At 40.9% G+C, this 251,478-nt stretch overlaps 9 protein-coding genes and 1 long non-coding RNA gene across 17 annotated transcripts in view; 4 read left to right on the top strand and 6 right to left on the bottom strand.

The window, feature by feature from the left end:
- ZMIZ2 (zinc finger MIZ-type containing 2) overlaps positions 1–35,611 on the bottom strand; it is a 79,486-nt gene extending 43,875 nt beyond the window's left edge. Inside the window, exon 1 of the mRNA XM_081960852.1 lies at positions 35,161–35,611. The gene's annotated coding sequence lies outside the window, so the exon portion shown is untranslated. The remainder of the gene's footprint in view (positions 1–35,160) is intronic.
- A 30,297-nt stretch (positions 35,612–65,908) lies between these two features.
- On the bottom strand, positions 65,909–114,083 carry OGDH (oxoglutarate dehydrogenase). Of its 4 annotated transcripts, none has more exons than XM_081961196.1 (24): positions 113,968–114,083; positions 107,465–107,716; positions 99,473–99,655; positions 96,263–96,353; positions 91,544–91,588; positions 87,317–87,432; positions 84,351–84,505; positions 82,685–82,831; positions 82,268–82,358; positions 81,212–81,391; positions 80,916–81,044; positions 79,484–79,663; positions 77,370–77,522; positions 76,547–76,649; positions 76,012–76,140; positions 75,251–75,401; positions 73,261–73,388; positions 72,963–73,141; positions 72,293–72,364; positions 71,622–71,744; positions 69,528–69,600; positions 68,686–68,849; positions 67,871–68,025; positions 65,909–67,155 (listed from the first exon to the last, which is right to left on the bottom strand). In XM_081961196.1, exons 2-24 carry the CDS (start codon positions 107,687–107,689, stop codon positions 67,035–67,037), a joined length of 3,093 nt encoding a protein of 1,030 aa, XP_081817322.1. In that variant the 5' UTR covers positions 107,690–107,716; positions 113,968–114,083; the 3' UTR covers positions 65,909–67,034. The 4 variants fall into 4 exon arrangements, with proteins under 4 accessions (XP_081817322.1, XP_081817321.1, XP_081817324.1 ...); XM_081961195.1 differs by lacking the exon at positions 96,263–96,353 and adding an exon at positions 96,025–96,127; XM_081961198.1 differs by lacking the exon at positions 91,544–91,588.
- Positions 114,084–120,045: 5,962 nt separating this feature from the next.
- Positions 120,046–128,178, top strand: LOC309395953 (interleukin-36 receptor antagonist protein-like). Of its 3 annotated transcripts, none has more exons than XM_081960657.1 (5): positions 120,046–120,113; positions 122,726–122,883; positions 125,352–125,465; positions 126,297–126,430; positions 127,666–128,178. In XM_081960657.1, the coding sequence occupies exons 2-5, from the start codon at positions 122,823–122,825 to the stop codon at positions 127,891–127,893; spliced, it is 537 nt and encodes a 178-aa protein (XP_081816783.1). In that variant the 5' UTR covers positions 120,046–120,113; positions 122,726–122,822; the 3' UTR covers positions 127,894–128,178. The 3 variants fall into 3 exon arrangements, with proteins under 3 accessions (XP_081816783.1, XP_081816782.1, XP_081816784.1); XM_081960656.1 differs by having other exon boundaries at positions 120,074–120,113; positions 122,713–122,883; XM_081960658.1 differs by lacking the exon at positions 120,046–120,113 and adding an exon at positions 120,444–120,531 and having other exon boundaries at positions 122,713–122,883.
- Positions 128,179–129,188: 1,010 nt separating this feature from the next.
- Positions 129,189–141,046, top strand: LOC309395950 (interleukin-36 receptor antagonist protein-like). 3 transcript variants are annotated; one of them, XM_081960652.1, is made up of 5 exons: positions 129,189–129,370; positions 131,970–132,133; positions 134,939–135,106; positions 138,398–138,531; positions 140,543–141,046. In XM_081960652.1, the coding sequence occupies exons 2-5, from the start codon at positions 132,046–132,048 to the stop codon at positions 140,795–140,797; spliced, it is 645 nt and encodes a 214-aa protein (XP_081816778.1). In that variant the 5' UTR covers positions 129,189–129,370; positions 131,970–132,045; the 3' UTR covers positions 140,798–141,046. The 3 variants fall into 3 exon arrangements, with proteins under 3 accessions (XP_081816778.1, XP_081816777.1, XP_081816779.1); XM_081960651.1 differs by having other exon boundaries at positions 129,193–129,370; positions 131,965–132,133; positions 140,543–141,045; XM_081960653.1 differs by lacking the exon at positions 129,189–129,370 and adding an exon at positions 129,502–130,083.
- A 2,573-nt stretch (positions 141,047–143,619) lies between these two features.
- On the top strand, positions 143,620–151,705 carry LOC309396296 (interleukin-36 alpha-like). The gene is made up of 5 exons (XM_081961328.1): positions 143,620–143,637; positions 146,039–146,146; positions 147,881–148,003; positions 150,674–150,807; positions 151,355–151,705. Exons 2-5 carry the CDS (start codon positions 146,077–146,079, stop codon positions 151,568–151,570), a joined length of 543 nt encoding a protein of 180 aa, XP_081817454.1. The 5' UTR covers positions 143,620–143,637; positions 146,039–146,076; the 3' UTR covers positions 151,571–151,705.
- Positions 151,706–155,536: 3,831 nt separating this feature from the next.
- Positions 155,537–160,762, top strand: LOC309395952 (interleukin-36 alpha-like; the record flags this gene model as incomplete). Its single annotated transcript, XM_081960655.1, is given in 5 exon segments — positions 155,537–155,557; positions 155,560–155,641; positions 158,048–158,167; positions 159,868–160,001; positions 160,547–160,762. Coding segments are annotated over 5 exon segments (573 nt in total).
- Positions 160,763–178,000: 17,238 nt separating this feature from the next.
- Positions 178,001–205,445, bottom strand: LZTS1 (leucine zipper tumor suppressor 1). Its single transcript, XM_081961469.1, has 4 exons — positions 205,334–205,445; positions 182,552–183,039; positions 180,725–181,546; positions 178,001–179,833 (listed from the first exon to the last, which is right to left on the bottom strand). Exons 2-4 carry the CDS (start codon positions 182,894–182,896, stop codon positions 179,165–179,167), a joined length of 1,836 nt encoding a protein of 611 aa, XP_081817595.1. The 5' UTR covers positions 182,897–183,039; positions 205,334–205,445; the 3' UTR covers positions 178,001–179,164.
- An 8,776-nt stretch (positions 205,446–214,221) lies between these two features.
- Positions 214,222–225,713, bottom strand: LOC309395965 (uncharacterized protein). The gene is made up of 11 exons (XM_081960676.1): positions 225,482–225,713; positions 224,384–224,472; positions 221,998–222,076; positions 220,287–220,375; positions 219,613–219,745; positions 218,649–218,766; positions 217,742–217,806; positions 217,138–217,229; positions 215,928–216,000; positions 215,711–215,837; positions 214,222–215,498 (listed from the first exon to the last, which is right to left on the bottom strand). Exons 1-11 carry the CDS (start codon positions 225,546–225,548, stop codon positions 215,093–215,095), a joined length of 1,338 nt encoding a protein of 445 aa, XP_081816802.1. The 5' UTR covers positions 225,549–225,713; the 3' UTR covers positions 214,222–215,092.
- Positions 225,714–229,620: 3,907 nt separating this feature from the next.
- LOC309395966 overlaps positions 229,621–251,478 on the bottom strand; it is a 478,400-nt gene continuing 456,542 nt past the window's right edge. The window contains exon 2 of the long non-coding RNA XR_014176012.1: positions 229,621–230,941. This is a non-coding gene — a long non-coding RNA (uncharacterized lncRNA). The remainder of the gene's footprint in view (positions 230,942–251,478) is intronic.
- The window catches only part of ATP6V1B2 (ATPase H+ transporting V1 subunit B2), a 21,272-nt gene continuing 1,135 nt past the window's right edge, over positions 231,342–251,478 (bottom strand). The window contains exons 2-14 of the mRNA XM_081960675.1: positions 244,959–245,014; positions 243,990–244,088; positions 243,042–243,135; positions 242,823–242,900; positions 241,446–241,585; positions 239,655–239,756; positions 237,955–238,052; positions 237,440–237,563; positions 235,700–235,850; positions 234,908–234,990; positions 234,570–234,674; positions 234,092–234,221; positions 231,342–232,503 (exon numbers count right to left, since the gene is read on the bottom strand). Coding sequence (XP_081816801.1) covers positions 232,361–232,503; positions 234,092–234,221; positions 234,570–234,674; positions 234,908–234,990; positions 235,700–235,850; positions 237,440–237,563; positions 237,955–238,052; positions 239,655–239,756; positions 241,446–241,585; positions 242,823–242,900; positions 243,042–243,135; positions 243,990–244,088; positions 244,959–245,014 — 1,403 coding nt within the window. The 3' untranslated portion in view covers positions 231,342–232,360. The remainder of the gene's footprint in view (positions 232,504–234,091; positions 234,222–234,569; positions 234,675–234,907; positions 234,991–235,699; positions 235,851–237,439; positions 237,564–237,954; positions 238,053–239,654; positions 239,757–241,445; positions 241,586–242,822; positions 242,901–243,041; positions 243,136–243,989; positions 244,089–244,958; positions 245,015–251,478) is intronic.

Here is a 251,478-nt window from a genome sequence, read left to right as displayed (position 1 = left end):
TCTAATTAAGTTGAAGGAGAGGCAAGATAAAGTCTTATGGGAGACAGAAGATCTATCAGGTGTACAATATTGCAGAAATGACCCTCCAGTTTGGACCACAATCCACAAAAAACTAGGCACATCCAGTGTCTCATCAGAGAGTTTATCTTTACTAGTAACCAGGTTATGATTGCTCCCCTTTTATGAGATACAAGCCAAAATTCTAATACAATTATAAAATAAATGTTGGATGAGACCGCCTAATTCTGGACTAGAGGCAATTCACCCAACAGGAAGAGAGTTAGAATCCTTATTTCATTTTCTCACCTGCTAAAAGAAATACCAGTGAAAAGCCAGGCAGGAAAAGCAGAAACTGTATGATCCTAAGCCTCTGAAACTCACTAAGCAAAACACTGAATTGTATATTCAGAGGTGGATAATAGATTCCAACCTAGGGAATAAAGAGATTTTTGTTTGTTTTCATAAAAGGTCCCAGATGATACCCTACTGTTCCCCAGTGTCAGTCCCAGTCTTTCCCCACCTAGATAAATATTCCTTGTCTTCTGTAAACTCTTAGCTTTTTGCCGTTTCTGAAATCCTTTGCCAATGTACTCTTCAGGTCACTCAAAAGTACAAATACATGTAAGTATTAATTTAATGCAATGTAAGAATTACCACCACCTCCTCCTGTTCTGACTCATCTAATTAACAGGTTGTTTAGGTGGGTTGTACACAGGAGCTGTACAAGAAAATGCAAGGGCTCTGTTTTATAGGCTGAATTCTCACACTGCACTGGGCACAGTTGGCTTAACCATGGATTACTGGATAAAATGCAGCAAGCTATTTTGTGGATGGTGCTGTCAAAACAGAACCCACTCATATCTGTTCACAGGCTAAGTTCCCATTTCTTGTTGAACAATGATTTGTTTAACCAAGGTTCACCCAAGAAGCAAACAACAACAACAAAAGAAGCAGCTAGAGCAGGGGTGTCCAAACTTGGGAACTTTAAGACTTGTGGACTTCAACTCCCAGAATTCCCCAGCCAGCTGGCTGGGGAATTCTGGGAGTTGAAGTCCACAAGTCTTAAAGTTCCCAAGTTTGGACACCCCTGAGCTAGAGGCTAGGTTCACATATAATGTGAATTTACAAACCACAATACACAAGTGGCTTACAAAACATGCTAGATGGAAAAATAAATCCCCCCACGCATTATAACTGATGATGTAAGAATCCAGTCACTGTCTGGGTCAGAATCCCCTCAAAATTCACCTTTTGATTATAACAATTGGACTGACTTATTTTAACATGTTTATGAGATGCCTAGAATCATGATGGCAAACCTACGGCACATGTGCGACAGGTGGCACACAGAGCCATTTCTGAGGGCATGCGAGGCCTTGATTTTCGGCCATTTTTTGCCCTCCGGAGGCTTCAGGGACGCCTCCGGAGGGAGAAAAAGGGCCCAACAGGCAAGCCGGAAGTCAGTTTCCGAACTTCCGGTTTGTGCGTTGGGCTGTTTTTCGCCATCCCCAGGTTTCTTGAAAGCCTCTGGAGCCTGGGAAGGGCAAAAAACAGACCCACCGGGCCCACCGTAAGTCAGAAAATGGTCCGTTTCCAGCCTCCAGAGGGCCTCCGGAGGGCGGGGTAGGCCGTTTTTGCCCTCCCCAGGCTCCAAGAAAGATGTGTGCGCATGCATGGGGCAGCGGGGTGTCACACGTGTATGCGCAGGGGGCACAGCGCAGGGGGGCATTAAATTATCTGGGTGGGCATGGGTATACTTTTGGCACCCGAGGTGAAAAAGTTTTGCCATCAGTGGCCTAGAACAACTGCAGGGCAAAGAGAATTTTAAAATATTAGCCTGACAAGGTTAGGCAAATAAATTGCCAATGAGGCCCCCAATTTGTTAGTCCTGCAGTTGTACAAAAGTACGGGTTAACTTTTGAGAGCCGAATGCAACGAAATTTCATTTTAATGTACGCTGATAATTGTACATTTAAAGTGATAATAAAGTTTCTATTCTATTCTGTCCTGTCCTAACCTAACCTAATCTACGGGGCCCTTCTCAGAAATAAAAAAAGAAGACATTAAGGGATTCCATTGCCATTTCTTATGTAGGTTGGCACAACGTTTAGGAAAATATGAATTAAGATCTGTTTTGGTAATACCTAAACAAACCCACGTGGGTTTCTAAATCTGGACTTGGTTATGGCGTGCAACTAAATTCTAATTGCCTGCTCTCTGGATTTTGGCACTGGTCAAATAAGCAGAAAGGGGGGATGTCCTTGATTTGTGATTTCTCCCCCCCCCCTCCCTTCTGCGTGTTTGGGGAGGCCCCTGGTTGGATGGAATGGCTCCAATTTGAACAAAGGGACCCCTTTGAGGTCCCGTAAGATCTTCCACAAAGCTTTCCTACAGAGCAGCACAAAGCAATCCCAGGGCTTCAGGGGTTAATTGGATCTGTTCCAACTGGCAAGGGCTGGGTGTGAGAGGCTGAGTTTGGGGGGAAACTGTTGGACTTGGTATGCAGAGTTTTCTAGGAAAGAGGGGGAGGGCTCTGCAATAGCAAAGAAGTAATGGGAGGCAGACTAACCCATCCTTTGCAAGGGAGGATCCCATAAATGATCCAGCAAGAACAAAACATTTACTTGAGAGCCCCATAAAACCTCGGGGGCCATGTCCTAAGAAGATGAGCGTCTAAAAAACAGGGTCTGTCCCATAAATAAAACCAAAAATCCCCAATTCCTGAAATAAAAACATTCCTTACTCTATGTTCTTCTGATTAAAAAGTGGACATCCATACATGTTTTCTTACAGCAAGCTTGGCTACCACCTCAGTGAAATTTAGAGCAGGTAGACTTGCCCAAACTTGGATTGCATGTTGCAATGAAACGTTGACTAGTTCCCGGCAATGACAGATCACCTTTGCCCTTCTTTGTATCTCTCAAGAAAAGGGACAACCGTATCTGAGATCACCCAACTCAGGTTCTTTCCTGTCCCTAAAATGCAACTTGTCATATCAACTACAGGTAGTCCTCGACTTACAACCACAATTGAGACCAAAATTGATGTTGCTGAGTGAGACATTTGTTAAGTGAGCTTTGCTCCATTTTATGACTTTTCTTGCCACGGCCGTCAGGTGAATCACTGCAGTTAAGTTCGTAACACAGTTGTTCAGTGAATCTGCCTTCCCCGTTGACTTTGCTTGTCAGAGGGTCCCAAAAGGGGATCACGTGATCCCTGGGACCCTGCAACCATCATAAATATGAGTCAGTTGCCAAGCCTCTGAATTTTGATCCTGTGACCATGTCTCCATGGAGTGCTGCAACAGTCATAACTGTGAAAAATGGTCATAAATCGCTTCTTTCAGTGCCATTGTAACTTTGAATGATCACTAGATAAATTGTTGTAAGCCTAGGACTTCCTGTGCCGTTGCACAGAAGCCATGCTTATGGGTCCTCTTTATGAATAATGCTAGCTAGGAAAAGAAAGAAACCCAAAGGCCTAGGATAAGCTCATTGCTCAAAACTGCTCTATACAGCATGATTCAAAGGGGAAGTGTAACCAGGCTAGGGGTGGAAGGCTAACTACACCTCCCAGTATCCCTCACCATTGGTCATGTCAGCTGGAAGAGTTGAGAATTGTAGTTCTGCAACATCAAGAGGGCCACTGACTCCCTATCATTGACCTAAATGCTTTATTCCTTCCTGTTAGCCCAGATCGTTGCATATTTCCTTCCTCTTATGTTCAAAACACTTAGGCAGTGTTGACTGAAACGTAACCGAACCATATATTTCTGTAGGTCTCACCCAGAGAAAGCATGCCCTAGCAGAACAATGCTGGGATCCGGATTGCATTTGTGAAACTAAAATATACTTTCCAAATTGCAGAAAATAATAGTTCCTCCCAACATTTATATTGGTTAGATCTTACCTTGAGAACTATGACCAGAATTGGCCACCAGACATCCAGGAGTCTGAAAAACTGGGACAGGATAAAGAAAAGAGTCCCATAAAGAGGGTTTGAGAAACTGGGTATCTTTAGCTTTGAAAAGAAAGGTTAAGGGAGATATAATAATACATTTCAGGCATCCAAAAGGGCGGCTTGTAAAACAGCCAAGATTCCTCTCTATTGTCCCTGACTGCTACGCATAGAATAACAGCCTTAAGCTACAAGAAGATTCTGGCTGAATATTAGAATAAATTACCTAATAATAAGAGCAGTTTCATTACGGAACCAATTATGAAAGGAGATGCTGGACATCTCTGAAAAATGCTTTTATTGTACTTGGCTTCTTCCACTGAGCAAAGAAGCAGATCTGATAGTTTAAATGCCCACCCATTTCACTCTACAATGCCAGCGCTGGATTAATGCTGGCTGACATGGGCACCATCTGAGATTCACATGGCTAAATGAAGATCTCATCAGAAAGCAAGTTCTCCTTAAGGCTTTTCTTTGAATCCTTGGGTTGGTTGGATCCCCTCCTAATCCAGCCCGGTGGGAAGGCTGAGGAGGTCCAGCAATGCAGATTTTAGCAGTAAACATCAAGACTGTGATGGGTCCAGCTGCACTTGCCCCCCACCCGCCTGCCTAGTGCCAACGCACTGTGTTATGACACAGCAAGAATTCAAGCTTATTCTCTGAAGGCTGAGTGCCTCCCCCCTCCCCCTTCTCTCTCTGAATATGTTCAGTGGAAAAAGAAAAACAGACTGTTCTGTCCCAGAATCGCAGCCTAGAACGACAGCACTACTGGGGTTGATGGGCACCTTAAGCAGCGGTTTGTACCCAGGAGCAAAGAATTTCCTCCTCAATTTAATCACCCCCCTCTTCCTTTCCAAGCTAAATCCAACCAAGAAAAACTAAACGCTGTGCTTGATTTCTGCCTACTTTTACAAAAGGGCATATCAACAGATTCTAGGCTAGGAGGACTTTTTCCTCCCTGGCCTGGTGAAAAATAAACATCACCCATTATGTTCTTGTAGAGCAGAGAAGACCTCCAAATAAGAACTCTTCCCTAGGACAAAACGGCCTTGGATCCGAACAAAACTTACTCTTGTTGCTCTGTGTTCCTACTCCCAAGCATCAATTTGTGTTTATTCCTCTTAAGTCGGCTCCCCCCACACGGGCTCTTAAGAGTTAGGGTGGTTTCCGGTTCTTGTCTCAGTTTCCAGACCTTTTTGAATACCGCTTCCTCTGCTGGAAGGTGGGTTTGTGCTAACCTCAAGAGCGGCAATGTGAAAGCTTTGCAGGGTAAAGGCTGAAGGAAGAGCAAGTCTCCTTTTCAAGAGCCCATTTCTCTCCGTCTTCCCTGTCCCTTTGTGCTAGAAAAGCACCATTTGGGCAGATAGGTCTACTTCATCATCACAATGCACCACCTTCCAATTTTTATGGCTTAGGCTTGGAGCACCCTATGAGGTTGGATGCCATCATCTGTGCAAGGAGACAGATACCTTTGTGAGCAAGGCACCAAACTGTGTTGTTGGTTTTTTTTCACTGAGCCCTGGCTAATGAAATCATAGCTGGTGAAATCAAACCCTTGACTTGATGTGGGTTAACAACATTCTAAGCTGAAAAGGATGTTGAGGGTTGCGTCTTTTGGCCTTCCATGAAGTCCTTCAAGACTTTATTACAAGGCTATGCTTGAAGAATTGTTGGTTGACGGTAGACAATATTGCCTACCTTTTTTTTTTAAGTAGAACGGTGTTTCTCAACCTTGGCAACTTTAAGACATGTGGACTCCTAAGATTCCCAGCCCAGCCATGGGTTGTAGAAGGCCACATCTCTTAAAAGTTGTCAAAAGTTGGGGAACACTAAAGTAAAGGGAGTACATGGGATTTCTGTAACTAAGTTCTACTGAGAGACAAAAGTTACTTTAGAATGCTTCCAACTTTTTAACAGGTTATAATGCAGACGTGAAGGTCCCCAATATATTTTATGGCCACATTTGATGACACTGACAGACTGCAATTGGCAAACGGATATTCCATGTACAGGCAAAACACGGCCCTGGCATCTCTCTCCTAAAAGAAACCGATTTACTGGGGGGAACTGGCTAAAAGAGTAAGAAACTGTGCTCGCTACCCTGAAGGGAAAATGAGAGGAAAGGGTTAACTGGCCAGGAAGTGCCTTAGAGGCGCCACTTCCTGCGCCAGGCTCTGGTGGTCCTCCGCCCTCGAGAGCAAGGCGTGGGGGCAGCACTGTGCATGTTTGGGAATGAATGATTGTATAGGCGAGGGAATAACATTTTTTTCAAGGGCTCATAGTAATGGGTGTGATCCAATAACCCTGAGGGATCAAGGAACTCTTGCACCCTTGCTGGAACCATGCCACACTTCTTTTAAAACTATGGAGAGTTTGATAGGGAAGAGTTGGGATCAGCAAAAAAAAAAAAGAAGAAGAAGGGGGGGGGGGGTTTGCTGGAAGAATCCCAGGCTTTCTGCTGACTCGGTGCCTCCAGACGCATTGGACTACTACCCCACCCCCGCCATCAGGCATCAGCTTGGAAAGGCAGAGAGTTAGATCTGAGTTTAATTACTGAATCCATGTAAAATTGCACGGCAGACGTCTTGAGACTGCAACTCCCAGGTTAGCTGGGGAATCTGGAATTGTGCAAAGGTACAGGAAGCGGACATACAAGGAGCAGAAAGAATCCAATATTTTGATTTAAGGTCGTTTTATACTTCTACTGCAAGTGCTCCTGTCTTTTTTTTTTTTTTTTTTTTTTTTGCAGAGATGCAAGGGGATATACTCTTTTGCCTTTTTTCCTGCCAGACCTGCCTAATGTGTGACAAACAAGTTCTGGCTGAGAGTGAGGCATTACATGTTCGTCTCCACCTTCTCCCCCAAGGAGCTCCGAGTGGCATAAATGATTCACTCTCCTCCTTTTCCCTCATGCTCAGAACAACAACACTATCCGCAAGGTAGATCAGGTTGGGCGAGAGCAGCAACAGCCTATGCAAATATTGAAGTCACCCTGCGAGCTTGGGTGGCTCAGTGGGGAGCCGAACTCCGGTCTCTCTCCTCTTCATCTGGTAAGACTACTTGGAACATCGTTCTGGCTCTGCAGCTTGGAGAAAGGAGAACGGGTCTTGTTCCCCAAAGAATGAGCATGGAGAATTGGAGGGCTGGATTGAAGGACGGACGTTCATGCTTCCAAATGTCCCAATGAATCTTTCCCGTCTCACAGCTCTACTTCCTAAGTGGAGAGGCTGGTCTCAACAGTAGAGCCTTATCTAGCAAGCAATGATGACGCCAGTATGGGTGGCCAGGCAACAGCTGCAGCCAAGTCACCTGATCCCAGGAACAAGGAGTCACCCTTGTCTTGGCACAGCCACATCTAGTTCCAGCTGAGGGCACGGCGGGCGATCTGCCATGGCCAGCAAGAAGGGTGTCCAGTGGCTTCTCTGCACAAAGAACAAGTTGCAAAGTTCTCCCTGCATTTTGTACCAAGATGCCAGCTTCTGGCAACTACGAACCCCAACATGCACTGCATTCTGCTCAGTTAAAAAGCTGTGAAAGACATCTGAATACTTGAGGGAAAGGGTCACACACAAATTGAGTGGCATCTGGAAAGTCCCTGACTTCCAAAAACAAGTATATGAGCAAACGACTGGCACAAGACAATCACCCATAATAAAAAAATTGAATTAGAAGCCTAATTATGTTTCTGTGGCTCAGCAATCAATCTCACCTCTGTTCAGGCATTTGCCTAAATCTGCTGTCTTGAGGTAGGATGGAAGACAGGATCCTGCATTCTACCTGTTCTCCAAACAAGTAAGTTAACAGAGAGGTTTCCTGTTAACAGGTAAGCCCAGAGGTAAACCTGATAGCCACTGAGATGTTAAACACCCAGAAAAATCAAAGACTGTAGAGATTGACCTTCCTTTCTGCTTCCTGTAATTTCATCCCTTCTTCTATGTATGTGTTGTCGGGATCCACCAACTCCCACTGTCACCATACAGAACTCAATGGAGACACGACTTTTATTAGGCCATTATTCAGCTGGACCCCTGAGAAAATACCAAATTCCCTGTACTTTGAGTGTTTTGCAGCCTCAATCTCTTACTACAGCACAAAAAGAAAAGCCCAGCATAACACCGTTTTAAAAAGCCGAAAAGATGGAAGAGAATGCTCTCTCTCTCTCTCTCTCTCTGTGTGTGTGTGTGATGTACTCCCTTCCTTAACAAAGGTGCTTAAGCTTCCTTGGAAACAACGTAAAATTAAAATCCCCCCATGTGCTTTAACACAGTGGCATTGTGGGAAATTTGACCTAAATGGCAGCATATAAATATCCTGGCAACTTTCCAGTAGACAAGCTCCTGTCTTGGTATTCTATGATCTTATATATGAAGAAATGCAAGGAAGCCCCCAAACTGGATCTTATTATTTCTCAACCCTAACTCTCAAAACAAAAAGTTTAGCTCAGCACCTTCCAACAATTTGCCCCAACCCATGGTCTTTTGGGTCCTCAAGTAGGCAGCTTTGACCTCCTTTCTACATCTACTGTGAGCATGCCTAAGAATTTCTAGACTACTTTAATGTCAGTGCCTCAGGCTGTAACATAGGCAGGTTTTCACAGCCACCTACACTCACGTACATTGGGGGAACTGCCCATACCAAGACTGCCATAGAAGTTTAACATGTTAAGATCTGCCATTGAGCCAAGTCGTAATAGACTCAGTTGCCAGCTACTGCTCATCATTTTCTGTATGCGTTGTTCTAATGTGTATCCTAAACTTGGATAGTGGTGTTCCAAGCTTATTATGCAAAAGGTCATTACATTGGCCTCAATCCTCATTCTATGAACACAACTAGTATTATACAGGTGGAAAGCTGTTAATGTAGCCCCTGAAAATGGAAGAAAGAAAGAATATAGACAAAGGACATTCTTCCTTCGCATCTCTTCCAATATTATAACTTTCATTCAACAGAACAGTATGGGGGTCTCTCTCTCTCTCTCTCTCTCTCTCTCTCTCTCTCTCTCTCTCTCTGATGTTCAGGTTTATTTTATGACATGACGACTTAGAAAGACATTTTCCTCCCTCAGTTTTATTGATGTCATAGGGTCATGGCTAAGATGGTCCTGATGAGGTCAATATTCTACAGTTAATATGCCAAATCGTAGGAAAATATTAACTCTCAGGACTAGGTTCTCAAGGGTAATTGTCTGGCGTTTATTAGCTCACAATCTGTGGATTGTAACACTTGGCTGACCTGCCATGCATATATTATTACATGCAATAAAACATGGGGTAGAGGATCTGTAAAAATGTCTTACCTTCTTCCCAACCAATAGCTCTCCTTCCATAGGTTTTATGTCCCTGTATTTCAGAGGAAGGGAGAGTTTCAATGTTCAACATGAAACTCCAACTCTGCATGGACTTCATGTAAACATAGAGAGCACATGGACATATATTACAACTTCTGAGTTATGTGTTAGTGAGATGGACAAGTAGGGTGCCTTGCTTAAAGCCCAGCATGAATGGACATAAAATAAAGTGAAGAATTCCATCTGCCACAAATGATATTAGGCTGCAAAGTGTATGGCTTACACTATTGGAAGAAGGGAATGAGAGATAAGCAGCTATATGTTTAAGTTTCTAGCAACTAGTTTAGCTTCAATATCAGACTAACATTGCACCCTCTTCTACCAACCTATTGGGCTGGGTGAACTAATTGAGCATCAGTAGTTAAGATGTCTTACTTACTCATTACACTTGCTTACTCAAGTGAATTGTGCTAAAAATATAGCTTAATGTTTTAAATTCACCTCCCAGGACTTTTTGTGGGGAAAATAGGAAGAGGAAAGAATAGTATGTATGCTTGCTGCCTTGAATATTTAATAAAGTAATAAAGGCGAAGTAAACACTAATTAAATAAATAAAGGGGACATATTGTTCTAGATTTGTTTCTAACGCTTATTCTATTTTTTCTGAACTGCTTAACCCAGGCATCAAGTAATGCAGCGCTGTAAGATTATAAACTTTTATCGATTGAGAGGTTCTTGATGCTCTCTAAGCTTGGTTGTTTTCTTGCAAACTGTGTAACATCGTCAGTGCTTAGTAATGAAATATTTGCAAGGAAACAACCAAGTTTAGAGAGCACCAAAGACCCCACATGTCAACCCTGAGCTACAAATATTCTCCTTTATTGGTTTATTTAACATCATTTTTAACAGCATTATGTGCATTTACATACATTAACTATATTGTATATTTTATATGAGGCTCAGGACAATCCCTCTTCACTCAGTGCGGAACAAGCAAGCCAAAAGATTGGACATGTCTGATTTAATCAGACTCTCTTCTATTTACTTTTAATTGATAACAGCAAACAAGAACTCACAAAAGAGAGAACGTCTGTCTGTATCACATTATCTTCCATTTTAACAAATATTAGGCAATTTCTCTTCATTATGTGTGAATCAGATTAGAGTCCATGGCTTTTCACCAGGGAGAGGTTAGCTCTGGATGACTTTGAAATAAATGGAAAAGGTAGGCCTACAACCCTTCAGATTATCAAATGCTGATCACCTGTAAAGGAAATTAGCAAATTAGACCCGGCAGTTGCTCAGTAGACACAATTTGCTGGATTTAGGGTTGCTTCTGGCAGTTTTTTTCAGAGGGGTGGGTACAAAGAGTGCAACTGACAGGAAGCAATCAGGAACTCCCTAGTAACAGGTTGCTAGTGGTGACTAGAAGTTGGCCAGGCTGCTAACATTGTTTGCCAAGTATATTCATGTGAAGTTAGGATGGTATTCACATCGATGTAGCTATAAATCAGTCCCAGGTTAATTGTAACTGAGACTCTGCCTGTGTGCTAGAAAAGGAAGGTTGTTTATTCAACTCACAGTTTGATTAAGATTTATCTAATTTTTTCCCAACTGCAATTACCCTCCCATGCCTATATGCTTCCAAACTTTGAAATGATTTTTTTCTAAACAAAAAAATTGTAGACTTTAGAATTTGAAACCCAAAACGAAGATGCTACTGAACATTATATATAGGTGTGCATTATATGAGGAGAAACAGCTTGTAAAAATAGGAATATTAAGAAAACTGTACTAAACTTTATGCATTAACACAGGGGTGTCCAAACTTGGGAACTTTAAGACTTGTGGACTTCAACTCCCAGAATTCCCCAGCCTGGCTGGGGAATTCTGGGAGTTGAAGTCCACAAGTCTTAAAGTTCCCAAGTTTGGACACCCCTGCATTAACAGAAACGTTTATGAAAATGCTTGTGGCTTTTCATGGATGCTTTAAGAAGAAAGAAATGCAAGAAATGAGATGCAGCCAATCCAAGCTTGGGTATGTGAGAAATTGATGGGTTCTGCTCATTGGAGTTCTATTTATTCTGAGGATATCTAAATACGTAGCACTTGGGACATGGAAGAAAGTGGTAGATAGCAAAAGGCAGATGTGAAGAACAGCTGGCTTTTATCTGCTCATAGAAGCAGCCAGTGTTTCTTCAAACTCACAACTTGTCTTTCTTGCTGCCATCTGAGGAAGCTGCACTTCGATCTCTCTAACCTTTTCTCTCTTTTAAATATGTTAAGATCCGGAAGCTGGAATTCCTCACTCCCAACCAACTTCCCTCTTCCCTCACTCTTCAAGCTGCTTAATTTCTTTTGCATTTAAAACAACAGATAAGGGGGGGGGGGGGGAGTCATCACTTGTCCTAATAACATTACGTTATTCCTGTTCTTTATTTTTGTAACAAGCTTTATGTAATCAGCACAAAGCAGTAATTAATTACGAATCATTGCCACGAACCAAAAAAATCTCACACCAAACATACATATTGAATGAACGAATCAGGGGGTGTACCAAATAATTGGCAGCCTAGTCTGCTTATAAAAATATCTGCCTGTGATACACCTTGGCAATCAAGCTAGGCATTGTAGGCCAGTGTATATTCACATTACAGTTTTTTCAATCGTTCTCCCCCATTGTCCAAAACAAGCTTCAACCTGTCCCAACAGGAACTAGGTGGTTAAGGGAGCCAAGAAGTCCTTGATCTCCATGAAAGCTGCCAGAACAAGAGGTGGATTGGCAGGAGTTACAAAAGAAGTTGGGTGTAACTCGGACACCTTAGAACCACTCTACACTTGCTCCATTAATCGTACCTTGTATTGGTTTTGTACCAATAAAGAAGTAGGTGAAAATAATTAATTAGTCTGCAACGGTCGTATGAAAAACTGTCTTCAGTCACTTTTATTTCAGTGTTGTCAAACTTCAAATGGTTGTCAGGTCAAAGACTTAGTGTATGCTCCTTGCTCTCACCTTTGCTACCTGTTCATTTCTGAGTGAAAGGGCCAGTTTTGCATGCTAAAACCCCTAAATGGCCTTCCTCCAGAATATTCTGCCTCCCACACGGGATCTTCTGAGAAATTCAAGCAACTCACTGAGCCATTGTACAGTTTTGTTAGGAATAGAGCAAGAGTGGTTTGCCATCCCCAGTTATAGTTTAGCATTATGTCTTTTTGCCTATGGTCCTTCTCTGATGATAAGCATAGGAATTTCTCAAGAATGTTCCTAAGAAAGTTAGGTTGGGGAAGAAGAATCTGAAGTAAAGAAAAAAACCAAGATTCTAACTTTTGAGAAACGCAGTCAGATAGTTACCGAACGGTTTTTGCACCAGTAGCATTTCCAGGTGGTAAATGGCTGCTGCGTTGCTCCATTATCTCTGAGCATACGCTAACTGCCTTTCCATCATCAAAGGGAAGCAGCCCTAAATGATAAGCAGGACTCAATCCTGCCTCCCCTGATAGCTTTCCTCTTTTATAGAATTATTTTCCGGGGAATATGCTCTCAATTGCGCAAGATGGCACGGATTCTATCAACCACCCACCCATCTGGCTGCACTCTTTAATGCATTTTATGGGATGCAAAGGGAACTGGCTTATGGGACTCTAGCCTAGTTGCATTTTATCCCTGTCAGTCACTGTCACCTCTGTATGTGTGTGTGTACACACACACACACACACACACACACACAAATAAAACCTCCCACCCCCAGCTGCAATGCCTTTCAACTGGGGAGGGGATGACACAGACCAGTGGGCTAAAGCTAATCAGCCTCAGGAATGCCAAGAGTGAGCAATCCCCTTTTCTCCTCCTAAAAGAGCCGACATTATTATCAGCACCTAGTCTCTAAATTGTGAAAAGGGGAGACTTGAGACTTCCCACCTTCAACGCAAGGAAGATGCAAGAACCCAGGAGCAATGACTTGCATATTGCTGATTGATGCATAATGTATGGGCCAAACTGCAACCAGTCAACTTGTGATGATGGTTGGGGAGGAAGCGCATCAATCCACCAAATACTCAAAAACATTTTGAGTAATGTACCATTCAGTCACTGAAACGGATATTGGAAAGAATAGGCGGCTTTTAAGATAGCAGGCAAAGTGTGCACAAAAGGATATGCATTCTTTTATGCTAGCTAGCCTATCCCAACATGGCTGTGCCGGATGTTAGGATGGATTGATTGATCAATTTCTATAGCCGCCCATCTCAGTCGATGACTGAAGATAGTCCCCAAATTACGACCACAATGAAGCCCAAAATTTCTCTTGCAAAGTGAGACATTTCTTAAGTGAATTCCCCCCCCCCATTATATGAACCTTTCTTGCCATAGTTGTTAAATGAATCACTGCGGTTGATGAATTAGTAACTTGGTTGTTAAGTGAATCGGGCTTCCCCATTGACGTGGTTGTCAGAAGGTCATAAAAGGGGATCACAGGACCGCGGAATACGTCAACCGTTATAAACACAAGTCAGCCCCCAAGCGGGTGAATTTTGATAATCTGACCAGAGGGATGCTGCAATGGTAGTAAGTGTGAAAATTGGTCATAAGTGCCATTGTAAGTTCAAACGGTCACTAAATGAACTGTTGTAAATCAAGGACTACCTTTAGATGACAAGATATTACAGTATCTCCGGAGCACCCAGCGAAGGGTAGCACTACCATGGCTTTGGCTGGTCCTGAAGCCTAAGCAGATCTAGTACTTTTGTACCACGTACTTACAAACGTTGCCCTGAACATTTGCTTCTAAATCAGCCGTTCTCAACCTGTGGGTTGGGACCCCTTTGGGGGGTCGAATGACCCTTTCCAAGGGGTCACCTAAGACCATCGGAAAACACATATTTTAGAAAAAATACGGAAAACATAAAACAATTTTATGGTTAGGGGGTCAGCACAACATGAGGAACTGTATCCAAGGGTCGCGGCATTAGGAAGGTTGAGAGATCCACTGTTCTAAATGAATGTGAAAATGGTTAAATACAAGGGAGTAACCGTATTAACTACGCTGAATGACTTTGGTCTTCACCCCTCTGGAAATGTGAATGGAATCGATTTAGTTCTGACCAGATCTCGCTCCTCTGTCCTGGCCCAGCCTGCGGCAGGGAGGGTGGCCTTCAGCACCTTATTCAACGTTGTGGGCTTAATTGTGACCGGATTTGTTCAAGAAGTGCTACGGATCTGGTGAGAGGGACAAACCTTCACAAGAGAGGCTTCCGAACAGCCTCTTGACAATGGAGCAGTCCATCAGCTGCCACGGTGCTGCAGAGACGTACAGGTAGTGCTCGACTTACGGGAATTCGTCCAGAGACTGTTCGAAGTTAAACAGCCTTGAAAAAGTGATGTATGACTATTTTTCACTCTTATGACCATCACAGCATCCCCGTGGTCACTTAATCAAAATTCAGGCGCTTGGCAACTGGTTCACATTTATGACAATTGCAGTCTCGCACTTAGCAACAGAAAATTTGGGCTCAATTGTGGTCATACATCGAGGACTACCTGTATATCTGGGATATTCCCATCTCTCTTCTAGGACAGGAAGCTAAAAGGAGAAGAATCTGTAGTTCCGGATCTTGGCTGCAAAATCTAATCTGGTTAGCAGGGCCCTTCCCCCAGCCGGAGGAATTCAGAGCTGCTCTGACCCAGATTTTCAAAAACCTCCCAGTCCACAACTGATCAGATGATAGTCCATAGCTTCTCCCCGCCCATCTCTGGCCTCTCATCTCAACTCTTTCCCTCCCTTTTCTCCCAGAATATCAGCAGCTCTCCCAGCCCAGTTTCCTGATTGTTCTCACTGTAAACGATGCTTCTTCTTTGGGGGGGAAAAAAAGGCAAGAGAAAAGTTACTAAACCAAAAACACCACCATACCATTGCTAGAAAGCTGGGAATACTTGATAAACAACGGGCATCTTTCTCAAGAGAGAATTCCTACTTATAAAGAAGGAGAGTGAAGTTAATTCCCCCACCAAGAGAGAGAACATCTATTTCCTTCTAACTTGCAGCAGTTCCATAATAATTAGCCAATATCATTTGCATGTCACAATTCCCTTGCAATCCATGTTGTATGTCTGTGAGTAAGCATGGACTAAGAGAGTATGACTAAGTGCTCTAAGTGTGTGCTTGGGTAAGGGAAAACCCAGCCCTGGTCTACTCCTTGGTTGACTTTACCACCTAAATGTCAGGAAACAAAATAAAAGTCCACCCAAAAGGGGTGAATTGGCTTGAAAGTGCTTCTAAAACCCCCCAAAACTCATCAACTCCAAACCCACCAACTAGAAGATTTCAAAGTTCCCCATAGCATACATAGCAACCCATGAAGGACATATTTGAAGAAGTTGTGGGCGGGGGAAATAACTTCCTGAAATGATACAAATCTTTGCCTTGGAAATCCCCCAAGGAATTGGGGGTACTTCACTCTTCTTCTTCGAAGTAAAAGCAAGTCTAACCCCAACCCTCTGATGGGTGAGGGAGTTGAAAGAGAGAGGATTTTGTAATATTTTGAAGTATGCAATGTCAAAGAAGGTAAGCAAATAAATAACAGCTGCTGTCCAAATCATACATTCAGCACAACATTCCCAATTTCTACTGAAGTCACAGTCACTTTTCAAAATACCGATTTCTCAGCACTGGAAACATCCACATCTAATCCCCGCTGTGATGTCCTTTGTGCACAACAGTAACAAGAAGAGGGGGTCAACCTATTCTCCAAAGCACCTGAAGGCAGAACAAGAAGCAATGGATGGAAACTAATCAAGGAGAGAACTAACCTAGAAGGAAGGAAGAAGTTTCCTGAGAGTGAAAACAATCAGTGGAACAACTTGCCTCCAGAAGTTGTGAGTGTTCCAGGAGGTTTTTAAGAAGAGATTGGATAACCATTTGTCCAGAATAAGTATATAGTCTCCTGCCTGAGCAGAGGGTTGAATTAGAAGACCTCCAAGGTCCCTTTCAACTCCGTTATTCTGTTATAAGATGAAGCTGCTCCACCAACTTCAAGATATAGAAAATGCCATGCTTTCGGTGCTCATCTACAGTGCTTCCAAAGTTTTCATACAACTCTGACAATATTTGGAGGTTTTCTTCTATTTAACCCAGAATATCTAAGATAACTTTTTTGGTAAAGTTCAAAGCTGTTTAGAAAAACAAAACCACAACTGAAAACCCAACAAAAAAAACCCAACAAAAGACATCAAGGGCAAGCCATATGCAGAGGCAAAGAGGCGTATGAATTAACAGAAGATGATCTGGCTTTTCTGCATAGAAACCTGGTGTATCTAAAGTCTAAACAATTAGTTTTCCCGATTAATCATAAAGATAAGGATAACTAATGATAACATTAGTTAAACAATCTTGTTAACCATTAGTAGTAGTAATGGTTCTTATTTTGGCCAACCCATCTCTTTTGAATCATGTTTTGAAGAGCACAATCTCCATGTTCTGTAGAAAGCTTAAGGAAAGACTATCAAAAACTCCACAGTGAGTTGCTTTTGAATACTCAGATTTTGACTCCTACATGAAGATGGCATTGAATATACCAAGCCCTCTAAGCAACAGCTTTGCATGATCACACAATGCAGGAAAGGTTTAGCAGCACAAATGGAGATATAATGGACACAGAAGTGAATTACGGTACTTCCAGGATTAAAACAGGAGGTTTCTCAGCTCGAATAGCTAAGGAATTCTTCTCCCTAATCCTACCTGTTATGGATTTCCTACCTACATTCCAAATTCCTATTCAGCCATAACCCTCAGTACTGGGTTCAAACAACATAGCCACAGGTGTCAAACTCAATTGTGTCACGGGACTATCGTGATGTATCGCAACTTTTTTGCCTTTCCGGAGCCGGGGCGGGTGTGGCCTGTGAATGACGCATCCGGCCCGCGGGCTGCCAGTTTGACAGGCTTGCACTAAGCTATGACTCACTAGCCCACAATAGATGGATTCCTATTGAGCTCCAAATCAAATCAACCACGTTATAGCTTCCTGTAAGGTGTGAACTCAGTCGTCATCTGCCTGGCATAATATTGTCAATCTAATGTCACAAGGCTGTTCTGAGGCTAAAATGGGAAAGAGGAGAGAACAATGAGATCCTTGAAGGTAGAAGACACATGTTATATAAAGGAGAACTGCAAGTTCTTTGGAGGGATGAGATAAATATTTCAGGGCGATGATGTCTCAGCTGAGCTAAGTTGCTCAGCCACAGTTAAGATAACTTGCTCTTTCCTCCTCTCTCAGTCAATGTAAATCCACACAATTATTTGGCAGAGAGAAGAGCTTAAAACCCAGTGTGACTCATGACTTCATGTCAGGTAGTTTTCAAGTGAATCAGAAGCATTCAAGGTCCCTGGAACCAGAACAAAAAGTTTCAGCATGACACATTTTTAAAGAAGGAAGAGGGCAGTTGTCCAGGAGAGGTTGATAATTAAGACTCACTAAGGCGCATCTGGAGATGATGCCTCTATTTGAGTACAGACCTCACAACGCCACACCGGAAGGACAAAAGACAGCCAAGATGTCAACAAAACACTTCTCTTCTAATATTAGCAAAAGGGGGGAATGAGGAAGGCTGACTGGCCCTTAGGGAAGGAAAATCAAAGAAATTAAGATTAACACAAGGGAACAATCTGTCTTTGCTGGAGTGTTTAGCATTTAAGTAGGAGCCTTGCTGAAGTCTACAGTGCCAATATGTATTAGACCTGCTTTGTTGGATCTTGTTGGATCTCTCTGCATGTGAATTAATAGGTTTAGGGCTGGAAATAGGGAAGAAGGGAGCATCTAAAATGATTACAACCAGAAAAGCTCCTTGCTAAGAAAGACAACATGTCTGGGACTTTTTAAGCTGAGGGCAAAAACAGAGAGGATACAGACATATAAGATCATGTGTGGCTTAGAAAATGCAGACAAAGAAGGTTTTCTCCCTTTCTGTCTACATAATCACTCAGGATCAGCCAAGTGAATCTAAAATCCAGAAGATTTGGATGCGGTAAAAGAAAAAAAGCTCTTTGTTATTTGGGCAAGACACAGAACAGAATCCACCTACACCAGTGATGGCTAACCTTTTCCAGACCGAGTGCCCAAAACGCAGGTGCAAATGCACGCCCGAACCTCCAAAATGCAATGCATGGCCCCCATGCATTCACCCAATCCCCTGCACATGCCCCGCACCACCACACAGGCACATGCTCCCCACGCATGCAACCCCCACACATACGGGGCCCCGCACAAACCCCACCCCCATGCATGCGCAGCAGAGACCCAACAACCCGTTGGCCAACAGGAGGTGCGTGCGCATGCGCGGCAGAGCTGAACTGAGGCGACCGCTTGCGTGCCCACAGAAAGGGTGCTGCTCACCATCACGGAGCTCACCCATTTAGGTGGCTTTAAAAGGGACAATCCTTGAGGGCTATCCGTGTTTATTACCCGAACACCGAGAGCTGTTTACTCTCTTCTTCAGTATGGCAGGCAGACAACTGAAAGGAGGGCACCAGCTGCCAGGAAAGCAATAGCAGAAGTGTGCTGCAACCACTGGTTCTGCACAGATGTAAGGTGGAAAGGAAGGATAAAAATAGCCTAGAAATCTAATCCCTTCTGTAGGACTTGGCTGGTCAGAGTGAAACACAGAACACAAGGCTAGGAAAGAAGGTGGCAAGCACAGTAAGAACAGGACCTCTCCTACTTCGCTTGCCACCTTCTTCCCTCTTTTGCCTTCGATCCATGCCTGCCAGATGGGTAGCAAAGTCTTGTCCTTTTCCCCTAGGCAAGAAATACCAGGTTTAAGCAAGGGCTCGTTCTCTCCCCCTCTCCCCACAGTCAATTCTATCTAATTACTCCCTCCTTACCCTCAGGCTCTTTGTCTTCCGCAATGGGAAGCATTCCTGCAGCCTTCAAAGGCCAAGGCCTCCTCCATTAAAGAAGGCTTGGGGGTTTTTGGCCCCAAGCTGAATGGAAGTAAAAGGCAGAAATATTTGCTTGCTTTCAAGCATTGATAGTGTGTGGGTGGGGGGTGGGGGTTTCACAATACAATACAATACAATACAATAGTAGAGTTGGAAGGGACCTTGGATGTCTTCTAGTCCAACCCCCTGCCTAGGCAGGAAACCCTATACCATTTCAGACAAATGGCTATCCAACATCTTCTTAAAGACTTCCAGTGTTGGGGCATTCACAACTTCTGTTCCACTGCTTAATTGTTCTAACTGTCAGGAAGTTTCTCCTCAGTTCTAAGTTGCTTCTCTCCTTGATTAGTTTCCACCCATTGCTTCTTGTTCTACTCTCAGGTGCCTTGGAGAATAGTTTGACTCCCTCTTCTTTGTGGCAACCCCTGAGATATTGGAACAAGGGATCTAGTGATTACATGAAATCAAGGGATTAGCCAGTTACATCAAGGGATCTAGTGATTACATGAAACATCGGCGTAGATTCCTTGGCAGCAACATACAGGAAGTCCTCAACTTTCATTGAGTGACTGTTGGAAGTTACAAGAGCACTGAAAAAAGTGACATGACCATTTTTCACACTTTTGACACCCAGGGTCGTGTTATTATATTTCAGGCGCTTGGGCAACTGGCATGTATTTAAAACAACGGCACTCTGATCACCATTTGTAACCCTCCTAGTCGGCTTCCAACAAGCAAAGTCAATGGGGGGGAGGGGGAGCCAGATTTGCTTAATGACCGCATGATTCACTTAACAACTACAGTGATTTGCTTAACAACTGTGGCAAAAAAGGTCCATCACACCCATGTCAGAAGGTCTGAGGTGCTTCTGGGTTGAAAGGATTAGCCGGTCACATCACTATTGCCCAGGGGAGGGGATGCCCAGTTGGGGGCTCCTTTCATGTCTCCGGCAGGAGCTGGAGCGAAGGACAGGAGCTCACCTTACCCACGGCAGCGCTTGGGTCTCAACGTGGGCTTGCTGCTAGTCAAGCCACTGTCCTAACCACACAAGCCACGGTGCTCCTAAAAAAAGTCATAAAATGGGGCAAAATTCATTTAACAACTGCCTTGCTTAGCAATGGAAATTTTGAGCTCAATTGTGGTTGTAGGAGAACCTGTAGAACTATCTGGCCGTCAAGATGTTTTCTCAACTTCCTACTTCAGCTTCCGACGTTATTCAGTATCCCATTGAGGTCTGCTACTGTCAGAACAGAACTACACTTTATTGAGATTGGCTATACTAACAACAAGAGCCAGTTGGGTGTAGGGATCGGGATAAGGCATCAGATTAGGAACTAAGAGACCATGAACGCAAGTTCTGCCTTAGGCCCAGAAGTTAGTTGGGTGATCTTAGGCTAGTTGCTCTCTCTCTCTCATTCCTAGGAAGGAGGCAATGGCAAATGACTTCTGAAATCTTGCCAAGAAAACTCCAGTGACTTTTCCATGCAGTCTCCAAGAATCAGACAGAACTGAAAAGAAGGAAGACAATCACATCGAATCTTGCAAGTCTGATTGTACTGCTGTACCTTCTCCCTCAGTGAATCAGTGTCTGCCTGAACAGCTTCCAAATATTGCTTCATTTCCTTTGCCTAGGGAATGGTTCTTGCATATTTCTGTGAAGGCCACCTCTTTCATTCCCTACACTCATCTAAGAACTAACTAGGCAAGACCTGATTACTTTTGAAGTCCAGGTAGCATTTTTAAATTTGCATTCATTATAAAGATGAACCCCATTTAGCCCCCAAGTTAACAAAAGAACTCTCAAGAGTTGCACAAAGTTGCAGTGTGAGAAAGATAGACAATTTTCAAATTTGATAGATAAATAAATGAAATATATCTTTGTTATTGCCCATCAAACATTCCTCTTTGGTCATAAACCAAAATACGTGCCAAAATGTGGTTTGTTTATTTTGGTTTGGCACGACAAGTGAAACCACCATTGGGGCAATAATCTTGCCCTGTAACAGCACAGGTCTTCTGCTGATTGCACTTTGATTTGGTTGCCAAGTGCATAAAGAAACATATTTTCCCTCTTCTACTGAAACCATAGTACAGTATTTCTGAACCTTTGCAAGTTTAAACTGTGGGAACTTCAACTCCCAGAATTCCCCAGTGAATAGCTGATGTGCTGTCACAGTGGCAACTATGTTCTGCAGCTGGTACAAATGTCAATGGCATTTGTCCCAAAACAAGATCACAAGTTAACCAAATGAACTACAGAGTCATTCACTCACTTATGTAATGTTGGGAGGGAGATTTTGAAGGGTGTAATGGAAGGTACATACTTACAACAATACCCACCCATAATTCATAGAGGTGCCTGTAAGATGCCAGTCAACAGTAATACAATACAATAGCAGAGTTGGAAGGGACCTTGGAGGTCTTCTAGTCCAACCCCCTGCCTAGGCAGGAAACCCTATACCGTTCCAGACAAATGGCTATCCAACATCTTCTTAAAGACTTCCAGTGTTGGGGCATTCACAACTTCTGGAGGCAAGCTGTTCCACTGATTAATTGTTCTAACTGTCAGGAAGTTTCTCCTCAGTTCTAAGTTGCTTCTCTCCTTGATTAGTTTCCACCCATTGCTTCTTGTTCTGTCCTCAGGTGCCTTGGAGAATAGCTTGACTCCCTCTTCTTTGTGGCAACCCCTGAGATATTGGAACACTGCTATCATGTCTCCCCTAGTCCTTCTTTCTCTTAAACTAGACATACCTAGTAAGTTGAAGGTTTTCTCTGGAAACTCTGTTTTTATCCCTGTCCAGTGCTATGCTACTTGGCAGCAAAATATGCTTATTATTTGCTGTGTTACCTAGCAAAGCATCTCTGCTAGCTCACTGCAAACCAGGAACCTTTCTACACAAAATCCTGAATACAAACAGATCTTCACCAAACAAGCATATATCTGGATGGGTAGAGCAGAGAAGATAATTGAAATCAATGTTAAATGGTGACAATGGAAGAGATGCTACGGAAAACCCCAAGCAGCAGTAGCAGGACCAGCCTCCCAAGAAAAAGGGAAACGGACATGTTTAATTCTTTGTAAAAATCAACAATTATTATGAATCAGCAATTTCTTACAGATGCTTCAGATGTAGCCTGTGATTCTCTCCATCTAAAACAGAAGTTCGTTCCCGAAGTTGCAAAGTATTTATCATTCTTGTGATAGAACGGGAGGCAATGAATTGCATGGACAGTGATTATACTTTCTGTAATTAATTTGTTTTTAATTACATTTAAATTAAATCAACTTCATTTCTATCCATCTTTTTGTTTTGTTCCAGCCTATTTTCAAGAGTATATCTGTCAGTATGATGCTCAGAGGCTATGAAGCATACACATTCACTCTCCAAGTCCACAGAATGTACCTCTATCATTGGGATTTAACATGCTACCTACATGGAAAAAAGTCATGTCACTCATAAGCTATCAATGTTCTTGGAAATCATTTGCTCCTGCCCTTCTTTTTCCAACACTGGGAGGAGCTCATTAACCAGGAATTCAAAAATGAGTTTGTGTGCTATCTAAATTGAGGGTCTTGGCAAGCTACAAATCGCAATCCCAGATTTGTTCTTAATTAACAATTCCTTGGTTAGTAGGGGGCATAGAGTTCAACCTGTACAATATGCTGAATGTTGAATTCCTAATTAATGTAGACATTCCTACTACCTTAAGGAAGTAAACAATTACTTTGGATGTCTCAAGAAATCTGTCTCATTGTATGCAAACTTGGGCATTCTTACAGAAGTGCCAATTCAAAGTGCATCTTCTAGATATATTCATGTTCCCTGCACAAATACGATCAAAGTTATGCTACCAAGTACCAGGATGACAATTTCTGATTTTTGAGAGGTTGAAAGAGATATAAGGCATATTACTTTTCTATAGATGGCCCCACAGATTTGTGACTTGCCAAACAACATAACGGACACAGAGAAATATAAAATTTAGAGTACTTGGAAGGGAAGGGAAGGAAAGCTTGTTTGAACAAAGTACAAAGACTACCTTTTATTGACCACATGCTTGTAAAAAGGAAATCCTAGGAGCTGCAAAAGATCAGGAGATCGGAGAAAGCTGTGCTCCACCAACTCAGAGAATCACTCCTCCCCCACCCATGTTAATTAATCTGCAATACAAAACATCTTCCAATGCCTAACATCATGGAAAACAAGACCACATCTACAAAGGAGAGTGTGGGTTTGTGCCTTCAAGTCAGTGCTGACTCTTGGCGACTGCCTGGAAAAGTCCCTGCAATTTTCTTAGCAAGATTTCAGAACTGGGGTTTTTTTTTTTTTTTTGCCTTCTTCTTCCTGGGTTTGAGAGTGTGTAACTGACCCAAGATCACCCAACTGGCTTTATGCCTAAGGCAGCATTGGGACTCATGGCCTCCTGCTTGCTAGCCTGGTGCCTTAACCACTACTCCAAAGTGGCCCTAGTTGAGAGTAGAAGAGAATAATCCTTTTAAATATACCCCAACTTTGGCAGATGAGATTGCTAACTGTGCGATCAGTCCCTACAGCTCTGCCTTTAGAAGCAACTTGATTAGAGTTGACTAGTAATTCCATTCAGTAATGAAAAAAGCTACAGGGCCAATGCAGAGTTTGGAAAAAAGACATCGGCAGCACAACCTATAATATTTATCTCAGAGTATTTGTCCTATCTTTTCTCTCGGGTCAAGATTATAGGTTTAGTTTTTCCCCCCATTTACCACTAATATTATCTTCCTCACAAACAATCATATTAAATAAGCTAAAATGAGCAACTGGATATGCCTGGACTGGAATGAAAAGCTGATCATCTCCATGAGGTGTAGCTGGGCACAACACTTTTGAGCATCGTATTGTTTCTTTTCAAATGTTCACACTGATAGTATGGACCTTACTTTTGCCTGATGAATGGGCAAACACAGCATGAATGACAGCCATATAAAGAGATAGCTATGATGGGCACTTCATTATGAAATTAACTTCAAGAGGGCTGAATATTAAAGAGAGAAATGGCAAAGAGCATTCAACAGCTATTAGCTCTGCACGGATTGAAGAGTTTGTCAAGAGAAAAGCATGGGCTTTTGCTCATGATTTGCTTAGCCATTACTAGTAGCAGCAAAAGTGGTAGACCAAATTCCTAAGGAATTTTGGGAGTGGCTAGACAAGAGATAAGGTTTCCTGCCTCTTACCTGTTTTTTTTTCTATCAACAAAAGATGTATGAGAAATATTAAATCATAAAAGTATACACCTACCAATGAAAAACATAGAATACATGCAGTCCTCAACTTACAACTGGTAGCTTAGTGACTGAAGTTACAACCAATTGGAAAAAGGGAATTTACAACTGAATTTTAGGTTGAAAACCAGAATTTACTTACAGGTTCCTATAGTCATATGTCAAGGACTACCTGTAATTTTACATTAGCCAAACTATAACCAAACTAGATGAAGTCAAGACCCAAAGTCACTCCATTTTAACTAGCTTCCAAAAGGCAATCAGGGTGGGAATCAACAGGATATTCTCTAGGAGGCCAGTCCATAGTAACGGGTATCACTTGAGAAGCAGTGCCTTTGAGCTTCAGACCCCTCATCTACATAAAGGGGCCTCTGCTATAGTTTTTTCTGGGTAAATCAAACTGGCCAGGATGGTTCCAGTGGGAAAATGTGATCCAATGCACCACCATGAAGCCTCCCAAATTTCATACATCCATGCTCACATAGGGTACCTTGCAACAATGTTGAGCAATGGAGATCTACAATTGCTAGGTCAACATAAAAGAAACCAGATTATATTTTAGTGCATATGTGACTCAAGTCATAGAGAAATGTGATGGATTGCAGAGTCTACTTTCCTTCAGGAAGGCCTTACTCATATTCTCATCCCCATTGGCAATTGGTCCATGGTAAATGATGACATGTTCATCATAACGCAAATGTTGCAGCCCCTGTTCTTGCAAATCCTTTGATCTAGAGCACATCCTTTGTCTGTGACGTCAAAATGCCCTTGTCAACATTTCTACACTAGCATAGTTTTGGAATGAATAACATCCATCCAACTGTACTTTTAAAATAGGCAAGTTATTTAAAATGTGACAGGTCCTTGATGCTCTCTGAGCTTGCTTGTTTTCTTGCAGATGTTTCATTACCTAATAACTAGGTAACATCATCAGTGCTAGTAAAGAGTGCTATTTGCTGTCAGTTTATATTCTGGTGCCTTGACTGTCTGTGTGTGTGGGGGGGGGGGGAGGGGGGTCTTAAGGATTCTTTGGTTGGGCTGTTTTCTAATAGCTCTTCTTGATTGCGGTATTGTTTACTTGATTGTTGGGTCTGAAGTTGACCTGATCTGAATGCAGATTACTGGTGGTGAAGTATGGGAGTCTTTTTCTCTTTTGGGCTGGTTGATTGTCTTTTTTGCAAGCTTTATTCACTTCTTTCTTTCTTATCATTCTTTAATGAATCGTTTTATGCAAAATGAAGAAAGAAGGAAGATGCCCTGAGAAAATTTTGTAGGAAATGGAAGAGGTACTCCCAAGAAAAAAAAAGATTGTTTTCCAATAATGTCTCAGTTGAAAGCATCCAAAATATTTCACTGCTAATATAGCGTCATCATCATAGAGCACTGGTGTCAAACTCGATCTCATCACTGATTTATCGTGACATATCATTTTTTTTTACCTTTGCGGAGCCAGGGTGGCTGTGGCCTGTGTGTGACACATCTGGCCCATGGGACGCCAGTTTGACATCCCTGTCATAGAGTATAAAATTTGTAGTCTTTGTGGTGGACAGCTTACATCCTATGTTCATCAAAAACAGAAGTTTGTAGATTTCAGTTCCCATAACAATCCAGGAACGGGCCTTGGAAAGCCATCTGGAGAGCATCAAGATTTGCAATGACTGCAAGTAGTCCCAGAGAAGGTGGACGAAAATGAGGTTTGAAGATAGATTCAAAGCATAAACCAGCTGGCCTAAAAACAGGCATTCTGAGAAATAGTTTCAGCCATCGGGTCTAGTAAAAGAGAAAGATTAGAATTTTCCAGGGGAGCAAAAAGGACTGAGCAGAAATATGTAGCGAAATGGGTTCACAGGCCAAATTCACTATATATTTGAAAGTATAAACTTCCACTTTGCCAAAGTGATTTTCAAAAATGAACAAGTTAAGGTTCACCAAGAACAAAAGAAGCTACTTAAGATAAGGTTGATTGTCAAAATTCTAAGTTTCTTCTCTAAGACAGCTGTGCTTGAAAGGTGGTTTGAAAACTCTCCTACAGGGAGAAGAAAAGCTGACTACCAGATCAGGCCCAGGGGGGGCCTCCATAATTAAGATAACAAAACACATTCTGCTCAGCTGCCAGTGGTGTTTACTGGCCTTCCTTTTATGTCCTTAACAGAAGCTTGATCTGCTAAGCATGCTTGTTTACTTACTTGCTGAATTTCATAAGAGCTCTTGCTGTTAAGAAGAGACATGGAAATCAAGTCAGGTCATTCTCCAAGTCTTCTGAGAATCCTGCATCCTGCCTCTCTGACTCCTGACTCAGTCCTGCTAGACACAAACTAATTATTCCAAAGAACTCCTATGAAGAAAAACAGCAGATCATTCTGCAACTGCTGTACCACATGATCAACAAACCATATATGGGCAGATGAGCAATCCAGCACTTGACATCTTTCTACTTTCCCTTCTTCACACACACACACACACACACACACAGGCCCAGCCCTTGAGAGGATGGTTTCCAAGTACCATCTCCCTATGGTAAACTAAAGTTGTATAGTCCAACAAGCAGATACATGGTTTAAATGCTGTTGACAGTTTACCTTGGCACTAAGCCTATACAACTTGGAGAGGCTACACTTTTGTTTCAAAAGGCTAAGACCAAATCTTCCAACAAACAGTTTCCCTGACTTTTAACCAAATAGATTGTCCCTGATGCTTTGCAAATTAATCCACATGACGGCTTTAATAACAGCCATTTTTGATCACAACATGACCCTGTTTGTCTTGCAAGGCTTTTAAGCAAACTTATCTGTGTCTATAAAAGCACACAAACAAGAAAGTAAGTATTGTGGAATAGGCTAATAAATTACTGGATAAATATGCTTAGGATCTTCTTACAAATTAAGGAGTATGGAACTTAATGACACCAAGAACAAGAAAGACATTTTGCTTCCTCTCAGTGTGTCATCTACTGAGTTATAATATAAAGTGTTATGAAAATGATTCAATACTTTTAAAGACCACCTTATCACTAGATGCCCATAATGAAAAACATGCATCAGGTTGCAGAATATATATCTATATCTACGCAAAGCTGAATTCTAGAGGCTATTCATTAACTGATCACATTATAAACATATTTGACAAAATATCAGTGCAACTTTCATTACCTAGTATCTTGCCAACTGGGAATTATGGGATTTCTCATCCAACACATTCCTAGGAATTCTAGTTAGGAAAGTTGATTCAATATCACCACAAATCCATGGACAGTATTGGATTCAGATTTAATCAACAAATCCATTAAAGCAATTGTCTTAATTTTACTGATTTTAACAGACCTACTTCATGTATGACGAAGGTTGGCTTTTTATATCATGTCGATCTACAATATGGGTTGATTTTCAATTGCCGTATTTTTTGGAGTATAAGACACACCTTTTCCCCCCTAAAAGAGGGTGAAAATTTGGGTGTGTCTTATACACTGAATTTAGCCTGGCATACCTACCGGCCCCAACCCTTTGACCTCTGCCTATAAATAATAAATAAATAAATATTTATTTCTTAGCCGCACCCTCTCCCGAAGGACTCGGGGCGGCGTACAATGAAACATATGAAATAAATATGTGGACAAAACAAACATATAACAGAGACATATACCGAGACATACACAAGGAGGAGGTCGGCTGATGAATAAAAAACAATTAGAATACAGTGATTAAAAAACCCCTAAATAATTAAATATAATTAAAATACCCAATTAAAAACCCGTCAGGAGCGATATGGTTAGATCAAAGTTGAGCCAGGCCAGCTGCTTGGAATAGGTGGGTCTTAAGCTTAATACGAAAGGAGCGGAGGTCAGAGGTATTCCTAATATCCGGAGGGAGGTCATTCCACAGGGCTGGGCCCGCCACAGAGAAGGCTCTACTCCTAGGCGCCACCCCCCCGACACTGTCTAGTGGACGGCACCTGGAGGAGGCCCTCACTGTGCGAGCGGATTGGTCGCAGGGATGTATGGGGCAGAATACAATCCCACAAGTAACTAGGTCCTGAGCCATGGAGCGCTTTAAAGATTGTTATCAAAACCTTGAAACGCAATTTACGCAATTTACCTCTTTGCAGCAAAGGGAGGCTTGCAGAGACTTAAATAGGCTATAGCAGTGATGGCGAACCTATGGCACCACAAGGCGCTGCCCTGTCAGCTGGTCAGAGGGCACGCGCGCGCTGGCCAGCTGAGTTCACCCTTTTTAAAGCCATTTTTCGCCCTCCCCAGGCTCCAGAGGCTTTATAGGAGCCTGGGGAGGGCGGAAAGAGCCTCCCCCCCCCCCGGAGGCCCTCCGGAGGCTTCATGAGCTTCCCTGAAGCCTCCAGAGCGCAAAAAACCAGCCCTACAGGCAAACCGGAAGTTTGGGAACGGACTTCCTGTTTGCTCAGAGGGTCGTTTTGACTGCCCCGGAGGCTTCAAGGAAGCCTCTTGAAGTGACTTCTGGTTTGCTTGGAGGGTCATTTTAAGCGCTCCGAAGGCTTCAGGGAAGCAGTCAAAACGACCCTCCGAGCAAACCGGAGTCATTTCCGGTTTGCTCGGAAGGTCGTTTTGAATCCTCTGAAGACTTCAGGGAAGCCTTCTGAAGGTCCCTGAAGCCTCCGGAGGGCTTCCGTGGGGGAGCGGGGGGGCTGTTTTCGCCCTCCTCATGCTCCTATAAAGCCTCTGGAGCCTGGGGAGGGCGAAAAAAGCATGCAAAAATGGGGGGGGTCGCGCATTGCATTATGGGTGCGGCACGCCTGCACACGACCCCCCTGCGCTCCCCCCACTTATGGCACGCGAGCCAAAAAAGGTTCGCCATCGCTGGCCTATAGCAATTCCTGTAACATAAAACAGCTGATGATCAGGAGAAATTGAAAGTGAAACTTGCTGTTTGCTCCACCAGGTAAATTGCTGAGAGGCAGAAGCAGGTTTTTTGTGTGTGTGCTAATCAGGCTGTTTGCTGCAAGGAGATAAGTCAACAACTATAAATGCCTATAGAATATTCAAATTATTAAACTTTTTTTTAAAGACTGCTTTATTATTCTAGACAATTTAACAAAATGAAGAATCTTTTTAAAATAAATGCTTAATAAGAAGAGGCTCAGTGCTATTGTTTTAAAAAGTGCTATTCTTTTAAATAGCACAGAATAACTATACTTCCAGAAAACACATCAATTTTAACAACATCTGTACAAGTATAGTCTGAAATATAACACTACAAACAGTGTATATTGTCTATGCTGTTTGTTGCAAGGAGACAAATTGCTGGGAGGCAGTCAGATATTTTTCCCTTGTTTTCCTCCCCAAAAGCTTATACTTCGGAGCGTCTTATACTCCGAAAAATACAGTAATCAATACAATACAACCCAGTCTCAATGTATGCTCTATTCAGCAATATAATTAACCAAATCATGGCTCAGTTATGTTGACTTATCTAGCATGGTTCATAAGTTTTAGGTTTTTTTGCTTGTTTTCTGAATACAGGTAGTCTTCAACATATGACCACAACTGAGTCCAACATTTCTGTTTTTAAGTGAGACATTTTTAAAGTGAGATTTCCCCCAATTTACAATTTTTCTTGCCACGGTGGTTAAATGTTGTATCACTGCAGTTAATACGTTAGCAACCCGGTTGTTAAGTAAAGCTGGCTTCCCCATTGACTTTGCTTGTCAAAAGGTGATCACCTGACACGGCAATGGTCATGACAATGAATCACTTGCCAAACATCACAGGATCATGGCGATGCTACAAAAACTGTAGCTGTGAAAAGGTCACTTTTTTCTGTGCCATTGTAACTTTGAACAGTCACTAAATGAACTGTTGTAAGTTGAGGACTACCTCTGCTGCTTTACTTGATCTCATTTTTAGGCACTACTGCTTTGTTAATAATGGACTAGATAATGTGATGCATAGTTTTCCTTCCTTTACACTTCCAAAATAATCTGGATGAGGGATCAGGAATTCATGTGTGAAACTCCTTGCTTGATTGTCGCATCACTGGCAATTGTTTGTTCAACCCAACAGCTCTAGTTACCAAAACAGGAGACATTGTCAAGTTAGGATATAGAAAGACATTGCCACAGAAGTTTCATTCATCTGAACCCAAGACACCAATGCTTACAATTCTAATTAAAAGACAAATAAATGTCAGATTTCAATCCTGAAATAGTTCCACCATCAATGCTTTCGCAAAACATTATATTCCTTCTAAATCGTAACTTTAATTTTGATATGCTTTTCTCTCCAATCTCAAACACTTTTAGGTTATCGCTTGAGGATTGTCAGGAAACAAAGGAGTCATATTAATGACTTTCTATCTAGGAAAAATGACCCTAAAGCTTAAACCTTTGCCATAATAGGCAATCTTCTGTAAACACTATAGACCAGAGGTTCTCAACCTTCCCAATGCTGCGACACTTTAATATAGTTCCTCATGTTGTGGTGACCCCCAACCATAAAATTGGTGTCTCGGTTCATAAGACCATCAAAACTATGTGTTTTCCGATGGTCTTAGGCGATCCCTGTGAAAGGGTCGTTTGACCCCCCAAAGGGGTCCCGACCCACAGGTTGAGAACCACTACTACAGAGGCTCAGGCCCAAATGCTTTCAGTTCACACAGGACAGTCAGCCATAAACTGGGATTATGCTAGGCTCCCATATCATACAAAACAAAAAGACAACACACAATTCAGAGCAACATCTGAACCAGGTCATCATACAGTGCCTAAGATTTACTTGCAAGTAAGGAAAACTCCCAAGCTCAAATCCGACCAAAAAGAATTTATCTTATCAATATTTTCCAACAAAAGTCATTCATACTATGCTGAGATGAAACTGGTAGCAGTAACAATCATCAAAATGGACAGACTGGATCAGTTTTGATGGACAAACTTTGTAGAAGAGAGATGTCACAATACTCTTAAAGTTAAAAGCACCATACAAAGTCCATGCATGACTTAGGATCACCAGATCTAGGCTGTTAACAACCAAATACTCACTACATGGCATTCATCAAAGAAACTCAGAAATTTTGGCAACCCACATCAAGGATAGCTAACTAATTAGAAGGACTAATAGAAAGAAAAACTATCACCTTATCCATTTGCAGGGGCTAAATACAGGTAGTCCTCCACTTACAACAGTTCCATTTGCTGATTGCCTGAAGTTAGAACAGCACTGAAAAATTGACTCATGACTGTTTTTCACACTTAACACTGTTGCAGTATCCATATGGCCATGTGATCAAAATTCAGGCACTTGGCAACTGACTCATATTTATGACGGTTGCAGTGTCCCGGGATCATGCAATCACCTTTTGCAACCTCCTTATAGGCAAAGGCAATGGGGAAGCCAGATTCACTTAACAATCATATTATTAATACCTGCAGATTCACTTAACAACTGTCTTGCTTAGCAACAGAAATTTTGCACTCAATTGGGGTTGAGTGCACTCAATTGGGGTTGTAAGCCAAGGACTACTTCTAGTTCAATATACTATTAAACATGGAACAATTAAAGTAAGGACAACAACAATCAGCTCTATTTAATGACCCAAGCAAACCTAAAGACCAAAATCTTACTATAATAATACCAAATTAAACTTACTTCCTCAGCATAAGGTAGACTGGGGCTGCCCATACTTCAGGAAGGGTGTTATACTATGGGGACTTTTGAAGGCCTCTTGCCTGTTCCACACACCACAAGAAGGGAACCTCCACTAGCTTTCTCTGGGTGTCCAAATTGAATGGACCGATACTATATTAAGAGTTTCCTGTATAATCCAATGCTATGCTGCCCTGGCTGAGTTGGAACCCAAGACGTTATGCCAAACCAAGCAAAACCCTCACTTTGAGTATGACGTGGGGACACATCTTCTTTGTTGTTTTAAGCACACTGGATTCATCAGGGTTACTTCTCTGGAAGCAGAAATCTGAATCACCTCATCCAGAAGTGCCTGGTAGGTCTGCATTACACTTGGGAAATGAACAACATGCTAAAAGAAAGCAATACACCCAAGGAAAACAGTCGAAGACAAGGCAGGGCAAGCTTTGCACAACCGACCAAACCAGCCCACTGAGTGTTCTTAGCTTTGCAATGTCCTTGTTCATTCAAATGTTCACCAAAGGACAGGGGTAACTTCATCTTTATACTTTTCTTAATGGAGGGAGGGGGGAAGGGGAGGGAGGGGGAGAGAGAGACAAAGAGAGGCAGAGACAAAGATGGTCAGATCAGCCTGGCAATAAACCATGTCCTATGTCCACTGCTATCTGAGCCAAGATTGGTGAGTTACACAAGAAATGTAGAGCTTTTGTGGTCACCCTACCTGGGAAGATGTAAAATTCTGCCTTGCTTTCAAAGTCTGCTCATAGGAGGAGCTGTTACCCTGTGGAAGTGCATATGGGTTGTACACAAAAGACTCTGGATTCAATTCCTGATGTTTCCAAAAGGAACAGAAAAGGCCACGCATCTGAATGACAATTGCTTCACACCTTAATTCAAAGATGGGAAATCTTGGGGGGGGGGGGTCACAAAAAGAGACATGCCCAGAGACTTGATGAGATTGTAGAGATGGTCACCCCTGATAATTTGAAGCCTGCAACTGCTTTGTTTTCTAAGGATTGCTTTTTTTAAGCAGAGGCCTAAGGTATCCATTTGTATCTCTGTTGCTGAAAAGTAGCAAAACAAAAAAAGGCAAGATTAAAAACAAATAAATTTGTGGCCAGGCCTGTAATATGATTGTGAAAGGACTTGAGAAGAGAGTCAATATGAGGCATATGAGAGGTTTATTCCTGCTCTACTTCATGATTTGTTAGGTAGGATTCAATTACATGACTTCACACACAACACTCAGTCGTAAGACTTGGTGAATAAAACAAAATTTCACAGCAGGTTATCGCAAAACAAAATAATTTGGCTTTGGCTGATATGCTAATCCAGTCAATACTGAGTTTAAAAAGGGCCACTTATATGAGAAACATAAACGTTTACAGGACAGAATAGTGGATATTGTGTTTTCAACGTTCTTTTTAGTTTTTCTGTTCCAGTACTACAGCTTTTATTTTATTTGAGTTCAGTATTTTTTTCCTGAGGGTTAGTCACCTCGGATGTTTACCGCAGGCAGCAAGGTGGTCCACTAAAGCTGGTAAAATGAATTGAAAGAATAAGGAACTCTCCCTCTCCATCTTATATAACCTGGGAGGTTTCTTTTCTTTGTGTGTGTGTGTGTGTGTGTGTGTGTGTGTGTGTGTGTGTGTGTGTTTTACTGGATGCTTATCCCACAAACCCTCTGGAAAGCTCCAGGACAAAAAGGCTGGCAGCATCCCTAGAAGCTGAGGGGGCAGCAGGAGTAACAAAGCAAGTTAGCAATGGGCTGCAGAAAGGAACTGCTCTCTCCATTTGCAGCATTCAGCCACCCTGACCAATATAAAGATTTTAAAAGTTCAAAAAACAAGACCTAAGAAGGCAAAAGACCACAACGGATATATACCCCAAAAATAAAAAGCAATCAAAAGTACACCAAGAACTCCTCCCCACCTCTGAATAGGATCTCAAGATAGCATTCAACTAGCCGGAACAGATGAAATTGAGCAAATAATGGAACAGGAGGAGCCCGTGACTTTATCTTGGGCCCTGCCATGCTCTTTTAGCCTGGAACCTTGGGGTTGTGGGGAGGACTCAGAAAAGGGACATCTTTTCAGCTTGGGAAACTCCAGCTTTCAGACACCAGGTTTGACTGAAACCTTGCAGAAGACTTCACAAGCCATAATCCTTCACCAACTTGAAAGCTAAGGCAGCCTGATGGAGCTGCTGGGCAATACTTGAGTTTCATCCCTTCCAGGAGGGTGCTGAGTATTCGGTTAGGCTTTGCTTTCGGCAGTTCCATGACCATTGCAATTGGCCCAACACAAGACAACATGCCAGGGGCAGGACGGCCAACACCAAAGCATCTTTCCTGGACGAAAAGAGAAGATGCAAGCCACGCCACTCTTCACATTCCCCCTAAATGACCCCTGCCCCAGATCAAAATGATAACCACCCAAGGGTCGGTCCCTGGCAACACCCCTGGCCCATCAGCTGGTGCCTTTTGCAACCACCCCACCCACATCCCAACCCCGCTGGGGGCGGCCCCCTCGTTAAAAGGCAGGGGCGACTTCCTGACCACACAGCCCCAAGGTGGCAGCTTCGGTTGCCATGGAGACTCACTTTCTCCCGCCCCTCTACGCCCCCCCGCCGCCTATTCCGGGGCACACACCTTCGCTTCCAAGCCCCCCAAACCCAACCGACAAGATCCGGAGCAGCACAAAACAATCCTCCCAACTCAGCCAGGGGTCGGGACAAGGCGGCAGCCGCCGCCGCCATACCCGGCGCTCCGTTCCTGGTCCATGCGCCCACCCGGGAACCCCGAAGGGGCAAACCCAAAGGAAGGCGGCTGGTGGTGGTAGTGGGGGCGGGGGGGAGAGAAGAAATGCATGAGGGAATGAGGGAGAGATCCTCCTGCCCAACCGGAGCACCGCCCCCCCCCCGCGGCTACAAAAACCGCCTCCCCCCGCTCCCTGAGGGGGAACCCACCCGGCCCTTCGCTCAGTCTCGCCCGCTTCGGGGCTCCTCTGAGCCCCGAGCACAAACCGCCACCCCCGTTTTCCAAGCGCCTCAGCGAGGAAGAGCCCCGGGGACGTCCGGCCAGCCAGCCAGCCACGTTAAAATGGCCCTGGGCAATTACCTCACGGAGCGGGGGGCCCCTGTGCGTGGCGGAGCGAGCCGCTCTGGCTCTCTGTCGTCTTCTTCTTCCTGGCGAGGGGGGCTCCGCTTCTCCCTTACAGCTGCTTCTGTCCCGGTTCCATGGTGGCCGCCCGCCTTGGCTGCGAGGCGCGGGAGAGGGAAGGCGAGGGGGAGGGCGACGGCCGGGCGGATTGAAACAAAGCCCCCCGTGCAGGCGGCGGCGGCTGGCTGGCTGGCTGGCTGGCTGGCTACTGCTGCGGCTGCGGCTGAAGCGCCAGCCCTACGAGCGCCGCGCAGCTCCCCACCTCCATTCTGCCTGCGCCTTCACCTCGCCGCTCCAATTGCACAATAGAGCCGGGGCAGCCTCATCAATATTCATCGCCCTCGCCCGCCCGCCCGCCCCCCCTCCCTCCCTCCGCCGACGCTTAGACTAGAGCAATGGAGCTCCTATCGCTCCGGCTCGAGAGGAGGAGGAGGAGGAGGAACGGAAGGGAGGGGGGAGGAGAGAGAGAGCGCTTCCCTTGGTGCCCTGCACCTAGCGCATCGGATTGCAGGTGACGTGCGTGCGTGCGTGCGTGCGCCGGCGGCAACTACGTGAGATGCTGGCGGGGAGGGGGAGCCCCCGCGGGAACTCACCTCCCTTCGGGCCGCGCGGAGGGAACGAGAGAGAGAGACAAAGGGCGAAGGAGGGCCGCCTGCCGCCCTGCCTTCCTCTGCAGCCCCCGCTCCGCAAAGAGGCAGGCTGGGCGTGGAAGCTCCGGCCGCGCTGCTTCCACCCTTCGGCCGCTTGGGGTTGGCCGGGAGCGCGTTGCGAGCCCCGGGCGTTGTGTGCTAGGCTGGAGCTGAGCCGGGCCGGGAGGGAGTTAGTCTGGCGTCTCAGGCAGCCAGCTGGGCCGGGAAGAGAAGGGACTTGGCTTAATGTAAAGCGGCCGAAGCGGAGAGTTTATTAAAGCTCGCGGGGCAAAACTCGGGGCAACCCTGGATGCGGCAAAGGCCGGACCGGGCGTTGCGCCCGCGCGAGGTTCTCCTGCCGAGCGTTAAACTGGATCGGATCTGCCCACTTTGCAGGGTTACCGTGAGAGAGAGAGCCGCCAGGAGGGAGGGATGACCCGGATCAGGCGGTGCTTCTCCAGCCAGGAGTCCACGGGACCAGTCTCCCATAATCTGCCCATTAATGTAGAGCAAGAGTGTCCAGCCTTGGCAACTTTTAAGACTTTGTGGAGTTCCAACTCCCAAAATTCCCCAGCCAGAATTCTGGAGTTGAACTTCACAGGTCTTAAAAGTTGCCAAGGCTGGACACCCCTGATGTTGAGGATGAAGGCAGCCCACGGTTCTCAGCCACAAACTGATTCCTGCAAAAGGATTCGCCTAGAAAAGGATTGCAGTATATATGTGGGACAAAATGTGACAAGCCACTGGTCCAAAAGTACCACTTAAGATGTTATCTAGCCTAGTAAGGAAATGTTTGGAAGCTAAACAGCGAACTCCGAAGAACAAACTGCCCCCAGCATCTCCCAGCAGAGCTACAAATCTTTTCCCATCATTTCAGGATTGGAAGTTAAATTTCAGTAACAACCGAGGGGTCCTGAAATTACCAATGGATCAGGATAAGAATGGGGGGGGGGGAGAGTGTCTTATTCTGGGAAGCTTCGTATTGGTGGTTTAATTTTTAAAGGCAGGTTTTAATTTGGTTTTGCGAAGAACCAGTTTCCCGCATTGCAATAAGCCGTGATGCAGTTGGTGTGAGAACCTAAGGGGTCAAAACTTTCCAGAACTGGAAGAATATAAGAGACAGTGCACAAAAGACAGTAGGATCCATACTATTAGGAATACCTTTTTTTTCCACTTTGTTGCCATTGCTCAAAAGTTACAAATCCCTTTTCTGACTAATAGAATTTATTAAAAAGCACTAGCTTTTGTAAGTTTCATTGGATGAATTTGATGAAGTGAGGTGCAGCACATAAAACCTGATGCTTTTAATAAAACGTGTTCATTGGCAAAAATGCCCCTGGGCTGGGTTTGTGTTTTTTTTTCTTTCTTTCCATAGACTGACATAACTCCTACATATTATGATAGTGATTTTTCAAAAAGCCGGAATGAAGGTGTCTTGCTGTATTAAGTAAGCCAAAGGGTCCTCAAAAGCCAGCTTCCAACAGAGGCTGAAATATGCATTTCCTCACTTCCTCAAGAAGCCAAATTCTATTGAATTGAAATAGTAGCACAGTGAAGCTGCTTAGAGGTTTCCTTGATGCTTTCCTCTCCAGGAACACTACTTATTTTATATCCAGGAATGGAGGGCTATTCTGATCACTGTGAGGTGTTACAGGCAGTCCTCAAGTTGCAACAGTTCATTTAGTGACCTTTCAAAGTTACAACTGGTGGAAGAAATGTTCGTCTGGGTTCAGTTCGAAGGGGGGAAAAAGTCACTGGAAACGTGGAGGCTATTTGGAAAGATGGTTTTAATGGTGGGCAGGACCACGTGGCTTGAGTCCTAGTCAAAAAGGGGATCATATGATGTCGAGTGAAGAAAAAGAAGGGTAAACGGGGCTTGCTGAGAATTCCTGAGGTTTTTTAATACTCTGTTCGGCCCCACCTCTCTGTTTCCTGTTCCTGTGTAAGAAATGAACTCTGATTGCTTGTCAGACTCCCAGGGGTGGGGTACGGGCAGGGCTGGATTCTCCTATAGGCTAACTAGGCTTCAGCCTAGAGCCTCAAGATCAAGAGGGGCCTTTTATTTTTATTTATTATCCGTGCCACATTTTTTATAAAGGTTAGTACCAATTACAACACATTTCATTTAATATATTGATATATATCACAGTAATGATGTGTTTTATTATCTCTCATGTAATTTACAAACTTAAAAATGGGAGGTGAAAGGGCCCCATAAGTGGAATAGCCTAGGGCCTCTTTTCATCTAAATCCGGCCCTGGGTGCGGGTCTTAGTTAACTTTATAGGTTATGTGTCTTTTGAATCCCAAGCTTGGTTGAATTCCCAGATGCCACGTGATGAGTTTCTGTTGCAGATGGATCTGCCTGAATGAGGCATATCTTCGTTATGTAGAATAGACTGGCTCAGGCCTTTTAATGGCCCATTGACAAAGGTGGGGGGAGCTATTAAGAGTGAGGAACATGTTTTTCCTGCCTAAAAACGTGTTTCTCTGGCTCCTCATTGACAAAGGTGGGGGGAATGAGTTTCTGCCTCCCTTTAGGGCAGTGGTTCTCAACCTTCCTAATGCCACGACCCTTTAATACAGTTCCTCATATTGTGGTGACCCCCAACCATAAAATTGGTGTCTCGGTTCCTAAGACCATTGAAAATATGTGTTTTCCTATGGTCTTAGGCGACCCCTTGAAAGGGTCATTCGACCCCCAAAGGGGTCCCAACCCACAGGTTGAGAACCACTGCTTTAGGGGGAAATATTCTGCCCTTTTAATATTTTCTAAAATATTTCATTTTCTAGGAGAGAGCTGGGTGCTAACTTCCTACACAACAGCACTGAAAAAACCATACTTCAGGTGGTTGGCAACTGACTCATTTATGATGGTGACAGTGTCTTAGGGTCCCCCTTTGAGACCTTCTGACAAGCAAAAGTCAATGGGGAAGCCAGATTCACTTAACAACCATGTCACTAACAACATCGGCAGGGATTCACTTCACAAATGTGGCAAGAAGACTCATAAAAGGGGGCAAACTCACTTAGCAACTGTTTCACTTAGCAAGAGAAATTTTGGGCTCATGAGTCAAGGATTACTCATATTCTCAATCAATAATGTTGCCTAGCATCATAGAAGGAGAGAGTAGACTTTCTTCCTCCAAAAAGTTGCCATTCAGCTGCACTGGGCTTCAAGTCCCATAATCCTCCAAGCTGCAGTCATAAAATGACACACAATTTACATGTACTTATATAAAAGTTCTTTGGATTAGGAGTGGACAGGGAACAACCATGCTGCATTAAATGTCTTGTCTTGGAAATGATGATTTAGAAAGATATTTTAAAAGTTTATGAGTCACCCTCTGGAAAAGAACAAAACAATTAAAAAAGAAAAAGCAACTAGACAAGTAATGGGAGCCTGGAGGTTGGGGTGGCAGGGAGTGGCCCTGTTTAGTGGCATCACCAGCATAATTTAGCAGGTGCCCATGAAACTCACATAACTGCATTCCACCCTGCCTCCAAATGGCAAAATGTCTGTTTGGAGAAACTCACTACTTTGTTTACCCAGTGAAAGTAAATTTCTTGGAATAATGAGCAGAAGTTTTAGATACTATGCAAACCTGGTATCTAAACTAGCATGAAAATGATCATGTTTTTCTTTTTTCTATCTGTTTTTCTCTTCGGACTCTCTCAACCAGTATTTTTCAAACTTGCCAACCAACTCCCAGTCAAAATTCACATATCTTAAAGTATGTTTGGCTAGGGAATTTGGGGAGTTGAAGTCCACACATCTTAAAAGTTGCAAAGATTGAAAAACACTGCTCTAAACCCTTGAACAAGGCTTGGCTCATCCACCTCAGCTTGCTTCTCTTCTTCTTCTTGTGCCATATCTGTCATGGTACTTTGGTGATCATGTTGGCAATCCTGTTTTTATCAACAGCCACATGAAAAAATACTGCAGAATTTTGTCCAAACCAGTCCCTTAGATTTTGAAGTCATGATGTTCTTCTGCCTGGAGCTCATTTGCCTTCAATCTTTCCCTGGAGGATTAAGTGAAATATGGTGTGTTTTTCCTGGTGTTGCATCACATGTCCAAAATATTCTGACTTTCGCTTTTTTATGCTTAGCTTGCTAGCAAAGTCAATTCAATCACTCGTGATAGAAAATTGAGGCAAGAGTCAATATAGTGACATTTCTGCCTAAAGATCAAGTGGCTTCTTTTTCAACGGAGGGCAAGCATGTTAACTATTGGGTAAGCAATAAGTTGCCTATTCATTTCTTAAACTGAACCAGGATTTTTTTTCTTTAAAAACAAAATACTAGTTAGTATTATCCCAGCAGTTTGGTGGTTATATGCAATGATACTTCTGTGGAGCAGATTTGGTTTCTCCAAATGCAGCCCTAGATTCAACAAGGGAATCTCTGCATATTTCATCATCTTGAGGAGAAAGACTTCTTAAAATGATTATGCGCCGAATCTAAAAATATGTTAGTTGCGGGCGCTATTCCTCAGCTTACAATCACAATTGAGCCCAACATTTCTGTTGTTAAGTGAGAAATCTGGTAAGTGAATTGCTGCAGTTTTTAAATTAGTAACATGATTGTTCAGCAAATCTGACTCCCCCATTGACTTTGCTTGACAGAAGGTCGTAAAAGGGGCTCATGACCCCGGGACACTGAAACCATCATAAATATGAATGAAGTGCCAAACATCTAAAATTTGATCATGTGGCCATGGAGATGCTACAATGGTAATAAGTGAGAAAATGGTCCTAAGTCACTTTTTCAGTGCCATTGTAAGTTGAGGACTATCTGCAATTATACAGAAAGATAGGAAGAGAAGGAGGAAAGGATGCAGCTAACCTTCCCTCACCCTGGGGCACAGAAACCACATACTCAATGGGGTGAGACTACTGATTGATACTTATCTCCAAGATCCAGGATTTAATCTCTCTGGACTTGCAGGGAGGGGGGGTTGGAGATCAAAGGCCTTTGTAAGGGAGAGTTATCAGAAAAGGAGATGAGGCAATTTACTTGCCTAAGAAAGGGCAGGAAGTGGGTAGCCCACCCACCCACCCCCACTGGTAGATCTCTAGGTCATATGCCTTAGACCTCTTGCTGAACAGTATTCCCCGATCCTAATCTATATTCCTGAAATACTGTAAAGAAAGCTTGGGATAAATAAGATTATTTTTTTCCTTCTGGAATCTTCAACCAATTCCTAGTCTTAGAATTCTCTTGAGACTGCTTTGTGCAACAGGCTAGGATGATTGACTGATCTTAAAACCACCAAAGGGATGGGGGAACAGTACACTTTGCATTGGAAAAAAGAATTGACTGTTATTATATTGGATTGCAGGTAGTCCTTGATGTACGACCCCAACTGAGCCCTTCTGTTTCTGTTGCTAAGTGAGTTTTGCTCCATTTTAGGACCTTTCTTGCTACAGTTGTTAAATGAATCATCGCAGTTGTAGTAACATGGTTGTTAAGTGAATCTGACTTCGCCATTGACTTTGCTTGTCAAAAGGACTCCTGGACATTAAACCGTCATAAATATGAGCCAGGTGCCAAGCGTCTGAATTTTGATCATGTGACGATGGAGATGTCACAACAGTTGTAAGTGTGAAAAATGGCCATAAGTCACTTTTTTCAGTACTATTGTAACCAAAAGTCCAGGACTATCTGTATTCAGATTAGCATTTATCTACCCAAAATACCTCTCCATTCAGCCTTGTCAGGCCAGACTATGAATCAGTCTAAAAAAGCATCCCCAGTTGTGCAACAGCATCAAAAGCACTCCTTTCCAAATGCTGTCATGAGTTTGGACGGGATAATGTTTGACTGCCAGAAATCTAAATTCTAAGAATGCATTAAAAATTAGAGCACCATCTGTAATTTATGCATGCTTTTGGAGAGATCAAAAAAGAGAGAAAGGGGAAGAGTGAGAAATATCTGTTGCCTTTTTGTAGAAGCAATTTTTACAGTTGGAATGCAATTCCCAGCACCTCTTTAAGGATGGGCTGATGAGAATTATAATAAAGAATTCTTAAGATTGTTAGATCGGGAAAACTTTAAATAAACAGTTGACAGGAAAGAAGAGGAGAGTCAGAAGAAAATGTTTCTTGGGATAATTGTGATGAGTATCTCAAAATGCCTACGAACTCAAAGCCACCAAAATTATCACCGTTAATCACATTTGCAGCCCTTTTCTTCTGTTAAGTGTGTAGATTACCTTGTCCTGTCCTTTCAATCACACTCTTAGCTAGACACACAGTGGCATTGTGTGGCATGCTTATCACCGATTAACTTAGCCCTGGTTTACTTCAGCTAGTAGTTCACATAATGTGCCAAACCATAAAGTAATCACACCAGCTGAGTTTTGCATGACATGACAGGCTTGCAGGTCAGTTTAGAGTTCAGCGTGTTGTGGAATATTTTCATTTAATCTGCATGCCGGACATTTTAAATTATTATTCTAGTTGCCTGACAATAAAACGTAGGACTATAACAACATCTTATCTTTCACAAGTAGGACTGAGACTATATTTAAGAAGCTTGTTTCCAGCTTCTAAATCTGATTTGTGACGATCTTCATTGCAGTATGCATCTCCATATTTTTCTATTCTTTGCAAACTATCCACCATTCACTGTCTTTTTCTCTTTAAACTTAATTTGTCTCTCCTTTATTGAGGATGTCATTAACTCCATCCACTTACTGTTTTCTTCTTCTCAGCCTGTTCACTCGTCTAATACATGTTTATTCTGCTATTCAATCTTCATGCATCTTCTGTGCCTGACCAAATTCCTTCAACATATTTTTTTCTGTTTCAGCATATTTCTTTCTGACCAAATTGATTCAATTACTTTTGTGTTGACTTTTATTCATCCAAAAGCCATTTATTCTTGACAATCTTCTGGTTTTGCAACACAAGTTTCTTAGGTTCTGCATTCCCATTTTCTGGGTTTGTTAGTCTTAACTCTTCCTTGTTCTCTATGACTAATGGTCTTTGCAAATATCTTTTTCTCATACACACTGTATACAATATTCTCACATTCTAATTTTTGCATTAATTATTTTCTTCTACAGCTTCTTTCTCTTTATCATTTCATTAAGCAGTCCTTTACATTTTTCCTCTTAGCATAACTCTGCAATTTCTGCGTCTCCCTCTAACACAATTTCTTTCACTCAGTTTCAAGTAACTTCTCTTTTCTTACATCCCTATTCAGTTTGTAAATTGTCTATCTGCTAATACTTTCTCAGATACAATTCATACTATGTCTTCATGCGGTCATTCTACTTTGACTCTAGTTTCTTCTATATTTTTCCCTTTTCTTCTATGTTTTCCCCTAAGATCTTTTCTTGACATTACAAAAATAATCAGTCCACATTCAGAACTTCTCATCATCTCTCTGTCCTTCACTAATTATTTCAGTCATTCAACATAAACAGTCATAACCATCATGCTTTTAGACTGATATTCATTTCTTCACCATGTGTATTTGTTAATTGGTTTATGTTTAAATCATATGTTCAGAAATAATGTATTAAGCAGATCCTTGCACATTTTGGGGGTCTCCCAATCGCCCAAGTAACTTTTTAAAATACTATCTTGTGTTGTTCTAACCTATCCATTCACATCACCAAACAAAATATTTCCCCCTTGACTGCTTTAATTTGTAGTGTGGCATAATTTTTCAATTCATCCTTACCGTTCACTGAAGTGTAACATGCAACTATCACCAACAAATAGATTCCTACTTTCATATACATCCATGACAACCTCGAAAAAGCAAATTCTTACTTTCTGACATTAATTTTAGCCCTTTCATTCATAATGAAACCTGCACTTTCATTTCCTGTCATGTAGTCATAAACTTCACAAGATCAGACCCATCTTCATTTAGATCAGTTACGATGTTCCCTTTCACTTGGATTCACAGAGAGAGACAATATATCAATTTTGTCTTTCTTTTCATTTGTTAACTCATGCAGTTTTCCATTTATGATTCCAAGTCACGGTCTTCTATTTGCCATGGGCTGCTAGACCTGACAGGAGCCTATTGTGGATTTGATCACTTGGTGCTTTCACATAATGCTTTTTAGCAACACAAAGAAGATTTGGGTGAGATTACAAGTCTTAGTTGTATTTGTGTCAGATGGAGCATTCTCTGCTTAATGGTAGGGACTCTATGGATCAGGTCCAGTTCATTTTAATCCATATGTCACAAATGTCACCCAAAACTGAATTTTACTGCTCGTGCTATTCTATGCAAGCTAATATACCATTGCTCACATCTCACCAAATTGGAGGTGCAGGAGGTTTACTGATTCCTATAGATAGTCCTTGACTTATGACCATAAAGGAACTTGTCCATTACAGATTTAGTTTCTAAGCAAATACACTGTTCGCTATGATGAGTTTTTGCTGAAAGCCAAATGCAGAGGTGGGTTCCTACTGGTTCGGACCGGTTTGGTCGAAGCGGTAGTGATTTGCTGGCCTGGGTCGCAGAACCGGTAATTACTACTTGTTCGCCCCGCCCAGTCTCTGCTGCAGAGCAGCTTGCCTGCCTGAAGCGCTGCGCCCCTGATCTGTCTGCCAGTTTAGCTGGCGAGTTGCAGCTTAGCTAGCTGCCCCGCCCTCTTCCCCGCAGCCCTGCCATGCTTCCCGGCCTTCCAGGCGGCCTTCCCAGCATCCCTGTGGCCAGCTTGCGAAGGTAGGCAAGCGGAAGGTTGCGTGGAAGGCAGGGAAGCATGGGAGGGCTGCGGGGAAGGGAGCACCTGGCCATCAAGCCACACTCACAAAATAGGCCACACCCACAGAACCGGTAGTAAAAAAAAATTGAAACCCACCCCTGGCCAAATGTAATGATCAAATATGAATGTAAGTTAAACAGTAACAAAGAGTACAATCTAATAATAGCAGCAAATTCATACCTTAATTTCCTTTTGGGGGGACTTTAGCAGAAGAGATTTTCCTAAAGATCTTCCTAAAGATAATGGTGGCACAGGGGTTAGAATGCAGTACTGCAGGCTACTTCTGGCTCCCGCTGCCTGCAGTTCAGCAGTTCGATTCTCACTGGCTCAGGGTTGAATCAGCCTTCCATCCTTCCAACGTCGGTAAAACGAGGACCCAGATTGTTGGGGCCAACAGGCTGTCTCTATAAACCACTTAGAGCTGTAAAGCCCTGTGGGTGGTATATAAGTCTAAGTGCTAGTACTAAGGGTAGAGAAGTAACAGCAATAATAAGTCAAGTCGCATGTTCCCATGCAGAAGTGAAAATACACAAGTGTCTTGTTGCAGATCCCTGCTGGTCTCACTTCTCCATAATGTAGCTATCTCCTAAGCCCTTTCCAGATGCTCTTGCAGAAAGTGCTATCACGGTTCCAAGTATTATACCCATAGCAAACAGAACTCCGAGGCAAGTGGATTCCTCAAAAGAACAGTTTTATTGGATATATCATATTGGCATAGACTGATTAAAACCAACCCTAAAGGTTTCCACGGTTTTCACCTAATTAAAAGTCAACGTTTTCCTCCCTCTCCCAACCAATCAGTCACATGGCCCAATCAAAGTGCTGTCCGGTTGCTTGGAAACTTCACTCCTCCTCTCTTCAGCTACTCGTGCGGATGTCCTTGGTTCTCAGGGAAGCTTATTTTGTTTTGGCTACAAAATCCCAACTATTTCTATTTCCCCCTCCCTATCCCGCATCACCAGTGTGGCAATGCTGAAGCCTCCAAGATGGCCTCAGTCAAGCCAGCTTCAGAGTTGACAAGTGCATTGCCTCCTGTGTGTATCTTGCCTTTCCCTTCGGATAATGATGCCCAGCGGGCACAGAGGGAAATATCAAATGTACCACAGGTACAGATTCAGCTGGGCGTGTTTGAGAGATTAGTTCTCTGAGTCTTTCACCCAATTCTTCAAAAACTGAAGCCAACAGTGTACAGAATTGTGTGGTGCCCTCCTGTGTAAAGCCTAGAATCCCCAGGTGTGTCATCTTGCGGCTGTAAAAGAAGTGGGCATGGCTGAACTGAAACTTTGCAGGTCAGACTGAAGCTCAGCTTCATAGTTTGGGGGGCCACCCCAGAAAAGGAATGAACCTGCCTCTCCAAACGAGAGAATTTGGAACAGACTTTCTGGTTCGTCTGGATTTCCAAACCACTGTGATGACTTAATATGTGACCAATTTTTTTTTCTTGGATTCCAGAAAAACTGGTTGTAGAACAGAGAGCATTTTCTCCTTTCAAACAAGCATGCCCTTTTCTTCTTCCTTCCATACAGTGGGAAACCCCAGCCATGTAAAGCCCCCAGTTCCGAAGAAAAGGCATTGCTTCGTCAATGAATCTCCCCCGGGTAAAAATGGAAGGGATGTGAAGTCTCTTGGTACTATCCCAAAAAGGCAACATGGCATTGAAACTGCATGCTGCACATTCTTCCTTTGAAACCATGCCCGCCCACTGGCTTTCCAAGCAACATTAGCAGAGGCCCACTCAAAGGAAATGTTGGTCCAACAGACAATCTTGACTGCAAATCAGTGAATGAGATTATTGAGTGGCAGCCCCCTGTTTGGCAGCTTCAATCAATCAGAATACAGTTGAAAGGGACCTTGGAGATCTTCTAGTCCAGGGGTCTCAAACTTGCATCATCATGGCAGCATCATGTGACACATCACGAGTACCCCCCCTTCTCTAAACCGGGCGTGGGCATGGCTTGTGATGCATCCAGCCCGTGGGCCACATGTTTGGCAGCCCTGTTCTAGTCCAACCCTCTGCTCAAGCAAGAGACCCTATACCAGTGGTTCTCAACCTTTGGGGGTCGAACGACCCTTTCACAGGGGTCACCTAAGACCATCGGAAAACACATATTTTCGAAAAAATACGGAAAACACAAAACAATTTTATGGTTGTTGGGGGTCACCACAACATGAGGAACTGCATTAAAGAGTCGCGGCATTAGGAAGGTTGAGACCCACTGCCCTCTACCATTTCAGATGGGTAGATGTCCAGTCTTTCCTTTAAAAACTCCACTGATAAAGCATCTACAACTCCTGGAGGCAACTTCTGTTTCACTGATTAATTGTCCACACTGTTAGGAAGCCTCTCCTTAATTCCAGGTTGCTTCTCTCCTTGATTAGTTTTCAAACAGTGTTTCTTGAATTCTGGTGTTTTGGAAAATAAGTTGATTAACACCCACCCCCCCATCTTCCTTGTGGTCACATCTATTGCACTTCTTTTGCTTCTTAGCGATGTTTGAACCAGAAGACATCTGCCATTTCAAACGTGTTCAGAAGGACCCCACACAATTCCAGTTCAATAGTGTTAATTGGGCAGCTTTTATGTGAACACAAAGGTTTGCAAGCAAGGGATTGTTACTTCATTCTCCCCAAAGAAGATAAATATAAATGTATTTTTATGAAAATATAAATAAAAGGTATGCTATTTTGTAAGTTATCTGTAAGGCATGTTTTCCACTCAAGGCCTGAATGTTCATAAACCTCAGCTTTGGCCCACAAAAAAAACATACAACAGACTAGGAACCAGTCCTAGATATCCACTTCTTTTGTGCTGCGAATATGAACTCCTAAGAAAATGTATGAATGAGCAGCTAAGAAAATGTTGATAGAACGGGCCTCAAGAATAAGAGGAACATCTTTCTGCAATTTATAAGCAAAAAATCCCAACTCCCAATAGTTTCGTAGAGTTAAAGAAAAGTCCTCCTTTCTGCTTCTTAAAAATAACACTGTGTGAAAAGATTTGTGCACAATTCTACTTCTTTTTCTTGAAAGCAATTTTTGAGCTGTGTATGCACTCAGATATTTCTGTTTCACAATGATTTAGTTACCTTCTCAAGTTTGCAGTTCTTCTTCTTAACAAAACCAGTCCTCTAAATGCCTAAATTCTGTGCTGCATATACTCTCATGTTCATATAGTGCACTATAACAATGCTGGGGGAAAAAACCCCTGAATCTTGGCTACGTTCATGGAACATATTTAGATGTCACAGTGGCTGCCTTCATCCTAGCACACTAAATCTATCTCAAACAAATCACAACAGGGTTTTGAATAATGTGTGAGTACTTCCCATGTCAGATTTTGCGGCGTGGGAGGAGTTTATTACTTGCGATGTGATATTATTTCCTAACTTCTTGTTGAACAGTTGTGATCCCCAATGTTTTTCTAAGGGAATCCAGCTTGTCGGGATTCTAGGATTTCTCAGTCCATGTTCCTTAATCCTTTTAGGTACAAGGAACAGTAAATGTGTGTTTTTGCCAAGAAGCCACACCTTGTCCAAATCTGAGACACCTTGCAGCTCATGAAATGAGTGGCATAGAATACGTATGTATCGGAATTTGCAAAACGTAACCACTCATAAGACATAGAATAAAACACTGACTTACTTTGCATATTATGCTGAGCTATGGATCAGATCCACTGAGTTGGATTTGAATGTGCAAAACAATCAATCATGGTTTACAAAAGCAGAATGCAATGTGGGCCTCTCGGTAGAAGAACTGAATATCAACCCTAACCGGCATGACCAGTAATAGGAGGATGTGGAAGTCGTCATCACCTCTTGAAGACTTCAGATTCTCTATCCCTTCCTAAGTGGCAAGTTGTCCATCATAATTGAGGAGATGTAAAGAGGTCTGTATGGTAGAAACCACCTCCTGGCACTCCTATGACTTCCAAAAGTGAGGACCCATCACCTGATCAGGTTACAGCCTGGCATTCCAAATTCATACAGGTAGCATATTTCAGCCATAGAAACTGCTGAAGTATTATATCCCCATGGATTCAAGCTCTCTGCAAAGGACAATGTTCTGTTATGGACTTTTCTATGCTTTTTGGTTTCACTGGGCCCCTCTGTCAGTCTGACTGAAAACTGTGTTACAGTTAGTCCACTGGGAATGGTCCACTACATAGAGGATTTCGCAGTTCAGAGGGTTCTTTAAAATTCTCTTGCACAAACCATCAACTGAAGAACTGTTCTATAAAGTCCCAATAAAACCAAGAGAGGGCCAGTAGAGAAGGTCAATAAAACCAAGATAGTGTCCATAGACTTGGATACTGGAGGTAAGAGCAGAACCAAGGAAAGAGAAGAAAATATGGCATTGCTGCTACTTGATCCGGTGAGTGAGGGTGGAGAAAGATGCTGAAAGTGGAGAGTAGCAAGAGAGAAAGCAAGTAATTTGGCAACTGTGTAGCCTTGCGAAAAAATTAATTGTACCGCACTAACCTGGTTCATACGCTCTTAACCATGGCTTCTTAGATCAGCCACTCTTGAGAACATGGTAACGTACAAGCCACAGCTAGATTCACATGCGGCCTTAAGCTGAAACCATCCTAGCTTTGGGAGGAGGGCCAAAGCAGTTACTGCTCAGGTGTGAAAAATATCACAGTTGTACAGGTAGTCCTTGGCTTAACAACCAGAAGGGAGCCCAAAATTTCTGTTGTTAAGTGAGACATTGGTTAAGTGAATTTTGTCCCATTTTACGTGCTGTTATCACAAAATGAACTGCTATAAGTCAAAGACAATGTGTATTTCCAGCCCCCCCCCCCGAGTTTCTCCCTCTCCTCTTTGGCTAAGAGTGGGGAAATCTGCAGTTTGCGAAGGAAGAGATGAACCTCTGCAGAGGTCCTCTTCCGTGGCAGACTTCCCAGGCATTCAAAGGGAGGGCATAGCAGCCAGCTTTTCACCTTGGCTGACCTTTCTCTCCCTGTTGTCAGAGAAATGTTACTCGGCAGCAATTTTCCTTGATTTGGTTTTCTTCAGTCAGAACATCGTGCCAGCTCACGTGGGTGGGATGGGAGAGACGAATGCTCACGGGCAGCCTCCAGGGACCCTTCGGAGACAGTGTGCCCAGGGTCTCGCAGGGACTTCAGTTGCAATTCCCATAATCCACAGCCAGACTCTCTAGGGAGGTAAAAATCAAAATGTGATTTCTGGGAGAAGGGCCACAGCATCCTCCCATGTTTTTTTTAAAATCAGTAACTGATGAAAACATCTCTAGTCCGAAGTGCAGATGGCCAGCCTAATCAAATCCACAAATGCCTGGTGAAGTCACATGTGGCACTGCAGCTGGTTGGTCTTCGCCCTCCTTTGCTGAAGAAGTTGTAGTGATGCTAAGTATAAATCAAGGCTAGTTTGTTGGGCATCTGAGGGCTGCGATGTTTTAATGCGTGCGTTAAAGGTATATTCTACAGGGACAAGAGCTGAGCCTCTTTGCCCCAGCTTAACAGGGACAATCTCTGGTCAGCAGAGCCTAGAGCATTGCGGGGCAGGAAGGAGAAAGCAAATGTAACTGGCTGCCCTGTGTATGTGTCTTCAGGCTTAACGTCCCCCTGGGTTCAAGGGAATGTGATGCAGTTAGGAAATTGTAGACTCTGAGGTTGGGTGCGCTTCCCTCAAGATGGTGGTTTGTGTTTACTTCACTGATTTCAGTATGTTGTAAGTCTATCTTGCTGCATTTGGGGTCCCTTTTTAATTACTCCATCAAAGGGGAGTGATTGATGGCACCACTGCCCCAGGAATGATGTTATTGTTAGGGTTATATCCTATTTTTTTTATAAAGGATTTATTTTATTTTTTATTTTCAAAACAAACACAACACATGAAATCTTTTTTTTGCATACTGTAGAAAGTGTATCAGTTGGTTACAAAAGACTTTCGTGCATCTCTTCCACGGTCATCAAACATAATTCATATTAACTCAAGCATTTTAACTCAAATATTTATACGTATTTCCATCATCATACCTCCATTTACATTTGACTATAATTGCTTAAACGTCCTTCATCATAATATACCAAGATTTAATACATAACCACAGACTAGCATTTCATTTACTATTTCTAAGATCCTCCAATAACACTGAATATCATACCCTATTTTGTGCAGCTCCAGGCAGAATATGCAATGCTCCTCCAAAGTTGCCTACAACTGTAGGAAGTTAGCACTCCCCCACCCCGCCTAGAAAAATGAAATATCCTAAGAAATGTTGAAAAGGCAGAATATTATATTTCCCTGGATGTGAAAAGGGAGAAACGTGTTTTTAAAGACAGAGTAGCTCCCTTTTTCACATCCAGGAAAATATAATATTCTGCCTTTTCAATATTTCCTAGGATATTTCATTTTTCTGGGTGATAACTTCCTACAATATAATAAAATAAATGAAGTGGAGAGCAAAGAAAAAAGTGCTTAGGCCCCTTCAATAGGCATATGTACCTATTGTTGTTTTTTAAATGAAGAACATACACAAACTCTGCCCCCATAACACAGTTCTGTCCACATCTGAGATCTGCCCCCCCTCCAGCCTTTCTAAATCATTGCTTGTAGTTTTTCAGCTTTAAAATGTTATCTCTTTGCTGGGAGGTATCCCCCTTTTAAAATAACAATTACAGTGTCATCACACAGAACAATGCTCAAAAGGAAGGGTGGATTTCCCCCCCAAGATAATTCACCTTTTAAAAAGAGAAGGTTATTTTAAGTACATAGAAAATGCAGAACAATCAGCAGAGGAGTGGCTTGCTTGGCTGTCTAATCTTCCTTTTTGCCAGGTGGGGATTATTTTACATTCAGGGCCTTCTTCCCCCCAAGTCGCCTTTGCCAGCTTGTTCATCATTTAGAGACATTAATAAATTACATTGAGCTACAATAATTCCACACAGAGACACAAGGATCGCTGGGTGATCAGCTTCATGGAGCTCTGTTTTAGATATTGATAGTTTCCCCACTAAGCACTTAAAGGATTTTGTATTGTTGGGCCAAAATAATTGTCATTTATTTGAAAATAGCAAGTGTGCCTGAATGATGCTGTAAGTCCCTAAGGGAAAAGAGGCATACTCTCTTGAAACACAAAGTGTGCGTTGCACCACTTTCACAGGCTTGTGATGAAGATAAGAGATCACATATATTTATGGTAACAACTAGTTTTAACTGGATTACTATCAATTATGCTTTTGACCCACACATATAGCCTATCTGCTCTAAACTGCGGCACCCAAATACCGTATACAGACTCTTAAACTAAATAACCATGACTTTCAATTTTCACAACCTTCAAATATTTGATAGAGATTAGCTTTCCCCAAAAGTGGGTTTTCGAAGGCTAGCCGAGGAAGAATATGCCTATTTTCTACATGTTAGGTAGTTGTTAGACGTAAGAGCCTCTCTTAGAAAGGAAAAAAAAATGAAAAAGTATTAGACCTAAGCAAAAACAAAAACCTCTACCACTTGTTCAGATTTGACCCTTCTCGCTGCTTGATTTGGTATTTCTTGCTTAAAATCTTCCCGTATTACTTCTTCTAACCCTTACCAGAAAGTAAATCTAGAAGTAACTAAATGAAAATAAATTCAAGTTACGACAAGTGTAAATAAAAAGAAACCTTAGTGGTATAAAGCAATGGTTTATGAAAACCGTTTCAAGTAAGAAAAATAGTAAAGAATCTAATCTGGGTCAGTTGTTGGGACCAGAGGTTTAGCCTTCTGAGCTTCCGTACTTGTGTTGGAGCTCATCCTCTGGGAACTTCTCTGTACACATTCCAGCAGAAAGTTCCCGGAGGAGGGGCACCAGCACAAGTCCGGAAGCTCAGAAGACTAAACCTCTGGTCCCAGCGACCGACCCAGATTAGATCCTGCATCACTATCCTGGGATATAGGTTTAGTGGCTTAGTGGCTAAGACTTCTGCCTAAGATATAATACAGCCCAGGTTCGAATCCCAGTAAGGGTATGGCTAGCTGATGAGAGCTAATTAGCTCGAAATAGATCTATACTAGTCTCCCTTTATTTATTTATCAGTACAAATACAACATATATATATATATATATATATATATATATATATATATATATATATATATATATATATATATATATATATATATATATATATATATATATATATATATATATATATATATATATATATATATATATATATATATATATATATATATATATATATATAATTTGCCTTCATCCCTGAAAAAGAGTAAAATTTATATTTTTGAAGAAATGCACAGATTAACTCTAGGCAATATGAAGAAGAATTTTAAAGATTAACCAATGTATTGGCATAGAAATTGTTGCAGATTACAGCCAACTTTGTTAATTGATAAAATACAAATCCTGAATTACATCCACAGTTAAGACTTAAGAGAACTGTAAATAGTGAGGTGAGGAAAAAATGGACAGAAATGCCGCAGATGATGATAATACAATACAATACAATAGTAGAGTTGGAAGGGACCTTGGAGGTCTTCTAGTCCAACCCCCTGACTAGGCAGGAAACCCTATACCTAGGCAGACAAATAGCTATCCAACATCTTCTTAAAGACTTCCAGTGTTGGGGCATAATAATACCTATGTTAAAATCTCTTCAAGGTTTTCCTGCTGTGAAATTCACAACTGGAAGAGGAATCTAAAACTCTTACACACTTATGCTTATACATTAGCTGTGCGTGCTAATATATGCTGTGGAAGTCAGTAGGACTTAGTTCTGATTACACCTACATATTACTGGCTGAATGTAAACACAACTCCTTCTTGTTGCTACAGCCCATCAAGTCAACCCCGATTCCTGCAGATTACAGGGACAAGTCTGTGCAGTTTTCTTAGCAACAGTTTTAGAAATGGTTTCCCACTGCCTTCTTCTGAGGAATGAGAAAGAGAGAGAGAGTAACTGGCCCAAAGTCACCCAGCCAGCTCCCATGCCTAAAGCACGACTAACAATCTCCCAGTTTCTAATCCAGCACTTTATCCTTGACTATACCGAAATGGCTCTCTTATTTTACAAAGCTAGCCAACCTCATTTTAGATTACTGTACTATGCAATCTCATGTGCAGGATGGGATTATGGGTTTGCTATCTTAGGTGAAACCCTGATAATTATATTAACGAGTAAACCATAATTAAGTTAAGCATGGGTGTATTGGACAAACACAACTGCTCTTCTGAGATTTCTCTCTTTTGCGTTCCTAGATCATTTTTTTTTAATGTGGTAAATAAAATAATAACCTCTATTAAGAGTGTTTCAGAACTACTTGGGTAACCCACTTGCCACTATTTGAAAACAGCCCAAACCTTGATGTTTATGGAGATTCTCAATCATCCAGGTCAAGGTTGTCCCAAATGTTCTTTTTCAAGAGAAGATGGCCTTTTTTTTCACTTGAAGATGTTTCACTTCTCATCCAAGAAGCCTTTTCAGTTCTTCAGAAGAAGTTTCTTGAGTGAAAAGCAAAATGTCTTCAAGAAAAAACAAAGAAAGTCCAGTTGCCTTTTGAAAAAAAAAATACTTTTGAGCCCCTACCTAACATTCCCTGGATATTTTTCAGTGGTTTGATAGTCTTATTCATTATCTGTCCTCCAGGAATTCAAGGTAGTTTATTAGGGTGGAATTTCCCTTCATCTTTTTTTATGTCCAGCCTAATGGAATGATAACTATAAATTATATGAAAGGGTCAGGATTCTATCATCATAATGATCCTATAAATATGAACTAAATGAGACCAATTTAAATCTTTGGAGAGGAAGAAAAAGCAAATTAAGTTTGAAAATAGACCAGTCTGGCTGAGGGTTGTGGAGGAAAACAAATCTCCCTCAGTTTCCCCAATGTATTATCCCAGCTGGAAGAGGCAGCTGGATAGCCAAAGGTCCAATTTGATCCCTCCTACCCTCAGTCCTATATCCCAGGATATAGACAAACCAGTGAGCATACAAAAGAGACAATAGGGATAGCAGAAAAATGCCTAAGTAGTGATACTATTTGTTACGCTGAAGAAAATATAGATGCCACTGCCACAAATTTGTTACTCTGAAGAAAATATAGATGCCTAGATAGTGATACTATTTGTTATCCTGAAAATAACATGTTTTCTGCTACATATGTTACTTTGAAGACAATATAGATGCCATTGCTACTATACATATTACTCTGAAGAAGATATAGATGCCACTGCTAGTAAATGGATTGGGCTGAGGCCCCAAAGCTTGCTCTGCTCTGCTCACTCTACATTCTCTACTTGTTATCCCGATGTGGCAACTTATGGGATAGGTTGGAGTGAGAGTGCTGGCTCAAGGTTGCCCCCTGAGTGCCATGGTGGAGGATGGACTTGATTTTTTTTACAGTATCTCAAGTGTCCAATATTCTTTATTGGTTTGTTATTAAGTGATGCACATGGGGTCCTCAGTTCCTTTACTGTGGTGGTACAGGAATACTACTTGGCTGATTTAAAATCTCCATTTCCCATGCTTATTAAAGCCACCTTTTCACAGTAGGTTGACCTGGCTGAGACCTGGACAATATGCCACTTGTGAACAAGGCTGCTCTTGTGTTTGGCTACTAGGAATCTCTTCTACAGTGAAAGCAATTCACATGCCTCAGGGAAGCAAGAGAGGCCATTAGTTACACAAGCAATGGGTCTTAATTGCCACTGATTCTTCTCACCTCCTACAGCTCTGCGTTAACTTGTTCCACTTGAGAAAGCAAAACATTATCTACTCCGATGGGCTGAATCAAAGCCTAGCCCACGTGTAGGCAGAGGCAAGGGCTCTTAGTCATCTTGAAGCTACCTTCTGAAGGAGTATCCTTCCAAAGCTGCTTCCCCCGTATGCTGACAGCTGCTCTAGCTGCCCCCAGCAGCGACAGCAGGAACTCAGCTGGGGCCATCTGGTGCCAAGTCATACAAGCACGCAAGAAATGAGAGCTGCTTGGTTTCTTTAAAGAAGGAGACAAATTTAAGGGAGGAAGAGAAGGAGGAGGAATCGCTTAGTGGGTTGCAATTGCAACAGCCATGTAGGATCTCTAGGAGTTTCTAAATACCAATTTCTCTGAAATGAAAAGTTTTAGCTTCCTGCTTTGCTTTGAAGCTTCTGATGGGTGTCTGCTTGCCACCATCAGAAAGAGGATGCTGAGCTGGTCCTTTTTCACACAAACCTAAATTCCCTAGATACAACCAATTTCGTTGCATTAAGTACAATGACAATAAAGGTTATACTTATAACTCCATTTAATAGTGCGCAGATACTCCAACTCTTAGTGCAGTTTGAACTAAGAACAGTAGCTTACTATTACTGTAGGAGGACAGTCATGTAGTCTATGGTAAACAAAATCCAGTCCCTTTTGACTAATTTCTTTCAATAAAAAGCACAAGCTTATCCCTTGTAATATTATTTGTTAATCAAGAAAGATGCTTCCAGACTCATTCTGAATTTTATCTGGGTATTCAAGCAGGAATGATTAGTTCATTGCCTTCTAGAAGTTGCTGGATTACAATCTGCAGTAGCCCAGCATGTGGGACAAGTGATGACAAATGCTGGGAGAGGCCAGTTACAGAGACCCACAGAGTCCTTACCTTGTCCTTATTTTTTTTATTCATGGTGTACATGTGTATGCAGAGACACCCAAGCATACACATATTCCCAGAGCTCTGGGGAGCTGCAGGGAAGATTCTCTACTCAGTGAAGTTTCATAGAAGCAATGTTGGGAGTTGGGTTTGACTGAGAGAGGCTGCCTCCAGATGACCTAACCATCTGTATGGCCTACTAGGGACTTCACTTTGGTCTTCCAGAGTGAAGTCCAACACCTAAACCATGCTGGTGCTAAAAGCAAGTGAGGGATACCATCTGCCTGGGCTGATCAGGTATAATGGGAGCCAAAGTCCACCATATCTGGCATGCACCAAGTCAGGAAAAGTTTTTCCTCAAAAGATAGGTAGGGCATGACAATATGGTGCTGGAGGGAGATTCAACAGGTGAGGTGCTCTAAGCTAGGGTGCCCTACCTTGGCAAAATTAAGACTTGTGGATTTCAACTCCCAGAATTCCCCAGCTGTCCATTCTAGGAGTTGAAGTTCACAAGTCTTAAAGTTGCCAAGGTTGGACACCCCCTACTTTAAGCTTAGAAAGGAATAGGAGTTGGCTTACCTTTGCTTTTTCCATAAGTGCAGTGGTGGATCATTTTTTCTCAAGATCAACTTGAAAGGAAGAACCTTCTCCAACACGTTGGACAAAAGGAATCACAATGAACCTGTGAACTACCATGTGGCTACTTTACATTGCAGCCCACGCTGAACAGAAATTGCCTCTCTTTCTAAACAATTACTCCCAGTTGTTAGCTATGTATCATATTCTTCTGAAATACTTCCCATTACATTCTCAGGGGATCAACAAAGAAAGAAAACCCAAAGCTTTTGAGCAAGTACAAAAAATAGCTTTGTCTAAGTAACACAAATTGGTATAAAATTGCATCTAAAAAGTTGAGACAGAGATTTTCCCCATGCCTACCATAGCAGATGAGCTGAACTTTGAGTACAGCTGGATTTTTTAAAGTACCTTCCCTCTCCTCTTGAAAACATTGAGGATGATTTGGCTGTGAGCCACTGTGATCCTTTCTATGGAAAAAGGAACATATTTATAAATGAACATAGAAGCAGCACAGGAATATGACAACTTGCTTCACGTGTCATAGTGGCCAGAAATGTCAATGCCTGATTTGCCAGCTTCCATTTTTGTGCTTCACAAAGTGGGTGGGAGCAAAAATATACAACCTTTTCTCCCTGAAAAAATGGGGTTATTAAATTGTGCAAGTGATGAAGGCACCAGGTGACCATTCAAGGTATTTCACCCTTGCTGCCCTCCCCAATTTTTGACATTCCTGCAGAAAGCTTGGATTGGTTAATAGCAATGGCACTTAGACTTATATACCCGCTTCATGATGCTTTACAGCTCTCTCTAAGCAATTTACAGTCAACATATTGCTCCCAACAATCTGGGTCCTCGTTTTACCCACCTTGGAAGGAGGGAAGCCTGAGTCAACCTTGAGCCCCTCTGGATTGAAATCCTGACAATGGGAATGCAGAGTCAGCCTGCAACGCTGCTTTCTAACCACTGCACCACCACGGCTCCTTAGTAACCTTAAGCATGGTAGGTTCAGTTGAAGTAAGTCACCCTTGACTATTTTGCACAGCCATTCTTCCAGTTTAATTTAAACCAGCTGGTAACAAATCTCCAGAGGGGTTGACACAATGATTTTTCCAACTGGAGACCAGACAGGCACTTCTGCCTATGGATCCAAAACTGCAACTCTCTCATGAGCTTGAAAGAGTTGAGGAGTTGGAGAATTGAGGAGGTAGATTATGGTCACTGGGGTAACTGCAGCAAACCCTGCGTCCCCAGAAACAATAGAGGAAACTGGTCTCTTTTCAGTGTTGGAGAAGAGAGGAGTGCAGCCTTTCGGACCGCAAGCCTGCTGCTTCCTTTCTGGCAGGCAGGCTGGAGAACTGTTGCCGTGGCAACCACAGGGTTACTGCACCACCTTTCTTTATCCTTGGATGTGCCAGGTTCCCAAACTGACAGCTTTAAGGATGTTGAATCCCTGGCTGGTCTCTCTCCCCACCCCCCCAATCCAACCAGTTTCTCCACCTGGTACAGCTGGTGAAGATCCCAACGGCTGTGGAATAGTGGGGAAGGAACTTACACATTGTCCTTCTCTATCTGGGAAGCTGTCTGTTGCACCTTTTGCACCTCAGAATCATACCCCAGCTGTCACATTGCCTACAGTGTTCACGGGTGATGAACTTGAGGGGACAGTTCCAGATGGGTGAGTGATAAAAGAAGAAGCTGATGTGTTGTTAAGAGTTGAGACATGTGCTTGTGTCGGCCTTCCCAATGTTGCCTTCAGAGGCAACTTGAAGGATCACCAAAGACCATGACTTCTCTCAGAGGGCATCCTGGCTCTAGGATTTCTTTGGCTCTGCAGCATTGTCTCTATTGTCTTTGAGTTGCTCCTTGAATTGACCTCCAGTTTTCAATCTGTCTCCACTTGGCTTCATTGAACTTATGTTACATTATATTAATTACCATTGATTTTTGATTGGTTAACACTGGAGGAGTGATAGTACGAGAGTCACCTTCAGTTTTTGTACTGGAGAGGTTGTTAACCGAGAACCAGAATAATATAATAGCAATAGTACTTAGACTTACGGTATATACCATTTCACAGTGATTTACAGCTCTGTCTAAGCAGTTTACAGAATCAGTCTATTGCCCTCAACAATCCAGGTCCTCATTTTACCAACTTCAGAAGGATGGAAAGCTGAGTCAACTTTGAGCTGGTGAGAATCGAACTGCCAAAATACTGGCAGTCGGCAGTCAGCACAATTAGCTTGCAATACTGCATTCTAACCACTGCGCCACCACCATCATAAAAAGCCCTTGTTAAAATTTGGGAAAGACCTGATGCCACCTTAAAACATTCCCCAGGATGTAATGAAGATGGAAAGAGTCTAGGCACCAAAGTTGGCTGGAGTCTCATGGATGCCTTTGGAAGTTTCACCGACAGTCAGGAAAACTCCAGTTAAATGATCTTGAGTTGCTTCTCAATCCTCGCTTGAGAAAGCAACCCATCTGACATTACAGAGAAAAAATGGATGGTGAAGTCAGTGAAGTCGGCAAGATGGTGAAATTGACAGCTTTGATTGAAGACATTGACTAATCTTAATGTTGACTGTAAGCTCTTTCTGGAAGGGCTTTTTGTGTGAACAGAAAAAAAGTGAAAATGGTAACATACAGATTTGAGGACTAGGAAAACATAGTCGGTAATAGGGGAAAAAATCTAAGTAATGATGTAAACATAGGTTAAGAGCTTAGTACAAATACTTTTATCTGTTGTAAAAGAAAGATGGAAGTCATTCCTTTTGCTTTCTGGACTTTGGGTTTTTCTTTTTTTCAATTCTTCACTTTCCCCCCTTTTTTCTATGTAAATTATTAATTTTTGTTTCTATTTGGAATATCTAATAAAGTTATTTCAAGAGAGGAAGAGAGAGAGTCCATCAAGGGAAGAGCCAGAATTTTCCTGTGACCTCTGAAAGCTTCCTGATATGCCACTAATGCTATCACCAGAGGAAGGAGGAAACTCTCACAAATGTCCCTGGGAAATGGGCATTCTACAACGCCTGGGTCAATCTCACCAGAGATTTTGGACTACCGCCTGTGATCCTTTACCTACTGCCCAAAATGATGACTTTGGTGTTCTACTGCAGCCAGGGAAGGCTCCATCCACTCAATTTAGTCTACATCCTGTATTGTATAATTGCTACTTTATGAGCAGGATATGAAGGCGCCGAGGCTGGTCGAACTCCACATGTGTGTCATCCTGAAAGAAAAACTTTCTTCTGGCTGTACATATAAGCATCAGTTAAAATCAGATTGTCGATACACTGAGTCATTTGTGCAGATGTACCACTGGTAAGAAACCATCTGCAATGCTTGCTCGTGTATTTAATTCTAAAATTGGGGTTCCTGCCATGTGGTTTAGAAGTCCTGGGATTGTCCTTTAAAAGAATGCAATGCTTCATATCTACTTAACTCAGACGACTTGTGTTACCTTTTAGAGCAAACAGAAGACCACAAATATTTTCAAGACTAGACTTGTTCCTTATGCTATCTAGCTGTCATTTTTAAAGTTTCTTCATCAAAAAACAATAATTGGTTTCTTATAGGTGGTTAATAGCCAGCAGCTATAATTTATAACAATCCCAATTTTTTTCTGTAGTTAGGAATTGCTAGTTAAATTGTCCCCTTGTTCATAATAAATAGAAAAGTTATGTAATTTCTCCCATAGCAAATTAGTGAGAGAAATGTCAGAGTTGGCTGCAAAATGTCCTAGAACATTTTGATTTTTTTCCACGAGAGGTAACAAGTACAACGCTTGCTGCGCTTTGAGCATTTGTTTTGGTTGAAGTCCCCTGTAGAACTAAAAGTATTTGCTGCAGTACATTCTAAAGAAATGTTTGGTCTCATAAAACATTGTCTTTCAACTGTGCTAAGAATCTGCTGCCATCTAGTGCATCATTAAAACCGAATACATATGATTATGTGAAGGTCTGGTCTGCTTCAATGAAATACTTTTAGCCCTTTAAAAGAGGCTTTGGGGCTGACAACTTGACACAGAGAAAATACCTTCCAGGCCTAGACAATTTCAAAAAGTACCAACTCTGTACTGCAACCTAAATTAATGCATTTATTCCTGCAAGGCGGGATCCAAGTTCTCCTTAAACCAGTTGCCTTCAGAACATTTGAGGCAGCTTTTCCATTGGTTCCAGCTTTTGGAAAACCTGAGGATGATAGGAGGGAAGATATAGCAGTGGTCCCCAACCTTTTCAACTTTGCAGACTGAGTGTGGGGAGGGAGGAAATGGTTCTGTGTGAGTTGCAGGCACATGCAGCTCCATTTGTGCGAGCAGCAGAATTGAGTTTCGCATACACACACGAGTGCCAGCCACTCACACAAATGGGGCTGCGTGCTCACCAGTCACTTGGTTCGCTTGTTTCCGAACAGGCTGCAGCCCAGTACTAGACTACAGCCAGTGGTGGGTTTCAAATTTTTTTTAGAACCTCTTCTGTAGGCGTGGCCTGCTTTGTGGGAGTGGCTTGTTGGCCATGTGACCGGGTGGGAGTGGCTTTCCAGCCATGTGACTGAGTGGGCATGTCTAACTTGTAAAATGTGGTGAAACTCACTTAACAATGCTCTTGCTTAGCAACCAAAATGTTGGCTCAGAAACTCTGGCATTTGAAGCACGCAAGCCTTAAAGCTGTCAAGTTACAAGACCCTTGCACCCCTAACCCTTTAGGGAAAAAAACCCAGGGGTGTTCAAACTTGACAGCTTTAAGACTTGTGGACTTCAACTCCCAGAATTCCTCCTCTCGCTCTTCATCTTGATGATGTGCGGACGGGGGGGAGGGAGATAGAACCGGTTCTAAACGGCACTGTAGATTTGTGGAACCTCTTCTATAGAAGAGGTTAGAACTGGCAGGAACCCACCCCTGGCTACAGCCCAGGAGTTGGGAATCCCTGATATAGACCAAATCATCCAAAGGCCATCATTTTAGGAAAGGCTGGACTCATGGAAACTGTAAGATGAATGGGACATGTCCACAAGCAGCTCCTTGCAATAAAACATGACTTCTTCTTCAGAGTTAGAAGACCATTATACTGCTTTGATGCCAGATACAAAATACAAAAATGTGGGTACATTGTATTATATAGTATCACTGCAATCCCTACATTCCCTTGAAGGCCACTGGTAGAAGAAGAATCAGAAATAATTTGGTAGCATCTTTCCAGAATAAAGGTTTGGGTTTTTCCTGAATTGTAGCTTACTTCAGCAGATAGCAAACTATTTTGTTAGTCTGGAAAGTTGCTACCAGGCTTATGATTTTTAGGTACCATGATTCTCCTTCTGCAACAATAAAGTTGCTCCAGATCTACACTTCAAAACAGTTGTTCCAGACAAAGGAACACTGATAAAATCCACGGGGAACTGAATGCAGTACTTTATTCTAACAGTTACATAAGAGAACCTACTGAGATGTCATTTCAGGCTCATCACTTACAAGGTGCTTATACTATTTCATGGTGTGATAACCATGGCACTTCTCAAATTCTGTTCTCATAAACTATCCTGCATGCACACATCTCAGTTTGACACTGTTGCTTTGTTCTCTGTTCTTGCTGGATTATCAAGACTTAAAAATGCATTTGTAATCTTCGCAAACTCACTTGGCAGGTTGGTAAAGATGCCTTCAAATGGAGAAGGGAAAAAAAAGATGCTAAGAAAGTGACCCATATAGGAAATCTCCAAGTGAGACAAGACTTAAAAGTCCAGATTTTCCAAGCTCAATCACTCAGAGAACCCAGTAGTTCAGATACAGTATTAAATCTGGACTGGACTTAACATGAACGTATCGGAATAATTAAGATGATCATATGAAGGCAAAGTGTTCCTGGCTTCTCCTCAATCATATCAAAGACATATAATCCAAAGACCTTCATACAAATAAAAAATCAAAAACCTTTGAAGACCAATAAACAATTTACCACTGTTTCTGGATCCACCAAGGACAAACTGAACCATTCGCTATTTGCAAAGGGAACACATTTTCAATTTTTTTCAATCTGCAAACCCTACTGGAGGCCCAGCTCACACATTTGGTTAAACACATTTTTGCTTTAGTTAGCGCTTGTGCTGTCTCCTGAGGGGTGGGGGGTAAGTATCAAAACACAGATAAAGCATGCATTTTCTTCCTATGCTGCAGTCCAAACAAAAATAATCTTGCTGGAATTATCCAAGCCTTTTGCCTAAGCAGTTGCAGAAATCTTTTCTCCAGCAGTTTTCATTTTAACAGATTACAGCAGTGTGTTTTTCCAAAATATTAAACAAGCTTCTGGTTTTCAGAAGCTGCAGATTATGATGTTTGCCGATACTTGCATATGATCACAAGAAGCATCACCTTAAATTTCCTGACATTGGAAAGGGAGAAAATGCCAATTAAATTAGTTTTGTTGTCAAAACTAGCATATTTATAAACTCTTGTTAAAATATTTCTCAATACTGAGGGCAGGTTATCAACGGTAGCATCAATTGTTGTAGTCTTAATTTGCATCAAACTGTGTCATAATGTATGAGTGCCAATTTACACAATTATAGATGAAATTCATGGCTATTATGAGTCTGTTCTTGATAGCTAGAGAGCATTACAGAAAGGCAGAATATTGGATTTGCAGTTCTATGGCAGAAACCTGAAACTCATCCCATCAAAGGCTCTGACACCTTTAAGACTTTTTTGCAATACAAGTCTTCCATTGATGAAGTAGCTGCCTTTAAATAGTTCCTTTGCTTTTATGGATACAGCTAACTACAATTTTTTTTATGACAATTCATAGGATAATTTGTTGTACACTTGCTTCTATTGTTTTGGCCAGCCTTTTACAGTAGTTCTGATGAAGGATTACAGACTCTGAGTGACATTTCTGGACTTTAAAAGAGGCACACCAGCTTTAAGAGAAGTGCAACTCAACATCCATACTGAATGGGTAGTAACTCTGCTTCTGTGAGCAATTAAGACACAGCCCTTATGTGCAAGGACAACTTCAGAGTGCCGCAAGTGCTTTCAGTCGCATTGTTTGGAGATGAGTGATTTCGAATGTAGAGTCAAGAGGGCTCTTTACACACCAGCTGGGACATGTCACTAATCTACAATACGGCCTTCCATGCTGGCAGCACTGAGCCTGCAAAGTTATGGCCTGAAGAGCCCCTTACCCACGTTCATTCTACATGGCCACAAAAGGTAGATCAGGCTGTCCTGATCTGAATAAATCAGACAACTAAGCCAGCTGGACACACTTTTAAGCCAGAAGATCGGGCTTTATTGTATAAGCCAAACACATCTCAGTTTGATTTTGTTTTAAAACCAAAATAAATAAATCAGGCTGGGAGGTAACGGGGAGATCCAGAATGGAACTGGCCCAGAACAGGCAAACCTCCTCCCTCACCAGTCTCTTAAGTTTTGGCAAAGGTTAGGCACACCAGCATTTTTATTTTCTTTCTCCTTTTGCAGAGCTAAAAGAGCACACACTGCACCATCGCTTAGGGCTATACAACCACAATCTTGAAAGCCTAAGTGTCTCCATAGTAGGAGTTGCTTGGAATTTGCTGTTTGCACTAGCAAAGCAACAGATACATATAGTCTCTTCATTAGGTAGCTCACTCTCGCAGTGTGGCTGACGGCCCACACAAGAGGCGGCATGACAGAAACTGCCCTTTTGGGCCATGCCCAGAACTTAACCAGATGGAACCCGCATTGGATATATAGCACTGAAGGCATCAACCAGGAATCTCCTGTTTTTTCCTGTACTCTGCATGGTCTGAAAATGATTCAGAAGCGCTCTGGAACTGACAAGAACACAGCTCTTCTCTGCTATTCCTTATCCTTGTCTATCTTTCTTTCAAGGATCTATGCAAGCTTGAAAAAAAGAGCACTCAACTCGCTGAGGATAATTTTCCTCTTAAAGAAGCCACATCTTTCTCTCAAGCTCGTATGTGGAAGCGTGAAAAAGACAGGAGGGTTTAACAAACAGCAGCAAGATACCGGGCCTGTGGGAGATCTGAAGCATTTCTTGCAAATGATTTTCAAGACGTGCACGATCTTTGAGTATGCATGGATTGTTGGAGGTATGGAACGCTCATGTAGCCGAGGACCATGTCATTTAGAAGCTCAGGAGGGTCAAAGCAGAATACAAATAGAATGAAAAAGCAAAACTACATGTCAAGTCCAGGGCGGGCACTACTGGATACAGGAGAACATCTTTAGCCCAGAATGTTTTCTGCTGTTGCCCTGAGCCAAAGCAGTGAGGTACATTTTATTGTAGACAGATAACAACAGTTACTCGAAAGCCACCATCAGTTACTGAAAGGGTAAAAGGAGCACAACAGCAGCAGCAGTCCCTGCCACAAAGGATATGTGTTCCTGTGTTGCCCAGGGATGCTTCTTGAGCTCTGGACTTTAGGTGGATGAGAGGGAATACTACTACAAGTAAAGCCAATCTAAATTTTCCATTGTGTGCTTCAATTAAGTAGAAATTTTCAGGCTCAGGTGGAATCTCTTCAGTGCTCTAAGAAGGCCACTACCTTAAGAAACTTGTTTTAAATAGAAAAGTACCGTATTTTTCGGAGTATAAGATACACCTCCCCCCCCCCCAAAAAAGAGGCTGAAAATCTGGGTGTGTCTTATACACTGAATACAGCTTTTTTTTTGCGTCTCGAAGCCCCGCCCCCTTCACCAAAATGACCTTGCATACCCCTATGGAGGCTTTCGGAGAGCTCCTGGGGGCTGGGGAGGGCAGAAATGAGCAAAAAACAGGCTGTTTTTTGCCCCCCCCCAGTCCCCATCAGCACTCTATAAGCCTCCATAAGGCTATGCATGCACTTTTTTTGACAAAAAACGGACCCGCTTTTGCAAATAAGCATTGCAAATCAGAAATGTAAGACCATACGAGTTGTTTCCCCATTCAGAAGGGCACGCTATCTAACTCCTGCTTACAGTTTATGCCCATAATACTTAAAAGTATCTTAAGTATAAATGTTTCAGCAAATAGCATGTGTGCATGTATGTGTATTGACCCATGTATCTACATGCACAGAAAACCTTGTGCATAATAGAAACCGTGGCTGAAAAATTGTTTGTCACCATACGCCAATGGCATGACACAAGTTACGATCCAACTTTGTTCAAATTAAAGAATTATACAGGCCAAAAATGGATTTTCAGACTTTTAAAATTTGTCACTCCCATACACACAGTTAAACCCCTAAGTAAAAGCTGTGAAAGGATTGTATCTTCTAAATTAAATGAGTGTAAAACAAAGGTTACACACTTTTGCCTAAAATTCAGAGGGAAATGGGTGCTATGAATATAAAAGGGGGAGGTTTTTTTTTTAGAGATTTCTGCTCAAGAGACAGAACAGAATCTCTAATGAAGCAACCTTTACTGGGGTATAGAATGACAGAGCAAAGAGAGAGCTAGGTTTCTTAGGTGGGACATGAGAACCCAGTGAATTATCAGAATTTTTAGGGGTGTTCTTTTCTAGATACAGAGCCAGAGCCAAAAGTTAGGTGAAACTGAAGGTTCATATAGCTATGGTTATGGTGGCCATGTAAAAAAAGATGTGCTAGATGCCAAGATTCAAACAGCCCCTCATCCAGGATGTGATTTGAATTAGTAAGAGTTAGTTTCATAAAACAAGCGCCTGAGTCCGTGCCTTGCAGATTATCCTGCTTCCTTAATGAAAAGAAATAAGATTTCCATAAAATATCCTCAAAGAGGTACATTTAGTGAAGACAAGGCTAATGGTTAAAACAACAGCAGTAAAACAGTGTCAGCCCAGGTTTTCAGTGTCAAGAGATGTGTAATATTGTTGAAAGTGATATTGTCACTGAAATCAAGTGCAATACCAGGTCACATGCCCCTTGAGTAGTGCAAAGCAGTGCCGGCTCCATATTAATTTTGGGATTAAAGTCAAGAATCAAGCATTTAACTAGAAACCACCATACTGTCCACTACAGAGGTTCCTTTGGAAGGCCAATATTAGTCCCTTAGAAGCTCTCATCCTGGAGCAGTGGAGCAAGGTATGCCCCAGGGGTTTGTGCAGGCGTGAACCCACACTGCTCCAGAAGATCTGAGCTGCAGCAACCCTCAGAAACCTTAACACAAATATTCAGACAGGGATTGTTTTGATGGGGCACTTCTTTTAACAGCAGGAAGATGTTAATAACAGGCTCCTTAAGTTAGTTTACAAAGTCTATAGTTAAAGACACAGAAAGGAAATGATAGATAGAAACACCACAAACACAGGGTGTTGGGACAGAACTAAGGTCCAGATGTATCTAAGACAAGCCCTTGAAAGAGTCGAGGTTAAAGGCCGTGTCCAGCAAGCGTTGGAGTTCGGTCAAGTGATTCTTTTTGTTGCCTGTTGCTGGGGCAGCAGCAGGTTCTCGGCCAGCATACCTAAAGGGAGAAAAGCAGACACACAATTGCTTATTTGCAATTGCTGCTTTATCCCCCACCCTCTCTCATATGACATATCATACAGCAATATATTAACATTTCACCTAGATTAGTAAAACATAATAAAATCTACATGTTATAAAGATCTGGGTTCAAATACCAGTGTCTAGGCCATCTAACCATTGAAGCATAGCATCATTTATATTAAAAAAAAACCAAAACCCACGGACTGGTATATGTCTTCAGCTTACAGCTGGCCACAAATCTACAATTTGACGTGGGACCCCGCAGTCACACTTAGGGGAGGATGCTAGGCCTCATTTATACAGAGAGTCATGGCAGACGCCACGCGAGGTGGTGAATCGTATTTAGGAATATCACTGCTGACGTGGTAGTTCAAAGCCTGGCATCTTTTTTGTGGGATCATTTGTCTTCCTATGTCTGAGTGTTCAGAGACCCATTTGGCTTTCCATTGGGAAACGATGTTAAATCGTGCTTAAATTGTTAGATTTTACTGGCATGTATAGGATTTGAGGGGCTGTTAGAGCCCAAAAATAAAGCCTGTGCTACTGAGACCTTCTGTATCAGCATGTTGCTTCTTTTCCTCTTTTCCTAGAACAGGCCACTTCTGTGCTCTCACTGGGATCGGACGGATACTGCCAGAGCAACTATATAAACCTATCCCTCTATCAGAGTAGCAGAAGAAGCCCCTTACCACACTGGCTTTGCACGGTCAATGGTTGTGCGGAGTCTAGGCTTCACGTAATCGTAATATCCTTGGTTTTTGTGCTCTTCTTGACACCAAGCTAGGTCTGCATTGGGGTATTTATGGAATTCCTTCAGCAGGAGGTCAAAAGGGAATGGCGACAGCTAAAAAGAAAAGGCCTTGAGTTTATTATGAATGATTTTTAGTCTCCTACCTTCATAAACAAATTATAGTAGGAAAATTTTAAAAAAGGTCAGTCTATTTCACAAACTCCAGGGAAAATGGAAAAACAAGAATTTAACCCATAAGATACTTATACGTTTTTTTTTTTTTAAAAAAGGGACTGTGCAATATATCAGAAATTTAAGAAGTTGTTAAGGCCAATAAAGGACTTTCATTTAGTTATAAATTGGGCCTAATCCAAATATTCTGCAGGCAAATCAGATCACTCATACTTTAACCTCCATCTTGGCTCACTTGCCAGGAGGAATGAAGAGAAAATTCATAAGGTGTGTTTAGATATTTGCTGCACAAACCTTTTAAGATTCTTTTCAGAACAAGACGTCTGTAAGAAACCTGCAAACCTGACTCTACTTCAGAACTGTAGTCTACCAAACAAAGCTAGATGATTAGAACATGCCTGATAGTTACATTTTATTTTTGCCAGTGGAAGACTTATTAATTTGGAGTACCAGTGTGGAATTCTTAGCTTCCTGTTTCATAAAATTCTATCGAGTTTCAAAATACTTATTGTTCAAAGCTCAAAAAGCACGCAGGAGTCCTACTTTTGTAAATCAACAATACCATTCCCACAAAAGTCCTACCTGCTCTACCCTTGTGATGGCCACATCTGCTTCCATATTCCGTATTTTCCGCTCTCGAATAAGTTCATAATAAAGTTTACCAGTGCAGAAGAGAACCCGTTTGACTTGTTCTGGATTCTGTGCTGCCAGACTAGTGTCTGGGATGACACGTTGGAAATGGGTGCCTGGAAAGCAGTGGAGGTTATTACTTTTTGTTATATATCAGTGTCCATAGTAAAATCTGCCTCAAGGAGTTTATAAAATAGTTTATAAAAAAGAGGAAGGGGACAAATATGAGGTTACAAAGGGCAGAATTAATAGCAGGGTATCTTTTCCATAAAGACCTGCTTCTTGTTGACACAAAATCACACTGTTCTTTGATGCCATGCAGTTTTTAAAAAATATCAAGATTGATTGTAATTGTTGGGGTACTACAGATCCTGCTTCAAAGCTTTTGTCAAATACAAGTAGCAACGGAGCAATATTCCATGCTCATGTCTTTCTTCACAGGAAACTCCAAGTTAAAGCAAAGTGCTGGAAGAACAACATCACAAAATTCATGACCTTAAACCAATATCTCAAGGCCTGAATCCAAGACAAGTGACACAGCTCCAACTATTTTGCTACATATGAGCTCTTTCCCTGGGTATCATTTAGATTTTTCCTAGCACAGAAGACCCAGACATCCAAAAATGACTCTGCTCCTCTGAAGGTTAATAGAACTTTAGGAAGGCTGGCAGGCAGAGTTGTCTTTGTGGCCTTGTGTTGAGCTTCAAGAGTTTCCTTGTCTAATTGTTCAGTCACATCTTCCCTTCTACCAAATAAGACATTCCTCCATAGCCCTGATCCCAAGTCTACTGTACCTGCCAGCATTTCATCAAAGCTGGACCGAGCTTCAGGGTGACGCAACAAGGACTTTGGAGTGAAGACTATCAGCTAAAAAAAGAGAGGGAGAGAGGGAGGGAGGGAGGGAGGGGGGGGCAGGGGAACACAACCCAAATTAATATTGAGGCGTAAGTACAAAAGTGTTCAGAATTTAATGAAATAACAATAATCCAAAGTTAATTGTTCAAAGGTTCCGTTTTTGAACATCATCAGAACGGCACTCGGTGTTTCTAGGAGAACATCGACCAAAGAAAAATGCCAGGCAGCCAGATAATACCCGGATGAAGTAATTTTTCATACTCGTCAGTAAGGTATTTAGCAGGAACGCAAAACAATAAAAGTGCTCTCTTTGGTAACAATATCTTTAGAGACACTCTGAAATATTTGATTTCAATCAATTCTTGAATATGACTCAAATGGTGGTAAGAGTGAAATCCAAAATGCGCACTTGCTGGGATGCTACAGAGATCCTAAAGTATTCGGATCTGTGCTTTAGTTTTTGGAATAGTAATATATTTGGATGTGCAAAGTAAAGAAATGCCCTGAAGTAAGAAAGCCTCAAGGAGGTAAGAATAGAAAATATGCCAGATTTCATGGATTCAGTGAGTAAAGGAATCAAGCTGAGATGGCTTTAAAATGCAGTCATGGAGGATTCATCTAGCAGCAGCTTTGGGGGCTCTGCAGGATTCCCACCCTCAGAAGCTGTAGCTATGAGGGAGGGCCGTAGTCTTAACTCGGGGTTTCTTAGCTTTCCAAAAGCACTGGGTTAAAGGCTACTGGAAGCAAGATGCTGTATTGGATCCAACACTGTATAGACCATCCTTGTTTAATGACTATTCATTCAGTGACTTTTCAAAGTTATGACAGTTCTCACCATTATAACTGCTGCAGTGTAGTCATGTGATCAAAATTCAACCCCAGTCTGTCCACATTTACAATTCCAGGTGTACTTCAGCTCCACCCACTTGCTTATCCCTCCTCCAGATCTGCCCTTTTGACTGCCTGTACTTTGCCACCATTGCTGGCCTGCACCCCCATTGCTCTGCAGTCCTACTGCCCTTGCTGCCCACAGATGATTTTGCATCTTCTTCCTCAACAAGATAGACTCAGTTTGGCCCTTCATGAAGCAGCTGTAGGCAGCTGCTGGCACACCTCAGCAGCAGCAGCAGGAAGAAAATGGGTGAAAATCAGCTGTGGCAAGGGAAATCCAAGTCAGGCTGGCAGGAGCAGCAGAAGGAACAGGAGAAGCAGGGCCTGTGGAGTGCAGGGAGGAAGGACAGCAGGAGAGGTACACGCAGGGTGGCAGAGGTGACAAGGTGCAGGAATGGGGGATAGATAGGTGACTGGGTAGAGTTGAAGTGGAGGTGAGAACAGCAGGACAGGAGAAGTATGAGGTCTTGGCCTAACAACTGCAACTGGAACTATTACAATTGTCACCTCTAAGCAAGGAAGTCTTGATGTTTCACCTAAGGACTGCATCTCTTAACAACAGAAATTCTGATCCCAACTAGGGTTGTTAAGCAAGGACTACCTGTATTTGATACCTCCTTCATTATCTGCCACTAAGTTCAACTGCTCTGAAAAAAACATTATTTTTGTCAGTCAGAAAAACAAGAGCTGCAGTATGTATTTAAATTGTTTAAATACAATTTAAAATAATTTGCCCAAAGACTAAGGTATTAATATTCAGTAGAGCATATCAGCTATGACTAACTAATCAACCTTTTCTAGGCATGAATATGTATGTGGCATAAAGTTCAATGAGGAAGTGAAAACATTTGCACACTGGCTTTTATTGAGAACTCCTGGGTGGTGAACAGGGTGCTGTAAAAAAATGCCAAGGAACAGAACCAGCTGGATAGTCAGAATCTACCAAGCAAAACGGGCTCTTTGCAACTTAATCTTAGTTTATAGTTTCCCCCATCCACCAGAGTGTTTTTCTTTGAGACTAGTGATAAGTTCAGAATTGTTTCACAATTTATCATGTGCCACTTTCTACTTGACTTCAGGGTCTAATTAAAGCCTAATATGGGGGGAAGGGAGAACCCAAGGAAGTCATTCTTCATACTGACTGGTTTCCGGAAGGGAAGAAGTATCTGCCTCCGCATAACATGGAAAAAGTTTGCTGGAGTGGAGCAATTTACGACAATCCAATTGCAGTCGTACAGCTGGCGCACATCAAAGTCGTCTAGTTTCTGTAGGAAAACAATGACGGAATTCAGAAAGGTGGAAGAATTGCATGCATTGTCAAAATGGTCAAAGATCCTGGGAATCAACTGTGAAATACATCTCTGGGACGAGGGAAGGGGGTTCCCTTTAAAAGGTGAGAGGAAGCAAGACAGCTGAAACAGGGTGGGGTAAGAGCCGGATGATGGTAGGCCAGATATCTTGAGGAGGATTTTTTTCTTTGAAAGCATTATATTTTACAATTCTTGCATTACCCATCTCAAACTGCTAGTAATCTGTGACACTTTTTAAAGAGATTGGAGATTGGATTGGGGGCTCTAATTTGCATCCTTGCTATCTCAGGTTGCCTACCCTGAAGTAAAGCGTTGAGGTGATTACAGAGTGTTTAGGGATACCTGGAGGAGCCATTCAGTCTACTACAAGCTGATACTGGACTTATCCCCCCCAAAACAACAACAACAACAACAACAACTCTTCTTAGCATTCTTAGAAATGTAGCTAAGGGATGTGTGGACAGAAGAAAGGTGTGGCTAACATGCATTCACAGCCAACTCACCGGGAAGACATCTGGATCATCATTGCACATTTGTAAGAATCGTTCTGGTCGAGCAGAAGAATGCTCAGGGCCCTGCAAACAAATACGGGACTTTCTTGAGTAATGGCTTTTTCTTGGATAAAGAGGACATTGAGGCAAAACGGAGCATTTCTTCCAGAAAGAGGGTTGCTACAGAGCAATGGTTAAAGTAACTGGATATGAAGCAGGGAGAACCACTTCAAGTCCTCTCTTGATAATGGAATTAGCTGGAGGACTTTGGGCCAGTTATTTTTTCCCTTAGCTTGCTCTATCTCGCTAGAGGTAAATGAGGAATCAGCCAATGTATGATGGCTCTGAAATGCTGAACAGGTAGATGTAAAAAAACAATAAACAAAGCAATAAAGAAATAAATCTAAATTCCAACCCACAAATTCTAATTAGGCACTTTTCCAATGTGCTATTAGAACATGTTCTAATATCGGAACAAAAGTTAATATTATTTCTCATTTTCAATTTTGTTATGCTGATACAGGCTTTAATGCTTTTAATTACTTCAACATATGCAAGAATTTTCAATGCAGGGCAAATCTATACGTAGGATCTAACTGAACACTGTCTAAACATAGTCGAAATCTACCTATCAGGCAGGTAAAAGGAGACTTATTAGAAAACAACACAAATGTTTCCTTACCATGCCCTCCATGCCATGGGGAAGAAGAAGTACAATGCCATTCTGCCTCACCCATTTGGCCTGCCCAGAGCAGATGAACTGGTCGATGATACACTGAGCAGTATTGTGGAAGTCGCCAAATTGAGCTTCCCAAACCACCAAAGCATTGGGACTGGCCATAGCAAAGCCCAGCTCAAATCCTGCATTGATGGAAATGGAAAGCTTTTTTGGGGGAAGAGGAAAATGATCAGGGAGGGATAGACTTAAAACTCAGCAGTTTACGCAACTCCTTGAAGTTTTAGTAGGGGAAAAGACATACCCAGGACTCCATATTCTGAGAGAGAACTATTGCAGACAGTGTAAGGAGCTTGATTTGGCCATAGATGATTCATGGGAATGCAGGTTCTCTTGTCAACATTCTGGTCATGCAAGACATGGTGCCGATGGCTGGAGAAAAATACGAGTGAAAATTGTATTTAAATCCTTGGCAGAAAAGACTCCTCCAAACCGCGGTCCTCGCGCTATACAGCTGCCATAGACTTCAAAGCAGCTTTGAATCTGATTTCTAGGCCCAACCTGTAGTGCAAATTGTAAAACTCTTCCGTAGACAGAAGGCTGTGACTACTAATCTATACTGCAATCTCTATAATCAAAGTTAAACAAATTCCAAAGAATAATGTACCAGTGAGACAGAGGAAGTAGACAAGGCAGTAGTCTTACCCCATTGTTGTTTAATTATTATATTAATGCACTGGTTGCCATGATCAATTACTTCTCTCATCATTCACCAAAAAGAGTCAAGGAACATATTTCAATTGCATTATATGCAGATAATGTTGCATTAATTTCCCTGACAGGCCTATGACGGGTGCTCTACGTTTTGGCCAATTATTTCCTCTGGAAATGAACTACAATGTGGTCGTCTTTGTGAAATGCCATCATATTTGGACTCTAAGTAATCATTGTATTGAGCGGGCTAAATTGATAAAATATGTAGGCATAGTTTTCCATGCCACAATCTCAACGCACAGAGAATACGTAGTACAAAATGCCCAGTCAGCCACAGCCACTTTGCAATCATTTTCTATAGTAAAGGAGCCTGATTCATCTCAGCTGCATGCCAAGTGTACTCAAGTTAAATATAAAATGCCATTAATCCTCTAAAAAGAGTTATACTCCAATTTCTTAGGAACATATTTCAAGTTGGGTCTCAAACAGGTTGTCTGCAGTGAGGATTGAGATTACTACTTGGTCACACACCTTCACGTCAAAGGTCAAAGTATATTTTGCCCTTGTAGTTCTGATATCTTGGATCCTTATTGGCTTTTAACATTCCTAAAGCAATAGGAAAAAAATGGTGCTTCTGGATTTTTATTAACCCAACTTTGTACATTTGGATACTGATATTCACTTAGATCCATCATGTTTCTTCAAATATGTTAAGTAAGTAAGCTCCCCGTTAGGAGAGCGAGTGTGCAGAGAAGCGTAATGAGAGTGGTATGGAAGAACACGCACAAACCAGCATACAGGGACGCTGAATAGTATAAAATATAGTAGTTTACTATGTGGAAATATAGAGGTATTCAGAGTCCAATTTACAGTCCAAGTCATACACGGTTCAGTCAGTCAGTTATCAAATAATCAGTTTAACGCACAAAGTAGCTAACAGTAGCAAGACTCAGTAACTCACGATATAGTATCTGATCAACGTCTAACAAAACAGAGAGCTAACAGTCATTCTGGCTCCCTCTTATGGCTGCTTGAGATAACAGCAACCAATTACATCTCTCTAGCATTTAAAGTAACATACATTTGTTACAATCCTGGCTTATATACATTGCCAAGCCAAGACTAGGTTTACATCCCTAACATTCTCCCCTCTTGGGTTCTCAATGTATTTACACACAACTTCACATTCTCAATCCATAATCATCACAACAATGTTTATGTTTTACCATAAGCTTTGGTAAAATGATCAGCAATGTTTTCTTCAGACATACAATACTCTAGTGCAATCATTTTACTACTAACACTTTGCCTAACATTCCTAACCAATTTGTCACTCTCCTTAGATCTGCTAGATACCTAAATCAATGTAGGATAACATTTACATTGACTTAATTTGATGTCCCACTACAGGCCCTAGAAGGGAGATATAAAAATACATCTTTGGCTGCTCACTGTTATGGCCTAAGCTGAAGATAATGCTATCTTGACCATTTTGCATTTGCCCCCAAATGTTATGGATTTTCACAAAAGTCCTGGATTGGTTAAAGAAAGACTGCCCATATACAATAAACACACTTTACCTGAATGTTCCTCTTTCAACATCTTGTCCACTCAGCCGAATATGGATTCCTTCTTTAAGAAGAGAGCCAAATGCCATATATTCTGCTAAGGCCCAGTCTACAGTCCTATTGGCAACCATCTCTCCTCGTGTTTTTAAAATCCTGCTTAAACCTTTGGAGAAAAATAATAATCATTAATCTGCTTGAAAACTTTATGATAGCATTTTCAAAAATGTGTAGATGCCTTTACAGATGTTTGAAAGTCTGTTGCTTTGGGTAGCAAACAGTGAAGAATATTGCATCATAGATTATTTCCATAATCTGAGTACTCTTCAGATGTATGTACTACAATTCCAGAATCCCCAACAGTAACCATGCTGGCTATGGAATTTTAGGAGCTGAAATTCACATGCTTGGAGGGTACTCAGGTAAGGCTGCTATAAATCAAAGGACAAACATAACATGTATAAAGAGAGCAAAGGCTAAGACTGAAAGATTAAGCTCTGAAGCAGAATCTATTTTCATCTTAATTTGCTGACAGCTTGGATTGGCTACGAGGTAGGCCCAAATGTACTAGGATATATAATACATGGAATCTTGTTAGCCATCATTAAAACATGCAAAACAGAAACAAAGTATTGATTGGTCCCTCAATTCTGAACATCTAAGAGAGGTTTCAAGGAAACTTTGCAAAAGACTCCTCCATGCAAATAACATGTTGCATTTTCTAACGAAGTCATTAAAAAGTAAAATCCAAGGGGGAAAAATATAGAAAACCATACCTCCATGAATGGTAAAATTTTCAACAGGAACTGAGCTGGCCACCTTTCCTATATGGACCAAATCTTCTTCAGTCAAGCCAGTAGAAGGACAAGTCATGCTCCGAGGTTGGCCATCCAGGGTGAAGAAACCTGGACATTTAAAAAGAGGACATAAAAAGAGTCAAGGAAGACATTCACAGGAGGAGCACAGAACAATTCTAGCTAGAACAATTCCTTTAAAAAGATGTTCTTCACTGCCAAATTTCTTTTGTGAAGATATTTGGCAAATAAACTCTGTCCAATTAAACTACTGGATCATCCTGCCAGAGCATCTGGGAGAAGAACAAAAAATCTTCATCAAGTGCCTTTTAGTTTAATGTAAGCACATTTTGTTTATTAATAATGCTGACTATCTCTTATGATCTTTATATGGAATTTTCAGAACTGGGAGTTCTAGGCAAGGACAACACATGTTTGTGCCAGAAACTGCAAGTGCAATCTATTGGCCAAGAACTATTTTTTCTCCATGGCCATTAACAAGTAGACAGTAACTTACCAGGCCATGGAGAGTCTAACCAATGCTTGATGTGAAGGATTTTTTCATCCTTGGACCTGGCATGAGCCTCTTCACAAATTTTGTCATACTTGGAAATTTCCTCCTGGAATACAAAAGGAGCATAATGTAGAGGTGTCCCCAAGGACAAATATAATCAACACTTTACCCTTTACAAAATGCCTTCTTATAATTATAACACATTTCTCAACCAAAACTGGTAGTAGCAAAGGTTGGCAGTTTGGCAGTTCGAATCCCTAGTACCGCGTAACGGAGTGAGCTGCTGTTACTTATCCCAGCTTCTGCCAACCTAGCAGTTCGAAAGCATGTAAAAATGCAAATAGAAAAATTAGGATCCTTTTGGTGAGAAGGTCACCTTCGGCATTTAGTCATGCTGGCCACATGACCACAGATATGTCTTCAGACAGTGCTGTCTCTTTGGCTTTGAAACGGAGATGACCACCAGCCCCTAGAATCAGGAACGGTTAGTACATATGTGTGAGGGGAACCTTTACTCTGTGTGTGTGTGTGTGTGTGTGTGTGTGTGTGTGTGTATGTGTATATATATATATATACACATATATGTTTCAACAAGCTACACAATATCAGAGAAATGTTATCAATTGCCATAGAAAAATAAGAGATTATTTTACTAATCTTGGCTGCGTAATTAATGTTCCTGTGTGGTGTTATATATTATAACATTTATAAAATGCCAAAAGTCTATGAAATTATGAAATGCTTGATACCACAATGGGAAGAGGAATATCAAGATATCTAAGCATGGCTGGGCTACAGAAGATTGTTAAGCCATAAATGAAAGTACCTCATATTCTGGTTGATTGACTACTGCTTGTGAAATCAGTGTCTCAGCATACTTCTGTAGCACAGGTTTCTGTTTTCGGATCTGCTTGTACATCAATGGCTGAGTGAACATTGGCTCATCCATCTCATTATGCCCATTTCGTCTGTAGCACACCTAGCATGTTTGAAAGGAAGAAAAATCCCATATATTTATTCTTGACCTAAACAATTCATCTTACTAAATTAAAAGAAAGTTTTCCAACTCAGTAATTAGAGAGTAATGCTTGATTGAGAACAAGCATGGGTGTAAAGTGATGGCAAATGAACAGATTTCTTGGAATGTTATCAGAAAAGAAAAAAAATGTTCCAGCTTTGGAAAATTTTATATTCTACTTAAACTTCTCTTTCCACCATTCCACAAAACCTTTGAAAATGATCCTCAAAGTACAGGTGGACATGGCTGAGTAGGGCAAGCTATTATTTATTTACTAATATAAATACCATAGACTTATGCAGACTTCCAGTTCTAAACTATCCTTGCTTTCAACATGTCTATATACCATTTCAGATTCTTGTTTTTTAAACCTAATCTCTTCCTCTTGAGGATCTAATGAATTGCAGTCACAATTTTCTTAGTGTTCCTCTCAACCCATTAATTTTTCCACTGTATATTTGTTCTTCAGTTCAACCCTCATGAATTCTCTCTATGTGACCAAATTGGTTTAGCATATTTGTTTTTAACTGATCAGTCACTTAGCATTCATTTAGATCAGTGGTGGGTTACGACCGGTACGCCCCGATACGTTCCGGATAGGTACCGTTCCGTTACGGTGCCCCGGAGGGCCCAGACTCCCGCGCTCCTTACCGGTATTTGAGGTTTTCGGGGCTTCTGCGCATGCGCTGTACGGTGCCTGCGCAATGCTCCGCTGAGCAGCTGGAGCATTGCGGGTGGTAAGTACAGATGCACGCGCTGCGTGTGTGGGCGCGCACACTGTGCATGTTTATGTGGTGGACGCCGAGCCCCATTGCACCGTACCGGAACCCACCACTGATTTAGAAGTAATTTATTCTCGAGTCCCTCTCTTCTGGTTTTGCCACAGACATTTCTCAGGTGCTACATTTCCACTCTTCTCAACTCACTTTCAATTTTCTCTTGACGGCCCCCATTTCTATATAATAAAGTCCACCAAAGCCCACACATAGTTACAAGTAGTCCTCAACTTATGACCATAATTGAGCCCAAAAGTTCTGTTGCTAACGGAGACATTCGTTAAGGGAGTCTTGCCCCATTTTACAACCTTTCTTGCCACAGTTGTTAAGTGAATAACTGCATCTATTAAGTTAGTAATACGGTTCCTCATTGATTTTGCTTGTCAGAAAGTCTCAAAGGGGAATCACATGACCCAGGGATATTGAAACCATCATGAAGAACAGTTGCAGGAACTGGGTATGTCTAGTTTAGTGAAAAGAAGGACTAGGGGAGACATGATAGCAGTCTTCCAATATCTCAGGGGTTGCCACAAAGAAGAGGGAGTCAAGCTATTCTCCAAGGCACTTGAGGGTTGAACAAGAAGCAATGGGTGGAAACTAATCAAGGAGAGAAGCAACTTAGAACTGAGGCAAAACTTCCTGACAGTTAGAACAATTAACCAGTGGAACAGCTTGCCTCCAGAAGTTGTGAATGCCCCAACACTGGATGTCTTTAAGAAGATGTTGGATAGCCATTTGTCTGAAACGGTATAGGGTTTCCTGCCTAGGCAGGGGGTTGGACTAGAAGACCTCCAAGGTCCCCTCCAACTCTGCTATTGTATTGTATTGTATTGTATTGTATAAATATGAGTCAGTTGCCAATCTACTGAATTTTGATCACAATCGTGGGAATGACGCAACGGTTGTAAGTATGAAAAACGGTCACATGTCACTTTTTTCAGTGCTGTTGTAACTTTGAATGGTCACTAAATGAATTATTATAAGTTGAAGAGTACCTATATATTTTCTTTGCTTTTAGGAAAATAGTACCCAGTATCTTTCTGCTATCATTCAACATCTAAATCATTTTAAAAATATTTCTTAAATAATCTATTATATATCTCCAACTTAATGTATCAGTATGTCAGAAGAATCAGTACTACCTACCAGATCCACAACTACATCTTTGTGGAAAGTACTTCTCCATTCAGCTGCCACATTGCACACATATACCACAGCCTCTGGATCATCAGCATTGACATGGAAAATGGGTGCATTCACCACACGAGCCACATCTGTTGGGTATGGGGAAGAGCGGGCCATACGAGGATCGGTAGTGAATCCAATCTGAGATGACAACAGAGTGTATGAGGACTTAATACATCATCACTAACTCTCAATTTTTTAGGTGATAAATGGAAAAGTTAGTTAAATATTTAAGGAATATCCTTTGTGGTATATTCTTTCCTGAGAATGTTTATATATGAAAATACTGAGACTTTAGCATGAAGCATGGATTTTAAAAGGTAATGTCTCCAATCCTGGGTCTGCCAAGAATAGTCAAAAGATGAAAACAGCACTCAGAGGAGATAAGAGATATGTACTGTGAGAAGTCTAATTTTGCTGACAATTCTAAAACCCATTCTTTCTGGAAAAGGAAAAACTAGCCTTCATTACATAATTAACATTAATAATTTCTTTCCTCATGCTATCCAGGATCCTTTTCTGTTTGGTGAGTCAAAGCTAATCCAGCAGTGTTCTATCTTTTGCTTCATTTGTTGCTAGTTCTATACTTGCAGTCTCTTAAGACTTGCAATTTGGCGTTTGCACTTCTGTTTAGACAACTTCTTTCGGATTCAAACAGTAGGGAATGTCCTGGAACTCTAAAGCTGTTCTTTCCTACACTCTTCACAAAAGGCCACAGGTTAAAAGAGAGAAGCCCAAGACCACCGCTGTCCTGTTCCAAAAGACTTTTCACCTAGAGGAATAAACAGAGCTATCAAGATAGAACTGAAGGAACATTTCTCAAGGACTGCTATGCAAAGGCACATTATAACAATGAGGGTCTCACCAAGGAAAGTTAAGAAAAGGAGTAATAGCATTTTGCAGTACAAGATGTAAGACATTTATTTATACGTAAGTCTCAGATAGGGGTGGCTGTTAATTGGTTCAAACAGCAGTAGTATCTCTGTTCCATATGTTCCATCCCCTCCAATTGATCTGACAACAAATTGTCTCTTTCAAGAGGTTTTTATCACCCATTAATATCATCATGATATTAATATCATCATGAATGTAGCATAACATACAAATCTATCCCTTAGTTTCATAATCATTGGTGTCAAATCAGAAAGCAGGAAACGTTCTTGACGTCAGGAAATCAGTCTTCATCTGACAATTTTAACACTGAGTTGAATTTGCTTCAGTTTTTATTCTCGATCAACTCTTTGATCACTTCAAAGTAAATAAACCTAACCAAAACACCTCTTTTAAAGTTCAACTAAGAGTGCAAACAATAACACAGTTCCTAATCTGTTGCTTGTTCTTGGTAAAATTTAAGTGAGAGAATCTGATATGATAGCAAAAGAACTTATTTTACCTGATTATTCACCACCACATGAACTGTCCCATAAGTTGTATAGGAAGGCAAGTCACTCAAATGGAAAGTCTCGTAAACAATCCCTTGGCCAGCAAAAGCAGCATCTCCATGCAGAAGGATTGACATCACCTTTTTAGACCAGAACAAATTAAAGATGTGTTAAATAATTTTGGAGAATTAGGTGTCAAAGTGGCTGAAAAATGAAGCATCCACAACATTGTCACTATAAAAACAAAAGGACAAAACAGCAGAGAAAAGCACAAAGGAGAAGGCATCTCAATATATGCCCAGCTTACTTTCTTTCCTTCAGTGTCTCCACAGTAAAATTGTTCTGCTTTTGTTTTGCCCTGAACAACAGGATCAGCAGCCTCCAAATGAGAAGGATTTGCAACCAGTGAAAGAGTGATGGTCCTGTCAGTGACACGGTTAATCCTTCGGTGATACATTCCCAAGTGGTACTTTACATCCCCTGAGCCCTGAGAAAAGAGAGTATTATTAGGCAGATACATTCTTTTTTTGCGTATTTTTAGAGCTTCAAAATGGCTGCTTTGCAATTTAGAAGAAAATGAACACATATCCAAAATACGTTCACAAATACTTAATTGGAATTCAGACAGTAGTGGGTTATAATCCAATTTGAATTCCTGATAGTGGTATTCACTTTGTATAATATTGATAGGATTTATCAGACTAAATCTAGCTGGATTAAGATGCACAGTAGAAGAACTGTTACTCGGTCTATGAATGGCATAGTATTTACTGCCAGGAATCACACATTTTCATTATTTTTGCACCCAGCTGATTCTTTAAATCATCTGAGATGGTTTCAGGATTCACCCCTTAAACTCAATCTGACATGAAAAGACTTTTAAAGCCATGGGAACCTCATCCTTGACATTCAAGAGCAATCTTGAAAACAACGGGAAAACTGAAGAACTGGAAAAGTGTTAGGGCACATTGTTGAGGTCACACTCGACTTGTTTCAGTGGCAGATACAGATGTTGTCCCTGTGTTCAAAACTAAATACAGTGGTCCCCTGGTACTCAACTGCTTTGAAACGCATCGAATTTGGTACTCAATGCATTTTGACATGAACATTTTGTCCCAGTACTCATTATTTGTTTGGTACTCAATGCACAAGCTAGAATTTGTCGGTGTCAGCTGCCTTGTGACTCGCTATATTATTTCTTACAGGAAAAAATTGTTTCGTACTCATAATTTTTGGTACTCATTGCACCTCCTGGAACCTATTAACGATGAGTACTGAGGTACCACTATACAGTTGTTATTAACTAATATGAAGAAAATTCCTGTCAAATAAAATATATAACCCCAGTAAAAATTGAACTCACTTCATCTGCAGCTTCTAGCTTAGAATCAAACTGGCAGAAAATCTGCTCCAACTCCTTTCTGATAACATTGGCAAGAACATTCAGGCGCCCTCTAGAAAACCAAAATCATATTTAATCAGATACTACATGGAATACATTGTCTGCTGTAGGAGAAATAATAATTTTGATTAATAAATCAAATTTGACTTAAATAAGGTTTCAATCACTACTTTGTATACCTTTTTATAATAACCCTATGCCCTATCAACATTTGAAAAAAGTGGGCCTTTGGAACTAAACAAAGAGCAAAATCATAAAAATGAATGACAGGAAGAATACAGCTCAGAATGTTTTGACTGAAGGGCAGGTTGAAATTCAGCATACACTCTCTTGACAGCTTCACTCTCTTCAAAGAGTTTCCTCCAAGGACAACTTTACCTGTGAGGCATTCCCATGATAACATAATCCACTCCTTTCTCACTTGACTTGTCAATTATTGTCTTTAAAGCAGGAATCAGAACCTCACAGCCTTCCAAACCAAACCGTTTCTCAGAAGACCACTTTCTGTGCAGGTACTCCTCAAACCTGGAAAACAGAGATGCTGTTTAAAGACACCTGTCACATAATCTGTATGAGTTTCCGGGCTCTTCTGCAAAGCCTTAGCCAATGTGCGTCCCTCCTGTCCTTGTGAGGAGAATGTGTGGATGTAAATCGTACAGCTCTTATGGTCTATCTTACTACATCTCAGGAGTGAGGCTGGGAAGTGTTGCTGCTGTTACCGAATGAAATGTGTAGTAACTTGAAGACATTGATTAGGGGATACTCTGCTTTCCTTCCTCCTACCCCTGCTCCAAGTGTCACCTATCAGGAGGAAAACTAATTTGCTCTCCTTGAATGCATGTTGGTCTGGATGACTACTTCAACAAATCCTGTTACTGTCAGGTGCAGATAACTATGGTCTCTCATGAGTAGCCAAAGTCAGTAACTTTATTGTTTGCTACACGTTACAAGAATCTTACCAGACTGCTTCCCTTATTCTGGAATGACCAGATACAATACAATAGCAGAGTTGGAAGGGGCCTTGGAGGACGTCTAGTCCAACCCCCTGCCTAGGCAGGAAACCCTATACCGTTTCAGGCAAATGGCTATCCAACGTCTTCTTAAAGACTTCCAGTGTTGGGGCATTCACAACTTCTGGAGGCAACTTCTGTTCCACTGATTAATTGTTCTAACTGTCAGGAAGTTTCTCCTCAGTTCTAAGTTGCTTCTCTCCTTCATTAGTTTCCACCCACTTCTTCTTGTTCTGCCCTCAGGTGCCTTGGAGAATAGTTTGACTCCCTCTTCTTTGTGGCAACCCCTGAGATATTGGAAGACTGCTATCATGTCTCCCCTAGTCCTTCTTTTCACTAAACTAGACATACCCGGTTCCTGCAACTGTTCTTCATATGTTTTAGTCTCCAGTCCCCTAATCATCTTTGTTGCTCTTCTCTGCACTCTTTCTAGAGTCTCCACATCTTTTCTACATCGTGGCGACCAAAGCTGAATGCAGTATTCCAAGTGTGGCCTTACCAAGGCATTATAAAGTGGTATTAACACTTCACGTAATCTTGATTCTATCCCTCTGTTGATGCAGCCTAGAACAGTGTTGGCTTTTTTGGCAGCTGCTGCACACTGCTGGCTCAGATAGGCTTCATGGATCTTGGAAGAGGTCAAGATTTAGGCAGTTGCTGCTATACAATGACTCCAAACTAGACTCTCGCTTGACCCCCCTTTCCAGCCTAGATGGCAGTTTCACAACAGTTTCCCTCTTTGCTCATTATGTAGGAGAAATTTTATATTGCCAATTGAAAGTTTAGCCAATGTTTCAAGAGTGATACAATACAATACAATACAATAGCAGAGTTGGAAGGGACCTTGGAGGTCTTCTAGTCCAACCCCCTGCCTAGGCAGGAAACCCTATACTGTTTCAGACAAATGGTTATCCAACATCTTCTTAAAGATGAAATATGAACTAGGAAAGCTTAAAACTGAATCTAATTCTTCTACTACCGATACCTGTACCTCCAACCAATGGCAGTTATGCAAGTTAATGAAAAAGAAATACCTGGTTGAACGCACAAGTCTGGCCAGCAGGGTGCGCTTCTCCTCACTGGAGAATTGCATGATACCAGGCGTCTCAAATTTCTGCCTTATCCACTGACATTGCTCAAGATCATTAATAAACATAAATTCTACTCCAATGTGCTGACAGTAAGCCATCTGTTAAAGAAGGAAAGATGCAAGTTGGAGCAGAATAGTCAACCATTTCCAAGCACAAATTAAAAGCTTACTTTATATGAGCTATGTCTTAATCTTATTCATAAGTTTTTCTCTTTCTGAAAACCAGGTTAATACTGTGATGATTAAGTCAACACCGAAAGTCTAAGCCAGTTAATGGAGTTTCAGATAAACTATGATTTCAGTCCAAGTGCTCACAAATCAAATCCAACAAATTATGCACTAGTTAGACAATATGTTATTCTTAAAAAATGTAAATGGTCACGATTTGGCAACCAAAGACTGTTTGAACAATTCTATTCCATTATAAAACGGAAGGTTACATTTAGTTATAAAATGAAAAGTTAGTTATTTCCAAGATCTTCAATTAACAGTGGACATCAGGAGACCACTAAGTGAAAAGATCAGATGTAGCAGCCAGTTTTTCCTAGGAAAATATTGTTAGCTTTGGATTTACGTATGCAATATGCTGCTGCACAAAAATGTTGATATGCTTTGGAAGGGGTTCTGGTTTACAAGAGACACTGGCAAAAAGAAATGGTTTGACATGTGCGGGAGATGGCTGTGGCATTTCTTTAAAAAGATCTATGTGTTTCTTTTTCTTTAGTCTTCTAGCTAAAAATTGCCTGAAAAGAACTTGGTTGCTTTAAGGGGCTAACTTATTAAAGAAGCTGCACTTTAATGAGAATGGCCTGCTCTGTTTTCAAGCTTAGGGGGAATCTGGAAAAAAAAGTGGTAGTTGCTTTAAAAAGGCGTAATATTTCCATATTTTCCAAAGCACCTCCTTTTAATCATTTTCAAAGCAAGCACAGTTCTGTTGTCCAGCGCACTCAACAATCTGAATACTTGCTAAAATCAAAGAAAGATAAACCTAGGTGCAAAGTGTTTCTTGAAGTCAGGAATTTGAAAACCACTGAATTTACACCCCAGGTAATGGAAAATACTGTGCCAGGGAGAGGTGGAGTAGAGGGACAACAAACAGAGGAACGGAAAATGTTTGGCAAGAAATGGCATTTAAATAACCTTGCTGGAAATTATTTTTAGCCAGAGTCGTGATGCCAAGAACATGAGCAGGGGACAGAGAAACATTCCCTTCAGCAAAAAGTACTGCTACTTAATATAAGATAGAAATTAGAAGCTGGCTTATCAGGAAGGGGAGAACAACTCCCAAACCCAGAATTAATGGGAAGCTGGGCCAGGGAAAAAGCACCACTAATGAGGTAGCTGAAGTTTTGTTTCTACAGAAGGCAATTATAGCAGAGTCCTTAAAGGAGTTAAAATGACCTTGAGATATTGTTTTTTTTTTGCTTTCGAATTCCATTTCCTTCTTTTTTTCCCAGTTTTTTTTTAGTCAGCAACAGCTTTGGTTTTTTTTTAGCAGAGTCACCCATTATTGTCAAAGGAAATTATGTGACTGCCAGGAAACAAAGGAAGAAAAGTGCTTCCTTTGGAAATGACCATTTTAAATGTTCATATGTGAGCATTTTCCCACAATGCATCCTTTTTTAGAATAGAGAACTCACTAGAACAGCTTTGTTCTTTCCTGATTGTTTTTGAGGGTATGGGGAAACCACGTTAATAGTTTTTATTTTACAGCTTTCTAAAATAGGGACTGGGCTTGCACAACACGAGGGCTAAAATGGGTCTTGGCTATTTGTATTTCAGAGTAATAGGAAAGCCAGTTAGTTCAGCCCATTTATAGTTCAGCGTTTAGGAATTCAGGCAATTGGGATCGTTTGATAAACCATGGTTAATTATGCAGCAGAATGTTGTACAAACATGGCTACTTAATTTGATAGTGGATATCAAGTAGCCTAACAATTTATTTCATTAAAATAGATTCATAAGTTTAAGATTATACATGACATGATTATACATGTTTCCATAAGCTAAAATATTCTTTTGTTCATATCAAACTTTGCAGGTCTTCTCTATGGTAGGTCTGATGACGTCCACCTTACAGACCAATCTTTCTCTTGTATTATGTAAGATTTCAGTGCTGGCATATTCTTTTGATTTTCTAGTTACTAGAAAATTATTCCTTATTATTATTGCCTGATTCCTGGTGATTTCACTGGATGGTTTACATCCACATGATCCCAAAAATGTTTACAATACAATAGTAGAGTTGGAAGGGACCTTGGAGGTCTTCTAGTCCAACGCCCTGCCTAGGCAGGAAACCCTATACCGTTTCAGACAAATGGCTATCCAACATCTTCTTAAAGACTTCCAGTGTTGGGGCATTCACAACTTCTGGAGGCAAGCTGTTCCACTGATTAATTGTTCTAACTGTCAGGAAATTTCTCCTCAGTTCTAAGTTGCTTCTCTCCTTGATTAATTTCCACCCATTGCTTCTTGTTCTACTCTCAGGTGCCTTGGAGAATAGTTTGACTCCCACTTCTTTGTGGCAACCCCTGAGATATTGGAAGACTGCTATCATGTCTCCCCTAGTCATTCTTTCTCTTAAGCTAAACATACCCAGTTCCTGCAACCATTCTTCATATGTTTTAGTCTCCAGTCCCCTAATCCTCTTTGTTGCTCTTCTCTGCACTCTTTCTAGAGTCTCCACATCTTTTTTACATCGTGGCGACCAGAACTGACTGCAGTATTCCAAGTGTGGCCTTACCAAGGCCTTATAAAGTGGTATTAACACTTCACGTGATCTTGATTCTATCCCTCTGTTGATGCAGCCTAGAACTGTGTTGGCTTTTTTGGCAGTTGCTGCACACTGCTGGCTCATATTTAAATGGTTGTCCACTAGGACTCCAAGATCCCTTTAGCTGGCTTTCTTACCTCCAAACGGCGGATGATTTCCCGAAGCGGAAGAGCGGACTCATTTCCTCCAATGAAAGTCGTAGTTGGCAAGTGAAAGACTTTGTCGAGGTCCGATTCATGTAGGCCATAAAACCCTGCAGGATTTTGCATAGGTAGCAGAAGGCAAAGGAGGATTGGGGAAAGTGTTCAGTTCGAGACAGTCGGTACACAGGAAACCAGGTTTTTGGTAGAGGCGGGGGAGGGACAAGAAAAGCAGCACAAAGTAAGCATGAAGGAGGTTTGTATGAACAAAACATAAGCAGGAATTAAAATATTGGACAGGTAAAGTGAGAACAAAAGAAGTATAAAAGTCACGCAGCATATGAACGTAAGAAATATACTTGCCATGAAAAATTGGTAATTAAACCCAGGGAAATGATTAACGTGAAATTTAGACCTCCACACATACATTTGTAGAACATAAGGGGTACAAGTACAGCAAACACATAGTGCCACCACATTCCACCACATATTCAAAATTAAAAAAAAATGAAGCAGGAAATTAAGAGTTAAAGGACCAATTTCCCAGAACCAAAAGTATGAAAAGCCTCAGGATGATACAGGGTTCTGCAGAGGACTCTCCTGAATAGCTCACTACAAGGAACAAGGATTTTATATTGAAATTGTCTCTATGAAGACAAAACTTTCTACAAGCCTCACAAACACTTCGACTTCTAGAAATCTCAAAAGTATTGAAGAGCTATTACCAAACATTCCTTCCCACACTGGCTACATATGTATTGTGTAGCTAGACTGTAACAGGACTAACATTAACATATTTTTGCATCAGCTGCTGGGATACTTAAAAATTGTTCTGCAATTGATGATCAGATAGCTTTCAAAGCTGGAAAGATGACAAAAATGGAATTTTTCAGAAGTGCCAATTCTGTATTGCAGCCTGATGAGAACAGGCAACTACCATAGACAAGTTTTAAAATTATCCCTCACCTTCCCTTCAACTAAATGCTAAGCAATGAAAGATAAATAAATCTAACAGAGTAACTAAATTATCACAAAATACAAAAGAAACTAGAAAGAAGATCCTCAGTTATATAAGAGGCCAAAATCATATAAATGCCGAATTCCTGATGGGAGACAATTAATAACCTAGTAAAGCTTCTGGATTGCTGGAAGTGATATATGACTCCTGGACAGCCAATTCCATAACTTGATTGTTATATCAAGAAGACTTTTCCCTCTAGATTTCTACCAACCCTGCATCAGATGCAGCAGGACATAATGGACCTCAGTGCCTGAGGAAATATTGTGTAGGAGGCAATTCCATTCTTCTCACTTTAACAAGATTACAAATTCTTTGAAACAGATCAAAAAGAAAAATAGGGCTATCACGAAGAAAAGACACTCCATTCTTGTTTTAATATTGTTTGGCACACAATGTTCATTCAGGTATACAAATCATTGGCCATCAATGATGCAGAATGATGGCAAAGAAAATAGGCGACCAATGTAATAGCTATACCGTATGAAAGCAATGTTTGGCTGGTTAATTCAGTACCTTAAGTAGAGAATGCCTTTTACAATAGACATTTTGGGTCCAAATCTACATTCAGCTACTTAGGACTCTTGAATAAAAGATGAGATAGATATCTACTGTAATAATTATATTGTAGATAATTGGCCTGAAAAAAGTCGAACAACTGGAAGCGTCATGGTGAGACCTGTTGGAAAATAGCGGGCTCCGACGAACTCTGCCAAAATCCAACTGGACAAACTGCTGTTAGGAGGTCTTCAGACCGGAGGCATCTTGGATGACCAAGAGGAACCAGCAAGTTCCTCGGTAGGTTGGAGAAAAGCTCTTCAAACTGACAGCGGGGGCAGCGGCCATATTCAAATGACCGCTTTGAAGCTAAGGCAACCGGACTAAGCTTTTTGAGCAGGAGTGATGTTGGAACGGAGTGTTAGAACTGGGTGAATGATTCACAGGTAAAAGGAAACTTTGACATTAGACTTTAAAAGGGTCCTGGAGCTGAATTAGCGGCTAACTGGCATTTGGGAAATTTTATGGAGGAAGGAGGATAAAGCGGAGGTTAAAATACTAAAGCCCTAGAGGATTCTTGTTTCTTATATTTGGATTTGAAGACATTAAAAATAATAAAAGAATAGAATCCGGAGGGAAAGCACCTTTTTTCTTTCGTGGATTTATAGTGTTTTTTGACAGTTTTTGACAATCAGCTGGTTGGAGTGTATTGCGGATTGGAGAGAGTCATCTGCTGGTGGGAAAAGAATGCTACGCCAATTGATGAAAGGAAAAAGGGAAAGGACAGCTGCTAAATTTGACCTTGGCCACAGAAAAGATAATTTGGAGCTGTGAGCACTTTTAAGGAGTGTTTGTTTTTGCTACATTGTTTGGCTTCGATTCTCTATAGCTGTGGAAGAAAATAAATTCTCAACTTGGATTGGACTCAATTAATTCTAGAATTGGACATTAAAATTTGGAAATAAAAGGACTGCATGGACTTTAAGCTCTAATTTGATATAACCCAAAAGTATTTAAAAATTGTTAAACTAGTTTAACTAGCAATATGGAGCCTTGGATGTATGATGAACTATTTGAGATGTTAAAAAATGCGCGTGAAACTTTCAATGGTAAGAAAAAGCTAGAAATTCAGATGGAGTACACAGACCAGGAATTAGGAGAGAAGGGGTGAAAGAGGGCACCAATGAAGAATAAGAAAATAATACTGAAGAAAAAGGAACTGAAAATAAAAACAGATGATTTCACTGGGATTCACAGTGGGGGGAATGTGCCCCCCAAAAGAAACAATCAAACAGCAAGAAAGGAAATAGTGGGAAGAAAATAGGAAAAACCCTGGGGGAAACTACTAGAACCATAAAATTAAAAGTGAGAAAAAGGATTCAGAAGATACAATAATTATAAAAATAAGAAAAAGCTAGAAGAATGGGAGAAAAGAAGAAAATTAATAAGAAGTGGAATCTCTGAGAGACCAAGAGGAGGAGGAAGGGAAAGAAGGAACATATTAGTAGATTAAAGGGAATTGTATTAATATTGTTAATGGTATGTATTCAATTAAGACATAAGGGAATTATAGTAACATTGTTAATTGTGGATAATTAATTAAGGTAAACGTTCTCTATGTAAAAACTGAATTTGAGGATGTATGTTGCTTATAGACGAAGCCAACAGATGAAATGTGAAATGATAATTTGGTTTAACCTTGAAGGGGCAATTAGTGATGTTGTCTATGTACTAAGAAGCAAATAAGATAAAAAATATGGAAAGATAATAATATGGCTGAAATTGGAAACAGAACTATGATGTAAAATGGATTATGTATATGAGAGGATGTAAAAGAAAAGACCCGGACAACACTTTGTTTATAAAATATGTTAAAATTTGTAATAAAAAATAAAAACCTTGAATTGAAAAACAAAGGCAAAAGTCATTCCTATTCTTAAGCTAAAACACAATTATGTATCTTGGGGAATGTGATTGGAAGAGTTGTTTATTATAGGCATCACATTTGCACAAATGATGGAGAATTTTCTCAAAACCCTTCAGCATGTCAAAACACGCCATTGCAACAAGACACTCAGATAAACTGCTGAGCTGCGTTTACATTATAATTGACATTGTTGCTTTCAATCATTAGATTAAAAGCCATACATTTTCAGCTAGAAGCTTGCGATTAAAGTGCTCAGCTATTCTGCAAAAAACCAGAGCAAGCTTATGAAAAGATGGCACTTCATTTTTCTTTTAGCAATGCAGATGCAGTTGTGAACAACTCGCATCCTAAATTCCACTATTCACAAAGAACTTTCCTGCACAAAACAACACAAAAATCAGCGAATATACCTCGACCAATATGATACGTGTTCTGATGAACATCCAATTAACAAATACATTTCAACAGAGGCCAATGTGTTAAAAGCACAACAAAGCTTTCTGTAAGAAGCAAACAGAAAGTAAATAAAGAGAAAATAGCTACCAAATTGAACCCAATGAAAGAGAACATAACTGAGGAGCGTGACTGATGAAGCGCTTTGATAACACACACGTCTCCGACTGTTAACATTGAAAGCGATTCTGACGGGAAAAGACAAAAGACCAAAAACACTGCTGTAAAATGGGGCAAGTTGTAACTTTACCTACACTGTACATGCCCAGAGTCAACTATTCAGAGAGTCCTAAACTCCAGAAGGGTTAAACGCTCATTATTTGCATACCTCCTACTGTTAGCACTCTCAGCCGCTCCTTGAATACAGCAAGATCTGGGGAGGGAGGGAAAGGTTGGGTGCAGAAAGGAGAAGACAGAGAAACTGAGTCAAAGTTAGTTTCTTTTTTAAATTCCAAAGAACTGAGAAAGTAGTTGCAAAAAGAGAAAGTAAGCTTTTAAAAACAGCATTCGCACATACACAATAAAAAAAAATATCACCAAAGAAAAGGGAGTTAGATGAACTGTATGCCAGGAGAAAATCTGAAGAATCTTTCAGAACCAGCCATATTGACCGCAAAGAGAATAAAATAAGCACAGCAGTTACACCTGACAGATAATGGCAGTTAAGTTACATATTTTGGACTTCATTGCTTATGCAAATAGAAAAAAAAACCCTAAACATTAAAGTTGTTAAATATCCTTAGGACAAGTTCCCAGTCAAAAATCACAAGTGAAACAAGTATGACAGAATCTTGTACCCCTTCTACATGAGACTGTTACGATTTACTGCACTGGCAAGGAAAAAGACAGCATAGGATTCACACACTTTATGCTACCATATTCTGTGGTATGGAATTGAACTGAAAAGTAACAAAGATTAGGAAAAGTTACAGTCTTGTTTATGTACCTGAACCTTAAATCAACAATCTATGCAAGGACAATTCTAGTTTTCCTATTCTTATTTATAAAAGTGAGAAACACAGTTCAACTGAAAACAAGTTTATAGCTTTGACTCTATAAATACACAGATTACTCTTCTAGATTGTTACTGCACAAGAGAGAATTACATTCTGTCAGACAAGATCAACAATAATTTTATTGCATGTAGCCCGCAAATATAATACACTTGGATGTCTTGATAATAACATAGTAGAATTCTTTCCCTCCCAAAATGTTTTGAATTCTGCAAATCTGCATTTAAAAATTGCTGGACAAATGAATAGATGAAAAGATTCAACAGCTACTAGGTTTGTAAACTTTAATATCAGATACACTGTATATAAATTATTAGGATGAGCTTTTATTTTGCTCTTGGTGTCTAACTGGTCTGCAGATTAGGGCAAAAATCCTATTACATTTTTAAGAAAAGGATATGGTGTTGCCTAGAACTTGCTTTTTGTCCAATGCATATCTCATCCTGCCACTGACTTTTCACCACTATTCTGGAGATATGTCATTTCAGTTCCAAATAATTCAGCTAATTATGTGGTTTTTGAATAAGTGTATATGGAATCTTAGAAGTTCTGGATGACTCGCAGTATTGTGTGTTCTGCATTGTCTAACAGAACAAACAAAAAGGTTGAAGTCCTGAAACCCCTTTTAAATTAATATTATTGAGATTTTAAAAGATGGGGCAATTAGGAGTTTCCTAAGAATAACTCTCCCAAAGCATGTGTCATGGGAATAGAATAGTCTTTATAAAGTGGTGGAAGGACCTGAAATTATGATTCATCAAAATGATTATATGTCACATTTGGAATCTTAGTTTTTGTGGTATGGTCCCAAAGTCTTAAATCTCCCACTTAGAAGCAGAAAACTTCAGAGGCCTCTGGGTCTTCCTGCTTCCTTGGCTATGAGATGTCTGTCTTCCTCACATTCTCCCAAGTATCACTTCAACTCTCAATCCATTACATATGGTAAGAGCAGGGACAATTACATTAGCCTTGTTTTAAGAGGTTCTGATTTGTTCTGAAGTTACAGACTACTTTATCCTCAGTTTGGCATTCTACATATATGTTGGAATTTGATTCCTAGAATCCCGCACAATCACTACACTGCCTGGAGAATTCTGGAAGTGGAAATCCATATATCTGGAGGGTTTTCTGGCTAGACAATGCTCTTTCAGATTAAAATGAAAATAAAGTGTGAAAAGGGGTCAAAGGTGAAACACTTAATATGAATATGATCTTGTCTATTGTTGTTAGATAATACAAACTTAGCTTCATTCTAAAACTGTTGACCAGGATACTAGTTTCAAAGTCATTGCACATCTCTTCAATAAACAATATCAGCTGTTTGAAAGGTACAGAGACAAGAGCAACCCTTATCTGAATCTTCCTGAACTAAAGTATATATCTATCAGCTACCAATTATGAATGGCATCCACCGCTCATGCAGTTTTGCTGGTCTGAATGTGTGCATATGGTTTCAAGCAAAGTGTCTATTGGAAACTCTGCTGTTGTAAAAGCCTGCAAATTTGACAGGAGCCAAGGTGCGAAGCTGCGGCTGTATAAGACGGCCACAATACAGTCTAAAAACACGCGAACTCCAGTCTTTCAAAATGGAGCGCAACTGTCATGTTTTTTTTGCTGACAAGAAGATCAGCTCCTTCAGAGGCTTGGGCCGAAGCTCCCACCTCTGAAGGGAATCCCAGTGACTCTACGTAGGAGAGGGAGTCACCTGGATCAGTTACTCACAAATAAATGATTAATTTGATGTGCATCCAGGAATTCTCAAAGGGATAAGGTTAGACACAACTGTCCACGCTGAGAGACTGAGTCGAAAGCTGGGAAGCCCTAGCAACAGGGAAGTGTCCTAACAGCTTTGACAGTCTCAGTCCAGTCAGCGAGCAGAAGTGTTCATTCATTCTTGGATGCTATCTCCACCTAGATGGAGAATGGCTTTGAAGACAGGATGAAGAATTGCTTTCAAGGCAACAATGTGAAAGGGGCCTGAGCCTAGCTAGGAAATTAACGAGAAAACGACTAAGAGAAGCCCTTCCCTAGTTCATGTGGGGATAAAGAGATGGAGGGGGAACTATATTCAGGTTTGTAAGATTCTGTTATTATAGCTGTTATAACAAAAGCAGTATTGATCAATATGGTGTTGCTTTCTTCGTTTGGTCTGCCTTGTAGGACTGACAACAACTACTATGCATGGAGCCCATGCTACTTATTTATATTTTATACCATGAATTTATATAATATGCTGGTAAAATAAATAAAATATAATCCTTACATTTTTAAAATCATCTCCTATATTGTTCAATTTTTATTCAGAAAAAAGTTATCATAATTTCTACATTCCAATAAAATATTAATGTAACAATTTCAACCATTCAGTAGATCTGACAGTAGACCAAGGTAATGCACAGATGAAACCACTTGAAGTGCCCATTACACACACACACGCACACACACACACACACAATTCAGAAGCCAGCATCATTCCAGTGCACTCAAAATAGTTATGCCTGCCTAAGGTGAATCTTAAAAATCTTTGTGAAATGTGGAAGGAATTCCTCAATATACCCCCTTCCCCCAATATTGGGGATCTGTTAAGGCCTGGTACAACCTTCTGGATTTTGGAGTTCTGCTTAATGTACCGGGGGCAATAACTTCAGAATGGAGATTTAGTAAAGCGAACTGCACTCAATGTGTTCTTAGATATTCATCAAAGTTATATTGCGGTTTCATTTAATTGTATCCATTTAAAATATTTATATAGTACCTCATCTTTCAACCAACTCTGATTTTCTCAGATGCTTTCCATTTCACCGATACACACATACACCATCTAATCAGTACACACTGTCAATTCTGAATGAGTCACATCGTTTATTTGACATGCACAAATACTCTAATCAACATTTAGTCTTGAAAGGGGTTAGTTGTCATTATTTTTACTCTGTTCTAAGTTAGAAGCATGCTACTTTAGAAGCATTTGCAGAGCCAGATTGATTAACCTGTGGAAAGCACCAGCAATCAGTAATGCTCAACGACCATAACTTGCCCTATGTTGAAGGAAAAAATAGTGGCCAAAATTAACAAACACAGTGAGCTCTACTGGAAAACCAAATTCCAAGTATTGCTCAGCAAGTGCACCTTCACCTGAGAACCACACATGCACTTCTCCAGCCAAGGATCTGTTTCCTTTCAGTATTTTGATTAGATGTGGGAATGCATTCCAAAGCTTCCTTATCATGATCACTGATGGAGTCATTAGTCAAAGTTGAAATTGTGTCTATGTATTGTCTTAGCTGTGCAGCATGCCCTAAATCATGCATTGACCTCAAGTGAGTGAGAAAGACATGAGAGAAACTTGTCTCTTTTCCCACTCCTGCCTATAATAGCCATCAGTACCAAGCTCCAAGAAGTCACCAGAGCTCTAAAGAAGAGCTCTGTTGACCTTTAGAATACTTTCAGTTTAAGGGATGCTTATGTGTCCGTCACTCTAATACACTCATTTTCTTGGAGTGGCAGAGTATTCACAGTTGCTAGTCACACCTTCTTATAGCTGGACTCCAAATCACAAGGACTGTAAAGAGGAGACTGCAAGCTGTCTCGAACTGGGGATGCCATTATTTGAGGCTACAGTGGTAAGTGACTAGGGACAGATCAACACTGCCAACATTCTTTTTTTTTAAGTGATCATTAGAAAGGAAACTTAAGACCTTTCCCTTCAAATTTAGTGAAGCAATCTATTTAGAAGCTGTGAAAGTGAGAGAGGAGCCCAAGCGATGCGGCACTAGCTGCTTTTTGGAGCCCTCACCCAGTTTGTCTGCGGAAGTGATAATATCAGCTGGAACGGAAGAGTCCAGATCAGCATCCAAGATGCCCAATGGATCGAGCTGGGCTACATGATGCCCTCGAATCTATGAAATGGGCCGGAAATGAAAAGGATAGTGGAAACCAAAAGATGGAATTGGGGAAGGGGGGGGGGGAGAGAGATGGAAAGGAAAGGGGTATAAAAGTTAAACGTTGCATTCAACTTGCAGAATAATTCTCACCAATGTTTGGCGAATCAGTTACTGTCGAATCATCAAAATTTACACAACTAATGCCGAGAGGATCAAGCTTGGCAATGTGGTGACCCCTGACCTAGAAACAACAACAAAATTAGTCACGAAATTAGGTAACAATCATCCTTCCCATTGCAGGAATATTGAATTTATCCAAATCCACGCTGTTGCATTTCAACAGAATTATGAATTTATGAAAAACTATCTTACATTTATATAAAAAAGTATTTTTTTTTCTTGAAGTAAGAAAATTTGATGTATTTAGTAAAAATCTTGTGACTTAGTACTTTAAAATTTCCCTTCATTTGTTGATTTAAACTGGGAAAAAATAAGAAAAAACAAAAATAACATATAAAAGGATATATACATATACACGTACATATACAATTTTACACAAACGTTTCATGAAATTATAACTAATTTCATTAGAATAATTGACATATAATTTATTGCTAAAAGCAACACATTTGTAAGTTGCAAATAGTATCAAGTCTTCAGACCACTAAGTAATTGGGGCCATGCATTTATCTTTCCAATTCTCTTAGAAATAGGAAGGACTTGGAAAATCAATTTCTTTTGTCCAGTGGCTAATTTCTATATATAGATACATAGCCCAAATGGATGTGGACATCTGAATACAGACATACACACACAAAAAGAGAAAGAGAGATAGACTTCTTCACAGAATATAACTAAAAAGAAACACAAGGGAAAATATGTTTGAGGGAAACATTCTCATTGCCTCACCAACAATACAATAATTTCCATTTTAATACAAATGCAATTAAGTTCAATAAATCCAAAATATTATTCTTTATTGAATAAGCCTTAGTTTAAGATCTGTTGAAATAAGATGTTTAGACAATATTGCAAAATGGAGATCTTTGCTCCTTATTTCATTCAATCTACTATTTGAGTATCACATTGATTGGTCCGCAACAAATATTTCAATGTTAATTATAGGGTTTTTCACCATCATATTTTGTGAAATGGTGCCAATCCTAATCAATATACCACTTGATGTTATGAATATTGTTGTTAGGCAGCAAAATATTTATTTTTTTAACATAGGAAATAGTCTAATAAAAGCTCACCACAATAATGTACTTTTATGTCTCATTATAACAACATTCATTTGAAAAACAGAAATAGAAAAACAATTTCTGTAGCCAACTTTATTCTGAGAAAGTCGTACAGAGAATGCAATTTACATTAGCCCAATTTAATTCTAATTCTCCTGTTTACTAGGTTTATTGATTCTAATGCTGGAAAATAACAACAGAGATGAAGCCACAAGTGACCGGATTTTTAACACTGTCTACGTAACTGATAGAAATGTGAAGAAGTGAATAGATAAAATCTTGGATGATGTATTGTAATTTCTTCATTTGTGTACATACTTCTTCGTCTAGCAAGGGTAGAACATATCTTATTAAGACATAATAATTTCTCTGGAACTGATCCTGCTAAGGTATTTTTCCCTATATTTATGTACAATATTTTAACTAGAAATCTTTTATATAGGCTAAACTTTAAGAAAATCCTGTCACCTCTCTCTTTGTAATATATAAAGGGTCTCATGTAACTGTTCTCATAAAAACAATTTGGGCAATGCAATTTGAGTGGCAAGACGAGGATGCAGATTCAAAAATCAATGTTATATCTAGAAATATGGCTAAGTATGGTAGCTAGCTTACCTGATCTACAATGAACAATTTTAACCACAGCAAAATTATTATTTTTCTTCTAGTGTTTTAAATAAGAATAATGTTCTTATTATTCATATATTTTTATAGAATTTCATTGAAGGTATTTCTTTTAAACTGTGCTACCTCAGAGCAAAACTTACATTTTGTTATAAGGAAAAATTGTTTCTAAAAGATGCTTATGGAACAGGGCTCCATATACTTGATTCTTGACAGCAATGGAATGTCCCATCTGGGATTAAGAGACTACGCCAGATGGTTTTAAGGGTAGAATTATCATTACTCTATTAAATTCCATTTTTTTTGCTCCTGCCCATCGGAACAAGTCAATTAGGTTAATTACATAGATTAAATGCTGCATAAAGGCACTGCATAAAACTGCATATTGAAAAAGCTGTTTCATCTTGACTTTTTTTTTTCTGAAGCACTGTAAGTGATAAGTCTCAAAAGTGAAGGTCCATTCTTCTAGTCAAGGAATCTTTTTATGAATAGTATTACTGTATAAAATAAAACACATATGTGTGAAGAAAGCAATTTACCACAGCAGCTATTTGATTTTAAAATGTGAACAATATAATGACAGAAATCATATTCTTAAGTAGGCAATTTTCTGAAATATGAAGCTGTTACACATTTTCAATTAATGCTTTATGATCCATCTCAAGGAGAATATAGAGTAGGAAAAATGAAGTAACAAAAACCAGTTTTAAATTAAGGGAGGAAAAAAGGCTTTGAAAAAGCTTTGAATACAATAATATGCAATTAAATATCTTTACAAATCTTGAAATACTGTTCAATTTTTTGAAATATTGTAGGAATATCCTAAGATCTTAGCAATTTTATTTGCATAACCATACTTAAAAATACCCGAAATGAAGTAAGAAATGTCAATAAGACCAAGAATTAATCCAATGATCATATTTGACTCAGCCTTCCATCCTTCAGAGGTCGGTAAAATGAGGACCCAGATTGTTGGGGGCAATATGCTGACTCTAAACCGCTTAGAGACAGCTGTAAAGCACTGTGAAGCAATATATAAGTCTAAGTGGCTACTGTTATTGTTATTTTTAAAAAAGCCACTTGAATATGAACTAAGACTAAATCCTGCTATACTACATTTTTATAAGGATGCAAAAGCCCTCCTTATTATTCTCTATTTTACAAAACAATCTGAAGCAATTCAGATTATTCTATGTACAGATGCTATTATCAGGACAGTGTGATTCAGTTTCTAGGAGTGTGCAAATTTTGCTCTACTGTTTGTAAAACAAGACATACAACCGAGCATCAGTTATCTTGCTCATGTTTTAGTTTGTTTCATTTGTTATTCCTCTGGTTGTGATTGGAATAAAAAGTAAAGCAAGTTGACCAAAAACACTTCATTCTATTTAAGCACCAAGTTTAAATCTTACATCTGAAACAATAATTAGTTACCACACATAAAATTTAAAAATAAACCATTAAAAAAAAGAAAGAAAACCCACACCCTTACCTGATATGCCCTGATAAGTGATTGGACTGCAAGATGATCTTCCACCAGCTTATCTACATTTGGCTGTGCTTGAACCAGAGACTGTCCCAGGGTTGATAGGCTGGTATTTAATGGAGGGGGGCTTTGGTAAGCAGTACCTGGAGCAGCTCCAGCATTGGCATTGCGAAAGAATATGTCCCATGACTAAAGCAAATAAAAATAAAAGTCCATTTTATAGGGAATTACTTCTCCAAACAACTTACATCTATTTTAACAAAGTCAAATTTCTATCACTTCTATAGTAGTACTACCCAAAATGTAGTTAGAAGCCTGAGTCTTACTGTCTCCCCTTAATTCATTTCATATAAGATTTGTAGAGCACATCAACGAGAGTCTTTGACTTACAACTATTCCTTTAGTGATTGACATTACAACAGTATTGAAAAAAGTGACTTATAACTGGTCCTCCCACTCACAACTACTGCAACTTCCCCACAGTCACGTGAGCAAAGTTTGGGCCCTTGGCAATTGGCATGTACAGTATTTATGATGGATGCAGTGTCCTGCTGTCATAGGATTGCAATTTGTGACCATCCCAGTCAGATTCCAACAAGCAAAGTCAATGGGGAAATCAGATTCACTTAACCACTGGAGTTATTCCATTAATAACCATGGGAAAAAAGGGGTCATAAAATCAGGTCTGAGTTACTTAAACAACCGCCTTGCAACAGAAATTCTGATCCCAATAGTGGTTGTTAAGTCCAAGACAACCTGTAGAAGAAAAAAGGATATCTATCTGGAAAATAAAAATAAACAGATTGAAATAGACAAAGATCAAAATCAGAAGAGTTACATCTCTTTCTCTGTTTAGTCCAATTTGAAGGGCAGGCGTTTACAAGAATACACCAAAACAGCTCAATGCATTTCTAGTGTTGTTGCACTGATCAAACTATGAAGGCTAACTGAGCATAGCAAGGAAAGTAAGATTCATAGGTTCCAGTAGGAACTTTAAAACACCTGCATGATTACTAAAAAAAAAATTCAGGCTTGCTTCTGACGTGTATATGAACGAAAGTTAAATGGAAAAGCAATGCTTAGGACCAGCATTATGTTCTTGGAAATCAACAAATAACCAAACACAAAGCAGTTACCAAATGTTGCTAATTATGTACATATAAGAAATACATTTTCCGTTCTATGGATACATGACTTTGCCCTGGTTAGTGATGGTTAGGAAACAATAGTAACAACTCATATACAGCTTATTTTAATAATCTCACTTCTTTACACTAAGAGACATAGTTTATTCATAATCTCTCCCATTAAAAAAGATTAGATTCTCAAATGAAATTTAGGTAAGAAAAAAGTTACTTTGCTTCTCAAATTTAAATATTGGCAAGTTCCATTGAACTTTTTTACCTTTAGCTGTTATACAAGGTCATATCCATGTAAAATGGGCAAAAAATAAATATAGGAATCTGATAATCATATGCACTATTGTCCCAAAGGTGCTTTTTATGGAGATCCTCAGGTCAGGGTTATTCCAAAGGTGCCTTTTTCAAGAGACAACTGGACTTTCTGGTTTTTCTTTGAAAGACGTTTCACTTCTTATCCAAGCTTCTTCAAAGAAAAACCAGAAAGTCCAGTTGCCTCTTGAAAAAGGCACCTTTGGAATAACCCTGACCTGGATGACCGAGGAGCTCCAGAAACATATACACTATTGTTTTAAAAAAAGGTTCATTGGATGTCAAAAGAGAAAAAGATATCTCATGAATTCCTGCTAATTTCATACTGCAGTGGTATCATTCCCCATTTTTCCTACTGACACTATTTTCAGCTTTATTTTTTTATGTAAACTGTGTATCACCCAACTACTGTATTCAAGACAAAATCAGGACATACCAACATTAATCTTGGGGGAAAAAACAGACTCTGGCTATGATTGTGCAGTGCTTCAGGTTTGATTCACAAACAATAAAAAAGGTGGCAACAATCTGCAATTTTTTTTAAAAGAATGCTTCCTGAACTTTTCCTTCATTACCAAAAACATGTTCAGGTTCAGCAAACAGTTTCATTTTATGGCCTTTATGAAGACAAGAGTGGAAAGCTCTATCTCATGCGCATAGGTGCTTGAAAAGGGCAATAATTGCAGCAGGGTCTCCTCAGCTACCACACCACCGAATATAAATTGTGAACTATTAACTAGAAAAACTCTGAATAGTTCTTTTTTTGTAACATTTTGTGCTGGATCATCTACTCTGCTAAACCATTAATAGGTTTGCCTGTTTTTACCTAAAAGAAAATCACCACTATCCAATTTTGTGCAATTTAGCTGGGTTTGAGAAGCATTGGTTTAAAGCAATTACACCTTTTCTTGGGATTAAAGTTCTCTTCCAAATGATTCCCAAAGGGCTGCATAGCTTTGAACCCAGTTGATGCATTTCAGGTCTAGTGGTTAAGGAGACTGTGAGTTCAAGTCCTGCCTTAGGCAAGAAAGCTGGTAGGTGACTTTGGATCAGTCAAGCTCTCAACCCAATTCCCCACCCAGCATTATTGTTGTGAGGAAAATAGGAGGAAGGAATAGTATTAGGTATGCTTGCCAATTTTATTAAAATTATAAAGCAGGATTAAAAATAACTAATAAATAATTAGCCCATGCTTTGTCATGACATAAAAGAATTCTCTTTTCAAAACCGCAGACAAAACAGCTCTCAGTACTACTTGTTTTGATAAGGTTGCCGCTTATTGCTTTGCCAGATTCAAAGCAGTGAAAGATCAAATGAACAAGTCCTGATATAAAACTTTGACCCCTATTGCAATAAATTACTCAATTGACCATCATAAAATGTGACAACATATGATGGGGCATTGTGCTAACCAAACATTGGTTAGGACAAAGAATACCATTTCTTCATAGCCTCTCCACTATGGTCTCTATTTAATCAATACTTCATTAACAATTTAATTTAAAAGAAAATCTTTAGGAAACATAAAATGCAGCAATATAAAAGCTTATAATTATTCTTACAATACTTCGACTAGTGGCTATAAACAGGGCAAAGGAGAGGAAGCGCACAAAATGCCTAATTATATTATTATTTTTTATTAATACTCAGCTACTATAAACCATGTTTATACTGCAAACATGTAAGCACTTCAACTGTTGGTACCTAACATGATGCAAGATATGGCATGATGAAATCCATAATATTCAGCATCACAGAATAAAGAAAACCAAAATCTTTTTTTGATCCCTGAATACCCGATGCTGCTATTAGGTATTCAAAATATGAGGGAAAATTAACTTATGAAACATTTCAAAAGAAAAAAAAAGTCTAAGCTGCAAGCACAGATATAGGTTTTTTTTCTATAAAGGAGCATTCTAAATTCTTTATTTAATAGCTTCAATAGCTCAAGCAGTTCTAAATTGTTGAAAGAGATGATTGCAGGAATACTGTTGATTCTAAATGCTACACTTGTGCATATTAATATTGTGCATATTAGTAGAACAGAGGAAATGAAAGCAACACAAAACCTACAATATAACATATAATTCATAGTTCAGACAATTATTACATGATAACTATTCTAAAGTACATCTCAAGCCATTAAAAAAAAACTATGCTAGATTTTACTGTTAATCTTGTGACTGCCTTAATCCAAGAGAAAAATATATATTTTGCATTTGTTCAACAGCACCATCCTACTTTCCTCCATTCTCATTCTGTGGAGGATAGTAGCATAGTGCAACTATGAATAGAAACTGAACAGAGAATAATAAACTGCTTCTATAGACATTTCCTAGTCTTCTGAAACAAATTAAACCTACAAAAAAAACCACAAGTGCAGCTGAATTATAAAACTCTTTAGGACTACTAAGTCATTTCCCTGGCCAGGCTAGTTTTTGCAACCTCCCATTCAATATTCAATCTGTGGAACGCTAATTATAAAGCAATTTCAGGAATTAGCATTGGATCACATTTTACTGTTGACAGGTTTAGCAAAGAAGTGATTAGTTAAACCAATGGTCAAGTTATATGATTCCTCCCCATGTAGATGTTACATTCTTCTTTTACTTTAGGTAAGAGCGCATTTACATAGTTCAATTCAAAGATCGAGAGGACAATAGGGAAGTTCCCTTTCAATGATAAAGTAGGTCTTATTTCTTCAACCACCATCCTCCTCTTGATCTCAGCAAACAACTGTTCTGAGATTGGAATACCTGGCCTCTACCTCAAAACAGGCATGTGGTGAGCTAGGGCAAGGCTAAACAACGATTAAGTGGATCCTCAGCAAATCTTTTGCTAAGAACCCAAATATTCACATGTAAACCATGAGAGCAAATCTAATAGCCTCCTTCTGCCCCAAGGGGGAAAAACCTGGACTGGTAAACCTGCTCTTTCGTAGCAAACAGTACTCTTTAAGATTTGTTGAAATTCCTCTGCCATTCTAGTTTTCATTTTACCCATTTTTTTAAAGGATAGGAAACAAAGCACCTGCAAATGTTGTAAAGAAAAGATGGACTTTGAGTTAAGTGACACAGAATAACCTGCATTAAATCCCTTAGAGGGTAATGAAAATTGGCCAAGCTATCTTGAGAGTAGGGAGAACTTCTGTAAGTGAAAAAAACAGGGTAGAACGTAGAATGGCATTTCATTTGATTTGGAGAGCCTGTAAAAAATTTGAAAAGCAATATCATATGCCATGAATAATGTAGGCAGCATCTTATGCCAAAGAAGAGAGGATGGGAAGCTACCTGTAACTCTCTGCTTATCCAAGTCTAAAATATTACAAACACTGGCCTTTGTCAGATTTGGTTCTATCAATTGCAGCAGATGACTGGGATTCTGCCATGGGTTAAAGGCCTTTCCTAGGAATAAATTTCTCTCTTCTTACGCAGAGATCATTAAGTTGAGCAGGGAAGCAGCGTAGAAAAGAAGGAAGGTGATTTTAATGAATGTATGCAGGATCTGTTGCCTAAGCAAAAGGGGCTGAATAATTTTTAAAGTTCAGAACAAGGTAACATTTGGAAGCAGTTTAGACAGACGGCTCCTTAATTTGCTGAACTAAAAGGATGAGGTGGAACAGAATAATCAGACTTGCAAGTTTCTTTTATTACAGCCAATCTCAATAAAAATAGCTTTAGTCTGCCTGTGGAATTGAATCCTGGTCTGGACTATCTAGTGGGCCTGACAGGAAGAGACAATATTTTCCACTAATAATTTTAGAGACTGTGATATGCAAATGTAAAAATGCAGATGATCTAAAACATGAAAAGAAAAAAAATCCAGATAGGAAGAATAATTACAGGTATGTATAGATATAAAAGGTATATTATACTGAACAAAATGATTACCCAAATATAATGAACAAGGAATATATTATATATAGCCTAGAAAGAAAGTAGAGAGATATGTTTTCAAAAGAATAACAGGAGGATGGGAAGGGGTAAAATATAACAAGTCTTTTATTGCAAAGAGATATTGGAGGAAAGATTCAAATGAAATTATAGAGTAAATTGTGTTTAATTACTGGAAAAAAGAGAGGGAGCATTTAGAATGGAGTTACAGGATATGTTTTTAAAAGTATCCCAGCATTCCTCACTATTGGCTGCTTGAGGCATACTGAATCAATCATATTCAGTAATGTCTTATGGCAATAGGTTTCCCAATTCTGATTTAAAGCATCCAAATTTGGGGGGGGGGGGGGAGAGTTGGTCTGCTCTTTGAGGAGAAACCTAGTTAGTTGAGTGAATAGTATTGTACAGTGCCTCTTTTTATCCTGGTTTGATTTTATGATTTTAAGTAATCTAGAAACTATAATTTAGGTAGCATAGAAATGTGTATATCAGATTTTATTTGCAAACCATTCTATTTTTAAAGAATTTCTAATTATGCAGAAAATAATGTCCAAATATATAATAATAAAGTCCAATAAAAAAAATAATAAAATCCAAAAGAGAATATTTGGACCTGAACTTTTATATTTAAATATGAAACTCTAAAAAATAGAGGGAGAATCCAAGCTGTATTTTCAGAATATTTCCCTACCGAATAGAGGCACCTTAATTTCTACAGCACTTTATGCATGTTTATAAATGGTGTATATCCTGGAAAAAAAAGTGATAAAATTATGATGCCCAGTAAGTAGCAATATTGTTTTATGATGCTTCATTTTTCAGTGACAGTTGGTGAAGAATGGAATCAGTGAAAAAATACTGGTACATTTCAATAGGCCAATACCACTCAATGTAATCAGCCAACTGAGTTTGTGTTGTTCTGCATTTCTCCTAGTCTATAGCAGTGATAGCGAACCTATGGCACGTGTGCCACAGGTGGCATGCGGAGCCATTTGTCAGGGCACGCGAGGCGCTGCCCTGTCAGCTAGCCAGCACGCATGCGCTCGCTGGCCAGCTGAGTTCATCCTTTTTTAAAGCCATTTTTCGCCCTCCCCAGGCTACCGAAGCTTTATAAGAAAAGAGCCTCCCCCGTCTCCCAGGAGACCTTCCGGAGGCTTCATGAGCTTCCCTGATGCCTCCGGAGAGCAAAAAAAAGGCCCTACGGGCAAACCGGAAATTCAGAAATGGACTTCCTGTTTGCTCGGAGGGTCGTTTTGACTGCTTCGGAGGCTTCAGGGAAGCCTCCTGAAAGTCCCTGAAGCCTCCGGAGGGCTTCCGGGGGGGTGGGGGAGGCTGTTTTTACCCTCCCCATGCTCCTATAAAGTCTCTGGAGCCTGGAGAGGGCGAAAAAAGCATGCAAAAATGGGATGGTCGCGCCTGTAGTGCGTGCATGCACACTGGGGGGTCGCACATTGTATTATGAGTGTGGCACGCCTACAAACGCTCCCCCCACTTATGGCACACGAGCCAAAAAAAGTTCGCCATCGCTGGTCTATAGTGCTTCAGACCAAAGGTTATTGTAATGCTTATCCATGAACTATCTCTAATATGAATTCTATCTCTATTTCCCTTTTGCTCTGTCATTACCTAATGACAGAGCAAAAGGGAAACAGAGATAGAATTCAACATGCAATTGCCTTGGAAATTGCATGTTGAATTAGCCAGTTTTACAATGGTCAGTACACCTGATTACTATGCCATAAATGTCTGACCTTCAAACAAGTCACCAGGTTTTTACTCAGTCTTATCTCATGAGGTGGGGACTACTTTCTCTAAGAAACGTTTAGAGAATCTATTGGTGTTGCAACTACCTTGAGCTATGAACAGCAACTCAAAGTTCAAATATGTAATGATCACCAATTAAATCCAATTGAGAATTATGGATTTCATATCCTGTTCCAGTCCAATTCTTTCTCATGGTCACATTTAGCTGTCCAATTCAAAAGGGTTTCTTCCTCAAAGCAGTAACCAGTACTAATGAGTCCTCTATTATATAGTTTTCAAACAAAGCAATAGAAAAATAGGACCAGCTATGCATCTCATGAGGTAGGTTTATGCTCTGGTATGTTGTGACATATAAAACTAATGTTAGCACCAGCTACAGCTAAATAATCTCAGCCCTTGCAAACTGTACCTTGCACTAGTTCTTGAATTTGGTTTGAAATAATAAAATAGTATAAACAGTATAGAGTCATTATACAGCAGTACAAACAGTTTAGAATATAAACATATAAACAGTATAAATGCTTTTCTACAATCCATAATCCATTTCTATTACTCCAGAAGCAAAGATCCACAGATGTTTTGTGATTCCTCAGATAATAATGAAGGGAAATTGCTCTTTTTTGGTATCTTTGACAAAATTAGGAGAATAATTCTTCAGAGGAAGATGATCACAAACTTCACAAATTTGTTCCAATGTTGCCTTTCTCATCAATTCTGTGCTGCGTTGACCATGTTTCTGTAGAACTGGAATGAATTGAAAGGTTCCAGCATCATCTTCAAGGTGGAGCTTCTGCTATGACCAACTATACTGACCTGAAAATGTTTAGCCTTAAACCATGAGTACCAAAGTGCAGAAGAAAAAGCTTCATTCTAGGGAGGCTACTCCTTACCTTATGTACACTTTTTGGATTTTCCAACCAAGCATAGTACATTTCCTCCACATAATTTGAACTAGTCCCACTCAAAAATGGCTCAGCAGCAACAGGTGCACTGTAGCACCTGATCTGCTGAAACGTCCTTGGTGCTGCTGCTGGTTTGTTTTGAGAAATTGTCTTAACAGTCTGTGAGGCAGTCAATGGCCTTAGTTTACTAGCACAAGTCCTTAAGTGAAACATTTTTGTCCTGCAGCAACAGACAGGTTCCTGTTGGGGAAAAAAATAAAAACAGAGTCAGGGATTAAACAAAAGTACACAGATTATTAAATCAATCAAGCGGTCAACACAAAGACTATGCTGATTTATATTTAGAGTCTTTCATTATTCATATGGAGAATATAAGAGATATGGTAGATCTGATTAAGAATCCCTCTAGTGCATGCTGTTTCCCTTACGGATTTAGGAACCAAAGAACTAAAAAATGTGAGGTAGTGGATTATATGGATTGCACTGTCTACTTTTAATGGCACAAACTACTTTCCATCTGTCCTATCATTTAGCTGATGATGCAACTCTTATCCCAAAAGCTTTCACTTGTAGAACGTGTACAATATTTTCCAGACAGCATTCTCTAACTACCACCTATTCACACTCGTCCAGGCTTTCCCCATGAACTCGCAATGAATCCATTCACTATTTCAATGCTGCTAAATAAATAATAACTGTTTCAATGCTAACTTTCCCTTCATACATAGTTTTTGCATAGCAACAAAGTCATGAGAATTTGAACACCTGAATTTTCTCTTAGTACAATACTCTAAAAAGCAGTTGCTTATAATTAGGTTTAAAATGATTTTCCTTAAGAATTCCTTTGTACTAGCCTCAAAATAAATTGATACTAAGAGATGGCTGTCAACATAATACAAGGCAGCTTGAAGAATTCCAACATGAAACAGTCCAAAAGAGTAATAGTGTTTAGTTCTTCGTCAAAAACAGTAACAATCTTAGGACTCTTAAAGGATAACTCAGTTTATTATTGTCTATATTTTAATGGCTCACAGGCCATTTCATCAGAGGAAATATCAGTTATTATGTATTATATTACTAGCTGGATATCTGTGCTCTGCTACGAAACTATGTGATCGGGATTATAAATCGACACTTACAGCAGAAGCCTCTCCTCTCCTCTCTCCCTTCTCTCCCTCAGGCTGGCCCCACAGAGGCCTCTCCTATCTTATCCCCTTCTCTCTCTAAGATTAGTCCCACAGAAGCCTCTCTTATCCCTCCCCCTTCTCTCCCTCAGGCTTGCCCTACAGAGGACTCTCCTATGTTATCCCCTTCTCTCCCTCAGGCTGGCCCCACAGAGGCCTCTCCTATCTTATCCCCTTCTCTCTCTAAGATTATTCCCACAGAAGCCTCTCTTATCCCTCCCCCTTCTCTCCCTCAGGCTTGCCCCACAGAATCCTCTCTTATCCTATCCCCTTCTCTCCCTCAGACTAACTCCTGAGCATCAGAGCGTGTTAATCTACATATAAAAATACTGTATAAGAAATACAATGATCTGATGGCCATTTCAAAAAATTCGTTCTTAGCGAGCACCTAGAAGCCAAGAGGAACATACATGCCAAATTTCAAGTTTGTAGGCATTACAGTTCTGGAGATTTCGTGATGAATGAGTGGATTTGGCTTTTATATATATAGATTCACTCATCCCTGTACTGATTATGCTAGGAGAGAAGGTCAGTAATCACTACATCCTGATTTCAGTAATGTGAATTCAATTAGAAAATCATGCTTCAGTGCATCTGGGACTATGAACATAGTACCTGTTTAAAAATCTTTAAAACACCTGAATAGTTTTGAAGTTGTACATTATGCTGGGAAAAGTTGCAACTATTTTAAAGAGGTATTATGTTTGTGCTCCTTCATTCTACAAAGAACACATTTTGAAACTGAATTCAAAACTCTGGTCACTACTAATAAACATACTGTGCAACTAATAAACATACTATGCAACTATCAAAAATTACTTTTTCTAGTTACTATACAGTATTTATTAGACTTAAAATCATAGTTTATGATAGATTTTAACCTGACTTTTAAAAATTTTAAATGAAGTTCATTATAAAAATATTCTTTGAAACTCGTTGCTTTAGCTAAATCAGTTATTTTAAAATCTATTCATTTCTCAATCATCTACTTAATTGTTAAGTGTATCATGAATATTAAACTAATCACAGCTTCTATTTAAATTATTAAACTATAGAACACTGCCATGCTTTAGTTTCCCTTGAGAGAATAGTTTTATGTTTATTTTAAATATTTAATTTCCTTGGGCCCCACTGATAAATACAGATATACAATATTCAAACAATACAAGTTGCTTTCAAATCATTATCTTAATTCTTAGTAGGTAAGCTACTGTTCCAGGCTCATGATTATCATGTTTTAGATCATGTGCCTATTTTCTATAATCATATGGAAGCCTAATTTTACTGATTTTGCAACCCAAATCAAGCATGATTGTTCTGGAAATTAGAAAATGGAAACCTTTATTTAAAGCAGTATTTGAAAAAGAAAAAGGAGAGTTTCTTGGCAAATTAAATTGTCAAATTAATTTACCCTGCCATCACTCTTTAACAAGAGGCAATGTTATTGACTAATTTATTTGAAGAATACAATTAATACAAAACATGACTGCTATATTTGCATCTCTATCTTGATACCACTATTTTGCTCCATAATTTGTCTGAAGATGAATCTTTCTAATTTCATGGAGGAAATATGTACACACACAGTATAGATACACTATATTGCCAAAAGTATTCGCTCACATGCCTTTACTCACATATGAACTTACTGTGACATCCCATTCCTAATCCACAGGATCCAGTATGATGTCGGTCCACCCTTTGCAGCTATAACAGCTTCAACTCTTCTGGGAAGGCTGTCCACAAGGTTCAGCAGTGTGTTTATGGGAATTTTTGACCTTTCTTCAAAAAGCGCATTTGTGAGGTCACACACTGATGTTGGACGAGTTTAGGTGGCCTACCATTTCGTGGCTGAGTTGCTGTCGTTCCCAAACACTTCCACGTTCTTACAATACAGCTGACTGTGGAATATTTAGGAGCGAGGAAATTTCACGACTGGATTTGTTGCACAGGTGGCATCCTATCCCAGTTCCACGCTGGAATTCACTGAGCTCCTGAGAGCGACCCATTCTTTCACAAATGTTTGTAAAAACAGACTGCATGCCTAGGTACTTGATTTTATACCCCTGTGGCCATGGAAGTGATTGGAACACCTGATTCTGATTATTTGGATGGGTGAGCGAATACTTTTGGCAATATAGTGTAGATGAGACCAATTGGGATAGATGTCTTTAATAAACGTACAATAATATGCTCCGAACATCTTGATGATACTCTTACACATGTGACAGAAAGCTGGGTGCAAGGAATCAACTCTCATTCACTAACTCAGCTGAACCATTTTCAAGATCCCTTTACAAAGAAAAGGAGCATTCTGATGACTTCCACCCCATTCAGAATTTTTGTGGCTGAGTGGGAATCACAGTCCTTTCTGTGATTATATACTACGGAGAATCCTAAGATATTTTTAAGACAATTTATACAGTAGTATGACATTTTAGTATTAAAATGTATGTTGGAAGACACAAACAATACTTCCTTAAGCCTCTTGTTTCAAAGAGATCTACTTAGTTATAAAACACAAACACCAATATTCATTCTGCCCTGGTTTAAATGTCATGAATAGTTAAAGAGAGCATACTGTCTCTAAGTGATATTCAATATTATATTCAACTGGTAAAGTGAATAGGATACATCCCTGAGTAATCTGAATTACTTTACTGATAAAATGATCTGGCTCAATGGCAGATCATTATGTATTTACACAAAAGGAAGAATGATGAGACTTGGAAAAACTACCTCAGCACAAAGCTGTACAGTACAATTTATATAAGTCTATTTATTTGAAAACTACACAAGAAATCTGCAGCTCACTCATATGGTTTGGTGGTTCCAGAACCAAGTTCTCATAAAAGGGCACTGCAAGCTTCCGTTATCATTATTGTAAAGAGATCACCAAACAACACAAGGACAAAAGAAGCAGCATTTTAAAGTAGCTCTGAATATAAAACAAGAAATGCAATTGACAAGACTTCATCTAACCTGATAAGAATCTATGCAAGTTTAATAACTAGGACTGTATACCTGGAACAACAGACACTTACAATTTTCCAAACAGAGACCTATATTTTAAGTGAGAGAAAATCTCATTAGTTGAGATTTCCTTCCTTATAACTACACAAGGAAGGGCATCTCAACTGGACACAGTCACCTTGGTGAAGAAAACTGTATATGGAGGTGGCTTTGTTTTTCCATGAGGTATAGTAAACACACTGGCTATTTCTGTCATTTCTCCTTCTTGTAACTGAACCAAATGTCCAGCGGTTACCTCTTTATCTTCTTCCTGCAACATGTACCAAATAGTAAGTGCCTAAGATATACTAACATTAATAGTATATCTGCTATTGGCTCTGCAACCAAAATAATACTTTTATTGCCTTTAACTCATTTCTTATGTTCTAGGGCCCCTTACAACATTTTGACTGAGTTCATGAAACACTACAAAACTACCTTTATGAAACACAATTGCTATCTTCATATAACATATAATATCACAAGTAATATTATAGTTTTAATGCGATGGCCTGAGTCACACAACTGACAAAGACAATGGATAAATTCCCACAGGAAGCTGAAGTACAGATTCTGCCAATTTAATTTTAGTTGAGCACAATGTGTTATGCACAAAATGATAAATACTATATGGTACAGTGGTTAAGTTCTAACAGGAATGGAGGAGGCTCAATTTACAGATGTTGTGGAGCGCCTTCAAGTCAATGTTGACACCTGGTGACTGCCTGCAGTTTTCTTGGCAAGGATTTTTAGAAGATGTTTACTATAGCCTCCTTCCTAAAGCTCAAAGAAAGTGGCTGGCCCAAAGTCACCCACAATTTGCTTTTACCATTACACCAAAGTGGTTTTCTTATATCCATCAGAATATTCTTCACAGGAAGTTACACATAGTGCCACTTTTACTGGTTTTTGGGTGCCAACCAAAACTTTTAAAACAACTATTTATATTATTTCATTGTTAGTGTCCCCCCCAAATATCTTCATTTTATATCCTTCAAAATGTCACTTGAACTTTACTCCCTCCACTTGTACAGCAAATATATACATTAAAAATAAGGAAGAAGGGGGAGAGAGCCATGTATCCAGTCTTTACAAGAAGGCCAAATATTTTATTTATTTTACAATATTTCAGACCTATCCCAATCCGTTAGGCTTTGATGTGTGTGTTTAATTTACATTTTGATTCACTCAGCCACAATTTATTGAGTAAATCAAATCCCCACAACATCCTAAACCAAAGACCAGGACTGACAATCCATCACAATTCATATCAACGACTAGACGAACTACAAACATGGATGGGTGCCTACGGTTTGTGCTTAAACGTGCATTGGAGTACCTAGATTTATACTGCATGTATTTGGATCTCTACAAGGCAGAAAAGTGTTAAACAAGACTTTCCTGTAGCTCAGCAGCTTCTCAAACCCGCCAACCTTTAAGAAGCGTGGGCTTCCAACTTCCAGCTGGGGAATCCTGGAAGTGTAGGAAGTTATCAAGGGCATTTCTTCCAACAGAAGTATACCCCTCTTTAAAAGTTGCCAAGTTTGAAAAACACCGCTGAAGGTCTCTGCTACACATTTCGCAGCCCACACAGGAAGAACTAAGGGCGCATAGTAAAACTTTTCTATCAAAAGTCACTCTCGGTATTTGCTGTTTCATCGAAGTGGGAACTTCAAAGAGGTCTAATTACTGCAGGGGTGTCCAAACTTGGGAACTTTAAGACTTGTGGACTTCAACTCCCAGAATTCCCCAGCCAGCATGGCTGGCTGGGGAATTCTGGGAGTTGAAGTCCACAAGTCTTAAAGTTCCCAAGTTTGGACACCCCTGAATTACTGGATTGGCCGCTTCCTCCCCTCACCGTGACTTTCATTCATAATAAAATAAAAGGACAGGGGTGGGTGGGATAACCGAGCCCTCCGCCCAGAAACTGGCCCACCTGAGAGGCCCCGGGGAAAGGAGTCCGGCCCTGTTCTGGCAAAGGCGGAAGAAGCCAACTCAGCTAGGCAGCCTGCCGGCCGGCATTGCTCCCAACTAGAAAAAGGGAAGGGAGAGGGGGGCGCATGCGCGGGATAGTTGAGAAGGCGCGCGGGGTCTGACTGACTCCCCGCTCGCCCATCCATCCACCGTTCCATCCCGAGCGACGTCGCCTCAAGGACACGCCGGCCTATAGGACCACCCCGGCCTCCGGGAAGGGCGGCCTTAGCCGTCGCCGCCCCGATAGTTTCACTGCGCCAGTGGCTTTCGGGGAGCCCGCGTAGCGCCTCAGCCCCCACCGCCCCCCTCACGGCCCGTTACCTGGCAGCGCCTCTTCGGTGTTCTCCGCCGCCCCCCGCGCGCTCGGCTTGACAGCGCCAACAGCCGGCCCCGCCTCTGCCGCTCCCTACGTCATCACGCACGCAGGCAAGCCCTAGAGTTAGAAAGGGAGGGAGAGGCCTTTTGGCCTGATCTTGCAAGGACGCGCGTGCGTGCGTTTTAGGAAGGGAGACAACCTGGAGATCTTGGCGCGGGAGGCTCGCCCGAAAAGTCAACAGAAACTTTTCCGGCGATTGCGCTGCGGCTGAGACAGCTTAAGGGGTTGTCTCCATGAAGGCATCTGGAGCTAAACTCAACTGGGAGATTTTCACTACGTGGCTCAGTGGCTAAGACGTTGATTAGGTCGATCAAAAAGGTCGGCAGTTCGAGTTCCTAGTAAAGGTCTCCTGCGTGAGCAGGGGGTTGGGCTAGATGACCTCCAAGGTGCCTTCCAACTCTGTAACTGTTAAGAACCGGTTGGACGCTGGATGGGACACCCAACATGAAATCCCGAAAAGTGATGGTCAAATTTAATGGGTTATCGGCTTTTGAGAGCTGTAGCTCACTTTTGTGCATTAGGTAAAGTCAACTACTGCTTATGAAAACATAGTTTTTAATAAAATTGATGAGCTGGGAAAGGTGCTGCCAGACTTCTGATTATTATTATTTTTTGCAGAGATGTGGTAAGCTATTTAATATTCTCCCACAATATATGGATGAAGAGATCTTATGAGAACCCTGCATTGTCATGCTGGAAGAAAAATTCCAGATCCAGTTCTAAGCTGTGAGAAAGGCGCTGGAAATAAAGTGGAGACTGATTGGGAAAAGGGTCCGTTTATTGATGAAGCAGAACTACCAACCATGTGATTCTAAGACAGCTGACAAAATGGCGTTGAGAGTGGGTGGGTTTTTATACCTTCTGGATTCCTATGGGGCCATGTAGGGGTCATGGCTGGCTCTATAGGCAAAAGAGGAAGTGAAAATCCTAGGTGTTTGAGCTAATTTTGTTAACCTTTTGTTTGTCGCTTATCTGAGATTCTGTTTTGACCCAGTCTTTCTGAATGGATTACCAAATCTACATTTCTAAAAGCTGGCCTCCTCAATTTCTGCTTGGGGCAGGGCTGGTTTTTGCCTCCCTTAAGAGTTTTCTCATTTGAGGGAAATATTCTATCCTGCCTTTTAAAATATTTCCCAAAATATTTCATTGGGGGGGGGGGGTGTCCCACAGTCAGAATTATATTCCATAATGTAAGTATTAAATATTACTTCTATAAATCAATCTCTCCCCCCCCCCCCAATACATGCCCTTGCAGTTTCCAGCTTTGCTAAATTCCTCAATTGTAGAGGCAGAGGCAGTTTATAAGAACAAATCTTTTCCCCAATTTACAGAGAAAAGCCATGTATATTTATGTTGACTTATCCAGGGAGTTTTGCTGTGTATCAGTGAATTAGCTCCTCTGAAAATATATTCCTGACAGGTTTTTACTCTGCTTGTGTGTGCAAGTCAAGGAACATTTTATTGTTGCAGAAATTGACAGGCTTTAGACTTCTCAGGATACAGGAAAAGTTTATTTGGCAGCCAGTTTCAGAAAAGTTAGCCCATGGCTAACGTTGTGAATTTCTGAACGACCTTCATTATCGAAGCACGCATTCTTATACATTCTCAAAGACAGTGTAACAGGGAAACACTTTACTCATTTCTTATTGGTTACCTTGAGGAAAAAGCCTTATAAGGAGATGGGGATCTTACTTCTTCTTTTGTTACAGGTATGGACTACGTGCCATTAACGAACTTTAATTGAACCCTGTGGTTTTGGACTTTTGACATAGGGACATTTACTGGAACATGTTGCGGTTGAAGGCTGATGACATTTCCCTGTCCCTTTAAGCAAGCTTCTAACTGTCCCTTTCATGCCACGTCTTCATTCTTATGTTTTAATCCATATTTTATTCTACTTTATTATGATCCCAACAATGTCCCTTCAAGGTAGGTCAGGTGAAACACTAGCAACCAGAAGACTCCTTAGTAAAACATTGCCATGAAAAGTAGAGAGAGATTTGCCCGTATATTGTGTATGTCTTAATATTTCTTGCAGGGGCAAATGATGCCTGGAGGTAGAAGATGGATCTCCCCAAAGTGGGGGCATTTGAGTAGTGGAACTGGGTCTTCTCATGAATCCAGGGTTTTATAGTGGATGATGGGAGCCCCAAATCTGGATGAGCTGACTTCCAACTATCGCAATCCCCAGTCTATGAATGGGAATTCTGGAATCTGATTGGGAAAGGCTGAAATACGGGATGCATTGTACATTACAACAGAGTGCACATGATTACAGTAGCTGCAACACATGGTGCATCTGCTTAACCTGGTAACCGAATTAACCCGAGTTCACACAGTACCTTTAATCGGGTATTAAATATGATTAATATTAATAAAGGGTATTAATACCTTTAGTCGTTTAGAAACCTAGTGGCTGTGCGCACCCATGACAGAGCTTCAGTAATTCCAATTTTGATTATTTTTGGGGGTGGGTGGGGGTGGTTTGGTGTACAATAAGAGGGGGACGTACTCACGGCCACTAGGATCCAAACAATATGGCGCGTTTGTTTCGTGCAAACGTAAAACAGGGTGATATTCAGCCTTCGGATTCAACCCAACGCAGCCACCTCGGTTTACCCCGCATGCTGAATCATAGCCCAAGCGGCCTGCCTCCGCAGTTCGCAAGGGCAGGCAACGCCCGAGAAGCCACACACCAACCAGACTCGGCCGAACTTAAGTTCTGCGGACTTCGGAGAAGCCCGGAGCGCCAGCGCTCCCTCCGGCCAGTTCGTGGGGCTTGGCGCTCCCTTCCTCGCTTGCCTTGCCCTGGGCAACAACAATCGCAACTTGAGGAAGGCTTTGCCCAGATGGGCTGTCCGGTTTCGGAGTAGGAAACGCCCGTCCGCCCCCTTGGCAAGCCTAGCCCGGTCTTGTTGGCTCCGAGGCTGCGCCCCAGGGTGAGGCTGGTCTGGCCCTGTTCCACATCGCACAGCGAGCCACTTTTCCGTCTTGGGCGGCGCTAGAGAGGCACCGGGGCTGAGCGTAGCCGAACTTTGCTCAGCCTTGGCCGCGGATTTATTTGACTTGATTTCCAAGAAACAGAAAGGACTCGTGAAAATTCAGCGGCTCTTGTGTAGGGATGTTTATTGGTTATGTAAATATATGTATTTACGTATATTTGCAGTTAACGTTATCACCTTTAAATCGCTACTCTTACCAGAAGGAAAAAAAAGATTAAACATACCCCGTGCAGTCAAAATCTCTAAATAAACTTCCTGTTAGTCCTTCTGGTAATTTATAGGTGTGTTCCAATATAGAAAGGGGAAATTCGGTTAGCCTTTTTAGACGGTGGAAGGATAACAGATGCTATACTTTGCATCTGATGGGATAACCCAGGGGTGTCCAAACTTGGGAACTTTAAGACTTGTGGACTTCAACTCCCAGAATTCCCCAGCTGGGGAATTCTGGGAGTTGAAGTCCACAAGTCTTAAAGTTCCCAAGTTTGGACACCCCTGGGATAACCTAATTGAAGTGTCTGAGCACCGAGGGTAGTTGGATTGATGAAATGTCTGCAAGAAAACAACTTAGCTCAGAGAGCACCAACGACCCCACACCACAGCTCTAAACTACAAATATTTTTGCCCATTTTTAAACCTGTTATTTGTGGCTAACATATCCACAGAACAAAGCCAATTGTTGCTTTATTCAAAGCAACCATGATTTTTTTTTAAACGTAGGGCCAGTAGACCTGTGCTTTAAAATCTGGGTGACCTGTTCGTGGCATCAGTTTTCTTTATCTCTCTTCACTGCAGCGTTTGCAAACCCGAGTTTTGCAACCCACATCTGATAGTCTTGTGTATTTGCTACAATCTCTTGAAAAGAGTGAATCAAAAGTGAAAATAAAAGCAATCTTTTGTAAAGAGATTGATTTTGTTTTCACTTTGATTCATGAGGGGGAGCCAGAGGACAATCTCTTCACAAATCACAATGACTCAATTCCCCCCACCACCACCACCAAATAGTTCTACGAAGACTATTTCTTCATAATATGAAAACCAAGATTGCAGGAACCAACAAACGGTTGCAGGAACTAGGTATGTCTAGCTTAAGAGAAAGAAGGACTAGGGGAGACATGATAGCAGTGTTCCAATATCTCAGGGGTTGCCACAAAGAAGAGGGAGTCAAACTATTTTCCAAGGCACCTGAGGACAGAACAAGAAGCAATGGGTGGAAACTAATCAAGGAGAGAAACAACTTAGAACTGAGGAGAAACTTCCTGACAGTTAGAACAATTAATCAGTGGAACAGCTTGCCTCCAGAAGTTGTGAATGCCCCAACACTGGAAGTCTTTAAGAAGATGTTGGATAGTCATTTGTCTGAAACGGTATAGGGTTTCCTGCCTAGGCAGGGGGTTGGACTAGAAGACCTCCAAGGTCCCTTCCAACTCTACTATTGTATTATTGTATTATTGTAAGAGAGGTTTTACTTGGCACCAGGCTTTGTGGTTTTATTTCAAAATGATTCCTGGCTTACCCCCAAGTCTGCTTAGGTCAGGAATGAGAAGATGGCTTGTCTACTTGGATCTGTGACCTTATCATGTTTCCTTTCCATAAAGGTCCATGAATATTTGAGAAGAAAGAAAAAAATGTTTTGCATGGAAATTCAAGCCTTAAAACAGTAATCTGATGAAAAGATCAAGATTGTCAAAACCAAAAGAAAGGAATATAAGGTTGACTTATTCAACCGGGGTTGCAATAAATATATCTATAAAATTCTGAAAACCCTTTACGAACTTTCTGCCAGTACTTGTGACAGAAATGGGTAATTTTTGGATGTGTGGAAGGATAAGAGGGGGGATATTATGGGAAAAGTGAATTGTGTATATAATCTTATGGGTATGGGGAAATATTATATCTGCCACAACTTGTTGCAAGGAATATTGGGAATCAGTTCTTGAATATTCCTTTTTTTCCAAATATTTTTCTTTCTTTTGCTTTTTTCTTTCTGTTTTTGCACTTTGCATTTGTTTTCTATTTTTTTCTTTTTCTGATTTTAGTGTCAATTCTCGAAACAACTCTAGCTGAAGCCATAACTTTCTTGCTTCGTTTGTTAGTTGCCATACTTATGGCGGTGGGGAGGGGGACTTATGGAATGTAGATGTCAGCATTCCAAGTAATGTATCCGTAGAAAGGAGAACTCTCAGGCAGGCAAGTTCCTCAACAAATAAGACCCTGTCTTATTTTCGGGGAAACACAGTATAATGTTTGCAGTTTACAAAGAAAAATATATAAAATGTTTTACCGCTGGCATTTGCCTCCAGCAAGATTGGAGAAAATGTTTCCAAACAGAACAGCGGAATGCTGGAAATGGAAAAAGAGGCTAGGAACATACTACCACATGTGGTGGTCATGCCCAGCTGCAAAGAAATATTAGACAAGGATAAGAAAATGGCTGGAGGAAATGACTAGACAACAAACAGACCCAAAACCAGAACTATTCATATTAGGTATATTAATAAGAAACTACAGTAAAAAATTTCAGTATATCATATTACACATAATAACAGCAGCTAGAATCGTTTACGTGCAAAACTAGAAAAACGATAGTACCCCTTCTGATGAAATGGTGATTAAAAAGTGTTAGAATGTGCGGAGATGGATAGGCTAATAATGGAGATAAAAGAAAGAGGAGAAACGGAATATTATCTGTTTTGGGGTACATGGTATAACTGGTTAGAGAATAGAAGCAAAGAATAAGAATAGATATGTGCACAACAGGAAAGGAAGAACAAGGAAGACAGTTTGTATGTACTTAGGAGATATATTGATATCAGAGCGCTATAAAGATAGAAACGGTGATATAAAATAAAGAAAACTGCTTAATAAAAACTGTTTTGAATAAACAGTAAAAGTATTCATAAAGTACATTGAATTTCTTATTTTACAGGAAGAAAACTTCCTGCTAACTTTATATTGTGCCTAGCCTTGAAACTGCAACGTATTGATGATGTTTAACTACTAGGAAGCTGTTAAAACCTTACGCAAAACCATTGCAAAATCCAAATCAAAAGAAAGCACAGCGTGGAACAGGACTCATTCAATCAGCTGAGGTACTATTTCCTTTAGTTCCTATTATCTTTCTTTATTATCTTTCTTTCTTTTTAATGTTCAGATTTCTCTCTTCTATTTATGCAATCATTTTGGTTGTGAGACAGAAAATCAAGAGTCCTCTAATTTTCCCCAGTCTAAATCTCTACTTTAATAGGAAATGCAGAGGAAATACAAATAACTTTTGACCTTCATATTTTCAAGAGGATTGAAAACGATTCTGCTAACTTAAGTTCCCCTTTTGTATGACATGAATAGATCTGTCTTCTTGGTTATGTAGGCAAGCAATGGTCCTATTCTGGAATTTCTCTCCAAACAAAACTGCCTACTATCATCTCTAACCCAGCATTGCCTGTAGCAAGAGTGGGAAATTAGAACTATGCACCTTGAAACTGAACAGCAAACATCAAAATTTGATAGGTATTTGGTCCCCCCCCCTTTTCTTGAAATAGGAAACAAAATGGGTAAATTCAATCTTAATGTCCTTGATTGTTTTGTTTTAAAAAATTCCATTTAAACATTCCCCAAACTAACAGGTCAAACAAAACTGCTATTTTTCCTGGGGGGTTAGAAGCTGTGGGAAGGGGACATTTGCCTGGTTTACAACTGAATCTCTTGTAAAGCCAGAATCAAAAAGTTAACTTTTCCAGTATCTCCCCTTGAATTTTTCTTTCAAGTGCATCTTTTAAACGAAAGGCACATTTGGTGGCCTAATGCTTATATACAGTTTGCGTGGGACCCCAGAGTCACTCTTTAGTGGCATTTGTTTTTAGTAGAGTTCTGAAACCCTAATAAAATTTCCTAAAACCTTACGCTTTCAGGTGAATTCTCCTGCTTTAAAGTCATAGGAGAGTGGGCTAGCAATTTCATAATCTTTTGCAAGGCTCACCTGCAGAAACAGTGGTCATTCATAATATTTCTGGAACCAAGCAGTTCTCTTTCACTTGTGTGGATTTTAAACACACACAGAGAGAAATGTATTGGGTGAAGCATTTTGCAATTGTTTTCAAAGCACTATTTTCAAAGACAGCTAAATTGGTAGGAGGTATGCCAATCTGCTGCTGCAAAAAAACACCCCACCTTCATCACTGGAGAATAGAATGAGCTTTCTTTTCAGACACTTGCACAGGTGACAGCCTTGTTTATGCATTCCTATAAGATATTTGTAGTCTAGTAATATAATATTTTATGATATGATGTGTTGTATTATATTGATATTATATTATATTGATATTATATTATATTGATATTATATTATATTGATATTATATTATATTGATATTATATTATATTGATATTATATTATATTGATATTATATTATAAAGGGCTGGAGCAAACCCAGCAAGTTTAGTGGGTGAATAAAAGGAAAGGTTATTATCTCTCATCTAACATATCTTCAAATATAGTTAACAGGATGAAATGGAGGGACTATGCACTTTAATCATTTCCTACTAATAGCTAATACTATAGCCTTAATATCTAAGAATCATAGTGCCAAAATATGAGATATATAATATAAAATAAAATGAGGTCACTGTATCTTCAGTGATAGCAGGGTGATAAAGCAGGGCTACGAAGCTAAGAAGATGTTGTAATGGGGAACCATCCTTTATTAAGAAATCCATTCCAACAACCATATTGGTTCCAAAATAAAAAATCCAAAGACATCTTCAAATAAGGAACTGCATAGATAGTCAAGTTTCCATTTTGCCTTTCAAATGTTTCCCAAACTTTACAAAATATAGTTCACCAATTTGGCTGTTCCTGCATGAGATCCTTAGGAGCATCAAGGTGGGCCAGAGAGAGATTGATTGGAAAGTGGTGCCTGTCAGGGAGGGAGACTTAGAAAGTTCTTCCTGTTTTAATCCCCCCCCCTTCTATGGCATCCTTGTAAAAGAGAGCTGGGGGTCAAGGCATTGAATTAGAAACCAGAAGACCGTGAGTTCAATTCCCGCTTTAGGCACAGAAGTTAAGTTGGATGACCAGTCCCTCTGTCTCATAGTCTTAGGAAGAAGCCAGTGGCAAACCACTTCTGAAATCTTGCCAAGGAAACTCCAAGTTACCAGGAATCAAAACCTGTTCAAAAGCACACTCACGGCATCCTTTAATCTTGCTTGAGCTATTTGCTCCACAGGACAGGGTGGAGAATCCTCTCTCTGACCTTCCATCTAAATTAAACGGCAGAAGTTTGTTTTTCTAGTTTTATGGAAGGCAAGTCTATTTCAGTTGACTGTGGGCATGTCCGCAAATCTAGATACTAAGCTGCTATTTTGTCCTGTAACTTTTAAAAGTCGGGCTCTTTTCTCTTTTCCCTTTCCCCCCCTTCCCCTTCCCCCTTTCTTTCTTTATATAAAGCATTTTATTTCCCTTTATTTCTTCTTTCAGCAAAAATTCTGCAAAGCCATAATAAGAAATACCAATCCAAACAATCCTAGGACAATAATAAAGCAGTCCATTGCCTTCATTCTCTTTTTAAAAAACCAGTCTTCTGGTTTCTATCCATATGCAGCATAGCGCTTGATCTCTTGTCATTTTTTGCTTAGAATGATTGTGGACTCTAATTCTCTTCTTATCATGAATGTAATGCTAATCTCTTTCAGTTGCGTCTTCTAGGATTGTAACTATAACTGCAAAAGAGGCATCACTTGAAAGGTGATAACAGAGACAGAAAGCAGTAATTGTTTGAGTAAGTTACTCAGTAACTATTGAGATGGAACCGCAGAAGAGAACAGTGGATGAAGAATTGGAAGATTTATTCCATGCATTTAAAGGTGAATAGCAACTTCAGGATTGCAATCTAAAACCTTATTTGGTTGTGCATGGCCCACAGTTTCATTGCAAGATGAACATATTAGAACTGGGAACTTGATAAATTGCTACCTTTCAGTTTCTTAACAATGGAGAGATTTAGACTCATCTCAAGAATTGAACGAAATGGGTCAAGGGAAATAGCAATATGCATATTTGTAATTATATTCAATGTCTTGGCAATCTGCAACCTTGATTTGAGCCATGAATGTGAAAAAATGTTTGCAAGGTGGTGCATAATAAAAGCCATTGGAATTGACAAAATCACTACCAGTCAATTGCAAAAGGCAGCTTTCCTTAGAACAGGTTACATCCTGTGACAATACCTTTAACATCATCAGACAATAACACCTGCTTATCCCAGCTCCTTGGGAGGGATTTCACAGGTAGATAAAAATGCCAAACCCAGTCGAAACATCTGGTTGATTATGCGAATAATAATAATAATAATAATAATAATAATAATAATAATAATAATAAATACCCCTCCTCCCAAATCTTGATTACAGCTGAATAAAAAATGGATAATGCAGAAGAGAACCAACTGAATTGCTATTTCTTCTTGGACTTTCAGCAATAAAATAATAATAATAATAATAATAATAATAATAATAATAATAATAATAATAATAATAATAATAATAATAATAATAATAATACCAGGTGATAGCAGGGTCGCCGAGAAGGAATATGAAAAAATCACAAAATACCAGGACTTAAAAATCGAAATCCAACGATTATGGCACAAACCAGCAGTGGTAATTCCAGTGGTAATCGGCACACTGGGTGCTATTCCAAAAGCACTGGAATTACATTTAAAACAGTTAAAAATTGACAAAATCACCATCAGTCAAATGCAAAAGGCTGCACTGCTTGGATCTGCACACATATTACGAAAATACGTTACGACGTCCTAGGCCCCTGGGTGGGGCCCGACTAGTAATTAATGCCAAATTCCGCGAAACAACTGGCCGCTGTGATACACTTCTGTTGATGCAATAATAATAATAATAATAATAATAATAATAATAATAATAATAATAATAATAATAATAATAATAAGCCAAATGTAGACTTTGCAAAGAGGCTGATGAAACTGTTGACCACATACTCAGCTGCTGTAAAAAAATCACGCAGACTGACTATAAAATGCGGCACAATTCAGTGGCACAAATGATCCACTGGAATTTGTGCAAAAATTATAACATTAAAACAGCAACAAACTGGTGGGAACATAAGCCTGAAAAAGTCGTCGAGGGTCAGATGGTCAAGATCTTGTGGGATTTTCGCATACAAACGGATAAAATACTGGCGCATAATACACCAGACATCACACTGGTTGAGAAAAAGAAGGTTACAATCATAGACATCGCAATACCAGGTGATAGCAGGGTTGAGGAGAAAGAACATGAAAAAGTCGTGAAATACCAGGACTTAAAAATTGAAATCCAACGATTATGGCACAAACCAGCAGTGGTAATTCCAGTGGTAATCGGCACACTGGGTGCTATTCCAAAAGCACTGGAATTACATTTAAAACAGTTAAAACTTGACAAAATCACCATCAGTCAAATGCAAAAAGCTGCACTGCTTGGTTCTGCACGTATATTACGAAAATACGTTACGACGTCCTAGGCCCCTGGGTGGGGCCCGACTAGTAATCAATGCCAAATCCGGCGAATCAACTGGCCGCTGTGATACAATCGTATAGTAGTAGTAGTAATAATAATAATAATAATAATAATAATGGTCCTTGGAAAGAACATGACAGGTAAACAACAATGCCAAATCCAGCCTAGACATCTGGTTGATTGTGTGACCAACCATAATTTATTAAACTTGCATGCTGCTGAATCCCAATGACTGGGTGGCTCACAACAATCCAATCAATTACTCTATGTTCAATTCAACAAAACATAAAATATAAAGATAAAGGATGGCAAGCATGATGACATGCGGGGTCTCTTCTCATCAAAGGCCTGGATGAAGAGCAGGTTTTCCTGGCTCCCTTATACAACAACAGAGTGGTGAACATGCAGAAGCAGGAGAGGGAAAACTCATTAAATTATATACTGGTAGACCTCGATTTCTGACCACAATTGAGTCCAAAATTTATGTTGCTAAGTGAGACAGTTTTTAAGTGAGTTTTGCCCCATTTTAGGACTTTTATCACTAAATAAGCCAGTTGCCATGTGTCTAATGTTTTGATCATATGAGCATGGGATACTGCAGTGGTCATAAGTGTGAAAAGCGGTCACAAGCCACTTTTTTTCTGTACTGTTGTAACTTTGAACAGTCACTAAATGAACTGTTATACTGTATGTCAAGGACTACCTGCATTTTCTTCTACTGACGTCTGCTTTGTATGCTAATATCTTACGTATTTTCATCACTTTAAAGATCTCTATTCACTCATAGCCATGTCTTCCAGATAAAGAAGTTGTGAATGACCCCTGGAACTTCAGAATGTGGGATACCGAACAGAAATATTTCTTTTTTGAGAACGATTACCTGATAGCACGGCCGCTGGATTCTAGGACACCAGGTATTAAAAAGCAACATTGAAGTCAACATAATTTTATATTATGTTATTATTATTTTCCAGTGACCTCTTCCAATCCTAGGAGATACTATAAAGAACTATTTATCTCCCAGGTTTTATGGAAGACTTATTATGGAAACAGTCAACTAACTAAACAAAGTCCAAAATAATATTTCTGGTATATATTGGCAAGAAATTCTGAATCCAGAACTATAAGGAGCAATCTCGCAATTAAAATACGGGCAAGTATTCCAACATTGGAAATTAGATGAGATTTTAAAATCTAATCTAAATAGTCTTGCTGGAAATCTCACTGTGCAAAAGAAAACAAAAGAAATAAAAACACCAAAACCTCCCAGAACCTCTTGGTTGACTGTTTAGGGAAATAGCAATTATATCAAATAACTGGTAAAACATGTTACTTTATCTTCCTAGTCACTATAATCTGAGACCCACATCTCTTGTGGGAGGGGAATTATATAGTCCAGATGGATGATCCAAAGAAAAAGATCCTCAGTGCAGAATAATCAATTCTTCTTATGATCAGTAAAAATCTTGTTATAGTATTTACATGTTATTAATATTGTAGATGTAGTAATGGGTGCAAACTGCAAACTACCATATGATCTGAACACTTATCAGCATGGGCATAGAATAACGCAAGACCTAATGAATACCTTAAAACTAATATTTGCTTTATGATTTATTTGATAGCTTAAAAAGTTTTACTGACATTTCCCCCCCCCCCACAGCTTGTCATTCAAAACTCCACTTCCAAATAAAGATGCTTTTCTCTATTTTTGTTGACTCATCTATATTGTTATTGTTCTGCAGAGCAGTTGATGGCTGTGATCCCCAATGACAACTTAGATTTTAGAAACCGACCCATCTTTATGGGACTCACTGGTAAAAACAAGGCCTTGAGCTGCCTGAAGTCAAATACTGGTGGTCCTCAGCTAGTGATATTGGTGAGTTTCTTATTTTAATTTCTGAAGAATTGCATACTTATTCTCTATTATAATTAACACTACCTACATAGTGCATTAAAAACTACCACAGCAGGTAGATACTTTCAAAGACATTATGTAAGGAATGCTCAACTTCTAGTATGGGAAAAAAGTTAAAGCAAAAAATTACACGCAAATACCAGTCTGGCCTTCAATAATGGAAGCACTGAAACATCCAAATGTGGTAAACTTGGGAACATTGTAATGTATAAAGATATTTTAAATGAGAAAGGGGAACTTAAAACTAAACAGAAATTGCCAAATCACTTGCAAATACAATCTAAAAAGATGTAAAGATATTGGTTTCTATAAAGAGCCAACAATACTTGATTAGGTACTATTAGGTGTGGATGAAAAGTTAGTAAAGAAAATATATAGCTATTTATTATGCCTTAAAATGGAAAATGAACAAGTGAAAGAAACAATGATAACAGGGGCAAAATTTTTTGGGTATACTATAGAATTAGATAAATGGCAAAAAACTTGGGAAAGAAACTATAAATTGGCAATGGCAACTAAGTACAAGGAAAACCTGTATAAATGTTCTACAGGTGACACTTGCCATCGGCAAGGCTAGCAAAGATTTTTAAAAACATGTCCGAAATGTTGGAAATGCAACCAGATGCCAAGTTCATATTACCATATGTGGTGAACCTGTCCAAAGGCAAACATTTTTTGGATGAAAATACATACATGGCTGGAGAAAATGATAAAGCAACATATAGATTTAAAGCCAGAAATATTCCTCTTCTCCATCCCCTGCCATTGCCCTTACCTTCTCAGGCCAGGCAAGGAGTGCCTGGGAGGGGAGGGAGAGAGATGGGGCCAGCCAGTGGTGGGAATCACCCGACAGGGAGCCACAGCAGAGGGCTCAAAGAGCCGCATGTGGCTCTGGAGCAGCAAGTGGCAGACACCCAGCCTATCCCATGTCCTTAGGAAAGACTCAATAGGTGGACAAAAATGATAAATCCAGTCTAAACATCTGGCTGACCATGCGAGATATATCACTAAAAATTTACTTGTTCTTTTTTACAATGCTGTTTTAAAACCGAAATGTAGCTGTCTTTTGTTTGCTTGTTTTACCATGCTTTAAAAAAAATTCTTTGTATTTCAATATTTTTAACAATTAACATATGGATTAAAACAGAAGTAGCTAATCCTGCAGCTCTCCTAACCAAGCCTTGTATTTTTTTCAGGAATGCAACATCATGGATCTTTACAAAGACAATAAGGAACTGAAGAAATTTTCTTTCTACGTTTTCACTAAAGGCAGTAAATCAACTTGCTGCTTTGAATCTGCAGAATTCCCTGGTTGGTTCTTAGGTACCTCAATTCTCCCAAACATGCCTGTTGCTCTTTGTAAACTAGAAAGTCCTAACATAATTTTATTTCATTTTGAAAAAGTTGTTTCCACTCTAAAGTAAAATTTTTGAAGAAAAAGGAATAAAGAGGACAGCAATAGGGCAAGGCTGTCACCAGCGTATTTTGTATGTAGTAAAATGAAGCTTTAGTCATGATAAAGTAAGCAATAATAATGATTTGATTAAAAATTGAAACTTCTAATTGTGAGTAAATTCAGGATTGCCCTCTTAGTGTTGTTTTATTTCTGGCCTCCAAGGAGCATGGGAGATGTAACATGGTGGTACTGATGGAAGAGGTGAAGCTAAAGTTGATTTCTTGTCTATAATACAACTTGGATGCATTTAGTTTTGATTTATTTATTGGATTTATTTATTGGATTTGTCAACCGCTCCCTCTCCCCAAGTGGACTCGGGGCGGTGTACAGACAGAATAAAAACATTATATACAACAATGACAAAACCCCATAAAAACAAATTAAACACAAGTCTGTACAATAGTGCAAGAATTAATTAGTGATTAAAACCAGATTAAAATACCCCAAAATTTAAAATAACCGGCCAGGAAAGTCAAGGGATTAAATCATGATTGTGATTGGACCAGGCCAGCTAATTGGAACAGGTGGGTCTTGAGTTTCTTACGGAAGGAGCGATTCAATAAGAACAGGGGGGAAAAAACCCTGAAATAAAAACCAGCATTTTATTGCCATTTCAGCATTTTGTTGCCAAGTTTCAATAATGTCACTTGAAGAAACTCCAGGGGCTGGGATCTATCCTTAGATCTTCTTTTAGATTCAGGTAGAAAACGTGTAAGAAGCAGAAGGCTGCATGGAGACTGTTTTTCTCACAGTTAATTGGCACTTGGTGGGAAGGAAATATTTTGAGCAAGACAATAAGGAATGTTATACCCTTGAATATCGTTGTCATGGTAAAGCGCCTGACTGATATTTTTCTTTCTTGGAGAACAAGAAAATGGAGAAATCCTTCAATTTTATAGTTTGTCTCTCCGACTCCCAAATGAGCTAATTCTTTTCATACAATAAGGTTAAAGCAAACTTGCTACCAACCAAGTAAGATTACGAGCAGAGATGGTCTCCAAGAAAGGTGGTTGATCCATTTTCTCTCTCAAAACACTTTTGCCATCCACAGAGATATAAAACAGACTTAGCTGTCTATGTCAGAAACTACACAATTTGTGAAATCTGACCATTGTAAGACCAGTTTGTCCACAACTAGTTTAAATGCATGCACACTTGAAATGCTTCTAACGACATTCTTCTCCGAAGTGATAAGGGGGAAATACAAGTACGCATTCTTTAATGCTTTCAGATGAGGAAATTCTTGCAAAACAAATGTTTTATGTTGTCTAAATTATTCCTTAAAGAAGAAAAAGCTTAACACCAAACCGTTTATGAAATCATTTCCCACTCACTTAGAAGGCACACCCACCAGTGTCATTGAGTGGCTATAAATGGTGCAAAATCTCAGTGGTGGAAACAGAGAAGGATTCTTCAGTCAAAGAAAAATTGTTACACCAGGACAGGTACAGTCTTCTTAATTATACTTTTGGACCTTCTTTCCTTGTCTGTTTCCAAGGCTAAGAAATTCCATAGTGCTAAATTCTTTCTTGGCCAATTTTGCCATCTATTGTTGTGGTCATTTGAGGACCAGATCAGAATATGAATTAATTTTCTGGAGTTTTTAATAATTAGGTTCCTGAGGCTTTTCTGAATTGCTGTTTTTTTTAAAAAAAATCTTCACCCTACTGCTTGATTTTAATCAGTTTGATCTTGAGGTGCTATTGCTGGATTTGCTATTAAACTTCTTTGTGTGGAGGTTTCTCTGTCTCTCTGTGTCCTTTGTAGAGAAAACGAATTTATGAAGCAGATTTGACAAAACCTGATGCCATGATATGCTACAGGATATCACTTTCCCCACTTTTCATTAGAAAATAGACATGTAAATCTTGAATGGGTGATGGCAAAACTTTGGGGAAATGGATTAAACCCTTTTTGCAATATAAACTCTTACACTCTCCCAAATAATATGGAAATGATATGGAAATTCTTATACATCATCCAAATGATAGAAGAAGGAGAAGGAGGAGAACAAAGGAGAAGGGGAAGAAGAAAGAAGGAAAGAGGAGGAAGAGAAGGAGACCTTGATTGCATCTAGACCTGAAAGAGTTAAATATTTTCTCTCCCTCTGAACAAAATAAGAATGCAATCTCAGATGCTTTATCTTTTCAAGAATTGCGTAATGCACCTTTGCTCTACTTTTTACCATTTGCTTTCTTAGCTAGTCTCTGGTCTTCAGTTCCTTTTTAGAACAAGCCAATCTTGATATAGGGTTTCTGGTCTCTGTTTAAATTATAAAAACTGTGCATCTCCCTATGTTGCTGAACTTTATCTTCCTTTGAAGCAGGAAAAATCCAGAAGCAACATTAAAAGCTGTGCAAGAGATTTACCATGTCTAAATAACTACCATATTTTTCGGAGTATAAGACGCACCGGAGTATGTATAAGATGCACCTTACTTTGGGGGGGAGTAAAACAAGAAAAAAACTTTCTGCCTCAGCCTAACAGGCTAACATTACACCTAACATTACGTCCTTGCAGCAAACAGCAAATGGCCTGGTCAGCTTCAGCACGTTATTGCAGCCTGATTCAGCAGCAGCGGCTGATTGGCAGGTGGAATACCCCCAATCAGTTGTTCCAGGCTGCAGGGATTGCCACAGACCATTGCCGCCTCTGTGCCCCGCATTTTCGGGTGGTTCCAGGCAGCGGAGATTCTCACTTCCACTCGGATTTTGATAACGAGCTCTTTATCCATTTAAAACAAACCCTATCACCCTACGCATATTTAACTGGAGGGGGTGGGGTTGTGGGTGATTTTTGTGGGGGAAGAAGAGGGACTTGGCACCTGCACTCCCAAGATGCCCCAGTCTTCCTACTCATAACCATTGGCATTGAAAGCCTGACTTTCTCGCAGCAAGGCCCGATAGAGACACAGCACTTCAGTCCTCCTGGATGCTGTCATCTCATAAACACTCTGCCCTGCACTTTTGCTGCCTCGGTCGGAGCCTGATTCCTGAAGCGGCTCTGGAAAGTGGGAGGTTGGGACTCGTTTGGCGAAGGGGGCGCTGTGCGAGAGATGTAAGGCAGTTGCCACTGTCTCCGCCACCTGGAACACTTCATTTCAGATCCGCTGCCTTCCGCACACCCGGGTGAAGATCCACCACCCTCTTCCCTACATATTCATACAATAGGACAGCTTTATCATGGCAGCCATTCGAGCAGAGATAGAGAGATAGATACTGGTATAGATCATTTCAGTGTGTGAGAAGTAGGGAATATGGCGTCCAAATTCTTCCCCAACAAATCCCCCTACCAAATGAATCAAATAGATTAATAGATTAATCAAACCAAATAAGGTTCTTAGAAAGAAATACTAACAATATATTTGTTTAGTAAAATAATACATTTCATCAGGAAAGGAACTGTTATTTAAGCATTAGGGAAAAAAAGCATGAGATGAGATGAGATAGGAATGAATCGGTGGAGATTATAGAATAATCTATAATACAATGGATAATAGAAGATTTAGAAGTACTATAATATGAATGATGAGAATAGAAAAAAAAATATGAGTGTAAGAGATTCAAAAAGAGTAAAGTTGAAGGAAGCCAAGGGTTTTCATGACACTTGGCAGCAGAGATTTTATCAGAAGTGGGGAGAAATTCACGATACACAAATGTAAAAAAAAAAAAAGTGTCTAGAAACACCAACAGATCTCTTTCCAGCAGAAGAAATCTCTCCATTTGATGTCCCAAAGGTGCTTTTTTCAAGAAACAACTGGAGTTCCTTTGTTTTTCTTTAAAGATGCTCCCCTTCTCGTCCAAAAAGCTCTAGAACTGAGGAAGCTTCTTGGATGAGAAGCAAAATGTTTTCAAGGAAAAACAAAGTCCAGCTGCCTTTTGAAAAAGCACCTTTGGGATAACCATGACCTGGATGATTGAAAATTCCCGTAGGCATTTCTACTTGGTGAGCGTTCAGAATGGGCTGAGTGGTGTCTCTATTCTCTATCTCTCTGCAATCACACTTTATGATGCCAACTCCCTTTAACACATTCTGTTAGGACAGTAGTATCAAGTGTGGAAAAATTCTCCAAGAGCCTGAAGTAGCAACCAACCTGGAGTAACTGGGACAAATAGTAGAAATGGAGACCCAGAAGAATAAAAGCCATAAGAAGAAGAACTGGGATGAGGAAATGAAGGAATTATTCCAACAGTTGAGACAACCGCAGGGTAAACATTACTTATTATTTTTCTGTTTATGGAATTAATATTGATTCATAAACTAAAAACTAAAGAGGATAAATTTATGAATCTAAATCTATACGTCACCATAAGATTAAGAGAGTTGATGTACTGATGTTGAGCTTTAACAACTTAGATTGATCACACACTTTCCCCCTTGATAGTGTCAGAATTGAATATATCAGATGTAATAATAGGAAAGATGGAACAGACATTTTTTCTTCTTCTGTTCAATCATGTCTCATTCTCAGAGACTGCCTGGACAAATCCCTGAAGTTTTATTGGCAAGGTTTTTCAGAAGTTGTTTGCCATTGCCTTTTTCTTAGAGCTGAGAGAGTGTGACTGGTTCAAGATCACCCATCTGGCTTTGTGCCTAAGGCAGGACTAGAATTTACAGTCTCCATGTTTCCAGACTGATGTCTTGGCTGCTAACATAAACTAAAATAATCCCCAGTAAATCCAGGGGTAGAGATGCACCTAGCTGAACTTGGCTGATCTGGAAATGCTAAGTAGGACTACACCCAGTTAGTATTTGGATGGGAACCACCAGGAAATAGCAGTGCTGTTGGTTAGATTGGGAAATCCAAAGCCACTTTGGTCTACTGCTGAAGGCACTAGAAACTAGAAACTGCAAGACTGTGAGTTCTAGTCCCGCCTTAGGCTGATGACTTTGGACCAGTCACTCTCTCTCATTCCAACCCAACTCACCTCACAGGGTTGTTAATGTTGAAATAGAAAGAAAAAGAAGAATTAGGAATTTGTGTGTGTGTGTGTGTGTGTGTGTGTGTGTATGAGATGAGATCAATCAATCAATTAAAATCTCAGCAGTTGCAGATCACTTCTATACCATTGCCAAGAAAACTACAATAATATGCCTTAAATCACCAGGAATCAAGCTTGACTCAAGCAAATTTTTACCTGTATGCATGAACAGGATTATTACTGTAAAACAGTTGTTTCTCTTCTCTCATTGCCTTCAGGATAGGCAATGAGAGAAGTGACCTCCTACTGTGGTTGCTAGAAAAACCAGTTTTGCAAGCTGGGTCAATTTGACTGAAACAAAACACATTTAATAGCAGTAGAGCTCAGGAACAGTTTGGCCTTGCCAGTTTCCCTACCAAGGGCGGGGCGGGAAATTGGGGGAAGCAAGAAGCAGAAGAAAGGAAGAGGCTGAAAGTGTGTGTGTGTGTGTGTGTGTCTGAGAGAGAGGGGGGAGGGAGAGAGGGAGGGAAGGAGGGAGAGAAAGAGAAAGAGACGGGGGAGAGAGAGACAGGGGAAGAGAGAGAGAGAGAGAGATCCCAAATATGAGTCATTAAGACAGCAAAGTTGGGGACAGTTTTAACTTTCAGGATCAGATTTAGAATTAGAAATCTTTCAGGTGTCATGTGGATACCAACAAAGACATAGACATAGCTCTTTCATCCCTGTTATTCATCTATACTATACAATCAATACTATACTTCTTATTTATTTGCATTCCGCTTTATTATTTTTAGAAATAAGTCAAGGTGGCAAACATATTCAACACACTTCCTCCTCCTATTATTCATACAACAAAATACTGTAAGATGAGTTGGGTGGAGAGAGAGAGTGACTGGCCCAAAATCACACAGCCAACTTTCATGCCTAAGGCAGGACTAGAACTCATGGTCTCTAGCTTTCTAGGCTGGTGCCTTAACTTAACTTTAACTTAACTTTATTCAATTTCTAGACCGCCCCTCTCTCAGAAGAGACTCGGGGCGGTGTACAGTCATATTAAAACAATAGAACAATAAATATACATAGTATAAATAAAGAGTAAATATAGGGCTGGAGGAGGTAACAATAGTTCACTGTACAAATTTAGTTTAAGTTAGATTAAAATTTTAAAAATTTAAAATACATTAACCCTTAAAAACTATCCCAGATAAAAATATCCGCCAGGAGGTAAAAATGGAACTATAAATGGGCCAGGCCGGCTAATTGGAACAGGTGAGTCTTAAGTTTTTGTTGGAAGGAGTTCTAATATCGGGGGGGGGGGAGGTCATTCCAGAGGGTTGGGCCCATCACAGAGAAGGCTCTACTCCTAGGCGCCACCCGTTGGCATTGCTTGGTGGACGGCACCCGGAGGAGTCCCTCCCTGTGAGAGCGAATTGGTCGCAGGGATGTATGCGGTAGGATGCGATCCCGCAGGTAACTAACCACTATCCAAATGTTAGCAAGAAGTAAAAATAAATATTGTACTATCACTACCCAATTAAGTTATGTAATATATACATGAGTTCTATATTATGTGGTGTGGAATCTAGCATTTCTTTGGCTATTGATCTTGAAAGGAAGGTGGGTTTCTTTGGTTTGAAATAAGAAGAAACCTTATGTAGAATTTCTGCAGGAGGTTTGAATGAACAAAATAAATTCCTATATTATGCACACACATAAATATGACAAACAGATCATTCCAATCAGTCATTCCCTATTGCATATTTTGATCATGTCAAACAGTAATGTCCAGAGACTATTGACTCTTTCATTGCATCATTGAGCTGCAACCCCCAAATTAAATGGGGCAGTTGACAAATGATAAATTTGCTGAACGGAGTGCTGAACCAAACTAACTGACTATACTTTGCCTTTGCTTGTATGGTTTACGCCAGGGGTGTCCAAACTTGAGAACTTTAAGACTTGTGGACTTCCCCATGCTGGCTGGGGAATTCTGGGAGTTGAAGTCCACAAGTCTTAAAGTTCCCAAGTTTGGACACCCCTGGTTTAAGCAGACTGAATCTCTGTGTAAACTTATGTCTATCTTTTCCATAGCATATTCTCCAGATCTGAAAATATCACATCTGAAACCCTCTAAAGCTGTGTTTAAACCTCTAAGATTAAAGGAACCCCGCTTGTTCAGATTTTGGGATATTAGCCAGAAATTCCTCTTCATGGTCAACAGCATGCTGATAGCAAACCCCCTGGATTTCAATTCACCAGGTACCAAACCCTGATAGATAAGATTTATATTATCTTCTCCCAGTATGATTGAGGGGACATTTATGAGCTTTTTGTTAGTCCTCAGGATTTTCTGGGAGACAGTGCAAAACATATACATGAAACCGCTGGGTGAGATCATCCGTGGTTTTGGGGTACGGTATCATCAATATGCTGATGATACCCAACTTTTCATCTCTACCCCAAACCACCCAAACGATGCCCTCGACGTGATGTCCCGATGCCTGGAGGCTGTGCGGATCTGGATGGGGAGGAACAGGCTCAAGCTCAATCCCTCCAAGACTGAGTGGCTGTGGTTTCCATCATCCCGATTTGTACATCTTGTTCCATTTTTGACGATAGGGGGAGAAATTTTAGCCCCCTCAGAGAAGGCTCGCAATCTGGGAGTCCTCCTGGATACGCGGCTTAGTTTAGAAGAACACCTGACGGCCGTGACCAGGGGGGCCTTTTACCAGGTTTGCCTGGTATGTCAGTTGCGCCCCTTCCTGGATCGGGATGCTCTGTGCACAGTCACTCATGCCCTCATCCTTTCTTGCCTGGACTACTGCAATGCTCTCTACATGGGGCTGCCCTTGAAGAGCACCCGGAGGCTTCAGCTGGTCCAGAATGCGGCCGCGCGGGTTGTCATGGGGGTACCTAGGTGTTCCCATGTTACACCCCCTTTAGGCAGCCTGCACTGGTTGCCGGTTGTTTTCCGGGTGCGATTCAAGGTATTAATTATGGCCTTTAAAGCACTCCATGGCTTAGGCCCAGGGTACCTGCGAGACCACCTACTGCCACCAGTAGCCTCCCACCGTCCAGTACGATCCCACAGAGTTGGCCTCCTCAGGGTGCCGTCGGCCAGACAGTGTCAGCTGGTGACCCGCAGGGGGAGAGCCTTCTCTGTGGGAGTGCCTTCCCTCTGGAATGAGCTGCCCCCAGAGCTCTGCATAATCCCTGACCTCCGGTCCTTCCGACGCGCACTAAAAAGTTGGCTTTTCCAGAAAGCCGGCCCGGCCTGTTAATTTTAACTCATTTTAAATGTATTGTCTTTTAAATTCGGTTTGTTTTTTTGGATATGGATTTAATCTTTTTTTAACTTTTGGGATGTGTTTTTTTTAATGTTGTACACCACCCTGAGTCCTTTTAGAGAAGGGCGGCATATAAATCCAAACAAACAAACAAACAAACAAACAAACAAAACATTTATTGTGATGATGATGATGATGAGGAGGAGGAGGAGGAGGATTGTTTACTTTTGACCCCTTAGCAAGAGGGATCAATCTGACAGTGAGAACAATCAACCAATGGAACAGCTTGCATTCAGAAGTTGTGGGAGCTTCATCACCGGAGGCTTTCAAGAAGAGACTGGACTGCCATTTGTCAGAAATGGCGTAGGGTCTCCTGCTTGGGCGGGGGGTTGGACTAGATGACCTACAAGGTCCCTTGCAACTCTGTTAATCTAATCTAAGAGCTAGCAAGTTATTTACAGTTAGATAAGCCAAGTCTGGATTCTCCTGCCTTCTGTTGCTTCTTTTTACTGATAATCGGAAGGGAAGGAATAAAGCCATGGCTTCAAAATTAAATCGTCGAAAGAATTCTACTGAACATTATGCAGCTTAAATGTTCTCTAATTGCTCATTTATGAACTCGTTAATGTTGATTTAACACGCATGTACACAGGTCTATTTCAACAGATTCTCTCTTATTTGGAATTAAGATAAGGTCTAAAACATTCTCTTTCTTTCCCTTTCCCTTTCCTTGGAAAATATAATTTTCCTCTCTCCCTCCAGCACTCATCTTCTTATCAGGACTGCTCTGCTTCAGAGAGTTTTGTCCCATTCTCCTCTCAATAGCGTATCACGGCTCAGTCCAATCCAGAACCTTCAGCCAACATTTCCTCCTTCCTAAAAGTCTTCCAATGCTGTCGTAGCTTTGGTTGTCAGCCGTTACACCACCAATAAAGCTCAAGGTGGAAATGCAGGGTCCCTGGACCTCTCTGAGCTTGGCCATTCTCCTGCAGATATTTCATTACCCAAACTTGGTAGCATTATCAGGGCTCACTATGCCTCCACCTTGCCTTTTAAAAGCCTCACCATCTTTCCACAAGTCCCTTTTTAAAGACTGCACCTGTGCCAGCTCAGCAGCATCCTTGTCCTTCTCCTATGAGGAAATATTCCAGTGGAAGAGAAAATAGCTCGTGGTTTCACTTTCTGCTTCTCATTTAATGTCTGTTTGGGTTTCTGGATGGCTACATGATGGGATAGTAGCAAGCACGGCAAGCATCTTTGATCAGAGGACACATTTTAAAATTGTGGGTCATGGAAGTGTCAGTGGTTAAGGATCTTTTGTGTAGTTACTGCTGTAGTATCTTATTACAGGTTGTCTTTAACTTATGACTGCAATGGAGCAAAAAAATATATGTTGCTAAGTGAGACATATGTCAAGTGAATTTTGCCCCTGTTCATGACCTTTCTTGCCAGAGCTGTTAAGTGAATCACTTATTCAGTCAGTGAATCTTGCTATCCCATTGACTTTGTTTGTCAGGTCACAAAAGGTGAGGACGTGACCCTGGGGCACTGCAATCATCATAAATAGGAGTCAAGGCTCTGAAGTTTCATCATGTGACCAGAGGATGCTGCAATGGTCATGGGAAAACATAAATCACTTTTTTCCAGTGCCGTTGTAACTTTGAACGGTCATAAATGAATTGTTGTAAGTCAAGGGCTACCCATACTGAGAATGAAACTAGCTATATGCTCAATTCACCCACCACCTGCAATCCTAAAGAGGTCTCAGGTATGTTCCTTTTGGATGCTAGCTTACAGGTAGTCCTTGACTTACAACAGTTTATTTAGTGATCATAGTTGCAACGGCACTGAAAAAAAGTGACTTATGACCATTGTTCACACTTTGGAGCATCCCCATGGCCATGTGATCAAAATTCAGACACTTGGCAATTGACCCACATTTATGATAGTTTATGATACTTTCTGACAAGAAAAGTCAATGGGGCATACAAATTCACTTAACTGTGTTACTAACTTAATAACTACAATGATTCACTTAACAACAGTGGCTCAGAGGGGTCATAAAATGGGGGGAGGGGAAACTCACTTAACAAATGTTTCACTTAGCCACAGAAATTTTGGGGTCAATTGTGGTTGTAAGATGAGGACTATATTATTGTTCTATAACTAGTCTTACATCAGTGGGTTTTTCACCCAATTTTCTGAACCAGAGGAAGAAGTTGTGTGACTTTAATCTTGGCTTTTGTCTACCATTCTTCACCAGAAGTGTGGATGGCTGTGCTCCCCAATAATGCCTTAGATCCAAGACAGCAACCCATCTTTATGGGCCTCAAGGATGGATTGCATACTCTGTCTTGCACATTGTCTAGCGAGGGTCAGCCTCAGATACACTTAGTGGTGAGTTTTAATGCAACTTGGCATTTTCTCTTCTGTACAATGGCAGCATTTATTGATTATAACTTGCTTATTATATTAACTCATTTTTAGGTTTTTTCCAAATATAATGAGCCAGACACCTACCAATAGCACTTAGACATACAGCATTTCATACTGCTTTACAGCCCTCTCTAAGTGGTTTACAAAGTTAGCATATTGCCTCCAACAATCTGGGTCCTCAATTGAATGGCCTCGGAAGGATAGAAGGATGAGTCAACCTTAAGCCAATGAGAATCGAACTGCTGGCAGTTGACAGAATTAGTCTGAAATACTGCATTCTAACCACTGCGCCACCACGGCTCTTATCAAATGTGCTGGGCTTACTTGGCATATTGGCAAGTCCTCCCCCTCCCAAACACATTCACAAAATCTAATTTTAAACCAACAAAATCAAATTTCCTCTAAATCTTGCACAAAAACAACCGCTAGAGTCTTTACCTAAGTGAAGTTACTAAGTGGACATGCTGAATTCCAAAACATGGAGAAGATTGCAAACCTGAAAGTTTCTTAGGAACATTGTTCTCCCCTTTTACAACACTGATTGCTACATTTTGAAATTGGATAAACTTTTGCTCTTCTAAAGCTTGCCAGGTAGGGAGAAAGCTTTTCTTTTCTTATTAATTTTTGAAAAAAAAGATGTTTATAGAATGGTTCATGGAGGTTTGAGGGCTAGTGTGAAGTCTTAAATGTGGATTTGGCTTCCTTTTGTGGCAAATTATCACCCAGCCCTCTCCCAGAAAAATGAAATATCCTAGGAAATATTGAAAAGGCAGAATATTACATTTCCCTGGGTGTGAAAAGGAAGAAACATGTTTAAAGAGAGAATAGCTCCTTTGTCAATGGGCCTATAAGGTGGCCAAGCCAGTCCCTTTACATAAGAAAGAGTTCTCCCCTTCAGCTCCAGGGGGATGGGATTAAGGCATGATAATACTGGCCCTTTACCCAACTCACCACATGGCATCTGAGAACTTAACCAAACCTTGATTCAAAACGCAGCCTAGAGAGTTGCCCCTGCATGGTCCCATGGGAGTCTCACAACCAATTAGAAGACAAGCTCTAGATCAAAGGCCCTTCTCTTCTCCACCAACATTGAAGCATGTGATCACCTTTTCTGTTCAGGACTCAAGCCATGTGGTCCTGTCCACCATTAAAACCATCTTTCCAAGCAGCCTCCATGTCTCCAGTGTCTTTCCCCCCACTTGGAGCCAAACCCAGAAGGACATTTCTTCCAACACTTTAAACTGAAAAAGCCCAGAAGAACCACAGAGTGTAAATTCTTATTATACATTATGGCTGGTCTCCCGAGCAAAGTAGAGATCTGGAAATGTCACAATGGGAGATATCTGATTACATGGTGACCACATTACATTCTTTATATTGTACTTCCATGCTTTCAATTAGTTTTGTTTTTAACAGAATCCACTTACAGCATTAAGCTGTCCAGCATTGAAACACGAAACCTGGTTTAATGGCTACTAGGTCACTAATTACATGTTCCTTATGTTTGAAAGTGCAATTTCAATTACTATTGTAGCTACATTTGTTATGAACAGCTCCTGAATCCCTCTGCTTCTCATTTTGAGAGGTTAGTTGTTAGTTCTCCCAAAGGTGCTGTTTTTCAAAATGCAACTAGACTGTGTTTCCTTGAAGACGTTTCCCTTCTCATTTAATCTCCATTGGCGAAGAACTGGTTTCTGAAAGGCCATTCACCAGCCAATTTATTTTGTTTGCGAGGTCAAGAATCTGTGATAGTCTTGGGTAGCTGCTCTCTAGTAGGATTTTCAGATGATGTTTGCTCTGGTTCTTTATTTTAGCTATTTGCCTGATTCTTTGTGACAAGATGGGCTATGCACAATCTGAAGACCACATGGTCCCCCCTTGCTGTGAGGCTGGATCTCCCTTAATGTCAATCCTGAGCTACAAATATTCTCCTTTATTAATTTTGCTTTTAACATTTTTTATGTTTTCTTAGAAGAGAAACCTTATGGAGCTATACAATCAAAACCAGAAGTTTTTGGACTTCAGTTTTTACAGCAAGATGGATGGCAGCTCAGAAACCTGCTCTTTTGAATCTGCCCAGTTCCCTGGTTGGTTCATAAGTACTTCTTCTGAACCCAACAAACCTATCAATCTTGGTCAAAAAGGAGGCACAGATATTACCCTTTTTTATTTTGAAACAAGTGAGAGGAAGGAAAAAGTGGAACTTGTCAACACTAGAATTATTTAAGGGGAATGCCTACTTCAGGTTTTATGGGAAATCTAAGTTTGTTAGTAAGTAAAAGTTTCCATTTTATACAGTTGAGGATGTTTTTAGCAGATTGAGCAAAAATGTTCGGAATTTCTCAAGTCATAAAGCACATAATACCCGCTTTTTCATTTATCATCAACATTATTCTTTGCTAAACAATAAAAATAGAATGATATCCTGTGGCTATGTTTATTATTTGTTAAGAAACCCCCTTTGAGTGGACCCCAACAATAAACCTTTTTGTATGTGTATCATTGGTGGGATTCAAACAATTAAACAACCAGTTCTCTGCCCTAATGACTAGCTGGGTGGGTGTGGCTCAGTGGTCATGTGACTGGGTGGGCATGGCCAACTCAATGTCACTCATGCCAAAGAGCCCCTAACTCAGAGCCACTCCATATTGCCAGGGTTCAGTTTTAGACTAATGCTCCCATCCCCCCATACCGAAACAGCCTCTAGGTACAGGGAAAAGGCAAAGCAAAGCATTGCTTAACTCAGCATGGGCAGAGATGCAAAGCTGAGTATCATCAACATACTGATGATATCTCACCCCTTGGTGACAGATGACCTTCCCCTGCAGTTTCATGTAGGTGTTAAACAGCAGCAGAGAAAGAAGCAAAGGCTGGGGATCTGACCTCTCTCCCCTGATCAATGTGTGATGTGACCTCCTCTTTGCTGGTGACTGGGCCCCAAATGCTGGATTAGAGCAGGAAATGCAAGCCAGTCTGGACAAATTTGCAGCAGCATGCGACAACTTTGGCCTCCTCATCAACATAAAGAAGGCCGAAGTGATGCATCAGCCAGCTCCAAAAGCCCAACACCAAGAGCCCACCATCACAATGAAGGGACAAAAGCTGCAAGCAGTGGACCAATTTACATACCTTGGCAGCATCCTCTCCCTTGCAGTAACAATTGACATTGAGGTCAACTGTAGAACCGCCAAGGCAAGCTCTGCATTTGGCAGACTACTGATCAATGTGTGGTTCCGCCGTGGAATAAGCCTTGCTACAAAGCTCAAAGTCTACCGAGCACTGCCCTGATGTATGCCAGTGAGAGTTGGACTGCATACAGGAGGCACGCTAGGCAATTGAACCACTTCCACAAGATTTGCCTTCATAGAATTCTGAGGATCTGGTGGCAGGACAAAGTGCCAGACACAGAAGTTCTCTCCAGAGCAGGAAAGTGATCACATGGGGGACAAAGGAAGCGATACAAAGACACGTTGAAAGCCTCCTTCAAGTCCCTGGATATTGACATCACCACCTGGGAAACCCTGGCACAAGATCAATTGACATGGTGCACGCTGATCCACCAAGGCTGCCAGACATCTGAGGAGAGAAGAACAACCATAGCACAAGAGAAGCGAGCACTCTGCAAAGTCAGAGCTGCAAATACTGCAACAGTGGTGCCCACACAGGTCTGCCCGACATGTGGCAGAACATTTCGTTCCCGTATAGGCCTTACCAGCCACCTGCGGAGACTTCGTGGACAGCCCACAACCCATTCGATGTCAAGGTCCTCTTTAAACACGATGGACAAACATCATGTAGGTGTTAAACAGCAGCAGAGAAAGAAGCAAAGGCCAGGGACCTGACCCCTCACCCCTGACGCTGATTGAGAATTGCCCAGAGGAAAAAATGGGCCAGGACAACTCAGTGATCTCCATTCCTGATCGCTGAAGCCATTCCAGAGGAGGTCATAACTGATGGTATCAAAAGCCAATGAGAGATCAAGTAGAGTGAGATTGGATACCTTATCCTCCTATCTCATTTCCATCATGTTACTGCCATTAGTACTTTTCCCCATTTCATCATCTCCTGCTTGATTCCCAAGTGGCATCAATAGATCCCTGTAATCACCCACTACTAGAGATGTGTTTGTGTGAAAACAAGGAGAAAACAAACAAGCCTTTGGGGAAAAGAAAGGTGCGGTTTGTCTATCTGGTTAGGTTGCATCCCACCCACTTTCTCTTCTGCAAAGTGAGAAGCAGGATCTGGGGAGGAGAAAGAAGAGAGTGTGGTTGGCCAACCCTCTGAAAGACACATGACGTTGATGGCTGCAATGCGAGGAAAAAAATGGGTGTCTCCAATTGTGACCTCGATGTGCATGTCTCGGCTGCTTTCAACATCTAATTGCTAGATTGTCAGAGGAAGGATGAAAGGAGGGCAAGAATTTTCCACAGTAGGTGCAGCATTTCTCATGAGTATCACGAAACTTCAGCTTGGAAAAAATCTGGCAGAATTTGTAGGATGATGCTTGCACAGATATGAAGCATCTATTTCCTATTTGCATAGGAGATATTCACCATTAAGGAGAATCTCAGGACAATAAACTCATTGAATTAAGGAATGAGGTTGGAAGACTTCTAACTATTTGTGTCCATTTTATTTTAGGTAATATCATGTGTGGTTCATGTGGAACTTGCAGTGCCCCATGTTTAAAGCCCTTTATTTCATGTGTTAAGGAGAAATTTAACCTTTCCCCTCAAATCTCTTCTAAATATGGAAATATGAATTACAATTTGAAATACAGTGTAGCAGTCCCTGAGTTGTCTACTCAACTCTTGTGAGTAATTTGAGCTGGACAGATGTGATGTCATGCACTAGTTGAAACAACATCAGGGTGTTAACCTTGATGCAGAGTCAGGCGATTTTGGATAGCCGGATGTAGTGATAGATGATCTCTTACAGTAGTCATGACGGTAATTCCCAAATCATTGATGGGCACATCAGGTAACACCCTCTGATAGATATAAAATGTCAGATCCAGAAAGGATCAAACAGAAGGAATCTCCAGCCCAAGAAGGAACATCTCCACAGGTATTGTCATCTGATTTATTGGGTTAGACTACCTGCTCCTAGGACTTGCTCCTAGTTGCATAGAGCAGAGGACCTTTTACTTTCTATCCAAGAGTCATTGTTCTTTTGGTACATTAGGACTAGATGATAACAGCTAGATCTCCTTTTAAGAAAATTACTTTGGAGAAGCTCTGGTATTTACTGGTTTAACTATATTTAGCTCACTCTTCTATTTAGCACTTTTTAAAAACATCTGTACAGCTTGTTTCTTTTGTTCTGATTCTATTTTCCTTTCTTATATTTGAATAATCATTTTTTAAAATTAAGGCAGGAATGCAACTTATTAAAACCATGAATGAAGATGAATATACATGTCCCAAGATAATGTTACAGCACCCAATCTGGGTCGGTCAATGGGACTAGAGGTTTTCCGAGTCATGATTGAAAGACAAAAACTCTGGCCTTGGTGACCAACCCAGATTGGATCCTTATTAAATCCATGCCTGGTAAGTTTGAAGAAAAAGAGAATAACTTTAAAACATGCAGCTCACAAGAGATTTATAGTAAGTCAACACACACTGTCTTCTTGAAATCATAAGAACAATTGAAAACTTTATGACCCCAAATAATAATCAAAGAGCTTGAGTTTCCAAATGTATTAGACTGGTGCTGAAATCTGAAGTCTCTTGCCACCAAGCAATATTCAAAGAATTTTGAATATTTCTATTCTGGAATGGCAGGATTCAAAATGTCTTAATAAACCCTCACTCACTCCTCTCAAAAAATGTGCTGTAATGAAGAAATCTAGTCTGGATGGTTTTTGCAGATGTTTGTTGTAAGCATACTATAAAGAAAAATAATGAGAAATAATTAATAATCCTAATTTTGATGGTGGTGATGGTTTTATTTGGTTTGGGTTTATCCTTTCAGAAGAGGGGAAATTGTACAACTAGATTTGGAATTTGGAATTTTGAGGGGAAAGTAGGTCTTTTTCAGCAGGTTTGGAATACTAGGATGCTATACAGTTTTCTAAACTTCTATGTCTCCATCCTGATCACTGATATCTACCTTCTGTTCCCTAATCAATGGAATGACATGCCTCCAGAAGTTGTAGGTGCTCCAACAGTGGCCTTTTAAGGAACAGATTAGACAACCATTTGCCTGAAATGTCATAGGGTTTCTTGCCTAAATAGGGAGTTGGACTGGAAGACCTCCAAGGTTCCTTGCAACTGTTATTCTGCTATTCCTACTTTCTTCATATGCTGTACTTCAGTATGGCTTCCAGCCCCAAAGGAAGGCATTTCGGTTTTCCATTTCGCTTTTCCATTAAGCAAGCAGCTTCAAGAAAGCTAAAACGCATTGAAAGATGCAGCAAAAAGCAAACATGCAACTTAAAGGAAAAACTATGTATTGACTATAAAAGATTTAGGCCAAGAATTCAATCAATGAAGCAAAACCCAGCTACGAAGGTTTTCCAAGACCAGGAGTCTCCAAACTTGGAAATTTAAAGACTTGTGGACTTCAACTCCTAGAATTGCCCAACCAGCATGACTTAAATTTTAAAGTTGCCAAGTTTGGAGACCCCTGCCCTAGACCCTCCTCTGATGGTGGAAAGACAAAAATCCATAGATGTATGCTTCTAGTCCCGGGATGGCGAAACTACAGCATGTGTGCCACAGGTGGCACGCTGAGTCATTTGTCAGGGCCCTGTCAGCTGGGCTTAGTTCAGCCTTTTCCCTGAAAAAAACTGGCCCTACGGGCAAACCGGAATTTCGGGAACGGACTTCCAGTTTGCTCGTAGGGCCAGTTTAAGCCCTCCGGAGCCTTCAGGGGCCTTCCAGAGGCTTCCCTGAAGGCTCCGGAGGACAAAAAACGACCCAACGGACAAACCGGAAGTCACTTCCGGTTTGCTTATAGGGCTGTTTTTAGTGCTCCGGAGGCTTCAGGGAAGCTCCTGAAGCCTCCGGAGGGCCTCTGGAGGCGCGGCGGAGGCTGTTTTCGCCCTCTCCAGGCTCTGTAGCCTTAGGAGAGCGAAAAAGCATGCAAAAAATGAGGGGGAGCGCCTGTCATGTGCATTATGGGTGCAGCATGCCACCGCACGACCCCCCTTGTTTTTGGCACGCAAGCCAAAAAAGGTTCACCATCGCTGTTCTAGTCTATGTGAGTTTTCCCTGTATCTATGGCTGGTCTTCCATATTGTTTTTTCCTCAGGTCCTCAAGGATGAGGATGGGTTCTCATTTTTAAAAGTCCTCTCATACAAAACTGTTTCTTTGTTTTTTATTTTATTTGTTTGCCATATGTAGGTACTTTATTTGCTCTTTTACATTGTATTTGAGAAAATCAATCAACCAACATTGTTTGATAGCCTTCATCTTTTGTTTGCAAGGAATTTTAACTTAAAATATTCCCTTCTTTCTGAAGAACGTAGAGAAACCTGAAAAAGTAGAAAAGTTGGGGAGATGGCAGGTACGCCTCAGAAGAAGACTTGGGATGAAGAAATGGCAGATTTAATTCGTGATTCTGTATCAGGTGAGACAAATGTAGTTCTGTTCATTTGCTGCTTTGGAAACATTGCCCAGTCATGCATATATTCCTAATTATTTGACCATTGTAAAAAAAGAGCTTCATTTGTTCAATCCTACACAAATACAATCTTCGGTTTTTTTACAGTAAAAAAATTATTACTACAGTACTTCCAGTGGTGGGTTGCAGGAAGTACACCTTGGTACGGGCGTACCTGAGTCAGCCTGGAGCACCAGATACCGTTCCGGTACGGTGCTCTGGAGAGCCAACCCGCCCACCCGAGCTTCCTACCTGTGTTTTAAACCTACATGGCGGGTACAGTGCCTGCGCGGCATTCCCTAACCCTAACCCTCACCCTCACCCTAACCTGTACCGATTGGAACGGGATTTGAAACCCGCCACTGAGTACTACCCTCTGGAGGAAGCTTCCCTATACCTGAACAAAGGCAATATATTGTGTACATATGAATACAGAAAATGTTCACTTTATTCATTAGTTCACCGTGTAAGTATATCAAGCACAGATAGCCCTCGACTTACAACAGTTCATTTAGTGACTCTTCATTGTTACAACAGCACTGAACAAAGTGACTTATGAACATTTTTTCCACACAACCACTACAGCATCCCTATGATCACGTGATCAAAATTTGGATACTCCGGCCATTGCATCATACTTTATGGTGGTTGCAGTGTCCTGGGGTCATGTGATCCTCTTTTGGGACCTTTGGACAAGCAACGTTCATGGGGAATCTAGATTTACTTAACTACCGTGTTACTAACTTAACAAATGCAATGATTTATTTAAGAACGGTGGCAAGAAAAGTAATAAAATGGGGCAAACTCACTTAACAAATGCTTTATTTAGCAACATAAATTTTAGGCTCAATTGTGCTCATAACTCAAGGACTACCTGTAGATGGTCTATGGATTATTTCACTCATGTACTGTGGTCAAATTTGGGTTCTAATCTCCCCCCTCCCCCCCTCTCTCTCATACACCCACACCCACAAACCTCTATTTTTTAAAAAAATCCCTGTACAGCAATTAGATTTTTTAAAGCTTCCATTGATGATGCTCTTCTTAAAAGCCCAATTATGGCACACATTTTTAAAGTCCTCTCTCTAAAAAAAGAACTTTCTTATTTCAAAACTGAATTGCAAAGTTATATTGGTTTATGATTTACAGTTCAGATTTCATTGGCTGATTGATTGACTGAATATCAGCAAGGTGAAGATAAAATGGGAAGGAAGGAAAGAGAGAGTAAGAAAAGGGGGAGGACAATGTGGAAGAAGAAAGATAGAAAAAAGGATGAAGATAGAACAGATTGAATTGATGGTGACTGTAGGCTCTACAATAACTACAGACAGTCCTGTGATTGCTTGCTAACTATATTTTAGAGTCTGTTTCTACTCTATAGCTAGTACAATCCAGATCTCTTCCAATCATAACTCTCCACACTGTCTCTTCCTAAGTCACTTGATATTTTCTCAGTTGCTTTCATGTTTACATTCCATAAGGCTATATCCAAGGATTCTCACCTGCCTCATGGCATGATATCCACCAAGACCAAACAGCTTTTGATAGACCTGTGCAAATCATTTGAAAAAGGGGGAAATCATTTGTAATTCATTTTTCAGTGAGATATACATAATTCTAACTTTCTCTGATTGTTCTTTAGAATGTTTCCTTTGTTTGCACATATAGTATGTGTAATGCTTATCTATATTCTTTCCACAGATGGAGAAATTAGGCCTTTTAAAGAGCCCGAACCCCGTTTGTTTAAATTTTGGGATCTTAATCACAAATACTTATTTTTGGTGGAGAACAAGTTAGTGGCAGATGTGAAAACTTCTAATCCAGGTATAAACTAAGCTTCTTATCTTGTGCTTGAAAATTGCAGTCTTCTCTTGGCCAAAATTATTGATGGGATGCCTTGAATGGTGAAAAGCTGATGGCAGATATTATCAGGACCAGTGGTGGGTTGCAGGCGGTATGCTCCAGTACGGGCATCTGGTGCCTGCCGGGAGCACTGGGTACCGTTCTGGTACGGTGCTCCGGAGGGCCCACCTGCCCACCCTCCCTCCTTACCTGTATTTGAGCTCTTCCGTGCACGCGCACAGACTGTACGGAGCCTGCGCAATTCTCCGCCGAGGAGCTGGAGCGTCGCGGAGGCGTCTCAGAGGCGGTAAGGATGCATGCGTGCGCTGCGTGCATTCATGTGTGGAGGCCGGGCCCCATTGCACTGTACCGGTTGCAACGGGATCTGGAATCCACCACTGATCAGGACTAACTAGGCTGATGGCCACGTTTAACATTATTGTATTATTAAAGTTGGTTTTTTAAAAACGACTTACTGCATATTCCATTCACTAATCTTGGGCCCTTAACATTTTTGCCTTGAGCAGCAATGTACCGACAGCTTGCCTTCTGTAATATTTTAGAGAGGAAGGATTTAATTTAGGAACAATAACAAAATAAAGGGAAAATATTACATGCAGTATTCAAAAGGTCCCCTGGTTTTCATATACAGGTAGCCCTCACAACCATTTGTTTAGTTCAAAATTACATCGGCACTGGAAAAAGGGAATTGCACCGGTACTCACCTTTACAATCATTGCAGCATCCCCTCGGTCACATGCCAAAAACAGGCATTTGGCAATTGGCATACATTTATGACACTTGCAGCATCCCAGTCTCATGCGATCCTCCTTTGCCACTTTACCAGCCAGCTTCCAACAAGAAAAATCAATAGGGATAAGCCAGATTTGCTAAACAACTGTGTTATAAACTTAACAACTGTCCATGATTTGCTTAACAACTATGGCAAAAAGGTGGTAAAATTGGATGTAACTTACTTTACAACTGTCTTGCTTCACAACAGAAATTCTGGTCTCAATTGTAATCACAATGACTACCTGTATGACATAGATATTAGGGGTCCTTGGTGCTCTTTGAGCTTGCTTGTTATCTTGCAGATGTTTCATTACCCAGACTAAATAACACCATCAGTGTGAGAGGGGAATGAGTTCCTCTCTAGCATTCCCCTCTAGCACTGATGATGTTACCTAGTCTCGGTAATGAAACATCTGCAAGAAAACAAGCAAGCTTAGAGAGCATCAAGGATCCCTCATGTCAACCCCGAGCTACAAATATTCTCCTTCGTTAGTCTTAGATATTATTAGAATAGAATAGAATAGAATTCTTTATTGGCCAAATGTGATTGGACACACAAGCAATTTTTCTTTGGTGCATATGCTCTCAGTGTACATAAAAGAAAAGATACATTCATCATGAATCATAAGGTACAACACTTAATGATAGTCATAGAGTACAAATAAGCAATCAAATCATACTAGGAAACAATCAATATAAATAATAAAAATACAAGCAAGAACGTTACAGTCATACAGTCATAAGTTGGAGGAGATGGGTGATAGCAACGATGAGAAGCTTAATAGTAATGCAGACTTTGTGAACAGTTTGACAATGTTGAGGGAATTATTTGTTTAGCAGACTGATGGTGTTCGGGGGGAAACTGTCCTTATGTTTAGTTGTTCTGGTGAGCAGTGCTCTATAGTGTCATTTTGAGAGTAGGAGTTGGAACAATTTATGTCCAGGATGTGAGGGGTCTGTAAAATATTTTCACAGCCCTCTTTTTGACTCATGCAGTATACAGGCCTTCAATAGAAGCTAGGTTGGTAGTAATTGTTTTTTCTGCAGTTCCAATTGTCAGTTGAAGTCTGTGTCTGTCTCGTTGGGTTGCAGAGTCAAACCAGACAGACGACAGACTCAATCATTCCTCTGTAGAAATTATTGGGATTGACTTTTGCTCAATGCCTTGTTTGTAAAACTGACCACCAGGCTAGAAAAGAGATGAGGCTAAATTACTATGATATGACAGATATCAAACTAGGAAGCGATCCCATATGAATTCCACAATAGCAGTGTTTACTAATATCTAAGCTTAACTAATTGGAAATGTGAACTATTTTGGAGTTTTCTTTGTTGATGTACACAGGCTCAGCACAATTTTGTCCAGTTCTCAATATGACACAACTAGCAGTGGTGGGTTCCTATACTGGTTTGAACCGGTAGTGGTTTGGCAGCCTGGATCGCTGGAACCGGCAGTGACCCAGGCCTGCAATGCCCCGAACTGGCTCTCTGGGCAGCGCCATAGATGCCACCATCTTATTTTTTGCTTCTGCACATGCGCAGAACAATTTTTTTTGCACTGCACATGCACACACATCAAGCCTGCGTGCACATGAAGCGCCCATGAGCAAACTGGCAGTAGTCGCTGCTGGAACCAACCCCTGACAACGAGCCAAAATAGGTTGAAGACCACTAAAACACCTTCTGACGAGCTTCAGACGCTCCCATTGCAAATCATTCTTCTTATATGAGGGCTTATATTTTTCCCCAGAGGCATTTTGTTTCATAAATCAAATTTTTATTAATATAAATTATATTTATATAAATGTAAAGCAAGCTTTTATTAACTCCTTGATCTTGTTTTTTATTCTTCTCCAGAGCAGTTAATTGCCATGCTTCCAAATAAATCTCTAGATTTAGGACAAAATCCCATATTTATGGCCCCTGAAAAGAAGAAAAGCTGCCTGTCCTGCGTGAAGTCTGCGAATGGCCAATATAAGATAGAGCTAAAAGTGAGTGCTTGAATTGCATTACAAACATATTTTTCTTTCTCTAGGGAAATGGTCCTTTTTTATTTATCCCTTTATTCTCAGCGATATATTCTGAACTATTATTGTATATTAGGAAGACTTCTAGAAGCTTTAGATGATGGAATGAAATAACAAACCTAAGATGGGGCCATAGTTTACCTGGCAATGATTCCCTTTCATTGGCTCACTTGTTATAGAACACTTACTGATTCATTATATTTTATATATTTCTTGGTATGTGGTTTCATTTGACAAGATTGGTGAAAGGGTTTCTCATTTTTGAGGAAGGTGTGAGAATTACATTTTTGAGAATGTAACTTTGTGGGGGTCCTTGATGCTCTCTGAGCTTTCTGGACACTTAGACATTAAAGAAAGTTTAATGGTTGACTTGTGCTATTTTATAAGTAAAAACGGAAAACATGAATTCCATCACGATAGACTGTAAAAATCTTCTCGGGGGCTGCTAAAGATCATTTATGCAACCTTCAACCAGGTTCTTACATAACTTCTTTCTCCCTTTTTTTCCTAGGAGAAAGATATTAAGGAACTTGATAAAAATCCCCAAAATGCCAAAGCTTTCACTTTTTATAGTAAGAGCGAAGGCAACGGTAATACCTGCACTTTTGAATCTGCAGAGTTCCCAGGTTGGTTCATCAGCACTTCTTCAGAAGCAAAAAAGCCCATTGGCTTGAGTCAAAAAGGAGGAACTCAGAACATCCTGTTTTACTTTGAAAGAAAAGTATGAGTCAGAAACACTGTTCTGCACCTATGTGTCTAATAGACCTCGTGCATGCAAATTGGAATGGAGCCAGAATGTATGATTAGGCCAATGAGTAGATTTAGGTAGTATCCTTCAAAAAACTTTGGAAGAATTATCTCATATTTGGGGAAAGTAAGGTGACCAACTTTTTTACAATGAAAAGGAGGACAAATAAATTGGAAAAAATATATCGTAAATAAAAGAAATATTTTATTCATTGCAACAATAATACACTAAAATATGATATATGCATAATAAAAACATTTGCAACATTTTATATTATAATTATGCTTATATGCCTGTTAATTATGATTTAAATGAGTACTTTTCCATTGAATTAATATTTTTTGTCAATGTATCATCTTCTAACAATATATTGGAAATATCTGAACAAGAAATATCCTTCATATTGAATTTTACGGCAAGTGCTGCAGCTAGAGTATCAACATTCAATCTCGATTTCTCACTTGTCGAAAAATCATTGGCAATTGAAAAAAACTCTTTCAACTGCTGCATTAATTCCAGGGCAGCACAATGTAAATTGAACAAGTATAAATAAATGTTCACATGGAATATGTTCATTTTTGAAATGGCTGAAAATATCCACCCATCTTTTATCAATTTCAACATGTTGATTTTCCCATTGTATTAATTTTTCACAATTTAAATATACATTCAGTCTTCTAATTTCTTCAAAGAGACAATTGTCATCTATTTTAATGTCTAGCATTTCTTTAGATAAAAAATCAACACAAGATTCAATATCTGTTCAATATACTTGCGATGAAGTAAAAAAAAAACACCATTAAAAACTGTTTAATAAAATACGTCACATAACGCGCAACAGATTAGCCTTCAAATATCAAAAAGGAGGACATGTAGGAGGACACTTTTCAAGGGAGGACAGAACTTACAAAAGAAGGACTGTCCTCCCTAAAGGAGGACGGTTGGTCACCTTAGGGGAAAGGTGCAATACACCTCGTGGATGAAATGGACTTGGTTTCGTGGTCTTTATTTCTATCGAACAATATGCTTTCGAACAGTAGGTTTGTTTGCCCAGGGGAAATAAGTTGGTTGGCTGAGAGTAAGGAGAGTGATCTTTTCGTAACGAGATAGCAATAGCAGATTTATGTGCCACTTCATAGTGCTTTACAGCCCTCTCTAAGCTGTTTACCCAGTCAGCATATTTCCACCAACAATCTGGTTCCTCATTTTACTGACCTCAGCAGGATGGAAGGCTGCGTCAACCTTTAGCCTGTCAGGATCAAACTCCTGGCTGTGGGCAAAGTTATAGTACTTTACGATGTTATGGCGGGGGTGTCCAAACTTGGCAACTTTAAGACCTGTGGACTTCAACTCCAGAATTCCTCAGCCAGTCAGCCAGACAAGTCTTAAAGTTGCCAAGATTGGGCATACCTGTACGATTCCATGCTGTTATTCGAATCAGTTTTCTCCACTACCATCTGGTTCATTGTTTAAGAAGAACAACTCATTTTCTCCAGGGAATGGAAGATTTTGCAGAGGATCCAGACTTTCACAATGGGAAAGGATACTTTAAAAATTATATAATGAGCATTATTTATCTACTTCAGATATTGCAAATGGATCCTTAGGAAGCTAACTCAGTGTCAGCATTCCAAATATTACCCAGAATTAAATCAGAGTTCAAGACATAAGTTGCATCAAAGTTCCAATTTAATAAGACAGACATGTTGGCACATCTGTGGAAACCCGAATCTGAAGGCTTCCTGGGTTTCCACCCAGTTGAAAGTTCATGAACTTGTCCCCACACCCACAAGTCCATCACATGGTCCAATCTTCCTCTGCCACGTTGGCATTTCCACCCATCTAGTTCCGGTCAGATGCAGAGGTGCAGAGACAAAGAATGACCTTGATTTCTAGAAAGGAATTTTTTATTTCAAAAACAAACACATTCTACTCCTACCCCCTCCCAATTCCCCACTAATTAAACAGCATAGTAAAGAAAGAAAGAGAGTGTGTGGCAGGCCAAAGATCCTAAAAGGAATATGATTGCAGGCCTGACACTCAGTTTAATAAGAGAACCAACCACAGATGCTGTAGTACAAAGTGAGAGGAAGGTTAATCAGCTTCCAGGCTGTCAGTCTTGGGCAATGCACCCCACTCTATGATCAAACATTATAATTCTCCAAGAGCCAAAGTATCCCTAATTCAGAGCCACTCCATATTGCCAGGGTTCAGTTTTAGACTAATGCTCCCCCTCCATAATACCTGAATAGCCTCCAGGTACAGGGGAAAGGCAAAACAAACCATTGCTTAATTCATCACGGGCAGAGATGTACAGCTGAGTATCATTAACATACTGATGATATCTGATGCCATGGTGACATATGACCTCCCACAATACCATCATGTAGGTGTTAAACAATAGCAGAGAAAGAGGCGAAAACCAAGGATCATACCGCTCCCTCCTGATCAATATTGGCTGAAAATAATCTCAGAGGAAGACATGAACCAGCCCAACAAAGTGCCCTCCACTTCCAATCCCTGCAGCCATTCCAGAGGATGTCATAATCAATAGTATCAAAAGTCACTGAGAAATCAAGTAGAGTGAGATTGAATGCACTATCCTCCCATCTCATTTCCATCATGTTACTGCCATTAGTACTTTTCCCCATTTCATCATCTTCTGGTCTGATTCCCAAGTGGCATCAATAGATCCCTGCAATCTCCCACTATTAGAGATTGTGTGAAACGAGGAGAAAACAAACCAGCCTTTGGGGAAAAGAAAGGTGCGGTTTGTCTATCTGGTTAGGTTGCATTCCACCCACTTTCTCTTCTCCAAAGTGAGAAGCAGGATCTGGGGAGGAGAAGGAAGAGAGTGTGGTTGGCCAACACTCTGAAAGACACATGACATCGATGGCTGCAATGCCAGGAAAAAAATGGGCGTCTCCAATCGTAACCTTGATTTGCATGTCTCGGCTGCTTTCGACATCTAATTGCTAGATTGTCAGAGGAAGCATGAAAGGAGGGCAAGAATTTCCCACAGTAGGTGCAGCATTTTCCATGAGTATCATGAAATTTCAGCTTGGAAAAAATCTGTGACAATTTCTAGGATGATGCTCGAACAGATATGAAGCATCTATTTCCTATTTGTATGGGAGATATTAGCCATTAAGGAGAATTTGGAGGAATAGCATTTCCTGGTGCCCACATTTTATGGCTCTTTGATCAGAAAGATATGTTTCACTTGGTTGATAGTTAACTTCTCTTTGATCAATAAAATTTCATTTGAGAGAAAGAGTCTCAGTTCTAATTCAACACCAATTTCTTTAAATTCTTGCATTGACAAGTTTTGCTCCAGTACACTTGAAGTGTTTGGTTTATGGAAGCAAAAAGCACTCAGGAAAAAAGAGTAACTGAAGGGAAGGGGAAAATTTAGGAACATTTATGAACAAGAAAGTTAAGATGAAGATCTCATGCACAATGAAGAGGGTCTGCATGACACAAATTGAATTCAAGAAAACAAATCTCAGGCCAATAAACTCAAAGTCAGCGGATTAAGGGATACAGTTGGAAGACTTCTATCTATTTGTGTCCATTTTATTTTAGGTAATATCATGTCCAGTTCATCTGGAACTTACAGTGCCCCATGTTTAAAGCCCTTCATTTCATGTGTTAAGGAGAAATTCAACCTTTCCCCACAAATCACTCCTAAATATGGAAATATGAATTACAGTTTGAAATGCAGTGCAGCAGACCCTGAGTTGTTTGCTCAACTCTTGTGAGTAATTTCAGCAGGATACACCTGATGTCATGCATTAGATGAAGCAAGGTCAGGGTGTTAACCTTGATTAGGAGGCATCAGGTGTTGGGGCTAAGCAAAACTGTAGAGATAGGAAATTTTGGATAGCCGGATGTAGTGATAGATGATCTCTTACAGTAGTCATGAGGGCAATTCCCAAATCATTGATGGGCATATCAGGTAACACCCTCTGATAGATATAAAGTCTTATGTCAGTTCCAGAGAGGATCAAACAGAAGGAATCTCCAGCCCAAGAAGGAACATCTCCACAGGTATTGTCCCCTGATTTATTGGGTTAGACTACCTGCTCCTAGGACCTGCTCCTAGTTGCATAGAGCAGAGGACCTTTTACTTTCTATCCAAGAGTCATTGATCTTTTGGTACATTGGAACTAGATGATAACAGCTAGATCTCCTTTTAAGAAAATTAATTTGGAGAAGCCCTGGTATTTACTGGTTTAATCATATTTAGCTTCTTTTCTATGTAGCACTTTTAAAAAAAAACATCTGTATGGCTTCTTTATATTTGTTCCGATTCTATTTTCCTTTCTCATATTTCAATAGTTATTTTTTTAAATTAAAGCAGGGATGCAACTTACTAAAATCATGAATGAAGGTGAATATAGATGTCTCAAGATAATGTTGCAGCATCCAATTTGGGTCGGTTAATGGGACTAAAGGTTTTCCGAGTCATGCTTGGAAGACAAAAACTCTGGTCTTGGTGACCAACCCAGATTGAATCCTTATTAAAACCATGCCCAGTAAGTTTGAAGAAAAAGAGAATAACTTTAAAAAAAATACAGCTCACAACAGATTTATAGTAAGTCAACACACATTGTCTTCTTGAAATCATAAGAAAAATTTAAAACCTTATGAAATAATAATCAAACAGCTTGAGTTTTGAAATGTACTAGACTGGTGCTGAAGTCTCAAGTCTCTTGCCACCAAGCAATATTCAAAGAATTTTGAATATTTCTATTCTGGCAGGATTCAAAATTTCTTAATAAACTCTCACTCACTACTCTCAAAGAATTTGCTGTAATAAACCTAGTTTGGATATATTCTTATATATTTCTATCTTGAACACTGATGGCAACCTTCTGTTCCCTAATCAGTGGAATGACTTGTCTTCAGAAGTTATGGATCTCCAAAGCTGGATACACTGTACATACATTACATTGTATTTGACAAAACCAACCAACCAATCAACATTGTTCAGAAGATGTTTGATATTTTCCATCTTTTGTTTGCCAGGAATTTTAAGTTTTAACTATTCTCTTCTTCTGAAAAACCTAGAGAAACTTGAAAAAGTAGAAAGGTTGGAGAGATGGCAAGTAAGCCTCATAAGAAGTCTTGGGACGAAGAAGTGGCAGATTTATTTCATGATTCTAAACCAGGTGAGAAAAATGTAGTTCTCTTTCTTTTCTCCTTTGGAAACATTGCCCAATCATGCACATGTCCTTAATGGATGCAATGAATGAAACCAATCAAGTAGAGAACCAACTTAGAACTAAAGGGAAATTTGTTGATAGTGAGAACTATAAACAGTGGAATGCCTTGCCTCCAGAAGTTACATTTTTAAAGACCAATTTCACCGTATTTAAGTACAATGACAATAAAGATTATACTTATACTTAAAAGAAGACCTTTCTTATTTCAAAACTGAATTGCAGCATTAAATGGTTTATGACCATTATACAGATTTGATTGACTGGATGATGGAATATCAGCAAGGTGAACACAAAAGGGGAGGAAGGGAGAGAGGGAAGGAGAGGAAAAAAAGGGAAAGAGGACAATGTGGAAGAAGAAAGATAGGAAACATTAAGAAGAGAGAACAGATTAATTTGATAGTGACTCTAGGTCAGGGGTCGGCAAAGTTAAACACTTAAAGAGCCATTTGGACCCATTTCCCACAGAAAAGAAAACACCGGGAGCCACAAAGGTCCTAACCGGAAGTCTCCTGTTCAATTCTGGAGCTGACCGGAAGTTCAGTTCCCCCACCATAGAGTCTCCTCCTAGCATGGCGTACTTTTTCCTCTACCTGCCATAACTGAAAGCCCTATCAATTGTGGAGACAACTGGAAACCTTCACCTTGCCATAGAGCCTTCTCCTGGCACAGTGTTCTTCTCTTGCACCTCCCTCCAGAAGCTCCTCTAAAAATGGTGGTGCCTACCTGTGATGGAGCCGCAACAGACGGAGGAAAGAGAAACATGCGGCTCCAGAGCTGCAGTTTGCTGATCCCTCCTCTAGGTCATAATTGCTTTTGTTTTGCCTGCATTTGGCATTGAAGTCCTATGACTTCTTTCTAATCATATTTTAGGGCCTTTTCCTACTCTATAGCTAGAACAATCCAGACATCTTCCCCTTATAACTCCATGCTGTCTCTCCCCAGATCTCTTAGTAGCTTCTCAGCTGCTTTACATTGCATAAAGCTATATCCAATGATTCTCCTGTGCCTATTGGTGTGATATCCACCAAGACCAAACAGCTTTTGATAGACACTTGCTTAGTAGACTTGTGCAAATCATTTGAAAAAAGAGCAAATCATTTATAATTCATTTTTCAGTGAGATATGTATCATTCTAACATTCTTGGATTGTTCCTTCTTTAGAATGTTCCTTTTATCTGCGTATATAATATGTGTTTGATGCATATCTCTATTGCTTCCTCAAATCCAGGACACGTACCGGTCAAGGAAGTCAATCCCCGATTGTATAAATTTTGGGATCCTAATCAGAAATACTTCTTTTTGGTGGAGAACACATTAGTGGCAGATGTGAAAACTTCTAATTCACCAGGTACAAATTAAGCTTCTTGTTTTGTGCTTGAAAATTGCAGCTCTTCTCTTGGTCAAAATTATTGATGGGAAGCCTTGAATGGTGAAAAGTTGATGACGGATGTAGCAATAGCAATAGCACTTAGATTTACCTTATTTTTCAGAGTATAAGACGCTCCGAAGTATAAGATGCACCTAGCTTTTTGGGAGGAAAACAAGGGAAAAAAATCTGCCTCTGCCTCCCAGCAATTTGCTTCCTTGCAACAAACAGCAAACAGTACAGACAATATACACAGTTTGTGGTGTATTTCTGTGCATGTGTGCCTGACCCATAGAAATAGCAAAGAATTGGAGAAATGTACATTATGGCAGTATATTAATGCCAGAAAGTTTTCTTAAATATAATCACACTAACTCCGCCTAATTATTTTAATAGATTTACTCCAAACCTGACTAAATCGGCGTCTAATTAGACAACAGGACACTGTTACATTTCTGTCTATACTTGTACAGAAGATGTTAAAATTGATGTGCCTTTCTGGAAGTATACATTATTCTCTGCTATTTAAAAGAAGATACAATAGCACTGGGCCTCTTTAGATCAATCATTTATTTTAAAAACCTTCTTCATTTTGTTAAGTTGACTAAAACAATATTAAAGCAGTCTTTAAAAAATAAGTCTAATAATTTGAACATTCTGTAGGCGTTTATAGTTATTGACTTACTTCCTTGCAGCAAACAGCCTGATTAGCACATGAAAAAAAAAATCTGCCTCCCAGCAAATTTCACTTTCAATTTCAGCATGGGCCTCCCGATCATCAGCTGTTTCAGGTTGCAGTGATTGCCATAGCCTATTGCCACCCCAGCAAGCCCCATTTTCCCCCCCTTTGCTGCAAGGAGGTAAATTTCTGGGAGGCAGAGGCCAAAGGGTGGGGGCTGGCGGGTGGGTGAGGCTACATTCAGTGTATAAGATGCACCCAAATTTTTACCCTTTTTTAGGGGGGGAAAGTTGTGTCTTATACTCTGAAAAATACAGTATATACCACTTCACAGTGCTTTTACACCCCTTTCTCAGCAGTTTACATAGTCAGCATATTGCCCCCAACAAGTTGGGTCACTCATTTTACCAACAGGGGAAGGATGGAAAGCGAAGTCAACCTTGAGCCAGTTCAGTATTGAATTCCTGGACTGAGCAGTGAGTTAGCATTCTAACCAGCGCACCACCATATACCAGGACTTACTGTTATAGTCTAGGGCAGTGTTTCTCAAACTTGGCGACTTTAAGTCCTGTGGACTTCAACTCCCAGAATTCCCCAGCCAGCTATGCTGGCTGGGGGATTCTGGGAGTTGAAGTCCACAGGACTTAAAGTCACCAAGTTTGAGAAACACTGGTCTAGGGCTAGGCTATTGGCCACATTTAACAATATCACATTATTATTTACTTATTTAGAAAATTTATATAGCTGCCTACTTGCTCATAATGACTCCAGGTGGCTTACAAACAATAAAAAACACAGTACAGAAAAAGAAAATAATAATAATAGTAATAATAAACAATTACTCCCTTATAGTTTTCCCCCAGAAGCCTTTTTTTAAATAAATCATATCCTTAATCAGATACCTGTGATTCCTCATCCCAAACATCTCCTTTAAAAGGAAAAATAAAAACCTTTTCATTCTTAACTCCTTGATCTTGTTTCTTGTTTTTTTATTCTTCTCCAGAGCAGTTAATTGCCGTGCTTCCAAATACTTCTCTAGATACAGCACAAAAACCCATATTTATGGCCCCTGAAAAGAAGAAAAGCTGCCTGTCCTGCGTGAAGTCTGCGAATGGCCAATATCAGATAGAGCTAAAAGTGAGTGCTTGAATTGCATTACAAACATATTTTTTTCTCTAGGGAAATGGTCCTTTTTTATTTATCCCTTTATTCTCAGCAATATATTCTGAACTATTATTGTATATTGGGAAGACTTTTAGAAGCTTTAGATGATGGAATGAAATAACAAACCTAAGATGGGGCCATAGTTTACCTGGTAATGATCCCCTTTCATTGGCTCACTTGTCATAGAACACTTACTGATTCATTATATTTTATATATTTCTTGGTATGTGGTTTCTTTTGACAAGATTGGTGAAAGGGTTTCTCATTTTTGAGAAAGGTGTGAGAATTACATTTTTGAGAATGTAACTTTGTGGGGGTCCTTGATGCTCTCTGAGCTTTCTGGACACTTAGACATTAAAGAAAGTTTAATGGTTGACTTGTGTTATTTTATAAGTAAAAACGGAAAACATGAATTCCATCACGATAGACTGTAAAAATCTTCTCAGGGGCTGCTAACGATCGTTTATGCAACCTGCAACCAGGTTCTTACATAACTTCTTTCTCCCTTTTTTTCCTAGGAGAAAGATATTAAGGAACTTTATAGAGATCCCCAAAATGCCAAAGCTTTCACTTTTTATAGTAAGAAGGCAGGCAATGGTAATACCTGCACTTTTGAATCTGCAGAGTTCCCAGGTTGGTTCATCAGCACTTCTTCAGAAGCAAAAAAGCCCATTGGCTTGAGTCAAAAAGGAGGAACTCAGAACATCCTGTTTTACTTTGAAAGAAAATCATGAGTCAGAAACACTGTTCTGCACCTACGTCTCCAGTCTTTCCCAGTGGGAAAGGGTGCTTAATAAATTGTATAATGAGCATTATTTAGCTACTTCAGATGTTTCAGATGTATGACAGAGAGGGTGATAGTTTCCTGAGTGCAAGAATGGATGGCATCTTTTTCCTCCCATACCCAACCCCGTTGCAAATGCCTCCCATGCCAATGTTTCCCAGCTCAAGTTCAAAACAGATGCTTTCTTATCTGAATTGCCTTGGTCTTTATGGGCAGATGGTCTCCAGGCTTTTGCTCTTGCCTGGCAGCAGCCACAATCTCTGATTGACAGCAAGGTCCATACTCACTCACTCTATATTGGAGGGTTCCTGTCCTGTGCAGCTATTTCATTCTGGGCTGCCAGGCTGCTATGGTCTCTGCTGAGTGGCAGCTGCTATTTTTTGCTACAGCAATTTTGCAGTTGATCCCCTTATGGCCTGTTAAATCAATGACCCTTTCTGATGATGTATCCCTTTCCGTTTCTGTCCAAGATGGGTAAAGCATGCTCCCTATTGCTTTCTTGCCTAACCAGAGTCCTGTAAAGATTTCTTCCCCTTGTCTCATCTCATCTCGTTTCATCTTGCTCATCCTGTGCCATCCTATCTTATCCTACCCTACCCTATTCATCTTCTCTATATCTATTTCTATTTCTATATAAGTATATCTGTAGAAAGCCTTCATTGTTATTTAAAAACCTGCATGTACAAATCCTCCTTCCTTTCCCATTATTTTAGCTTGAGTGACAAGTTCCAGAGGAGGGACAGTGTACTGTAAATCTGTTGCAGCTATGAACTAACTCTCTCCTCTCCTTCTCTCTCTTTCCCCTCTCCATCCATCCATCCATCCATCCATCCATCCATCTATATCTATCTACCTACCTACCTACCTTCCCACCTACCTACCTACCTACCTACCTAATCTTTCTATCTATCATCCATCCATCCATCCATCCATCCATCCATCATCTATCTATCTATCTATCTATCTATCTATCTATCTATCTATCTATCATCTATCTATGATCAATTGCAAGGTAGAGACGTCGCTACTTTATAAAGGCTGAGCTATTAATTTTCCCTGCTATAGACATTCCTTGGACTCACAAAGGATTTCCTAGTCCTTTGATTATTATAGCATCAGAATAATGGGGCAAGGGGTGGGGTGGAGAGAGAAAGGATCAAAGGAGAAGATGACAGTGGAAAAGAGACAAAACTCCCCAAGCCTTCCTAAAATAGATGAATAAAAATCACTATGGTATCCCCTATGTTTGATACAAGAAAATATATTTTACACATTGCACATATTGGAAGCTACTCTGTTGCTGTTATTTTAAACACAGACTTCATTCAAACCATGGAAACAGAAATGCACCAACTCAAGTCCTTAAGGGGTGTGCCACAACAACTTCAATGCAACTCCAGGCAACCTCCAAAAGGGTTTTGCAAATTGCAACACAATGGAGAAATTAGGAAACAGATAGCTGGAAAGTGCCGTACTTCCTTCCTCATAATCGGAATTGTAAACAGTTAATCCAAGGAATAAGAATCAAAGAGTATTTATTATGAATGAATGTTACATAAGAATTCCAGCAAGCGCCCTAGTTTCAGATGAGACACTTATACATCTCACAGACCTATAATGAGAAAATGTAGGTCAGCCATACTCTTGCCAATTTCCATATTCTCTTTTGATGTAGAAGCGAGGTGTCAAGTCTCTTGCGAAGGCTCTACTTCTGTTCCTTGTTATCAACATTTCTGCACCTTTGATCTGTAGGAGGAATAACTCCCACAAAGACTAATCATATTATCCATATTTCATTTGAGTTAATGTTACAATAATGAAAAGTACCACGTCTTTATGATAAGACACAGTACTTAATTCAGTTTTTATGCACACCTCCTACTATTTTTGCCCATGACACCGAAAAGCATGTCCACCTCCTGCGTTTTTCAGAGTGAGTTTTTCTTCATATCAAATAAAGTTCATCAAGGCACCCATTACATAAGCTTCAGCTTTGTCATGGTGAATGGCAACTTGGCAACTCTTCAGTGTTGAAAAAATAAACAAAGCTGTGATAGTATCATCCAGGTTGTCCTTGTGACATACAGAAAAGGAGTGGCACAGCCTCCTCCTTTTCCAGATGAAGCCTTACTCATGGGGAAGAATCCATGACTTACTCACAGATGTCTTCAACATTCATTTTATTGCAGTTTCGTGGTTGTGTTTCGTGTTTGTGTGGGATCCCTAAGAAACACAAGAAGTGTGGTTCCCAAACTCTTGTCACATCAGAACACTTGACATCATTTTGAGCTGTCACTGTTATTTTTATTTTTTGATGTGATGTGGAAAGAAGATAACAGGCAGGAAACCAACCAATGATAAAACTCTATGAAAATGTGTCTTAATTAACTTCCTCAGCTGCTACAAAACGTAGCATCTTCTGAGGAGATGACAGGAAATGAATCTTCAGACCAAGGCGGTTACATCTCCAGAGGTACTGTTTTCTGATGTATCTTTGTAGACTGGTTGCGACAAATTATTTTCTTCCAGGGCCAGATTATTGAGATGACATGTGAGTTTAGTCCTATGTATGGTTGATTTTTTTCCTGGTGGTATAGGGAGCATTAAGAAAGCCATTTACATCTGTGGCTTTGTTCTCCATGCTGAAGAATAGATAATCTCACCAGAAAAGAAACAGGTAGGTTTTTATTCCTGAAGGGATCTAATTTATTTTTAAATAAATTCCCTTCCCCATTCCCTGAAGGCTGGTGTGAGCTTCTTGGAAGAGAAAAATATTCAAGAAACTATGTAGTATTCTCTTCCGTGTATTTTTTTTTTTAAATCAAGACTTTTCCCTCTTTCATCATGGAATAGCACAGGGGTGTCAAACGCGCATTGTCATGGCGTCATCACATGATGTGTCAGGACTTCCCCCCCTTCACTAAACTGGACGTGGCTGTGGCCAGTGGGTCTTGCATCTGGCCCATGGTCCATGAGTTTGACACCCCTGCAATAGCACTTCAGGATTCAGAATTTGATTCAAGAAATTTTCAGCGCTGTTGTCACTTTGAACGGTCACTAAATGAAGTGTGTTAAGTCAAGGACTACCTGTACTACTAATTTGTGATTTTCTTTTATTTTGGAAACAATCTGCACATTATCTGTCTTTACCTCTGATTTCAAAATGGTAAAATTGCTTGCATCCTTTACTACTCATAAAGGCTTCTGGGAGTTGTATTTCAATAAAATTTAGAGGACCGCTGATCATTGTATTATTCATTTTCTCATACAATGGATCGCATATTTTCATTAGGACCGAACGTGCTCATCACAAGATGAGAAATTCTAAAGTACTGGTACGTGAAACGTTCCTCGTTGTTTTTTGCAGTTTGGTTGATTCTAGTAAATGTTTTTTGGATTCGTATTAATTTTTTTCTTTATAGCCATGAGGGAAAAAAACAAAACCAGGCTGTCCTTAAAAGTTGCTTATGTATCGCTCAATAAACTGATTGGAGATTTGGCCAAATAGAAGTTCATGTATTGACTGCAGCTAGAATTGTGTTTGCACAACAACGGAAAAGTGAAGAGATTCATACCAATGAAAATGTGATTTAAAAAATACTAGAATGACGAGAAATGGACAGGCTAACACTTACAATTAAGGAAAAGAAAGAAACTGAATACTTTTTGACTTGGGATTTATTTTATCAATGGTTAGCTGATATAAACAGATGTTAGAAACAAAGAAATATAGGGAAAGGATCAATGATATAAGGGAGATATGTTAAAATGGATAAGTAAACATTATTATTATTATTATACGATTGTATCACAGCAGCCAGTTGATTCGCCGGATTTGGCATTGATTACTAGTCGGGCCCCACCCAGGGGCCTAGGACGTCGTAACGTATTTTCGTAATATACGTGCAGATCCAAGCAGTGCAACTTTTTGCATTTGACTGATGGTGATTTTGTCAAGTTTTAACTGTTTTAAATGTAATTCCAGTGATTTTGAAATAGCACCCAGTGTGCTGATTACCACTGGAATTACCACTGCTGGTTTGTGCCATAATCGTTGAATTTCAATTATTATTATTATTATTATTATTATTATTATTATTATTATTATTATTATTATTATTATAGAATCAATACTAATGTAATGAATAATGCTGTAAATATTTTGATTTCTATTTCCTAAAACTATTTGTACCCAGACAACACACTGTTTAATTGAAAATGGAATATTTAGTTATAAAATAAAAAACTTTATGGCAAAAAAAAGGAGAAGTGAGCATCTTCTTCTTTTGAAATGAATGAATTTAATAGTAGCAAAGATAAGTCACTTACCAAGCTTACTAAGGCCTAGTTTGCTTAACCATGGTGTGTTGAAGAAATGGCAATTGTGTGATTTTATAGAGTGGCTTTTGCTGTTAATTTGACTCGGGGTGATCTTATATTCTGTTTTGTAGCTCTGTACTGTAGGTTTTATGTAGTATGTTTAATGTAGGTTGCTGACCGGTTATAGAGAATTTGACTCACTGGGAGTGGGAAGGGAGAAACAGTGCCTGTAATTTGTGGTTCATAAGCAAAAGTATGGATCTTTATGCACTGCATTTCGTGTCAGATATGGTTTGGTCCATGATTTTCAACAGACTGAAGATTTAACTACAGAGAAGAAATTTCTCTTTTATTCCACAGAGTGGAGATGTTGTTCAACTATTTACTCAAGAATATAATATAACTGAGAGCCAGTTTGGTGGAGTGATTAAGATGCTAAGCTAAAAACTGGGAGACAATGAGTTCTAGTCCCACCTTAGGTACATAGCCAGCTGGGTGACCTTGGGCCAATCACTTTCCCTTAGCCCTAGGATGGAGGCAATAGTAAACCATTTCTGGAAAATGTTGCAAAAAAACAGACTCTGATAATCAGACACAAATGAACAGAAGTGGGGGAAAGGACATAGTGAGAAGACAAAACATTTTCTGTTGAAATCACTCAGTAATAGTAACTGTGAGAGGGATCTTGGGAGTCCTAGTGGACAATCACTTAAATATGAGTGAGTATTCTATTGACCTATTAAATGTCCTCTTTTACTACGTGTTAAACTGAACAGATTTAAAGCAAGTAAGTAGCGATTTGTTCTGGCACAAAGTGATTAACTAAAGTATATTTGACCCAGGATTAACTCTAGAGCTCAGCATCACCAACTCAAAGGGTTGTAAAGTTACATTTTCATGCCAGCTTGATTCAAGAGGAAAAAAAAGATGCTTGAACATTGTTTCAGATGGCAAGGCAGTTAGTGAAATGAATACTTGTGAAGTATTATGGAGACAACCTAGAAAGAACCTGAACTTGGGTTTTTTACTTTGAAAAATTCCCTCCCTTGTTGCAAATTTAGGATTACCAATGTGGACTGCAAAATTCCAGGACAGCAAAGAGCTCTTGGGTATTCTGAGGAGATGAAAGGTACTTGGTTACCATGGGAACAGGGTTCTATGCATACCTTTTCCTATGGAGCAGGGGTGAGTAATTGCTTGCTCAGGAATTCTGAGAGTAGAAGTCCACAGGTCGTTAAAAGACCATAGTTGCCCACCCCTGTGACAGAGAGAAGATTCAAAAAGCAATGTCAAGTTTAGGTATAGGATGTTGAGTTTAATTGGGTAGCTATTTAAGTCAAAGAGGGAAGTATTACTATCTGACAATTTAACCAAAGACCTAACCCTTCAAAAGTAAGCACCATTTGATTGCCTGATTTACTCTACTCAACTTCATCCCTCGATCTGGAGGATGAGGATCACGGCCCTCCAGATCTCAGAAGAAAGGTCATTTTGTAAAATGAGCCCTGCATTGGAGAAGAAATATCTCCTACTAGAAGGATGATTTCATAGAAAAAAAACTGGAGGACTTGAGTCTAATCCATTTTTGACCCAATAATTCTCCTCCAATATGAGTTTGGCTTCTCTAAGGGTCATAAACAGTGGCCAGTATATGAAGCCCAAAACATTTTTAGCTACCTGAATTTTCTTGGCTTTTTCGGCTTTAGAATACTTGAGGCTAAATATAGACAAGTCATCTGATGAACTTCATAAGGAAAGGATGAAACTGTAAGATAAACTCTACAGATAGACCTTGCTTAACAACTTTACTTGTTTAGCAATTGTTCAAAGTTACGGCAGAACTGAAAAAGTAATTATGTCCAGTTCTTGGGTTTATGATAGTTGCAGCATCCCATGGTCACATGATTGTCATTTGTCTACTCCATGGCCATCTTGCAACTAGCAGTAAAATCACAAATTGTGATTGGATTTCTTTTGTCTCGAGGCTCGTAAATTAATTAGGGCATTATTTGGAAACTTCACTTTGTAGTCCCATGAAGTCTCACCTAATGATCATGTGGTTTAGCATCAGAGTGCTGGTTCCAATTGTGGTTGTTAAGTGAGGACTACCTAAATTCATTAAGTCTGGTATAATTCCATTGCTTTCCTCCATCTAAGAATCTTTATATTTATATTTATATCACCTGCCTACTTAATAATGGATATTGTTTGAAGCCCACATTGTTAGCTTCGAACTGAACCTGGCCATAGCCATCCTCAGTTGCCACACAGAGGGGGAATGAGGTTGGAATGCATTACTAGACACAATAAAGAGCTTTCTCATGAGAACCAAGGTCATCTCTACTGGCAGCAGATCAGGTTGGGGAAGGGGTGCCTGAAGGTTGGGGAAGGGGTGCCTTAACCCAATTGGCAAATGTCACTTGTGACACATGGGGATGGGGTTATTTCCTAGTTTAATTATACTGAAGCCGCGGGAAAGATTTAGATTTGGTTTTCCATTGAAGCTGTGCAGATGTGGTGTATTCATTAAAGAAGATCTTTCAGAAGGAGCCAAGTCTCAGAGTTCTGATTTGCTTGAGTTGGTTAGTTGGAGCCTTGACACACATTTCTTCAAGAGCCTCAACCAAGATGAGATGACATTTTTGTGACTAGCAATACAAGGTGGACGATATCCAAAGGAATTTTCTATAGGAAAAGGTCCTTATAATAAGCAAAACAAGAGGATCCAATTTATCCCAGGCAGAAATGCAAGGGGGGTTTAACCATAGTGGTAAAGATGCCTTTTTTCCAGATGGATGCTGTTACGTCCAGCTGATGGACTTAGCATCCCATTAAAGTGCTACACCACTGTGTTTATTCTTTTTCAGCATTAAGTATGTTATGACAGCTTCTAGGGTAAATGGAAGCTTTCTCTTTTTTTCCTCTGTCTAAAATTCAGAAGAATAGTCTGAGCCTGTTCTGCCACGTTTTGATTGCCTCGACCGACCACGTACATTGTGCAAAGGCCACTTAGCTGGGTGCTAAACAAACAGCCTAATCTGTCACATCAAGCAGGCAAGGGAATAGGTAACACATTAAATGGGACCCACGACCCTCCCAGCTGCTGCCCTAGTGCATTTCCCCACCTTAAGTCTTAATTTTGGCCAAAGTACCAATTAATGAGGACTGTCCACGGGGTCTGTCCTGCTGCCATCTGATGTCAGTCCCTTGGAGAGATGAAGAGCAGCTGGCTCTTCATTAAAGGGATAGAGCAGAACAAACATTTATTCTTGCCCCACACCTTCCCCAAGGGGACTGAGGGGGCCAAGCTGGCAGATGCAAGGCAGGGAACGCTGTTGGAGGAAGAGTGCCGAGGGAGGAGGTGTGCTGTGGAGGATTTGCATGTCAAAGAGGAATTTGTAGAAGAGGAGAGTTACAGCCCCTATCCTCCGATGGAGAGGACTTCCCTTTGTGTTAGCTTTTAAAGACGCCTTGGGGCTTTCTAGGGATTAGGGATGGTAGTTCAGGTGGTCCTGCAATACCACTATGTTTCTTGTATTTCAAAATGACATCTCATGGTCCACTGGGATGGGGCAGTGAAGAAGACTCTTTTCCAGCTGGACAAAGCTCTGTGTCTCTCACAACATTTTCCCCAGCAAAGGAACCTTTCCAGTTGGATTGGTTCAAGAAAAATGGATCAAAGTGGCCCATTCAGTTCCAGTGTTGCTTGTCCATACAACCAAAGACCATGCAAATAAGCGTGCAATAAAAGTTCCCCTTTCCCGATCTGTAACCCTTCATGCATGTTACATTCATTTGGAATTGAGCTGAAGGCTGGCTTTTGTGGATTCATCAGAAAAAGCCGGACAGACATGGATGGCATTATTTGAGGCTACTTTAAAAGCTTTCCCCAAACATTGCTTTGTTTTGTGATTCTTTTGAGGTTGTGGGCCGTTCGTTAAAGAAGGACACGTTTCTAACCTTTTTACAGTCCACAATCCAACAGAAAGAGGGGAGCAGAGCAAAGGGTAAGAAATTAACTTAGCCTGAAGCTAATTCATACCATGCTACCTCTCATCATTCCAATAAAAGGCAAAAACTTTAATCGTAGATGGAAAATGAACCTTCAAAATAACATTTGAAAAAAACTAGCATCCAACTTAAAGTATTTTGCACTGTGTACAAGGGCAGCCCTGATTTTGCCCCCTGATTATCAACTAGGAAGACCAGGAGATTCCAAGTGAACAACAGTCTTTGATGCAGACCTTGTTTCCATGGTTATAGGACTCCCAGTTCAAGGCGATTGCTTTCTCTGAAAGTGGCAAACCATGAAAACATAAAGGCAGTAAAAGCAAGCCTTCTGAGTGGGGAGTTATTAGTCAATTTCACCCTTAGCTTTACTACATTACACTACAGGTAGTCCTCCACTTACGACCATTCATTTAGTGACCATTCAAAGTTACAAGGGCACTGAAAACTGTGACTTATGACTGTTTTTCACGCTTACGTCCATTGTGGCACCCCCAAAGTCACGTGATCAAAATACAGACACTTGGCAACTGTGTTTATGATGGCTGTAGTGTCCCGTGGTCGTGTGATCACCTTTTGTGACCTTCTGACAAGCAAAGTCAATGGGGAAGCCAGATTCACCTAACAACCGTGTTACTAACTTAATGACTGATACACTTAACAACTGTGGTGTCAAAGGATGTAAAATGGGGCCAAAATTCACTTAACAAATGTTTCACTTAGCAACATAAACTTTGGGTTCAATTATGATCGTAGGTCAACTACGACTGGCACACATTTAAAGAGTTACGAAAAAGGGAAGCTGGACGACAGAAATATCACCAAATGGAAAAGCTCAGATCCCTCTTGGTTATGTGAAAGGGTCCCCAATCAGTCTTGAAATCTGGAAGAAACTGCTTCTGGTGATAGCTCTGAAAACCTCTGAACCTTTTGGATCTCATTGTGATCAGTTATTCCCTGCTGAAATGAGGCCAGTGGAGGGAAAGGGATCTGCTGCTTCTCAAGAATCTGTATAGACCTGCCTCCCTCTCCACTTCTATATCACCTCCGAGGCCAATGGTCTACAAACTGTGGGCCACTCCCTGACAGCTGGGACCCACTTGCACCAGAGGCGCTCACGTTCCCACATGTGCAAGTAAATGAATGTCAAAAACTAAACAAACAAACAAACCCGGCAACCAACAAATGGGAGACGTAAATGCAAGCCATGCTCCTGCTTTAGTGAGAGAGCAAGAATGTCTTGCTTGTCCTAACTGTCTGTGGAGATTCTCAGTCATCCAGGTCATGGTTGTCCCAAAAGTGCTTTTTCAAGAGCCAACTGGACTTTGTTTTTCCTGGAGGATTTTTCACTTCCCATCCACGAAGTTTCTTCAGCTCTTGCTTGACTAGAATCACTTAATGACACTCAAGGGCTGATACTCAGGTGAATTAAAATGTAGCTTAAGAAATTACCATAGGTGTTCAGCCATCAATAAAAAGAAACCCAAGGCTTTTTTCCCCTTAGCTATGCTGGTTAGAAATAGTGAGAATTGGAAGTCCAACACACTGAAGAGCATAGGATGAAATTGATCTCAATCACACCTCCATTTAGATATTGAATGGATCCCTGAATGAGATACTGTTTTTTTCTTTTCTTTTTGTTCATTTGCTTGTTTGTTTAAATAGTGAAATTATTCTGCTTCATCCAGGGTTTATTTCCCTGTAAACTGGCTAGGGGTCAAATCCTGCTGTTCCCTTCGTTCTCCAAGGATTCTTCAATCTGGTTTGAAAAAAAAAACAAAAATTCAAGAAGAGAAATTACCACCACCGCCACCCATCATATTGTTGAGGCAGTAATAGCCAAACATGGTAGCAAGTAATCTGTGGGCAAAGGTTTCCCAACATTCTTGAAACAGAGTTTGCTCATTTGTCCCATAAGGATTGCACAGAGAGCAGATGGGCTCCTTCTTGTTTTATTTAGTGTGAAGTTCCTTTTTGTGCTGAGTAATTAGATGGAGGAGCCTATATGTGTAGGCATAAGGCAGCATCTGCCATAAATCGGGAATCTGAGCAACTAAAGTAGGGAGAGGAAGGGAAGGAGAAGGAGGAGGAGGAGGAGGAGTGGGGGTAGAAGGGGTAGGGGTAGGACAAGGAGATATCTAAAGCTCTTGTCACTTTCAGTCTTATTATAAGAGCTTGCTAGACTCATACTGTACTTTCCCTTGCCAAAGCCATAAGGTCTTGCTAGGTTTCCCTTTCCCATGGGAGATCACACTTAATGTGTTAGTTCCTGTTTCTTCATGGCTTCCTTGTCCTACGTGCTGTCATGTGGAAGATAAGGTAATTAGGAAAACAGATTATCTTGGCATATAAACATAGGATCTATTCCAATTCAATGGATGGAACATAAGACCTTTCCAACAGCTTGGCTCGGATTTTTACAAATTTATTTATACATAAAAAACATAGAGTCTATTTACATTGCTCACCAGAAATTACACTTTAATACATGAAAAACCAGCAAGAGCTATATTGAAGAAAAGACACTGTGATGTCAAGAACAGTACTGTGTATAGCCCAAATGACAACTTCTCCCACATACAGTGGGACAAGGCAAGCAAGTGACATGCTGGCAATACATACTGTCACAAATCAAACACAATATTTGTGCAAAGGTAGCAGTCATTGTCACATTAAATGGGGAGGGGGCCATATGGCTCATGAGTTTGCCCCCCCTCCCAATGCTTCAGAGGACTGGAACAAAGTCGTGGAAAGCTGAGCGGCTTCTTTGACAGCCACTATGGTGAATTATTTGCCTTTAGTAGCATGTAACCTCCCATGCAAGGAAGCAAAACAAGGGGTTGATGGAGATGTCATTGGACACCCCTGAAGTCCATGATTTATGGAAGGTCCATGGCCAATTTTGAAGCTTTCTGGCCATCCTATTTGTCTGCCACTGGGCATCATTGCCCACTTGCTACATTCAAGCAAATTATCTCTGTATATTTTGTTGCTTCTGTCCAGATCATTGGTCCCCAACCTTTGCAACTTGGCAGCCTGGCTGAGGGTGAGGGGAGAGGGGAACTGGGCTGTGTGAAGAGTGGGCCAGCGCAAGTGTAGCTTGACTTGCAAGAGCAGTGGCCTGGTGCACGCAGCTCAACTTGCACGAGTTGCACACGCCAGGCAATCACTAGCGCGGCCTGGTTCTTAATAGGCCACAGACCAGTAGTGGGCTGTGGCCCAGGGGTTGGGGACCTTTGGTCTAGATCAGTGACTCCCAACCTTTTGGGACCAGTTCTATGGAGAGAGAGTTTTTTCTGCAGACTGGAGAGGGCATGGTTTCGTGTGCTGCCTCCATCCTGTGGATGGAGCTTCGTTTTTTTGCATAGCCCAGTTTCTGGCATGCCATGGACCAGTGCTGGTCCATAGACTGGGGGTTGGGTACCCTGGGTCTAGATTATATAGGTCAGATCCAGACCGAGAAACAAGCAACCAGACACAGTAAAATTGAGGAAAATGAAGGGGAGGTAGGTACACTCAGATTAAAACCCACCATCTAGGATAGAGCATATGCTTAACCAGCAAACGTCAGATTCAATTCCTGACAGCTTTCATGTTGAAAAAAGAGCAGTCTGGCTAAATTAGATGAACTAAACAACACCACGCCACAATATGGCTTGTCCATTTTTTGCAAACAGGTTGTATGAATCCAGCCACTGGGATTTGTATTGCAGGAGCCCAATTACTGTTGTTACTCAACAAATCCTAGTCCTAGTGTGTTTTATGACCCAGCTCTTGCAACTGTCTACCAAAAATGTTTAAAATAAATGATAGTTTAGCAAAATGGTATGAACGTGGCCAATGAATTGTTTAGATGGATATAAGAAGAAATCCAGCAAGGATTATTTTGTGGCTGAGAAAGACAATGAATGGATGAGTGGATAGATGGATAAGATGAGAGAGAGAGAGAGAGAGAGAGAGAGAGGGAGGGAGGGAGGGAGGGAGGGAGGGAGGGAGGGAGAGAGAGAGAGAGAGAGAGAGAGAGAGAGAGAGAAACTGTGGTTCATAGAAGTGCTAGAATGGAACATGGATTCCAAAGTCATTGCTAGAATAATCTGTAATAATATACAGATACCATTCCTTAGTTTCAACTTTAAAGAAAAATAAAAGAAAAAAAACACCACAATATCACCAGAGACAACATGCTCTGGAAATTATTCCAATGCCAGGAATCAATAATCCAGCTTCAGGTGAATAGATATGGTCCCAAAGCTATACATAATACACTATTATTAGTGAAGCAGTAAAAGTTGATCAAGTTGATACTGCATCAATTTATGGGAGTGATGAGATCACTGGTTTACTGACCAGATTCTGGAATCATTATATGACATCCAAAAGAAGAGGCTCAATTGACTCCATGATGCAGAATGTGTTAGGTGATGTTTGTCACCTAATTATTATTTGTCACCTAGTTATTAAATATGCACCCAGAGGAAGAAACCAATGGATAGATAGAGATTTACCTCCTTTTTTTTGCATCTTTGTCCACTGCTGTGTTGGTAGCAAATTTGTGACCTGTTTTACTACCTGCAATACTACGTTTGCTAATGCAAACGTGGGAAACTATCAAAATTCCAGCCTGGGACTTGGGACAAGAATGATGGAAAGAAACTACAGGATGGAATTTGTAGAGTATTGGAGGAAAGGGAAAAGGGTTCAATTCTCTTTGTAGTAGCCTCAGCAGGTGGTATCTACAGAATTAGGGGTTCATGTGGAAATCTCAACGGTATGGAGTAGAGTTGGAAAGCAATTCCACTCTACTTGGCCAATCACTTCCATACCATGTCAAGAAAAGACCATGGATGTGTCCATGGATGTCTTCAGGGTTTGAGTTTACATATTATCTTGCATTTCCCCCCATCCTGTCACAGCACCATGAAGCAAACAGAGATCTAGAATCTGTACCAGACATTAATTTTCCAAATTCTCATCCACTTCTCACCTTTTGGTGCCTATTATCACCCTTTCCCCACTTTTAAAGGTGAGGTTTACTAAGATGCCTTTTTCAAAATCCAGGTTGTATTGTATCTCAAGATTTTGCACAGTTCATAACATCATAAACAGATTTGGCAAATTCAATTTACTAAGCCATCATCACATACTTGTAACCAAGTTAAAAATTAACCAAGTGTACTGTGCTGTGCAAATATAGCAATTAAATCTTTATCTGAACCAGTTAAAATCTTCTGGTTGGTTTATGATTTAGTGTATGGTACAAACCCAGTAAATGGATTCATTCAGTAAATATGTTTACCGTGCTGTGTGAACTAGCCACTATATTTAAGGATATGACCTGTTATTAGTAGAATGCCTCAAACTTAAGATAAGTTCACACATCTGTGTTGTAGCAGTCTACAGAATGTAAGAGGTGAACAGACAATTGCTTTGACCCAATGAACCAGATCTTTTTCTAGAAAGTGGTCACAGATGCAGAAAATACCACTTGATATATATCCACAGTTGGCTTGTCTGGTGAGGACCAGGTGACCTAATTTCATGCCAGTGGCGGGGAAACATAAATGTGATTTCTCACAATTTGGGTGGCTCTACTTTATTTTGGGCCAGCACATCATCTAGACAATTGAATGTCTACCTATATCTAAGGCTTATCAGTTATATTTCCCCTACTATGTTTGTATATGGTTATCCATGATTTATTGTTTTGGAACTCAAGTACTCCTCCATATCATGCTGTAAGACCAGCTGAAGAAGTTCCGCTCATAACATTGGTTTGCACCAGGACAATCAGAGGTGGGCCCCTTCTCATAGATAGCAGTCCTGAAGATGTATGGCTGATCCCAACTTCTCCAATGAGAATTGAAGACATGCCAAAGGAATTATGGATCTCAATTGCTCAATTATAGGTCTCAGTCTGTTCAAACAGTTTTGAAAATATGAATCTTGCTTAGAGTTTTGCTTTGTTTACTGTTTTTTAGATGTATTGATAGTAGTGTTAGATTGAAACTGTTTTAAGGGTATGGGGTGGGAATTGTTCATTGCTCTAGAATGCTTCACAAGGAAGAACAATCTAAAAATAAGTCACTGTCCCAATCTACTGAGAATACACAATCCACTGTAGTGTTGAACAATGACAGACTAGCTCTACATACCAGGCTAGGCTAAAATGTGACAGGCAAATTTATACTATTTTTGGGTCATACAAACTGACATATTAAGGTCTGTCTTGTTTACAGATAGGTAATTCTGCACAAGAAGTAAAATTCCACAAGAAGGAAATGAATGTTATGTAGCTGTAGTCCATACAGCTCCCCCTTTCCCCCCCCAAAAAAATTCACTAAATAACCCACTCCCTTCCTTAATAAAGATGTATACCCTGCTTTACAATTTCAGATAATATGTTCCCCAAATAGGGGATTCTAATGAATCTTGATACCAGGTTAGCAGAGATTTCTTGGGGTTTAATCTGGGGTCAGGAGAACAAAGACTTGAGTCTTGTTGACAGAATTTGAAGACAGAGAAAAGAGAGTAAACTTCATTGGCTTTATGAAGATTTTCTAAAATTTGGATCTGTGCTAAGGGCTTTCATATATGTTTACTGACAAAATCAGACCAGTGGGCAGGACACCAACTAACACTTCTTACAATTAAAAGTGATATCCAATTTTTCTTCCCTATCCCCAAACAGTTCACCACAGAATGAGGCGGGGGGATGGGGACGGGACGGACAGATTATTTTTGGAAACCACACCTCCTTTTAATTGTGCCTGCCAATAGCTGGGTTCCTGCCCCAATGCAGAATGAGTGGAAGAGCAAACAGAATGGAGAACTTTTATCAGCTCAGCAGGAAAATGACTACTCCCGTCCAGATTCTTTCCCATTCAGAGATAATTAATTCCCTGAGCACCATTGGGTGTTTCACGAGGGACAGGGCTGGTGTTTAAAACTGCGATTAACAATACAAATTTTGCTAATCAGAAGCATGTGTGCACAAACCCAATTAGCTGATTGGCAGGCGGAGGGTGACAAATGCTGTTAGACTTGATATGCAGTGACAGAAGAGTGTTTTTTGTAGTTTGTAGCTACAAAGAGAAACAGGATTGTTAGTCACTCGGGCAAATCCCAGGGATGCTGGTTGCGTGCAGGACAAAAGATCTGCAAAAACAAATGCAAGATGCAATGCATGTATTCTCTTTGAATGGAAGAAAGTCATACATTCTGACATTTTGGAAATCCTCCAACATTTTGGAACTTTGAGCTTCTCAAAGTTCAAAAGATGCTGAGAACAAAGCGAAAAATGCTTTTGTCCTTGTTCACCCAATACAATGTTAGTTAAGGCAAGATTTAGAGAATGTGAGAATCTCCTGAATATGGATAGGATTGGGGTGCTGCTGTTTGCGTCCTATAAAGTTCTCCTATTTCACAGGAACAGTAGAAAAGAATTGGGTAGTCGACCAATGTTTTGAAATCATTTCAAAAAAGGATGCCTATTGGGTTTCCTCACTATACAGACACAGGAAGTTAGATCCACCAAGCTAAACCAGCGCCCCACAAAATTCTGTATTTCTCTGCATTTTAAAGAGATGTTTATAAGTCCTACCGTAAGATATCAGGGATTGAATGTGAAGCTTGAGACCTTCTGCATGAAAAGCATCTGTTCTCTCACTGGATTTTAACCTTTGAAATGTGGCTTTGAAGTACATATTTTTTTTTTCAGAATCAAAGAACTCAAGCATGCATCTTTTCAGGTGGCAGTAAAAAAGCTATTGCTATTTTAAGTTCTAAACTCTGTTAATTTCTCTTTGTTTGAAGCCAGATTTTTCTTTCCCCTTTTTTGCATTTCTATTTTTGATACGGCATTTTATTGTATATGATGTTTCATGGCATGTTTCTCTAAAGGTCACAAGGAAGGTTGTTGTGGAACAGAATGACATGGTGGTGAGATGGTCCATTTCTGATGTCACACTAGCATCTAAAACTGTTACAATGGGGGAGCAGGGTTGTATTATTATTATTATACTAACAAGGTTCTTTTTTGGGTCAGGTAATAATTTGGCTGCCCTTTAGTAGCTACTTCGACACGAGCCTTTGCTGTTCTGCTTTCTTAAGCTGTCATTGGCATAGGATGGTAACCACATTTTCAATCTCTTTTAGACCAAATACTGTGAAGATCATTATTAACTCTACAAGGAACATTTCTCCTCAGTGGGAAGGAGAAGGTCAAAGCTACCTAAACAGAAATCAGATCTCGAGAAATTGTTTTCAAGATTCTCTTCCTGGCTATTTTGTTTTGGGGCTGGAGGTCAGGGAGTGAGTCTTAAGTATCCAAAAATACTGAACACGGAATCAAATAAATACTTGTTTATTATGGTTTATCATGTATGGTAGCAACTTCAAAATTGATAGGGAACAAGACCTTGTTCTTGGTCCCCTCTTTAAAACTTCTGGAAGTAAGAAAGAAACTTTTCTGTTTAGTAAGGCAGCCTATTCATATATTGTTGTTTTACTGTAGTTATAACAATTTTACTGATGTTTCTTCTTTTAATCATTTCTCTTCGGTTCTCTTAATTCCTCAATATAGTAGGAATTGATACCCTGTTTCCCTGAAAATAAGCCCTCCCCGGATAATAAGCCCAATCGGGCTCTTGAGTACATGCGCTAAAGTAAGCCCTCCCCCAAAATAAGCCCTCCCCGAAAATATTGCAACACAGCAGCAGCCATGAGGTGACCACAGTCGCTGCCTCCTGCGCCTCAAAAATAATAAGATCTCAACGAAAATAAGGTCAAGTGCTTTTTTTCGGAGGTCAAAAGAAAATAAGATCCTGTCTTATTTTTGTGGAAACACGGTACCATATTTGAAAATTGTTTACTAATAGTTTTATTGTTGTTGACTGCTTTGAACTGGTGTTGATTTTTTGCAAGGGTGTATGTTTTAAGTAACAAAGTTATATGCCTGTCAATACAGTATATTCCTTGGTTGCCTCCAAGCTCTTTGCATGACCTCATTTACTTTTTAAAACAGTTTTTAATTTTTAAAACATGGAATGGAAGCTAGCACGTTTCTAAAGAAAGCATCACTTTGAGGCAAACCTATATTCCCAATTATATCTATAGACACAATCAGCTCAGAAGACCCAATATGGTTTTTTTTCTCCAGGTCAAAATAGGAAATGTGGAAAAATAAATGACAGGTATTTGCAAAACAATAATACATACGTACAAATATTCACATTTTAAATAAACAACTCTGAACGTTCCTGTTCAAAAACACGAGAGCATTTCAAAATCCAATTCCCATCTCCATTATAGACACGTGCACTCACACAATAAATAAAAATATACTTCTCCCAAACTTCAGCTTGTTCAGAAAAGGGAGGGAAACGTTAAAAGAATGAAGAAGATCCAGTGGTTGACTGACAAAATTATGGCTTCTGGGACTCTAGAATATTAGCCCATCATTTCTGAAGGAGGCACGTCCTTCGCAGACAAATGATGGAACATTGCTACTATCGTTCCATCTGATGCTTAAATATTCCAGTAGAGCACACCATGTTCTGCAAAGATGGAACAACTGGTTTACCTTTGAGGACCACGATGACCAACTCTTGCTGGATGTGCAAGTCACTCTTCCATAAACTAAAAGTTTAATGGGTGTGCTTTTCCCCAGAGTCCTCTCATGGGGGAATTAAGAGGCTCTTAGAACACAAGCAGGTCTTATCTCATATTATTAATGGCTCAGAGGTTCTTGTATCTTTTCCACCAAAACTGCTCTTATGTTGGATCATGTCGTGACAGAAAAAGTCAGTTGGGAATTCTTCTCTTCCCTTTTCTCAATGAGTTGCCCTACAGCAGCAGTCAGGTACACCTGGGTAAAGACGTTGGGGGTGGAAATGCATGGACAATGGCTGGTGACTTGTTTTGGCCAGACAAGGACCTCCATTAAAAGTGCTCTGTGAAGTAAGTTACGCGTAACCCCAAGTGAGATCTTTCTGCAGTGGGCAGCAAACCACAGCACCCTTCAGATTTAGATTTCAGTGGCAATAATGTCCTCATAAGGGACATCAGTTCCATGGAGATCAAGCTCTAAGGGGTCTTTACCATCCTCCCCAGCAGCCAGCTGCTGAAGCATCTTCTCCAGGTTTTGGTTTCTCTTGTACATGTGAAGGTAGCTTTGCTGCAGCTGCTTCTGATACTGGATCACTTTCTCTTTCTCCTCCTTCCATGTTTGTCGTTCCTGCTGAAAGTTGACTGTGATCTGCTTGTTGCTGTTCTGTTCCTCCTGAAGTTCTTTTTTTAGCTTCTCTATTTCTCTCCACAGGACTTGGGCATCCTCCACCATGCTTTCCTCCAGGCCCATGGAAACCACACCGCATTTCATCTCCTCCCTGAGGATGGTCAGTTCAGTTCTCAACTCTGCAATCTCTTGTTCCAGCAAGTTCACTTTCTCCCTTAGTAGTTCTGACTCATTCTTCTTGCGTTGGAGTTCATTCTCACATACCTCCAGTTCCATGGCTTTGGCATGCAATGGATTCTCCAAATCCTGAATTTTAATCTCCAACAGTTCCATCTTGGCCCGGAGGTCCTTCAGCTGAGCTTTCAGATTGAGGACCTCATTGGTCTTGCTGTTCAGCTCTGCCTGGGATTCTTTCAGTTGCTGTTTCAGGAGAGAGATCTCTCCAGACTTCTGACAAACCTGTAAGAAAACTAGAATCAGGAATCACATCCAGATATCCACCCGCCAGAGACCTAGATTGTATTGCAATTCAGTCTGCTGCATACAGGAAAATGGGTGGTGCTAAGCATGGAGTATCTTTATTTCAGGTCAAAGATTACATCTCTCTTCATGGATCAACTATGAAGCTGAAGCTAGTGGAAGGCATGGCCCTAATGAAAGGGAAAAGGCCCTTTTCTCTCTTTGCAGGCAGCTGGGGGAACAATCTCATTGCATGAGAAGGTCTCTAAAATCAGAGAGACCGCTCATGCTAGACAAAATCATTCAAAGGAAACTTTCAATTTGTTACACTTTTATCTAAAATATCACTGCAGGGAACATATCGCAATTCAAAGGCTGTGACATCTTTGCTTCGGGAATTCCATCTAGCGTCACCATCATACGTCCTGGTTTTCCACTAAAGACATTTTCAGACCGGTATTAATTTTGACTAAGGGAGTATGATAGTTCAGAGTTTAAAGATGCGGAGCTTGTCTGCTGGGAAGCTGACAGCCTGGGTTCGAGACCTGAGCACCACACGACCGGGTAAACTCCCATCCTTGCCCCAACTCCTGTCCACCCAGCAGTTTGAAAGCATGCCAATATGAATATCTAAGAAGCTACCACTTTGGTGGGAAGGTAACAGTGTTCCATATATTATATACACCTTGGCATGTAGTCATGTTGGTCACATGACTATGGAAATGTCTTTGGACAATGCTGGGTCCCTCAGCTAAGAAATAAAGATGAGTACTGCCCCCAGAGTTGGACATGACCAGACAGGGGAAACCTTTACCTTTATCTTTAATCTTGACTAAACAATACAGAAGACTGGAACAAGTTCCCCCTTTACTAAGGTGCAAGTAGTCTTACCTCCCACTGTGTTTCTTCTAGTGCAGGAGCAAACGTGGTCTTCTCTTTCTCGTAGGTCCTCAGCTTGTTCTCCAGAAGGTCCTGCTCCTTCATCAAGTTGGACAGCTCCTCCCGCAGCTGCCTCTTCTCCTGCTGCAGCTGGAACACCTGCAGTTGCAAGAGTTGTTGCGCTCGCTGGTTCTTCTGCGATGCCTGCTTCAGTTTGCTATTGCATTTCTGCTTCAACCCTTCCATCTCCTCCCGGCAACGCCTTTGCTTCTCTTCATAGCTTTGGCAGGAAGTGATCTCCTTCTCTTCAAAGCTGCACTGGAGCTCCTGCAGCTCACTCTCCCGCTCCATCAGCTTCTGCTCCAGCTCCTGAATGGCGGACTCCTCCGTGGAGATGGGTGAACGAACACAAACATTGTTCTCAGTCATATGGGGGTGAGTGGAAGACTTGCCTGGGTTGAGGATCTTGGTGCCCCCGTCAGAGAAAGACAGAGCTTTCAAGCTCATCATGTTACTCTCCTGAAGGATGGCGCACTGAGTGATGTTGTGAGCAGAGCCTCCAAATCGGCTGATGGGGCCAACAGGAGTGATCAGAGGGTCCAGCTGGTAGCTGCTGGCTGTACTGTGTGTTGGCAGGCTTGACATAGAGTTTCTCCCCGAATCTGAAAGTCCTCCAGAACAAGGAGCAGGCTTACTCTCCAGATCTTTGACTTTGTCTTGGGTTGGGAACTGCTGAGCAGCATTGCTGTGATCAGGAGAAGAATGGAGAACTGTGTTTGAGTGAGGGAGAACTGGCTTGAAAGCAGTGGCTCTTGCCACACTCTTCTCTGTAGCCTGGGCAGAAGAAGAGAATAGTTAATGCAGTTTCCTCTATATAGAGAGGTTAAGCCTCCACTTATTGCTTAGCATTGGTTTGAAGTTACAATGGCCTTTCCTAAGAGTACTTCAACCCAATTTTGAAGTTACAATGGTCAGCCCTGCCCACTCCAGTCATGTGACTGCATGGGTGTTGAGCAACTGCACTGCATTATATGGCCATTTGTAGAGTTACAGCCATCGCAAGTTATAACCATGATTGGACAGGCACCGTTATGCTTGTAACTTGAGGACGTACTACCATGGGAGTTTCCACTGGCTTCCTACGGGTTAAAACAGGTTGTGCTTGATTTTGATTGGATGAGAACGGGGAAGGCACTGCTGTTTTCATGTTCATTTTTAAGTTTTTCACCCTTACATTTTTGGAAGTCTCTTTCCCCCCCCCCCCTATAAATTTTAGATATAAAATTTAGATTTTATATCTAAAATCTTGTTGGTAGGCTTCTAAAATGAAGCAGTTGTGCTTAGACAACATGCTGCGCCAGGTACGTGGCTTTAAAAAGTTTCTTGTTTTAACTGCCTAGGATATTATGTGTAAATCTAGCCCATCTATTTAAATTAAAGATTCAGGTTATTATACAAATCCAGAAAACCAGTTAATTCAAGTGTCAGCTTGTATTGTTGGAATGACAGACTGACCCGCGGGATAAATATGAGGCTATCCCACATTACTTCATCATTTGATTCAAAAGACCAAAAGCTGCCCTTGATATAGTTTGGAGAATAAAGACTGCAAATTTTTTCCTTGATTTTTTTTAATGGTGATATGGCCACTTTAGGCCATACAGTTTCCATATAGGTCTTGAAAATACTTGGAAATTGGTTTTCCGATTTTCAATCAACCTGTTTAACGAGGGCTCTGAAGTCTACAGAAGGGATGGGAGATCCCAGGAACCTTACATAAGTCTGGAGACACCAATTTCCTACCCCTTAATTATAATGACCAAGTTTAACTCAACTCACTAGTTCCAGCTGGTTGGAGCCTGGCTTCAGTTTGGGGGGTGTTGCGGTACCATAATCACTGCTGCTTGTCCCAGCCTGACCTTCCAGCTCACCACCCGAGAGTGGTGCATAGTCTGTTCGGTGTGCCTTCTGGTTCACTTTGATGTAAAAGAAGTCCTCGTTCTTATTGCCTTTGGAGCTGGACTTGTTGTGGGCAGCTTCTTGGGAGAAGCTGAACTTCAGCAGACCATCGGAGTACCTGTTCAGCTTCTTCAGCTGGGATGACTTACGCAGCTTGTATTGAGAGGCCCGACAATGCTTACTGTGGAAGCTGTGTCCGGAGATAAGGCTACTGACGCTTCCCATGATTATAACTTTGAACAGAGAAGTAGAGACGCTGTCCGAGGGATATTGTCCAAGGATTGGTTTTTGCGAGGTTGTCCTGACTGCTGGGAGGCAAGGGTGGTGTGGTCATAGCCAAAACCTTGCTGTGCTGAAAAGCAGCAATCCTGAGAGGATGAGAAAAAACAACAACAACACATGAGACTAAATGAGAGAAAGACAGCTAATAAGTCCGCTCCAAAACAAAAGACACTGCGAATTTGCACTCTGCACTTGCAGGATAGAAATTGCAATGCCTTCAAGCATGAGGAAAAGGATTGCAAATTTATAAATTCGGCAGGCTAAATGATGAAAAACAATAAGGAAGTGGTGGAACCCACAAGGTATCCAATTGTGGTTTACAACAGTGATGGGAGCTACTGGAGCTTTTGAAGGCCACACTTGGAATACTGCATTCAGTTCTGGTCGCCACGATGTAAAAAAGATGTGGAGACTCTAGAAAGAGTGCAGAGAAGAGCAACAAAGATGATTAGGGGACTGGAGACTAAAACATATGAAGAACGGTTGCTGGAACTGGGTATGTCTAGCTTAAGAGAAAGAAGGACTAGGGGAGACATGATAGCAGTCTTCCAATATCTCAGGGGTTGCCACAAAGAAGAGGGAGTCAAACTATTCTCCAAGGCACCTGAGGGTAGAACAAGAAGCAATGGGTGGAAACTAATCAAGGAGAGAAGCAACTTAGAACTGAGGAGAAATTTCCTGACAGTGAGAACAATTAATCAGTGGAACAGCTTGCCTCCAGAAGTTGTGAATGCCCCAACACTGGAAGTTTTTAAGAAGATGTTGGATAGCCATTTGTCTGAAACGGTATAGGGTTCCCTGCCTAGGCAGGGGGTTGGACTAGAAGACCTCCAAGCTCCCTTCCAACTCTGCTATTGTATTGTATTATTGTATTGTATTGTAAGTTTTAAGTCCGTAACATCTGGAAGTCCCAAAGGTTCTTGTTCAAAAGGCAACTGGACGTTGTGCTTCTCATCCAAGAAGCTCGGACGAAGTGTCAGAACTGACTTCACTTCAGTCAGAACTGAAGAAGCCTTTTGGATGAGAAGTGAAACGTCTTTTAAGGAAAAGTCTATTTGCCTTTTGAAAAAGCACCTTTGGGACAGCCTTGACCTGGATGACAGAAAATATCTAGACATTTAACAATTGGAAGGTTCTTATCCCTGATGGGCAACAATGGTTTCCGCATACATGAATCCTCCTGCCATGAAGCAACTCTTTAAAAAAATATTTCAGGCCACCATATATATATTTTTTTATCAATTCTTTAATTTATTAGATTTATATCCCACCTGGGCGGTTGGTTTGAGCTCCAAGCTCGGCAATTTGGTTGCAAATATTTCAACCCTATTGGAGGAGACATCATTACTGCATTTTGAACTGTGCTCATCTGTCAGAGCACAAATTTCTTTTTATGTGATACAAATTAGTGTGGCTGTTGTTTGTTTGGCTACTTCTGAATCATTTCGGACTGTTTGGTCTTTGATTTTAAATACCATATTTTTCGGACTATAAGACGCAGCAGACAATTAGACGCAGCTAAATTTTCAGGAGGAAAACAAGAAAAAATAGCTTTTGGCCTCTGTGCATCGGATTTTTGCACTGCCAGAAGCACTTTGCAGTGATCTGCTTGGCCCATTTTCGCCACAAAATGCACCAATTTTTGCCCAAACCACCCCCCATTTTTGGCCTGCAAAGTGTTTCTGGGGCTGGGGAGGGCACAAATGCGATGCATATTGGGCTTGGGAGCCCAAAATAAGCCAAGCCCACAGAACCAGTAGTAAAAATTTTTGCAACCCACCCCTGGTTTGAAGGGCTGGTTGTTGTTACTGAGACGTGGTCCGATTTCTTGTGAGCTGATGGTTGTGATTTTGTTGTTGCGTAGTGGGGTGCCTATTTGTTCATTTTAAGTGCTATCTTCGGCATCGCGGTTGATGCCGTTCTTTCATTCTCAAGTGATTCGTGGACTGGATCAATGTCAATATTTATTGACTGGTTTTCCACCAATAAGACAATAATTGGTGGAAAACATCACACAGACAGTACTTAAAACCAAAGACCACGCCTCAGTAACAACAGCCGGCCAAGCAAACAGCCTGAAGTCAGACCATGACTCAGAATTAGCCAAACAAACAACATTCGCACTCGTTTGCATGACATAAAAAGGCATTTAAAGACCAATGCTCTGACAGACGAGCACACGTCGAAGGGCACTGATGAAGTCTCCTCGAATGGCGATGAAACGTTTGCAACCAAATTGCCAAGCTCGGAGTTCAGCCCAACAGCCCAACTATCAACCTGAGCTACTTATATATTCAAATACAAATAGGGCTAATAAAGACTCCGTTGTGCAGACCTGAAGAGCTGAAGATAATGCCCATGGGCCCATATAGCACTGAGCTTTGGAAAGTACTTGGGGAAGCATGGCTTTGTATATTAAAGGTCTCCGGGAAGAGCAAAAGAGTCCATTGGAAGTGCTGGAGAACCACATCAGTCAATATAGACCATATTGAACCAGGGGGCAAACCTTCTGATAGATTATACCAGGGCTGCTGTAGCACAAGAGCTGTGGTGGGGCAGGGGTTAGAATGCGATATTGCATTGCATAGTGGGCATAGTCATTGCGTTGACTATGCCCACTGCCGGAAGTTCGATTCTGAACCGGCTCAAGGTTGACTCAGCCTTCCATCCTTTCAAGATCAGTAAAATGAGGACCCGGATTGTTGACTCTGAAAACCACTTAGAGAGCGCTGTAAAGCAGTATGGTGTGGCATACAAGTCTTAGTGCTATTGGTATTAGAAAAGAATAAGGTCACTGTTTTAAGGGACAGAAGCTTATAAGGAGAGGAAAGGGCTGTGATGATGATGCCAGGAGCAAACAATCAGAACAGAGGACAGTCTCAAGCAGAAGCTTCATTGTTAGTCACCTCTTTTACAAGAATCTCACTACATTGAAAGCATTCCCTTGGGAATGGTCAGATAAGTGATTTTGAATGAGGTCAGGCCTGTGCTGCTTCCTGCAGTAGAAGGACTCTAAACCTGCCCCCTCTTAACAGCACCCTCCCAATCTAGCTGGAGATTCCACCACAGATAACCATCCTTGGCCATTCCTTTCTGCCACTCAAACGACCCTCCCGTCCTTCAGTGTGATAGAAGATGCTGCCTCTGAAAGACTCACTAGGCATCTCTAAATGCAATGAGTTCGTAACAGGCAATATATAGTTTAATCCATGCGGTAAACTATCTGGGGCTAGCATTGATCATAAGGCAGATTCATGAATTCATATAGGATACAAACATTTTGCATGGCAGGCAATTCATAATACTGATGGGCTAGACGGGGAGGGGGGGCAACCCAAGCATCAGGTAGACACATTAGCCATATTTTGCAATTAACATGTAATTTAAAAAAAGCAAACATCAGCTATTGGGAGGGGCTGATAACAATCAGGTCATTGCCAGGAGGAGATGGGGTGTTGAGCCCTTTTCCTCCAGCAGAAACAATTTTCCCCAGCTGAACTTTTTTGTTTCAATAGATTTTGTAAGCTGGGCTCAACCAAGTTAATAATCCACTTCTTTCCCCTGTATTTTCCTGCACTTTTTTGACCTATCTCAACGCAACTACTGGAGTGGGACCTAATTACAAGTAATGTCTAGAGGAGCAATCTTGAACACAAGTGGTATGAAAAGCACACAGTATGTTATTATCATCCTCATAGTTCAGAAAATGCTTGGAGAGCAGGTAATATTTCCTTGGGGTGAAAAGGGTAGGGTTCCTTGCAATTCCAATGTGTTTTGGCCTAGAAGTAGAGGAACATATTTTTCCTGATGCATGCTTAGAAATCTGGAACTGATGCTAGCCTTACAGGGTGATGGATCATTAATGTGCCAATAAAACCAACTATTTGGGTTCCTTGCTTTTTGCTGGCCATGGAGGTGAAAATGGAGAGGCTGTGGTCCTATCTTCCTAGTGGATTCTTTACCTGCTTTCTCCACAGAAACAACATTCAAGTTCCAAGGAGATAAGCACAGGTAGAAAATATGAGTCTCCCCCTCCTCCTCCTCCATGCCTTCATCCACCTCCCATTTGAAAACAAACATTTTCCAGCCGAGCAGCTGCAGAGGTCTGTGTGGGAGAGAACAAAGATTGCATGGAGACTTGAAGGAAAAGGGTGTCTGTGACTGATGGCAGAAATAACATTATGTAGAGGAAATGGTAGGGCACAGATTCTGCTCGCCCACTTGTGAAGACAGGTTTTCGGCTTCCAACCCAACTCAAGCCTCTGTTCTGCTTTTCATTTCTGCCTATTAGCAGATTCTAATAGATAGTTCCCTTTAATCTTCAAGCAATCAAATGCTCCATGAAGTCTACAAATGTACGCAGGCAACAAATGGCCTGAAAAGCATCCATTTGGACTGCAAGGAGGTCAGGAAAATAGCTAGATCTGTTGGGGTTTCAGCTGAACAAAGGCATGGAGAGAATTTTGAATGGGTGGACATATTTTTGAGTTGGATGGAGAAGAAAATAAAGCTGGAATGCTGGACTGGGTAATTCTTCCTTTGGGGATGTTGAAAAATCAAAAAAAAATTGGCTTTAGTCACCATCGATTTGTAGACCACATTTTAGTACATCAAACTTTTATAAATGCTTCCTTACGTCAAAATCCATGCATAGCAAATATTTATACAGAGACTAACATGTATCACTCAATTAAGAGGCAACTTCAGTTATGCTGAAAACATTTGTTTATTCCTCTTAACACCTGGCTTCTCATAATAATACTGGCTCTTGGCTTGTCAGGGTTGATAGCCTTCCTTTTATTTGGATTTGTTTTATATTTTGTTTTTTTTTTAACTTGCATAAATATCTGTTACGATTTTATGCTATACAAAGAAGTCTAGCATAGAAATGAATAGAGATGCATATATACAAAACGAACAAAATGCAGCATGGTACAGTTGGGATAAAGATAGTCCTTGACTTATGATCATAACTGGGACCAGGATTTCCACTGCTAAATAAGGCAGTTTCTAAGTGAACCGTGCCTGATTTTAGAACCTTGTTTGTCACATGGGTAGAGCAAGAAGCAATGGGTGGAAACTAATCAAGGAGAGAAGCAACTTAGAACTGAAATTTCCTGACAGTTAGAACAATTAATCAGTGGAACAGAAGTTGCCTCCAGAAGTTGTGAATGCCCCAACACTGGAAGTCTTTAATATGATGTTGGATAACCCTTTGTCTGAAACGGTATAGGGTTTCCTGCCTAGGCAGGGGGTTGGACTAGAAGACCTCCAAGGTCCCTTCCAACTCTACTATTGTATTGCATTGTATTTGTGAGCAAATCACTGCAATTATTAAGCAAATCCTGGTTCCCCATTGATTTTGCTTGCTGGAAGGTCACAAATACCAATCACGTAACCCTGGGATGCTCAACCATCATAAATACATGCCAGTTGCCAAATGTCCTACTTTTGATCACATGACCATGGATTGCAGCTATGGTTGTAAGCAGTGGTGGGATTCAATTTTTTTTACTACCGGTTCTGTGGGCGTGGCTTGGTGGGCCTGGCAAGGGAAGGTTACTGCGAAATCCCCATTTCCTCCCGATCAGCTGAGACTCGGGAGGCAGAGAATAGATGGGGGGCAGGGGCAGTAAAGAGGCGGTATTTCCCGGTTCTCCAAACTACTCAAAATTTTTGCTACCAGTTCTCCAGAACTGGTCAGAACCTGCTGAATACCACCTGTTAGGGATGTAACCCTAGGCTTGGCTTGGCAATGTATATAAGCTATGATTACTTTACTGTTACTTTAAATATTAGAGAGATGTAATTGGCTTGTTACCTCAAACAGCTATAAGAGGGAGCCAGAATGGCTGTTAGTTCTCTCTCTCTCTCTCTGTTTTGTTAGACGCTGGTCGGTGAATTGTGAGGTATTGTAGTTTGCTACTGTTAGCTATATTTTGTGTGCTAGACTGACTATTTTGATAACTGAATTACTGAACCGTGTATGACTTGGACTGTTAACCAGACTCTGAATACTTCTATATTTCTACATAGTAAACTACTGTATTTTTATACTATTCAGTGTCTCTGTATGCTGGTTTGTGCGTGTTATTCCATATCACTCTCATTACGCTTCTCTGCATACTCGCTCTCCCAACGGGGAGCTTAATTACTTAACACCACCTCTGGTTGTAAGTCAGTTTTTCAATATTCCATTGGAACTTTGAATGGTTGCTAAACAAATGATTGTAAGTGAAGGACTACTGTGCAACATGCATTGCCTTTCAAGAGACCCTTCTCCCATATGCAGTTCTATCTTTCCTACTATGGAGATGACCTATGCTGGTTCCAAAAACCATAGCAATAGCAATAGCACATAGACTTCATGATGCTTTACAGCCTGCTCTAAGTGGTTTACAGGGTCAGCCTATTGCCCCCCAACAATCTGGGTCCTCATTTTACTGACCTCGGAAGGATGGAAGGTTGAGTCAACCCTGAGCCAGTGAGAATCAAACTTCTGGCAGTCGGCAGAATTAGCATGCAATATTGCATTCTGACCACTGTGCCACCACAATCATGTTGTCTTTCTACTCCAGAACTCCAGATATGGTCCTTTTTCTTCTAGTCTGTTTTTTCATAATGGTGGACTTTAAACATTACATAACATGGCTTGGCCCGATTGGTGGGTTGACATTCAATTAGATAGAAACTTGTTCATTAACTGGAGTAAAGAGCAAGTGGCTGGTTGCTTTGTGCCATCTGCTTGAGGAGGGACTGGCGAATCTCCAGGCGGTAGAATTCAAGAGTGGTCCAGAATCTGGAGAAGGGTAAAGGAAGTCGCTAGACGCAGCCCAGTTATTAGAATGCAAATGGGAAAGGATGGGACCTGGGTATCCATGGGCCAACTTCTGCCCCAGGGTGACAAACAATGCTCAGATTTGCAAGCATTTTTTTCCTTTCCCAGCAGGCAAACAGAGGCTGGCTGTTAGCATATGGGAGTCTTGCAACTCGAGAGGCACTAATGCCAGGAAAGCACCTGGTAATGGAGCAAGCCAGTTATTACAAAAGGGAAAGGCCTGGATCCTATTCTCTGGGTTTCAAGACGAGAATTGCCTTTGCCTCCAGCTGGATGAGCCTTCAAGAGATAATCAAGAGCTTGTTAACTAAATTAATCAATGCTGGAGGGGAGGAGAACAGGATAATGGGCACATACGAGGGGCTTATTAGGAGGTCACTAGAAGCCCCGCTGCTCATTTTTATGCAGCACCACAAATGCCAGAATGTTGATATCTCCCAACTGGTGCTAGGACCCATTTATAAGGGAGGAGTGGCACACCTAGGGTAGAATTTCAGGGCAGATGTCCTGTGTCCCACTCAGCAGAATGACTAAGAGGGATTTTGCTTGCTTGGAAAATCAGCTTATATTACATTTTGCAGTTAATCAAGTAATAGCTATTAGCATCTCAAAGGGAAAAGATGCAAAAACCATGAAATGCAAGCTATTAAACTTAAGATGACTGAGTGGGAACATTTTGAGAGAGCTCATTTTCCCTCTGGCTCCAGCAAAGGGGTAATGAGAGGGCTTAGAAGGCTTTGTTGGGAAAGTGAAAAGACTCATTTCTTTCTTAGTACTACTTGAGGTAGTACTCAAGTTACAACCACAATTGAGCCCCAAATTTATGTAGCTAAGGGAAACATTTGTCCTGTGAGTTTGTCCCATTTTAAAACTTTTCTTGCCTCAGTTGTGAATCATTGCATTTGTTAAATTAGCGTTAGTTGTTAGGTGAACCTGGTTTTCCCCATCCCACATGACCCTGGGACATTGCAATTGTCATAAATATGAATCAATTGTCAAGCATCTGAATGTAAATCATGTGACCAGGGAGACCCTGCAACAGTCATCAATGTGAAAAATGTTCATAAAGTCACTATTTTCAGTGCCATTGTAACTTTCGTCACTAAGCAAACTATTGTTAAGTCGATGACTACTTTTACTCTTGCCTAATTTCAGAAATCTAATTGATCTGGTTAGTTTCTAGATGGGAGACCATCCAAAAGGAATCCTCCTAGGATTGTAAGCGATGCAGGGAAATTGAAAAAACAAATCCCAGGAAAAGCAAGTGGCAAACCATCTTCGTACTGTTAAAAAAATTACAGGGGACATGTCCGTGAAGCCCCTTCGGTTCAAGCTTTACCCAAAGAAGATTGTATTTTTTTTATTATTCAGGACATGCTCCTTTGAACCTAAAAGATTCTGAAACATAGACGATTTTAATAAAACCTTTTTTCATTATATAAATGGATACATGTTCTTTGAAGGGTCATTGGATCCCATTTATATCAACCCAACTCAACAGAGTAGGGAGATGGGGTACTCCTCTCTTAAAAGAGGAGGGGTACCCCTCTCTTAAAAGAGGTCCATCTGGTGGAACCAAGAAGGGAGGGGTTGTGATGGCGCTGTTCCTGTGGAACATCATTCCTGCAGAAATAAGATTGTCCACCCCCCCCCCAACTTTGTTACAGTTTCAAAAGATCCTGAAGATGTGGTTTTGCCAATGTGCCTGGAAATCCATAGTGATATGGAGCCCCTAAGGTGGTTGGCTTGATTGTTGTCACCAGAGAAGTTTGAATGTATTGGATTTTACATTGGACTTTTATTTCTGCAAACCGGCTGGAGTCACTGTGAATGAGTTGGGCAGCCATATACATTTTCTTAATAAATAGCATCAGGTTTTTTTCAGGCCTTAGCCGCTCCCCACCCCTGTTATTGTTTGCTTTGATGCAATTTTTACTTGATAAATAAGCCTACAATCTCTGTGCAGGCCGCGAGGAAAGGAATGAGAGCTTTCAAGGTGTCACCAATTACTTTGCCAACATCTTTGGAACACCTTGGAATCTCTGCAAGATTCATCCTATTAAAGAGAGAACATTTGTATAACATTTGAACTAAAGGGATGACAAGCAATTTCATCAAAGTGATGATAAGAAATCGAAGACAAAATATAGACTTCATCCTGGCAATTGCTGTCCCTCTTCTCTCATCTTCTTCTGGTGGGGTATTCATGAGAAGAATATACAGCTAAGCTCCCACTGATAGGGCAGAGGCTTAATTGTTTCTCCACATGGACAAAGGTCTTCATTACACAAGACCGCATTCATTCTAATTCATCATCTCCATTCATTCGGCTGACATCCTCTAGTCTAGAAGGATGTTGAGTATGGGGGTCAAAGAACATCAATTGTTCTTCGCATTATAAAGCTTGTGCTTCTGCTTGCACGCCTGCACACACACACACTACAAACTGTTGTCATTTGTTAGGGAGAACACTTAAGACACGACTATATCTTAACAGCTGGAAGTTCATTGTACTTCACATTCTCTCAACTGAAGAGAATTTGGACCAGGGCATAACAGTGGCACAGTCTCTCCTACCACTTCCAACTAAGCTCAAAACACTATCAACATAAGCTTTTAAAAAGTAAATAAATCTCAAGCACCCCGGGAAGAAGATAGGAAACTGCATCTCTTTCACAGGAAAAGGAACGTTCCAAGTAGCAATAGTAATAGCTTACTTAACCAATACTTATATATCACTTCAAGGTGCTTCTCAGCCCTATCTAAGCAGTTTACAGAGTCAGCATACTGCTCCCAACAATCTGGGTTCTCATTTATCCAACCTCAGAAGGGTGGAAGGCTGAGTCAACCTTGCCGGGACATATGAAACTGCTGGCAATCGGCAGAATTAACCTGCAATACTGCATTCTAACCACTGCAACACCATGGCTCAAGTAATTGAAAGAGAGATTTCCCCATGACATTAGTTCAAATTACCCCACATGCAATCACAGCCACAGTGAATTTTGCACCTATAGCATTGCGTGGTCATGCCCTGCATCTTTCAGCATCAATTCACAATGTTCTCATCGGGTCCAACAATGCCTCATTTCCCCCATTACTACTAGCCATCGTGTTTCTTGCTTCGTTCTGACTCAGCATCTTTGCAAATCCAGCCACGAGGGGCTTTCTGTCCGCTGTTTATGGATTTGTTGTGCAAACCCAGCCATTTGTGGATTATTTGACCAATCTTAGTTCTGAAAGTATGGGACATTCAGCTGGGACTTGCACAGCCCTCAAGGTGGTATCAGTTGAGAAAGTGTCCATTGTTGGAAACAGAAGTGAAAGAAATCTATGTGGACAGTTGGATGGATGCAGAGCTCTCAAAGGAACTTTACTCCCACTAACTGCAAGGGATGCTCCCCTTCTTACCACTATAGAGTTCAGAGTGCATTAAATCTCAGCTTTGTCACTAATTTATCCCCAAAGCATTATACCTACTTCCATCAGTTGCACTAGCTATGTAGCAGGGGGGGAAAGGGTGTCTGGGAGACTAAATTAAATGCTCCGGAGAAAGGAGCTGTTTTCCATCCATTTAATTACAGGGAGCTTTGCCCTGTTCCAGCCAGTGTACCAACTGATGCTACAACTAAATTGGCACTTACTACATGTTTTTCTCCTGTTACAGAAAGTACAGAAAATACTCTGCAACTTCAGACTGCATAGGTCCCTCTATCCTTTGCCCTCCGCACCCTTCTGAATAATAGACTTGGAAAGACCTTGGAGGTTTGCTAGACTGCTCAGGCAGGAAGCCCTATACCATTTCAGACAAATGGTTATCCAATCCGTTCTTCAAATCTTCCATTGTTGGAGCTTTCACAACTTCTGGAGTCAAGTTCTGGACCATGGCTGCTGGAAGATGTCACCTTAATTCATGGCACGGATATCCCACCACACCAATTGGACTTTTGAAATACATAAAAGCTGCAGTATGAATTCTAGAATGGTTGCATTTCAAAGTAACAAAGAAAATCTCAGCTTTTCCTCCAGATGCAGTGTGCCCTACTCTCTGGGGCCCTGATGGAGCCCTTAAAAATGTTCCCCCATCATATCTTAAGGGCTAGCCTGGGATCTAGAGATCTTGAACATCATGTGCTGTGTTGCAGCATCGCAATCTCTTGGGGGCCAAATGCAGTTGGTGGGGTGAGAAGATACTTTCTTGGGGAAAGGGGCCAGAAGCCACTACTTGGAATCTGAGTTCCTTTTCCAGGAAATGGCTGTCCTCTAACATTGTTCTAAAGGGAGGAATTCTACAGCAAAGTCTACATTTAGGACTTGGAAATCTCGTGGGCCACCGGTTCACAGCGAGCCAATGGCCCACTTCGCCCCCCTCCAACCCATCATTACTGCAAATTACCCACTTGAAGTATAAAAGGGGTAGGTGGGTAGGGGAAAAGAGCCTTTTAATTTTAGATTTGAGAAATTAGTAGCTGAGCCAGGTTGTCATGGAAACTAGGTTCTCTTTGCACGCTCTCCCTTTCCACCTCAAAGTAATTTGACAACCACCTTTCTAGAAGAGGGAGACAGGCCTTGAGTTATAAAACACATTTAGGCCATGGAATCAGTCCATGGAGGAATCTTCCCACAATCCAATTCAAGTTCGCTGTCACTATTGACATGCTTTGCTCTTCCCACTGGAAAATTCACCATATCCCCATGATCCAATGAGGATCATTCTGGCATAGAGATGGGACATCAATTCTTTTTTTACGTGGGATATGGATAGGCTAATTATGGTTGAATGCTGCTGTGTGTGTGGCTTGTCTGATTTGGGCTGAGCATGCTGTGAGAACCTAGTCAACGTGGCTTATTGACTAGCAGAGCTTATTAATTCATAAATTAAGAAATCAATTTCATCATTTATAGGCTGCCTAGCTCTATCCTGACTCTGCACTGTTAATGCCTTGCTATCGTGATGCATTAAGAGATGCCTTAAATAGGCATTGTGGGCTTGTTAAGTTAAAACTAGTTTCCTTAATTGTACTTGGAAAACAGTCAGCAACTACTTCAGGTCTATTAATACCCTGGCATCTGTTAATATGAGATCAATTACTTATGAAACAATTATTTCGATGGAATCAAGATAACAATGGAAGGATTTTTCCGCCTCAGAATTATTTTATACTTTCATTATTTTTTCCCTGCTAGCTTGGTCTATTAAGAGACATGCATTTTCCTTTTTCAATTGCCTACTAAAGTGAACAATTATTGTGAAATTCAGACGTGCACAATGACCAAGGAACATTCACTGAGAAGGTTAATTCCAGCAGTACCCTGTAAACCATTTACAGGTAAAAGTGGAATTAGCTTACAATGCCAGTTAACTTCCTGCTAAAGCAGCAAGCTTCTGGCTACAGTACCACCTCCATTAATGGCCTATAAATATCATGTATAAGTTCTAAATGGACTCTGCAATTTTCATCCCGAATTAGAAGCAGCGACAGCATTTACTTGCTTATGTAATATGGAACCAGGCCAAATGCACCCATCATGTATCTGGGTGAAATATAACATTAATTCTCCTTCAAGATATTCTCTGACAGGCAAAGCCTCTGCATCATTCTGTGGTGGGCAGGTTGAGCTGGGCATCTGTGCAAGAGAATAGACTGAGAGAGAGGGCACCACCAGAGTGGTTTGCTGTGGTTGATTAGATTGCACCAAAACAGAAACATGTACTTGCTGGTATATATTTTGGAAATATAACCCAACCACTCCATATCTGCCAATATGAAATTAGCATCAAAATGATTAACTGTACTTGATATGCCTCATTTTAGGGGAATCACACTGCTCATTGGCAAGGAAAACTAGCTGAATCTGGGCTTCTGCATTGGACTGTGGCCAGAGGAATGTTTGAGAGTCTCCACCCCACATGGGATTTTAACTTTAACTCTCAATAATTTTCAGAATCAGTTTGGCCTAATGGTTAAGGCACCAGACTAGAAACCTGAAGACTGTGAATTCTAGTTCAGCCTTTAAACTATAGGAGAAGAGTAGACAGAGCTGGGGGAAGTGGAGTTAAACCTGACATTAGCTTAGAATTGTTGCATTCTCAAAACTGCTCCAAGTCCAAGTCCTCTTGAATTCTGTTGACTTCTTATCTGGCACCAATTTAGTGTTGAACTTTAGTTGACTAGATTCATGTACAGGGTTGAATAAATCTCCTATGCTGTAATCTAACAGACAGTCCTGATTCTTTGAACCTGATGTAAGAAAGCCAGCTGGGTGATTTTGGACTACTTCATCCCTCTCAGTCCTAAGGAAGAAGGCAAGGGCAAACCAGTTCTGAAAGGTATTGCAAGAAAACTGCAGAGGTTTGTCCATGTAGTTGCCAGAAGTCAAGGCTGATTTGAGAACACCGTCACCCTTCTAAAATATAGTTATCAATACAATATTAAGGAAAAACAAACACAATTGCCACCACAAAGTAACTAAGGAACACAGCAGCAACTTTTTCTTCCCCTATGCCAGGGGTGTCCAAACTTGGGAACTTGGGAACTTTAAGACTTGTGGACTTGTGGACTTCAACTCCCAGAATTCCCCAGCCAGCATGGGGAATTCTGGGAGTTGAAGTCCACAAGTCTTAAAGTTCCCAAGTTTGGACACCCCTGCCCTATGCTCTGATCCAAAGCTGGTGTTCAGCATCCTCCCATAGCTTCCTAGTTTATAGTTGAATCCTTAGAGCAGTGTTTCTCAACCTTGGCAACTTTAAGATATCTGAACTTCAACTCCAACAATTCCATAGTCAGCCACTAGGGTGGGGAATTCTGGGAATTGAAATCCAGACACCTTAAAGTTGCCCAGAAATACTGCCTTAGGGTCTAATATCAATTTATTATTTCTTGGTAGATTTAGATGTCAGGATTTTATTTTATTTTATTTTTTGCTTATAAATGGCTTTTCAATTTTCTCTCCTACCTGCCTTACTAATTTGCTTCTTTCCCTGCAAGAAATGAAGCTTTGTTTGCCAATTCCCCACTTTTCTCTCTCTACTTAATAATGATAAGAATGAGAAATTGTAAAAATTAAAAGCCCTCCTCGCCATAGGAACAGAGATGGAGAGTAGGGCAAATCAGAAACATTATTCAAGGAACAACTCATTAAGACTTGCAATGAGCAAATCTAGCAAGCACTGAATCTTTAATTTAAAGACTAATAAATCCTTAAAATAGATCCAGTTACCCAAAATATTTATATTCTACCTTTCTGTTTCTTGGGGGGGGTCAACATAGTTTAGAAAGTAGATTAATCAATGCAATTGTTTTAAATATTAAACCAGAAAGCAAAGCATGCATTAAAATTATATTTTAACAAGAGAAAAAAAAAGATGAAAATAAACTTGAATCATCAACATATTTTCACAGAAAATGGAATGCCATTCAGAATGCAGGCAACTGTTGTCATTTAATTTTGGGAGTGACAGATTGAAAAAACATCTGCTGAATTGTGAATTGAATCTAGGAGGCAGGACCCCCTAAAAGGAAGTCTTTGGACTATCTCAGTGTTTCTCAGATTTGGCAATTTTAAGAGAAGTGGACTTCAACTCCCAGAATTCCTTAGCCAGCACATGCAGCCTGTGCCAGCTACACTACAAGTTACATTCTACTGAAAGCAAGAAAATAAAATGGATCCGAAAGCCCAATCTTTGGGTGGGGTGGGGTGGGGTGGGGGAAATACATAGAACAACATAGAAAAAGAAATGTAACAGACAGAAACTGCATCTGGATAAAGGAGAGAGACCATCCGGATATTTTACGGATGCATCCATGCAATTTCCTTATTACCGTGTTTTCCCAAAAATAAGACAGGGTCTTATTTTCTTTTGACCCCCGAAATAAGCACTTGGCCTTATTTTCAAGGAGGTCTTATTAATTTTGAGGTGCAGGAGGCGGTGAGTGTGGTCACTTCATGGCTGCTTTGTGTTGCAATATTTTTTAGGAAGGGCTTATTTTCAGGGGAGGGCTTATTTTATAGCACATGCGCTCAAAAGGCCGATTGGGCTTATCATCCGGGGAGGTCTTATTTTCAGGGAAACAGGGTAGTACAATAATTGCAACAGCAATAGCACTTAGACTTGTATACCACTTCACAGTACTTTACAGCGCTCTCTAAGTGATTTACAGAGTCAGCCTATTGCCCCCAACAATCTGACTCCTCCTTTTACCCAACCTCAGAAGGATGGAAGGCTGAGTCAACCTTGACCGCTCAGAATCTAATTCCTGGAAGTGAAGCAGCCTGCAATATAGCATTCTAATCACTTTGTCACCACGGTTTTTTTTCTGAATAAGGACTGGTTTGCTACTTTCTTTTCTAAGGTTGATTTCCCCCCCTCAATTTTCCAGTTCAGTATAAAATCCTGGTACAAACTGATGGTCTTTCATCCAGGGCCTAACCAGCATCCCTCTTAGTTTTGAAGAATTAGCCAACATTAACAAGGTACTGTCACACTTGGCTCAACTCCACAAATAAAATAAACATAGGAAACCTATAGCCTACTAGAGAAATCTCCAGCATTGAAGAAATATTTTGTTGCTTTGCTGCAGTTTGACCCTAGTTCAGTCTGCAAGATTAATGGAATAACAGAATAATAACAGAGTTGGAAGGACCTTGGAGGTCTTCTAATCCAACACCCTATTCAAGCAGGAAACCTATATCATTCCAGCCAAGTGACTATTCATTCTCTCCTTGAAAGCCTCCAGTGAAAGGGCACCCACAACTTCTGAAGGCAAGCTCCTCCACTGGTTAATTGTTCTCACTGCTAGGAAATGTCTCCTTAGTTCTAGCTTGCTTCTCTCCTTTATTAGTTTTCATTCAATGTTTCTTGTCTTGTCTTTCGGTATTTTGGAGAATAGGCCAACCCCCTCTTCTTTATGGCAGTCTCTCAAATATTGGAACGCTGCTACTATGTCTCTTCTAGCGCTCCTTTTCACCGGACTAGACAAACCTAATTCCGGCAATAGTTCTTTGTATCTTTTAGTCCTCAGACCCTTAATTAGTTGCTCCCTCTTATTCTCTCTTCTCTTCCTTGCTACCCACCTAACTCCCCTCTAACCAGTAGCTTTTCCACAGCCTGTTTCCAAGCAAGAACACTCGCATTCATCAGCCTCCCACTATGCTCCACTCCTGCCTGCCAGAATGGAGTGACTAAGGTAGTGGGTGGAAGCGCAGTGAGTTACAAGCCAAATTTAGCAGCTTGTAGTGCCAAATTGGAGTGTATCTTGTCAGGAATGGGCTGCCTCATGCAGAGAGCTGTGTGGTTTCCACTGCGAGCAAGCTGCTAGGATAAAGGGTACAGTACAGCACAGTTAGGATGTGCAAGACGGAGAGGGACAAAGCGTGCCATCTTGGCTCAGATAAGAGTCCCGAGGCAGCTTGCAACTAGCCAACTTGTATGTGTTTTGAGTCTTGGATTTGAGCTCTGGAGAAAAGTCAGCTCAGTTTTGTACGCTGGATGGGGGAGCCTGGTCCTGTGCTGCAGTTGCGCTATCGTGCCACTTAATTTTTCCACCTGAGAAACAATCCTTCTGCCCACCTCTCTCCACCCCGTGATCAATTCCATCTGCATGTTTCTATAACAGTAACAGCAGCAGCAGGAGCCAGATAAAGATCTGGCTGCCTAAAAGCCCATCTGTGGATGAATGAGAAGTAGGCTGAAAGAACAGTTGCACGGCAGGTATCTTCTAAAAAGACACCTGCTTCATTCAGTGCTCCCCAAACCCTTCGCTCTGTTTTTTATTCATCTGATTTACTTTATTCCTCCAGTGCATATGGGCGCCCATGTACAACAAAGCTAAATAGCAATATATTAAAAAGCTTTATTATAATTTAAGGTTTAATCTTCAATTCGATTCACAATCTGGGACTGGTAGAAATAGTTCAAGTCCTAACCAAGAACCTAAAAGCTGTTAGGTAACCTCTGAGTATATAGAGAGTTCTAAGTATGGTGATTTTTTTTTGCAATGTTAGAATATTCAGGTCTAATAAGTTCAACATTTCTATGTATCTAGGCAGCCCTTCTGGTATTACCACTGTGCCACCAGAGTCCCTAGAGAAGGGATCAGTCTACCGCACAATGTGCAGGCAGCTGAGAAAAGGTTCTGAAGCAGCAGTGCAAGCCATACTGAGCCAATCAGAGGGACTGAAACATGGAAACCTAGTTATCTTTGGCAAACTGTACCCTAGAAAGCAGGTGGAAGTGAAAGCTATTCATCTACTATGAGTCTGTGAGAAATTCTGGGTGGTCTGGTCTCCAATTAGCAGGGTTGTTACTCAGTTCTTACCATTGATGGTCTAAGCTCCATTCCTGCATTTGGTATGACTGATAATCAGTGTTTCTCAACCTCGGCAACTTTCAGATGGGTAGACTTCAACTCCCAGAATTCCCCAGCCAATATGCTAGGAGTTGAAGTCCATCCTTCTTAATGTTACTGAGATTGAGAAACAGTGGCTTAGACAATTGCTTCCTCCTCTGGACAACCTGCAACTTCATCACAAAAGCTTAGATTGAATTGTCTGCATTTTGATGGCATTCAAGGAGGAAAGGAAAGCCAAAGAGAAATACGTCTAAAAATACAATTAGCAAAAACCCACACAACTTTGCTAAGATCTTGGGTAGAAGCCACAGCCAGGCTACACAACAAATGAGGTGTATTATGAGACACTTTGATATCTCCAGTGAAAAAGGTCCTCTGCACAGCAAGGGAACCACTGCTAAACAATGCAGCCTTAGATGTCCTTTTTCTCCAACAAGTCAATTGAAAGTTCAGCATGGATCTGAATAGAAAGCTTTAGGTTTCAAAGGCAAACCAAATATTACATTACAGATATTCTGAGTGCCAAAGTTTGCTACAGCTAACGTTCAGGTAACTAGAGATTCCAAACTACAGGTGTTCCCGAAATCTCTTTCTTATGGATCTCAATTGCTGAGAATAGGTAGTCTCGCCCCCCGCCCAGTATTTCAGGAATATGGTAATGTATACCTTAAAATAAATTTAGAATCGTTTTTTTGGGGGGGGATCAAAACCTACCCTCACCACTAATTCCTTGCTTTAGCCCTTTTGCTAATCCACTCTGATCCTGTTGACTAAAACTGCTAAGCATATTCATTGGCCATCAAAGTTTCCCTGTGCTTTAGGTGAGCAACCTGTCTATTGGAAAAGCCCATCAGTACAAAATACACCAAGCTCCTTTCCCAAATCCCAACATCTTGCTTGGAGTAGAGCCGTGGTATCCAACCTTGCCAACTTTAAGACCTGTGCACTTCTAACTCCCAGAATTTTCCAGCCAGCATTATCCATAAGTCTTAAAGTTGCCAAGTTTGGACAGCCTTGGAGTAGAGACTTGGGTAATGATGGTTCCTTTCAAAAGAAAGGAGAGGCACTGGTCATGTAGAATGGTATTAATCTTGCAAAGCAATTTGTATTTAAAATGTTTCATGTCTGGATGGAACTTCCAACCATTGGCAAGTATCCTAATGCTGTTCTGACCTCACCGGAGGCGTTCAGACTCAGAATATGTCTGAGTTGGCTGGAACAGTATGGAAGGCTTCCTGTGAATTTGCCGGAATCCAAAACAGGGTTTTTTCGGCTGCAAAATGTTTCAAAATCAAAATGTTCTGTATACTCCTGGCTCCCATCCTCACAAATTAGTTCAAGGCAAGATGCAACGTGACCGTTGCATTCTGTACTGTAGGGATAAGTAAATCAAGTCGTGAAATGGAAAGCCATGCTACAAAGAAGTGGAAGATTCAGAATAATTTGGAGATAAGTTGCTTGCACCTCTTATTTAGAATACAGAATAACAAGAGTCAGAAGGGACCTTGGAGATCTTCTACAGTAGTACACACACACACACCCTGCTCAAGCAGGAGACCCTATACCATTTCAGACAAGTGGCTCCCCTTAAAAGCCTCCAGTAATAAAGAACCTGCAACTTCTGGAGGCAAGCCATCCCACTGATTAATTGTTCTCACTGTCAGGAATTTTTTCCCCTTACAGTAATTGCCAAGCTGCATTACATTTGTAACTCAAGGATTACCTGTATTTTTAGGTTGGTTTCTTCCTTGCTTAGTTTCCATCCATTGTTTCTTTATGTTCGTTATAATGTAACTTATACCGATAAGCATTATTTAAGCTTTGTTTTGGTTGACTGATTGCTTTAATCAAATCAAATAGGCTGCGATGCTAAAATTACGCCCCACAGTTGTTTTTTTCTCCTTATAATTGAAGTCACCACGGAAAAGCTTGTAGATTGTAACCCATTGAACGGTGTTTATTTGTTTGCTGGCCCATTACAAGAAAAAGAAGCTACCCTGGGAAACTTTTTTTAACGCCTTCACTTCTGGGCCTTTGATGATGAAATTACACAAAACAAAAACATCCTGCTTAAGAACAGCATGAAAAAAAAATCACGAAAGTAAAATTTTCCAAGGAGTTGGTATCTTAGTTCATCTAAGGCTCTTATGAACTCAGATTTTTTATTTCTATAGTGTTTATACAAGGAAGCAGATTGTAGCCATGTACCTCCTTCCAGTGCGTTCCAATATCTAAGAGGCTACCACGAAGATGAAGGCGTCAACCTATTCTTCAAAGCACCTGAAAGGCAGAATAAGATGCAATGGATGGAAACTAACCAAGGAGATAACCAACCTAGAACTAAGGAGAAATTTACTGACAGTGAGAACAATTAATCAGTGGAACAACTTGACTCCAGATGTTGTAAATGCTCCAACACTGGAGGTTTTAAAGAAGAGATTGGACAACATTGGTCTGAAATGGTATAGGGTTTCCTGCCTGAGCAGGGGGTTTGACTAGAAGACCTCCAAGGTCCCATCTGACTCTTGTTATTCTGTAGTCCAATTGAACGCCTCCTCCTCATAGACTAGACAAGACATCACTGCTTAGGAATGACGTCTGGCAATGGGAAAACTCTGGTGCCAGTCACTCCCTCAGCCCAACCCACCTCACAAGGTGGTTGTTCTGGGAGAAAAACAGGAAGAGGATGTGTTATGTATGCTACTGTTAGAGAGGAAAGGAAGAATATGAACCTGTTAAAAAACAATACTCTAAGGAGCCATCAACAAGAAAAACCACACCCTACCAAAAACTGGCAAGACAAGCTTCTGTGCACCGGGAGCGAACTCCACAATTGCTTGCACTGGTGACAGTCGGTAGTCTGCAAAAGCACCATAGATTAAAAAAATCTATGAGCCACATAAAACATGTCTTTTAGCCACTCCTAAGATGCTTAGAAAAACCCTGACTTGGACTAGACTAGACTAGCCACTAGAGGCACTTATGAAAGCATTTTATTACAAGAATCTCCACTTTTCTCACAATGAAAAGCAAGCGAGGGGCAGCAACCTGGGCCCTCACAATAACCATAAATTACATTAATCTTTTTTTTTACCAAAATAATCCAAATCTTGCAGACATCTGAAAAAGTTGCCAAGCTCCAGGTTAACAGCTCTTTCCTAAAATTCCCACCACCACCACCACCACCACCACCACATATCCGTGGTGATCGATGCTCATGCAAAAGTAAATCTTGTTTGATTCCATGGGGCTAATTCAGAAGCTCCCTCAATGAGAGAGCTCTCGTCTTTGTTCAAGTACTAATCAATGCAATAAGCTTGGTATTTATGCAATAGTATTAATGTACTGGAGATTGGGAAGGAATATAAATGGAAATTCTCTTTCAGAAAACCTTTCCAAATTGAGGGCCACTACTTATTTTGCTGCAGGAGGGGGCACTCTTTTTTTTAAAAAAAAAGAAGCAAGATCAAAACAAACTTGAAATTCAACGTCAAGACATTAGCATTTCCATCTCATTAACCTAAATCAAAATGACTGCTCTCCAATGTTCTCTCTGACACCTTCAGTTTTAACAATTTGGCCAGGTCATTCAGGAGTAAAGCCTGTTTGCACTAAGGAACTGCGTTTGAAGAAAGAAACGGAAAAGTGTTTCAGGATCCCTGAAATATGACATATGCAAGACCAGAAGGGATGCTTCAAGGTACATCATGCAAGCAGTCAGCAGCACTGATCCAGTTTCCGTCACCCAGGACACAAAAAGCAGCAAAAAACCACACAAAGAATCCAATCAGCCGTTCTTTAATAAGGTCCACATCAGTCATTGCTGACCACATCAGCAGCTGCATTCCAGGTGCATTATTCCTGGCCACACCGATATGTCAGCTTTTCATTTCCTCCAGCATGTAAGAGAGGCAGCCTTGCACAGAACAAGCGAACTGGCTTCATGTTGCCATGCATGGTTACGATAAATAATGCCCAGGCACATGGAGAGAGGGAAAAGTGCAAAAGCCTCCCTTGAAACAAACCAGCATGAACCAATCTCTCTCCCTCTTTTTCTTTCTCATTCACTCTCTCTTCGAATTTGAAAGCCCAAACAGTCTGGTTGGGCTTTTAGACATCCAACGGAGCAACACAGGCTGATCTCTTTTTAGTGTACCGTGTGTGTTTATGATCCCTCAAGACAATTTATGGCAACATCCTACAAGGGCACAATTTACCCAATTACATGATATCTCTTTTTTTCCCCCTCCAGGACTTTCCATTATGCCAAAAGCTCTCCCAAAGGTCGGGAATGCTCACCTCCCCTGCTACCAGAGCCTTTCTCAAGTGGAGATGATTACAGCTGAACACACTCATACATGCAGAGCAGGTGCTCCATCACTTACCTGTAATTCTGCCGCCCTCCCTCCCCCCCCATCAACCTGAATGGCGTCCAGCACTCCCACTGCCACATGTGGAGACTTGTCTCCTGAATCCTTTGAAGTCAGGAGGACTCGTGCATGTAACGCTGAAGCGAGGACCTTGGGACTTGGAATAAAGCAGGAGCTTTGGACGCCTCGGATCGCAACTCCCTCAATCACGGGTGACAATGCGGAGCGGGGCTTCTGTCACCCGTCCCGGGTCGTTCCCCCCGTCCCCCCGTCCCACTCCCAGCAGCTGGAAGACCATCCCTGCCGTGCAAGAAATTAGCTGCAGTCCCGCCACCCTTCACCCTTTGCTGACTGAGTTAAGCCGCTAAGCTTCACATAACGTAGTGGTCCATAACCGACCACAACGGGTTGCATTCGGAGCATACAATAAATCAGGTGGTTGTTGTTTTTAAATACCGAGCAGGTTTAACACCGACCAAACTTCCCATGTCGGGAAGGCAGCCGCACAACAATGCGCCCGGCGGCCAAGCGTGCTTGCGCGAGCCTTTTGTTTTGTACACACGGATTTCCCGGGCAGCGGCCAAATCCTCTCTTGCTGCGCGCCCGCCAGCGAGAATCCCTGCAAGGAACGTCGGTTTCCCCCCCCCCGTCCCCCGCATCCCCCCACAAGAGCCCCCCGCATTAGGCACCCGTAAGGACCGGGGTTGCTTGCCCGTTTCCCTGCCCTGCGCTATTTTTGCACGGGGACCGCGGAGGCGCAGGGAGCGCCCGCTCCTCACACCGCGCGCCGCCGGGTGCGCTCCTCTCGCGCCGCCCTCACCTGGCTCCTGCTTTGCCCCGCGTCTTGCCCGGCGAACCTCACCACAAAGCCGGGCCAGCGCCGCCCGCGGCCGCTCACCACCGTCTCTCCACCCGCCGAGCTGCTTTAGCGCTCGGGAAACGGCTGGCGAGCGCGGGGCGCGGGAGGGGAGAGAGGGCGGGCCGCGGTTGGGCATCCGAGGCGCTAATTGGCTGCTTAGCTCAGTTTGGGCACGCGGGGAAAGCGGGCCCTGGGGGGGGGCAGCCAAAACTGGCTTTGTTGCGCCGCTCGCTGGCAGCTGCCAGGCGGGTGGAAGAGAGGGAGCTGGGGGGGGGGCGAGGACGGGGGGGGGAGAGACAGCTGTAATGATATGTGTCGCCGACGGACGGCACGTGCCGCCTCTCCACGCCCCCCCCCCCCGCTTCCCGCGGGTCGCCTGAAAGGGTGGGAGAGGAGGAGCGGAGCTAATTGCTCCCAAAGGCAGGAGGGGCTTTTTGCAAATTGCACACCGCCTCCCTACCTGGAGTTCTCCGCACCCACCGGCCCCCGTTCCGCCTCCTATCCCGGGCGGCGCGAGAGGATCCTCAGCAGATGTGTGTGTGTGTGTGTGTGTCAGTTGTGCAAAACAGTCCCAAATCCTAAGACTTCCAGACTTCAGGGTGAAAATATGCTAGCGATATTCTGATCAAAGATTAATAGCGAGGCTTGTCGCGATGTTGGGGATAAACCAGACTTATTGGGTTTTTTTGGGGGGGGCGGTCGAGAGAACCGTGCGCATCAACTTGGTTCTGGGCTGCAAAATAGAGCCTCCGTGTTACGAAGACGTTGCACCTTGAAGGGGGGGAGGGGGCGGGGGGGCGGACAGGTCTGCCGCCTGCAAGCTCTGCTTGAGGTTTATGTGATGTCCAGGCAAAACGCGACGTCAAAATTACCATCTATTGACTCAGTCCTGGTTTTTGTTTTTGGTAAAGCCCCATGCCAGTAACTTTTGAGATCTAGCCAGAAATAATAACCATTTAACTTGCTCTCTCTTATGTTGGTCATTGGAGTTGGATTCACACAATCTTTCTAACCTGTTTGCGAGATCATTTCCTAGCTTATAGCATAATAACATGTTGAACTGCAAACGAATGAAACAGTTTGGATTCATAAAACATAGTAAGCTGCAAAACTGCAACCCAACCCAACCCAAGGGTGACACTAGCTGCGCATGCTTTTGGAAATGTTTAAAGCTGATCAAGTGTTACATATTGTGTGAACCAGCTTTTAACACTTGGAAACCTGTTTCTGCATTATTATTTAAGACACGTTTAGAGTGCAAGAGGTATCTTCGCTTTTGCGTATATTGTGATTGCTAAAAGACACAACAAGATGAAAACAGTCTTTCTAGCAGACTTTTCCCTCTTCCCTCTCATTTTCTATGGGAGTCTTTAATATTCTAATATGGAAATTTTGTACCCTGTGGTCCCAAATGCCATTTGAAGTCTATTAAGTACTTAAAAAGAAAAATCCTGCCTTAGGCCAAGACTTCCGATGCAATGGCATTGATTGATAGATTTTTCTTCCCTGGATTGGATTTGTCCAATCATCTTTCAAAACCTTCTATGCAATTTAAAAAAAAAATGAATAGAAAAAGCCAAGTTTGCACTATGCTAGGACTACATTTCCCACAATTCCTAGCCGGCATGGTAAACAAAACGTTTGCAACTCAAAAATGAGAGCTGTCAAAAGTAAACAGTCTGTGAAATGATGAAGTCCCTCTTGTCTGCCTTTAGCTGGTTGATTGGTTGTTATTTTCCCCCAGTGAATTTTGCTACCCACATACCTTGGCTCTTCTTAAATTGCTTGCTTTCCATAAACAGCTTATGTTTTTTCCTTCTGTGGTGCCCCAACCCCTTTCCCCCTGCACTCAGTTTTAGCTCTTGAGTGACCTTTTCCACAATGTAGGTATAAAAAATGAAAGGCATACAATTAGAACACATTTTACAGCAAACATGTCCAACAAAAGAAATCTTATCTGCTGAAGATTATCTCGAGTTCAAATGCACAAGTTGGCAAGGTGTAAGGATATCCCACTGAATGCAAGGAACAATTTCAGGCTAAGCAAAGAAAGACTCTCATTTTTTCATCTTAACCAGATACCCAAATTCTACGTCAAGGGTGACCAACCTTGGCAACTTTTAAGACCTGTGAAATTCAACTCAACTTAAAGTCCCCATGTCTTAAAATCGCCAAGATTGGACATTGCTGCTCTAGGTGATGTTAACCACCTGTCTCTTCCCAACATCTTTTGAAAGTTACCCAGATTTATCCATATTCACTACCATTTTGGTTGGCTTTCATCCCAGGCAGATGATCAACAGGATGTCCTTTGCATCTCCTCTGCGTCCCACGAGGAGGACTTCAATTCTTCTACAGCAACATCAACTGCCAGGTGCAACACTTGGGGAGGAGGTAGAGAAAATCAGGAATACCAGCTTCTTGCTACATACAAGATCATGCCAACAAAACCATGCAACTAGTAAAGTCATGCAAATGAGACTAGTAGAAGCTCAAATAACTAATATTGCTGCTCAGAGAGTGCAGCATATCCTGCAAAAAAAATATGATGCTTGATTTCACATAAGGGGGCATCTTTAGGTAGCCCTTGATGTACAACCGTTCATTTAGCAACAATTCAAAGTCACAACAGTACTGCAAAATAAGAGGCTTAAGATCAGTCTTTGCCCTTACCTCTGTTGCAGCATCCCCACAGTCACATGATCAAAATCCAGGCACTTGGTATCTATTTACGATGTTTGTAGCATCGGGATAATGTGATCAGCAATGGTGACCTTTCCGGCTGGCTTCAGACAAGCAAAGTCAACGAGCTGGATTTGCTTAACAACTGCTTGATTCAATTACCAGCAGGGATTTGCTACTGTGGCAGAAATCGGGTGCGGCTTCCTTAACAACTGCCTTGCTTAGCAGTGGAAGTTCTGGTCCCAGTTCTGGTGGCAAGTTGAGCGCTATTTGTATACCAAGCAAGCCACAGCACTCTCCCCTCTAGGTTAACATTTTTTACTTGGGTTGCCAGCAGCTCTTCGTGATCTTTCTCTCATTTATCAAACCCCCTCCCCCCATTAATTCATCTGCTCCTAATTATTCAGCTGGTTCCCTAGACCTTGTCCCGGAGCACTTCAAGTTGTTTTTCTACCTCTCAATCCTTCTGACACCAGCAAAACAGGCATCTAAGGCTCATCGGGCTGTTTTGACTACTTTCAAGCCATCGGCATCAAGGCTAGCATCTCTGATGAATCTGTTGTGTGCAGGGAACAGCCAGCCAATCAGCGATTGCCCTTTCTGGCCAATTGTTGGAGGCAGAAACTGCGAGCCAATGGGGGCTTCTTTGTGGGCTGGTAACTAAGTGCGTCCTCTTTCCCCCCCCACCTTGAGTTCAGTGCTAAACGGACCACCTTCCCTCCTGTTCGCAAAAACAAAAGGGAAAGCACTGCTATTGTTTCCTGGCGATCGAATGCTCACTATGATAGCAAGCCACCATGGCCTTTTAAGCAAATGGCAGTGTGCTGGCATTTATGTAATGGGGGATCTCTTAATCTTTTACCAGTCTGGCGCTATGATGGAACAGAGCAGGCAGCAGAAGTCAGAAATCCCTCTCTCCCCAGCAAAGATAGGAGGTGCTCCTTCATGCACAAAATCCCTGTACATGAAAATAACATTGTTGGCCTTGCACTGGCATTTCCCTGACCATGGATGTAATAAACCTGGCAAAGGGATATTTTGACACTGAAATATTCAGCCCCACCCCACTTATCAAGTCATGAGATCAAGAGGGGATACATCTTGCAGGAGTGGAGATCGCACCTTTAATTTAGAAGATCCTCTAAGAAGCTCTTGCCAACGAAGACAGCTGATATTACTGTGAACAAAATGGATTGACTTCAGGTAGTCCTCGACTAACAACAGTTCAGTTAGTGACCGTTCAAAGTTACAACAGCACTGAAAAAGTCACTTAACGGCCATCATTCGCACTTACGACGGTTGCAGCCTCCCCAGGGTCACATAATCAAAATCCACATGCTTGGCAATTGACTGATATTTATGAGGGTTGCAGTGTCCCAGGATCATGGGATCCCCTTTTGTGACCTGACAAGCAAAGTCAAGGGGAAAACCAGATTCGCTTAATAACTATGTAACTTAAGAAATGCAATGTGTCAGGCCTGCAGTTATATTCCTTTTTAGGATCTTTGGCCTGCCACACTCTCTATTATTTCATTATGCTGTTTCATTAGTATAGTAATTGGGAGGGGGGAATAGAAAGGAGTAGAATTGTGGAATGTGTTGTTGTCATTCCTTTCTAGAAGCTTAAGGTCATCTTTTGCTTCCGCACCTCTGCACCTGACCGGAACCAGCTGGGTGGAGATGCCAGCGTGGCCGAAGAAGATTGGACCATGTGATGGATTTATGGGTGTGGGGATAAGATCATGAACTTTCAACTACGTGGAATCCCAGGAAGCTTTTAGATTTGGGATTCCACAGTTTGTGCCAACGTGTCTGTCTTATTAAATTGGAACTTTAAGGATAGCCTTGCCTTGGACTCTGATTTAATTCTGCATGATACTTGGAACGCTGACACAATGATTCACTTCACAACTGTGGCAAGTCGTAAAATGGGGCAACCTCACTGAACAAATGTTTCACTTAGCTACATAAAGTTTGGGCTCAATTGTGGTTCTAACTTGAGGAGTACCTGTATTTGACTTGGTACACACAATTCTTTACCACCTCTTAGCCTGGCTAATTTCCTGATTCATTGGTGGCTGAGGTGGAGTGTGTGTACAACCTCATATGATTTGGTGCCTTGAAAGTAGCCAACAGGGACATGCTCTTTGGAGCTGTAAAACAGCTCATTCTGTGGGAGGAGCAGAGATGCTTGTGGGACTCAGGAGGGAAAAAGAAACAGAGGAGGCAGCAGAAAAGTGTTGTGATTTCCTCTCCTGGAGGAAAAGGTAGTCATGTTGGATGTCTGAGAATGATATCTTAAGTATGGTGTATGGTGGTGAGCTATCAGTGCTGTTGCAGGAGCTTTGAGAGGAGTTGAGTCCAGTGTTGGGAGAGGTCCAAGCTCTCTCTCAGCCAAATTTAAGTCCTCAATGTATTACCAGCTGCATTAGCGACTATTTGAAGTTATGAATTCCTCACAAAGAGTACAAGAAGCACCGCCCCATGCTCACATGACTTCAATTTATGATGTTTTTGTCAGAAAGCAGCAGCTGCTTCTGGTTTCCAGCAAAAACTAGCCCATAGAGAACAATGGATTCATTTGAATGCAACAATGGATGCAACAAAAGGTTGTAAAAAGGGGTCCAACCACGTGGTGATCCTACCTTCCTTTACAGCAGGGGTGTCCAAACTTGGGAACTTTAAGACTTGTGGACTTCAACTCCCAGAATTCCCCAGCCAGCCATGCTGGCTGGGGAATTCTGGGAGTTGAAGTCCACAAGTCTTAAAGTTCTCAAGTTTGGACACCCCTGCTTTACAGAGTGGTTTCTCCAAGCAGCTCTTTTAAGCAGCTCTGCAATGCAGCAGTCCAAGTTTTCTTCTGCTGGGCTGAGAACTTTTCTCTTTGTCTTCCCATGTTTCTTTAGAAACGGTCGGATTCATAATTGCATTCCTCCACCCCTGCTTTGCCTCCTCCTTGAAGTTCCTTCCTTTCCCAAACCTGCAATTCACAGGTCAGGACTTGCTCTGTCTCTGAGACTCACCGCCTCCTCTGCCTTGCCTGTTCCAGGTATGACTTTGCTCTGTAAACTACCTGCAGGATTTCTCAGGGAGCGGCAAGTCTGCAGCTTTCAGGTAAGAAGCTGGCCCAAGGATCGGACAAGTAGGTCCTTGAAATCAGGGAGCAGTTTCAGAGCTGGTTAAACGGTGGGCCACACAAAGAGTCAGTCCCACCATTAGGCAAATGAAATTGTCTCCAGCGGCAACTACTGCGGATGGCATTCCATATTTTGGAAATAGGTAGTCCTCAACTTACAAACTTTCATTTGGTGACCAAAGTTACGATAGCACTGAATAATAATAATAATAATAATAATAATAATAATAATAATAATAACAACAACAACAACAACTTTTATTTCTAGACCGCACCCTTTCCTAGGCAGGACTCGGGGCAGTGTACAGTCATGTTAAAACCATATACAAATACATAGACATAGACATAGACATAGACATAGACGTGGACGTAGACGGAGGAGGTAAAAAATATACTGTACAATTCTTAGTTAAAATACAAATATTAAAATTCCCTTAAAAATTCCCCAATAAAATGTTTGCCAGGAGGTGGAAGATGGAACTGTCAATCAGCTAAGCCAGCTAGTCGGAACAGGTGAGTCTTGAGCTTCTGTCGGAAGGAGCGGAGGTCATTGGTAATTCTAATATCGGGAGGGAGGTCATTCCAGAGGGTTGGGCCCATCACAGAGAAGGCTCTACTCCTAGGCGTCACCCGCTGGCACTGCTTGGCGGATGGCACCTGGAGGAGTCCCTCCCTGTGAGAGCGGATAGGTCGTAGGGATGTATGAGGTGAGATGCGGTCCCGTAGGTAACTAGGTCCCATGCCAGACTTATGATTGTTGCAGCATTTCCCCAGTCATGCAATTAAGATTCTGGTTCTGTGCTACCAGCACGTATTTACAATGCTTGCAGAGTCCTGTGCTCGTGTGATCACCCTTTCTGGCTTTCCTAATTTGCTTCCCAGGAGTAAAATCAGGAGAAAGGCAGATTTGCTTAGTGACCACATGATCCAATTAACAACTGCAGTGATCCCCTTAACAACCATGACAAAAAGATGGTAAAATCAGGCACAGGTCACTGAATCACCCCTTTGCTTGGCAACAGGAATTCTGCTCTGTTCCTAGGAATTAAATTTAAAGTTGAAAAACAACTTACTATAGATGCTAGATAATAGTTCCGATGGTTTGCTTACTGTTCGGTGCCTTTCCCTTATCCACGAGACATTTTTACAGCATGAGTCAGCTGCAAATCTTGCAGAGGTTAAACTGCAGGATCCCTTTATTTTGGGATAATGTCTGATTTGCTGTTAATGGGGGAACACACAGGTTCTCCTCACTGCCGTATCAGATTTCTAAACATGCACAGATAACACTATATTGCCAAAAGTATTCGCTCACCCATCCACATAATCGGAATCAGTTGTGAGCGAATACTTTTGGCAATATAGTGTATGTGCAAATGGACTTACCCAAACCATTAACTTCATGAATTACAATGCCATATATTGAGTGTGAAGGTGTGTGATGGCTCAGTGGTTAAAACACGCTCAACCTGTCAGCTGGAAAGCTGACAGCCCGGGTTTAAGACCCAAGTGCCACGGGATGAGATGCGCTCCTATAACTTGCCCCAGCTCCTACTCACCTAGCCGTTCGAAAGCCTGCAACTGCAAGTACATAAATAGGTAGAATTTCAGTGGGAAGGTAATAGCATTCTGTGCGCCTTTGGCATATAGCCATGCTGGTCACATGATCATGGAAATATCTTCAGACAATGCTGGCTTCCTCAGCTAGCAAGTGGAGATGAGCACTGCCCTCTAGAATCAGACAGGACTGGGCAGGGAAAAAGCTTTATCTTTATATTGAGTGTCTATTACTATATATGTACTGTACCTTTAAGTCCAATTTACATTAACCACAAAGGCTGATCTTGATGGGGCTATTTGATATTTTTGGTTAGTGTAACTGCAATGCCCACCTGGATTTTAGCGAAGGTGAAAAAAGTTGCAATACTTCATGTGACGCCGTGTCACCGCGACTTTGACACCCCTGGTTTAAAGAAATAATACTTTATTTACAGTCACAGACCAAAACACGACCACTACAAAAGAGACACAGCAGCCAGTCACCAAAAGCCCAACTAAGGGAGGTTACAGCTCTCTCCTCTAATGGTCACAGCTCTCCAGAAAAACCTGGAAACCTGAGAGGTGATGTACGAGGAGACATCCCCAAGGCAATGCACAAACAAATCACAGCCATCAGGACCAGAAGGGATGATTTCAGGAAGAGACAATAATCTAGATCTGTCCGCGCTATACATAGGGCAAAATAGGAGGACATGCTCCGCTGTCTCAACCTCAGCTCTGTCACAAGGGCACAGCCGCTTATTAATCGGGAGCCTCTTGAAACGACCATCCAGAAGTGCTGAGGGCAAGACATTGAAGCGAGCTAGGGAAAAAGCTCTTCTATACTTGGGAATGGTTAGGGTATAAAAATAGGAAGCCATCCTCAATCCATAGTTATTAGCTTGGTTGAGAGTCAGGGGGGAGCAAGTTTTATTGGCTCTGGCTCGTAGATATTGTAAATCAAACACCTCTGGTTTAGATCATCCTTTCTCAACTTTTCACCCTGGAGAATCCCTTGAAATAATTTTCAGGTCTTAGGGAACCTTTGATAAAAACAAGACAACGTGCACAAAATGTCACGTTTCCAATCTACATCATGTATATTCTCCAACATTTACAAAAGCAAAGTGACATAAAAAATCCCCGTCACTGACATTATTAGGGCTGCTACACAAAGTTTTTTTTCCAAATTTTTCATGAATTGCTATGCCATATATTGAGTGCGACTTTTGTTTTCTCCAGTCATTTTTCTTGTGGGACCCCAGTTGAGAAACGATGACCTAGGCGCACATCAGGAAAGGGAAAATGGCAAAAAAAAAGGCTCCATGAAAACTTTAACTGGTTCTCATAACCCATAAATAGGTGCTTAGAATCTAAAATCGACTTCATTTTTCCATATTGTACATTGCAGACCTTCTGTAAGTTAAAACAGCACCACGGTGTGCCCAGTTCCTGAATAACACCTACACGGAATGATATGCAGAAAGTAACATCATTTTGAAAAATGATTTATTAGTGAAAGTGTAAATATAGGTCTCATTTTAAGTTGACAATATAGGAAAGAGTTTGTTATTCTTCCTAATTTTCAGCTTACCCATTTCCCATATCTGAAAGGAATATAATATTCTACATGTGCAGTTTAACTTTGCTAATGGTGCTAAATGTTAAACAATATTTAAGCTTCCCACCACCACACCCCATTCTCTTGCAATAGGTACACAGTTACTTTAACTGTCAGCACATTTCCCTATTAAATCCAACACAGGTGAGGGTAAACGTTTAAATTTTCCAGGTAGATGTCCTCTGATGTGATCAGCGCATTGGTTTCTGTGGGTAACAAGGTATGGCTTAGATCTTCAGCTTTCATCAAGATGCCTTGCCCTGAAGTTCATTTCTCTGGTTAAATCTTTGCTTCAGTGGGAAAAAATGACAAGAGAGGATTCCATATTTTTCAAGAGAGAGACATTTTAATAGTGGCAGCAGTTCTCTGGTGTGCAAATCTAAGATGGGAGCTTATCCCCCAAGCTCATTTTCAGTGGAACTGCATGAATCATGCTTTGCTGAGATCTATGACTCATCTAGTGCTTCACTAACCTCGGATGCACCTTTCAAAGAGAGTTTGTTTTCATTTCTGAGGAGTTGATGGAAGTGGATAGGAATTGAACATTTGCTTCATTTTTCTCCAGAGACAATTCCTCCCCCCCCGCCCCCCTGTCTTGACTGGAGATACAGGTTTCTTAGACATAGAGGCAGCTTTTTCTGGTTTTACTTGGAGAAGACCAAAGCTGCATAGTATTTCCTCAGCAGGCAAAATCTGGCTGGTTGTTGGTTTCCGAGCCACTGGTTCATCACATTTGTAGACATTAGAAAAGCTCAAGGATATCATCTTCCAGAATTCCCTCTGCAACAAGCGAAGTTAGTTGTGTGTTTCTGGTGGACTTTGTTGCTTCAGCAGCAGGCTGTAGAAAGCCTATTGGAACTTCTGGCTTTTGAGAAATGCTGTGATCAGTGGAATTTGTAGGCTTGCTAGTGATGCATTCATGATTCTCATTTTCCTTGCATTTCTCTCCACTTAACAAAGATGCATCCTTTGATGATCCACTGAGGTTTTCTACTTCAAATTTCAACAACATTGGATCCTTAATGTGAGGGTCTTGGTTGACTGAAGAGTGGTCAAGAAATTCATGAACATGATCTCTGCTTCTTAAATTCAGTGGGACAGTCATTGAAAGAGTACTGGCTGTGCTAAGAGTCTCTTCTTCTGATACTCTAGTAAATATACATACATGCATTAAAAACAAGCTATGTAGAACATTTAAACTTATATTATTATATTATTTTATTGCTCTATGTGCATATAGAAGAACAAACGCATGCACTTGTATCATGTGGCAGAATAAATATCTTACATGCCATCTCTCCTCTCACGGAAGCTAATAGATCTGTTTTAAAACATGAGAAGCCATCCAGTTAGTAATTACCGTTGATGGACATGGTCATCTTCATCATCTTTATTAATGGAGACATGTTCATCACCACAAGCTCCACTTCTGTGATACTTGTCAGTCACGGAAGCTTCAGGAAACTGAAGTGTACTTTGATGGGAATCTGAGAACAAAAATGATTACAAAAATACAATGTTGATGTTCTTACTGTCTATTTCCTCCTTATACATCCAAAACCATCCATCACTCCTACCTGCTTCAGGACTGCTCATAGTTGGGGATAAATCTTGTTTGTGTTCAGTAAATTGTCCTTCTATCATTGAAACCTGCAAAGGCAGGAAGCAGAGTTACACTGTGGAATAACTATCAATTTTCAACACAAGAGTAACTTCCACTGCCAAAAAAGGGGATCCGATAACAAGAGTTCATGTTCTCTCCAAAGGAAAGTCACACAGATGCAGCCACAACTTGAACTGTAATCTGAGTCTAAAATATGAGATCATGTTCTTAAGTAACTGGAAAGATTGCAGTTGATTAAATATCTTCTGAAGAATCAGAACAGTTTGAGAGTGACTAATTAGAGAATTTATGGACTTCCCTCCAACCCATCTATTCAAGTGGAAGCTAAGAAGTTGTTCATTTTAATATTTCTGTAAGATTTAGCCTTTCGTGGGGACAAACTGCTCATCATGCTAAGAGGTTCCACCATAAGTTCAAGCTATGGTGGCACCAATGGTTAGAATGCAGTACTGCAAGCTAATTCTGCCAGCAGTTCGATTCTAAGTGGCTCAAAATTGACCCATCCATCCATCCTTCTGAGGTCAGTAAAATGAAGACCTAAATTGTTGGAGGCTATATGCTGACTTTGTAAACCACTTAGAGAGGGCTGTCGAGTACTGTGAATATATAACTCTAAGTATCGTTGCTAATGGTGATAGCATATTGGGGGGGATAAAGGCTATTAAGAGTGCAAAACTCCTCAGTCTCACTAGGTAAACTAGACCAGGAAATCAGCTTCACAGGAAGAACTACCCTTTATTGAGATTGGCTACAGTAATAGAATCCTGCAAATCTGATTGTGCTACACCTCCACCCTTACACACCAGTAAATGAAGCCGGTATTTGCATGGTGCCTTTCCAAGTGTTATCTCAAGTTTTTTGGGACTTTAAAAAAGTCCCATTAGCCTAAGTAATGGTTCTTGCACATTTCCATCAAAGACAACTTCCTTTCTTTGTACACTACTTCATAAACCAGTCCAGAGAAGCAGATACTTTACTCTTGTAATTTTTCATTTGGTAGTCTTCACAAGGAGATGGTCAACATATGGAGGCAAAATTAAGGTAGATTGACTGAATCCAAGAAGACATCCAGAATTCTCATTTGGGTCAATGGGTCTATTCCAAGTGTGACCATCCTGATCTTCTCTGCTATATGTTACTTGGAGAAGCAAACAAGCCCTTACCTTCCTAGGCTTGGCTGCTGGTTTTGACAAAACTTGCCGATGAATCTTTACTAGTCTTCTCTTCAATTTCTGCTTTGGCAAGACAGCGTCACCTAAAAGGATTTAGACTATTGTCATAAAAATGCTTTGTTCTTTTCCATTGCAAGACCTAAAGCACCTATTTTGCCCTTCAGAATCCTTGAAGACCCAGTAGATCTAAACTTTCACCCAAGCCATAGGAAGAGGGAGCTTTCAGTACTACTAATAAGGTGCTAGAAGGCATATAATGTGCAAAGATTGCCCACTTTTGATCCAGATGTGTCATCTATAATTTCTAGATTTGATGGATGAGTACTTAAGCCGCTACATGCTCTTCCATTACTACATAGGTTCATCTTCTAAAATGGCAGCCAGAATAAATGGACCAAATGTTTCATATAAGTACAAATGGCAAGGACAAGATTCCCAGCCGATTTTGAAGGAATGATTTTTGCAGAGGTAGAAGACATGTCCTTTTGAAACTTCATTCTCTGTTCGTCTCTTTCTTTTAAGTTGAATATGGTAACCTCCTTCCCCATCAATTCAAATAAAAGCTAAATATTAAGCACAGTACCAAAAACACTACCTTGTTTTTGCAAGTTTGATGCTGTGATCTTTTCTGCAGACTTCTTGTTAATTTTAAAGAAGAATCTGGAGTTAAAAACAACAACAGTTGAGCTAAGCAATAAAAAACCTTAGTGAGATGTTCGGCACACACAGGTATTCACTCTGTTTACACAGGCAACTACAGTAGGACACCAGCAGAGAAGAGAAGATTGTGCTCCTTTTATGAAAGAGAGATTTCGAATTAAAGGGCCACACTGTAGAATTCACCCAGTTTACTTCCATAGAAAAATTCAAAGTTCCAGCAAGCTGATGCTTTGAGATGAAAAAGGGCCTCTCAGATGTCCTAACCAACATGTCCATGCTGATTCAGATTTCTGAAATCTACTGCCTAACATATTCAAAGGATAATACTGCATTTGACAAGAATAGCTATAGCAAGATTGTCCATTGGTTCTGGGAGCTGAATAGAAAATGCCATTCAAATTCTAGCAACAGGATATGGAAGACTGTTGATTAATCTGCATTAATCTGTTTTACGTAAACTAGTAGCATAAATCTTGTTGCTTAAATAATCTCAACTCTAGTCCACTATTTCCCAACTTTTGCAATCTAATGTCCCTTTCAACTGCAGCCAGCATAGCGTAAGTTTGAAGCTGATATTATCCCTTGTCTGTGGAATGCAGGTCTCTGGTGTTTAACAAGATCTTAGTGATTTAAGAGGGGAATATTATAGTTATCCATTCAGCGATGGGACTTTTTCAAGTTATAATTGTGGCAGAAGCTCAGTCAATACGAATAGGTCATGATGAATGCTGCTAAACAGATTTAATAAGAGCAATGTCTTAGGAACAGAATCGTGTAACCATAGCGTTGCTCTGAATAATTAACTTTGCAACTTTGACAATATTTCTGGCTATGCAATTTACCTGCTAGAAGACTGGGTAGGAGAGGAAGGCGGAGGAGGAGAGGATGCATGCTGCTGGCTTTCCCCTGGCTGTGCTAAAGAACAGCTAGCATCTTGCAGTTGCCCCTGAAGAACAGTCACTGTGGAACAAGGCAAGAGAGCCCGAATTAGCTGTGTCTTTAAAAAAGTCATATTGTTGCGGCGGATTGGGGCCTGTACCCCAATGCACGCCAAAGACAGGACGTGAGACCACGAAGGTGCAAGAGAAAACAGGTTTATTGATGCATCTGAGTTCAGCGTGTTCATACACCAAATTCTGAACTTTCCTTACTTTGTTCAGGACAGGAGTTTTATACCCTCCTAGAGAGGGGGCGTTCAAACAGATATTTGTTCATCAAAAGAAAGGAGTATACATTGCATCTTTGTCCGTAGACAAAACATACATTTTACTGAAGATACAGAAATTGTATTTTGCAAGCTTACAAGGAAGTTACAGGAAAGGGAGTATAAAACTGATATGTCAGCAGCAGCAGGGATGTATCAGCAACTAGACATGTTATTATCTATTAATATGTTTTTTTCCGGCGCAATGTATCTTATACAGACATTAGTTTCCTGTGTCCTTCCATAAAAGCGGATTGCAACATCTTCCAGTAAAATTTGCAATAAGCCTGAAGCAAAAGATATCATTAGTCCTTTAATATGCCGGCTACACTTAATATGCCTACTTGCCGTTCTGATCATTCCTCAGGTGAAAGCAGGGGCTTACTATACTTAAAGGTTGACTGGCTAACATAGGTACGGTCTCTTCCTGCTGCCTCAATATCACCTCTTCTTGAAATAGACATTTTAACATTTTCAGATTTAAAAAACATTCTTATCTTGCCAATTTGGCCTTCAAATCATACTAAAAAATCGATACTGCAAATAAAGTCACCATCAGAACAGTTTCGCTTTCTGTAAGATTAATCCCTGATTTCTCCTACCTGCATGCTCTAATTCCGCCACGGTCTTCTCTGCTGTGAAGGCTCTGCCTTCTAGTTCCTGCTTTTCCATGAACAGGCATTCAAGGTACACTCTCAGCCTCTCTGAGAGTCTTAGCTCTGCACATTCAAACAGCTCCATCCAAAGGAAGCACAAAACAGGAGTCAAACCTAGGCTTTCTTTCCATGGGCACATAATCAAAGATAGTGAGTCTCTTATAACAGCAACCACCTAAATACAGTAACTGTTGAAGCATCAGAAGCATATGCAGGAGATGCATTTTCTATATTAGAAGATGCTTTGCCCACATACACCTACCAGTCCTACCTACAATGGTACCTTGGTTCTCAATTGCTTTAAAACTCATTGAATGTGGTACTCAATGCATTTTGATGTGAAAATCTTGTCCCGGTACTCATTGTTTGTTTGGTACTCAAAGCACAAGCTAGAACTTGTTGCTGTTGGCTGTCTTGTGACTCACTACATTATTCCTTATCGTGGGAAAAAATTGTTTGGTATTCATCACATCTCCCAGAAACAATTAACGTTGAGTGCCCAAGTACCACAGTACAATTTTAGATTTATATGCAAGCATCTTATTTCAAGAAAGCAAAGATGCAACATCCTAATCTTGTTGTTTTCAATAGAAACCCCCAATTCAAACAGCCAGCTCTACCTCTGGTAACACAAGTTGATCAATTTCACTCAGCACACAAACTAACTTGCGGTTGTCCTTCCTGGCATTATCCAACTCAAGCTCAAGTTCTAAACAAAACAGAAAAAGGGATATCAGATCAGCATCATACACTTCTGATACCATTAGAACAGGGGCATTCATTTCCAGAATGTCCTCCAAATTAGAGCTGTGATTTACTCTGCAGCATCTCTAATTTGATCAACTTCCTCCTTGATAACACAACAAATTTGCCCTTTAGAATTGTAAGCTGCCCAAGAGTTACTTGGTGAAGTTGAGTGGCTACAAAAATGGAAAAATAAGCATTTGGCTCACTTGGTGTTGTTGTCTGCCAGCAGCCTGTGGAGCTGGCAACAGAGTCGGACAGTGAGGAGGTTGGGGAGGAACATGGGCCAGTCCTGGAGTCTGGGAAGTCTTGGATGAGGGCTCTGCATTGGAGGCAGAGATGGGGCCAGGGCCATCTGGGAGTTATATGCTGCCTCTGGAACCTCCAGAGTGAGACAGCAGCGAGGCAGAGGAACAGACTCCCCGTGTTCCCAGTCCGTGCAGAGCTACCAGAAGGCAAGAACAGTTAATACAGAAGGGACCACTTGGGAGTAAGGCTTGGAGGTGATGGGCTCCTCCCATAGGACATAAAGGAGAAGCAAAGGCACGTGAGCCTTTGCAGGAAACAACTTGGTTCATGCTGGTCAGTTTACCTTCTGAAGCTCCGTTTTGACTCTTTGCTCCACGTGGCCTTGCCAAGCTAATTGCCAATTAAGTCTTTAGCAGCATTTCAAGGAGCATAATGTTGGGTGCTTATCTCGAAAGACTTTGGCAGCCTATTGTAGGACTCTTTACAACTATTTGATATTCATTACGGGCTGTGAATGAATATAATTCACAGCCTTTGAAATAAAAAGAGGAGTTTTGGGACTAAGCATCTGCTTTTTACTACATCAGGAAGCCTAGGTCAGAACACGTGAGTGGCACACAGGGCCCTTCCCAATTTGTTCACATGATGCTTTTTTATTCAATATTTTCTCCTTCCCAGAACTTTTAAGAGACTTTTTTTGGGTAATTGTGACTTTTCATATATTACCACATTGTACTTATTCCAGTCTAGCAACATTACAATTTCTGTGTTTGTGTGTGTGTCATCTTCAAAATATTTTCTCTAACCTTACCTTTTATTGAATTAGAAAGGGAGAGGAATTTTTTGTTGGGCCTTCATTTATTTTTTTATTATTGGTGGGGAAATTAAAAATGGCTACTCATACTTCTCAGACTTTCAGCTTTAAAGCCAATAATTTTTTTCCCTTCAAAACAGCAAAGATTAGGGATTTGTACTGCACCTTAAAGCAAGCAATCAGTGAATATCACTGAAAGCAGTAGAATTTATTTGAGCCAATGTGCTAGCGATGAAGTGGAAATCATCTCTCTTATACCAAGGTTTGTGTGTTTGCCCAAAAAACTTCATGGAACAAATATACCATTTCTCTATTAATAACACACACTGACTTTATAATATCAGATATACACTATAAAGCTCAATAGGTGGAATACTCAAAACTGACTGGAATTTTAAAATCTTTGTCTCTTAAATTTGTCAAGTTTGAGAAGCAATGCTTTAGAAGAGGCTGTTAATTGCTAGTAGAGAAATGATTGTAGTCTTGTTACATCAAGTTTCAATAGATTAATAAAATCAGTTTACCTCTGATACGCCTTTGATATACTTCAGTTGCCATATCTGTGGCCCAGTGTTCTCTTTGGGATAGAGAATCTTGGACTTGCTAGAAAGGAAGTTTTTATTTTTTAAAAAAAATTAGCCATCTTATGTTTTCCACTTACAAGAGATCATAGCAGGGGTGGGGTCCTGCCAGTTCTAACCTCTTCTATAGAAGAGGTTCCACAAATCTACAGTGCCATTTAGAACCGGTTCCAGCTCCTTCCCCCCGCCCGACTGCACATCATCAAGATGAAGAGCGAGAGGAGGAATTCTGGGAGTTGAAGTCCACAAATCTTAAAGCTGTCAAGTTTGAACACCCTTGTGGTTTTTTTCTAAAGAGTTAGGGGTGCAAGGGTCTTGTAACTTGACAGCTTTAAGACTTGCGTGCTTCAAATGCCAGTGTTTCTGAGCCAACATTTTGGTTGCTAAGCAAGAGCGTTGTTAAGTGAGTTTCACCACATTTTACAAGTTGGCCATGCCCACCCAGTCACATGGCTGGCAAGCCACTCCCATTCGGTCACATGGCCAGCAAGCCACTCCCGCAAAGCAGGCCACACCTACAGAAGAGGATCTAAAAAAATTTGAAACCCACCACTGGATCATAGCCATCATTTCCATGAAAGATCTTTCGTCTATCTATGTATCACTGAATTGAAATGCCTTTAATTGGATGAAATGATGCATTACAGGGCAACCATTTTTGAATCTGGGTCACCTCAAATGGACTAATTCAGAATGCATCCTGAATCCACGACCCACAACTCCTAAAGGAATAAAGTTTGGGGAAGTTGTAGCCGTTTCTGTGCTATTGGCAGTTGCTGCACTGCTCTGCTGTTTTCTTCTTCAACCTTCTGTGACAGTTTCCCAGCAACTCCTGAAATCCCTCACTGCCTTTCCCACTCAGAAAAAGCCACTTACCTGCCTGCCAAATTCCCACAAGGAAATTCAATGGAGAAGCAGGTAAGAAGTTGTTCCTGCTCCCCTGGCTTTTTGGCTCACCCTTGGTCATACTGTTTTTCTCTGTTTAGGTAAACAAATATCTCTAAAACAATGACTCAACATAACTCATGTTGTCTAATAATCTACTAATCTTCTATCACAGGGGTGTCCAAACTTGGCAACTTTAAGACTTGTGGACTTCAACTCCCAGAATTCCCCAGCCAGCTCTGCTGGGAATTGAAGTCCACAAGTCTTAAAGTTGCCAATTCTGGGAGTTGAAGTCCACAAGTCTTAAAGTTGCCAAGTTTGGACACCCCTGTTCTATCACTTTTGGTAAGATGAGGCATCCCTGCTGAATAATATCTCCTGCCATGGTTTTAACCCTATATTTTCTGGAAATCAATACTTTTTAGGTGCACACCTGAAAAGGCCAGAAAGTTATAAGATTTTTCTTTAATTTCTCATCAGCTAATTGTCTAATTATATTCGCTACGGGCAAGTAGCATTGGTATAATTTGATAGTGATTTCCAAATGACTGCTTTCCTAACTCAGTTTCCTCTTTCTAGGATTCAGAATTTCCTACCTACTTGCTTGACATTTTAAAAGTTTTCTTCTCACTATCCAACATCAGCTCAGACAAAATTTGTGTTGCTATCCCATTCAATAGATAAGAAACCATTTTGAATTGGTCCTTTTCTAAAACACTAGTAGCCAGTGGTTCTAAAATACTAATATTCAGCGGAGTGATTATTTCAGTTAACAATATTTTCTCTTAAATACATTACACTTGCACCCACAATTACTACGGTACTGAACTCCAGTGACAAGGTCCACCTATGGTTTTCTATATTTCCATATCTTTCTGCCCTTTGACAGATCTGATTTTGACCATTTTTAAAGCACAGTTTCAACAGAAACAGTGCATTCAGTCTTGGGTCTAACAATCATAAGTGGACAAAGACCTTGTCATCAACAGATCACAAAATCATTAAGTAGTTTTTTTTAAATTCTTCAAACTCTTCATCAGAATAGAAACTGGCCAATAATGATGTGGAGAAAGGAAGCCAGTTTGGTGTAACAGTTGCCAAATACTGAGTATGGTAGTTAATGGTTTCATTTTCCCAGGGTGTATTTCAGTATCAGCAGCTGCTAGCAATGATACTAATAGCTGAGCAATTCATGCAACCTACAATATTCACAGGTTTCAAATAGTAAACTTTAAGTTTAAAACAAGTAGCTCATCTTAGCTTGCATATCTACATATCCTTTCTCATGTAACAATACAATACAATACAATAGAGGAGTTGGAAGGGACCTTACCTTAACCTTAACTTCTAATAGAGATCTTTAGAAATCTCAATTCTTACTTAGTATTTATAGCATTTGGGGTTATGCCAAAGTGCATAGAGTAAGAATATAATTCAGATTTACCTGTACATCACTTTCTGGAGCAATGCAGCCATTATCATTTGTATAGGATTCTTCCTGCTGATGTTGCTGTGGTGGATTAAGCACAGCCCCTGAGGGGAATACAATTCTTGAAAAACTGAGAACATGAAGCAGAGACCCTGTTTTTCCAACATAAGTAGCACCCATAATGTTTTTGTAATAGCATAGCAATGAACAAAGGTCTTAACATCTTTGAAACTCACTGAAAATCTGCAAGGTTAGTTAAAGGTTTCCAAGGCAAACTCAAGCCAGTTCTAGGTGCAGGCAGATGAAGCCCCGATTAAAACATTCCCCATTGTCTTGAGGTTCAAGGATAAAAACTAACCAGAAGTTTAAAACCCATAAACTCTTAATAATGAGTTATAGCTCAATTGGAAAGGAGGGAAAAACAAACCCACTTTGCAAAGAAAAGGTCTCCATTTAAATCCAATGTCAGGCATCTGTGGTTAGAATTAACCAATGATGAAACTCTCATGCTTGAGAAAGAACCTAGCGTTCCAGGACAGTCTTGCATATAGAAAAGAATGGTGTTGGAATTGTTCTATGTGGAAGTCCCAAAGGTGCTTTTTTTTTTTTTGTCCAAAAGGCAACTGGACTTGGTGGGTTAGAAAACATTTTGCCTCTTATCCAAGAAGCTTTTTCAGTTCTGACTGGAGGGGAATGGAAGGATTTAATGGAGAAATGAAATGTTGTGAAACCAAGACTGAACTTGGTTTGGACAAAAAGAGAAGCTTTGTGACAGCTATGCCCTGGATGTTGGAGAACGTCCATAGAATTTGAAAGCTTCCTATTCTCCTAACACACTCTGTGGAGTGTAAAGCAGGTGCAAATTTACCTTTTACTATTTAAAATACGATATCCCATTTAATCCTTTAAATCATTATTTCTCAACCCAGCAAAAGCAGTAGTAAATGAAATCACAGTTAATTTAGAGATGCAATAAGGGTTCTAAGGTATTGCTAAATTTCAACACAAAGCATTCCCTTCTCTAGTAATACCCTCTTGATTAAAAAAACTAATGTTCCATTGCTGATGGTCTACATTTATTCATCATTCCAAGGAAATAAACTCCCAACAAACCTTTGGCTTTCAAACAACAAAGAGCTGCTTTTATTCCACCTCTCCGGCCATTCCTCTGATTAGACATATTTGACTCTCACAAAAATCTCCCACTGAACTTCCTTTTTATCTTTATTTGCTCTTCTCCCATTGGAGAAACTAATCAGGGCACATGTGTTGCTTACTAACTGGTTTAAGGTCTCAGCTGACCATCTATTGTCTTATAAGATAGCCAACATCTGAATTAGCCCTTGCAGCTGTGCTTCTAACAAGCCTTCCTTGCTAGCAGTTAGCAGATCAGGTTTGGCTTTAAAGTAGCCTACCATTTTTTTTCCTGCCTAAAATAAATCTATTATGGTTAAGGGTTTCCCCAAGCTACCCTTTATGGGAGAATGGCTTATTGACTAGGTTTTGCATAGAACAAGCAATGCCTTAATGAAATTGAAACTTTTTACAATGGAATTTCACAATGTGATTGTAAAAAGATATTGTCCTGAAGGTTGAGAAGTGAAATCTTGGATGAGGAAGCGAAACATTTTCAAAGGGAAAAAAAAGGCCAGGTGCCTTTTGGAAAAAAAGAACTTTGGGACACCCTAACCTGGATGATTGAGAATCTCCACAGATGTAAAAAGATACTATGACAACCCCGTGTGACTTATATTTCTGCTTCTACCTATGAAGAAATACATAATAACCAATTGTCCATCACATTTACACAGAGAAAACTAAGAAGATTAAAATCACAATTGTGTTCTTCACTGCTACTAGCAATTCTTCAATTGGTAATTCTGCTGTTATCTGTTTTTAGGGAATACTCCTTAATTTTTGGTTCCTTGTGATTTCTGGAGATGCTTTGTAACTGATTCTATCAGATTCATTTCTTCTCTCCCTGCTTCAATCAGGATCTGTGGTACGTTTTAAAATAGACTAGTGGATGTATTTTGACAATACCTAGACAGTATTGATTCCTCTGGGCTCTAATATACAGTCCCAAGAGGCCTGTTTAGCATATATTTTATTTTGGTTTTGGAGAAAAGGTACTTCTCATTTAGCAACTGCCTCCTTTAACGACTGTTTGCAGTTTTAGGATGGTGGGATAGAAAAAAATAACTTTATAACCAACATTCAAGATTTGCTACCTTGAACTATGCCGTCTACATTCCGACCTGAGCTTAGTGCACAAGATAACCTGTCATAATGTCCTACCTGTTAATGACTACTTTTTACTTCAACTGCAATAACACAAGGGCTATCAATAGATACAAACTAAATGTAATCCGTTCTAATCTTGATTGCAGAAAAAACGATTCCAGCAATAGAGTAGAAAATGTGTGGAACACCCTATCTCCGTGATGGTGGTAGGTGGCACGCAGAGCCGTTTCAGAGGGCACGTAAGGTGTTACCCTCTCAGCTCCAGCGCACATCCGCTTTCTAGCCAGTTGATTTTTGGCCTTGATTTTCATCTGTTTTTCGCCCTCCGGAGGGCGGAAAACTGCCCAACATGGCCCACCGGAAGTTTGGGAACGAACTTCTGGGTTGCCCATTGGGCTGCTTTTCTCCCTCCGGAGGAAGCCTGCAGAGGGCAAAAAATGGCCTAACGCACCTCCCGGAAGTCTAGACGCGCAGGGGGATTGTGCATGCATGTGCGGGGGAGGGTCATTGCATTATGGGTGTGGGCACGTGTGTGCGCGACACCCCCCCCACTTTTGGCACGCCTCGACAAAAAGGTTAGCCATCACTGCCCTACCTGATCCTGTTGTTAGTTCCTCTAACCCCCATAGCTTTTACCTTAAGCTGTCTACCGTGGACCTTACGCATTTAAGAGGTCCCTAAGGGGGCATGCATAAGCGCACCAGCGTGCCTACCGCCCCTGTCCTACTGTCCACATTTATATGTACTCTTTTTATGTGTTTGTGGCTGTTTTGCTTATTTATATCCATTTATTTGTGCCATTTTTTTTCATGTGTTTTCATACTTGTTTCCTCGTACTTGTTGGCAAGTAAATACATAAATGAAAACAAACATCACACTTATGACCTCAGGTCTGTAAAGCAAAGGGACGCTGAAGAAAGCTCATAAGCAGAGTGCGTATGGCCTCACTTAACAACCAGTTGCGTGTCCCAATCGTGAGCACTAAATGATGATTGCCTATACAGTGATTAAAACCTACTTTTCCAGTTGCTTAAGTTATGATAGCAATTTTAACTGTCTCAGCTCTACAGTCTGGCTCTGCCTTCCATATATATATATATTGCTTTGTTGCTGATTTCTTGTTTTGGAATTATTTGTGATTTGTTGCAGTAGTAATATATTTTGATGTTTTATTATACTCTATAAGCCCTGATGGGCTTAATGGGACTAATGAATTGTATGGCTCAATATGATGGCATCTACTGCAATTGTTTTATCATCTTTTAAAACATGTCTTTATGCATTTCAAATTCCATTTATCTGACATCTATACAATTGTGATGAAAAAAATTTAGTGCAACCTTAATGTAGCCTTTTTTGGGGGGTGATCCATTATGTAAACTTTATTGCTTACAAGTGGATTTGCACAGTGTTCTTACATTTAACTGAACAGCTGGTTACAGAGAGTGCAGACATCTACTGATCTACTCAAGCGTCGTTGGTGAAACAGACAATCCAGTTGTTACCGACTGTCCTCTGCAGTGGAGCAATTTTCATTTTTTACGTTAAAACGCCAACGGAAAGCTATGCATTCTTTCAAATGGAACAGCTGAAATGCTAAGGAACAGGCTGGCCTACCTAAAACTACCAGCAGGACCTCCGAGGGACAAAAACATTCGAACGACACCAACAGGGCCACGAGCACCTCAATATAGTCTTAGTCGCTTCTGAAAATTATCCACGACTGAACTGAGAAAAAGAGCAACAGAAGTCTCCTACAGTTCCAAACCATCTTTGCTGACATATGAATCTATAGATTAGGTTAAACAACTTGGGGGTCTTTGCGTAACACATATACTCCCTTAGGGCCCACTAGATTCTTGTCTCTCCCGATTTAATTTTTAGAAGGTTCTTCTCTCAGAAGCTAATCAGGATGCAATGCACCAGTCTCTAGCACAATTACTCAGAAAGATCCTTGACCTCCTTCCAGTGGTCCCAACTGGCAGGGAAAAGAAGAGATTCATGAGATGAGAAAGTGTGTGAAGTGGTTGTAGGTGGGTGGAGCAACCTTGCCACTTTATTTGTAGTAATCAAACAAAGGCAGTCCTTGGCTTTTAGCAGCTCATTTAGTGACCATTCAAAGACAATAGCAGCACTGCAAAATGTAATTTCTGAAGGTTTTTCAGTTATGACGGTTGCTTCGTCCCCATAGACATAGGATCAAAATTCAGATACTTGGCAACGGACTTCATATTTATGACGGTTGCAGTGTCCCGGGGTCATGTGATTTCCCCCCCCCCCCTTTTGCAACCTTCTGACCATGGGGAAGCCAGATTCATTTAACAACCATGTTACTAACTTAACAACTGCAGTGATTCACTTACCGACTGCGGCGAGGATGTAAATGGGGGCAAAACTCACTTAACAAATGTCTCGCTTAGCAGCGGAAAGTTTGGGTTCAGTTGTGGTCCTAGGTCGAGGGCTACCTGTATTTTTTATATCCGGCCATGCTAATCATAGCAGTCGGCCACCAGAGACTCACAACCTTCAATGATTAAAAGATTTCCACTGTAATGTAGAAAATCAGGGATCAATGGGCAATACCAGATGGAAAGCAGAATTTTGCAAGAGCAGGTGATGGAAGGTCTCTCCTCATCCTTCTAACAGCTCAGAAGCTCAGAAGAAAGGATATCTATGGAGGCAAAGATGAACCACAATAAGCTCGAGACTTATATGGCTATGGGCTAACTTTTGAGTATGAAATAGTTGTTGAGAAACTTCTGGCTCTAAAGCAGGGGTGTCCAAACTTGGGAACTTTAAGACTTGTGGACTTCAACTCCCAGAATTGGCAACTTTAAGACTTGTGGACTTCAATTCCCAGCAGAGCTGGCTGGGGAATTCTGGGAGTTGAAGTCCACAAGTCTTAAAGTTCCCAAGTTTGGGCACCCCTGAGCTAGAGGCTCATGATTTATGAAAGGCCCACCCCCCTAAAGAAAAGAAGAAGAAGCCTCCATATGACCAGTACAGAACAGACTCCCATTTTCTTGAACATTTATTGATCATGTTTAGCTTATTCAGGTATCACAGTTTTTTACATTAAAATATTTCCATGCTATTTCCCCATCCCCGTGATTCCCAACCCTCCCCAGATTCAGAGAAAAATAGAATTGACACAACTTTGATGGAATGCATCAAGCGTAAAGGGAGGGAGGGGGGGGGAAGAGGCTACTGCACCCAAGTTACAGAGCACACAGAACAAAACAGTACAAAGAAGATCCGCCTAGGACAAAGCTTGGGAGGGCCAAAGGGGTGACATGTTGGGACTGACAGTCTTTGCAGCCTGAACCATCGGAAACCTTTCCAAGCAATACCCAACTGAGATCTGGGATGTTGTCCTGTAGTTTTGTGATCTGGATCCCCAAAATTGGGAGTAGCGGGAGAGGCCCCCCCCAAGGAATAGGTTGGAAGCCAAAATCAAGATGAAAACGTACCAAGTATTTGGCTCCGGGCTTTGAAATTCAGGCAAGCCTGTTCTACAAAAGCACTGGTCGGCCAACGCCACCTACTGCCTAGCGCCAAAGCAATGTTTAGAACTGTGCTCAATGGCTAATGAAGTTCACTTATGGAAGATGGTTGAAAGAAAAATTTAAGGCTGGGGTAGGGTTCAAATCTAAATACTTTCCAAAGTGTCGCTCAACAACAAGACTTTAAAATAGCTCTTTGCCTATTCAGTGTGCCTTCTAACTTTCTGGATCATTAGGAATTGAACAAGAGGACCGCTTGGTCTAAACCAGGGGTGTCCAAACTTGGGAACTTTAAGACTTGTGGACTTCAACTCCCAGAATTCCCCAGCCAGCCATGCTGGCTGGGGAATTCTGGGAGTTGAAGTCCACAAGTCTTAAAGTTCCCAAGTTTGGACACCCCTGGTCTAAACATTGAAATGATCCATGCATATTTCAAGCAAAGGCTCCTCAGCTTTATTCAAACAGAAGGGTCTGCTGCAGTTGGAAAACATTGGGCCTTCCAGAGTAGCGTGAAGACAATATTTGTAGCCCAGGATTGATATGAGGGATCCTTGGTGCTCTCTGAGCTGGTTTCTTTTCTTGCAGACATTTCATGACCCAACTAGGTAACATCATCAGTGCTGGTAAGGAGCGGGCTTTGCTCTCAAATTATATTCTGGTGGCTTGCCTGTCGCTATTGGTGGGGTGGTCTTCATACCCCAATCAAAAAAACTACCAAAGAGCCCGCAGTAAACAACCCAACCAAATAATCTCTTAAAATCATCCCCAACAACACTGACAGGGCAAACCACGAGAATATAAACTGACGGCAAACCACATTTACTTACTAGCACTAATGATGTTACTTAATTTGGGTAATGAAACGTCTGGAAAAAAAAAAACACAACCCAGGTCAGAGAGCACCAAGGGCCCAGGGGCGTGCGGTCAGGGGAGGCAGAGCCTCACCGCTCTCATCATGAAAATAAAAAAAAGGGGGGGGGAGGGAAAAGGCGCTGAGGAGCCTTCTGCACACATGGTCCGGGAATGGGACCACGTGTGCAGGAGGCTCCTCTAGCCTCAGCCTCCCTCCTACACACGTGGTCCCATTCCCCGCCTTCCTGAGTCAACATGAAGGGGACTGCAGCGCGAGCCGCGGTCCCCTTCATGTTGACTCAGGAGTCAGGAAGGAGGGGAATGGGACCACGTGTGCAGGAGGCTGAGGCAGCTTCAGCCTCCTGCACATGTGGTCCCATTCCCCGCCTTCCTGAGTCAACATAAAGGGGACCGCGGCTCGCGCTGATGACGTCACCAGCCTCACCAGCCATAAACCTCACCGCACGTCACTGCAAGGACCCCTCATATTTTGAAGACGGATGCTGTACCAAACAACATACTCCTTAGCTGCAGGCATTCTTACCCTCACCAACATTGTCCTCTGCCTTGATTACTCTGCAATGAAGCATAGGGGGAAAAAAAAGAGAAGGGGGGGAGAGGAAACTCTCGCTTTGCTGCTGTTTCATATTTACGCCCACAACTGCGTAAATGCAACAGTGCAAAGGGACTGGCCACCTGGGTAGTAGTCCCTATGCCAAGTTTTCAAAGAAGAGGTAGGAATCGTGTACTTTTTCGGGGGCAAGCAACAGGATGTGCAAATATTGCAAAATCCCTGTCGGGCGATTTCCTAGCCATACAGTAGCTGAAGCAAATGGTGCTTGGAGGGCTTGAAATGAAATAATTCAAGTTGCCACTGTAACCTGGTTGGGTAGCTTTTTCGTGCCCACTTGTCTGCAGGGTGGCTTAAGAGTGGAGTAACCCCAAAATACCAACACTCCCAAGTGGACAAGTATGGCCTTGACCAAGGAATGCAACTTTTCTCAATTTTTGATAGCTCTAGCTTTTCCCTCCACGACTAGATGGTTTTTCTTATGCTCCAACAGTCCGAAAATGGCACAGCAGCCAGCTCTATGTACTTTCTTCCTTCATGACCACATAAAGGTGGAGAAGAAGAAGAAAAAAAAACCTTGCAGGAAAGCAAAGAAAATTCTAGAAATACAGGATTTCCTCCCAGTATATGTAAACCACTCAAGATACCAGCGTTTGAAAAGGAGCGTATTTTAAACTCTATCAGCTTAAAACATCAGCAACTCTGGCACAAATATGTCACTTATTCTTGGTTTAATTACAGGGCTGACAAGTAAACACCAACACAAGGGAAGGGGGGAAAATCCAGTATTTTTGGTGGGGGGGGGGAAGCAAAAGGTGCAAGCTAATGTTTTGCAGTGGAGTCTCGGGGATAGAACTCTGCCAAAGTGCTCTGAGGAATCCTCTTCAGCATCTCCTTGGGGAAAATACGTAGCAGCTGCCAGCCAATGTCCAGGGTTTCATAAACAGTACGGTTTTCATAGGGCCCTAAAACGATAACAGAGAACAGGGTCACACGCTGAGATCTAAATGAAACAGCAACACTGTCCCTTGCTCCGAGACTCAGCTTGATCTAGTGGTTAAGGCACCAGGCTAGAAACCAGGAGCCTGTGAGTTCTAATCCCACCTTAGAAGTGAAAACTGCCTAAACTGTCTGTTATGCATGAAAGCTTATAATAAAAAATTAAGTCAAATTTAGTTTAAAAGAATGTGTATGTATGTATGTATGTATGTATGTATGTATGTATGTATGTATGTATGTACTGGTTTGATAAGAGGAAATTTGAAATAAATTGCAAATGCTGACTACGAAAGGAAGTTTAGAAATTCTGTTATGTATGAAAGCTTATAATAAAACATTAGTCAAATTTAGTTAAATTTAGAGCATTATGTAAAAAATGAAGTGATAATGGATATAGTTAGATATATAATTGATAATGATAACAATGTATACATATGTATTGGTTTGATAAGAGGAAATTTGATATAAATTGCAAATGGTGACTACGAAAGGAAGTTTAGAAATTCTGTTATGTATGAAAGCTTATAATAAAAAATTAAGTCAAATTTAGTTAAAAAGTGTATGTATATATATAATATATATATAATACATACATACATATATATATATATATATGTTGTATTTGTGCTGATAAATAAAGGGCACATATATATATAATACATATATATGTGTTTGTGTTACAACCCCTGGTATGCCCAAATATGGGAGGGAGCTCACTACTCCCCCTTTCTGTCCTTCGGCTCATTACAGAAAACCATCCAGGCAGAAAACCATATTTTTATTTTTAATGTTGCCTTTTTATATTTGTGTTGTATTTGTTTGTTTGTTTGCTTATTTATTTATTATTTATTTATCAGCACAAATACAACACAATACATACATACATACATATACTGGTTTGATAAAAGGAAATTGGATATAAATTGTAAACAGTGATTAAGAAAGGAGGTCTAGAAACATTGTTATGAAATATAATCAATTTTTTTATTTAGAACATGTCATAAAGATGTAATGTTACTGGATGATAATGGAAACAGTTAACAGAATGCCATTTTTTTTCTTTAAATTTTGGAATATTTTATCTAAAAGGACGTAAAAACAATTATAGTCAAACGAAGGTTGACGTATGATGATAGTAATATATAAAAATATATCTGATTTAAAATATATAACTTGATATGAATTGTAGGTGATGACTGTGGAAGGGATGCACGGAGGTTTTTTGTAACCAATTGACACACTTTCTACAATTTGTAATGGAAGATGGTTTTGTGGTGTTTTTTGTGTTTGGTTTGTTTGTGTTTATTCAAAGAAGTGAAAACTGCCCAGACGACTTTGGGCCAATCATTAGGCGACTGTGAGTTCTAGTCCCACCTTAGGCATGAGAGCCAGCTGGGTGACTGGGCCAGCCACTCTCACAGCATAGTCCACCTCACAGAGTTGTTGTCGTGGAGAAAATAAGAGGAGGAAGGAGTATCATGTGTCTTTGCTGTTTTATTTGTAAAAATAATAAAGGCAAGATATGAATACATAAATCTGAAAGACAATCCCTACCCTGAGCAATGAAGTTCCTCTCAAACTTCTGCAGAAATTCAAGGTAGAGAAGATCATCAGAAGTAAGTGCTTCTTCTCCTACTACTGCCTTCATGGCTTGGACATCCTTCCCAATGGCATAGCAGGCATACTAGACAAAAAACAAAAACAAAAACAAAACAGTAAATTAAAGAACTGTGAAGTGTATTAAGAAACATGTCTCCATATTTCAAGCGGTACGAGCTTCATAGGAATTTTGAGATTATTTCTGGCATGAAAGGCAACTAGATATACTTGTGGTTTATTGGGATCCTACCTCTCAGAAACATTGAGAGTTTGGTTTTTTTAATTAAAGATTTTTCTTCCATAAGTAAGAAAAAAAATCTAATAAAGGAAAGAGAGAAGGAAAGAGAAAAAGGAAGAGAGAAAGAAAGGAAGAGAAGCTTTTCAATGGAAGAAAATGGAGGAATTGCAGACCTCTTTTACTCATTCCACTTACCAGCTGGTTTGATACCTCAGCATGATCCTTTCTAGTCATTCCTTCCCCAATAGCAGATTTCATCAATCGAGACAAAGAAGGAAGGACATTGATGGGTGGGTAAATCTGGAAGAAGAACCAGGTTTTAACAACAGCTCTGAAAATTTGGAAATGTGACTTCCAGGGAAGAAATGATGAAGAGACTGAAGAAGGCTCTGTGAAAAGTGAAGCCAGTAATCGTGGCAGAACGCAGAGATGGCAAATAGACCAGCTCTTTGACAATTCCTTCCTGGACAATCAAACCAGTGACTTCATGTATAACAGGCACAAAGCAGTATTTTACAACATGAAATACTAACCTGTCGGTTGTGCAGCTGTCTGTCTACGTAGATTTGGCCTTCGGTAATATATCCCGTTAAATCAGGAATAGGATGTGTTATATCTGCAAGGGAAGTTGCATCAAAGCTTTTCAGTTTCTGTGCAAATTGAATGACCAATTACTGGTATGTTGCATATACAACCTATTGAGCCGCAAGAGCTGTGATAGCATAGTGGTTAGAATGCAGTATTACAGGGTAATTCTACCGACTGCGAGCAGTTCGATTCTCAAGGTTGACTCAACCTCAAGGTGGACTCAGCCTTCTGTCCTCCCAAGGTGGGTAAAATGAGGAGCCAGATTGTTGGGGGCCATATGCTGCCTCTGTAAACCACTTAGAGAGGGTTAAAACACTATGAAGTGGTATATAAGTCTAAGTGCTATTGCTATTTACAATGAACACGGCCATTATGGTTTATTTATTACTGAGCACAAAACTATAAATCCAGCCACTGTGATACCCTTGCCCAAGCAGAAGGAACAGAAAAAGTGATCCAAATACAAAGATCTACTAATGAAGGAAAGCTGGGGAAAGCAAGGACCACCAAATGCTGGGGAAAAACCCTTCCCTTGCCTAGGAAGGCTGTGCAAAAAACTTCTGGAGTTACAAAAAAACAGCTGCCCAGATGCTCATAGCACCAGTGTCTGAATTGTGAAATGTTTGCCCAACAGGCTTAATCCATTTAATCTTAGCTTGCAGGGCGAGGTATATAGCATCCGTTGAAGAGGTTGAGAGACGTTCCAGGACTGAAAATAAGCCTGAGTGAGAACTTACCATCATTGGGCATGGTAAGAATGGGGATCTGGGTAATGGACCCGCTCCTGCCTTCTACTCGTCCAGCTCGTTCATAGATTGTGGCCAAATCTGTGTACATGTAGCCAGGAAAACCACGCCGACCTGGGACTTCTTCCCTGGCAGCTGAGACCTTTGGGAAATGAAGGTAAACCGGTTGGAATAACCAGCAGAAACAAGAAAATAAAAAGGGGTCTTCAAGCTTCTGCCCCCCAAAGCTACCCTTTTCTGATTTTAGCCTTTGGCCCCGCACACCAGAGGATCACTAGTTTTCATCCCTCTGATCTCCCTGTGAAAATTAAGACTGTTGCCACCCCATTAACATAAATAAATATATCAGAAATATTTTCCAGAACTCAGAGTCTAGCTTGGGTGTCGGCACTCTGGAGTGGCTCTTTGGGCCCTCTGCTGTGGCTCCCTGTCAGGTGATCCTACCACTGGCTGGCCCTGCCCACTCGCCCTCCCAGTCACTCCTCGCCTGAGAAGGTTAAGGGCAACAGTAGCGGATGGAGACTTGTTCCATATTCCAGAACGGGAGAGAAGAGCCCCTGTACTTGCCTCTTCTTCCGGCCCTTGTTGGTGCTGCGTGCACCTCGGTCCTTCAGGGAGATGCATGTCTTTCTCTCCGCACGGAGACAGTGGCGCGGCCTGGTGGCCTCCATAGCCTGCTTGCTGCTCTTGCAGCGCCTTGCGCAGCAGACTTAAATTTAGCGTGTTTCACAATGCGGGAGACGGCATCCCCTCTTCCTCCCGGAACCCATTACGATGCAGAGCTTTAGCTGCAGCCGGGCCGGGCTAGTGTTTCAGGGCAGAGAGAAAGTTGCGCGTCTCCCCAAGCGACCGAGGTGCGTGCAGCACCAACAAGGACTGGAAAAAGAGGCAAGCACAGGGGCGCTTCTCTCCCGCTCTGGAACATGGAGCGGGTCTCCACCCGCCACTGTCGCCCTTACCATTCTCAGGCGAGGAGCAACTGGGAGGGGAAGGTGAGGGGCAGGGCCAGCCAGTGGTGGATTCAGTCCACAGGAAGCCGCAGCAGGGGGAAGAAAGAGCTCCATTTATCTGAGAACGTAAAACGATTCTTGATTTAAATCATATGGTAAAAAGCACCCGAAGAAGAAGGAAGAACCACCAGCAAAAAGACAAAAACAAATCCCAATCCTCGCCTGTTTTGGGAAATGGTTCAAGCGGATTCACGCGTGAGAGAGAGAGAGAGAGAGAGGAGAGAGAGAAAGAAAGATGAGAGAGGTGGAGAGAGAGAAAGAGATATCTGTTTCCCAGTGAAAAGAAAATACCAGCAGCCTCAAAACCTGGGTAGGCGTGGCTGGGTGTGTGTGTCATGTGACTGGATGGAAATGAGTGACGTCGAGTTGGCCACACCCACCCAGGTTTTGTGACTCCTGGTGTTTTCTTTTATGTAGCAAGCAGGTCCAATAGGCTCTTTTGAGTGTTTAAGGTTGCAGACTCCTGGTCTAGCTGTTGGGCATGCAACAGGTTTTCATGCCCGCTGAGGATCTGAATACTACGCACTTCTACTAAGTGCCGTTTTGAATCCATTCACGTTAGATATGAAAGATAATAATGCCAGAATATTCTGCAGTAATTCTTCTCAAAAACCAAAACCTTCAGTTTCTTAGTTAATTCTGTGCCTTACAAGTTAGAAAATTCGAAAAGATTTGGCTGCACAGTTCAACAGTTGTCTAATCGATAAGACTAAATATGTACCTCTCTCAGAGCTTCTGCGTAGGAACTCATATCTGTCAGAATGACCAACACGTGTTTCTCACACTGATAAGCCAAAAACTCTGCAGCGGTCAGCGCAAGACGAGGAGTGATTATCCGTTCAATGCTGGAAAAAATAATGAGCTCCATTAAACGAATTATGTCGAAGTGAAGGACTTGCTTTCTGTCGGAAGACTGTCTAAACCAGTGTTTCTCAACCTTGGCGACTTTAAGCCCTGTGGACTTCAACTCCCAGAATCCCCCAGCCAACTGGCTGGGGGATTCTGGGAGTTGAAGTCCACAGGACTTACAAGTCGCCAAGGTTGAGAAACACTGGTTTAGACATAACAAGAAGACAAATGTATCAAGTGCCCCAAGGACTTCACTCCTCTTTCAGTGACCAATAGATTCTTAGATGTTCCATGAAGGCCTACACAATTACTATTAAAGGCCCCACTTTTGGTAATATGATTAATGTACAAGACGAAATCCAAGAATGAAGATTCCAGCCCACTTACGTTGGATCATTAGCCAAATTCAAGAACAGACACACGTTGTCCATGGACCCATTTTCTTCAAAGTCGGATTTGAAAAATCGGGCTGTTTCCATGTTCACCTGGAGTAAAGCAAGGAGATGAAGTCAATCGAAACTCAGCTGACGGAAAATATCACTGTATACTTACAAAGATGCATTACTTACAATACAATAATACAATGGCAGAGTTGGAAGGGACCTTGGAGGTCTTCTAGTCCAACCCCCTGCCTAGGCAGGAAACCCTATACTGTTTCAGACAGATGGCTATCCAACATCTTCTTAAAGACTTCCAGTGTTGGGGAATTCACAACTTCTGGAGGCAACTTCTGTTCCACTGATTAATTGTTCTAACTGTCAGGAAGTTTCTCCTCAGTTCTGAGTTGCTTCTCTCCTTGATTAGTTTCCACCCATTGCTTCTTGTTCTACCCTCAGGTGCCTTGGAGAATAGTTTGACTCCCTCTTCTTTGTGGCAACCCCTGAGATATTGGAACACTGCTATCATGTCTCCCCTAGTCCTTCTTTCTCTTAAGCTAAACATACCCAGTTCCTGCAACCGTTCTTTTTTTTCTTTTTTTAAAAAATATTTTTATTTATTCTTATAAAAATAAAGTCATACAAACATAATTTCAAACATATTGCCGTCACAGCGCAAGAAATCATAACGTTTAAATAACTAAACTTGACATTACCATCCTAATAATAGGCCTAATATTTAGCACCAACATTTACACTATATGCAGCCCAACTAGTCAGCGTACCTACATCATCAATTCTTGTTTGTCCTTTAATTTCTAATTAATATTATTTAATTAGTTCTTCATATGTTTTAGTCTCCAGTCCCCTAATCATCTTTGTTGCTCTTCTCTGCACTCTTTCTAGAGTCTCCACATCTTTTTTACATCGTGGCGACCAGAACTGAATGCAGTATTCCAAGGGTGGCCTTACCAAGGCCTTATAAAGTGGTATTAACCCTTCACGTGATCTTGATTCTATCCCTCTATTTATGCAGCCTAAATTGCTACTTGATGGTGAATCAGAGATGGGTCTTCTCTGAAATAACATCCGTGCTGTGTAGAATGACCTCCCATCTGCTTTGTGCCACCATGGATGGTGACAGGAGTTGCTTTAAAACCCAGCTTTTAATGACAATTTTCGCCAGCCTCTACATCTTCTTTGCAATACAATAATACAATACAATAATACAATACAATAATACAATAGCAGAGTTGGAAGGGACCTTGGAGGTCTTCTAGTCCAATCCCCTGCCTAGGCAGGAAACCCTATACCGTTTCAGACAGATGGCTATCCAACATCTTCTTAAAGACTTCCAGTGTTGGGGCATTCACAACTTCTGGAGGCAACTTCTGTTCCACTGATTAATTGTTCTGTCAGGAAGTTTCTCCTCACTTCTAAGTCGCTTTTCTCCTTGATTAGTTTCCACCCATTGCTTCTTGTTCTGCCCACAGGTGCTTTGGAGAATAGTTTGATTCCCTCTTCTTTGGGGCAACCCCTGAGATATCGGAACACTTACGTTCATAAGTTTTGTCCTTTCCCCCCCTGGGATTTTTATTTTTTTAGCAAAAAGGAGAAAAAAAAAGTTGGCAACAGTCTCAGAGTAATGGGGGTGCCCATTTTTCTTAGCAATGAAGGAGAAAATAATTTTGCATGCATTTAATTACTTACTCCCATCGCAGCAAATACAATGGCAAAGTTGTCAGAGCTATAGTCCACCACATCTTTGGATTTCTTCACCAAGCCTGCCTGACGACAGATCTGAGCCGCTATCTTGGGTAAAAAAAAAAAAAGGCAATGCATGACTTCAGTGTAATAAAGAGTTGGTTATTAGGAAGAATGGGATGATGCTAATGCTATCCAAGTGTCATTTGTGAGGGTAACTGCTTTAATACAGGTAGTCCTTGACTTGCGACTATAATTGATATCCTTATTCTGTTAATTGAGCCCGCAATGTAGAACATAGGCAGAGCTTGAGGATGGAGTCAAGAGAGTAAGCAGCCTACCGAGTGCCAAAAACGTTGCGTGCAAACATTGCTTGCGCGCTTGTTGGGGCCGCAACGTTTTTGGCACTCGGTAGGCTGCTTACTCTCTTGACTCCATCCTCAAGCTCTGCCTATTTTCGGAAACAGCTGATCATCGCGAGGACATGCTTGCCAGAAACCTGGAAAACAAACAGGCAAGGCTGTGCATGCTGGGTGACATGGCTTCCCCGTGTCACTTTGGTCATGCGTGCCATAGGTTCGCCATCGCGGGCCTTACGTTCTCACAAGGGATTCAAGTCCAATTCCTCTTGAATTCTATTAACTCTTATTTAGCGCCAATTTAGTTTTGACCATTAGTTGACTAGATTCTCGTGAGCTGGCACGAACAATAAATGAGCTAAACTAGGATTTAAAATGTGGTCCTTATTCTTTTGTGCCCGAAACAGAATGACAGTCTTAAGTCATGCCGGTTAAAGAGGTCATCGTGTGACCAACCTGATTTTACAACAACTTTTTGTCATTAGTGAACACCAGGGTTGTTAACCAAGTCCTCTGCCTGCAATGGGTACTTTTTGCCACAAGCCAAAAACTTTTTTAAAAATGTTTTTTTTTGGCAAAAATAATAATAATCATGAATTGTAGTCACATGACTGCTGCAAACAGCCATAAATACGATCACAGGAACGCTGAATACCCTGGGCATCATAACTTTGAATGGTCGCTAAGCAACTGGTCATAAGTCAAGGACTGCTTATATTTGGTTTGATTACACCCGATATAGAATGAAGAGTAATAGTTCAGATATGTAGGCATATAAGTGATCTACCTAGCCAATCTCTGAGTTCTGGGGGGAAAACTGGATTACAAAGCAATTCACTTCATCAAAAGATTACTGTATTTTTGGAGTATAAGACGCACCACGATTTTGAAGAGGTAAATTTTTAAAAAAAGTTTTTGCCCTCCCTGGTGCACTCTGCAGGCATCCCAAACCATCTGCACGCCCCATTTTTTGTGAAAAATGGGGCATGCAGAGAGTTTGGGAGGCCTGCAAAATGCTTCTGGGGGTTGGGGAGGGCAAAAATGTGACGCGTGGGCGCTTGATCTTCTTAAAGAGTAAGGCTTTTATCGATCTCAAATTCACTTTTCTCTACCCTCCCATGGCAGGACAGGACTAAACATCTCTCCATGCTTTATTTCCCCCCTCCCTTTCCCTCGGACTGGCGGTGATGGTGAGCCGTTTGGCCCAAGGAGCGGCAGTCGGCTCGCTTTTTCTCTTCAGCGAGGAGGGAAATGTTTGGATTTGTTAAACAGTTTTATTTTTAAGCTTGTTTTTATACTTGAGCTTCATGAAAGACTAGAGAGTGTCCTCCAGTTGTTCTCTTCTTCTTTTTGATCTGCCCAGGAATTCGACCATATGGACATCTTTGAGGGGAGGAAGTGAGATGACTACTCCATAAAGTGCTCTTCAAACCCCTACCTCATTATGGGGCAATCCAGCAGCAGAGAAAATGGGGATTTTCTGGCCTCTGGCAATACTGTTCATACCATCTATAGCAGAAATGCCGGTCTGAATCATTTCTTCTGGATAGATTCGACACTGAGGATTGATAGGCTGACCTATTTCATTTTAATGGGAAAAAAGAGTCTGTTTTAGTCTGCATTTTCTAAGCAAGGATGACCAGCATTTCCCACAAAGAATATTAAAATCCAACATACCCATGTTATAGGTCAAGCAAGTTGTCTAAGAAAGTGGATATTTTTGAAGCATCTCTATCAGGGGTGTCAAACTCAATTTCATTGAGAGCGGCATCAGGGTTGTGTTTGACCTCGGGGGGGCGGGCATGGCTGGGGTCGGCGTGGACAGCTCAACGTCACTCATGCCGGGGGTACCTGTGGTGGCCCAGGTGGGGCTGGGGAGTGATGCATTGTCTCCAGCGGAGGAAGGTGAGACCAGGAAGAATGCCAAACCCTCGTCTTGCCTGTCTTTGGTGAGAGTCCTCACTTAGTGCCCTGGGTCTGGCTCTGTGACCTGGGCTGCGTGTCGCCTTAGCGGTTGCTGCGCAGGCTTTCTACCCCCGCTGGGGGTTTCCTCAGCCTCTAGTGATTGATCAGGCAGCGTGGAGGCAATTTCGATCGCTTTTGCAGCAATTTAAAATTTTTCCTTTAAGTTTCTTCAGGATCTCAGGATGAACACAGCTGTCCGTTGATGGACTGAGTCGGTAACAGGGTGGAGCCTGGTGACCAAGGCGTGGCTAAAAGAGCTTATCTGACTCAGTCCAATCAAGAGAGGACAAGGATACATCCTGGATACTCCTCCCCTCACTATGGAGAATGTCCAGTTTTCATAATCACTTAAAGCAAGTTAAAAGTTTCAATGCCTTGAAACTGGATCTTGCTATCATTGGGTTAGAGTATCCTTTAGAATACAAGGCCAACCTTGGAAAGAGACAGTGTAAGAAGTCTGTTGATTTTCTAGCTTGCGTAGGGATGTGCAAATTAGCCAAGATCTGATTTTAGTTTATGATGATTTGGATGCCACATGCCAATTTTTGAACTGATTTGAACATTTGGATGAATGCATGCAGAGATAGTCAACAAATCTTCAAATCAATCTTCAAATCGATCACTTCATTCAAATCCATTGCAAACCCCAACTGATGCGATGAGATTGCAGCAATTTGATTAGAATGGGTGTTTTAATCATATTTCATTCGACTCCATGTTTGCAACTGAACATTCATACGGTTTGGCTTCCCTGCGCTGTTTCTTTTATTATACTAGTCTACTACTAAAGAACTGCAAACCCATTTCCTGCGAGACATTTATATTGTTATATTAAACATTTTAAACATACCCATGATATCAAGGTAGTCTTCGGCCAAGACTACAGGACCTCTATCTATAGGTTTTCCTGAGCCATTAAACACACGTCCTACAAAGATCAAAACGAGAGAGAGAGGGAGGGAGGGAGAGATGCATTATTACCACAGAAGCTACCATTCTGCATACAAAATAGATATCAGGACAAGTCACATATAAAGTTTTCCATCCAATAAACAAAATTTTATACTACCGAGCATATCTTCAGACACCGGGGTTCGAAGGATATCCCCGGTGAATTCACAAGAAGTTCTCTTAGCATCGATTCCCGAAGTTCCTTCAAACACCTAGAAGAGGGCAAATATTTTACTTCGTGTTTTTATTGCAAAAATAGCATTATATCCACGATCATCCATGGCTTCCTAGCGAACATTTAAACAGAATCAAGATAGTTATGCTTGTCCTTTATTTTGAGCTTCAACCGCTCAAAAATAGCTTTATTTTTCAGAAGACTATTTTGATGGGAAACTAACTCCAAACCCAACAGGAAATAAGATTATGTTAAGCTTTCCTTGTGACACCAGAAACTTTCCTAAGAAGCCTGGAGGCACACAGTTCCTAAAATATTACAGATCAATTTAATACGCTCAATGTAAAATCTTATGTAAAAAAGATATTCGACCCTAGAATAGCAGGTAAGAATACGGGCAGTCCTTAACTTATTTAGTTCATTTAGTGACTGTTCAAAGTTACAATGGCATTGAAAAAAAATGTCATGACTGTTTTTCACACTTACGACCATTGCAGCATCAAAAATCAGATGCTTGGGAACTGGTTCATATTTATGACGGTTGCAGTGTCTGGGGGGGTTGTCACATGATCCCCTTTTGTGACCTTCTGACAAGCAAAGTCAATAGGGAAGCCAGATTCACTTAACAACGGTGGCAACGAAAGTCATAAAATGAGGCAAACTCACTGAACAATGTTTCACTTCGCAACACAAATTTTGGGCTCAATTGTGGTCATAACTCAAGAACTACCTATAAAAGGGTGTATCCTATTACTTCAGATACACTATATTGCCAAAAGTATTCGCTCGCAACTGAGTCTGATCACGTGGATGGGTGCGCGAATACTTTTGGCAATATAGCGTAGCTTATTTTCATTGCAACATTAGAAATATGCCTGGGAAGCAATTTACCTGAACTACAGCTTTGGATCCACTGACTTCTAGGACTTGCCCACTTCTCTTTGTTCCATCAGGGAGTGTCAAATGCACAATCTCTGCATACCTGGGAAACTAAATGACAATAAAGACAATCAACTTAGGCCAAGAGATTTTTGTTAAAGAGCAGGGGAGAATACAAAATTAAAGCACAGAAGAACATCAAGGGTGATCAAGCTCATTTCTTGAAATTTAAAGGTTAAATTACAACCTGAAAAAAACTTAAGGGAACACTGAATTGTTAAGACATAATTATAGACCAGTGGTTTTTATTCCCCAATACCATTTTTACAAACATTCTGTATGAAATTCTGACAGCCATAGCAATGGCTTGACAACCACATGTTGGTGAAAATTTACTGTGGCATTTTATGGATAAGGGATAAAATTATCTAGCTTTCTCACCCCAGAAAAAAAGCTGGCATCTACTCAGTAGCTTCCCCAAACTGATATTCTTAAAATGTGATGGACTACAAAACCAAAATTAGATATGCCCCGGATGCACTTGCTAGTCCAATATCAGATGAAAGATGCAAAAAAACCAGAAAAAGCAGTCTAACTTTTCATGTTTGAAATTCCACAGTGAAATTGAAAATCCCTGCCAGAGGTGACACATTGATAATGCTTTTGAATTTGATGTGAATGTTCAATAAATAAAACCGATCAGTTAATTGTCTATGAATGTTATTTTACTGCAAAGAATGGGATGAGATTTGCATGTCTGTATTGAACATGTTGAGAAATGCTGGGTCCACAAGGATGGTGTGGACACGGAGTCCATACATTGGTTGGAATGTAATTTTCATTGCAATTCAACAAAGTTACATTGAAATAGGCAATGCACTTAAGACATGTAGAAATACTTGCTATAATTAAGGAAAACACAACCGCAGAAAGCTGCAGTTAAATCAAGTGTTTTACAAACCCATCAAATCCCACATTTACCTTCACTTGATCCAAGATTACGAGTGGTCCATTAACTCCAGATACTGTTTTATATGCTGAAAAGCCAAAAGGAAGAAAATATGTTTAAACAATTTAACGCACTCCTAGTCAAAATTGACACAAATTTACTCAGTAATAATGGAGGCTATGAAACCGCATCACATTACGCTTGATAGATCATTTATGGAAAAGAGATCACAACTAGCTGAGTCAAATGCTAGATATGGAGTGCCAATTACGGATAGTCTCTCAACTTACAACTGCAATTGTGCCCAAAATGTATGTTGCTAAGTGAAAAATTTGTGAAGTGAGTTTTGTCCCATTTTCCAACTTTTCTCGCCACATTTGTGAAGGGAATCACTGCAGTCCTTAAATTAGTAACCTGGTCGTTAAGTGAGCCTGGTTTTTCAGTGAACTTTGCTTCTCAGACGGTCGCAAAAGTGGATCACAGGACTCTGGGATACTAAACTGTCATAAATGTGAGTTACGGTAGTTTTCAAGCATCCATATGTAAATCACATGACCATGGGGATGCTGCAACAGTCATAAGTGGGGGGGAATGGTCATAAGTCACTTTTTTCAGTGCTTTTGTAACTTCTAATGGTCACTCATTTAGTCAACTGTTGTAAGTTGAGGATTATCTGCATTGTAAGCTAGCTGAAGTACCCCAAGGAGATTTATTATGCCCCTGCTTTTTTTGCCTCCGGTCTCTGAAAATGTAAAATCAAAACTCTAAAGTTGCTGACAACTAGTTCAAAGGATGTGTGTTATTGTCTGAATATATCTTAGCCTTCTTTGTTTCACCCTTTGCTCCAAAAGTGATGGGGAGGGGGGGTCACAAGTTCAACAGCTGCAGATCCTTAATCTTCAGGACAAAGGTTTTGGTACAAGGAAACAAGCCAGAAGCAATAAACAATCCATTTGTACTTTATAAAGCTAAGTGTTATACCAGTGTTTCTCAACCTTGGCAACTTTTAAGTCCTGTGGACTTCAACTCCCAGAATCCCCCAGCCAGCTGGCAGGGGAATTCTGGGAGTTGAAGTCCACAGGACTTAAAGTCACCAAGGTTGAGAAACACTGTGTTATGCAGACAATCCTCAACTTACAACAGTTTGTTTAGTGACCTTTCAAAGTTACAGCGGGACTGAAAAAGTGACACGACCATTTTTCACACTTATGACCATTTCAATATCCCCAATTCATGTGATTTACATTTAATGCTTAATAAGTGGTTCATATATACGATAGTTGCAGTGTCCTGGGGCTGTCTGAGAATCTTTTGCGAGCTTCTGATGAGCAAAGTCAATGGGGAAGCCAGAGTCACATAACAACTGCGCCAACAATTTAAGAACTGCAATGATTCACTTAACAAGCCGTGGGTCTGTGCCCTGGAGCTGCTGGTGCAAAGTGGCCTTCAATGATCCAAAAACTGGACCCTGCACTAGAGGGAATACGGTAGGAAGAAGAATGATTCACTTAACAAACGTGGCAAGAAAAGTCATTCAATGTGGCAAAACTCACTTAATAAGTTTCTCACTTAAGCAACATAAGGTTTGGGCTCAATTGTGGTCTTAAGTCGAGGACTACCTGTACCAACTTCTCCCTGAATGGGTCCAGATATTTTTTAAAAAATTGGAGGAATTCTCCTGGATTCCCAGAAGCTCATAACCCCAGATCATCTCTCTCATTCACCCTTTAAAGAAAACCACCTGGAAACTAGAAACAACCACAAATTATCATTCATTCACTGGAGGATAAATAACCATAAGCTTTCTTACCTGTTGACTAGAATAGTGGAGGTGGGTTTTAGGAATGCTTTCTTTGTCCACTTTAGCTTGTCTATGAGAAGCTTCTGAAGATTAAAATGTGCATGGCCTAATTTCTTGCAGGTTAGGTTACCATAATGTATAAAGGCATGAGGTTGTCTTCTATATTTGTCTGCTCAGAAACAGTATGACGTGGTTCTTACGCCAAGGTTTATCAAACAAGTCACAGTTAGATGGGTGTATATAACAGTGACCTTTTAGACAACGAGTGCCCAATCTATGTGCACGCATGCCCAAACTGAAAGGTGTACATGCACAGACATGCGCAGCAGAGACCCAAAGACCAGCTGGCCGGTGGGAGGTGGGGCATCTCAGCACTGGCTACGTGGCAAGAGATAAGATCTTTTTTTTTTCGTGAGCTTCTGTTTTGTCGTTTGCAGGGAAACAGAAGCTCATGAAAGAAACACCACGGAGATCTGACCTGGGGCTCCTGCACCCATGCCAGCAGAAAGGGCTCTTCGTGCCAGCTCTGGCACTCATGCCATAGGTTCACCATCACAGGTATATAACATGCCATACTTTCAATCAAGGTTTTAAGATGAAAAGGGGTGATTTCATAGCAAATCAAAGCCATGGTTGCTTATAATCGTACAAGAACCTGGATCCATTCATCATGCTAAATTTCAAGAATTACCTCCACCAACCATACATTTTGACTTAATATATACCCACTCAACAAATAAAACTCTGTGAAGCATTGTGGCCTGTTCCAATTGTCAAGATGGCCATAAGGAATTCAACTATCTCTTGTGATATGCAAAAACGTTCATCTGGGCTCACAGATGCAGTCAAGGTGCGTCCAGGAATTATTTTACAACCATCTATTCAGAAAGGAAGTTTGAGCCATTGTACAATGAAAAAAGGATGGGGGAGGAGGTGAAAAAGAGCACGCGCAAAGGTATAAGGATCCTTTGCCATCCTTCCCAGCAAAAGCTTCAATTTAATCCCACATGACTGTAAAAGGAGAAGCACTTCAAAGAGCACAAGGGCTTTATCAGGCTCACGAGACGAAAGAGTAATCATTAATCACCACCACCGGCAAAATTAAGGAAAGGATGAACAAACCAGATTATTTCTAGAACAGAATAACTGAGTAAGAAGCTGCATCAAATCCATAATTATCTAGAAATAAATCTCATTAGACAATAGCGATACTTAAAATATGCCAAAGGGATTGTAATGTGAAGGTCACACCTAAGCACAAATCTTCATGGAATCCAACAAAACCCAGATCCAATTAAAGATTTGGTAGACAAGAGATTAGCCATTTGGTCAATGATTTTCACAGATTTAGTAGCTAAATTGTAGATCTGCTTTAGTTGCTGCTACTGTTGTTATTGCTATTTACAAATTGGAGGGACAGAATAAACCTGTTCTTCCTGTCACCTGGCTTTGTCTTTGTGATAATTTAAACCAAGGTAGCCTCCAGACATTTTGCTCAAAAATTCCCCTCAGCATGGCCACTGGATGCTATAGATAGTCCTCGACGTACAACTGTTAATTTTGTGACTGTTTAAAGTTACAAAGGCACTGAAAAAAGTGATTTATGACCATTTTTCATATGACCATTATCAAAATTCAGATGCTTGGCAACTGATGTATAGTTATGATGGTTGTAGTATCCTAGGATCATGCGATAACCTTTGCAACCTTCTGACACTCAAAATCACTGGGGAAGCCAGATTCATTTAAGAACTGTGTTACTAACTTAAATAGCTACAGTGATTCACTTCATAACTGTGCCCAGAAAGGGTCATAAAATGGGGCAAAACTCACTCAGCAAATGTCTTACTTAGCAACAGAAATTTGGTGGGCTCAATTGTGGCCGTAACTCAAAGACCATCTGTACTCCCTTCTAGTCTCGGGAAAGTCAAATCCAGATTCTTATTTATCCAAAATGTCTCAGCAGGTCATCTACCCCACAGCATTATTCACATAATATGTTGCATTTGGTGGCTGCCTTAATATAACGTGTGAATCCAGTCATAATTTTAACGGTACAGTTTGCATTTAGAATTCTAGATGAAAACATTTTATCTAAGTAAAATTTATCGTCGTTTATTTGTGCTGGGGATTACCATGAGGATGTCTCAAACTTAACTGGAAGAACAGCTATAGGAAACTATTTATAGCAAACATGACAGTATGTTTTACCTGTGTTGTGTCAACACAGTAATATTTACATGCCTGGTGGATTTGTAACAAAGTTTTTGGTGTACAGTAAAAGACATTTTTACAATATCACCAATTATGTTGATAAGGCTTGAGTTTTAAATCAAAACAATGTTGAAGTGTTTTAAAACACATCCTTTAAAACAATTGGTCCAGGTTTTTTTTAACCCTAACCTTAAATGTTCTAACATTGTACATATTCTTCTGCTGCTCAAAAGATGTGTGTGATAAAACAGGTATCTATGGTGTGTATGTGTGTGTGTTTCATAGTAACTGGAGAGCAACCGAACAATATTTTTTCCTTCCTTCTTTACCAATTTGGGTGTTAGCTATATCTTAACAACTATTGCATAGCTACAAACTATTTCTGCCAGAATCTTGCCAAAGTGCAAATCCCAGTCTCTCAGCGGCCCCTCAAAAGATGTCTAGGATGCTGTTTGAAAGCAGGCTTGTTTTATTAACTTTGTAACAGTAAAGTTACTGATAATTTTCAGATAATATTTACAACATAAGCACAGTCTTGCATATGTTATCCTAGATAACGTATTCCTTGCAAATGCAGAAACAATATACAAATCTAAGAACTGTGGGCATGAACACCCAATTTTACCCCAACTTCCTCAAATAAGAGTTTGAAGTTAGTTAAAACGTGGCATTTCCAGGCCAATTCTGTACAACTACAATATAAATCTTATGATTAACTCCTCAACATTTTGTCTTCTTTTCCCACTTCTTTGGGGAGAAGGGTTTATTTCCAGTCACTCTCCAAACAATCTCATTTCCTTCCTGGGTGTTTGCCCATACAAAAATTCGGGATATTTACTTTCCAGTCTATAATAAGGACCCTGTGTTTCTAAGAAAGCAACAACCAGCTACAGAAGACCAAGCCAGAATTCACGTGGCTAATATCAACCAATGCTTCCAAATTTGGCCAACATTGCTGGCAAACACACTGAAGTTCTTCAGGCAAAGCGAGTTGCAGGCACATCAAATGAGCCTCAAGTATCCTATTCCAGGCTTAGTTGTTTATTTATATCCTAGTTTGCAGTACTATCTGAGAAAGGAAGTGGATTACCTCCTGCTTGAATGAATTTCCTCCACATCCAACATCTGCATCTGTGTCCTCACTCTTTCCAGAGATATCTCATTCTCTCATTCTGTTGAAGATGAAGAACCATATCTAAAAGCTATACCCCTTAACTAAAGATATTGGCACACAAGGATTGACAAAGGCCACATTTTTTGGCTGATATGTGCATTTTAAATCTCAAGAATTGGGCATTTTCTATCACAGGAAAACCTTACATATTCTTACAAACAAATGCAACCTTGAGTGAGGATAGCTACAAATAATGCATTTATTAGAAAGCAAAGTCTTGAAGTTATTCATTGCTCCCCACCCTAAGTCCCCCTTTCTCCACCACCTAAGCTTAATTCTTCCTTTCTACATGGGCAGTCTTGCAACTGAAGCACAGGGCTACAGTTTTATACTGTAGAAATATAAAAATGTTTGGAATGCATTTTTGGAAGAAATCATTTCTGGGGGCTAAAGTATTAGATACATTTGCCATCTTGAGTTATTTTATATACATGTATATGTGTATATGTATGTGTGTATGTGTATATACACACACACACCCTCTATTCAACTAAGGAATTATTTCTAATATAACTTTAGTATAACATTTCACAGCTTCCTCAGCAATATCTTCTCTGGAGATGCAAAGAGAGGAAAGAGATACTACTAAGAAAAAGAGAAACCTTGCCTTCCATCTACATAATTAGATTCCTTTACCCTTGCCTGGAAATTACCTCTATAAAGGTAAAGGTATCTTCATAAAACAAACTCGATGTGCTTCTAAAAAACATTTCTCTGCTGTTGGAATTTTTCTGTTCATCCCATTCTTGTATCTATATGGGATTCATGAAGCTATTTTTCACTGCTGCAACACAGGATATCCCCATTCGGAGTTCCACAATTGCAAAACTTTATTTGCTGTCACACTGCCTTTGATTTGCAGCAACAAAAGTAGCATCAGGAACATCCCTGTCCCGATTTGAATAGTAACCAAGCTTAATTTCCCGGTGAATAACTGAGCCTATTTCACTTTACATCTGATTGAATTGCTTACATTAAACTTGTACACCACCTTATGCAAGGAGGACCATTATAGCTGAGTGGCAAGTTGCCGAATAGTCAGCCAGCTCAACAATCTGAAGAGGTCAGCCTCTAGATTTCCTCTCCCTTCTGATCTAAAGGCAACCAAAGCAATTCCAGATCAGGCTCAAATGAATAAAACCAGCTGTCTCACGCAACAGTGTTGGAACTCTTCCTAAATTAACTCTTGCTTCTATCTTTCCTTCAATTTACCTGGCAACAATAAACCTACACCCCAAAAGACCTGAAAGTGTCTCTCATCCCTAGAGCATTTCACACACTGGGATGTGAGAGCGAAACCTCTGAGAGTGCTAGAACCATCTTGCTTCCACTGACGGCTTTCACACAAGCCTGCAGTGTGTCA

Source organism: Natrix helvetica, assembly GCF_964273705.1.
Source record: "Natrix helvetica genome assembly, chromosome: 8".
Classification (NCBI taxonomy): Eukaryota; Metazoa; Chordata; class Lepidosauria; order Squamata; family Natricidae; genus Natrix; species Natrix helvetica.
The sequence above is the reverse complement of the archived record's forward strand: the minus strand, read 5'-3'. Positions and strand labels throughout refer to the sequence as shown.

Coding starts and splice junctions, on each gene's coding strand:
- LOC309395953 (XM_081960657.1), top strand. CDS start 122,823: ATGGAACCGCAGAAGAGAACAGTGGATGAAGAATTGGAAGATTTATTC. Junction 122,884..125,351: donor TTTATTCCATGCATTTAAAG/GTGAATAGCAAC, acceptor CATGTCTTCCAG/ATAAAGAAGTTGTGAATGAC. Junction 126,431..127,665: donor GTCCTCAGCTAGTGATATTG/GTGAGTTTCTTA, acceptor TATTTTTTTCAG/GAATGCAACATCATGGATCT.
- LOC309395965 (XM_081960676.1), bottom strand. CDS start 225,548: ATGTCTAATCAGAGGAATGGCCGGAGAGGTGGAATAAAAGCAGCTCTT. Junction 224,473..225,481: donor TTGTTGTTTGAAAGCCAAAG/GTTTGTTGGGAG, acceptor TATTCCCCTCAG/GGGCTGTGCTTAATCCACCA. Junction 215,499..215,710: donor GATGACCATGTCCATCAACG/GTAATTACTAAC, acceptor TATATTTACTAG/AGTATCAGAAGAAGAGACTC.
- OGDH (XM_081961195.1), bottom strand. CDS start 107,689: ATGTTTCACTTAAGGACTTGTGCTAGTAAACTAAGGCCATTGACTGCC. Junction 84,506..87,316: donor AAATCATCCGCCGTTTGGAG/GTAAGAAAGCCA, acceptor CTTCTTTAACAG/ATGGCTTACTGTCAGCACAT. Junction 77,523..79,483: donor AAGATGTAGTTGTGGATCTG/GTAGGTAGTACT, acceptor CAAACATGCTAG/GTGTGCTACAGACGAAATGG.
- LZTS1 (XM_081961469.1), bottom strand. CDS start 182,896: ATGGGAAGCGTCAGTAGCCTTATCTCCGGACACAGCTTCCACAGTAAG. Junction 181,547..182,551: donor GCTCCAACCAGCTGGAACTA/GTGAGTTGAGTT, acceptor TCTTCTGCCCAG/GCTACAGAGAAGAGTGTGGC. Junction 179,834..180,724: donor TAGAAGAAACACAGTGGGAG/GTAAGACTACTT, acceptor GTTTTCTTACAG/GTTTGTCAGAAGTCTGGAGA.
- LOC309396296 (XM_081961328.1), top strand. CDS start 146,077: ATGGCAGGTACGCCTCAGAAGAAGACTTGGGATGAAGAAATGGCAGAT. Junction 148,004..150,673: donor TGTGAAAACTTCTAATCCAG/GTATAAACTAAG, acceptor ATTCTTCTCCAG/AGCAGTTAATTGCCATGCTT. Junction 150,808..151,354: donor AATATAAGATAGAGCTAAAA/GTGAGTGCTTGA, acceptor TTTTTTTCCTAG/GAGAAAGATATTAAGGAACT.
- LOC309395950 (XM_081960652.1), top strand. CDS start 132,046: ATGGAGACCCAGAAGAATAAAAGCCATAAGAAGAAGAACTGGGATGAG. Junction 135,107..138,397: donor CCTGGATTTCAATTCACCAG/GTACCAAACCCT, acceptor ATTCTTCACCAG/AAGTGTGGATGGCTGTGCTC. Junction 138,532..140,542: donor AGCCTCAGATACACTTAGTG/GTGAGTTTTAAT, acceptor ATGTTTTCTTAG/AAGAGAAACCTTATGGAGCT.